Consider the following 242899-nt stretch of genomic DNA (forward strand, 5'->3'; position numbering starts at 1 on the left):
ATTAATGGGTCACCGAAGCAGCGCATCGCAAATTCCTTCGCCGTACACGGCATGCGTGCAGTATGACGCCACTGCCTCGTTTCCCGGACGGTCCTTTTCACACGGCCAACGGGCATCGAAATTGGGAGTTTCCCGTTTTTCGGCCCACAATGTGGCGCCCGGCGGGTTGTTCGAACGCTCAGCCCGGCGGGTGGGAAGCTGGCAAGAAGCTCGCGGCGACGGCTGCTAAAATGGGTATGCGTAATTATTATCATTTCCTCACAAGTTTTCCCTCGTTGATCGCCTATTCGTTCGTTTAACATTGCGCTCCGTGCGTCATCGTGAGGCACTCAGCGAATGGCGAGGGCAGCGGTGCGATTGAATACATTTGCGCTTCTTATGCTCCTGCTATGCAGATGGCTTTTAAATGGTGGTACGCTGAAATTATGCAAAAGTAATTTCCTCGCCAACCAGCAAACAAACACACCGTTGGTTTCCATTCCATTATGGTAATGCCAAAGGCGAACCAATGTAGCGTATAGAAAAAATACTAACCCAAGTAGAAAGTGCAATTATAATGAAGAGCTTAATCAGATGACTTTTTCAAACAGTCTAGAAAAACTGCTATATTATACTACTTCTTTCAGTTTTCCCCGTTGTGATTTGTTAGCCGGTGGCTGCTAGTAAAACAAACTTAAAACAACGAACTAATTATGAATGCCATCATTGGTCAGAAAATGATGCCATTCGAAATAAAAAATCATCGAAACAAGGGAAGAAAACAAAAACATCACAAAATGCATTGAATGATGCAACTGGTTCGACTGGAATTCATGCACACCGGAAAACATACGACACCATGCTGCACCATCGTGTTGCCGAAACATAAAGCCACGCTTACATGTCTAACACATCGCGCACAATGTGGTTCGTTGCATGCTTTTCACATTTTAGTTTCATTCGACACAACACCGCAGTCATCGTTCACAAATGCACTTAACACTATCCTCTTCCCCGAAAATTAGAAGTTAGTCATTAAAAAACCGCCAAACCACCGACACCTTCCCATTCGCGATCGTCATCTAGCGAACGATCTACAGCTACCTCTCCCAGCGATGCCATATGGTGAACCGGAGAAAACGGTACGGCGAGGAAAGCTGACAGCCAAACAACCTACCAAATGGTGGCACGAATACTGACCCATCAGATGGTCGGCTGAATGTACGATGGTTTTCTTTTATTATGTGCGACAAAACGATTTAAAAGTGGATAGAAGTGTGGCTAGGTTGTAAATGGGAACCTCGAGACATGAAAATGAAAGTATATGTTTGGCGAATGTGGCAAGCTTCCTACATTTATAATAACTGTTCATTCGCCACTTCCGTACCATCGAATGCACAGTGATTGATGGTTTTTTTTTAAATGAATCGAGATAAATTAACGTTCCACAGTGAATGAACACCCAAAAGATTCCCTCAAAATTATCCCATTTTAAACTCCAAAAGTTGAACTCTGTTGTTACTTATTTGCCAGCTATTGAAGAGCTTCAGGGTTCGTGGTTCAATTGGGTTATATTCAAACACCTATCATCCCTATACATTCCCTATTTCATCATTCTCATACCAATGTATCGCAAGTGTTGCACATGCTTTGCCCACCGTTGGGTAGCACGGAATGTCTGGTTCTCATCCAAATTTAGCAGTCGCACAGTTTGGCGTGGGCCGTTCGGCATCAGCTTGACAGCAGTTTGCCGTTGAGAAACAAAACCAGACCACCGGTAAACATGTTCCCTTCTGTTGCCTTACCACCGAAAGTCAATTGTCAGACCGCACCTTGCACGCTCAATCTACCCTCCAGGAAACGGCGCTTCGTCTAACGATCTACAGCAGCTTAGCAGCGGTTCTGCAGACGCACGGAACGCCAAGGCTTGCACGTTGGTGTAATTGTCGGTAGTTGACATATCTCCAGGCGCATATCGGGGCGTACGGTTTAATTTGTTTTTTTTTTCTACCCAATTCTTCTTCTGCATCTTGTTATACAGCCTCCCACCACAGCCTTTGGTTAATCCCATGCCTGAGGGGGTCGCTTTGATCGTAACGAAACCGATTTGCTTGCCCAATTCGTACCAAACCGAGCACGACGGGCGTACGTACGTACGCCCCGGACTGTGGAAACCGTGTGCAGCAAATGGTGCAAGTCTCGCCCTGCTGGGTAGAGTGGACCGCTTTTCATACTTCCTTGCCCTTCCGTCCGTTTAGCTATGCTCTCGATTTCTTTACTCGCCCACTACCTCGCGGCCAGTTGGGTTTTGTCGTTGCTTGCAGGTTAAACGGGCCCAGCGCACGTTGGGGGCCCATTTCGTGCTTGTCCGAACCGGAGGCGCCGGCTCCAGCCGTGCTGTGCTATTTTCCAATCAGGTGGCCGTGTAAATGGAGTTTTGGTCGAAAGTGTCTATCGAGCAAACGAGCGCACCAGCGTCTCCCGATGAGCGTTTTGCTTACACAGATGAACGGTATATTTTTTCGTTTTCAATCCACTTCGCCTAAGCGTCCCACATTGGGTGGATCGATGCTCCTTTTGCTTAAAGGCGGGTAAAAAACAAAAGTGCGACTAACTCACCCACGCGGCTAATGAAAGTTTGAACTACAAAATAGCTCACCTACCCTCCGGCCCGATTAAAGCGACATACTGTGCATGTTTGCATCGAGCTACAATCGAAAACTGGTGCAATCGATCCACAGCGATAGAAACGACCTACTCCTTCCGGTGCACACACCAGGACCTTCCCCCCGGGGCGGCGAATAATATACAGGGCATTTCCACGCGCTCAACAAAAAACACATTGAGCAAAGGACGACACGAAGGACATCGTAGGCTCACATTCAGGCCACATTCAGGGGGAGGTCGTTTGGCCTTATTTATCCGGTTTCACCATAACTCAACACGTTCACGTTCGTTCCCGCAACGGTCTAGATTTTCCACCAGACAAAAGGGGGCGTCCGTTCACAGAGAAGAGAACACAGAGGTCACCGGATTCTTCTCCTTCTCCAGGGACCGGAGTGTTTCGATGACGCCCCCCCCCCAAAAGAAAGGGAAAAAACCGAGCTATAATTCGCATGCAGCACGCGATAAACGTGATGACATGACGCCCACTACCGCCCGCCAAGACGAAGTGCCGCCGGGAAACCCCGGCTTGAAGGTTGATTATTTCATCATTTCGCCGAAATGAGCCTTACTGCTTGCGGCCGATCAGCTGCACCGTCATGGCGAGGGTACTCGGCCCGTTCAACGTTGAAAGCAAGGGAAAAACGCCCCCCCGATCGCCCGACGGGCAGGCTGAAAAACTAAAGCCTTTCCGAATTGAACGAAACAAAAACGCGTACCTTTTAGTTTCTATACAAATCGCACGTTGGCTCGCTTGGGAGGAGTATATTACACATCGTGCAAAAAGAAGGAGGGAAGCACCGCTCGAACTTAACTTTATGCACGTCGAGAACTAGTTACCCCCATATTTTTCGAGGAGGGTAAAGTGCGCATAGCCATAGTTTGTTTTTTGTTATGTTCATATTTCGGTTAACCCGTCCAAGGTCGAGAAGACGACGAGTGTTTCCTAATGTCCGAAAGGTTCAGGTGAGTAACGGTACGCCTTCGCTATCGACCGAACGGTGGTGCTCGCCGGTGGAACACCTAGAGTGCCCTTCGATTGTTATTTATGTTTTTCAACATTCACCCCTTCTAAGGAACACCTTCGGAGAAGCGGTGGCTACTCACGAATGCGTTCGGATACGGCACGGTTCAAAAACCAATGCTGTGTTTTAGTATTATGTTTCACCTCTCAGACAAACTAAATCAGTCATTGGATGAGAATTAAAACTGTAGCGAAAAAAAGAATGGAATTTATTTTTCGGCGTTAAAAGAGCCTCCACCAGATAAGTTGTAAGGGCGTGTGGAGTGAAGTTCGATTTCCTTGTTTAGAGCGGAGCGTGTGCACCACTTCCTGTGGACTTTGTCCACAGTGATTAGAGCACATTCCGTTCTAGATGTAGCAAATCACTGAAAAATGCTATCGAATAATTCGGGCCGTGAAAAAATCCAACCCGAGGAAGGTATTGTCGGTCAGAAGACGCGCTTCCAAATGGTAAATAGTCAAAAACACACGGTCCGCTAGATATAGACAAAGTATTTCGTGTTAGAATTTACGGAGCCGTTTATCTGACAGTTATCGAAAAGTAGGCCAGATTGTTTTGGGTTGCTTTCGGGGAGGACCACAGCGACGTGGAGCAACGAGGCAAGCAATATGCACGCGACTCCTAACCGACTAATCAGGTGAATTCCACGAGCAATCGGAACGTGCGTTCTCGCCACAGAACCACGCGCACTGATAATGCGCTCGGGAGGCGTATCCTGTCCAGAAAACACGTACGCACGGCGTACCTGCAGGGTATCTGGTAGGGCAAAGAATGTCAGCAAGTGTTTTTGTGGAGTGGAACATACCACCAGAGAGTTCTGGTTTTTACCTCAATTCTTAAGCTCTTCCTTGGGTATGTGGATGTAAAACAGCTTGATCAAACTGGATCTAAACTCAGAATTGGACACGCGGCAAACAATGCTCGGTCAGCTGACTTCTCAGCGCACAAGTCTCCAAACGTCCACAGGAAGGCCAAATGTAAATCAAATGCACGCCAACGATCCCCAGGAAGATCACTTCCTTCTCGACACCGCTTGCGCAATCGTGGAGTAAATTTGTGCGAAATATTTATTCCTTTCCGCATCTGCTGCGCCGCACGGGAGCCATGCCAGCCCGGTAACGACACTAAACTAGCCGAGTGTAGGACGCTCGGACAGCTCTCCCGGAGACGGAGAGGCCAACTCCGAGGCCGACGGAACCGTGTTTCCCTCCGGAGGCGACAATGATCGCTCTAAATTGGATAGAATTATAGTCAATTCTAATGCACGGCCCGGGCCGGGAAGCTGCCTGGTGTCGGTATAAAAAGCGGCCCGCAGCCGGCCGGCCGCGGTTACTTGCGTCAAAATGTCCGTCCACGCCGGACGGATGCGCGTCTCGATCGCCGTGGTGTTGCTGGTCGGGCTGTGCCTCGGACCGACTCCCACCGTGGCCCACCAGTGTTTCTGCGGTGTCCGCCGGGCGCAGAACGAAACCATCTATCCGGATCACCCGATCGAGCCGGGCGAGTGGCCCTGGCACACGCTGATCTACCACTGGCCCGGACCGAAGCTGTATCCGCCGGCGCGCATCTGCGAGGGTGCCCTCATCGACGAACGGTTCGTGCTGGCGGCGGCCCACTGCCTGATGGTCGGTGGCGCCGGGCGCAAAGGTGAGCTGCTGCCGGCCGACCAGCTCGTGGTGCACGTGGGAGTCGTGGCGGTGCAGCAGGATCACGACCAGTCCCGCCGGTTCCGGGTGCGCAACGTGACCGTCGAAGACGAGTCGGATCTGGCACTGATCGAGCTGGTGGTGGTACAGGAACCGCCCAGGGTACTTCCGCTCGGCATGCCGCTGCTCGACAGTGAGGAGGGCAGCGGCGAGGAGCAGCCTGGAGGCTGGAAGCCGACGCCCGTCTGCCTGGTCGACGCCCTCGACCTAACTACCCTCTACGGTACCGAGATGTACATCCTCAACCAGAGCCAGCGGACCCGGCTGGGCGGCTACGAACCGGTACGCCTCGTGCTGGACGAGTTCCTCCTCTGCACCGGCTCCACGCTTGCCATGAAGTCACGCTCCATCAACGGCACCACCGTTTCCTTCACGATCAAAGGTAGGCATCGAAGACTATCGCCAACGCGAACCGAAGGGATTTTCTAAACGCGTTTCCGCTTCACCCCCTAGATCTCAACCTACCCAGCCACGACCGGGGTACGGGACTCTACTTCAAGCACCAGGGCACCTGGAGCCTGCTCGGGTTCACCGTGGCCCGCGCCACCCGCCAGTGGACACCCGGCTCCGTCTGCCTGCCGAACGACATCATTTCCTTCGATTGTCTCTACCCGGCGCTCGACTGGGTGATGGAAAACTTCGCCGACACGAACAGCTGAAAAGGTCCGGAGACCACTTTCTTCTGTATTGTGTGCCTGTGTGTGTGTTTGTGTGTATGTGATTTTGTGTGAGTGTATAGTTTCGTTGTAAAACCCTCTGTAAACTTCCCTTCCTCAACCGAAAACACAATAAATTGTGCGATTATGTGACTCGGTATATTTACAAAAGCGACGTTTCACACGGGGAATTCGCGGGGGTAGTGGCGGTGGTAGTGTTTGGTGCCGGTTTTTAGTTCTCCCGGGTGAAACTTCCGACATTCGCGAGACGCGGTGATCGACGGAATTTCCGGTGGGTGTGGACTTTCTTTGCCTTCGTCTTGTGTATTTCTTTCGTGCCTCTTTTGTGCACGAAAATCCGGACCCATTTTTCGCGCATTTTCGCCTTCGTACGCACCGGACCGCATCACAAAAGAACGCACGGGTGGTACGCGGTAGGGAGCACTTTAAGGGATGGTCAGCGGCCGAAAACGGAAATGCAAATTTCTCTTTCAATTATTCGACCGTTCCTTCTTTTTCCGCCCGTTTCGAGGCGTTTTCCCTTCTGTGCGCGTAATGTGCATTTTGCGGCAGGTGCCATTTGCCTACCGACCATTTTTTTGGCCAGTGCCGGCTGGGTGGTTGCGAAAATGAATCGATCCACCGACGAGCCGTCCCCGAATGGATTGAACCAGTTTCATTCACTTTAATGGACCTTGATTTGCATTACGGCATGGGCGCAGAAATATGAATGTTTTTCGGTCCAAGGGAAAAGTTCTCACACATTTTTTCGAAAGAATTGTTAAATTGTTTTGCAGCAACAAAATGATGAAATGATTAGACAACTGACAAAAGTAAACAAAACAATAAAAATTTTCTCATATAAAATATAAAATGTTGCACATTACATCAAACAAAAAGTACAAGAATGTTTAATCTAGAAACGAAAAAAAAAACATAAAAAAAACACAATCTGTTCAAAGTAACTGAACCGGAAAGGACAAATAAAACGCCCCCAACTCTCGATTAGTTCATGTTTTTGTTGACGTATTTACTCGAACCGTGACGTCTTCTTTCGTGGCTTCAACGCTGATGGAAACAGATAAACATGTGTATCCGGAAGTGGCCAAACTTCTGACGCTACCTGAGAATTTTGTGGTTTTTACGGCAAGAATGGAATGCGGCAGATAAGGTAAGAATGGACAGGGTTTATATTTTCGCCCGCAAAGAAGGCAAACTTGGCGAACGTGCGTAAGTCACAGAAAAAACACGTTTGTTTGATTTGTTATCGGCAAACGCAAAATTACAACCTTTTTGCACCGCTGTTGTTTTTCTTCAACTCCCGCGCATCTGTCAAAAAACTCCAACGACCTACTCCTTATGCCTGTCGTTATCGAGTTTACGGCATGAGTTATCAGGCTCGTTATCGAGCATTGACAAAGTGAATGTTCTTACCGTACCCATAAGCACGCTTCCGGATAGCAGTACGCTTTACCTTTTGCTCCTCCATTACGGCTAGTTATTTCCGTTTTCTGTCTATTTAAAAACGGTTTAAAAATGCAACTCAACAGACAAACATTCCTTGCCTAAAAAAAAACGCAAATTGAGCATCCCCTTTGTCTTATCTACAATTTTAAACTTCTTTACTTCATCCTACTGGATCGCATTCGAGTACCTGCTCGTGTTTTCTGGGAGGCCCCGTCCAACCATTCCATTCGGTGTGACTCATATTTGTACTAAACTCATATCGCATATCTCCTATCTGCTTCCTCGTGCGTACTTTTTCAGCCTCTGTTTCCCATAAAGAAAAGATACGCTATGTTAACATGCGAAAATAAAAGTAAATAAACAAAACCGCTAGCCTGTTGCTGCAGAATGCGGTTTAATGAACGATAGCCGCGTGGAAAAGCCCAGTCGTTCAAATATAGACGAGTGAAGGTGCTACACATCGATGCGCACAGTGCGTCAGAATGCCACAACAAGGGAGTTTCTTCTATTGTGCTCATCACAAAGAATCCTTCTTCAACCAATCTCCAATGAACTCCGGAAACCATCTTTAAAATAAAAACGTTACGTTAATGCCGTTAAAACCGAATTATTAAAACAATATAGTAAAGATAATCATCTTTTCGCATGATGTTCACAATTCGGGAGGGAGCGAAAGATAGCAATTTGATGCAAATTTTAACACAGAAAACTCACAGGTAAAACATGGAAAAAACATGGTTGGATACCCTGACGACGGCCATTAGTCGGCATGAGAAAGGATCAAAAAGGTGCTCTGAAACGGTTGAAATAAACTTCAAGGTTAGATCAACCCTTCCTGGAAGAACGATCATGATCCTTTTTTACACGAAGCCGTCTGGGTCACACGAGGTGTCAATTTGGCTTAGTTTCGTAGTTTCCTTAAAATTATATTTATTATAAATTCCGTCTGAAACTGGTTAAATTTGTAGTTGGATGAATCATCACATTTTCAAGGCTATAACAAAAGTTTCTTTTCTACTGATTTTCCTGCATTTCTATACAAGAAATATTCATTTGCTAACGGATCGTCTGATCAACTAATCGATTGCATTTGCAAACTTCCACGTGACAATTTGCCATAGTAATGCTTATTTATGGCATCACGTAGTGAGCGAAATATTTCCCAGACGCTTCCAAAAAAGGATCGACATTGAAAATCCCCTTCAGGATGATTGTCTGTGGCCCAAGGACAAGGTACAATTGGTGAACGTGATTTACCACGAGATCTACCGCGTTCAGCAATTGAGATTGCAGAACAAGAAAACAATGAATAAAAGTTTCTCTACTAGTGCCAAAATGTGGCAAAATTGCTTCAATATAACGGTACTCTTCGTATGCAACTCGCTCTTCCACCATTTTCGGCGCGCAAACATTCGGGCAGCAGCGAGAAAAGCAAACCAAACTTGTTTGTGCAAAACTTACCTTTAGTTTTAAATTCCTGCTGCTAGGAGTAATTCCTCTCGTTACCGTACAGTACCCAGGGTTCGTCGCTTGCAGCACGGGCGCCCGATGAAGTCTATTGAACAAGTCCGACGAATTGAAGGTTTCTTCTCCAACCGGAAAGTTTGTCAGACAAAATAGAACACTAGAATCCCCTTTGTAGTCTTTTGAATGTTTCTATGCACTTCTTCCTATCATAAACACAAAAATGAATACAAACTGTTAAACAACTAATAAAATATGGATTGTAAATTTCACACAAAAATATTCCTCCTCACTCTCGATTGTATGTCGTCACTGTTTGGCTCGTCCGAGTGATCAAAACAACACGCTGTGTTGTTCGTTTCGAAACATTCACCACTACCAGTACAAACGGTCGCGCATGCCGCAACCAAAAACTCAGTGGATCTGTTGTGCGCGAGCTTCCACGGTTCTGTCACCCTGAAGCGAGGCTTCGACACTGCGGCTATGCAATGCGCTGCTATGTGAATGAGAACGCGATAAACATATAGCCGGATGGGCAATAAAACCTGTAGATCGCACTCAGACACCGATCGCAGGATAATCGAGGCCCCGCGGATGCGCAAGACACACATTTACACATGCACGTTCTCGAACCCACACCACACCGCGAATGATCGAACGCGATCGACAAAGATATCCGCGGATTTACGAGGTGCAAACGGGCACGCTATGATACAACCACCGCGGTTATTGTGTTTGGTAGATCAGCTATACTGTGCGCTACCTTACGGCTTGCGGAATGATTCATGCGTCCACCGACGTGCCGTTGGCCGTAGTACGTGTGCCCTTTGCAGCCCCGTCACTCTCACTGCCGCACACAGGGCGAGCTGTAAGCGGTTTTGTCATTCGTCAACATAAACAACGACGCAAGATCGCTTTCGACATCGCACAATCGCTGCCTGCGCGTGAAGATCACTGTCTCGAAACGTCACCGAAATGTCATCGCGAGATCAAGGCACGGACAGCATCAACACAAACGGTGCTCTTGGGACGTCGATGTCGCGGAACACACGTTGTGAACGCACACTAGCACGGAGGTACGCAACAACACTTTGGCCTGGTCCACGGGATGGGGAATGCCAGTGTCTTTCGAGAGCAACTCGCGGTATTTCCCGTTCGCACATGAGTGTTTCCAGCAGCAGTGGAAGATATTCTCCATCCGCGAAGCAAAACACACTTCCTTCTTTCACTTGAACCGACTGAGCAACCTTCCTACCATCAGCCAATTCCAAATCAGGCGACGAACAATGTTCACAGGATGTGAAGGTAGGAAGGTAGTTGTAGCAAAAGTTTTAAAAATTGTTCAACAAACTTTCTCATTCATTCCTCCACCAACTCTTCACGATACATCCGGAAAGCCTTACAAACGTCAACCACAGACCACAACACTGAAATATCCTTCGCCACACACCGAACGCTAATGAACTGCGGATTATTCGTTTGGGTTCTCCAGTCCCACGCAGGCTTTGCTAGGCAACGGAAAAGCCCGCAACCACGAAAACAATACCTGACCATGCATGTGAATGTTTTTTAACTCCCAGGGGTACAAACTGAAGCACAGGAGGGAAGGAAAATTCAGGACACCAACAGAGACCACGTACCCGGTGAGAAGAGGGCAACAATTTTCACTACTGACTATCTATAACTACACTATCGCGCGGCTACACACGTCCGTCTCCGGCGGCAGCTCGAATGGATTTGGCTGCCCGCTGACCAGCGAACGACGAACGGAGTCACCCTGCTGCTGAAGGTTTACCACCCTTCCACCGAGGGTTGTGTGCATTTTTTCCCTCTTCCATTGGCGAACGCGCGAGAGCGAACCTGGCGCCCGTGGTGCGAGCGAGAACGAATGCGAAGCGAACCTGCAGGGTGAAGGGGAGAGAGAGATAATGGGGCGGTTTAAAGATGGAGAAACTTTCTCGCGTTGAACCGCGAAATATCTCGCGGACCGATGCTCACCGATTGTACAACGGTGAGCTTTCAAGAGTTATTTTTCTTTTTCTTTTGAACGCGAAAAGCTTTGCTCTCGCCTGATGTGCGGGAGTATTATGCTCGCGGTCTCTTCCAGGGAATGGAATGCGTTCACTGGAAGCGAACAGCATGCTGCTCCTGGGAGTTACATATTTTTAAAACGTGATCGAATTGATCGATCGATAGAACAAACTGCACAATGGGGATCGAATAAACTAGGATATTGTGTAAGATAATACGAACGAATACGAATTCGTTCTTAAAATGTATTTCTTTCGCAAATTGACAGGCCTAACAATTCAATACAATTTGATAAAATTATCCAATACATGATTAATGATTATTTATAGAAACATATTTTTAAGAACACCAATTTTATTCGGTTTGATTTGATGTAGAGTAGCGGCTCTATCTCATGGCGAATCCATCCAAAGCAATGTTGCAATCACCAAGCCATGAAATATTGCAATGGCGACACCTTTGCTGCAATGGCGACAAGCAATGGCGGTAGCTTTTAGGAACAGTAAGTTTGTGAGGTGTTTACGGATGATCGCTGTATGGATTCGGATGGACTCCTTATAAGAAAAGTTGGATTAAAGTAGTGCAAGTAGCACGAAGTAATTTTGTTCTTATTTCTTAATACATTAAATTGGATTAGTCATTCATAAAATGATTTATAACTGGCCGCCGCATGGGGTAAGATGATTCATAGAAAAACATTTTCATGAACGCCGATTATGTTTCGGATTTATTGTATTGATAAATGTGAGCTTCGAATGAATTTTAAAATAAATTATTTCAATTAAAAATTTTAAAAGATTGGTTAGTAATTTAGTCCTCCCGTGAACTACCAAAAATAGCTTGGTCTTTCTAGAACATGTTTCACCGTTAAACACTTTCGATCGCTGCGAAGCAACCGGTTAGTGTTTTTTTTTCAGAAGATGCTAAATTTTCCCGCCCGAAACGTTCGTTTCACTTTTTCCCGCTCGGTTGCCACCGTAATGTGATGCAGCTTTGCGCATGACACCGTGTTGACCCGATTCAAGCAACCCATTCCCTCGGCGGAATTCAACTAATACGTGCAGCTCGTTAAACTGATGCCTGTACACATCAAACAGCTCATAAAGTCAAGAAGTGGAGGAAGTTAAGAGGCTGAGGTTCGAAGCCCACAGAAAAAAAAAATGAACGAACCGAAAGAAAGAAGCAATTCGAAAAACCCCGTGCAAGGCGCGGATCCACAAATTAAGCTAATGCATCAGGGTCGCGACCGAGCAGGAAGATGGGAAACGCAATGTGCGGAGCAAATATGTTTCATTCATGACGTAAGTAAAAGTAGGCATTTTCACGAAAAGTGCACCCTTACCGTCCGGGCGGTAGGAGTAGGGGGAAAACTCTCGGCCCGCCCCAATAAACGTGACCGGAACCGTACGCATATATGAAACCGGTCGGGCGAAATAGTAAAGTTGTAAACATTAATTGTCCCCCGCACGAGCCGGTTACAGGTCCATCTTGTCACCCAGGGGGTGGCTGTGGTCCGATTCGTTCACCTTGTTTTACCCTGACGCTTTTGTAAAGGAAGAAAAGATGAACCATAAAATTGATCTGCGCGGATAGATTCGTCCGATGAGCCTACGAGTTACTCGTTTTGGAAGCCACAGGTGGCGAATGATAATAATAAAAAACCATAACGGCGAAATTTTAAAAACTTTCATTTTATCACATTCTCCAACCAAACACCGACGAACCGGCATTTGGAGTCCAGCTCGAGCGAGTTAGCGATGAAGCGTTTTTAATCGGCTCTGATCGAATTTAAATTGATCACTTTCTTGTTTATTGATGTGTGATTTCACTCGAACGATGGTGGAGCATTTCTTCCGGAATTAATCTTACATCAAAACTGCAAGCGAACAGCCTTTGAGATATCCAGAAGTAAATGAAGTAAAGCTTAAGTGTACATTAGCTCTAAATATTGTTTAAAGAAAACTACTTACGAGTGTGGTAATTGCTATTAATTAATAAGTTATTTTTTCCTATCCTTCAACAAGGTTTTTTTTTGAGCTTGCACGTCTCATTCCATCGTAAAAAAGCGAATTTAAAAGCACCTTTTCGATTTCATCCGTTTCTCATCGATTATATCTGTTTTTAAAGGCCCCGTTAATTGGCTGTATATTGAATCAGTAAATGTTCTCGCCCATCGCTCGCAAATCGATTCGTTTATTTTTCGAAAGTTATTTGCCATACCGCCTTGGTTGGCCGCCGGACAAAGGGGTGTTTAAATTTACACATGGCTTAGAAAGGAAGGGAAAACTGAAACCTGCGCATGTAACAAGCTGCAGCAGCAGTAACATGAAGATTTGTTTTTCAGCCGATCTTTCAAAGTGTGTACCAATCGGTGCCCGCTCTTTCGGAAGGACATCGGACCGGCAACTCGCAGTGCCGCACGTCGGTGCTTTCCACGAGGCAAGAGAAAAACTGGAAAGCTGAACCCGAGCAACGCGCGTGTGGTTTTCATTTTATGTTTTCCAGACGTCCGGCTTGATGATCGATTCCTTAACGCTCTATTTATTTCCGGCCGGTGCTTTCGAGGAGTATTTTATCTACCACCTTTCCGGAGGATTTTCATTTAGCTAACTCTCTCCCTCTATTTCTTTCAAACGATTGGACTATTAAGAGATCTGAATATCAAAGCATCGTGCATGGGTGCAAGTTTTTAAAATTGCTTAAATGCTTAAAGACCATTGCGCAGAAAAGGATTTAGAAAGCCTTCGAAAAAGGCCTAACATATGAATACATTTGTAAATTCTAGATGATTTTGTGCCAATGGAAAAATACAGCTTGGGAATGTAAACATTCGTGACAAGTGAAAACCACATTTTTCACACGCATCAAGTGTAGGCTTTTAAAAAATATCAACACAAAATAATGAAGTAGAAAAAAAGCTGTGGTAATCCATGTGTAGCGACTGCTTTATGATTTAAAGCTAAAATAAATGAGCCGAAGAAATAAGGGAAAAGTCTTAGAGCATCATGTGGTAGATGCGGAAAGAAATTCGGTACATACGGACAGAGGGCAGAGCGACCCGGGAAATAAATGGCATAAAACATGCGGCACACATGGATCATTTAGAAGTGAAAATGTGTGTTCCTGCAGATAGCTTGTGGATGAAGAAATGGAAATTCTTTTGAGATAGAAAGGCGGAGGCTGCACTGGAAAGGTTTGCAAAAAGTTTTAAATAATCAGTAGAAACTAATATTGAAAGTCAACTCACCAGTGCGGTTAATTACCTATGATAAGATATGCCGAATATGTATGAAAACCTTGACAGAAAGAATGATGATTTCCTGACATATTTCATTAACCTTGTAATTTAAACTGATGGTTTATAAAATTAGTTCCGCTATTGGAAGGCAATAGGCATACAAAACGATGAACTAATCATGAAAAGTATCTTCTTAAAATATATTAATTCAAAATTCGTCCAAACTGCCCAACTCCATGGTCTCCATGAGCAAACATGAATATCATCCATTATCGTAGTGCAGCTGAAAGAAGCTACATTTTGTTGATAAAATAATATAGCAGCAAGAAGAAGTATCATCAATTAGTTGGACATAAAGTGCTTTGCGCGTTATATAAATAAATTAGAACAAATCTGTTGCCAAACGGCGCATATGAAAAACATCGATTCACAAGCACTAATGCTTGGCTGCTGATGCAAGAGCATAATTTGTCCAATCGATTGGAGTATTTTTCCCAAGACGAACACAAACTCCAAACCTATGTATAACTGGCTCGGAATGTGTAACATTCTTTGCTTTTTTCTTTGTTCATCTAATGAAACATTATTGGTGCCTTCAGCGTCCAAATTTTCTCGCCTACGCATCGTCTGCATAAACCACTCATGCCCCTTTTCACGCTATGGATCCACATTTCTTTTTACCATCTATTTTTACTATCCACGCCATTACCGCGGTGCGGTAATTGGAATAACCTTCTGTACCAATAATGTGATGTGAAAATGGAACCAACCAGTTGTTCACATTGCATGCGTATGATGAAATGTATGTAAACCTCTAGTTGGAAAAATAAAAGCACGTGTTTATTGTCCACAAGATTAAATTGTTTGAAGTAGCAATAGTATATCTATAAATTGTTCAACATATATCGCTCTGATGCATAATTACTTTATCCATATGAGAATAAGATTTTTCGAACGCACAACAGTAGAAGTGTAATTTTTGGGTAGAAGCTAGAAGAAATGAGGACATCCTTCCAACCGACGGGAAACGAACTATGAGAAGCTTTATTCAACCCAAGCACATCGATGAATCGGTGGTAGGAAATTTTCATCCCAAAACATGCGGCGCGCGGATTTTCATGCGAGCATTTTATGATTGATTCTTCAGGATAATTATGGAGAGAAATTTGCTAAGTGACCCCGCACTGGTACACCCTCAGCTACGAACATCAAGGTGCCGGTTTTGTTCCCCTTCGCTCGTTGCTCATGTTTTCGTTCCTACCTTTCCCGTTTTCATTCCCATCTCTACACCAACAATCGTGCAGAGCGCTACTTTGCATATGAGTTTTTGCGAAGGAGGTCTGACGAGTGAAAAAACACGCAAGCCGACCCGGAATGTGTACGCGGTTTGCACATGCAGATCCGTCATGTACCATGTGTAATTTGGCCGAGGTGAGTTTGTTTCTTTGGCTTTTCGCTCCTTACCGCGTGGCCAACAATTTGCCCCTTAAGCCGCTGATTTGGGGGGGCCCAACCTTCGCCGAAGCCACGAAGCCACGAGAAGTGCTCCGTTAGATGGGTGATTAACAGCAGCCCGCCAATGTTTTATTAAATTTGTTTGAACCGATGGAAGGTGAAAACTGGCAGCGAAAAGAATGCTAGGAGTGTTTTGCGAGGAAAGGAAGCATGCAGCACATCAATCATACCGAAGCTTTACTTATCCAATGTAGGTCGCCTGCTCTACCGGTCATTAGATTTGCTTCCCGCTTGCCTACTGAAATAGGAAAACACTCTTTTTAAACTTTACGTTAGTAATTTGAGGGTCTTATTCAGCGTGAAAAACAGTGCTACGATTCAGAACAATAAAAACTAATGCATAATTATTAGCCCAGTTTAACGAGATATAAGAAGATTACTATTTTTAAAAGAAGCACACATGTATATATGTTTGCCCTAGCAATGATGGGCCGAAATGATACGGAAGAAGTCATAACAAACATCATGCAATTAGCGAGCAAGTTTATCACATTCGTTAATTTCTCTAAAACTCTTCCGTTCACAGTTCAACTCAACCATATCAGTGAAAAAGCCGAGGGAGAGAAAGACGAGATTGACTAGCTGGAGCATAATTTCGCTTTCCATTCCATGCGCTCGGTGCATCCTCCTTTACGTTGCAATGACTGCCCTCAAGGAATTGCATCCTTGACAAGGGCTGAATACATCTCTACTTTCCTCCGGGTCGTAGTAACGCCAATTAAAAAATTAGTAGCCAGTATCAACCGCACACGTGATAGCTAACGGAATGCTGTACGGAGTGGAACAGAAAAAAATATGCTGATAGAAGGAAAAGTTGAGGGCTGGGCTGACACAGTGCATCGGAAAATAGTGTGCGTAGTGTTTCGAGAAAGTTCGAACGAAAAAAAGCCCCAACCGAATGCATTACTGCAACAGTGGGCAGCTGACGTGAATTCAATGTTGATACCAAAATTAAGATATGCGCATCTTTTATTTAAGAAAAGAAATGCATTTCTTTTCCAGTCTAAGAAGAGATCAGACAAGAAAGTGACATTAATGAGGGTAATGCAACATTTTATGTCAGTTTCTAGATTGTTTACTGACACAACATGTTTTAAATACATATTTTCCTATGTGCAAGAAATAAAATCAAATAGAAATTACAGTACCATTTTCCATAATCTTTCTCTAAAAAAATCTAAAATAATTTTTTGTCATTCATCCTCTACAAAGCACAGTCAAATGTATCACGAACTAATTATGAATTGATTTCCCAACCACTGTTTGATCAAAATTATGCTCGCTCGAGCAGTCAACGCGGCTACATCCACCTTGGCTGGTGCCCTTGGACGATCGGAGGCTGGGTGTTCATTTTCCATCTTGCATTGCGTTTTCCGTTCGGTGGAGTCCCAACGGGCCCAATGGGGAAAGTTTGCTACATCCTTGCGGACTCGAACCTCCAACGATCTTGTATGGCGCTTGAGTAGTCATCTTCGCTGAACTTTGGCCCGACCACGTGCTCAAAGTTGAGCGACAGCGGAGGCAAGGGAAGGCGGGTGGCAGTGGAGCTAGCGGATGGAGAAAATTATGAAAAGGAAAACAAAAACAACATCTCCACTTCCGATCGAGGCCATGGGAACTACGACATCGCCGAAGGCGTTCGTGTTCGCGTTCCGATATGCGATGTTCCATTTTCGCCTCCAATACAGTACACGGGCCGGGCCTTCCCCGGAATTGGGTTACAAGATTCGGCTGGTGGTGTTTTATTTTTTTGATTTTGGGGAACTGTTTTGACAAGCTGAGAGGATACTGGACTTCACTCTAGCCCCATCCATCATGGCCGTGATCGGTGCGATCAGTGAGCTTTTCTCGTTCTCCCAGAGTGACGTGAATAGTGACAAACAACATCTGGGAGGTATTCATGGAAACAGGATAAGATTTTCAAAAAATTAGCCAATATCCGAATTAAATCGAAATTCAACTAAACTTTGAAGAAAAAAAGCCTATTCAAATGAAACCTTTAACCCACAATCAACCAAACTAGATATTGTTAAGGCAGGATAACGTAAAGGAAATAAGATCAATTCAAAAAGATTATTTAAAAAATCATTGTACTGTGTTAAATATTTCCATCTTATCGACAGCATCGTTGGGCTTTAGAGCAATAATAGAGCACCAGATAACTTTGATCGATGAGAAGACTTGGCGCCCATTCCATGGTGAGAAGCTGTGAGATGATTTCGCAGCCCGCGGTGCGCGAGAAAGATGATTAACGATTGTTAAAAAAATACCGCAGCAGCGCCGTCGCGCACCGTAATCATAGGCAAAAGCGGCGCACCGGAGCAATTATAACTGTACAGCATACATTTTCGGTACAAATCTTCACACTCCGAACGGCCCTCGCACACACATTCGGTCGGGCCCGAACATGGGCATGTTGATGCAAGTGGGACGAGACGAGGGTTGGAAGGAAGTTTGGCGGGAGGGGAGGCGAGGGGTATGTTTCGATAAAATAACAAAACAAGACAGAGAGATTGTGCGAGTGAAACTAGCCACCCGATGCGGAAAGCGTAGCACCGGATGGAAGGGAAAATTCAACCACCATTCCGTCCACCATTTGCCGGTGGCAAGATGAAGGATAAAACAACACAGTCAGGCACAAAGAGAGGAAGAGAGGAACTATTAGGGTGTTAATCGAACAATAGAAGGTAAAAATCAATATTTGCGCGCGCTCTACACGAGCCACTGTGAAGTCTCCCCGTGGGCCGGCGAATAACGCAAGGGATCAACTGACAGCGAACGATAACGGCAGGAAGATCGGTTTTGGAAGTCCCGTGTCCATTGTTGATCCGTTCGGTTTGTTCCGACCACCAAAACGCCGGCCAACGCACTTTCCAATCGGCACAACAACGGTCAACGGAGAAAGAAAATGGTGCGCAAAAAAAAACAGGGTAGAATTGAGATCGTTCGAACGGAACGCCATTTTTATCCGCGATTGATCGTGCACAGTGTGAGAGAAGGTGCGAAAGTGTGTAAATTCGCCTATGTCTACATTCTGCGAGCAATTGGCTGAACGAATTGAAATCAATACACGCAGCGATCGTGGTCGTTCATTTTCCAACGATTCGGCCATTTTTAAATGTGAACAAATCTATTTGACAATCTGATCGTATGCCCAAATGTATACCAAGATTTTGCTTGTAGTCGATTATACGTAAAAAAAATTGACATCCAGTTTGTGTTATTTCTGTATGTATTTGTCTGAAAAAAAACATTATGATTAAAGTAAGGCTCAACCAATTTTAAAATATAGGTCACATGTAGTCATTCGGAATAGTTATCCCGATATAGAGTCTACCATCTGGTGCAATATAAAATTTCTTCCCAAAGCACCGATAATGCTTCCTAAGTGAGACTTAATGACCAGTTTTCCATCCCTATTAAACTAACCGTTCATTCGAAATTCGCACATTCGCAAACCAACCGACGCGCTTTCCCAAAGGCATGCGAATTCGTGCTTTCCGTAGCTAATTATTATAAATTTACCATATTTTCGCTGGTTTGACCCCAACCCAGCTAAGTTTAATGCCTACCTTAGAGACTATTTGCGTGACCGTTATCAGGCATGGTTTGGGGCAAATTGACTCGTTAAACAGCTATCGTAGTGCGTTGATTTAATGTGCGTAAAAGGAGGGGCCCTTAAGGGGTGGAAATTAAATGTTGCATTATGTTCGATTAGCTTGGCTTAATGTTTACATTTATATTTAATCGCTACCCCCAGCCCTGATTTTTAATTGGCCAATTTATTACTAGGACTTTATTAGTTTGAGGAAAACTGTATCTTGTACATTCAACATATCCAAAGTTTCACTAACATAATTATTATTCAATAAAAAAAAGAGAAATTACTGCCTTTTTCCCAGGCATGCTAATAGTGCTTTTTATGTTTTGCTTTGATAAAACTACATTAAATCTGTGATGGGTTTTCAACCAAACTTCAACCAATTTTACGCAATCTCAAAATTGCAACGTTTCTGAACTGTGTGTGCACTTTTTGTGAGTTCCTACCCAGACATAAAAAAGGCAAATTGCCCAAAATGGAAGGCGCAACGTTCAAAAAGATTGTACCAACTCACGAAGAAATCAAAGAGCAGGAAAACAGTGCATCAATCCGTTTCAAATAATGTGCGCTTCTCGGCACCGAAACGTATCGTAACATATTGATGTTATCCGGTAATTTCCACCCACTTCACCGTGTATTTGCTAGAGTACCAGGCTCGCGAAACACAAGATGAGCACATGCCAATTTTACAGACCACCCTGCATCCCCAGCTCAGTGGAGACATGCACCGAGATGATCAATCTGTGGATCGTAAGATTGTAACCTTTTCATTGTTTTTTTGCGTTTTGTGCATCGATTTCTACCACCTACCGGCAATCGCGTAACATGCTTGCGTATTTTGCGCCCGCGCCATTCGGTGCTGATCGGATGCACACGAATGCACAATTTCTATCGCTTTCTCACTTTCTCTGGGAGCAGATGGGTGGTAGATGTAGGATTAGAAATTAGAATCTACCCATCTTATGTTTGGCTCAGTGTACCTGGTTGATACTAATAGCTTTATCATCAACAATCCCATATTGTCTAGTGGTTAGGATATCCGGCTCTCACCCGGAAGGCCCGGGTTCGATTCCCGGTATGGGAAACAATTTTTTTTTCTAGTGAAGGCTCGATGTACTGATTAATTAAATTACAATAAAATGGAAATAAAACCCTTGGATGTTATTTTGTATCTAGAAACCATTCTCCATCACAGTTATTAACGTTTCGCTCCATGTGTGAGCACTAAAATCATTCATATCGCTGTCTAGTAATTATCACAAACAAACAAGCTTCCTATTGCGCCCCATGCAATGGTCTATCAAACATCTTTACGGCCACTTGGTTGCCCAATCAAAAAGACAACGGCCATCCCTTTGCCACCATCCGTCGCAGCAAGGGCCAGGCTCTCCCGGGCTCTGCCGAAGAACAAAAGCCCAATCAACGCGCACAATTCAATGTCAAAAAGACGATTCAAAAATGGCGGAAATTTGTCTGCGAGTAGGTAAACCTTTATCGCCCACCACGGCGAGATGGTCACGGTACGGTGGCGCAAAATTATACGTCCCTTTACCTCCGATGCGATTAATTTAATACGATGATTTCCGTACCTTCCGACCGTTTCTTGCCGTTGTCGAGTGATAAAGTACGTAACGCAGTAAACAATAGAAGGTAACAAGTTAAACATCGCCGACGTGGATTCCCCTAGCTGTAGGTTGGCTTTTCTGTCGAAGTACGCTTTATCAAGTAAAGTCAGTATCAGCCTTTGGCGGATCAGTGGGAGGATTAGCATGTGCGCAACCGCGCACCAAGGCAGTTTGAGACACCCCTTTTTTGCTGATAACCGCTGATAAATGTCAGTGGCTTTGAGGCAGCTGATCGTTGTTCTACCCAGAATCGTTTGTGATTGTCTTAAATTAAATGAGGGAAGTGAAAAACCAAATAATCTTTTCATCGACCGATTGTGTAAAATTTACATTCACTTAATATTTAGTATGGGTTGGTAAAGCAAGCCATGTTTATTGAGGCCACCATGTTTGCCACCGCCAGTTTTACAAAGAACGTAAAAATATACACATTACGTTAAGACAAATTATGTCCCAACCTTACATCTGGATCTAATTAAAAAAAAACCCACATATTTTGAAAACACCACCATACATTGAAATTTTACACAATTAAGTTCTCATAAAAACGATTTTTTAGAGTAAGGTAGAAGAAGCTTTGCATGTCTCCCCTTTTACCGGTTCACACCAGCCCCCACATAATGCGAAAAATTGTAGCCGCAGACGCATATTGTTTTTGCTCTTCTTTATTTTCTTATATTTTCCCCCGAAAACCCGACGACGCACTTCGCTATGATCTACTTTTGTGCCTCAGTTACTTTTTTGGGGAAAAAAAATCCGCGTGGAAAACAAAGCACGTGTGAAATAACCGCTCGTCGATCGCCTCGATGTGCACCACCGATGTGGGAGAAATCAATCAATATCAGACGTGATGGCCGCGATCAGCGATCAACGCAATGCGGAAAACTTTGCGCACGCGTGAATAAACCTGCCACACATTCTAATTACTTCGACAAGCGTGACGCAATGGAAAATGAATCGAAAATAAAGTACGATTGGTGTCAAATCCATCTGAGATGTGATGATGACCCGCACATAACCGGTGTGTCGCAATTTTTCGCGATTGTAGGATATTTAGGCTTTCATAACCATTAGTAATAATTTTCTGAGCATGGAAAACGTTAAATTACAATTATTCCTTTCACATATTTCTGTGCTGTCTCTAATTCATACTAAATAACATTTGTTTTTCTTCGTCGATAGGCTCTCCCTTATGTGCCAAGCTACTTAAGAATATCCCACTGCCAGGCAATCAGCTGAATGTCGGGCTTGTACCGCTGATGAGGCTCTGTGGAACAATCGAAGGAAAGAAGGGCTGTTATTATCTATTTCCTTTCAAGACTCTAGTGGCTCCCATTTGTCACCAACTTACTTATCAAGGCGTAACGCTGTGCAGACTGTGCCTGAAGCATATCCGCAGGAGTTTGCATTACAGCTGGCTCACCGGTTGTCGGTGGACCACCGGGTACAATCATTTCCGGTATCCAGATGGCATCCAGCGAGTACCGAATCAGCTGGAAAAGCGCCGCATAGTCGCGTTGGATGGTTTGCGCTTCGACATCAAACCCAAGCTCTAGTGCCACCTGGCAGATGCTGCGAACGTGGCGTTGCTTTTCAACATCGCAGAGTCGAAGCACGAGCCCATGCAGAGCGTCGATCAGGGCGAGATCCTCGAACTGGTTACCCTCCTTCAGGTTTAGCAGTTTACGCTCGTGCTTACGACGGTTCTTGCTAGAACGGTGTGATTTTCTGCCAACAAAAAGGAACGGGTTCGGGGAACAAAATTGTTTAAGTAGACGTCTCATTTTTCAGATCGGAAGACTGTGCAGAGTTATGTCACGAATGTAAATATTTAATCGAACTGACTTTATTTTCTGTAGAATACTACTGTGTCGAAATTCTATCACTATTGTATGTTGCTAAACAGTGTAAAAGTTAGAAAAGTGTTAAATGATTTAAAGAGTGTAAAGAAATTAAGAAAAATTTAAAATGGGCATTTAATTGCAGTAGGGCATATATATTAGTGACACAGTAAATATTATTCCAACATAACTATAATATACTAATCAAATCAAACTCTGTACATACCCAGATCGCCCACTGCTAGATGTGTGACGCGAAGAAGCAACAGTAGAACTGTCCGAAAACAGATCGCAATCACCACAATCGCCCTCACCGTCCGCATCACCCTGGTCCGCCGAACCAGCGGCTCGTGCCTTTTCTCGTGCCTCCCGAACCGCCGCCAGTCGTTCCTTTTGGTGCAAGAATTGTTCCTTGTCGCTGGAGAGTGCGGAAATGAGCTGATTTAGATACTGGCGAAAGTTTTCTTTGATCGTTTCATGCAGCTCTCGGTCCAACTCGTTTCCACCAGCCACCGCCACCAAAAGAGCTCGTTCATACTGGAAGCCCTTCAGAAGACTGTCCACCGCTAGCCGAACATCGTTCAAATGTTCGTGGGCAATCGTGGCCGCCGCATCATAATCTCCTGCTTCTACGAGTGCTGGCACCAGCGAACGAAGAACCGGTCGGACCCCGTCTGGGTCCATCGATCGGGCGCTCAGACGAAGGACACGGCGCCAGTCCAGGGCGTGGCGGGCGGAACTTATGGCCTGTTGAATGTCTCCAGTACGCTCGTACATCAAACTCGCCTCGGCATGCTTGCCCGTCTTGCGAAGGTGATCGGCATACTGTTCCCGAATTTTTTGCAGATGTTGCTCGTTACCACTCGCTCGATAACATTCGATCCCGACCGTGTACAGGTCATGGGTGACGATCAGCTCCAATGCTTCCCGCAAACGATCCTCGTTAACGTCGCAACGAGAAATGTGGTCCAGTGCACGATTGTACCGCTTCAGATGGCAATCGATGCGGAACTTCCTGTAGTGCTCATCATACCGCTTCAGTTCATTCAGGAAGGGCAGATACTCCTTCGGGTCCTTCTGCGATTTGGTGGCGACGAACAGCACCAGCCCAAAGTCGTACATCCCCAGAGCCACATCGTACAACACGTTTACTTCGACCAGGTAGAGCAGATATCGAAGCGCTTGTTCCGCCAGCTCGGGTGTGGGTTGATCGCGTTTAAGAGTCCATATGAGCGAAAGGGCCTTCTCCAGATGGCCCTGTTTCACGTGACAAGTGATCTTCGGTTGTGTAAGTATCGTGGGGTTGCTGTCCATCACATCCAACAGCCGGTCGCATATGAACTGAATCTTCCCTTCCACTGTATACCCGACGCTACCGGAGGTGGTCAAGGTCTTGGGTGCCAGTTGCCGCTCGGGATAGTTGCTTTCATACATCGTGCGACACACATCCTCGTTGGCTAGATCCGTGACGAAAAGATTCAACCAGCTCACGTTCGTTATCTGTGGAATGAAGTGTGAGCCCAGATGGGCTAGAAACCGCTCCGGGTCATGGTCAACGAGAAGGTTCAGGTTTATGCGCTCCTTGCGCATAATGTCGAAAGCTTCGTGGTACTCGAAAGCATCGAGATGTTTCGCGATGAGACAAAGCGACAAGACGCGTGGATTGATCGCCTCCAGGTTGCCTCGGGGAAGTTGAAACACGGTGCGTGAAGCTTTTGGGACCACCGTGACGAGCTTCGAGCCCCGCTCAAGCCGTCGTTCACCAACAATCGAGGTACCCGGCGCGTCTCCCAATGTGACAAACTTTAACTCTGCAATCGTGGTGAAGAGGAGGTACGCTTCGGAAAGAAACGCAGACGTTACCTCTGAAGCCAGAAGAGTTCCGTTGTGGTACAGATTGCGGCGACTTTGGGAGAACGCGTACACGGTCGGAGTAGGGCGTTGGCGGTCAACGAAAATCTGTTCACAAAACTCCGGCAACGTACTGTGGAGTTTGGTGGGAAACGAATAGTTAATCCGAAGGGTCGGCACGCCAACTGTAAATCCTCCAACCACCAACAATCTTCCGGAACTCAGCTCAAGGAGTACCTTGTCCGATTCTAGCGCCTCAAGGCAACCAATCGACTCATTATCGATATAAATTCCGGTAGAGAAGTAGTCAATTTCAATGCAGAACTGTGCACCTTCCAGATATCCCAGTAACATCTCAACAAACTTATTGTTGCGGCAGAGCACAAAATGGGTTGCATTAACCCACAAGCCGTGTGTAAGAATGTCATAAAACTCACTGTATTTCTCCGGGTCTGGCTCAAGACGGTGCAAGTGTTTTACACCGGATAGAATCTTACGCTTCGGACCATTCTCCACGCTCTGTTCCGTGAGCGTTACATCGTAGAATCTTATAACATTATACGAGTCAACAACATAAAACGCATTTACACTGGCTTCTGGTTGCATTTCGGTATCAAATTTGCACTTGCCTGGAAAACGTATGAATCCGACGGCGTTGATGCATTTTGGAAATTCGTCTTCCGGACCTTCCTTTTCATCCGGAAGAGTCAATGTGTAGTTACACATCGGCGGTGGGACAATGGAACGTCGGAATGAGCTCAAGCATAGTTTTTTTCCGTCGATGACGGCAACCATCGCCTCGTCGTCCTCGCCGTGTCCCACTGAACGATCGACGCGAAAATCAAAACGAATCCGCTCGTACTGAAGGGCGCTTGTTAAGAAGTGCAACGTTTTTCCCGCCGAATGGCGTTGATCCCACTGAACACCATACACGACACATTTGCTTGGAAGGTGCTGCTTGAGATACCAGTGATAATTGCCCATTACATACAGGAAAATATTACCATCCTCTTGTCCTGGTGTGTACCATACCACGGCCAACACTTCTGAGTCGGGGCTCCAATGCAGCGACGTTATCTCGTGCTCTTTCGTCGTGAGGTTAGTCTCGATTTCTCGATGACGAAGGCCATTCTTTTCGAACAGCGCAATCACGAACTTTTCGCCGACAACCTGTGGCATCGCAATCCATTGACCCGATGGTCGCCAGGCAACGGCACTATACAGGTTTTCGCATCGCTCAGATGTGTACTGTAAGGTACCTTCTTTATTGAAAACTTTAAAGGCACGTTGTCCGCCTGGTGCTTCGTAGCTAACGGCAAAAAACTCCCCATCCGCTCGCCAGCTTATACAGGTGTAGGGATCTTCTTCGCAGATTTCATCTTCATCACCTGTATTCTCCTCGTCCTCAGGATCATTATCGTCCTGGGTCTTCTTCGGCTTCTTTGCGGTTGGTTTGCCTTCCGATCCACGAAACTGAGTTTCCTTCTTACCCCACCCGACGCTCATGAAAGCACGGTCACCGAATGTGTCTTCTTTCAGTTGTACCTCATTAATCGGTTCATACTCGCTGCCAATCATAGTGACAACGTTCAGCATCTTATCAACAAACACGACTACCTCCTGGTCCGGGCTCCATTGCATCACCTCAATTCCATGCTGACAGAGAGTAACCTCCTCCACAGCACCGGTGTCTAGCTTGTACGACCAAACGTTCCCATCGGATGAAGCGAAGCACAATTCGTTCGACAGTACCAGGTGCTCGATTGCGATGATTTTTTTATAACCCGCGTCTCTCCGTAGCAGAATTTCAATATCTCCGAAATGAGTTTCATCCTCAGATTCTTCGTCGTCAGAGTTTAAGAAGTATTCCTCCCATGAAAACGATTTATCTTCTACATTAGGGCCCGCTGGTCGCGGGACGTAGTTTGACTGTTTTAGATGATGACCACGGCATAATCCATCATAGGTGGCGAAATAAACCCGATCTTTCGATTGATCGATGGCGACTGCACTGCACGAAACGTCATCCCTTTTCCGTTCATCTTCATTTCTATCTCCCAATTTAAATCTCAAATGAGAAACACGATACAAGTTCCTCATTTCGTCCAGCAGCTAAAATTCTGTTAAACCGTGGTTAGAACTGTTTCCAATTTACAAGCACGAGAAACTGCGCGGCAAATTCCCCAACTTTCCAAGACACGTTTTTGCTTTGTTTTCAATACTGCCGGAACTGTCAACACGATGCAACCCTTCAGAAACGTACGGAATTACCTGCACTCGATGTAAACAAAGCAGTTACAGTGCTATGCACGTATAACCATCACATGATTTTTTCATTAATTATTCGAAAAATTCAATAGTAATAAGTAATAAAGATTAACAAATTTATAAAACAAATAAATTCAACGTTTATTCCTTTCATTCATTCGTAAGGATTTTAGATATAAAGGTGAACATTTTCATTAACGTTCGTATGATAAATGCTTACATTTGTCGAGTAATCAGTAATCGTTAGAAATCCTATTTTAGTCCAAGGACGGGCACAAGTGCTACTTAAGTATATCCCACAACCATGCAATCAGTTGAATGTCTGGCTTGTATCTCTGATGAGGTTCTAGAAAGAGATGTAAGACATTAGTTTAATTTTAATAGCTAGCTTTGTTCACAAGCCATATGCCCTAGTTTTCCATATTACCTAATAAAGCATACCGCTGGGCGGCATGTGGTTGCAGCAAAGTAGAAGAGATTTTTCCTGTCGCTGCCTCGCAAGTTCGTAATCTCCCGCGGACCAGCATTTCCGGTATCCAGATGGCATCCATTGAATTCTGAATCAGCTGGATAAAGCCCTCATAATCCCGTTGAATGGTACGCGCCTCGGTGTGGAAGTCGAGCTCAAATGCCACCTGGCATATACTACGAATATGTTGCTGCCTTTCAACACGGCAAACGCGAAGTATTAGCTGGTGGAGGGCAACGATCAGGGCAAGATCCTCGAACGGGCTGCCCTCCTTTAGGGAAACAAGTTTCCGCTTTTCTATACGGCGCTTCTTGGCTGAGCGCTGTGGTTGTCTGTAAAATAATAAGACCATTTAAAAAAGAGCCATACTAAGGATTTTTTTTTAGAATTATACCGCAGATAATAGTTTCCTATTTTATACACATTTCTGTTATTGCAATATTTGCGCATGCAGTACTTACCCTGATCTGCGGCACGGACAGGCATCGGTGGAACTGTCCGAAAGTAGATCGCATTCACCATAATCACCCTCGTCTTCTACTGCCGGCCAGCTGTGTGCCCTTTCTCGTAGCTCTCGCACCACCGCCAGCCGTTCCTTTTGGTGCAAAAATTGTTCCTTATCCGAGGAGAGTGCAGTTATGAGCTGATTTAGATACTGGCGGAGAAAAGCGTTAATCGTTTCATGGAGCTTTCGGGCCTGCTGATTTCCCCCGGCCTCCGCCACCAAAAGGGCCCGTTCATACTGGAAACCCTTCAGGAGACTGTCCACCGCTAGCCGGATATCTTTCAAGTGTTGGTGGGCAATCGTGGCCGCCGCATCATAATCTCCTGCTTTTACGAGTGCTGGCACCAGCGAACGAAGAACCGGCCGAACAGCGTCTGGATTCGTCGATCGCGCGCTCAGACGTAGCACACGACGTCAGTCCAGGGCGTGGCAGGCTGAACTGATGGCCTGTTGTATGTCTCCAGTACGCTCGTACATCAAACTCGCCTCGGCATGCTTGCCCGTCGTCCGTAGGTGCCCTGCATACTGTTCGCAAATTTTTCGTAGATTTTCCTCGTTACCGCTCGTTCGAAAGTGTTCAATCCCGACCGTATAAAGTCCATGATTAAAGATCAATTCCATCACTTCCCGCGAACGTTCCTTCGTCGTCTTGATGTGTGAAATATGTGCCACCGCACGATTGTATCGCTTCAGATGGCAATCGATGCGGAACTTCCGATAGTGCTCATTCTGCCGCTTCAGCGCATTCAAGAAGGATAGATACTCCTTCGAGTTCTTCTTGGAGATGTCTGCGACGAATCGTACTAGATCTAAGTCGTACATCCCTAGTGCTACATCGTATAGCACATTAGGTTCAATCAGGCTGAGCAAATATCGAAGCGCTTGTTCCGCCAGCTCGGGTGTGGGTTGATCGCGTTTAAGAGCCCATATGAGCGAAAGGGCCTTCTCCAGCTGGCCCTGTTTCACGTGACAGGTGATCTTCGGCTGAGTAAGTATCGTGGGGTTGCTGTCCATCACATCCAACAGCCGGTCGCATATGAACTGTATCTTTCCTTCCACTGCATACCCACCACTACTGACGCTCGCCAAATTTACAGGAGCCAGTTGCCACCCGGGATAGTTGCTTTCATACAACGTGCGACACACATCCTCGTTGGCTAGATCCGTGATGAATAGGTTTAACCAGCTCACGTTCGTTATTTGTGGGAGAAAGTGTGATCGTAAGTGCGCCAGAAACCGCTCCGGGTCATCGTCAACGAGAAGATTCAGATTTATGCGCTCCTTGCGCATAATTTTGAACGCTTCTTGATACTCGAGTGCCTCCAAGCGCTTCGCGATGAAAGAAAGCGACAAGTTGTGCGGATTGATCGCCTCCAGATCGCCCCGAAGACGCTGAAAAACGATTCGCGAAGGTTTTGGGATCACCGTGAAGAGTCTCGACCCTACCTCGAGTGGACGTTCACCAATAATCGTGAAACCAGGCCGGTCTTGCAGTGGGACAAATTTCAATTCCGTCCTGGTGGTGAAAAGAAGGTACGTTTTGGCATGGAAAACTGATGTTACGTCGGACGCAACAAGGCTTCCATTATGGTACAGATTTCGGTGACTTTCGGAGAACGCGTATACGTGCGTGGTCGCTTGTTGTTTGCTGACGAAAAGCTGCTCGCAAAACTCCGGTATCGTACCGTAGAGTTTGGTTGAGAACTTATTATAGGGCGTACACCGTTTCCCGACGATAAAATTCCCTACTTCCATTATCCTTCCGGAGGTCAGTTCGATGAGTACCTTATCCGGACCCAGTGCTTCAACACTACCGATCGTTTCATTGTCGACGAATGGTTCTTTCGAATTCTTCTCAATCGATACATAATCCTGATAATCTTCAGGTCCTTCTTTTGAACATAAGGCAACTAAATAATTGTTGCAGGATAACACAAAATTATCCGGATTTATCCATAAACAGTTAAGTAGCGAGTCGCTGGTTTGGCAGAAAGGGTCGCGGAGTGGCGATAGCCGGAGTAATGTATTAACTGCCGATGATACGGTGCGCATTGGGCCACTATCTTTACACTGTTTCGTAACCTTTAAATCGTAAAAAGTAATCACGTTGTACGAATCGACGACAAAGAACGCATTGGCGCTTACATCCTCTTTAAGGCTAACCGACTTGCCTGGGTAACGAATGAATCCGACGGCGTTGACACATGTTGGTACTTCTCCTTGAGGTCCTTGCGGTAGAGTCAATGTGTAGTTACACATCGGCGGTGGTATAATGGAACGACGGTATGAGCTCAAGCGTAGTTTAGTACCGTCGATGACGGCAATCATCGCCTCATCATCCTCACGGTGCCCCAAGGAACGATCGACGCGAAAATCAAACCGTATGCGCTCATAACATAAAGTATTAGTAAGTAAGTGCAACGTTTTGCCTGCCGATTTTTTTTTATCCCATTGAGGGTAAAAAAAGCCTCCCGAACTCCAGAGAAGGCACTGTTTCAGGCACCATTGAGAATTGTCCATTACATACAGAAAAATATTAACATCGCGTATTTCATTGCGCATGTACACCGTATACCAAACCACCGCCAATACTTCCGAGTCGGGACTCCAGTGGAGGGACAATATCTCGTGTAAAGACGTAAGGGGAGTTTTAATTTCCTGGCGTCGGAAGCCACCCTTGTCGAACATGGCAATCACGAATTTTTCTTCGATTAACTGTGACATCGCAATCCATTGGCCGGCTGGTTGCCAGGCGAGAGCACTTGACGGGCCCTCTAAACACTCCGACGAATGCTGAAGTTCTCCTTTCCTGTTATAAATTTTGAAGACACTCTGGCTTACAGAGACCGCATAGGTAACAGCAAAAAACTGTCCGTCTGTTTGCCAACTGATACAAGGGGGGAGACGGCGTTTAGAGTGTTTTTTTACGCTTAGATCATCCTTCTCTTTGGATGTTTTGATCTTCTTCCGACTGCCTTTCGATGCTTGTTTCTTGTGGACTTTCGTTTTCTTCTCATCGTTAAACATGTCTTTGCCCATCATAGTAATCTCCTTCAGCATATCGATAAACACGACTACATCCTGATCCGGATTCCATTGCATCGCTTCAATTCCACTGTTACAGTGAGTAACCTCCTCCACATCACCGGTGTCTAGCTTGTACGACCAAACGTTCCCATCGGATGAAGCGAAGCACAATTCGTTCGTCAGTACCAGGTGCTCGATTGCGATGATGTTTTTATAACCAGCGTCGCTCCGTAGAAGAGTATCGATGTCGCCGCGATAAACTGCGTCTCTTTCAGTATAGAAATAATCACTTTCGTCGGTTGCAGAACTGTACTCAGGTGTACTCAGAATCGGAGGACCCCAGATCCTGGTATTCTTCAGGCATTTCGGGAGATTCCTGCCCCCACTGTTGGCCTTTAAGATTATACCCGCGATACAATCCTTCTGTTGTAGCGAAATAGAGTTGATCTTTCGTTTGGTCGATGGTAGCTGCAGTGATGAAAAAAATCCCCACGAGCCAATAACTTTTCATCTTTGAGAAACATTCCATTGTTCAGTTGATTTTTCAAATGGGAAACACGGTACAAATTCCTCATGATTTCGTTCTGTATGCCTTGAGTGTTTGTATTCAGAAATTAGCAGTAATTTACCGGTCCTACTGCGCAAATATCGCGCCAAACTCACCAGCTCAAATACAAAACTATCAGAACTGTCATTGCATAGCAACCCTTCAGGCTCGTATGTATGGCCTGGCTTCCTGATTTAAGAGAAACTACATTTATTATACAAATAGATTATACAAATAAGCAAATATTTGATAAATTTATCAGATCTTTTAGATTTTAAGCGACTCAGTAAATGTTAATTTCAAAACAGTTAAATTGCATTCAAATTGTCAATGTCTCCTTTCAGAAACGTCTGCGTTTCTATTGTTTTTTTTCTACGCGATGATTGTCAAAATCGTCACCACTAGAGTCTAGAGAAAAAATAGAACTGATAATGGAACAGTGGAAAAAAAGTAGTCAATAATTGCATTCGCGTAGAAAATTTACCAGCTGGAATTCTTGTCATCCCACTTCTTGTTCAGATAACGTGCATCCGTGGCCGTTTTATGAGCTGTAAAATTTCGATCCCCGAATCCGTTTAATCAGCCAAGTGAAGCCACAGTAAAGATGAATGTAATCCGTGCAATACAATTGTATATCGATAAAATGATCAGTGATGCCGGCCCGGGCATGAAGATGCTCATGATGGATCGTGAAACGGTAAGTAAAATGGTACTAGATGCATTCATAGCTGGCCTTCGCTCGAGTAAGAAATGTTCTGTTTTTCTTTGCCCCACCACAGATCAGTATTGTATCGATGGCCTTTGCGCAGTCGGAAATGCTGCAAAAGGAGGTGTTCCTATTCGAACGAATCGACTCTGCTCGATCGAATGAACGACTCAAGTACCTAAAGTGTATCGTGTTCATCCGCCCGACGAGGGATAATGTGTTGAGGTTGCAACGGGAACTGCGGAGCCCCAAATATGGCTCTTACTATATCAGTAAGAATTTAGATTATCGGTTGTGTCTTCCAAAATATGTCATCATGCTTTCTTGCAGATTTCAGTAACATTATCCCCCGAACGGACATTAAAGCCCTGGCCGAAAGCGACGAAAGTGAATCGGTGCGTGAGGTAAAGGAAATCTACGCCGACTATCTGCCGGTAAATCCGAACCTCTTCTCGCTGCACATTCCCACCTGCCTGCAGGCCCTCAACTGGAACCCGGAGGCACTGGAACGGTCGACGCAGGGTTTAGTGAGCATACTGCTATCGTTTAAATTTCGTCCCGCCATACGTTACCGGGCTGGCTCGAACGTGGCACAAACGCTCGCAAAGAAGGTACACGAAACAATCAACAAAGAGACCGCGCTTTTTAGCTTCCGACCGCCAGAGGACGGTGCTGCCCCACCGCTACTGCTCATACTGGACCGCCGAGATGATCCAATCACACCACTGCTCAACCAGTGGACCTACCAGGCGATGGTACACGAATTGCTTACGATCAACAAACAGCGGGTTGACCTGTCGGGTGTATCCGGGGTCCCGAAGGACCTGAAGGAAGTGGTGCTCTCGACGGAGCAGGACGAATTCTATGCCAATAACTTGTACGCAAACTTTGGTGAGATCGCCACCACGATCAAGGTTTTGATGGACGAATTTCAGAAGAAAGCGCACGATCAGCGCAAGATCGAAAGCATTGCAGATATGAAAAATTTTGTCGAAACATACCCCCAGTTTCGCAAAATGTCCGGCACAGTTACGAAACATCTGGTACTGATCAGTGAGCTATCGGTGCAGGTTGGCCGTCAGCAGCTTTTTGAAGTGTCCGAGCTGGAACAGGAAATTGCCTGCCGTGCGGACCATTCGACGCAGTTGCAGCGGGTGAAGAAGCTGGTCGCAGAAGGGAAGCTGGGTGCAGCAAATGCGCTCCGGTTGGTGCTGCTCTACGCCATGCGGTACGAGCGGCATGCAAACTGCGACACATCAGGTTTACTAAAGCTCCTGCTAGATCGTGGTGGACGGTCGCACATCGTACCGCGAATGCTCGAGTACATAAGTACCGTTGCACGACAGGAACTTTTCAACACGGTCAAGATAACGGATGCGGTAAAGTTGACCCGCAATCTAATTAAAGAGCTAAAAGGCGTGGAGAATGTTTATGCACAGCACGAGTGCGTGCTCAAGGGAACGCTCGAGGAAGTCATCAAAGGAAGACCGCTCGATGCGCAGTATCCGATCATGGGGAATGAGGTACCGTTCCGTCGGCCGCCGGCCGAGGTGATCGTTTTTATTGTCGGTGGAGCCACGTACGAAGAGGCATTGGCCGTGCATCGATACAACCAGGAGGGCTGCCGCATCGTCCTCGGTGGAACGACGATCCACAACTCGGGGTCGTTCATTGAGGAAGTGCTGGCCGCCACTGCTGGCGTACCGTTTAAGCATTCGCGCTCGTTGCAACAGTTCCATCAGGCTCCACCTGGCACAGCCTAGGAGGAATATCGTAAACCCCTCGTTCACGGCGCAGCGAAGATGAGTTTCAAAGATTCATATTTTAAAACACGCTGACTTCATTCCTTTTCCATCCCACTAACTAACCTTCGCAGCCCGAACGGATATGCTGGAGCTTTAGGAGCATATGTGAGCGTGTGCTTATTTATTCAGAAGACAGGGACGAACTACTAGATAAAGCATACTATTATATACTATTTAACAATTATAAGCCAATACAATAAAACAAAACTGTTTAAACGTATCGAACGTAAAGCTTTATCACGTCATTAGTTTCGTCACCACGTGTACTGCTATTTTGGTAAAGTTACCTCTGACATAGTTACTATTGTCCACCAGGAAGCATATTAAATTGAACACTATACATTCCTCAGATTTTTAAATAATTTTCTTCTGCAACAGTTCTAGTTTCAAATCTGCCTCCTAGCAAGTGTGTCGAAGCAGCCAACGTGGATATAGCATAGGCAGTAAATAAGAACTAATGTTGCTAATTTTCATCATCGTAATCGCCTGGTTCATCATCATCATACTGCATAAAATTACCATGATTACGATCATGTGGCAACTGCAAAAATAGGACATATGTGGTTTACCTTTATGAAATTCATACAAATGGTCTCTGGTACTTACCGTTAAAATACCATTCAACAAGGCAAAACCCACCATTGCCACGCTGGCCACTAGCCCGGACAAAATGTAACGTTTTCGGCGTTCTTTTGGGCCATCGTCCGGATCCTGCTGCTGTCCGGTATGGAACGTCTGACCACCATTGCTTTTTTGCGACTGATCATTCGTCGATTGAGAGGAGGAAGATGTAGAACTGGAGTCATTTGGACTACCTGAGGAGTTTTTTTGCTGCCCTCCGGTGGATCCAGTGGAGGTGTATGTGTTAAAAGCCTCCTTTGTAAAGTACGTTGCCGAGGTTCGTTCGACGAATTGGACTAGCTTTGGGCACTGGCGGATGTGGTTTTGAAGGACATTGTTGGGAAGGGTATGTTTAAGCAGCACCGAAAGATAACCGTAGAGCATTGCATCAACTTCCGTAGGTTGATTGCCAAGAAACCACCGATTTTCTTCAAACTTTTCTGCAATCCAATTCAGACACATCTTTGCGTTTTGAGCAAACTGAAAAAATTGATCATCCAGTCATTTTAATTGCATACATTTTTTCAACAGCTCTGCCTACCTCTGAGACATCATGAAATTCGATCGAATCTTCCAGTGAAAACCCGGCCAACGATTGCGTGATATCGTTAGTCCGTACGGTATACTTCCGAGGGCAGTAGAAATTGAACGGAATTGGAATACGCTTGGCATAGACGGTCCGTGTGGTGTCTACGTTCTTTGGATCGCCCCAAAGCATATACATAAAGTACGGATGCAAATTTTCCTGCACGTACTGCATGGACCCATTCAAGAGAGTAGAATGATTTTGATCGCCCGACACATCAATGGTTCCTCCTCCTACCGGTGGGCCTATACCGGCAGCTGACAAATGTTCAACGATTCTTCCATAGCCAGCAACCTTTTTACCATCCGCTATCATGTACGGCAACATGCCATTTGGGGAGCTGAACGGGTTGCCGTTGAAATTTACGGTGACTTTGGCGCCGGAAAACTTCAGGTATGCCTAGATAGAAGAAAACAGTGAATGATCCATAATACTGTGCGACGGATCACTGATGTTTCGTAAGCCAATGCAAATTCTACGCATTTTCCAGCACATTACCAGTAACCGGGAGCACTCGTAGTCAATGGAGGGTAGACCCCATTCACCGCGATATACGAAAATTTCCATAATTCCTTTTTTCACAGGTACACGTGCGGCCGGACGAACTTTTCAGGCAGTAAGTTTGCAACAAAATCGACTCCATGCACCGTGTGTTTACATGTTGTGCAACCTCCCGGTACCGTCAAGGTTTATGTTATCCGTTCCTCAAGGGTTGCTAAAGATCTGCAGGAGCTGTCAAATAGCTATCTACCGCTTGCGGATAGCAGATAGAAAAGCAAGAGGTCTACCACAAACAAACAACAACGCTTTCTTGTATCTTTCGTGCGCTTCCAAATTTGTAAAAAAGATAAAACCCTGTTTTAACTGCATATAATCTTGTGCTTTGTTGTTTTTCGTCGACGACGTCCTAGCTTGTGATCGACCATGAATGTATCCATCGAACGGAAGCGTAATGATTGTGTGGCACTACCCAAGGGATGGCAAAGGGAAGAGGTGCTCCGCAAGACGGGCCTATCGGCCGGAAAGGTCGATGTGTACTATTACAGGTAAGGGTGATCCAGCTACCCGAGATCTGGATGATTATAAGTTTTTCATAATTCAGTTGCAATATTGGCAAAACAGATGGAACATAAATTGGTTTCTAAGAAAACCGCAATAAGACAGACAGTGATAAATGAATGGAATTGGTGCGCCCTAGGCTTGGTAGGGGAGCCTGTAGCTCGCATCGCTTCTCAGCCTCTTTGCACATCGCCAATGGCTCTGGTTTCATTCAAACTGATGGCAAAATTACCAATTGGCAAGCAAAATTACTTTTGCAATGAGTTGGAAATACGTTGATCATTGCTAGCGCAAATCTGATACGTTTTGCATTCTGTACATTTTTCTACAAAAATTAAGTCCTACCGGGAAGAAAATCGAAAGCAAACCACAGCTCGCCCGTGCCCTCGGTGATACTATCGATCTGTCCACGTTCGACTATCACGCGGGCCGCATAATAGCGCCACCATCCGTGGCCGCAGCACAACTTCTGCACGCCCATCATAGCCCTAGCTTTCAGTTGCAGCAAAGCTGTGCGCTTCGCCGGAAGCTGCCACCAGGAGCGGTCGTGGGTGTTCCGCTTGGTGGAAGCAATGCTCTCACTGCAACCCCTATTAGCTCCGGATGTAGCGTAAAACCTTCGCATCAGTACGATTACAGGTAGCTTTCATTGACCAAAGAGCGCGTCCGGAATTGCTGAGTTTTCATTTCTTTGGGCTCTGCTTATTAACGGTATTTTCCGAACATCGATATGTTTTATGTTTTATTTTGGTTTTCTATATGCTTTTTAAAGGGTTTGTTAAGAATAAGTGTTATTTTATGTGAAACCAAGTTTGTTGATTATTATCTGTTTCGGCATGTTTCTCTCAGTTATGTGTAAAACTTTATATTGGGAATCATATTAACAGGTTTTATTATCTATTCCTCCCTATCTGCTACATAGTCGCGGAATGCGAGCAGACACCTCACTCATCCCACCGATCAGGCAAACGGCATCGATCTTCAAACAGCCAGTGACGGTTGTACGATCACAGGAGCCCGAAAACAGCAAAGTAAAGCGAGAGCTCCAGCATGGAAGTCAGGTTAAACCAAAGCAATTGTTCTGGGAAAAACGACTAGAGGTAACAGATGCTTTCGCTAACCGGCTTCGAATGATAGCAAATAACATAACATTCCACTGATTTTGTGAACAGAAATCCGGAGCAAGTAATACTCACAACGAGGAGATCGGCACTATCGAGCTGCCAAAGCGGCTACGACCGATCGGTCCGGGCATTCGAGAAACAACGCTACTGCAATCGTTAGCCACTGCCCTGCATCACAACACACACCCCGTGACCGGCCAGACAGCCTCGAAGACGTCGCTCAACACGAATGTTGGGGTGTTTATCAATCCGGACCAACCTCTGATGACCAATGTAACGATCACAGAAGAGGACATCAAACGACAAGAGGAACGTGTCCAGAACGCTCGATTACAGCTACAGGAAGCGTTGCGTGCGTAGAGTTGCACGTGCAGTGGCCGAAATATGCTTTCCACTATGTCTCATCCGTATCGGAACATTTACGCTGTTTTTAAGTACGACACATTTTACTACTACTAGACGTGATTTCTACCTTTTTATCATTTTGATAAGCGTTCGAAGCTATTAATAAATCGGTATTCCAACACATGTTTTATGAGAACATTTATTCGGGAATGGGAAATTTGGGACCGGAAATAACCGTTTTTATGAACAAATGATTTGAATTTAATATTTTACTAAAGAACATTTTTCCTTCAATTCTCTACGTCGTTAGAGTGATTTTGCCTGCAAAATTTATTTGACTATGACTAAGCAACATCATTCTATTCATTACGTGTGACGAAAATCCTCAAATCATTTACACACGGATCAGAATATAATCCGTGAAGTCGATAATGTGGTAAAGGGTAAACGATTTTATCGATCCAAACATTTATTGAAACAAATGTTATTTGTAGAAAGGACTTGTTTAATTTAATTTTAATTTAATAAAAACATATTTTTATTATAATAAAATTAATCTTTTTCTTTCAGCTCAACTCTGAACCTTGGGTCTTCTCTGCAGGGGTTCCCTGTGTATCAAGGCCGTTCCCACAGGGCGTTCTGTCTAGTTCCTTCCTTCTTTCCCACATGCATGGCATGCTGCTGCGCGCTTTCTTTGAGACGTCAACGAATGTCAAAACGGGCGGACCACACAGGCACACTCGTTCCGAGGCTTCATCTTCATCGCGGAAGCGTCTCGTCTCGTTGTTGCCGCAGAACTTACTTACTATTGCCTTTTTCTGCTGTTAGTTACGTGAAGGTTAGGCGACGAGGTGAACTGCTTAGTGTTTTCCTCCGCGTGGAACTACCATATGCGCGCAAAGAAAACGGTACCCGCACTACGTACCGTTGACCACCTGCACTGCGAAAGCCTGTGAACCAGTGCGTCTGTGTGTCGTACTCATATCCGCTTTCGCGAGGCAAAATATGTATCGTTCTTAGTGAATAAGTGTATCCGCCAATCAAGACAGTCGAACGAAAACACGTTCCATCGACGGGACGCGACGTTTCACTCGCGTGGTATCGATTAAAAGTTACCCTCAGCTCAGCAAGGCGGAAGTGTCACATCAACATGTTCGATCAGGATCGATCGACGCGTGAAGGTGGATCGTCGAGGGGGTTGGCTGCTGCCCGACCGTCCACCGGGGAATCATCCGACTCACCTTCATTCAGTGGTGGTAGCAAGTCTAGGTTGGGCCTGTTCGCTGTTGGAGGAGGGGGACTAAGTCGAACGTTGAGCACACCGCCGATAGCGGAATCGACGCATATCGGCAACTGCAGTCTAGGTTGGAACGGTGCCAGCCCTGGTGGACAGTCCAAACGGAGGCCCACCTCACCGTTGCAAAACAATCGCAGTCTTTTTAAGAGTAGTGGAAACCTTTCCAGCATTGGGCTTGGGCGTTCAAGTTTACAGTGAGTACTTGCCGTCGCATCATAGAAGCCTTTGCTGATTTCCGTTTTGAAATCAACTGTTTGCTTATCTTTTCACAGAGTTTATGCCGATGCGCAAAGTCCGGGCTTGGTGAATCGATTGGTAAGATACTACGACGCCGATCAGTCAACCGTGATGAACCGTTCCCAGTCACTGTCGAGCGTGTACAACAAACCGGGCCAGTTCCCGTTGGTACATTTGCGCAAGCAGGAACTGCGCTACGGGGCAAACAACGCCGCTCGGCGACGGGGGAATCTGAGCACGATTCGGATCGCGGCACCAGAAAGATCGTTCTTGCAGCAAAGCAAACGTAGCAGCATTCTTCGCACTGGTTCCATGTTTCTTTCCGGTGTAAACAACGAAGCGTCAAACGATTCGTTGTTTGGTGGTCGCGGTGGAACGGTACCGGGTGCCTCAAAAACCACTACCAGCACCACCACCACAACCACCGCTGGAAACGAATCGGATGCGGAGAATCGAGTGATTACGCCTTGCGCCGAACTGGAAGCGACACCGACCCGGAGCGTACTAGACGCGTTGAAGGAAATATCACGCAAGCGTATCAACAACGAGGAGCTGGATGCGGATCGGATAAAAAAGCAGTGCAAGGAACTTTCCGAACTGGATGCGGCTGGCAGTGGGCCACCGTCGTCGACGGCAGCCGTTGCGATAGGCACGCTTGGAATGGCAACCAAGAGAAGCCGCGAACAGGCAGGCAGTCCATCGTCACCATCGGAAGGTGGTGCCGTGTCGGCAATGGACAGAGCGGGCAATGGAACGAGCATCGGTGGTGGTGACCGGCAAACACTCAAGAAGCGATTTTGTACCAAGAACAACGATATCCTCAGTTCGCTCAGCTCGAGCACGCTGATCGTAAACACCCCGAAACGTGTCGCATTGCCGCGCGTGGAACGGCGCTTCAACATGAACCAGACACCGTCGGTGATCACACCCGGAACCTCGATGAAGTACCCAATGCCAACGTCATCCTCCACCATGCTGGTGGGACCAACGACACCGGAAAAGTTCTCCAACATGCTGCTTGATTCACCTTCTTCCACGATTCGGCGTAAAGAGAGTTCAACAAACGCTGGTCCGAAAGCGATGGCACCAGCAACGACATTACCAAGTACCCTGATGACGACAGCAACGGGGATGGCGATGATCGGAGAGCAGCGGGAACAACCCACGCGACCAAAGATAACCCTCTTCAATCGCCCGTATGACGCCACGGTCAAAAACACATCGACCGTTGCTAGCGACGGCGAAGAGGACGAGCACGGCGAGGGCGGTGGAAAGGTGCAGTTTGTCAAGCCGAAGGACAAATCGCCACAGCTGAGCGGCAGCAGTAGCATCAGTAGCGCTTCGTCGCGTGACCCGCTCAAAAAGCCATCCACCTCGAAGCTGTCGGTCATGTTGAAATGTTTAAACGGCGATCTGGACGAAGATTACGAAGGAGAAGAAGATGAAGTGGAGGAGGTGCGAGAGCCGATTGGGCATCTACCAGCAAAGCCAGGAGCATCAACGTCGGCATCACAGCCAGGATTAGGATTTACGTTCAATTCTACCACTAAAGATACGGTCGATGCTCCGGCAAAGGAACAGAACGTGGCTCAACCCAAGCAGACGGAAACGGGTAAGGAAAGGCCAACTGAAACCCTTTCCAACGCTGCGACAGCAGGAACAACACCGGCGGCCACGGCAACGAGTAGCGGCATTTCGGCGCTTATCAACAGTCCAATCAAAGATACTGGTTTGGGAAAAATTTCTTCCGTCAATGAGACCAACTCCGAGAAGCAGGCGGAAGGTGAAAAGCGGAATGACCCGATTCCCGTTGTGTCACCGCCGCAGCCCGGTGAAGCTCCAATACCGATTGTCTTTTCTATCGGTGCCTCATCGCCGGCAAAGACAACAACTGCGGTCAGTTCGACGGGTTTTACATCACCAACTGGCGGTGCATCGACGGGTTCCACTGCTACGTCGGGAATTGTTGCTCCCGCGGCAACGTTCTCCTTCGGTACCACGCCAGTTGCGGCGAAAAAATCCGACGCTCCACAGACGACGACCTCGGCGAACCTGATTTCATTCTCTCCAGCACCAGCGGCGTCTGGAACTACGACGTTTGGATCAACGTTTGGGGCTAAACCATCCTCTCCGGTGATTCAATTTGGCAGTGTGACAACCACCCAATCGACGACGCAGTCGACAGCCTCGTCTGGATCGACGTTTACTTTCGCTGGTAAAGCAGCGGCTTCCCCTACGTTGGCATCAACGACGACCACTGGAGCTGCACCTAAAGTGACCTCCCCGACGTTCACCTTCGGCAGTGGAAGCACGTTCAGTGCGTTCAAGACACCGACAGCGCCGGTTTCCTCGACGACGCCCACCAAAACAACCGGAGTGGCCAGTCCACCAAGCTCCGGCTCACTGTTTGCCATGCCTGCTCCAGTGCCGGCCGCTCCAGGATCTACTTTTACTTTCGGTGCAAAACCAGCTGGCGGGGCCATCGCCACCACGACCGCACCCGGTACTCTACCGTCGGCGTCGTCCTCCTCCTCAGTGTTTGGCTCCGTGCTGGGTGCCGGCGTTCCGGCAACGACCTCATCCACAACTACGGGAGCAACGCTTGGAACAACCTTTACCTTTGGTGGGGCGGCAACAACTGCTGCCACAACTGCGGCGCCGGCACCAACGACAGCTTTTACCTTTGGTGGCGCCGGGGCAACAGCAACAAACCCCCCGGCAAACGCTGCGACGTCTGCGCCAGTCTCTACAACCTCGTCGACATTCCCCGCGTTTGGTGCATCGGCATCGACAGCTCCCGCTGCGGCACCATTCGTGTTCGGTGGTCCAAAGCCTTCCGCAGTCGCTGGCGCCTCCACGACGGCACCAACGACGACAGCGTCATCGACTACGCCTGCGTCGACCAACCTCTTCGCCTCTGCGGCAGCGGCTTCGTCCAACACTACCGCCACCTCGAATCTGTTCGGCGGCTCATCGGCCACTGGAGCACCAGCAACCGGCACGAACCTGTTCGGTGGAAGCGCGTCCGGAAGTACGTCCATTTTCGGTGCGCCAGCAGCAACCAATGCAAACCAAGGACCGACCTCCACGGCACCCGGTGGTGGCACGACATCGTCCTCCAGTCCGTTCACGTTCGGTGCGAAGCCGAACACAATCGCACCACTGAATGGGCCATCGACTAATTCGACCACCGGTGGATCAATCTTTGGTGCTGCCGCTGCAGCTGCACAGCAACCTTCCTCCGCCAACCAGACTACACCGGGTGGACTGTTTACATTCGGCTCGGGAGGTGCCGGCACTGGATCAGCACCGCAGGTGCCTACCTTTGGTGCCCCAGCGGCGTCGGCTACCACTGGGACCACCGGATCAAACTCCTCGGCAGCGCCTTTCACGTTCGGTGCGGCTGCCTCGAAACCGGCCCAAGCGGCTGCAAATGCCCCTGCCGCCACCGCAGGAGGTGGTATTTTTGGTTCCATTGCGGGCAATAACAATAGCACCAACAGCAGCGGCAATAACAACACGGGTACCGTTCCTGCATTCGGTGCGGGAATTAACGGCGGTGCCACAACCGGTACTTTCGGTGGGGGTGCAATCTTCGGTTCGTCTGCCACCAATAGCAATCCGGTGGCTGCTGGCACTGGCAGTGGAACGTCAATTTTCGGTTCCAACACACAAACCGCCAACGGTCCACAGCAGAACGTGCCCGGACAGCAGGCATCATCCGGCACCGGAGGACTATTTACATTCGGTGGTGCCGCCACCAACAGTTCGACCGGAGGAAACACATTCGGCAGTGCAACAAACGCAGCCGGTGCCTCCACCACATTCGGAAGTTTGGCGAATAACGCTGCATCGGCTGGCCTTACCAACGGTATCGGTGGCAACAAACCGTTCACCTTCGGTGCAAGCGCCACGGCTTCGCCGGCTCAACAGCAGCAGCAACAACAACAAGCGCCGGCACCAGCCCCAGTATCCGGTGGGTTCAATTTCAACCTCGGTTCGAACGCCCCGAATGCAGCACCGAAGCCGTTCTCCTTCTCCGCTGGGAACGCGTCCACTGGAAACGCAGTCCAATCACCGCCGATGTTTGGATCACCCGCGTCCAATCAATCTTCGGCAGCCCCGTTTACCTTCGGTGCTTCCGCAGCGAACAACAACCCCACCAACAACAACAACAACAATGCCAGCAATGTAGCCTCCCCGGGACCGTTCACCTTTGGTCAAACGCAACAACAGCACCAACAACAACCGCAGCAGCAGCAACAACAGCAGGGAACGGCTTTCAACTTCTCCGCCGGCAATGTGGCGGCCGTCGCACCGCAACCCCAGCAGCAGCAGCAGCAACCGCCAGCGTTTAACTTCGGTGCCGCGGCGGCACAGTCACCGTTCGGGGCGCTCACCAGTCCCGGTGCCCCACCGGCATTCGGTGGTGCGCCCACGTTCGCCGCACCGGTCGGTGGTATGCCGACATTCAGCATCGGTACAAACTCGACCCCGAACGGACCGCCGACCGGTCAGCGAAGGATAAAGTTCGCAACCCGTCGGGTCAAGTGACCGTAGAAGTGACGACTGGACGGTGGCGGCGAACAACCGATCACCACGTTCCAGCTCGAAATAAGTTAGCTGAAGCCTCTCCCAAATCCCCTCCACCGCCTGCTACGGAGTGTTACGGGGATCTATGAATATCTTGTAAAGAGAACCAAAACTATGTTGATGATTATGATGAAGATTCGTTTCCTTTTCCTTTTCCACCGCCATTGCCAGCGATCCAGTGTTAGCTTTTTGGCCCCCTTCGTTTTCTTTCTACACAGAAAATAAGTTTCTGTGCATGGCTGTACCATTTTAAGTGTTCTGTGTTTGTGTATTTCCTTTTCATAAGGTACTAATCGTTGCCGTTTTCTTGTTGGATAGTTACAAAATGAGTGTATTTGGAACCGACGATGTTTTGTCCGAATGTAAATGCCTTTTTATTCTATATTGTTTTGTGACGCAAAGGATCACATTATTACTGTGTGGGAATTCAGCGTACAGTGAAATAAATTAACAAAAAAAAAACACACACACACGCAGACACACTGAATCACTCAAATAAACTAATCACTAAACTAATATGCATATAAAATAATGAATTGTAAAACCAAGAAAGAGAAAGGATCGAATAAAATAGCATCCGGGCGCAAATGGAATTTATATTCAAACCGTATTCGGTATTTTGAAGTAAGAAATTTTGGATGTTGAAAGAAATTGATGGATAGCTAATAACTCGTTGAGATGTAAAGTAAAATATTACGGTTAACAACGTGTCTGATGGGAATTCATTCGAAGTAAGTTTATAATATCGAGAAATATCTCTGGAAAAAGCCTTTGGAGAGATACAAATAAATATTATTGAGGTGTGCAGCATCTTCTGATAGCGTGGAAATACTTCACTTGTCAGATTTGAGTAATAATTTGCTACAATTTGTCCATGGTTTGTGATAAATAATTAAAAATTGAACAAAAACTGCTGAAAACCATTCATTTTGTTACATTTCTTTCCAAGAAGCAAAAAAAAAAATGTTACAATATTACAATATGGTGTTGAACTGTATTTTTGTACACACGTTTGTTGGAGGACGAATATATAAACTGAAGTAAAATTTTCGTTGATGAGTGCTACAATACTGTAGAATAAATGCCATGTGCGTTTGTTCGTTATTCCTCAATGAAGCTACTACCGTTTACCGGCTTTTATGTGGGGATAGTCAACAGTTTAAGTATTCCTGAGCATCGGGGTCACCACAGCGTAGTGGTTGCTTCTTAGCGCTGCTGTCGCCGCTTGGCACAACCCTTCACGATTCGCTGGAAGTTCCACTGTAGCAGCAAACCGATCAACCGCAGTGGTCCCAACAGGTAGAATTGAACGAAACAGAGCAACGGGCCCTTCCACGGTGCCATACCGACGCACAGGATGCTGAGTATCCAGCTTTCCAGGCCCAGGATGGAGAAAAACGATCCCTTCAGTGCGTCACGCACGATCCGCTTGCCAACATCTTCCGGTTTAGCCAAACCGCCCGAACCGGAAATAATCTTCGTTTCCTCCGGTTTGGTGCGGTTTTCGTTTTCGAACCCGGGCGTGTCCGTGTCGGCGGGTAGGGCCAGCGTTACACTAACCCCACGGTGGCTTGCTTCCATGGCGATCGTTTCGGCGAGCCCTCGGAGGGCGAACTTCGAAGCTGCGTACGCACCGTACCCATAGATACCGACAAGTGCCGCCTGGGACGCTGTAATGACGATGATGCCGTCACCGGCCGCCTTCATCTTCGGCAGCACGTGCCGCGTCGGATAGAAGGTAGCAAAGTAGTTGACATCCATCAACCGGTGAGCGTCTTCGATGGTCGTATCTTCGACTGTACCACAAATGGCCATACCAGCACAGTTGACCAGCATGTATATCGGCCCGACCGAGCTTTCCAGTTCGTCCAGGGTACGCGTGACCGCTTCATGGTTCTGGGAGAGGTCAAGTGAACGGAATTGAAGCTTTTGCGTATCCCGCACGCGATATTTTTCCAGCTCTTCAAGGGCTTTTTCTGTAAAAACAAAAATAGTTAATAGAAAGGTACACGAAGGAATCTTGCGGAATGTATACCGAGCAAGGACACCTTTCTCGCGATTATCGTAACATGGGCACCCAGTCGAACACACTCGATCGCTGCCCACATACCGATTCCACTGGAACCGCCCGTGACGACCACATGTTTGCCCTTGATGTTCCGTTTTTTACGAGTAAGAAAATAAAATATCAATCCATGCACCAGGAAAATACCGCCTATGGTGAGGATTATTTCGGTGGAATGTTCCATTGTTGTGAATCGAAATATAACCACTGCACTGTTCCGTAAGGAACTTCTGCTCAAGTACTTTCGCTACCCTTTTTTCAGGTAATGACGATAATCGTATATGGAACCATAGATTCGTGACCGCCTTTCTATTCGCCGCTTTTTGATTGACTAAAGCGGGTGTGAAAAATTGATAACAGATGTAATGGCTGCGTACTTTGCATCAGTATGAATTGGCAGACGTCTGTAAGCTAACCTAGAGCAGTATATCTTCGTAGAAGCAACCTCGATGCATGATCTTCTCTTTCCAACTCACAGATGGATTTTTTGAAACTTGAATTTATAAAGTGTAAAGTCCGCCAAAGGGCTTGCACTACACCACAGTCAGGAAGGATAGAACAACTAAAGTTAATCCATTTCGGAATGATACACAAGGACCGAAGATACAAAAACGACTGGTCCTGATGAAATGGGTTTGGTTGGGTAGAACAACTCGGATAATGATCGATCTAATCGACTCGTTATGTGACTAATTCGACTCAAATCATTGTGAGTCGATTCAAACAGTTTAGGATCAGGTCAGAATCGAATCAAATCGAGTCCCAAACCAATCAAATCTGATTCGAATCCTAATCGAATCATGGGATCCAAATCTTTAGAATCTGTCAGATGGGATTCGAATCCTTAGAATCCGTCAAATGGGATTCGAATCTTTAGAATCCGTCTAGGGATCGAATCTTCGAATCTTCCGAGTCCCGATTCTGCCAACACTAGACTGCCGCAGTCTTCGACGGGTCGCCCCGCTTCGCTGTTCAGAGAACCGAGCGCAAAGAACGGAAGGTAAAACTGCTGTGTTTGGTGCGACGAAGAATGCGATGAGAAGAAGCGGAAAATTCTTATCGCGGTGGAATGCAGTGCAATTGTGCAAAGAGTTTGCATTCGGCCCATCCTCGCTATTCCATCATCGCAGCGCACAAGGCAAGCGTAGTGCAGCGTTTGTTTAGGGTTTTGTGAAGCGAAAACCTACAGCCGCAGTGTGCCAGAGAGGGGTAAGAAACAGTGACAAAGTGTTTCGTGCGGAACGGTGGCAAATACATGAAGGTTGCGGGCTCGTTTTGTGAATAAAAACGTGGAGCCTCGATTTTTAGTTTGTTCCTACAACAAAAAAGCAGGGAAAAGGGGAAGAAAACAAACGCGTTAGCAAACTGCGTGGAGATACGTGAGCTGTTTTCTGTGCGTGGACGAGTGAGGGAAGTGAGTGAGAAAGCTTTCGGCCGGTTCATACAGTGCGTGCGAATGAAATAGCGTGTACGGTGAGATAAAGCAGAAATACCGTGATCCGCGGCGGGCCCAGCCTGGTGTGTATCCACGGGATCAGTTTTCTGTGGCACACGGAAAAACGGTGACGTTTTGCGTTCTCATTGGCATTGTCGGTGACTGTCCTCCCTTTGACAATCCGTGCACGATTTCTTCGCGCCGCGAGGCGCGACGGGATTGAATCGAAAAGTCTCGATTCCCTGGCGAACGCAAGTGTGCGCCGTATGTGTCTATATGTGTGTGTGTGATGGAAACAGGATCGGTCGCAGGATTCTTCCCGTTTCGTTGAACCGTGGAATTTCTTTCCCAGCAAAGTGTGATGAGATGAGATGGTGACCAGCGGAATCCCGTGGCAAGCTTCTCATACAGGTGCAATGCAAGCACAGGAAGCAAAATAGCGACTTCGCGTATCTTTACTGCAAAAGGATACCCTTTTTCATAGATTGCCGTGTATTTTTTCTCAGAAATAGAAATCGAGGTGAAGGTCGAAAAAGTCCATTCCCGTCCAGTTAAGTGTAAACATCGAGAGTATACGCTGGAATGGTTCTGTTCGATCAACGCCATTTAACATCGAAACCAAACACAGCCCAACATGCAACTCACGAAGAGACAACTGTTTTGTGCAAAAGTGCACACAAATTGCAGTGTGGTGCAGTGCAGTGCATGTACACAACACACCTACAAATACGCATTGTGGTTCACATGACTACCTGGGCGACTAAGCGTTTAAATTTATTACTTCAATGCATTAAATTTGCCTGTTTGTGTGGGTTTGGGTGGTGGACATTGTTTGCTTCGCCAACTGGGTAGCGAAACGCCAGAAAACCATAGGCAGCTGTCTCCAGTTTTACTATGTTTCAAATATGTTTGCCATTAGATTTTTAAAGGGAACAGAAAATAAGAAAAAAGATGCTGCAAAAACTCGTTCTGTTTTCCAAAATAAGATGTTGTTGTTTTTTTTATGATATCGCGGATGATCAATGCGAAAAGTTGTATCCAATGAGATGAAACAGATACACAATCTCTACCCATATTGATGGAGGGGTCGTGGTATTGCGTCAAGTGTCTTTTTCGTTCGCAATGAAAAACAAGTAGCCATAATAATAGTAAATTAGATATTGTGTAAGTCAATTTATGTTGCACCGCCTGGTAAACATCGTGAGTCAGTAAATTATTATTTCTGTGAGAACCATTACTAGTGAGATGAGATAATTGTCTTTTGGGCCTGAAACCGTGTTTGGGAGCTTCTTTTTTGTACAGCAGAAAATGTATCACGATGGCAAAAATGTAATATTGCTGCATCTCCTGTGTGGTACAAATATTGAAACATTCTTCAAGCAGATCATTTACGGAATGTGGGTAGAAATGGTGCAAAAAGTCTGAAGGCGGGATTATTTTTAACCATCTCGCCCAGCTAGATCATCCTGCAAAGTGCTGTCGTGGTCGTTTTCGCGATAGCGGACCGTCTTTCGTAGATTTTTTTTTTGTTGATTAACATTATTACATTCCTTCCGAAACACGCCTCATATCTGCCATCACTTTCGCTCGTATCCCCGTCTGAAGTGGGGTCCTTGTTTTCCTTTCCTTTTCTCGGTCGACATCTTTCGCTCGCGAAAAAAGGAGCGCCCATTTTTTGGTCCTAAGAAAAAGTGCCACTTCCACAAAGCAGCTGCTGCCTACTTCGATGGATTTTTGCTCATTTATCTCCCCACATCTGGAGCACGGCGGCGGGATGATGATGATCATCAGCAGGGCAGGATGGTGTTTGTGCGTTGACACCTGCGTCGAATTTTTGTTTAACGAAACCTTTTTTCCTTTTCCTCAAAGGGAAAAGCAGTCGAGTACAGCCAATAGAGATCAAAACAAATTAATTTTGAATAAAAGAGAGAAACGATGATAAACCATCCTTCGTCAAAGATAGAAAATAAAGGTTCCGTAGAAAATCGATTATTTTGAATCAACCTCACGATGAACATCAAAAATACTTTCATAGTTGTCTTAAAACGAAAAATAGTTTAACTAATTGCATTATTAAGTAATCGCTAATGTTTATGTTTATGTTCAAATGTTTAATATATCAATCATTTTCTTTTCATTCAAAATTTCCATTTTTCCCAGTGGTAAGATATCAAGCTCAATAAACTCATAACAAGCAGATACATGCATACCGCTTTTCCGCATTGTAAGGGTAGAAATGGAAAACACATATTTCCCCCTTTACGCTTTACTTACATTGACGCATCGATGAATCTATTCGTCGGTGAGGTGTTAATGTGAGATGGTAGTCTCGGTCCGTGTAAACAATCACATGGAAAATGCACTCAGCAAGAAAAAAAAAACGGACAATATTATTGTTTATTAAACGATTCACAATTTTAAGAATTTATAAAATTTGATAACAGTTTCCTATGTTTTGAATCCTTTTGCAGAGTGTGTAAGAGTTGACTCATAGCAAATATTTAAAATAAAGTGCAAGTGTAGTATTTGGTTCAGTGCTTGAGAAGAAAAATAAAAAAGGGAAAAATAAATAAATAAATCGGAAATGTGCGGTAGTGCTGCCGTCATTTATGAAATATCGTGTTCGTTCAACAACGTGGCAAGCAAATGTTGAAGTGTGCTATAAATAGTTAATGAATCGTGAGTGTTTACTGCCAAAAACAGAGCCATCAAAGTTGTTACTCTGTTACCCAATAAAAATAAGATAGATACCGAAATCTCGACACCGTGCGAAGGAAAGGCGAAACCAAAATAGAGTTGGTGAAAAGTGGTTTTCGAAAGGGAAACAAGTGTGTATGAAAAGAAAATTTTCAGCTGTTTTATATCTCTTATCTCGGTCGGTGGGAGTCGGTGGAGAGTGAAATGTGCTGAGTCTGGCGACTGGCAAACGGTCGGCGCAGCATACACATTTTCCCACATTACCATTGTGCCCGGTGCAAGAAATCAATGAAAAAGTGAGGTGAGAAAAGAGGCGCGCAATCCAATTGGCTGATCTTTTGAAGGTCAAATAATCAATTCCTCCCACGAGCGGTGGAAAAATTTGTTTGGAAAAAACGAAATAATCGTGCAAAGTTTGATCCACTTTCTACTTAAAACCCCTGACGCTTCGGAATATTAGCTGTGCCAACGGGCGGTTCAGTTTCCTCTACTCTGCATCTCGTTGGATTTGGAGCTACCCTGAGCTGACTGTAAAGGTAAGTGTAACAGACACCCAGGGTCGAGTTATAATTAGATTGTTAAGTACCAATGTTGAGGCTATATACTTTTTATTCTCATCCAATATCCTTCCGAACGGGCGCTGTCCTGTAGCTGGGGGTTTAAAATTACTTTGTGCTATATACACTTTTTAACCATATTTTGTTATCATTTCCCCATGATTGCGGAACTGTAGGCGAAACCTGTAGGAACAAAATATAATCATCTGAGTACACACTTTGCGCCGGTGTAGTGGTGATGCAATGCGAATATTGACCCTTTTTTTGCCACCATCCACCGTATCTTTCCTCCATGTCGCACTTTATGTATTGTGTCGCTTTGGGAAGACTTCCGGCACTAAGCGAAAAAAAAGAACTCCGAAAACAATTACCGGAAATTGGTCCGATCTTTTACTTTTCTTTCGTATTCTTCTAAGGGCGACAGCAAAGAAGAAAAACACACGCGTTGTCTTTTACTCTACAACCCGTTCCTATTGGTGAACTGTTCCGTTTGGGGCGCCACACCGGAAACGGTAGATTATTTCTGTTCACGGAAATGTTAATTCATTGTTCAATGAAGTTCAACTTCAGTGGAGAAAAGTCAGCTGTATATAGATGATAAAGATCAATTTGTTTCTTGAAACCCGGTGCCGCATAGCGTATTTCATTTTATTTTACACATAGTATTGCTATACGGATCCGTAGGCATTGCCAAAAAAGATATGCCATCTTTTTATATCGTGTCATTTATGTCGTAGTACCTGGCTCAATGTTTTTCTTGGTGAAGAGCAAAGTAAAAATACACGGGTGCTTTTGCCATAACAGTTTAAAATATATCGAAACCTTTCAACTTAATGTATCATCATGTTGTAGCACGAAAGTTTCGTTCATTCCCTTAGCGATTCTTTCGTTGTATTATACATATTTTCTTTTAAATTATAGTTTCTTTCTTTATTTTGTGGGTAACCACAAAATTACTAGCGGGTAACCACAGAAGTAAATCATATGAGTCATCTTCTCTTATCAAATCGTTTTGCAAAGGTTATAAAAGATTTATTAAATGTTTTTATAATCGATTTGCTCAACACACTGAGAAAGGAAAGAAATACAAAACTACACACGTTCTAGAATGGGCTGTGAATAGCTTTTCGCCAAAGAATTACCATCCAAAATAATACGTAGATTTGCATAAATGACAGCCCACTCTTGTTGAGGATTTCCAGTGGGAGAGCAGAAACAAATTCGTCTATTTTATTGACCCTGTTAAAACACCGAACGAGTTGTCCAACGTTGTCCAACGGCTTCGCATAAGGCGAATGTTTCATCCAATTTTTCCGGTAATAAAGCAAACAAACGTGCCCGTGCTGCTTATGCCCGGCCAGATGAGGATCACTTCATCCCACGCGCCTTCTCAGCCCGCTATCTCCATCGGCAGAACAAACGAAGCTTTATCGTTCCGACCTGAGCCTGGCCGCTAAGGCGCCCTCGAACATTATTATCTCGGGCGTCATCACCGACGCAACGGGCCATCCCACGGCTTACGGCCATAGATAGCACCCGGTACACAGGCACAGCGCGGGTGCTGGTGGCTCTCGAGTGGCACAATGGAGGAGTGTTTCTAGTGGGATTTTGTTTCCTCCCACACCCCCTCGTATCACTACTCCACTACCTGACAGCACCAGACTTTCGGTAACCTCGACGCAGTGCTCTAGATTTTCAGTGGCCGCTTGCCTCCCCCAGTCCGCCGGTAGGGGGGCCGGATTTGCATAAAATTATTGATACGGTATTTTAACGGATTTGACCATGACCACGACGAAATAGAAAGGGGAACCGTCGGCCGGTGGTCGGGCTCTGCACTCTAGCGTGGCCATGCGCGGGAGTTGACGTTGTGGCCGATAATTTTTTGGGCCGTTAAAATCGGGTCAACATAGCATGGTTCTTCAGGCGAGAAACACATTATCTCATGAGATCGCCATTTGATCATCAGATCCTTCACGTTTTTATCGATTGTTTTTAAAGCAACAGTATGGAAAAGGTAGTGTTCCGTTGGTGAACCAACAGGATAGGATAGTTTTGATGCAAAACTGTTGACGTGGAGTGTCACAGCTCGATCTGGTCTTATGTTCGCTGTTCGTGCTAGGAAGCTATGAGTCTTCTGGTCAAATCATCAATTTATTTCTTTGTGCGTATCAGGCAAATAACACACACGCACACGCAATATATACCGGCGAAGCAAACATGCTGTGTTGTTGCGTGCGACATCAACCGGGAATGGCGCCCGCTTGTTTCCATTGTTATCGAGGCACTCTCTACTTCTTCTCGTGTTACCCTTGGTTCCTGTTCTTTAATGGTTACAATCAGTTGTTCAAGTCCGGGTTTTTCCTTTGTGTTTATTTTTTTTTCCTGCACACAACCCGTTGCAGACATCTCCATAGTAGTAATTAATTAGTTTCTTCTTGCCAAAAAATTAGCAGGCCTGTGTAAACTCGGTGGTCAAGTTAAGTTCTTTCCTAAGTGAAGACATTTTACATGTTTACAAGAAAGAGTTTGTTTGAAGTAATTATTTCACTCCACCTAATGATGCCCTTTCTGCAGCCAACCAACTGCATGATCTGTAAGCCATTTTTAACCGTATCTGTTGGAAGGCTATGCCCATCAGAAAACTGATTATCGGTTTAGTCTGCTGTGGTTTTACTTTGTAGCTTGCTATCCGTGATAAGAGCAACCTTGGCACCAAATAATTGAAAACAGTATAAAATCAAGACAAACTGGCACAGCATTCTTTTGAGTCCTTGCCCCTTTTAAGTATAAGATGTGGATTTATTGAACGTATTACTACAAATACCGGCTATTCGTGTTTTAATACGTAACTATTCCGAACATAAAAAATATAATGTTGATAAATTATAATTTTTTTCGTTTCTTGCTAGTTTTAATACAAGCTGGTTATATTCTGGTTCAATTTTCAGGACACCTAACATTTATAGCATCAAGAATGCAAATTAAATGTAATAAATTATTGTTAAATTAACGTATATATTCCAGGCAAATGGAAGAAGTTTCTGTAGAAATTTCATCTCGTTTTGTAACCAGATACGATCCACGATTCATAAAACCGCAATGAGTTGTACCACGGCGACCCAGACATCCCGGGCTAGAAGCCCGCGGGCTGTTCCTCTGCGGTCGCACCCACCATTCCGCCCCACCATGGGTTTCGCTTGCGTATGTGCGTTTCGAGCTCCCCATGCACATTATTCCTTACTACACCGCCGCAGGCGGAAAATGGGCTCTCTCACACACTACGAAACCCGCGAACTACTCCTACGCACGTTTATCGCGTCAATCGCGTTATCACACACACCCTCTTTCTCCTCACCATCCGGGTGGGCCACTCCATAACAGGCTGGCTTTTCAGTCAGTCGAAAATCGGTCGAAAGGAATGGAAGATGTGCAGGCAGTATCTCCCCTTTTCTCTCCCGGTCTTTGTCAGTCTCTCGGCTTGTGGCTTGCATTCGATTGACTGTGTATCGTATCGCAAGGATTTACAATTACTCTCGGCCATGGAACATGCGCACTACAAATGGTTCCGTTGGGGGACGGGATCCTTTCATTTGGGAATGTTTTCGCATTCCCAACGTTCTCGCCCAATTTCATCTCCTTAACACGAGAAGTGTGGTGTTTTTCTAACAATCATCCGTTTATGCCCTATTACTTCTGTTTACTATTATAATTCTTATCAAAATCGTCAATGGTCATTTTGTGGGGAAATCTTCTCCATCCTGTTCACACGGGTTTGCATCTCGTTGGGACACGGTTCGATAGTCTCTCCCGGTCGGTTCTATGACCCAGGAAATGAACTCCACACACACACCACAAGATAAGGAAGCGACCCGGGACAATTTGCTGCCGTCTCGTTGCATTTATTGCACGCCGGTGCAACGGCAGCCAACCGTGTCCGGCCATTTTTCGGCACGATGACTTTCGTACGCATTCCCGGACCGTCCGAAGGGCGAGTTTTTCCCCGGCGCTGCATCATGGCTCTCTCCCTCTCTCTCGGGTTTCCATCGACGATGGTGCACTCGGAGCCGGCTGCAGCATGCAACTTGCGCATCCTCGACACCTGTCTTGCGTACGGTTGTGCGTACGGGTTTTCCGTATTCACAATACTACGCACCGGCTACGTCTACACTCTCACCATGCGTATCACGGGTCCTATGGCTCGCAAATGAGTTTGGGAGGGCGGAAATGCACTCCCCCAAATGGCATGTTCTGGAAAAGAACGGGAAGTTTTTCGCATGCCACAACCGTACAACCGAATGGGGCAGAAGCGTACACATTTGCGCAAATGCAGTTTTCCGATGACCGTGCATACATGCTGCATATGCGTTTGCCTTGCAGCAGTTCAGCGTAGCATTGAAACTTTCGATGCAGGGGACGCAGTCCGGTCAGGATCGAACGCATCCTACGTGCATCGTCCGCCAATGTGGGTTGAGGGTGGAAATAAAAAAATCGCCCTTCCAACGAATGCGCACTTCATTGAACAATCATTAATTTCAGCTGTATTGACTCAAATTATCGGTTTATTGTGGTCCCGCTTTCGGCAGAACTCGTATCGATTGGGTGTGGGAAAGAACGGTCTCTTCTTTGGGGTAGGAGTTTTTTATTTACCCCCGTGAAGTCCTTTTTTATTGTAATGAACGAATTCTGAGTTCGTTTGATGTTGAACGTTTCGGTGCGTACGCACAATTGCAGATAATTGAAATATTTTATTCAATCGGAATAAACGGTACTGCACACACTTCACCATCCGCTAAGAGCTGTGGAAATGATCGATCATTTGGCTGCCGGGTACTCGGGCTTCACACTCCAGCCTCTCTCGCAGATTAAAGCTCTTTCGGGCATTCCTCCTCCGGACGGCCGCGGAAATCTTCGAACATTCCGTTACCGCTGACGCTTAGTTCTACGACTACCCGAAACCCGGTGCTAGAAGCAACCACACCACTCTTGCACCTCTTTTCCTTATGTTTTCCTCTCCCTTTTCGTGGTGCTGCTCTGCCTATGTATTGTCTATTATCGTCTGCATCGATGAGCCTTTTCCAGAGGCTGATAAAGTAGGTTAATGCAGCAGATTTGGTTCAGGTTGAGCGATGGTTCCGTTGCTCTGGGCCATTGGTTCGTTCATTTCACACCTATATTGAGATGTGGTTTAGATGCAGTGTTAAATAGTGGGTTTAATGCGGATGCAAGTATTCGTTGGTTCGAGTTTCTGGTGTAATTTGAAAAGTAAGGCATAAAATATTGTAGACCAAAAGCATGTATCCATAAACCAAAAGCTTTTTTTCGACCAACACAGTGTGTTGAGTAATTTTTGTTTTATGTAAATTAGCATTTACATTTGTATGTGGACTGATGTTAGAATGGTTCATTATAAAATAATTATTAATAAGAATTTCTTTTTAACCAATTGTTAAAAGTAAGCCATGAGTATAGGATGATTACAGCCACATTATCGTTCAATGCAGTTACAATGTTACAGTGATTTCAATGTTGAAATGTTAGTTTTTTTTATAAAATCCATAAACTAAACTTTCCACTCAACTGAAAAAATTTCCCATCATTCAACCAGATTCACGATCACTGTACCCTTTCTTTTACAACCTAAAGGCACGCTTTTTAGACCCTCGACCACATTGCTTCATCGCCCATGTCGAGCATCGTGTGTGTGTGTGACACAAAGAAAACTGCATCCCTCGGGAGCGTCGCCGTAAAGAAATGGCCGTTCGTTATGTTATAAAAATAAATCGGACGTTGCGAAGAACGGCACAGCAGCTATTTGCCTCCTATAAATAAAAATTTCCCGTTCGCATGCACTGATTTGTATTTAAGAGGTTCTCATCCGAGACCCTCCCGTCCTCCTTGCCCCTTGGAGCACTACTTGGTCTAGGTGGCTGCAAGATGTACGATTGCTCGTTCCTGGGAAAGCAGAAAGCATCATCTCGAGCCGAGCCGAGCGCGCAGCATTCTTGGAAGCAAAGCCCTTTGTTGAGTGGCTCCGGCTGATGAGGCGATGAGGTTGTTTATTTTCGCTTATTTCAAAGAACATATAATAAAACCGGAAGAACCCCTTCTTATACTCATCCTCATGAGATCATTTTCTTGCAATAGAGAGCGTATATACCCTTTGTGGTTTTAAGAAAGCGTACTGATCTGTAAATCATAGCTTTAGCTGCTTAAAATGTATGCAAACTCATGGGAATATTTACAATGTGCGCTCACCATTATCGCATGTGTACTATTTAAATTAATTCATGCCAATTCGTGCGACAATGCACACTAATTGGCTTTTCGTTCGATAAGGCTGGCACGTTTCACACCATCAACTCTGATAAATGCAATTCCCTTGTCGGGTGTTATGTTTTTGTTATCAAATGTTTAAACCAAATTGAATTAAACAAAAAAATGTATGTTGATTCATGCGCGTACCCTCGTGCGGGGATAGTTAATGTTAGTCACGAGCATTTTATATCGTTTCAACCTGTATTTGAATGACATTGGGTGAAAGAAGGCACCCAAAGTGCCCGGTTTCTCGACTTTCTCCGCCCGGGTTGTGCACAATCCGGGGCAATTTTTCGAAAGCGTATCATCAACAGTGAAGATGAATATGTTTTCTCTTTTGGAAACTTTAGCGAAAAATTGTAAAAATTGTTTACCAGCTTAGTCCTATTGTGAACATTTTCCCAAAATTGGGTTTTTTCATACCATTATAATAGTCCATAGGTTTCTTCCCAATCCTTTGTCTATTAATCCTGATACTGGTCGATTCTCTTTGGAACTCTGTAAAGATCTGTTTTTTGGCTTTTTTTTTCAAGGTTTCATTTCCAATAGTTCACCTCTTCGAATCATTGTTTATCCCCAATCCGGTTGGTGACGTCACAAGGCTGCAGGATTGCTGCAGTTCCCGAAAGCCGCGAACCGGTGCCAAATGGCGTCACAACACTGGCGTGTTTGTCCGTGGACAGCCGCATGGTTCAAGCTGGTCGCTGTCCATACAGTGGTGGTGGTGGTGGTCGTGCTATGTTGCTGGCGGCTTGATTGGTTGTAGGGTATTCCAGTCGCGATCGTGTGTCCGCGCAAAGCCAAACGATCGTGGCGCAATGATCATGAAAAGGAACACATCATACACAAACCACCACAACGAAACACACTATACAAACACACGAATCATGATGATGATGATGATGATGATGGTGGTGATGATCGTGATGTCGGCACAGGGGAACGACGACGATCGGTCCCCGCGGGTCGCGATGTTCGGCGCGGAGACGGTGAGGCTGTTCTGGAATGTTAATTCATTGCGTTCCCCGCCCCGGGGCGGCCTCTTCAAACCCACTTCCCACTCTTTCTACCGATGCCGGCCTTTGTTGGTGTTGAGTCGTCTCTGCTGCTGTCGTCTCCTCTCACCTGCGCTTGGATCTTCGCTTGGGGGTCGCTGGTGTTGTGCGGAAACGCCAAAGAATGTGTGTCGCGCGACGCGGTTTCGGCGGGTTCGCGGCGGCATTCCGCGGACTCATCGTTGACAACCGTCGTCGTTCGTCGACGAGGACGGGGGAGAAGAAGAGATTGAAAGTAAGAGCACGGCAAATAAGATAGAAAACAATAATACACCCATACCACCGAGCAGCCCCAGAGGTACGTACGATCGGCAGAGGTTGCCACGAGAAGGCCCCACACACGGAGAGAGAGAAGTCGATTATTTCTACTCAAAATACCTGTTGTGGAGTTGAAAACAGCACATGTGGAGTTTTAAAATAGTTGTTTGATTAAAACCACCTAGCAGATCGTCGAACAACGGGTAATAAATTGGATACAATTGTAGCAGAAATCGTCAACCAATAATCAAATCCGTATCCAAGGAGGTATGTTAACAGATGACTAAGAAAGAAAGAGAGACAACTTATTAATCTAACCCATAAAAGCACTCAGTTTGTAGGAATCCCTAAATGACAATATAAATGGACTAACTATTTTTGAAAAGTAAATAATGATTGGGGGGTGGGGGTGATATTTTTAAAATAAATAATGCGAATACTTGTTTAAAGTATACAAACATTCTTATCTTCTTGTATCAATCTGTCACAATATCTAGTTTGAATAATAATATGTTTGGCATCAAAACATTTCTTCGCATGTGATCATTGTGATTTTAGCATGTGATCATTGATTGTAATAATAAAGAAAGCAGTCATAAACTACCATAATTTTATTTAATGACCTCTGTTAGTATTGCTAATTGGTTTTTAAACGAAAAATTTTGGTTTAGCTTTTGCACTGTTTCAGCAACATTTAAAAGTTTAACTACCTAATAATTTTACACATTGTCGACCGCTTTAATAAATCACGCCATTTTGTTGTTTGTTATTTTTTTCTGGTACCAAATAAGACCTCCACGACCGTACCAGATATGGCGTGTGTTTGTTTATCCTTCATCGGCTGATCGGTAAAACTGTCATCTCCGGAAGAGAGCACTGGCTCTGGGGCTTGCATCAGGCGAGGCGTAGTAGCGTCCCCGAGCACAGCATTTCGGTGAAGGTCACCGCAACAAAGATTGTATCGTGCATTGGAGGTAGTGCATCGATGTTTTTTTCCTCACTCAAAATTGTGAAACGTGAGCCAAACCCCTTCCGCCAGCAAAAAACCGCATCTCAATCCGGTGACTGGTAACAAACGTGCACCTGTGCCATCTGATGCTGGTGTGGAACGTGAGTCAATGTATGCCGAGCTAGTAAACACACCATCACGCGATGATGGATGTTGCTGACACCTTTTATCCGGTTCAATGTTGGATAAATAAAGTAAAGTAATGTCAAACGAGGTTTGATAAATTCGAGTGATCCTCCGTGCCAACCCTCCCTGAATGGGTCCTTAGAAATGACATCTCTTCCCTTAGCATCAGAAGGTAAAGTTTGTAATGCGAGAGCCATCTAACGGTGCCCTAACTTACACCGACTTGATTTTGGTCGGAAGCGGAAGTGATCGGAGGAGGAGCGGAGAGTAAGGGATGGGGTTCGGGGGGAAGAAACCCCCCCCTCAAGGGCGTCCCGGATGCGGTGGAGTGTCGCCTCTCGCCTTCGCCGGACGCCAGACGCGAACGATCTTGGATCGTAGAAAAAATATGTGAGAACAAGAATAATCACTCATTAGTGCATGCTCTCCTTTTTCCCCGATGCCGCGAGGAGGAAATTATGGGCTGTGTGTGGGGTAGTGTTTATGTGTTGATCTAATTTACCCCGAGCATGAGTCGGTGATTTTCTTTCCGGCCCGCGGAGGGAAGATTTGAGGTTGTTTGAGCGTTTATTAGATTAGCTAGTTTGTTGTTCGGCCGGCGCTAGGTCTCGTTTGGTTCTCGCTCTACAACGGAGAGGAAGTGCTGCCCGCTTGGGGTATAATTAAAGAAGGTAATTTTTAAACTTTCATTTGATGAACTAGCTCTGAAACCGTTCATCAAGTACCCATGATGAGCCTTTCAATGGTTACAAATCCTACAAATATGTGTATTTTACTGGAAATTGTTCTCATTTGGAAAATGCGTTTTGTGCTTTACTTTGATCAAGCATATTCCTATTGGAAATTTAAATAAGTCTTGATCGTCTCATCCCCTGAAAAAGCTCTCGGAAACTCACCACAAAAGCTCATTCGGTCGGGGTGAGATAGAAGTCGTGGTCATAAGGTGGCTTAAGCGCCATATAGCGTGTTTCTTACGTCGCGAGAATCTCGCTCAGCAAAGAGCAGACGGGTCTTTCTAGTGGTTTTTCAAATCGTGCAGGGTTGATTCGAACGTTTTCTCCCTACGAGCTTTGTAGGCTTCGTAAGCTTTCGTGGCTTAACATACGTCGAGCCTTTTTCCAATCTCAAACTCACTTGGCGCTCTCGTCGAAGGTTCCCAACGCCAACCCCACGAGAATGGCCCACGGTTTTGGGCGTGAGGTATATTTCAAGCCATTCGCGCAACCCTATCTCATTTTTTCTCTCTCAAACGCGCCGTTTCAATAACTCACCCTAGTGCACCCCGCTTCTGGCGATGTTTTTGCCCTTCTTCATCACCCCCCACGATCAGGCCAACAACCACACAAGGGGTGCGCGATGTTTTTATTACCGGGTGGCGCGAGAGTAACAAGTGATTTTTCAAAACACACGCGCATGGTTCGAGAGAGAGAGGGTGTGCGCTTCGCGAGCGATCGTCGAGGAGGTTGCCGCTGTTTGCGGTCAGTTTTCGAGTGGCTCTCCGCGCGTCAAGATGATTCCGCTGACGAGGGTTCCATCGTAGAGGTTCCTTCCCGTTGATCGTCGTAACTAGTCGTAAATGTCGCGTTTTACATCCCTTTTTTGTTTAAAGTGTCACGGGATTAAAGTGTCCGATGTGATATCGGGGGGGGGGGGGACTCCCTAGGAGGGGCAGATAGTGCCCTGTAACTACACCTGTGCGAAAGTAGTGCATCTGAGTGTTGGACAGTGGCAGGACCGTAGTGTAGAATTAAAGAAGAAACGAAATTATCAGATGGTTTCAAAACATTCAATACGCCAATCCGGTTTCGATCGGTGATGGCATATTAGTTTTCGAAACCGGAAATCTAGAAACCAATTATACACGTTTTTTGCTATGATAACACGTCCGTCCGACCGATCAGCAGAGCGATGCTTGGGAACGAAAGTGAAACACACGATGCTCTAAAGTAATCTAAAAACGGTGCCGACCTTGCGTCGATGGTGGACGAAAGTGATGCGAAGGTTGGATTAAATTAAGATTACCTTCAACCTGCCTCCCTCGGGCGATCTACCCTCGAAATAACCTCGATGTGTGTGTGTGTATTCGATCGGGGCAGCGAAGGGGATGACATTCAAATCACACAGCGGAAGACGAGTAGCTTGCAAAGGTGGACGGCAGAGAGACAGCGGCAAGCAAATCAATTTCAAAACAAACCCCCTTTAGAACCTATCCTTCACGGGGTCTTCGTAAAACGGAACAGAATAGCTGTGGGCGTCCGGTAGAAAGAATTACGCGCCATTTTATATTTTCCTGTCGACAACACATTCCCTTCCCCGTCGATTGCTTGCGTCGCAGGAGGGATAATCAATTTGACTTACCCGGATTTGATCTTCGGCGTCGATCTCTCCGTTGCGTACGGTTCAACACCACCGGTATATTAATAAAAAGCCGAGCGTAGTGTCTGTGCGCCACCCCCAAAAAGAAACCGGCATCGCTCCATTGAACAAGAGGGGTCTTGTGCACATTTTGGAGCAAACAAGCCAACAAACCAAACCAAACTAAAACCCTCCCGGCCACCCTCCTCCGGGCTGGCAATTCCTGTTGGCAATTCGAATCCGGAATCCGGAATCCGCCGCGATCCGCGATGTATTTTTTACGTTTTTGCCAGCGGCAGCCTCCGGCCTACGCAAAGTTCTACGAAGGTTAGTGGGCGATCCTTTTTGCGCGCTTGTGTGCGATGCGATTGTGCTGGCGCTTTGTGGACGGTGTTGCTGCTGACGATGATGTTGATGATGTTGATGATGATGATAATAACAATGTTAGGAGTTGTGCGAATACGCATGCCGCTTAAAGCTGTTTAACCAACGCTTTTCGTTGTTGCCAATCGTTAAACGTTTGCGAACGATTACTTTGGAGTGGAGCGAGAGATGGAGGGTTAACACACAAAAAAGCACAAGACTTTGGAGTCGTTTCCAAAGGTCACCACGAAGTGTTTTGGTTTTTTGCAATGCCGCAAAAATCCGTACGAAAGTGTGTCTAAGTGGTTTAACATTTTGATTTCGATGTGTGTTTGCATGGCATGGAAGTTGTCATTTCTGTTGTTGTTGTGACGCGTTGTGTTGTGAGTTATGTAAAACAAAACAAGTCATTCGGTTCTGCATGATACTAAGCTCATCTGAATAAATACATTTTAAAACTTAAAATCATTTCGCCATAAATAACATAACGTGTTTCCGGCAGGATGGTGTTGATGAACTCTGTTTACATGTTATTTTAGAACCTGTTCTTTCTTCTTTCAATTTCTTATTGATTTTTACTTCATTGTAAATAAGGATCTGTTTATTCCCATACTGCACCAATGGCATAAACATATCTTGTCCGGTCGAAAAGTAATCAATCCATATAGACTTCCATCTACCCTTTCGCTGCTGCTCCTGGTGGCCCTGAGGAGCTTTAAAAATCTGACCTTAAAATTGGTGGCCCTCACTCCGCCGTGGTCGGCTTTGCTCAACAATCGCACGTTGTGTACATTCCATCTTGCACCACCCCCCACCCTGTGTTCGATGGATTCGGTTTGGCAATAGCGTCGTTTTTCTTCCGCTACGGCTCCAATGATTACGTACAGAGTTTTCCTCCTCCCGGTTCAAACGTTCGCCGTTTCCGAGCATCTCCAGATGTTGCTCTGTAATTAGCGAATCACCACCAATTACTGGTTGACCTTCGCCAATAACATACAACCGTACACACACACACACACTATGTGCACACATGCGTTTCTTGCTTCCATTGGCTGAAACATCCGGAAAGCAAATGCGTCAAAGAGGTCGCAAAAATTAGCGAAAAAAAACAGGTTTACATATACAAATCGTGCCCGTGGTTTACCGTGTCTCGGTACGGTTAATAAAATATTTCCTCAGGCCTTACCCCCTCGTTTTTGCACGACGGGATATTGGACAAGACGTCTCCGAACATCTTCGGGTAGAAGCGAGGGAGAAACAGATAAATAAACTGAATCTTCAATGGCACCGAGTAAAGCGAAGTAAAAAGAATAGACAGAGGGAGTTTGAAGACTATGACTTCAAACAGAAAGATTGATCGTAAACATTCAAATATGCAAACACCAGGGAATGTTGGATGTAAAAAGAGTTGCACCACAGCATTTCTTCAATCCACGAATAATTTGTGCACATTGGTTTTTTGCTGAAAAATGCAACAACCGCACCCAAGATGAGAAAATGTGCAGGAATTCTATAGCATCTTGCTTGTCCAGATGGAGTATTATTTTGATTTTCGTCCGTTGTTTACTTCTCCAACCTCTAACCCCCCACCCGTGTCGCTCAGTGTGGTGGTCGTATATAATTATGACCGTGATTTGGCTTCCCCGGCTGATCGGTTTCTTTAGTATTTTTTTCCCCCATCCCTCAAAGGATAGGTTTTTACTGCTTTCCGTTTCCGTTCCGTCTGGGCCGCAAATTTTCGCGAGTTCTTCCTCGCCTTATGTGCCTGCTGCGAGGACGGCCTGTGGTGTGCTCCAGTTTTGCTATTCGCAGGCGAAGGTCGGAGAACACACTCGGTCTGGGTGAGATTAATTAGCTAGTTAGCGCGAAGGAAGAAGTAACTGGAGAAAAGAGATGATGAAGGGATCATCTGGGATGAGGGTTGCATGAAAACTTTCGCGTTCTAGCCACGTCGGTCCGTAATTTCTTTATGTTGGAATCTCTTCGCCGGCATGATGCTATTAATACTGTTTGCACCTAAAGATCGTCGCAAGTAGGCGGGTTGTTGGATTTATTTTGTTGAATTTGCGTAAATATAAACATGTTTATTTGCGCAATTTTGGCACGAGAGTCGATTTGAAGAACCAAACAAGCTACACGGTTCTGTGGTAAAATTATTATAGTTCGTTTGAAGCAAGATAAACAAACAACAGCACGCTTGCTTCAATCTTTTTCCACGTTTGTTGGATTTGAGTTGATTTCGTTTTGAAATGTATTAAAATGTGTTAGAGTTGAGATGAGTTCGAATTATACTAAGCGGTCATTTTAAATCAGTTTGGTTGACAGTCTTCAATCTCTCAGTAAAATCTCAGACTCATCTCAGTAAGATAGTTAAACACAATCTGACAGTGCAGAATGCAATGTAAACAATCAAACCGTCATCGAGCTGACAGTTAGACGACAGCAAACATGAAGGCAGCATGAGCACGGCATCAGTACAAACAAAACAAACAAGATGGACTCGTTCTTTCCATTGTTCCGGGCAAACATCACGCGAAACCTATCCTCCTCCAGCAGATCACTATCATTCGGTCGTTTGATGGAACTTAATTCCGCAAATGAACGTGCCGGCCCGGCTCGTTGGTCCCCGGCCCCGGTTTCGTCTCGCACGTTCCGCGCCGTGCCAAAGGTGGCGCAAAATTGGGTCATTCGGGCGAAAACCTTCGAACCGATGCGGGAAACCACTACCATCCGAGCAGGCGAGGCCGCTTTCGTTCCATATTTCCGCCACCATCATCGATGGGCTAGATGGGAATAGGAGTGGCTTTGGAAAATGGCCGGAGCGCTACTAAATTTGCTGCACCACGGCCTCTAATAGTGTGTGTGTGTGTCTCTGTCGTGCCGCCATCGTCACTGGGGCGTAACGATGATGCGAAACAGGGCCGTTCGTTCGTTCCATCTTCGATGAGGTTCACATATCATCATCATCGTAGGCCAAATCCTCTACCCTCTGGTGGAAGAAGATGGCACTTGCCTCGCCATGGTGTTATAGATTTGAACCGGTGGCGACAGATTTCTTACTAACGTGCCTCGAGGGGGGGCATTTTATTTTTTCGAGGGATCGGAGAATCTTCCTAGGTCTGGCATCAGTTTGCAGCTGGCAGAAGCGAAACAAATTCATCAAGTTGCTGGCACTCTGGTGTTGCCATACTGGAACCAATCCGGCCGGTGACACAACGGGGCCTTACGTGTACCGATGCAACCATCCAGCCTTTTGCTATATAGCCCTGTGTTTCAGGTGTATGCAGGGTTCGTTCCTGTTGTTCCGTTCCGTTCCGTTCCATGGAGAATAAAACGGGCAATTTAAAAAAGGTGTAGGAACAAAAACCCACTAAAAACATGCTCTCTTTTTTTTCTCCAAGAAGGGCGGGCTATGTCGGAGATGTGCACCTGGTTGCCAATATCGGCCGACGGAAGAGGCAGCGTGTGTCCGGTTCGGAAAACGGAGACTGGCGCACGACCGTAAGATTGAGGTTACGCTATGCCGGATGCGCGTAGCTAACGATAACTGCGCGAAACTAATTAACCTTTTGCTACGCAAAGGTTTGTCGTTCCGTTCTGGAACCCCGTGCACCGTGGTACACCGGGTGCAGCTGAGCAGCGGGTTTCTACGCTGTGTCTGTGGCGAAAATCATCAAGAAGATGATGGTGGAAGACACGCGGCGAAGTGTGTTCTTACGTACCGCTTGGGATATCGCGTTCGTAAGGCAGGTGTACATTTTTCGGTACATTATTGAGTCACCAAAATCGTATGTTGTGCCTGGCATCTGCCTGAAACTTGCCTGTGTAATTGGGCACCATGTTTCAAACCAAAATGGAACTCTTCTTTTGGAACGACACGTGAAACAAGTATCATAATTCCGAGTTGGGAAATCGAGTTTGCAGCTGTTGCTTTTATTATTGCCATAATTTCGATTTGATCCACATTCTGTGCATATACCTGTCCTTCTGTCCTCAATCCTAGCGAACACGGGATAACCTTTACGAAATGGCGAACGGTGCCCACGGGGAGACGTGTCGCCTTGTTTTTTGGAGCTGCAGCCCATTTTGGCGCAACAGGTTTTGCGGCTCGGAATCCTAAAAAAATCGTAGGAACTATAGCAACGACTCCCAATTGCCAGGGCGACCTTAGGTTCTCAAATCCACGGGATTTTGGATAGTATATACCGGCAAGTTGGTAGCACCGAGCGTCTTGGCACAAGGCCAGGATCAACAGTGGAATGCGGTTCGTTGTATCACCATATCCATTTATTCTACAAGATCTACCTGTAGTTTATTGTAAAAGAACGACTTTGGAAGAATTGAAATTTGGTTTTAGCGTATTCTGTAGGGTTGACCAATGCGGCATTTTAACATGCTTTCCCATGACTCCATGGGACTACGTGCCCTGGAATCTCCGTTCGTTTATATTACCAGTCCCGTTTTCATTGATTCTAACATTTTATGATCTATTTGGTTTATTTTTAGCGTCTTTGAATAGTAGACTGCTGTTGGTTTTCTCCGGCTATGTATTTATTTGTAGCTGGCAAGCGCTGAATGCGTCACGGCGGCCCCTCGATATACATCCGGGCGCCAAAAGCGGTCCAAGTATTGGTGCGGCTCTTGACGCGAGACACGCCGCAATTGCCTAACGATGCACGATCGATCTGAACGCGGACACACGCTCGCGGAATTGTAATGTGTCTTAGCGGCTTAGTGATGCGCAAAATTATCGTTTGCCGCCCCTGGAGGAATATTAGCTCATCCGTTGGTACAATCGCGTGAGATCGATGACGAGGAGCTTAGGAAACACTCTTACCTTTTCCGCCTCACAGGCGCATGTTGGAAGCATTTCTTAAGTGATTTGGAACACATTTTGCCATCAACCGACTGAAAGACAGAGGTAGAGCGAGAGGAAACAAGTCCTCCAACACGTGCCGGCGCATCGATTTGTTATTGTTTCGCGACGAGAAGCCGTCGTGGACAGGCCTGGAGTGGTCAGAAATTGCGTCGTCTCCACGGAGCGGCCTGCGGGTAAGAACTCGTCACGCCATTAATTTTCCGCTCGAAAGCACCCGCGTAAGATGAGTCCATTTTCATGCATCATGATGTGGTTGTGTTGGAGGCAGAGGAGAAGGAGTATTTAAAATCTCCCAGCGACTTACGTCTTCTCAGTTTCAACATCACATCGTCAGCCGTCAAACCCTTCCACTGCCTACAAACCCCTTTGCCTTGCCCGGCAAAAGGGATGATCGGGAGTAGTAGGTGATGCGGTCGTGGGTGATGCGTGGAGATGTTCTCCAAATAACCAAGAAAAAAAAAACGATCTTCAGCGCATGATTCAGAATACAGTTGCGAGGGCCCAACTCGTCATCGTCAGCGAGTATTCAGATGACCTCCGATGATGGAGAGTCTTAATAGAAGCTAAGATGAGGAAGTGTCTAGTGAGCGAGACTTCTAGAACTGCTGAAAGAAGCTGTGATGTGAAGGCTGTAAAAATGATATGAGGATTTTACTGCCTGCTCCCCTCCTGGACAGGAGGAGTTCATAAACTCCCAGACAGAACTGCGATATTAGGATGAGAACGATAACGTCAGCTCAAGATAATATCTCATCATGTTGAACCGGCCTGTTGGGTTGGATGAATTTTAAAACAAATTTATTCTTTCCCAGAGCCGCTACAACTCATTTGGAAGTTGTTGCGCGAATCTGAGGGTAATTTAATTCCTTAGAGGGGCACAGGCCCCAGACACTCCACCCGTTGAAATCGAAGAGAGGAACTGCACGTGAGTGAACATCTCAGTTCCCACACGTAGCCGTAATTGTCGTAGCCGGCTGAGTCATACAGGCTCAGAACCCGCGTGCCGTGCCCGAAGGTCGGAGGAAAATGGCGACGCCAAGATGGCGATGATGACATTGGCCCACTGCCGCCATATGCCTAACCCCACCCCCGGGGGGGTAGCGGTCTAACCAGTTTAGCGATGCGACCGGGATGGGACTTGCCATTTTCGTACGCTTTTGGTTTCCGTCGGAATGGTTTTTTTTTTCATGTGTGTGCGTTCTCATCGATGGGAATGTTAGTCGACCGGCGGAGTTTTGCCATACCAACCGCTCGGAAGGTTCTGGTTGTAAGGTTTGCTTGGCTAGCGGATGGCGGAGATGACTGTAAAGTGTGTCTATTATGATCCTCAAACCAACGGATGTTGAGGTTTTTCTTAACATTACATTACCTAGTGTCGATGCATATTATTTCATATCTTTGCGAATGGAATTACCGCACGAGGCACTTAGTTTCTCGCTTCTGGAGGAAACTGAATTGTAGGTACCCACAGATGTACCACTGGCAGCATTTTCCAAAAAGAGAACCCAGTTAGCATACCGGAAGTAGTCCGATCGGGGACGCATGATCGTTGATAGTTTTGATAGTTTTTGTGAAGCTAATTCGATATAGATGTTTTTCCTAGGTAGGGGTTTTCCGAAAGAATCCAAAATCACCCGGCCTTTTCCGCTTCCTGCGCCGAGACGCCGTAATAAAGCATCGACCTTAGCAATTATTTTTCTTCCTCTGCCGTCTGTGCCGTTTACTCTCTGCCGGACATGTGTGAAACAAAAACGTGTATTTTCCCCGTCGTTCAACTGACTGCGAGCTAATGGAGGTTGCTGTTGATGCTCTCATCATGTTGTCGGAGTTGTTTTATTTTTCCCCGTCGTTTTCCGTTCAGTTCCTCAATACTTTTCTGCTGTTATTACTTCTGTTAATAATGTTATTATTATTGTTGTTGTCGAAGACTAGTGCATGACATTGATCCCGCAGAGCACCTCGTCCGCTCGCCGCTGTCGGTTCTCGGTTGCGGTCGGCACGGCTCTTTGCGCCAAAGTGTACCCAGCAAATACGCGAGCGCACGCGGTGTAAAACAACGGTGTAAAGGTGTAATTAACACAGTCAGCGCTGGATTGTAGCAGCCGCAGCAGCAGCAGCAGCAGCACCAGTGGATTTGACAAGCTAACAAGAAAACTCGTGGCTCTCGATCACTAGTGTTCCGTGCTCAGTGTCTGTGTGGTGCTGCCACCCGCCCGGTGGTACCTTTTCGATGATGCCAAACGGGGGAAAACGAGGAAAATACGAGCGAGAAAACTCGACATAAAGCACGCGCGGCGTGCTTCCGTATGTGTGTGTGTGCGGGTACAGATTGCTGCGATGAAGTAAGTGTTGTGTGGAGAGGATAGGTGGAAAGTGTTGTCAGTGTGTAGTGTGTTGTGCATGCAAATAACCGCTTGGATGGAGTTTAAAATTAATAAAAACAAGCTAATAACAACGTCCCGTCTCCGTCACGCGTCGCGGGAAGAATCATTCACGGAGACAAATGGTTGTCTTTTGCCGCATGAGTAATACACCTTGTTTGCGCTTACCTCGTTGACGCCTTGGGACAAGTGGTGACACACCGACAAAGTCGATTCAGGTGGAGAAAAAAAAATTAAGCGAATACCCAAAGTGTCACAGTTTAATGATTCCCTTGTGTGACGCACGAGTGACTAGCAGATGAGAGTACTAAAGGAAGAGTCGTAGGGCGCACGTGTGTGGCGTGTCTAGTAGGATGTCATTAATCCTTCATAAATCCATCTGCTTACATTCCGTCGGTCGGGGCTAGGCAGAAGGTGCCACAAGAGAATACTACGGTCCCGGTTTGTAGTGCGAAAGTTATCCAGTGGAAAAGCAACACGAAACAAACTAACTTAGTAGGCGTCGACTGGCGAACATGGTAACTACGATCAAAATAACCGGAGACGGTGTTTTCATCCAATCGAACTCGTTCAATGGTGGCATTGGAGGTCCCGGTGGAGGTGGAAGACTTCAGCATCACCAGCAACAACAGTTGACGGAAGCTGCCCTGGGCAGCCCAGCGCTCGGTGAGCCCGCTCTGCCAGGGTCCCCGGCGAGAAATGGCAACGGATCCCTGGACGCGGTGGATAGTGCAGGTGTTAGCGCGGCGTCCCTACTGAGTGATACCAACAACAATCACAAAGGCTACCGAAATTTCAACCATCGCCGGTATCAGTCGGACGAAGGGCCCGGTTTGCTTGGAGTGGGACTGAAGAACGGTCTGCCTGCGGAGGGTGCACCCGAGTGCACGGAAGTTCCCGTCGGAGCTGAAGCCGACGACGCGATTGGATCCGATTCGGGCAGGAATCGGGACAAGTTTACCATATCGTTTCTGAACACGCACCGCTCGGGAGGTTCCCCGCACGGTGGTAAAAGTTTGCTCAACCACAAGTTCATCGTGTACAACAGCAAGAAACCAAAGACGTCGTCGGTGCTGCACCAGCAGTTCTATCAGCAGCAGGCGGATACAGGCAGCAGTCGGGGTGGTTCGCCACCATCGTCCTCGCCGTACCAGAGCCACTACCAGCAGTATCTGTACAATCGATTGCGTCCCTCGCTGTCGACTTCCGTGCTCAGCTCACCGTCGCTGTTGGGCGGAACGGTTGGAGCAGGACTTACGCCTAATCTAAGTCGCTCCGAACAACAGCACCTGCTCCAGCAGCAGGAGCAGCAGGTGCAACGTGACAGGGATCAACAACACCTCTATCAGAACGGCCTTTTCCATCAGCAACACCGGGCCCTGCTTGGTACACCACCAGCCGCCGTACCCGGGTGGGCCAAGTCGACCTCCTGTCTGGTGACGAGCAGTGGAGGCAGTATCACAGCGGGAGCAGGTTCCTCTACCTACAATCGATCCATCACCGGGTCGCCCTTGTTGCTTCTGACGCAGCACCCGAGAAGCTCGCCACCACAACCAGCCCCGATAGGCACCACCAGCGCACCCGGAGCCGGTCCCACCTCGTCATCCACTTCGTCGCTTTCCTCACCATCCACCTCCTCCGCCGGGGGGTCCTCCACGCCAGCTTCCGGTGCAAGTTCATCGTCCAACTCGCCACCTCCACCGGAAGACCGAGCGTCACCGACGTCACCGATTCCACCAACAAACGGTGGTGGCGCTGTTCCCACGGGTTCTTCAGCGCCGTCGTCCCCTACCCGGCAGGTGTCGCCATTGACGCCGCCAGCGCCATCTACGCCAACGCAGTCGTCACCATCGCCGACGTCGCCAGCACCGGCAAATATTGGTCAGTAGGTCTCGAAGAGTAGTAGGTTCCTTTCCTCCAGCTCTTCATCACTTGTTTGTTTGTTGCGAACGATTTATTTTTACCTCCTTGAAGCACACACTTTTATGATCGTATTCTCACTGCTTCAGGTGCAGTTTTTTGTGAGGTTAAGTGGATGCCGCGGGTTATGGCGTCTGGTACTCCATCGCAAATGTGTGACGACTTGCTTCGCTTGCACCGTAACTTCAGCTCATTGGAAATTCCTTCCTATTTCCATTAGGTTGCAACGGGCTTCAACCCTAACCTCAACATTGCTTTTATTGCATATGCCACACAAAGCGCCGCTGGTGTGGTTTGCTCCACCCAACAACTCCGACTGCTGCAATTGACGACTTTTCGGAGGGCGGTTTATTGTTGTTTTACCCTTGCATGAAGTGTGCGTGTTTTGTGTGCAGCCTTTTCGTAGCTGTTGGCTCGTGTGTACATTAATCTTCTGTAGTAGCTTAAGTCGTTTGAAACGATCCAGACGGAGGGTTTATTGAAGGTACTGCGCTTGTACCGCTCCCGTCCCTATTCCCACCAACAAGGAATTGAGGCTGGCAAGTGTCGCGAAACAATGGAGTACAACAAAAAAAGAACATCCCCTCTCGCCACTCATCGCCATTTTTTTACCGGAAAATTCCCACAATTCCACATCCCGCCCCGGGGCATAACGCCCTGTTTTCCTCTGGGAGCCAGCCACCAAGGGGTAGCGCTTCCTGCATTATGCAGCGCGCTCTTTCATCAAACTGTGTCGGTCGTGTCAGGGTGTCATCATCGGGCGAGAACTTCTCGACCTCGTTGCCGTTGGGCCTTTCTACCACTTTCTTTATTTTTCCTATTTCATTTTTAATCAAGCTCCTCAGGTGTGTGTTTTTCTTTTTTCTGATTATTGTGAAGGTGTGTTGTGCCGTTCACTCCGGTGGAGATGGGTGGTGCCAAAGCGCAGTGCAGCAACAGAAATGTCACTTTTATGTGCATAATTTATTGCAAACCACTAGCGTCCACGCAATAGCTAGTGGACGTTTCGGCTGCCGGTCGGTTTGGTTTTATGCGAGACGCAGCTTTTATAGGCTCATCACTATTCCAGAAGGAACTTCTTAGCTCTGTTGCGTCTCGTCGGTAGTTTTTTTCTTCCCCCGGACAAGGTTTATTCGGCCACAAGATTGAGGTCGTCGAGGAGCTCGTATTAGTTTTCGTGTCGGTTGCTGGTGAGCTCATACTACCTATTCAAATGTCAGGTTACGGCTTTAGGCTAGAAATGGCACTGTATACCACCTGACGGTTAGGCTAGGTTAGGTGGACACAAAGACCTCAAATACATTCGGGACTCAATATCTGCCACCAGCAATGACTCTGACAATATCTTTTCGACCACGGAATGATAGTATTTGTGTATCTGCGTGGTTCCCTGAATTCGGCTGGAATTTGAGGCTTCGAGATGGAATTCTATTGTGCCGTGTATCAATTCATCCAAACTGACATAGACATCATCAATGTGGAACGACATTCAATGCAAGAAATTCAATCTCCGACGAGAGCAACAATCGTTCACGAAATGAATCTCTGGAGTCAATAGCAAAAAATGTGAACAATACGCTGCGAGAAACCGGAAAATAGACATTTTCCATTCAGCTGCGTACGCACATTTTTTACTTCTTCTTCTCTCTCCCTGACGTCAATCCTTGCCCGGTAGTTTTCACCGGAATGACCAAATCCGCGTCGAATTCAGTTTCGGATTGAATCGTTCCCTTTCCGTTTTCCCTCTTTTCCATTTGGCTCCATCGCTCTGACCTACTAAAGCCGACGGGGGGCGAGGGTCGGAGAGTCCCAACGCGGGGTGGAAAGCATTCAGAATGTACGCAGCACACTACCAGTAAAACCCCCCCGAAGGTAGTTGAAAGAAAAATCATCCCCCGGAATGCCGACTTCAAACGAAATGCGATCTCTTGCGAGAGGTGGTGGTGAAGGAATTGAGCACATGACAATTGCGCAAATTAAGACTGAAAGGAAGCCATGCCGCGCGCTCACGCTGTGGGGGGGATGGGGTTGGGAAGTGTGAGGTCGAACCTTTGCACTGGTTGGAAATTTGTCGGCAATTGACCGCTCCCCGACCGGGCCTCACACCGCGCACACATAAAATATGCAACGCCTTCCAACGCCGCTAGTGAATTGATTTTCCATTTGAAAAATTAAACAACCGAGCCCCGAGTAATGTGAAGGAAGTGAAAATCGCTCGCCGGCTTCGATTCAAATATGGAAATTCCCCTCCCCCCCCCTCTCCCCCCTCCCTGCCAACCCCTTGGACATGGACAGGTTGGTGTTACCGCATCGAACCGATATGAGAAAAGCATTGCAGAAGGTAATGATAGTGGAGTACAATTTTCACACAGGACTCGCGTGGTACGCATGCGAGCTCCGTTTCCTTGTTTCCGTCAGGCCGACGAAGTGGCCGACGTTACACCTCAAAATTATATTTACTTTCACCAACCATAGAGCTTATCTGACCGGAAGCACATGGATTTGGTTGTGGCAAAATGGGGATACGCCGCTCCTTCCCAACCTCCTAATCCTCGTGTTTGTTGTAAATACGCACAAAATAAACAAAGTTGTTTGAACGTTCCCCAAAAGGTTCCGTCGCCCAAGGAACGGAAACAACAATGGGGTGTGGCATTCTTGGTTGGTTGTGTATGCAATTTTAATTTCAAATTCACACTCTCGGCCCGCTTCTTCTTCTCCGCTGCAGTCGAAGGGTGCTAATCTTAGCCATCAGCCGTAACCACCCCCATCGTTCTTGGCCTCAAGACACTCTCAGCAAACTTTCGGCTTATTCTTCACGCTTAGTTATGCATTTAAATCTTTTTGTTCTTCTCCATCCCGGCCAGATGAGATGCGAGAGGATTTGCAATGCAAAATACGCTGGAGTTTGTGCCACCCCGAGTTTGGGCGGGGGTTGATTTGTTTGTTAGGAAAGTGTTTGAGTGTTGTTTTATCTTTTCCTAGGGAAGCTACATTGTGATGCCAGTGGTAGGTTTCCTTGTGCTTGCCCAATGATTTTGATGCGCTCGGTCGAGTGTTTTGCATGTCGGTGCGCCACCCGCTCGGGGTTCACAGTTTGCGTCTCTTCACTCGCTGGGAGAATCACTCAACCGAGTGGGGTGGGGAGGGAAAAAACAAAGACAGTTAACCCTTGTGCCTTGTGCCGCGGATGACTCAAGAAACACCGGCCAGCCACGGAATAAAACATGCCGCCCAAGCAATGATGGGAGTGGGGGCCACCCAGTGCCGCCCGCCTTCCTTCGTACGCACGGCAGATGTTTTATGTTGAACGATGTTGGTAGGAACATCTTCCTCGGCCAGGGGTCCCCACGAAGTTGACCGGTCCGTCAGCGTTATGTTTCGTTAGCGCTGATTTATGGCTATTTTTACACAAATCTTCTACATCAGACACAGCCGGACCCCAGACCTTGTAACTCATTCGGTGGCGGATTGAATTTTACACAACCGCTGAAGACATCCGGACGAAAGGTTTGGCTAGCTTCTTCTGGTTGGGTAAGCTGCTTGTTCGAATAGAGGGGGCAGCCAAGGGTGAGTGGGGAGTGGAAGCCTCTAACATCAAAACAGCGTTGCTAAACGCCGGTAGCAAAGATTGTTCCGACGGTGCTAGATTCTCGATCCTATGGGCAATTAGCATTTCTTTGATTGCGTTTTTATTTGTCTTTATTTCACTTAAAACATTCAATCAAATAAAGTGGCTGTTCTTTCGTAGTTCTTTGACTCATTTAATTTTCCTTTTACCCTTTTCTAAACCCCCATCGAACGCTATGGGATTAAGTAAGAAGTTTCTCAACGCATCATGGGTGTTAGTGCAGTTAAATTTATCACTCGCCAAAGTTATCCCCTAAATCACCGTCAAATAAACGGTCCGTGTACGACGGTGACTCACCGCGGGAGGACTCCTGCACCTACAATCGATAATAGAACATGCAACAGCCGAACAGAAGGAAGAAATTTATTGCATTCGGTTGAGATTTCGAGGTAGTTAAAATTCCTCGTTCATGTTTTCTCACACTTCTTGGCATTTTGTTCGTCCCTTTCGGTTCGGTTCGGTGCGAGGAAATCGATGCCAGCCGTCGTGTCCTTCATTAAGAATATGGCCGCTTTTCATTCCCTCTCCTTCTTGCTGGTGGTGACTAACTCATTCATAAATCATGGCCGCGTTGCCATTACGACCTTCCTGACTCTGGGGGCTTTAATAAAACGTCCGATTTTGGAACTGGATTTTCGAGTGGAAACCGGTGCGAATGTGCGTGAAATTCTTGCACGCATCGAAGTTAACGCCTCGATTGAGTTTTTTTTTATTACTGTTGTATCAGGTTGGATTCGTTTGTCGACACAAACACACAAACTTACGTTTTGTGTGCGTTTGATTTGGGCTAAATTGTTTGGCATTTTTTCATTTAACCTTTGGAATGCGCAAGGCGTGGCGCCAAAGGAGGGTGAATTGCTTATTTTAAAGAGGCTTTTTGAATTTTTTTTCTGTTCAAAGGCAAGTTGTTTTAGTTTTGCAATTCCATGTGCTGCCGATACATTTCCATCATTTTTGGCGCGTTAGTTAGTCATGTGTGTGTTTTTTTTTCAGTAGTACATTCAAAAACCATTCTTTACTTCCTTCAAGTTTAATCGATCCAGCACCGGAGAGGAGGGTGTGCGTGTTCGCAAAACGCGTGCACACCCGCGCGTTCGTTCGTGCGTGGTGTTGTTATTTTTTCGTGCCAAACAGAAAGTATGTTCCGTTGGGGCCATACCTCCGGTCCGCCACCAGTGCGTGCACCCCACATACTGGGCATGTTGTTTGGGCCAAAAACCGTCTGGAGTTTGTCCGCGGCGTTTTACTTTTGTTTTTCCGTCCGTCAGAAGGTCGTGAAACAGCACCGAGCGCGAGGGTCAAACGCATCGAGAGCAAGGGGAGGGGCTTGGAATTCGGGCGGGTTTTATGATTCACCATTAAACTCGTGTTGGAGCTAATGTTAAATGGTTTCCAGTCACAAGCTTGAAACATATAGCGTATCGCTGCATTTCTATTAAATCATTCACGACAAATTATAATTTGTCCACTGCTTTGTCTCAAGTGTTAGGAAAAAGGAAATGGGATGCACAGGGACAATGATCATAACCCGTATGGATCGTCTCTCACTTCACATCTTCGCGCTTATTTCTCAGTCAAAAACATACGACCTCTTGGAAGTGCGTTATTTTACTGTGTTAACAATATGAGCTCATGATTGCGCTGTCTTCCGCAATCTGTCGGAAAAAGGTCGGTTGGAGCACCCATTTGCCGGTGCGTGTAGCAATCAATTCTGACACATTGAAACCGTCGCTGCGATGATCTGTTCGCGCTCGGGTTTTTCCAATTCCGGCAGTAAAAAATTGCATCCATTTGGTCTACCACCGAAAGCTGGCAGATCGGGTTCGTTCACTTTAATAGCAGTCGTTTATGACGATTTCGATGGTTTCCTTCGTTTTCGGTCTGCATATGTTCAAGCACAGCCGAAATTTTGTTGATGTAGAAATTGTGGACGATTTCCTATGAGCTCCATAGCACGGGATGCAACGTGATGAAACAACAACAGAACCGCCGCCATGGGCTGGGTTTTCATTAGGCAAAGAAGAAAAGAAAAATTTCAAACAAACTGGAATGTGTTCGGCTGCTGTTTGTTGCTGTCATTCGACGATGGGCTTCTGGCTTTTCTCACAGTTCCTGTACAGGTTCAACGAGCGAAAAGTCTCTCGAGTCTTTGGAAAACGGATATTCTATGTCATTATGAAACATTATCGATTGTGTTCTTTGCAGTTTTTTTCTCCCATTTACATTGGTTTTATTATTGTATTACTCTAACGAAAAACCCTCCTATACCAAAGAGATTTTTTAAAAAATGAAACAGGTTATGTTACGTTAGTTTGCTCAATGTACAACAAAACCCATCCATGACACGGAGACAGCTTCATATCAAATAGATGTGATTTTTCACGTCACTTTCTAACCCGATGATGGTACCCTTGCTGGGGTGGGTTTGGATAGGTTGGATGCATTTTTATAGCACCTCCACATTGCAACAACATCAGGAGTTTCCCCGTCCAACTGTGATTGTTTGAAATGCAGTCACATTTCTCCGCTCATCAAGAGACCCCTACGGTTAACTACAGCAGAAGGTGGAAAATGCAAGGCGCTGTTGAACATTCTGTGGTCGCCTCGGAAATAGTTTCCTTTTTCGCTCTCTTTTTAAAAGAGAAAAAAAAAACATATTTTAACGAAATCAAAACACGTTCGTGTCGCTTCCGTCAGCGTTCGGTGGTAAATCGAGCAAACGTCAGGCCTAGTGGGGCCCAACCCCCCCCCCCCCCCCCCCCCCATCCCTGATCCGGCTCGGTCGAACGAATGCAGTTTGTTTTGAGAGTGCAGCTGACGGAAAGCAAAACAAATGTCCACACAAATGTCAAATGGGGTCACCGGGGCCGGGCGGATGATCATCCGTCCACGTCACGTTTCTGCCCGCTAAACCACGGAATGATGTGTCCGGGTACTTTCAACATTTCCCTCCCAGTGGACGGACGTTTCCGACCGCTGGAGTGCTGCATGGCCAGTGGTTCCATCAGTGGATGGCTCATCCTTTTTTTTACATATAACGTTACATGGCACCGGACGACGAGATGCACAAAGAGATCAACAGAAAGCTTGCTTGCAGTTGGGCTCACTTTAGGCGCTTTTAAACAAGCATCAGAACCGGTTAAAATGTTTCGGGAATTGTAAATTAAACCGTTCGTTTTGTGGTCCACCTTTTCATCCAACTGTTTTGCGATACCGTTGACAGTTTTGGGGCGAAAGAGATCCAACGGGTGGGCACGTCCGTGCTCTGGGTATGGGGGCTGGATTTTTCGTACAAGTTAAGGCGACGGCACGGGCAGCACGAACGCAGCATGACTTATGCAATTTTTAAACGGCGCCCTCGGGCGACAAGCGCCGCATACAATTTTGATTGCAAAAATTACTATCCGAAACATGGAATAATATGCTGCGATAAGAGAGGAACAGGATAGGCACGTTTGGGGATACAATGCAGATTATTACTTTTTGTGTAATTCGTGATTTAATTTTCCATTTGGCATGTTTTACTTTTTTACTGCAGCCTAGTTTGCATAAATATTTAAAGCATTATTTTATTTTAATTTTACATCATTTAACATTTATTCTCCCTATTCTATCACTTTGAGGGTATTTTGAAGCGATGAATTATGTGCTTTCCATTAATTTGTTTATTTATTACATTCGTTAAACATCTACTAATGCATACAAATTGAAAACATTCTCTTACATTCAGAAACAACCACAAAGTATGCAGATTCCATACGCATTTCTTTTATAATTTTTGTTTTGTTACTTTCATTTAACACGCTTCACGCCCTTTAATTGTTACGAACGAAACGTACGTGGAGTTGTGGAGAAGGTTTACATTTTTATCACACCCTACCTTCCAACGTTTCGTTTCGTTTATTAATCCCGTCTTCAGCGCCCTTGTTGGTCAAAACCGAGCTGATACGACATCGGCCGGTCGCTTCCGATGGGCAAGCCCCACAGTTTTGCGTGAAAGTGAGAAAGTCGTCCGGTTGTCGCTTTCCGAAAGGGGGGAGTGCTCTTTTCTCTTGCAAATCGTGTTACTTCATGTGCGAGGCATCCTAAAGGCACTGACACTTTGTTTTCGCCCCGAGGAAGGGCTGATTTGACGAAATTGTTGTTTTTTTTTTGGTTTTTTGTCAGCCCACTGTCATCTCATGAATAAATCGCTCCGTGGAGCCATAGTGAAGCATTCCGACGGAATTCATCGAACGTATCGAACCGGCGGTAGCTTTCGTAAGGCTGGCTGACGAAGGGAAATCTTAATTAATCAACCGGATAGTCCAGTAGCCGGGGCGGGACGCAAGCTTCGAGATTGTCGAGCGGTAATAAAAATTAAAATCAACGAACTTGCGCACCCGAGATTCGATCGTGTTTGATTGATCAAACCGCAACCTGGGCGGAGGGTTTCGGAAAGGGTTTTGGTTGGGGGTGAGGGAGTGACGGTTTGATAGTGGGTGGAAGAAGCAACATAATGCTACACCTTTTTAAGCAATTTTCACCAATAATGATGATGGCTCCATTCGCTGCTGTTTGACTAACCGTGTGTGTGTCTCTTTCTTTTCTCTTTCTTTTTTTAGGTAAGTTTTCTCGCGCCTCCCGGAACGATGTGATGGACGATCGCCGCACGATGGGGTGTGTTTGGGGGGATGTTGCAGCAGGTCCAAAATTAAATGACCAGTGAAATTACCACCACCGACACGAGAGAGACACGGGGTGGTACGGTGGAGACGAGCACGTGCACCCGGCGAGAAAGATGCTCCCCGACTTGATTGTGGTGAATTTTTCCGATCGAACCATGATTGATGGCGAGAGGACAATGAAAAAAGACTGCAGCAGGCATCGAGTTTGTTTTTTCTCAATTATTTCCTTTTTTTCCATTGCAAGCAACTTGGATGATGCTCTTTTCTTCCGCCGCATGCATGTCCCATCGCTGGATCATCGCGCGTTCGAAAGTTTGGAGATGGTCGATAAAGTTGAAAGTGAAAAATACGGGAGGGGAAAACAAAATACACCGCAAAGCGAAGAACAAACCGGTAACATTATGCTCTGGGATGTGTCTTTCTTTCCCCGCCACTCACTCTTTCCACGTCTTCGATTTTTAACCTCAAAATTGTCTCGTTCGTTTTGCATACACCATCACCATTCCATTTGAATCTCAACCCCCCTCTCCTCCTCCACCGCGCTTTCCTTCGCCCGGTGAGCATATAATTATGAAGATGTGGAAGCAGTTAAATACGCATGTTTTATAAGCGGTGAAAGTGAAGACGAACGGAGCACCGCTTGCGGGGTCCGTGGTTGTGGGGTCGATCGAACGAAATTATCCTTCCGACACCGCAACCGGGCATGGGCCCCCAAACCCGGCGGAAACTCTTTCCCTTTTCCCAAGGGGGGGTGTTGCACTTTCTCGCGTCGCCGTTTCGCGAATCGTGTTCGGTTTGAGCGTATCCATGATAAAATGAGTAATATTGTTTTTTATTTTTATGTGTGTGTAGGATAATTTAATATTTAAATTGCTTTATGCTATTGTACACATAATCATAGCTGGCGCCTTTCAGTCGTCTTATCAGATATCTGCAGACTTTGCTGAACGGCTTAATAGTTTCCTTTCTTTGGCAAACGCCACACTGAGGCTTTAATACATATTTGATTTTCGAATTAGTTTATGTCTATTTACAACCATACCGGGAAATATGCAAAACACCAATAGTAAAATAAATTATGAAGCAAATGCGAATCGATAATAAAGTGCAATAAATATGTCAAATTTGAGATTTGACATTCTCTTCTCACCCTCAGCTGACCTTATACTTGAAGATCATTTTTTTTTGTTGCTCAAGGGCACATCCAACCTCAGTGAACCCTTCTTTGTCAATAAGAAATTCTTCGTCACGCAATGGAATAAAATAAAAATTGGCTCCATGAAGGCAGCAGCAACCGCTCATCGTTGGCTCGATTACTCATCGACCGTATTCAGCCCGCCTTTGGATGGAAGCCTCTCCGTATAACCTCGGTCGATATGATGACGACTTTAGAGGCCAACGTCTTCTTTTCACCTTCGGTGGTATGTTTCTCCGTGGTGGATAAAATAAAAATGTAAAAGATGTGTAAACCCTGTGGCCCGTGAACTGCTGTTGTTGCTACGTGTGCAACATGCTCATTGTGCATATGCCCTTGCCTCGTACCCCCCCAGTATGAGGATGGAGGGCAGGGCCGGCGAGCGGCGATTTTGGTTGTCGGTCGCTTCTGCAAGTACTCCAGGGAACTCTGACCATCGCAGTACGTCGCGTTGCAGCGTTACGGCACCAACATCCGCCCGATTGCGTCGCCGTATTGGAATAATGTCCACAATGACACACACACCCCGAGGGCCCCGAGGTGACCATGTTTTTCCTTATATCCTCCGCTTGGGGCTACCGAGTGCGTGCGTGTGATGACACTGTGGAAGAAACGGTCGTGCACGTCCCGGACGTGTTGGAACCATTTGGAGGTGCCCCAATGCGCATGTCGATCTGAACGATGACTCCGGTGAGCGACAGCCGCAACTGTTGTGTCGCCGGACGAACTTCGGACGAAGGTTCAATGTCACTACTGGGTTGCCGTCTTCCCTCCACTTATCCACCGGCTCCAATGTTACAGCCCCCCGTCTAGGGTAAAATATGTTGTTTCGTCCCGGCTCGTGAGCTGCATTTCGTGAGGACCCATGTACGTCGTCTTCGTGTAGGAGATGACTCATGGAGCCCATCCGGAAGTTGTCATTTGGCTTCGAGGCTCACGACACCGTCAAAGAAAACCAGCAGGGTGACCTGAAGTGCATGTTTCATATGTTTGTATGCTTCCACATCGTGCTTGTCCTTCTTCTCACCGAAGGTTGTTTTTAATCCAGAGGAAACATCTTTCAGTTGATTGTTTTTGGCCATTTGCAAGTAAATTAAGTGGTTTGAATTTCAAGTTTTTTTTTATTATTTACATGCAGCTTCGCATGATATTTCTTGCTATGTTTTGTGTGTCTCTAACAAAACTAAAACAAAATTATGCTCTGTTTTATTTAAAAGAATGCTCAAGATTATTTTTTTTCTCTCCTATCATAAATTTGTTTTCAACTGTTACCTACTATAGCTAAAATCATCCATCGAAACGTTTAAAAGAGAAAGCTGATTTAGTAATTTTCCATTAGCAAAATTGTCCCTCATGGTATTCCAAACTTACCCTACACGAGCCTGTTGCTTCGGGGGCGATGAAGCTTCATTAGAATATGAAAGGAGTGTTTTTTTTCGAAAAATTTTATGCGCTTCAAAAAATGTTCTACCAGTTTTCTCTTTTCCAATACCTTTCCCATGTTTTTTTTACTCACCTTCCGTCCCACATTAACGGTACAGCCCCAGCCTCGAGGACGACAGCGTTTCGCGTTCTACTTTTCAGGCTCGCCAGCTTGAAAAAGCGAAATCACCGCCCAGAGGAAAGAACGAAAGTGGCATTGGAAATTAATTTTCTCGCCACCGTTTAGTGCAAACGGCATCAAAATTAAACGCCGCTGAAAACGTTTGGCGGCCACACCACCACCCGCCGATCGATGCAGAACGGAGAGGCAGCCTAATTTTCCATTTCGTCACAATTAGCGGCAAGTTGTCACCGGGCTTTTCGGGGGTTCCACCCTTCCTTGTTAAAGAAAAAAAAAACACAAAAATAAGGTCGTCACGTAATGAACTGCATTTGCACAATGAGGGAGAAAAGAGGATATTGCGGCAGAATGGTTCGGTTTGTTTTTTCGTTTTCTCTCTCTTCAACGCTGACATCAACGTTATTGTGGAGGAAAAACATTTCACATCGTTTGGAATGGGTCATTTCGTTCGGATTAAACCAGCTCTAGCCATTTTAATTATGTATGTGTCGTAAAGCCTCCTCGGAGGACCTGGCTTTCATGTTGGATGCATTTTAGATTGCGCGTAGCTTTGTTTAATTATTTTCAAATCAGTTTTACGATCCCCATTTTATACATTTCATTGCATTCATTCGTTTATCAGTTGTAAACGGTTATGCATAACTTATGATCCATTTTAACTTCAATTAAAATGCTAGTTTAAAGTTTTTGAGAAGTATTATTTTTTACATACATTTTTCAAATTAATATTTCAATGTACGTTTGATTAAAACTGTACGCTGTTTGTTATACCCTTGGCTGGAGTTTTAATGAGTTTTCGTATCTCGTGCAATACTAGTCACATGATGTTTGTCTTCTCGTTTTATGTTTGATGGGCATGCTTTTATCATAATGTCTCAGTGTCTCTTATGCTTGTGTTTCTATGGCAAACATTATTGATAGATATTGGTGTAGATCCTGCTTCCAGTGCACTAACGATGTCTTAATCTGCTCCCTTCGGTTCTAATGGGATTCGTGCATCGGTTCGTGTTCGGTAAAGTTTTCCTCATTACACCCCATTGCTGCAATCATTATCCTCGTGGCTGTTGTGTCCCCAGGTAGACCGGAGCGTTCAACATTCCTGGCATGTTTCAACTGGCCCGCCCGCAACCATGTCTTGACTTTCGAGCCATCGCGTGGGGGCACGGCAAGGAGGAGCTCAGGGGGAGGGAATGAATATTTTGATGTCACGCCGCCATCGGTAATCACGGTTTCTCGTCTTTGGGGAAAAATCCCTTGCCCCCGCGTTGGCACTCCATTTCGGATAGGTATCTTCTTCGGTTTGCCTGGTTTCATCAAAATCTTAATGCCACTGCTCGAGAACTACCGAAGAGAAAGGTTGTTTGTGAAGCCTCCACACTCCACAAAATACTCTGCTTGTCTGTTGACGACGATGATGACGATGTTCACGGTGAACGCGGGGGTGAATTTCAAATTGTGGCTTCCATCGTTTCAGTTGTGCTGGGTGGTTTTAACTTCCCCTGTGTAGGTCACAGATGCCAGAAGCGCCCGGCGAAACGTGATTATTGTACCGTTGTACATGACAGCGTTGCAGATCGCCGTCATCTCGACGTCGTCGTCGTCGTCGTCGTCGTCGAAATGACACAAATGTCGACCAGGACGAGTGTTATGGCTACGGTAACGATTGCGATAACGAGCCGGCAGACGACCCGAATCGGATCGTCGACTTCGTTGTGACACGAAGGATGCGGTTGCCGCAAATCGCTCGTCACAAGCCTCGGGCTCGAGAAGCCACTTGAAAAATCTTTCGCATCCACTCGTGAGCACTACAGGCAAGTTGAAAGGTTGTGGGCATAAATTAGTGGGAAAAGCACCACCCGATAAATAGTAAGCAGACGTGACGCAACTTGAGGTCTCCTTCTCGGATCTGCCACAGAAATTCTGCAACAATCTCACACACTTAAAGAGATCGTAACGATAATTACAGCCCTTTTTACCAACGCCGATCCCGACCTTGTGGGATTTTGTGTGGAAAATAGCTGCAATGGTAGCTGAGAAAATCTCGTTTCGGGGCGCTTGGAGAAAGTTTATTTTGTGTCGTAAAAATTAATCGTCTAATTGCCGGCACGGTACCTACGAAGCACACCACGGACATGGGCTTAGGTCGAGCGGAAGAAATTTGTACCCTGGCTCTTGGCTGATGGCTCGAGGCGGAAAAATCTAAACAAATTCTCACGGGGTAATGCCTCCAACCCTCGACCCTTATCTTGCCAAAGTCAAGCTGTTTGAAATGGGATTAATTGTCGGAATCGGCATTAGCTTAGCATTTTCTTTGCCGACCACATCGGAGATGCTTCTTTGAGATCCCGCCGTAAGCCACCCGTGGCGATGCGTCTTGCTCTCACTTTACCCTTCGAGCCGGCCCCCTCTAATTGGATCCGGTACGGTGCACAACACTATTCGACATTGCGATGACACGCTTTTAATTAATCGTGCTGCCTGTGTTTGCCGAAGGTCAACGCTGTGTCCAGTGAGGATCATATGTTTCGTAGTCTTCAGGAGCGAGTTGTCCGCATGAAATCTGCCCAGCACGATGAAAATATGCATCCCCAACTCATTAGCGGGCAACGGAGGGGGTAACGAAGGAAACGGTTAACGAAATTTTCACATGAGTGACAGATGGCTACATGGCTTTCCAACAAAACTCATTCTACGCTTTTTCGTGAAATGATGTGGAGGTTTTTAATTAATTCCTACAACGTCTCCCACTTCTCAAAAGACCCCTTAACATTGCATGAATTTGTTTTAGACATACATTGCTCAAATGGCCAGATGGCCATCGGAACTATTCCACTTGTCATGTCCATCAGCTACTTGTTTATCAGCCAATTTGAAGAGAAACACCAGAATGCAAAAGACGAATGCAATCGATGCACGTCAAACAAAAGCGAATAGTAGATGTTACCCTGAATGGCGTTCCCTTTTAAGGGTCACCATTATAAGAGGAGAAGAGGGCTACCGTTGCTGCTATCCGTTACTGTCTTGGAAATTTGAGAAGCTCCAGTGGTAACAGTTCATCATCAAGTTCATGGAAATGGATACTTCTCATACAATTCTCGTGTGAGATCGTGGTCCGTCTGGAAAATGAGCATCAAGAGAGGTACCAGCCGAACATAACAGACAACTTGTAATGAGCCACATAATGTCAGTGCGAAGTAATTCGATAGCCAGGGACCTGGGACTCACCTCTGAACCCAGAATCCTTTGGAAAGCGGGCTTCAGTTGGCGTCCGCACAGGGGAAAAAAAGGCTTCCCTCCCATTGTGTGGTGTTGATCTAGATGGGAAACTGATCGTTCGGATTATGGTGAGGTTTTAAATTCGGTCAATATGTGTGTTCCATAGTCACTGTTCATCTGCGCCACGGTGTATGGGAGTCAACAAACATTATCCGTTGCATGGTGCACTGTTTCATGCACCGTTTTGTGGCAGCACTGTATACTTGCCTTGTCGAAAGTTGGGTTACTTTTCGCTAGGGATGATATGCCTTATTATGTTCACCTTCTTTTATGTTCGACAAAACGGCGGGCTTTTCCTCTTTACCTCGTACCCTCTCAATGTGTGCTGAGCGTGATTTGCATAATAATCACGCCTAAGAATGGGTTGAGCATAAAATCACAATGAAATCCAGGAAGAAAAGGTTACGAAGAGGTAACATTGGGTTCCGCTAGGGTAAGTAGGGGCGTACATAGAAAGAGGTTTCGATTTCACTGCGGATTTCTTCAACCATGTCGAAAGGAATTTGAGGTGTTTTGTCTTAGCATTTTGAACGCTTTCTTGGGTTAATTTTTAACTCGCATATCTTGACTTGAAAGAATTAAGGTGTTTCTGTTATTCTTTTATATTGCCGTTATTGTTTGAGATTTTATTCGTAGTAATTTTCAACTTTTTATTCTTTCAATGATCTGGTGTCTTAATGGAGTTGGGGAAATTTTATACTTTAATTTAGAGCAGTTGGTGGGAAATTGAGAAGCCACTGCTTTTTCTCTTTTCTCTCTTGATCTTCCTCCCCTTTTATGGTACGGTTTTTATAATGTTTTATAGCGATAATGGTTTACGGAAAACAAACTTTCTTTCCAGTGGGTCACAAAATAGTAATACATTAAAACACTACTGACCAATTGAATGCCACGAAACAAAACAAAGCACTGCCGATGAAACATTCATTTTGCGACGAAACAATTCGATGGGACAGTTGAAAAACAAAAGAACAGCAACAAAAACTGACACAATTAGATCACAATTAGATCACTCTCGGCGGGCCAACTTTTTCCTGCCTTACCGGAAACCCGAACGAACCGGCGCGAAACGGCGTTTCCACCCTTTGTGTGTTCCGCCCGCGAGCCGATTGTTACATTGCTGTTCTCATTTTCCCCCCCCCCGAAACTCACCGCAAAAAAAGCGCGCATGATCGTGAGGAGGTTCCACGATGGTGGTGTCCATCGTGATTTACTTGCCGGCCTGCTCCCTTTCTTTGCAACCAGTGCTGCAGCCGTTCTGCGGTGTAGATGGTGTGGCTCTTCCTTTAGCGAAACCGAACAAAAAACCACCATCCCCTTTGTGGAAAAGTGAAAAGTGAAACTTTGATCGCCTATCACTTCACTGCAAACCGGAAGCCGGGAATGAGATGAAAAAGAAGTGTGGTCGAACACACAACAAAGAAGAGAAATAACAAAAATTTCACTGGGTGATTTAAAATCTTCCTTCAAAATTTGCATTCGTCATTCGATTCCATTGATTGTTCCGGAAGATAATCTAGTTTAAGAAGCTTCTTGCCTCTACTTTAAAACTAAAATGAACAACTGTAAACTACATTCAATTTTCCCACCGCAATTTTACGTTCTTTATCTATACCATCGTTGACGGACATCATCGAGAACGATCTTCCAATCAATTAGCATTCTGTCGATCAATTAAATAGATAACTCGATCGAATGTTTCAATTGCATCATCGTTTGTACACCGAAATCATGTTCCATTGCACATTCACCATTCAATGTTGAATTTATCGATTTCATTTACAAGCGAATCGTGTGACGTCGAACCGGAAACGAACGGGTGTCGCTGGCCCGATGCCGAGCGGCGATCGGTATCTAAATGAGCGATTCTTGAAGTGGTCAATTGAATTTATGTAACAGATCAATCTACCCAATAGGACGAATTGATACGCTCGTGTTGTCGATGCTATCGACCCGCTCGATTTCATTCAATAGAGATGCATTATGGATTCGATGGACGGAGCGTCGTTCTATCGGAACATGATATGCAATTGATGAGGAATAATGACATGGTTCGGGCTCGGTGTCTCGAAACGGGTTTTAACTAAGTAATGGGCCAGAGAATAGAACGGGTCGGGAAAGCAGCAGTTTCCGTCCAATGGAAAGCGTTTGTGTGGTGTTTATGATATTTCACAGTCCACTGTGAAATACCTGCCTAATGCAACATCGGATATAGGATTTATCGATGTACGGGTTAACTTTCCCATGTTAACCCATCAACTGTTTAATGTGATTGACTGCTGGTTGTGAAAAAAGAAACACTCCAAGCTGCGAAACAGAAAGCTGTAACAACGCGGGCTATTACACACTAACCTTTCATTACCGACTCATTTGTCTCTGCCTCATAAACATGTCCCCTATAGTCGATACGAATCACAGTTGAATGTGAAGTTCATGGCTTAACGGAAGGAGGTGCATCAGCATACTCGTTTTCCGACGCAAAATCCGGTCCGGCAACTGGTCGATAAGTCATATGCACAGCTCTCACATCATCGATGAGGCGTTCGTTACTCTTCGTTCCAGGAGAGTCAAAGTTCAGCGCACTCATCTCGACCAATAAGCCGTCGTTCGGGGTGATCAGCAACATATCCGCTGCCCTCGGTTCGTGCGTGTCCGGCACAGGAGAAGATGAGTACACCCGATGGGTCAATCCAACTGCGCAACTCCGTAGGCCGGTTGGAGTTCCCGCCGGAGTTCGACCTTTTGCCTCCCATCCCATGACCGGAGGCGTTCGAAACACGTCAAAAAGTGAAAGTCATGCATGTCCACCGGTTCATGAGTGAGGGTGAGCGTCTTCTGGTGTCTGCGGGTTGTTATTAAGGTGTCTGCTTGGCGGTATCCGATTCACCCGAACAACCGCGCCACGTATGGCTGCCTCAAGTGATTAGATGTCGGTTTTGTCGGGGCCGGGAGTTCCATTGTGAAAAGGGTGGTAATCGTTGGAGCCGCATCTCAGTCCCTGCTTTGTTTTGTCCAGGGGTCAATTGGATATCGTTTTCCCGACATCCTTATGCAGTTTCATGCTGCCTCTTCTCGGTGACCACTTTCGATCATTAGTGCTAATAGTACTTCTTTATCTTCTTTTGCGTTTCTCCCACAGGTAAGCCTGATCTGCCTGTTTTCCGGTAGCGTTTTCCGCTCCTGACAGTCCATTTGTCATCGCCTTAGTAGTTTCGAAGTCGTAGGCTTCACCCTCCGTAGGAAAGGTACTATAGCAGACCGGTTTAAGAAGATGGTCTAGGAACGTTGAATCATTAGGAACCTCATTGTCTCGGCTCTTGCAAAGGTGCAGCGAAGAGGGAAAATAAATACTGTTCATTTGTGGTATTATCCCTTTGAGTTTCTACATTGTACGGGGGATTCCTTGAACGACACAGATTCGCCCGTTAACCGGTTCCCCTGAAGCCGGGATGGACCAAGGAAAAGAAGAAGTTCACCTACATTTGACTTCCCTGGCTGGCTCCGAGTGGCAAAAGTGATGTAGCGCGATGTCTTTCCCTTCGGCGACCGGGAAACAGTCCCCTCCGGGACCGGAAGCGCAGAAAAGATGATAGTTTTCCTCTCCCAATCAACCTTGTGACGCGTTGCCTTTGCCGCAAGGGAACTCAGAAGGGAAGTGAAAATTGCAAACAACACTTATGCAGTTGCATTTATATCCGCGAGTTTATCTCCGCCCGTACCCTACGTTTCTCCTCTCTTCCTCCTCCTCCAACTACACTTTCTTTTCGATGAAACCGACTGGGTGTACCGGTTGGAGCACTTTCAGTTTTTAATCTCATATAGATGCGCGCACACTTTCAATCTACCACTGGGTCCGGCCCGGGGTACGGCTTATCTCCCGAACGCTGCCGGTGTGGTGGAACTACACTTTCGGTTTCTTCCTCCATTTGGCAAATTGGCGGGGATACCATTTTCCGTTAATTTCTGAGCGGTACTTTCTATGCCATTGAGAGTGCAAGTGAGTGTACGCAGCTGTGGTCAAATGATGAAATTCTCTAATGGTATCTGGAAAGTTTGTTTGTTGTTGATTCCTTATTGTTGGAATAGTTTACTCTCAAACTATCACCGTAATCGTAATCATAAAATATATATCTCCGAAAGCGAAAGTTTCGTTTTAGCTATATGATGTTTGAAGATTGCCCGGATAGTCTTCAAACGTGAGACAATCAAATCCGTGATTTCCCAGGGAAACTAATAGGCTTTGACCTTTACCCGGCACCGAAGAAATGCCTACAAATCCCAGACAAGTGGATTCCTGGCTCGTGTCGCAATTTGGAAAAATAAAAGTAAAACTATTGCAACTGCCTGCCTATCCACCTGGAGCGATGTCCAACCGGTACCACGACCGGTGTGATTAATAGCGAATTGAATTCCGCGTTTCTGCCCGGAAGCCGGTTTTGCCTCACCCCGGTCCCCCCTCGCTTGACACGATCGATCACTCGGGGACAACAGGTCCAGCGGACGCGGAGCCTTCTTCCATTTTTTGCAGCGAGCGTACGAGTAGGTGGCCAACAAGTGAAACTGTTTTGATGAGACGACCGACCGAACCGCGGTGCAGCCGTGAAAATACAGGTGCTGGCCGGATGCCTGGGCTAAGCCGCTAGCCGAAGCGCCCAAACAGGTTCCGGACCAACGTGACCAGCTGTGGAGTAGGAAAAACTTGGTTCCAATGGATTCGGTAGTGTTGGCTGGGCCTGGCTTTAGCCGACCGTCTGCCCTTCCGTTGGCATCCCGCCGAGCTTCCACCTAGGCGTGTTCGGTGCGGAGCAACTTTTTCTTGATTTTCCCGATTTGACGGGCACGTTTCAATGTGTTTGTAGGTTGCTCCAGTTTAGCAAACCTCCGCTGCGCTCGGAATGCTTAGAAGGCTAAGCCCGGCTGGAGCGTTGCCAGCCAGTGCAGAAGTCGGTGGCACCTAGGCCTCGGAGATGCTAGATGCATCTCCCCGTGGCCAGTATTCATTGGACTGCGTTTCACGGTTGATCTCTCCACACGGGCTTCTAGTAGCTTGTGCTCGGGTGTGTGTGTTGTGACCATTTTAACGTGAGCTGTGATACATCCGATTGTGGACACTAAGGGATAAAGCACTGGCTGTAGCCCGAAGATGATGGATTTTGAGTGCATCACCACGGTGTGGAGGCCGTGTGTAGAGTTTCTGGATTTAGGTAGGACCCGAGCGAACGACATGATCGTGCCATCTTTAAAATCAACTCTTCAATCAATGCTAACCGGTGTAACATTCAGCTGATGTTTTTCAAGATTCGCAAGCAACAAAAATAATTACATTAAATCCGTCTTGAAACTTGTAACGCTTCCTATCTTAAGATGGATCAAACGATGTTTTGAACAAAAGCGAAAGTTGCTGTAACGTTAAAAAAAATCGATTTCTGGACCGTTTGACAAAGGGCCACGGCAACCACTGTGCGTTCTATGTTAGAAAGGGAAAATAAATTAACCTAAAAGCTCGTGTAGCGAGTAGAGCGCTTCTTCTGAAGCGGATTTTCTCCTTCCAAGATGGGACTTCTTCTTTCCCGTGGCCCATAGCGCTAGCGTTATAATTTGTTTCGTTACCTTTAAGTGGACTCTTTTTTCCCTCTTTTTTTGTTGTTGTTGTTGTGGGTCTTTAATTTGTCTTCGACGTTGCGTTAAGGTCGGCTTTACGGAAAAGGTCAGTTGGTGGAGGCTATTTTTCTTTGTTAGAGGGAACTTCGCGAAGCTCGGTTGGTTCGACAGTCGCTGCAAATGCGTGTTAGCGAAAGTGCAGGATGGTGGTGATGGTGGTTCTGGTGGCGGTTGTTACGGTGTTGGTGTGGACCCTTTTGCCACATGAAAAGGTCGAAAATCGAAAGGAATGGAATCTGTTTTTTAATGTTGGGAAATACACCTTCAGCTCAATATACGATGACGGCCGCGATTATAGATGAAGATGCGCCGCCGCTTGGGGCTAGATTTATGTTACTAATGTTTCGGCTTCCCATCCAATCCGTGAATTTTGTTGGAGTACGGTGAACGGTTGTGCGTGCGCTTTAAGGGAGTTATCTAACGTTACCTCACGCATTTGCGGCAGCACTGTTTTTCGTTTAAAGATTATCTTAACTTTGTGGGTTTTGTTTTCTTTTTAAAATGTATAAGACATTCGAATTGCAACGACGATTAAAAGGAAATAAATAAACACTCAAGTCCTTTTGCCACAGTATCAATTTTTCTTATTATAAATGGGTTCGCCCGCCTGTTTGATTCTTAGTCAACCTTTTCAAATTTAGATAAAAATTCGCCGAGTAGTGTCTCTCTTCCACTACACACCTGTAATCAAAACTGATTTCCAAGTTTGCCCCCATAACGTTTGCTCTTCGTGGCATGTTTCCTGATTGATTGCCTTTCGGGGCGATTCCATTTCAATAACACGGCAAAAAAAAAGGAATGAATGAAAAACAATCACGATCGATATCATAACTACTGTCTTCCATCGATCGTCAATTGGATGGCCCAGCGTGATTGTAAGCCAATATTGAGCAATTTCGCTAATTATACGTTGGACGGGCAAACGGAAAAATATGCCAACAGTACCTTCCGCAGAGACGACAGACACACATGTGCGGTTTACCCTTGGCTTCTTGCAGGCGATTCGGCAATGGTGGTACATGCTTCGCGTCTGTCTGTACTTCCCTACATGTACATACGGCCTACCGTTTGCTTTCACTCGTCCGTGGTCCGGGGGTGGCTGACTGAGGATCAAAGTGTAATGTGTCCCTGCGGACGAAAATGCTCCACACGCGTTGTACGCACCCCTGCAATGGCCTGTGTATGGCTCGTTTGTAAACATAAACGCTTTGGTAGACGGCCAGAAAACTCCTAGAAACGCTAATGATAAGGCGCCGTAATGATAATTGGCGCTTCGGAAAACACACATAAACCCCCAAGTGCCGCCCACCCACGTGTTCCGTGGGGAAGGATTGCACGCGAGGAGCGTGGCAAGTGTGCAGTACAGCAAGGCGAATTGTTTTGTTATGGCAGTACCAATTTTCGGAGAATCGAAACGAACGGCCATACTCCGGAGTGTTTCTCGTGCAGTTGGATTTTTCATCCGGGAAAAATTGATAAATTGTGGCATACATGCCTGGTGGAGGAGGTTATAAGCGTGAGTTGAGGTACTTCTTTGGACCACTTTCACTCGCCACGCCAAGTTCCAGTTCAACATGGTCTACTTATTTTCGCCTGCTGTTCGGAGGTCTGAGTGGGTGGGCGGGGTGGGCAAGTTTGGATTTCACTTTCGGTTGCGTAAAACCATAGCAAATCGGCCGCAATATGTTTAACAACTTGCCGGCATCTTCGACATTCCTAGACCAACTGGTCAAATCTATGAACTCATGTGCGTCGATTTAAACGAAAGAAATCCGCAAAATGACTGAACTCGGTGGTAGCATCAGCAATGTATTTTTATTTATCGCCTCCCAGAGATGGTATCGTATCGTATGAAAAGTGCAAAGCTCTTAAATCTCAAGGTATCACATACAAATCAAGCACATTCTCCTGACATATAACATCCAACTCGTCCGTGGATTTGCACGGATATGAGAGATGGGCTGGAAGGAACGTGTTTTTGAGGTCATCATAAACAGTTGACTCGCAGTTTGCTTTTACCATATGAAGTCATCATATCTATCTGAGTCATACCTTGGCCCGCGTTTATTTTTGTTTATTTACCCAATGGTGATCAATATTGACATTTTGTCCACGAACGATGGTGGGATTGATGGTTGGCCATCTTTGTTTGCATATTTCGCTTGTGTTTTACTATATGTTTTGTTGGTGAAGTTATGAAGTCAAAAGGTTAATATCGCCACAGATTCGGTCCTCGCCAAGTGACACTTGAAAAACTGTGATCGTTGTATTTATCGTACAAAATGTTACTATTCTTGGAAGGATCTTAGGGATACTTCTAAACACTTGCCCGGAGGACTGCATTAGTCACCTACCCGGACGCGCAAATGTCGACTCGTGCGTACCCCATTGCGTCGTGGAGACCTTTTGCGCTGTGGAAAAGGTACTCCAGATAGCATACAACAAGCGCGCACCGATCGCTGGCATTCTCTTGACACGCCACTTTCCACTTGGTTGATGGATCGGGTTCAAAATCTGCACCATATAGTTGCAACAAACAAACCGGTTACTCTTAGCTCCAAAAACCTGTCCGGTGTGTTCGGTGAACTCTGAAACTGCTCGCATGATGAAATGTAACCACCAACACAGGTTGTTGTCGGGTAGTTGTCGATACGCGCGCTTTTGTTGATGTGGCGCAGGCAGTGGCAGCAGAAGGCTCGAGTGAGAGCAAGAGGGTTCGGAAGTGGTGTAACATAGCTCTGGCGCGTCGTCTCGCGTAGGGCATAACCTTTCGCGCGAAACAGTATTGGGCAGTACCTATTCGCTTATTGTTCGCTTCCACCTGTAGGGCACACCATCGCTCCGAACTGATCTGGCTGAACCTTGACAGGTTGACAAAGTGAGCGAGCAAGTGTACTCCAAATTCCGTCGCTGATCCGTGGTGCAGGTCGTGTGGTACGCCGTGTTGCGTTAGCTCGCTGCTAGACGATCGGCTCGCTTCGCTTCGATTCAGTCACCCCTTGTCGTGTTGCTGCCACCATAGTGAAGGTTACAAGGCTTTGAGAAAGGTTTATGAACCGTGGTGTCGTTGGGCAAGTGTTTCAGAGTCTGGCTACGACGCAAACATCGATGCTCGGTCGATCATTTGTAGGACTTGATTGGTGTTCGAGGCCTAGTGGAGGCCTGCAGTACCTGATCGTTTTACTCTCACAAACACGAAAACATCAACTATAAATGTTTCAGTACGCTTGAGCATTCAATAAGCATACTATAGATCACGATGGAACCACAAATCAAACGCGCTCGGTATGTCATCCTCTGCAGCTTCATCAAGCCCCAGCGAGCATCCTAACCCTACTCGAACGAGTGTCGCCGGGGACTTGAAGATAATTGGTTCGCCTATGTTGAAGACAAAGGTTGGCGGGCGACAACGATTTGGCAAACGACGGGGCTCAAGCTTAAAAAATAATTCAAGCAGCAGCAACACCTTCGAACCGGTAACGTATCTTGTATCAACCGTACCACACCTTCCGCTCTCGCTTTACGTCTCGGGGGCGATTAACTTAAAACAGAGAGCTGGGTGTCGGTTGCATAAGAAGTGCGAGTTAATTGCGCGTCGAATTGTGGTACGCAATTTTGTATCCATGGCACTTATGGATCCCTTTGGAAACAACCCGGTTTGCCATTGGCGGAGTTTTTGAGTCCCTTGTTCGTGTCTTTAGCTGCGAAACCAAAGATGCTTTTTGAGGAATTACATGTTATCAATCAATCTTTGTTTAAAGACTCTCTTTGATCTTGGTTGTTCGAAGACTTTTTATATCGATGGAAAAATGGCGGTAATGCAGGAACTTTAGTGTACATTAATTGATTACCACAAACGAAAAGTCTTCCCCAAACCGGAAACATTTTATTATCCATCGTAATAAATTATCATAAACCGAGCTAAACGGTACATTCGGTATTGATAGCACCAAGTGCTTTTCCTTATTGCCTGCCCTCGCGGTCTTCGAAACAACGACATAAGGAAGATGTCATAATTCGCGGTTTTCCTACTCAGAATTAATATGCTTTTAAACAGTGGACACTGTTCGCCGATAGTTACGTTAAAGCTATATCCACCACCAGCACCGCGTTGTTTCCGGTATGGTGGGCTCTAAATGTAGTCACGAGCGAACACGGTTGGATTATTGCACCGGAGGGAAACGAGATTGTTTCGATTATACTGCCATTAAATGGAAGATTGTTCGCCCCAAAACGGACTTAGCTTCGAAGCAGAAAACTGTCCGATCTCTCAGGGTTCTTCACACGGTCCAAACTGTTGACGACAATGGTACAGATGGTTGGCGGGTAGATCGCGCTGGAGCATTCCGTTGCGATTCTGATCTTTGGTCAAGTGGGCAGCATCATCGAAACTGATCTATTTCGACGCTCTTTTCTTAGCATGGGATGCGGAAGTTTAACTGGCTGGGGTGAGCTTGAAAAGATTGGCCCATTTCCGATGGTTTTGTGTGGGCACAGATTGAAGGTTAATTGCTTTATTCAAACCAACACGATTGATGTCTGTTTTCAAAGGCACGAGCATCATTACAACCTTTGGCGGATATTCTAGACTTCCGAAAGCCGTTCTCTAGCCATTCGTCTGGTGCAAAGGTTTCAGTTCACAGTCAACACACCATTCGCGATGTCTTGAGCCAATTCTGCACTGATTACAGAATGGCAGAGGTCAGGTAACAGGTTTTTGGAATCGACCAGATCGCTTCAGCTCAGTTTCACACGTAAACGGCGCCTTGCCCTTAATATTGCCCTACCAGTTTGGATTAGATTTAGTATACTTTGGTACGATCGGAGCGCTGCTTTAAAACCTGACAGGTGTGGCGGAACTGGAAACCACCGCCATGTCGACAGCAGCCTACCATACCCAAAGCGCGCGGAGGTATGTGGTTCTGGCCGCTTCACACACAACCGAACATTTCGTATGGGTATTTACCAACGCCATTCTTGGCGTTCCGAACCCGCGCAGAATGGTTTTCGCACCGCAAGCTTAAGTTTGTACGCAACGTTTGGTGTTTTGCGGCAATATCAAACACGCCTTATGAGGCGCCATGTGCGTACGTGTATGTGCCTACCTACTCACGATGAATGAGCCTTCCAGTCTCTCATGATGATCTGGCGCTTGATCGCGAATGCGTGGAACGCGTTGCAATTAAAAATCAATTATGTTTCAAGGGCCGCTACGCCCGGGTCGGGGTTTTCGGCATCTGAAGTTTGATCACCACGCGGATAAGGGTTATTCTTTCTGGCCAAAAACAGAAGCTTGAGGGTTCTCCATTAGACCGAGAGAGTGACCAGGAGTCGCTAAAATGTTCGTGCAGCGAAGGCAAACATGTATAGTTTGTGGAGAGATTAAACGAAGTTACCTCCTTTTACCCGTTCCTAAGATGTTCGAACTAACCTACTTCGGTACCGGGCTTTTCGGGGGGGAGGGAAATACCTGGCAAAATGAACCCTAATGACCAAATTCCACGATCTGCACGCAACCACCTGCAAGGTAAAAAACAGTTCAAAAAATGCCTCAACTGCCACCTCCAATCCCCCGTTCCGGAGGGCGGAGGAGAGTTCAATTACTTACGCGGCATACCAAGGTTGGTGGATACGGACGTGTTTCAATCAGCGGCCTGGAGACCCCTGGTCCTACGGCTGGAAAAGCGAGCGGTGCAAGCGTGAGAATTTGATTTTTTCATCACAACCGAGCGGGACCGGTAACGCACGTTGGAATGTTTCTTCGACGGTTCGTTTCTTGCCTCAACCGAATCGAACCAGTGCGAAGGTTCTCGGGCGCTCCAAACGACCGGAATTGGGAGAAAAAATATTATTTTTCTTCTCGATCCTCAGGTCAGGAAAAAAACGAGGACAGATCAGGATAGCAATATCCCTTTGGGGGGGCAACTCTGTTCGGTACTTTGGCTGAGTTTCTTCTCCAAAAGTGGATGAGGATGCTACGGATATCTCTCACCTCCGGCTCGTCTCGGCGTTAGCATTGGTTGAGGGCTTGCATCCGTGACCTCCAAGAAAGCCTGGGTGAAAGGGATCGCGAAACCGAACCGATTCAAAAACAGCGCAAGAAATTTGCCATTTTACACGCTCCGTGCGACTATAATTGAATCACGTACAAACAGCAAGATCTCTCAATTGCTTAACGAAACGAGCCCCTTTTGCATGCAGTTGCAGGGCTTTTATTGATACTCCATCCTGGGAGAACCGCGCAGGTCAGACGATAATGACCACCGGTGATTCCAGTACACGCCAGTCTGGGTAAAAGAGAAACATCTTTTATTTCCTCTGAAACACACTACAATGTTGCCGGTTGTTTTCGTGCGCTCTGGCCAAACTTTACCGCAGGGGCGGCCGTTGCGGGTGGATCCGACCACGGGAGGCGGGTTTAATTATATGCACACCACTGTACTGCGTGATGCGTTCTCTTCCCAGAGCGCTGGCAGTGGGCAGTTTAGGGAATTGCAGAGTTTACTAGCCGGCCTAATCGCAGAATCGTGTCGTGGAGGTGGCTAATAGCCGTAGCAGTTCATTGTAACAACCACCGGTCGGTCGGAAGATGCAGCTATTGCTCACCGAATGCAACAGCAGAGACATATCTGTACGAATGGAGCGGGCAACAGCAGTTAGAGATTGTTTTTCCTTCACTTTGCAACCCAACTGAACGTCTTTTCTGCAACTGTCTGTCTCTTCAAGGTATTCAAACTTTGTAACGTTTCTTTTTCCATGCAAAATATGCCATTCCCATGAAATCGCTGTTATACTGTTTATCTCGGGAAATGTTATTTCTTCACCGAACATTTGAGCTCGAAATTATTTCGTGTCTAGAATGGATGTAATAAATGTTTCTGATGAAATTTCAATTGTATTTATTTTTCTTCATATTTCACAAATTTCCAAACTTAATATCAGACATCCTAAAATATCTATCAATAAACGACTTGGCTTGTAGCAAAATCCGTATTTTCGACAGTAATTGCCCCTCTTACACAACAACAGGCCACTTTGGCTATCCATACATGTGGAGATGTTCATCGTTCGCCACTCTAGCGTGAAACAGGATGATTAGTATGTCAAACCTGTCATTATGGGGCAGCACTTGGAGGAAATTAGTACCAAATTAGTGCAAATGCGTAAACGATACGCTGTCCAGTAGCGTTTTGGAAGGAGAAAACATAATTGAAGGTTTCACTTCACTTTGGCATTTGTTTTCCATCTGACGAATGTTATTTACTCATGGGAATAAGCTTTTGCGATTCTTCTTCTATCACCCATTCGAACGGGTACGATTGAAGTTAGTTGAATAGTTTCTAGGATTGAAATGATGTCAGCTGAGAAGCGCTCAACAGTTGGTAATATGTTTTTCCTACAACGGGACATAAAGGGCATTACGGTGGATCCCAACGACATCAATTCCGCCCACCGAGTGTACCGTTTGTCAGATGCTTTTGTCTGCTTATGCCTCACAATTGATATTCATGACGGCGTACGCACACCCAGCGAAGTACTCTGGCGTGGTCTTCTTCACTTTATGCGGCTGCCTCATGGTTGGAGAGCAAACTTTCCAAACAGCACTGAAGTTTAGCGCTGCCTACAGTGGTCTGAACGACCTGTCCTCCTTTGGAGGCTCTTGCCAAGAAATGGTAAATATGGTTGTGCAGGTGTACCGCTCTATATTCCACATTCTGAGAAGTCGTATTCGCGGTGGGAATGGTGGGACATTTTACAAAGAATACTTTTACCAACGATTCTGGAACTGTTGCGATTGGTATATATCTGGGCTGCAAACAACTGAAACCGACCCTTGAAGCAATCAGTCTTGTTTTCATTGTTCATAATCTTAACACGTTAACTGTGACCCCCTTTCGATCTTGGTACCAAATCTTCCAATCAAGCACACATTAGCATTATTTCTTCGCCGCGATACGACCGCCGCGTTTGATTGACGAAAACGAGCAATTGATTAGGAAAATGGATAAATAAATATTTATTCGCAAAACGAAAAACTTAATGGTCTCGAAATCTTTCCTCTCTTCGCCTCTGTACGCCGTTTAACAATGGCTCGGAACGTTTACTCACGAAGCTCCAATTCCCAGGTCGGAAAGGTCTGAATGGGACTCTGAAATGAAATGCTGGTAGGAATTTACCCGGGTTGGGTAGTGGCGAAAACAGGTGGTTGCACATTGTACAGGGCTTAGGGTCGCGTGAACCTCCCCCCGGCGAACTCAAGAAAGCGGCGAAAGAGGCGACGGACACTTAGTGAGGTCATTGGGTAGTACAACAATCTCGCGATCAACGGAAAGTGCGCATTGCGTGACCTAACCTCTTCATCATCGAAGCTTTGGCCGGTGGATTTGCTGTTGTTGAGATTTGCGGTTCCTTTTCCCTTCTGCAATTGAAGGCGGGATTTCTTTTCTTGTCTGGTTTCGGTCCCTTTTTCTTTCCTACCATCGATTGTTTTCTCTGCCCCGCCGTTGCGCTTTAAATCCGATGGGTGCGATTTAGTTTCACTGTTTAACCTACATCTTTGCCTATTTTTCACCTTTTCCCCGTTCCTTCCTTTGCCGCTCGAAAAATTGCCCATTTTCACAGGCCTACCCTACCTGCTCGCGCACAGTTTTGTTTAATGGCCGTCACTTCCACCGTTCCGCCCCAATCCCCGTAATGCACCTGATAATGTACCATGAAAGTGGCGTATCACGTTGCCGCATTAAGAAGGGAGAGAAAAAAAAAATTAAACACCAAAAGTGTTGCCAAAATAATGTTGTAATCTTCGGTTATTTAACACGCGTACCACGCGTCAGCATGACCCACTCCAACGGCGGCCAACTCCCACACTCCAACGAATTTTGGCAGACCGTGTTTACTTTTTACCTTTCCGTACTTTACGTTTTACGTTGTACTTAATAAAAATGTGTGTGGCGCTTTAGCTTACGACCACTCGCGGAAGGCTTGATCGTAAAGTCTTCCGTTGCCTCAGCGAGTTTTCGCCAATTTCGAATTGGAGTTGTGGCCCAACGCCGGAGGAAGGCGTGAAAAGACCGGAGCACCGTAATTCGGCGGGCAGTTTTAAGGTGTTGAGTGATGAATCACTTTATCCACCACCACCACCACCACCTTCTATCGAATCCGGCTAAACCGTGGGAGTTGGGTGTTGTTTTTCTTTTGGAGTTACATTGAAGGTATCCGTTCCCAACGGAGTAGCATACAACAAAATCCGACGATCATCCGCTGGTATCTTGGGAGGACACTGGCGGAAGACATGGTGCTGCACTAAATAGCGCGGTGATGATGATGATGATGATGATGGTACGGTCTCTGCACCACCGTACGATTCGGCACATTTCCATTTATATTATCATCACATTAGTGCGATGGTGTGGTTGGAAAAACGTTCCATTCCAGATTTTCGCCCAGTTTTCGCTCGTGCAATGGAAAATCTGTTTTTTTTTGTATTCCGCGACCGGCATGAAAAATGACGCCCGTCTTCGTTAATGTCATCGTGGGCTCGCTACCTGAACCCGTCTGTTACGTTCGTGATGGAAGGCCATTTATTACCACACAACCGAAAGACCGCCGATACGCTTCCTCGAAGACACACACGGGTAAAGCGAATTAATTCCGTGATGTTATATTTATGTTGGGTCAAAGATACAAACAACGGACGCGACCTTTCTTCGGGCCCGACCTCCGATGATCGATGAGGACAGCGACGCCGGACTCTACCGCCCGCAAGGTACTTTTGCGTAACACGTTACTAATTGCGCCATCGCGTTTTGATTCGCTACAAACAAACTTATGATGGTTTTAATCAATTTTTTTTTTGATGATGTTTATCTTCCGATACATGTGGTTTTTGTTTAACTTTGCTCGCTGTGTTGGGTGTATTCACTTTTCCCGAGTGGCACAGTGGAAAGATAAGAGTTAAGGTGCATCATAACAAATACAAGACTCAAATTAATTAAAAATGACACTCGTTTGAAACGAGGGTTTCCAACATAAATTGTATTTCAAAACAAGTTCCACTTATATCTTGTCTTTTATCTTATGTGTAGACACTTGAAACTTTTTATTAAATGTAATTTCGAGTGCCATTCTAAGCAAATTTGACTTAGATATTAGTTAGGACAGCGAACAACCGTTATTGAATTGTGCCTTCTGTAGATTTAAAGCAAAATTTCATTGTACACTCATGCTCCAGATGTCGTTGGTTTGTGAAGGTTTCGATTCAGGATGTGAGGCACATGATACTTTCGCTCCATTTGATCCTGGCTACACTCCAGTAAAAATTCAAATTTGAACAATCAACCTTTGCTCCAAGAACGAGGGTCTTAGGTCCTGTACAACAGACAGCTGATTGCAGTTCATACAGGCAATCCCCAGTACCCCTTGTACCGTCTTTCATCAAACATTGTCCACCATAGGTTTTTTTTCGCGCGAAACGCTCGTCAATGACATCCAATGTTGCATCTATTCGGCGCGTCGGGTTAGTGCTTGCAAATAATAATATACGCCTCGACGGTTCAATGAAAGGGTGTGTGTGTGTCCAACTGCTGCCAACAGTTACCGCCGTGCGTCATATGGGAACACACTGGCCGGGCCAACTTTGTCCATTCGGACGAGACGACGGGCCCTACGCCCCCTGCAATCATCTCCTCCCTTCGACATTACATTGGAGTCGCGCCTGGCGGAAATTGAAACCGATCATCAGTGGGCCCTTTTTGTGTTCCTCCGACAATGTGTCATCTGTGCCTACCGACGGGTTTTGTGTTGGTCATCGATGTGGAGTGCATCGACGACGACGGCGACGACCCCGCGAACGATGCCGAATGAAAATGGAACCCTTCTGTTGCACGTCATGTTGGTAGACATACCCATTCTAACGTTTAATGCTCCACTGTTTCCTCAGATGAAATGCATAAAGGACCGACGAATAGAAAGTAGCTTGAACGTGCGGCATCTTGTGTCGATAGCACGACGTTCTACATGGGCAATGTTAGCATAATCCCTGCCAAATGAACTGACGCTGTTGAAGCGAACGTTTTGTTACAAAACACTTCGACTATTTTGTTGCTCTAAAGTATAGAATCATTGCAATAGAAGTAAACTTAATAGTACAACATAATTTAGTTAGAAGCTGTAGTGCATCTGTAATGGTATGAACATATTTTAAAAACTTGATTTAATGAAGCTATAGCAGGATGTGGAAGTTGTTACATTTCGTTTTAAACTTTTTAATGACTTTAATTTGTTTCTAGGACTAAACTAAAGAAGGTTTTCTTTTCATATTTCAACATGTTTTTTTAAATTATTAACAAGGTAATAAAACGGGATCCAAAATTACATCAACCAGAAATCATTGAATGGATCATGATCCATGAATAGAAAACAAGAGAGACATGAGAACCGGTACGCAAATGCAAATAAAACAATCGCACGGTGGTGTCATACCACCACCGCTGGTTGTGGAGTCGCACGAGAGCCAAGTGCCAAGTGTCAACAAACAGAATTGGCAGGTACACCCTCCAAGAAGCCGCGAACCACTTGACGCGTGCGCGTTGTCTGGGAGGGGAGATATTAGCAATGTTTACCCTTTTCCGGCTTGGGAGGGGTTGTGTAGGGGTTTGTCTACCGCGCTCCAAGGTGTTCCGCTCTCGCCCAAACCACCCCAGACGGTGGGGCAGGGTCGTCCTCGGGTCGCCTTCCCGTGGGCCTGCCACGTCAATGGTATCGATGGATCCATCCATCGCCATCGACGGTGTGATGATGGTGCCTTATTACCCGCGCGACTCGTCCGAGGTGACATGGATAGGATGTAAACGATTCGTCATCGGCCAACGATAAGCCCCTTGTTTGGTCAAGTGGCGGGTAAGGGAAGGAAGGGGGACTTGAACACGTTGTGACACCGCATGACACAATACGCGCGATGATGATTTTAGCATACACCCACCCATGTGAAGGCTTTAACGGAGGAAAGAGAAAGAAAACTTATGAAGGAACCGAGAGACAGAGGAGAGTAGTACTCATTTGCGTATTTTTCGTTCTTGTTTGTTTCCCCCCGCGCAACAGATGTCGATGTGAGGGGTGTTCCACGGTTTGACAGAAGCACCAAACCGTCCGCCAACGGCAGCGATCAGCAGCGGCCTCAGTATCACCATCGGCTTCAGCAGCAGCGATCGTTCGATCTACAACTCTCCAGCACACCGGAGTACGATCAGCCGCCACACCAGCAGCAGCAGCAACAGCATCAAAGTCCGCCGAAACAGCCACTGTCAGAGGACGAGGAGACGCTTCTAGCACGCCGCAACTCGACCGGAAGCAGCGTGGCGCTGAACGGAATGAACAGCCACACGGCGGCGATCAATCTGCAGCATCCGGGCACAGGGCAGACGGCAGTGGTCGGCCACCATCGGGGCTTCTCGTCGACGGTCGTAGCGGCCGCTAACTCGGCCGCCGCCTCCGCCACCGACTGTCCATGGTTTATGCCGCACCAGATGCCGCCGACGGCCCCGGCACGCCAGCACAAGCGACCCGCCCCCCAACCCGGCGGTGGTGTCCTCGGAGGTGCTGGCGGTGGCGGCGGGCCCGGCAATCACATGCAACCGCCGCAGTTTATAAGCCCACCACCAGCTCCCCAGCAGCAGCAGCAGCAGCAGCAAACGCATCAACATAGTCAGCAGTCAGCAGTCGTGCCGCCACCGCAATTACCTCCACACACTGTGAACCCGAGTCTCAATTCCATCCACCATCCGGTGCAACAGCTTGTCGCCCCGCAGTCAGTAGCACAACACCAGCAGCAGCAGCAGCAACATCAACCACCGATACCGCCACACCCGGCGGCGAGCGCACTGATCGGACACCAACCGCCGCCCGTGCACCACATACCAAAATCGCCCAATCAGCATCAACCGCCGCAGCATGTCGTACCACCGCAAGCTTTATCGTCCTCCGCGGTGTCGGCGGCTGCCCAGCAACAACAGCACAATCCAGCCGGACTCGCGGCCAGCAACCACTCGACGGGACCATCCTCCACCAGCACCAGCGGCTCCTCTTCGGTAGCGTCCGCGGCGGCTAACCTTATGTCGGCCTCGATGAACAGTGCCCAGCTGCAGGGACACATCCTGCAGCCGGGCGGAGGCCTTACCGGTTCGACACAATCCATCCAGCAGCAGCAGCAGCAGCAACAGTCGGCGATTCCTCAGCAGCAGCAGGTTCATCATATGTCCAACTCACTCCATGGTCCGATCGGACTGCCGACCGTCACCCAATCGGTTGGTCACGACAGCAATGGAGGAGCAGGAGGAGGTCCTAGCTCCGGCAACCCCAGTTGGAACTGCGTCCCAGTTGGGCTATCCTCACCGACCACCTCGGCTGCAGCGGCCGCACACCGGAGGGCAGAGTTGAACGCAAAACTAAATGCCATGCCGTAAGTATAATGTTTGCGATTCGGTTAGATTTGTATAATTTAGAAAATATCATAGATTAGTAAATAATAAAATAGTAAATGAGGTCCTTCCGACATAACAGCACTTTTTGCACCGCGGATTGGCAAAATCTCGCATTTTCTTTTCTCAGTAAGTAATATGATTAAAAGTTTTAAAATGTTAATAGCTTTCATAAAAAGTCCAGTTATATTTTCATAAAAAGTCCAGTAGTGGTTATTGTTGAAAAAACTATTGACGATAGAGAAAAAATCATTTTGCATTGAATGTGCGCGAGAGATATTTACTATTTCAATTTTTAAAGATAACTAACTAAATCTACGCGTTTGCCGTTCCCTTACAGTTGGTTCCATGGACGAATAAAACGGGAAGAGGCAGAATCGTTGCTGAAACCACGAGACGATGGTCTGTTTCTGGTGCGGGAGTCCACCAACTTCCCCGGGGACTACACGCTGTGCGTTTGCTTTAACGAAAAGGTCGAGCACTACCGCATCAAGTACGTGGACAACAAGCTTACTATCGACGACGACGAGTACTTTGACAATCTAGGCCAGCTGGTGGAGGTAAGTCCTATGGCGGGGGAGATTTTCTCGCATAGAGAAGGTATTTAAATCAATCGAGCTTTCTTTTCTTTTTCATATAAATAACAGCACTATACCCTCGACTCGGATGGACTTTGCACGAAGCTGATGAACGCCCTGCCGAAGGAGGAGTTTTGTGTGAAAGATTTCCAGGACAATGGATGGGAGATCAAGATGGAGGACCTGCAGCTGAAGGAAAACATCGGCAAGGGCGAGTTCGGTGACGTAATGCTCGGTATACTGAAGGGCGAAAAGGTGGCCGTGAAAGTGCTAAAGGATGCCGGACGAGCGTCGAATAAGTTCCTTGCCGAAGCGGGAGTAATGACGTAAGTTATCGGAATCGGGGTGAATTTTCTTATGGTAGTGAGATCCTATATGATCTACTGTTTTCTTTATGTGCCCATTCTCCAGCACACTGGAGCATGAAAATCTCGTCAAGTTTATTGGGTTGGTGTTTCACGATAAGTACATCTACTTGGTGACGGAGTACATGAGCAAAGGGTCGCTCGTCGATTATCTACGGTCCCGTGGTCGACAACACATTACGCGAAAAGATCAGATCAATTTTGCTTAGTAAGTAGCCACCACAAAAAGAAAATGTTTCAAATGTTTTCACGACGCAACATTTCTCTCCTCAGTGATACATGCTGTGGGATGGAGTATTTAGAAACCAAAAAAGTCATCCACCGAGATTTGGCCGCCCGGAATGTGCTCATCTCGGAGGACTGCGTTGCCAAAGTGTCTGACTTTGGGCTCGCGCGGGACGAACGCTACACCGGTGACACCAGCAAGCTTCCGATCAAGTGGACAGCCCCGGAAGCACTCAAGGAAGGCGTAAGTACATAATGGGCTGGCTTGTGGTGGTCGTTGTGGAGGATTGGTTTAACACCGTTTTTATTTTTATAGAAATTCTCCAACAAAACTGACATGTGGAGCTTCGGGATATTGCTATGGGAAATCTATTCATTCGGACGCGTACCATATCCGAGAATTGTAAGAACTTTCGATCCGATAAAATCCTCTCGGCAGTGTACGAGTATTGAAAGTGTTCAATTGATAACGTTTTGTTACTATTTTTCTCCAGCCCCTGGCCGATGTAGTGAAGCACGTCGGGAGCGGCTACAAAATGGAGGCACCCGAGGGCTGTCCGCCAGAAATCTACGAAATGATGCGCCAAGCGTGGGATCTCGTCCCCGAGAAGCGACCCACATTTGCTGAGCTGAAGCGTCGGTTGTACAACTGCAAACGTGAAACTGCCAACACCTACGTCACGTAGAGCGGAAAGCGGAAATGTTTCTCCATTGACGCACAGCAGAGCTAGGACAAGTTTCCAGTAGCGCTTCACCGTTATAAAAGAATCCTTTTCGATGTGTTGAGAAAATAAGCTTCTCATAGGGAACCGTTGCACAAGGTTTACGGCGCCAGATAGTATGGATATTTGAAGCATTAAGGTTAAGTTCAAAATTTCTTCTATTTAGGAGAGTTTTGCGCACGCACAGTAACTTTGAAAGTACAACACCAGTTTTTGATGATTTGACTTGAATATCTTGGAACAAAATAGTTAAATTGTTTTCTTTTTAGCAACTCGATAAAGCGTTTTTTGAGCATACTTTTCGCTCAGGCCCGACCTCTCGGTGAATGCTTTGCGTTGAAAGGATCCACCATAAAACTCCTTGCGTTGCTCCTCGGTCTTACAAACTAACCAACCAATATGTCACATTTATCGGGTGCCACTGTTGGTCAAATGCTGGACGGCGAAGGATTGGCCCATCAAAGGATTTCATAGATCACGGGAAAGGAACACGCGTAGCATTCTCGGTAGGGGCACGCGCCCTACGGAGAGCAGCAACAATAATTATCGATATGATATTCATATTTGTAATTTATTATCATCAAACAATTGTATATGACTTAAACAGAAATCCTAGTAATCGTATACCCATTCGGTCGATAAGTCGGCACAAACCAGTCACATTTTCATGCCCGAGTGAAAACGAAAGGTCACCACAACGCACAATGAAACGAAAGAAGTTGTGCGGAATGCGTAAGTAAACTGGTGAGGAAGAAGCTAATTCGCGTAGAGTAAAATTAAGCTGAAAGGCATTGGGAAACAGGTTACATTTAACTTGCGCGAACCCATCAATCCTCGGCGTGAAATTGAAGGTATTTCGTGTTTCAGAAGCCAATCGGCGATGGTGAATAGAAGCAGGCAAATAGAAACGCTTCACGATTATCATTTCCGTAAGTAACACTGATAGTATTTAACCCAGAAAAAGATAAAAAAGGAAACAAAATGCAAGCCCATAAAAAGAAGGAGAAAACGGGGTGTAAAAAAAACAACAATCGTTGGTTAAATTATGTATCGTTTTGTTTTTATTGTGTTAAAAAATTTATTCCATTGAATGACTGAATGTGACGAAGATAGAGAAAAACCATCGCGCGCAGTTAGAAGAAGTCATCGGCTTTTTAAGCAAGAAAATTAGATTTGTTTTGTTTACTTGTGCTCTGCAATGTGCATATGAATTTTAAACAATAAGTCATAGATGATTACGCAACGCACATCGTTTGCGTAAAGGATTGTTTTATTATTATTTTTTATTAGTAACCATAGTTAGCGTTTCGTTCGTATCACTTGTTTATCTAATGTTTTAATCCGCCCAATGTTAGCTATTTGGACACGTTGAAACTACCATTACTAAACCGGCTTGCTGCTAAATTTAAGCTAGCATAGCACAGCAAAGTTCAATCCAAGCAATCTTCGCTTTCGGCCCTACAAAATCATACAATCCCATTTTTGGGGCATACTGGCGCGGAAAACTAGAAACGATACTTTTGCGCAGCATTTTATTTATGAAAACGGGATTAGCAGTTAGGTGAACGGATCAATTTCCTATTCTTCTATTATAAATTCCTCTCCTCCAAGTGCGTGTTTGTGGTGTGTGTGTGTGTGTATGTAGAGTCATCATGTTTTTTTTAAATTGTAAATAGTTCGATAAGATTCGAAGCAAAATATCGATATAATTGAGTTGGAGTACTAGATTGAGCGTACCGGGTGGTACACGTGTGAGGAAAGGTACCACTGAGATGTGAATATGCGTGGACAAGTGATCTGAAGTGAAAATATTAAACGTTAATGCTGGTAGTCGTCTGCGGAAGCAGGAAAATGTAGATCGAAGATGAGAAGAAAACACAAGACGAATATCATCCTACAGCCTTGTTACCATTCCAAGTAAAAGAAAACAGAAACCAGGTGGTCTAGTGCTAAAAAGAAAGAAAAAGCTCAAAGCGAATAAAATCATTCAAGATAGCGCTACAGCGTGGCATAAAATTTCCTCTCAAACTAACGAAAACAAAAATAAATATGAATATTTATATCATGGTATAACATTTGAATGCAAAATTGTAGAATCCTCAAACCGAAACTCAAACTTAAATCGATTCTGTCGATGGCATTGCTATTGTTTGCGGTAAATCACTTTTCCTGGAAGTTTAAGAGGCAAACGATAAAATATCATTACACAGTGTAGCGCCTACCATTATAAATTGGCATGATTTCAGAATAGATTTTATCCATGCGATTAATAGAGCGATATTTGAACTAATCGTTGCAGTAGACAGCCATCCATGTGCGAGAGTGGAAATGAATACCAACCAATCAAATGCGATGTGTGAGAAGGAAAACTAAAATAGTACATGAAACGAATATCAAATAAAATCATTAAAAGAAAAATAGTGTCATAATGTAAACCCCATTACAAATTCATACAACCGATAGTTCAAAGCTCAACTTACACAAGCAGTTACATGTATAGCCTAATAATAGTGTTTGGAACAAGAGTAAACGTTCACAATGGTATGAAATCAGCATGCATTCAAGAAGCATACCTTTTAGGCCGCGAAATTTTCTCCAATTACATCTTTATTCCGCAGCGTGCACAATGCGTGTGCCAACGATCACCAAAATACAGATGCAACAAATCAACACTAAGCAGAACAGTAACTTGCACAACAACTAAACAGAAAACAGCGAATGATGAATGAATGATCGTCAGCCTTTAGCATGATCCGCTGCCACTGGCCGTAGGTCCCACTTCGTTTTCCCCCTTCGTTTAGCTTCATTTGTAGTCAGAAGAAAAAGAAAATAAGCATAAAACCATAATTACCTTACAAACAAGCGTGGAATAGGATTCTGAACCGAGAAGAATGGCTTTGCGAAGTAGAAGCAAAAAGGCATACGACTGCGTGATATTATTGGGTGTTTTTTAGTGGAATGTATCGGAATGTTCACGATAGTATAATCGAAAACCGGAAGACGAATGAAAGCGACACAATCAACGGTTGAATGAAGGACGTTTGTCCATCGGAAGCACAATTATTAAAAAAGAAAAATAATCAACCAAAAGTACGAAATATTGGGCGAATAAAAGAAACGAAATATTGGGCAACAGAAGGAAGCAAGAAGATTATTACTAGCACTATTACTAGTAGGGCGAGCCAACTAAAGTTATTCTATTCAGAACGGGGTAAAAACATGCGGGAAAACAGAGCGATTACAAGAACAGGTAAAAATAAAACCACGATACACTGGAATTTATTCAAGTAAATATAATAAAACAGCAAAAATCCTTATTAATATAATGAGTTCCATTTTAAGCGTGATGACCACTTGCACTTTTAAATTTTTATTTTAAAAATCTGTAACATTTTACCATAAAAACATTTTTTTAAAACACCGGGATGGTCCTATCAATTACATGTAGCTTTTTCACTGGGATGCAGCAGATATTTGACAGCTTAAAAATAATTTGACAGTTCAGTAGAAAGGCGTGCTCGAATTCACAAAACCCAATCGTGTTGTGGTGTGTAAATAACAGGCAAAGAAGGAAAAGTTTCTTCACTTTAACGCTTAAAAGAACATTCTAAAGCAAAACAAAATCAAAATGATTCGCAACATTCGTTTCCTTCGTTCTGCAATCGGTAAAAGCTTCTCGACCGCCAATCAGACTGCAAAGTGGAATGCCGGTGTCGTTACTCAATCGGCGAACGGTATTGCAACATGTGCCGTCAGACCGTTATCAGTGATGCCGGGTACCGGCATTAACCAGAACGGCGTTTTCTCCATCGCTAGCCGGCAGATTCACACCAAAGGTAATTATGGCTACTACATTTCCACTAAGTATTCTCCAGAGAAAAGCCGGTAGACAATCGGCATAGTATCTTATGTAATCGTTATGCTGGGGTAACTTCAAACTAATACCAACGCATCGTTGCTTTGCAGGGGAGCGGGAGCTTGTGGAATTCCTGGCGGAAGAAATCGTTGCCGAGAAAAAGGCAAGCCCGACCACCAACATTCCGACCTCGTTGAATGGGTTTAAGATCACCTGCAATAAGGCTGATGTGGAGCTGACGAAATCTTCGGAGCGTGAAAAGTAAGCTCCATCGAAAACATAACTTTATCCACCTCATTTACGTTGTCATCTTCAAGGGTTGTCATTTCGTTCAACGTGAATCATACGGTCGACATGGATGGGGATGAGGCCGATGCCACCGAAAACAAGCCGGAGTTTTCCGCCATGAAAAGCCGTCCACAGTTTGAGGTCGATATTACGCGTGGAGGAACCACACTCTCGTTCACGTGCTCCTATTTGCCAGGAGAGGCACAGGAAGGAGAATACAGTAAGTTTTCTACTGACTTTTTACTTTGTTCAAATGACTTTGAATTAATAATGTATCTTTTCATTTTCCTCGTTAAGATGATGTGTTTGGCATCGACGAAGTGACCATCTACCAGGGTGAATGGAACGACAAAGTGTACGCCGTTGCCGGAGACGTGCTGGATGGGGTAAGAATCGCTTCTTTTCATGGACGTTAAACTGTTTCAGGCTCATATTCATTAATGTAATTTCCCCCATTCGCCTTTCAGTATCTCTATGATCTCCTCATGAACTTCCTGGAAGAGAAGGGCGTTAGCAATGAGTTTGCCGAAAAGATGTCCGACTTTGCCAGCACGTACGAACACGCCAAGTACGTGGAGCTGCTCGAGGCCATCTCAAAGTTCACCGTTGAGCAGAAGTAGTGTTCCACTAAGCATCAATCTTATTTGTCGCATCGATGAGCCCATATTCAACGCCGTGTTACAGGGGCGTTATCCCTTTTTGCATTTTTGTTATCGCCAGCCCGATCATCCCGTAAAAACCTTGTAGAGCATGGAAACATCATATTACTCAGTGTCATAGTTTAATAGAATATCGTCACAAAATAAAACGATACAATCAATTTAAAACGTTTTTCGTGCGTCAACCTAAACGCAATTGTTGACTATATCACGTTTATTTTACAACAAACACAATCCACCCTACACAAAACTTTTGGACCGTCGATTGTAGGACTGGACAGAAAGGGCAACAAACCGGCAGTGGCTTCACTCCTTCTAAACTAACACAATCCTAGGAATGAAGAAAGAAAATAGTCTATACTTAACCCCGCCAATACTTTGTCCTATCCTCCTCACTAGCATCACAATCTTTAGTAGATTACGGTTAAAAATTAACTAATAGTTGAACTTCACTTGTTCCTTAAATTAGACTAGCAGCAGCAGCACAGCGAACATCATAATTCGTCCGGGCATGGACAAGAACGTTCTCAGCTATCCTTCGGTGGTTTCTTTTCCTCCCGCTTTGTACCAATGTAGTCGTTTTCAATCTCCTTGAACTCGATGTGGTGCTGTTTCATTGCATCCTGAAATAATCAAATGAAAATTGTTCAACACAACCGCCATTTATCACCTATCTCTACTGATTAGAAACACACCTTCACGCATTGCTGATAAACTTTGAACAGCGGAGCACACGCCGAATCGTCCATGTCGCCTTTAAGAAATCGATCCGAGAACCAGTTGTTAAAGCAGGCATCGTAATCCTTTTTCAGTTGCGTACAGTTCTCCCCGATACTGTTCATTGCTGACCAAAGTCCGTTAGTCGCGTTAGCGTTATCCACCGTTAGGGATCAGAATGTGTGGATTAGAATATCCTTCGTATAAGACGACCAATTTATTTATCACACTTTTACGACAAACACGATCTCGACCAAAACATTCGCTCACATGTGCGTGCAGTTTCTTCCGTTTCGTGTTACCACGCTACCTATCTCTGTTCGGCATGACAAGGGTGGAGCGATGTTTAGTACGTCGGGTTGACCGATTAAACTAAGCTTATGGTGGAGCAGTTTTGAATCAGAACGGTGCGCGGAAGGTACGGTCGTGGTGGCGCAATATTAGTGCAAGTGCATTGCTTAGCTTACTTTATATGTCCTTTTTCGAGGGATGATACACTTCTCGTTTCGTTTTCCGGGCAATCGTTTTTTTTCAGTTATTGAATCATTCCTAGGAAAAGGATTCCTAGGCTTGCTTTTTGCAACATCGAAGCGTGCCGTGTGAGTTGTTGTGTTTTTCAGAAGCCATTTTGGTGATCAATGCGAATTATGGCTAGGTGCAGTGTGGGGATCGGTCAATGAATGAATAGTATCGAAGTGGAAGCAAAGAAAGGTGACAAATGCAGAATTAATCTGGTGTTGTATTGTGGCAACTATACCAATGATCAAACGAGCATCGCGAATTCTGAAACAACTCGGTAAGTTTAGATACTTCTCTTCAATTAATGTTTAGTAAATTAATTGGCACCTGTGCCCTACGTAAACAACTCTATACAACATTTTATTGATTAACAAAACATATTGCAATTGATCGAGTACAATGGATCAAATTTCGGCGGCATCAATCAATCCACGCAAAATTCCGATCGTTTGTCCTTTCCGCACCCATATCGCCGCCAATAATGGACAGCTGGTGTGCCTCTCCTCTGCCACCCACCTTCACCGTCACGGATCTTCCACCGTCGTAGCCAACGTTGTCCGTGCCATTGTTCGTATGGCTTTTGCTGCCAAACCCTTTCGTGCGGCGTCGCGATCCGCTAGCCTCCTTAGACTCCTTCGCGGGCTGTTGATCTCGGTCGGAAAGTTTGTCCATAGCCGCCCGCCACTGGTGCAGCTTCTGGGAGGCCGCCTCGATCTCGTCCACACATCGCTCGTGGCCCGGATTGCGGCCGATCGGTGGCGCATCGATCACGTCGTCCAGATCGAGCTGTATCGGAGCCAGTGCCGAGAGGGCGCGCGAGATACCGATCTGTGTGTGCCGGATGCGATGCTCCATCAGGTCCGCACCGAGCAGCTCTTCGTTCGGGTCCATCCGGATCGGGACAATTTTGTTGATGAGCCACAGCAGCAGAAACGTTATCGAAACGCCCCAGCAGCAAAGGCAAAGGGCGGACAGGGATTGTACGCCCAGCATGTACCAACCGCCGCCCTTGAACAATCCCGAGCGGCCACTGGTCGTCTCCATGCGGAGTGGATTATCTGCGAACAGTCCCACCGCCAAGACACCTGTACGATGAAAATGATTTACTGCAACATTTTTCTGAGTGGACAGCTTCCTACTCACCCCAAATGCCTGCTATGCCGTGCACGGAACTCGCACCCACCGGATCGTCCACACCCATCCGGTCGAACAGTGGCATCCCGAAGCAGCACAGGGCCGATCCGATCGCTCCGATGAGGATCGCTTCCCATGCGTGGTACAGATAACATCCGGCCGTAACAGATACCAATGAGGCCAGGATTCCGTTAATCAAATCAACTACATCCATTCGACCGTCGTTGTTGTACATTGAGTAGCTTTTAAAAAAAAAAGGGTACAAAAAACTTTTTTTTTACGGATAAAGGCGGATCGCATGCTTCATGATATAAATATAAGGAATACGTTTAAGTCGAATACACTGGAAAGTGTTATGTATACGCTCACAGTGGCATCTCCCTTACCTTTAAAATCACACTCTGAATTGGTCTACACATTGAACGAGATTATTAAAGAACAGAGGGTTTTACTTACATGATGCTGAAACTTCCACCACCGAACGACCCCATCATGGTCATCACTGCGGCACGCGCTGCGTACTCCCACTTGGCTCCACTTACCCCGTAAGTGCTGCCCGAGTTGAACGCAAGCCAGCCCCACCACAACACGAACAGTCCCATGCAGGCATTAACGGGATTGCCCAACGGAAGCGGATCCGTTCCCTTTGCGTACCGGCCCAACCGGGGCCCGAGGATGGCGGCGGACGCGAAAGCTGACGCACCACCGATCAGGTGCACCGGTCCGCTTCCGGCTATGTCCACCACGCCCAAATTCTTGAGGAAACCGTGCTCTCCCCAGACCCAACCGGCCGGAATGCAGTACACGATCGTGTTGAAGAAGGAGAAGATGCAGTACGCTTTAAAATTGCACCTGCGGGGTGAAAAGAAGGTTGATTGAGTTTTCTTACTGCTGCAAGCATTCGCAAGGTGGAAAAGGCTACAAGCGCTTTAGGTTTCCTTGGAAACCGAAGAAGAAAGAAATTTAATGTGCCATTAAAGATTCTAACTGATCTGAGCATGCACTGTTTAGCAAAGCTTTAAAAGCACATTCACTTTCTCCGGAACCCCATGGTTAAGCACATTTAAAGACCATCGGCTGCGTGCCGCTCAGAGTGATCCTAATCGGTTGTTTTGAAGGCCCAGCCACGACCGGACCCTCAACAAAGGTGCTCACATTGGCGGGTCATTTAAAATTGATTGCCGGTAGTATTTTAGCATTCCGGTTTCACTCCTCCGTGCTCATTGCTTATTTAACCACACGAAGTCCTGGACCTGGGCCTGGTGGTCATTTTGTGCTTTTAGATAGGAGGTTACCGAGTTCAGACACCACGCCGGTTAACCTTTGACCATGATTTCATCGTACCACTGGTCCACATTTAAACGGTATGTTATCCGGTTGGTAAGGCTAATTTGCTCCGAAGGTCGCGTGTTTTCCATGTCGGCTGGTACTTTGTATCGGAGAGTGGTGCTTGTTGTATTTATTGGTAGGACCATGATTTGAACTAACCGACCTGACCCTCTTTTTGGATTGGGAACAAAATTAGATTGTTTCCTTTACTCGAATGATTCTTTTTAAAGATGTAATGATCGCACGGATCGATACCGGATTTGGCCCATTGGCTCACCTTTCCGCCATGGCACCGCTCACGATCGTGGTGGCCGTCGTCGAGAAGGACAGCTGGAACAGGAACGCGGCAAAGATCGGCCCGAACAGTGGATCACTGACGTCCGGATCGATCAGAAAGTCACCGAGCGCCACGAACGGGTTGTTCAGCTCGCCCCGGCCAAACGACATGGCGTACCCGAACAGCCAGTAGGTGAAGCCACCGAGCACGATGTCGATGATGTTCTTCATCATGATGTTCACCTCATTCTTGACCGAGACGCAGCCGGACTCGAGCATCCCGAAGCCGGTCTGCATGGTGAAGATGATGAACGACGAGGTCAGCACCCAGTTGGTGTCCTCCACGTTGAGATCGTACACACCCGGTATGACGTAGCTATTGTTGCGGGCGAGTGACTGGAACGCACCCGGATTGGGGGTGGTCGAGCGGACCGGGGAAGTGGTCACCGTATCCATTGTTGGTCAGGATGAAATGTTTATACCGGCCTTAATGTGTACCTCTTCGGAAGGGGATTTAAGCAGTTTGCTAATTTTTCTTCCTTTCAAGAATCACCTCCATACATCCATCAGGAAAACTAAACACTTCTCGTAAAAAAAGGATCTTTTTTGACGAGCTACTAGAAGACGCTACAACTCGTATGAGGGTCTCGTACCAATAGAATCTCCCGACATCCGGGATGTAAAGCGAATCAGTGTCCGTCCACGACTGATTGACCAGGTGGCGCGTGCATACTTCGGTAGCTCTCCAGGGCGTGTGTCGCAAAATGTCGAAAACAATTTCCCCCTCGTTCTATAGCCCACCTGTGTTCCCTTTCTGCATCTGGGCTCCATCCGTTTGCCTTCGAAGTAAAGACATTTCCCGGGTCTGTCTCACTGTAGGACACGGTGTAGGTTTTGTGTGTGGAATTCATTAAAAAATTAGATGTCATTAAAGCATTAGCCACACCGGCTAATTTCCGCCCGCCACAACTCCCATCGGACATGCAAAGCTTTTCACCAAGTCCCGGAAACCGGATTGCGTGCGTGTGTTCGACAAGCAACAGTGATTGTATTTCCATTGCCGAAGATCTAAAACCCCGGACCAAGCTGCGCGTGGTGGGGTGGGGTAACCTTTTTTTCTACTTCACCACCCGACACGAGAGACGACGCGTGTTTCCATTTGTTGTCGTTTTCCACACAATTAGTACCCCAGGTTCGGAGGTGTGTGCTTTATCTCCAGTTGATCCGGTCCGACCGAAAACAGTGACGTGACCATGGTCATGGACTTTTCTAACAATTTGCCAGCTACCCGGTCAACCGGATCAGATGTGGTCTGCCAACAAGCAGGACATCATTATCCGCTTCCGTCTTTATAGTGTTTCTTTTGTGGTCACAGTTTGTGCGGCATAGTTTGGCCAATTGTTTGGTTTGGAGTTTTCTTCTCCCAACAGCTCGCACCCGAATCATTTCCGTTGTAAGGGCTTAATTTTCCCGCTGGTGTGGCTTAAAAGTCCTCGTGTCTCACCGGTGAACCAAAACGAAGTGGGAATAATTGCTTCTGATACCAACACGCAGAAGTTAACTATTTTGTTAGAATTGATCGTAATGGGTAAAGATTATCTGCTTCGAATTTTGTTGTATTTCATTCATGTTATGTGTTAGGAAGTTTTAAATCCGTCTGCAGTGGGTGCAAACAATTAGAGTTCCAGCGAACACAAAATTAATTAATTTGACTCATTATGTGGCGTTTCTAGAAAGTTTTACAATTTTCATTTTATTGTAATGAAAAAATTCCAACCAATTTAAGACAAATGATTCAACTCACAGTAGCACAAGATTTCTGCGCCATTGGTATATGGCGTTGCTTCCTTTCATTAGAAAATTAAGACGTGCTTAAACACTGAAATCATGCATTTTTAATATTAAAAAAACATTTAATAATTTCGGAATACGAAAAAATGCACTATGCCAAGTATTCTCTCAACATCTTATATATTACAATTAGGAAGGCTTGCGTCGCCATTGTAAACGGCACTATCGTCGATCTCCGTGATCCTATTTGCTGCCTTAATCGACCCTGTCATACACCGCCGGCTATTCATGTGCCTCCGGAGATCCGTGCTGGTGGTGAACCGCGCTGGACATTTGCCACACTGATAAGGCTTCTCCCCGTTGTGGAACCGAATGTGCCGCTTCACGTTCGATACGTGCGTGAAACCTTTGCCGCACTGTGGACAGATGTACGGCCGATCGCCCCGATGCTGTCGCTCGTGTACCACCATCGAGCTGTGCTGGTGGAATCGTTTCGGGCATACGCTACACTTAAACCGCTTGGGCGTGACGTGCGTGTAGAAGTGTCGGTTCAGTGCCGAGCGATGCTGAAACAGCCGGTTGCAGTCGGCATAAGAACATTGGAACGGTTTCGGATCGTTCAGGTGGGTCTCCTCGTGTGCTGCCTTGGCGTCCGGTTCGCCAAACTCCCGATAGCAGTAGCGGCACATTAGTGCGTTGATTTTCCCCGACAGCACTCGCCGGTACTTGACGGCGTTCGTAATGTCGCGGCGTATTTTCTTGTGTTCCTTCTGCTGGTGCTGCTTCTGGGCGGCCCGGGAAAAGAAGATCAGTTCACACTGACCACATGGATGTTGTGTTGCTGTGTCGGGATGGTTAAATGCATTCTCCTCTCCCCTGCCCTCATTGGCATCGTCCTCTCGCTCGCCATCTTCGTCGTCGGTGCTGCTATCGTACGGTTCGCCCCTCAGTCCAATGTCGTCCAGTGACAATTCCACTTCCATTTTCACCTCGTCTGGTGGGGCCGCGTCGTGGCCACTTTGGTTTTGCTCCACACCAGCCACCGCCGTTACCGGCAACGGAGTGCAATCTTCTTGCGGTCTTCTTGGAACGGCTTCGTCCCCCTGGCGGTCCTCTTCCTGGGGCACTGGTTCGGCTTTGATGAAGACATCCATCCTCATTCCCGTCGTCGGCTTCTCGCTGCTAGCTTGTGGCTGCACTTCAAGGCACACTTCATTTGGCATTCTAAGGTCCTCCGAATGGACGGGTGGTGGTTCGGCTGGAATGGAATCATCGCTTGTCGGTAGTTCATGCTGAACGTGAACAACTGAGGGTCGCTTTTTCATGAGCCCTAGTCGGTTAATGTTATTGTGTATGCACTTTTCCTTAAAACGATGTGCCACACGCAGCTCATCGTAGCACGGTATGCAGAGCTGATCTTTTGATTTAACCTGCAAACAAGAAGAACGGGCCCTGTAGTTTATGCGTTTCTTGTTGATTTTATATATCTTACTATAATGCCGGTCACGTATGTCCAGATTCGATCGACGCCCCGCGGATGCTGATAGATTGCAATCATTCCGGGCTCCTGGATGTGGCACGCAACACAACGATGTCGGCTCATTTTTCCTCCGTCGATCTCACATTTGCTCTTTTACAAACGATTTAGTCAGCCGAGACGCAATGACACTCATTTCATCGTAATTTGTTTAATGCAATGAGAAAGCAATGTTCTAGCAAAGATTAGGATTGTTTGTACGCAACAAATTAAAAAATACTTCACTGGTTTGCAAAAAATGTAAACAAAATATGTTTGACGGAAGTTTTCATTCTAACCCCGATGAAAAAAATGTGTTAGTATGCTAGCAAAAATTAAAACAAAAATGGCCGTTTAACGTAATTTTGTTTTATTGCAACTCCGGTTATGATAAATCTTATAATACAAATTATCGCTATCAATTCTTACTATTTACAAAATGAACAACACAAAACTGCATAGGTTCTTTTTTATTCCTGATAAGCTCGTTAGATGTTGTTTTGATCCCACACACGATTCATGTCTTCATCGTCCGTTATAGGATCACATTCCATAGGCTCATCCGTGTTGGTTGCTTTACTTTTGGTGCCACATTCTACGTAGTAATGGACGTGTTTTACAACCGGTCCTTTGCGGGCCAGTCGATCCCGATTTTGATAGTACGGTAGATCGTCGGTGTCGGTTTGCTTATCGTAATGGAAACAATATACCCCTCGGTTTTTGAGCGTCGCATTTTGAATCGAAGTTGGGACCGTTGGAGGAACCGCGGATGCGCTTAGCTCTTGAAGTAATCGGGCAACAAATGTTTTCAAATCGAATGGTGCAGGCAGTGGAGAGTTGGCCTTTTGTGACGGACCGTTTCCCAGTTGAGTAGAATCAATGCGAGATAAAAACCAATTTCTTCTATCTACAATATTCCGCTGATCCTGTAGAGTTACGACAAATGTTTCGTTGCCAATTACGATGGGATCTGCAATTTCGAAACAAAATATAGTAAATCATGTTCAAGATAACCACCACTGCGTTACTTACGATGGACTGGATCTGCAAACATTTCGTGTTGTTGTTGCTCGGAATGAATTTGTATCGTTTGGTGTGGCATGGTATGTTGCTATTTTTACCGTTTTTCAGTTCAATAAAATCCTATTACCAATAATTTGACTGCGTTTGTCCGAAATATTTGTACTTAAAATTTTGAGGTACCTTCGCTTTCGAACATCAAACAATTATGCTTAATTTTCAATGCTACTGTGATAACTACTATAACCAGAAAAACACACGTCTAGATTACTTGGTAGCAAGTCAGTACCGGCCTTAAAATTGTTTCTCATCCCTCGGTGAGACTTTCAGTGCACCTTAATTTTATGCCTTCGCAACCCGCAGCGGTCTATGAAGCGTGCATCGCATGAATCGCAATCGTATGGTCTCTCGCCGGTGTGTATTCGCTGATGGATCGTCAGCTTCCCAGTGGAATAGAATCCTTTCCCGCAGTCATGGCACAGGAATGGCCGTTCGTTCGTATGCGAGCGCATGTGTACCGCGCGGGAGTAGTGCGTTCGGTACGATTTATCACACATCGTACAAGGATACGGTCGTTCACCGGTGTGGAAGCGTATATGATTCTTAAGATTGCCACCCTCTGCGAATCCTTTACCACACTTGGGGCACACAAATGGCTTTTCACCGTTGTGTGTCCGTTCGTGGGCGTTTCGGTTGCCACGGGTGTGAAAGCGCATCAAGCAATACCGACATCCAAATCGTTTCACGGTTGCGTGTATGCGTACGTGTGACCGTAGACCGACACGGTCCTTGAAGGAGCTACTGCAACCATTATGGAAACATTTGAACGGTTTCTGCTCCGTCCGGTGCGTTTCAGTGTGATCGATCTTTTCCGGTAGCGATTCAAACTCCTTAAAGCAAAATTCGCACATCATACTATGTACTCGCGGTAAGCGCGTAGATGGCTTTGTGGGTTCGGTTTCCTCTTCCTGCTCTTCATTTTGCGAGTTGTGTGTTTGCTCATGCTCTTCGTCCTGTAGCATGGAAGTTGAACTGTCTCCGTTTTCCTCCTCCTCGGAGGCTACATGCACTAGCACGAAATCCGCATCCTTCTCTGCCGGCTCCAAGTGCTCCTCCTCAGTGGGTTCTACATTTATGTCGATGATAAATTCTACATGCTCTCCCTTTAAGTCATGTTCCTTTGGTCTATCTTTTGTTTGGTCTTGTTGGGGGTCATCAACAACGGCCTGCTCAACCTCTTCTTCAGGCTTTTGGCCGTTAGGTGCTTTGCTCACTTCCAGCATGGGTAGAGATACGTCGCATGTTGTGGACACGTCGGCGCTGCAACTTGCATTATGCTCCGTAGGGTGTTCATCGTTTATTGTCTTGGCTTGTCTGGATATGCGAGTCACATTGTTTTGAATGCATCTTTGCTTAAATTTATGAGCTGATTTTAGATCATCGTAACATGGAACACATAGGTGATCGTTCGGTTCTACCTAGAATGTAATAGTTGAATATTAGAGCACAAACTACGTACAGTTAATGTTTCCTGAAGCAAACAGATTCATACCACGATTGCAGTAATTGATTGGAACATCTCGTCCAATCCATTTGGATGCTGATAAATGGCTATCATGCCATTGCTTTTCACATGGCACGACAAACAGGTAGGTAACATTTTGTTTTGTTCTTTTGTTCACTCCTTTGATCACTGACCGTGACAACCTGAAGTTGACGATTTCAACTTTTAACCATCTGCGAGAAAACATATAGCCGAAGCGTTAGCATCATCTCAAAACATTTCACATACAAACCGATCTACAAAGTCCGTAAACAAACGCTTGTCACAAATCCCCAGTGAAAATGCTATACGTTCCACTTGCCTTCAAGCACGACATGCGTGAGCTGTCTGTCATCCGTTGTAAAATAAAAGCAATGTGCGAATATTGCCGGGCACGTGTAGTTGGCGATCGTGTTAAAGTTAATAGTGGTGTATAGGTTGTCGTTTTATAGTTAGTTTGAAATTTAATCTTCCCCAGTCGAGAAGAAACTACCCGACGCGACAATGAATCGAGTAAAGAAGAAACCCGTAGGGAATGGAGTGGTACTGAAGCGGAAGAAGCCAGCGCCCGTTCAATCGGATAACGAGTCGTACGACTCTATGGTGGACAACGGAACAGATGAAGATGAAAATGATGACCACGGTGATGAGGAAGCTTTCCGCGATGACAACGAAAGTCCAGACAGTGGCCTCGAACCAGGTGCTTTCATTCGCGCTCCCAATCCATCGTATGAAAACAAATCGTCCCGAATGTCGAAGGTGGCCAAACGGAAAGCGATGGCGCGAACCGACGAAGAGGCCCACCTGAAGCGGCTGAAGGCGATTAAGGAGCAATACAAACCGCCAACCGTCGAGGAAATAAATCGTCTCAAGGAAACGGAAAACTACTACCACTCGAACCTGTTCCGGATGCAGACGGAAGAGATGTTGAAAGAGGTGCGAGTTCCGGCCAAGGTAGAACGTTTCGTGCTCGATTGGGTGGAGCATTTCAAAGGACTTCTCCAAACGATGGAGAACAACGACACGCCTCGCGAATTGTTCTCAACATATTATGACGGTATCGATTTTCCGCTGGAACTTGGCACCAAGGAATACCTGATGGAAGTGTTTCCAAAGGATATTTTTACTTTCGTTCCACAGCGCACCGTGCGTATTATCGGTGGTGGCGCTGGAGGACCGTTGCGTACCTCGTTCGGAAAACCCCTCATAGTGGATTTGTTAGTGACCATACCGGACAAGGGCTTCCACAAGGAAGACTTTCTGAACCTAAGGTACCACATGAAAAGGGCCCATTTCCTTTGTAACATTGCCGAGTATTTGGTGAAACCGGCACAAAACAAACTTATCTCGAAGGTGCACTTTGAACCACTTAAAGGCGACGCCATGAAGCCGGTCCTCGTTATGGTTCCTTCGGATGAAAAATTCGGCCGGAAGGTTCAGTTCCATCTGCATGCCGTTCCCGAGGGCGGAAAGTTCAACAAGAAAAGGTTCCTCCCCGAGCGAAACAATGTACGTCCCGCAATGATCGGCTCCGGCCATCTGACCACGGCGGAAGAGTACGAACGCTTTCCGACTCCGCATTATAACAGCTCGATCCTGTACGATCTACGGTTGGCGAAGAATGCCGAACTGCTCGAGGGCATAATCCAATCAGATAGCATCCGGGAGGCGATTATTTTGCTGAAAATTTGGGCCCGTCAACGTGGTTTTGATCAGGGTCGGTATGGTTTCGACGGGGGCCTGATAACGTTCTACATCGCCCATTTACTCCAGAACAAGCGGATTTATAAGAACATGAGCAATTATCAGATCATTCGTCTATTCTGGCACCAGCTGGCAGGTAGCAGCTGGGACAAGGAGGGCATTTCGTTCGACCCCGCAAACCGTGACGTGCTGCCACAGTTTTTCCACCACTACGAGGTTGTGTTTCTCGATCCACTTGGTGTGCTGAACGTCACCGCGAACCTGCCGGTCGATTTGTATTGCCGTGTACGCCATGAGAGTGCGCTCGCGATCCGGCTCCTTGATGATCGCAAAAACAATTCGTTTGTTCCGCTATTTTTAGCGAGCTATCCCGCGTTCAGCCAATACGATCACATCGTCGTGTTGAAAAAACTGGGACTCATCGCCGCAACGATTGATTACTTCGCGACTGAAACCGATCGGCTCGATTACATAGGCGATCGGCGCACAATGTTTGCACGGATGGTGGAACGATTGCTGCGGAAGGGTCTAGGAAAGCGTATCACGTACCTCGTACCGTTAGCCGGCGAAAAGGACACCTGCACGCTGGGAATTTCATTAAACGCATCGGAAGCTTTCAACCTGGTCGACAAGGGCCCGGAAGCGATCGACAAAGAGGCAAGCGAAGAGTTCCGAAAGTTTTGGAACGGTAAATCGCAGCTGAGACGTTTCAAGGATGGATCAATCACGGAATCGTGTACGTGGGGCGCCGCTAATGACCCGATCGGCCAGAAACGACTGATTGTGCGCACGATCGTGCTGTTCCTGCTGAACTCTCACTTTGATATCCCGGAAAAGCAGGTATGCTATCTGGCAGCCCAGTTTGAAACGGTGCTCCAACCGTGGCCTCCGGCCACGGAGGAAGAGGGCGTACACGAAACGGTCGAGGAGCGGTCGTTGGCAGTGATTGCTGCGTTCGATAAGCTCGGGAGAAGAATGCGCGATCTCAGGAAGATCCCGCTGACGATAAACGCGATCCTTGGTACGGACAGCGTATTTCGGTACACCGATCCGGATCCACCGCGTCCCACGTCACAAGCAGCCCTAGTGAACGGCCAGTTGGTGTTCCTCTGCGGGAAGCCGGTGCACGCCACGATTCAACTTGAAGCGAGTGGCAAGTGGCCAGAAGAGCTGGTCGCAATTCGTCGGTTGAAGACGGCTTTCTACCTTCAGATAGCAAAGAGCCTTTCCTCATCCAGGACAGCTAACGAACTACCAGCCGCGCAAGCATTCGAAGACTACCTGGACGTACTTCATGGTGAGTTGAAGGAAATGGATAAACTTTAGAATTTATTTCGTATTTATTAGCGGACATCCCGTTTCGTTGCTTGCAGAAAAGTACGTTTTTCGCTTCGTGATCATACACCAGCGCGAGATCACCATCATGCGCGAGTATCTTTCCGAGAACCTGGTAACCCGCCTTCAACGCGACACGGTTGATAGCATCGCCCTTGAGATGCAGGCATCGATTCTACCCAAACTGACCGCTATCCTGCACGGTTTGCACCTTTCGAACTCTTCGTTCGGTTCCGTGGCGGCGATCGCCAAACGGTGGTTGTACTCACAGCTGATCGATCGTTATTTGTGGCCGGACGAGTGCACGGAGCTTCTGCTAGCCTCGCTCTATCTCAATCAACCCTTGCAACCTCCGATACAACCACAAGCGGGCTTCCTGCGCTGGCTCAAGTACGTCGCGTCGACCGACTGGAGCAAGGAGATGGTCGTGGTTAATCTTCTGGGCGAGCTCGACGGTGAGACGTTGGATGTGTTGGAGAAGCAGTTTGTCGAGCGGCGCGCTACGTTCCCGCCGCTCACGATCGTTACACCGTGCGATGCCGGAAAGTACGGCCTTTTTGGGCGGCGGGCACCATCGATGGAAATACTGAACCGAGTGACACTGTTAGCGAAGTCTGCAATTGAAATGATTGAGTCGAATCTTAGCACCATTCGTAAGGCTGCCAAGGTAGTGTACAAGTTTCGTTTGACGCTGTTATTTAGTGAGTCAACAATTGTAATCTTTTCCTTCTATTTTAGACATTCTTTGAACCATCCTATGAAGGCTACAACGTCATCATTCATCTGGAAACTGAGATTATCGTACCGAGCGGAGTACGCGACCCGAAGAGTATCGCTGATGTTAAAAACATGAGCTCATGTACCCCATCGGAAAACAAAGAACCGCCCGTCGGGTTCGATCCAGTTGCGTTGTATTTAAAGGAGTTGCGTGATGCCTATGGGAAGTTTGCACTCTTTTTCTACGATCCATGCGGTGGCGATCGGATTGCCGTTCTGTGGCGTCCAGATGCACTAGATACACAGCCATTTAAGGTACAAGCATAGGAAATCCACTACCGATTGCGAAAACAGTTTATTATCCGATCTTTATTTTTAATGTCCCACTTTATTTTCCTTTCAGACCTCAAACGTTAACGGTCGCATGCTAAATGCCGACGGTACGCTGGACTTGAATGTGGACGTCTTGTTACAGGATTTCAAACTTCTCGGGCTAGGTTTGGTGACGCACGTCGAGAAATGTTGAAGAATGGTAGACTAAATATACGAGTCACATTTTTACGCCAGCACCAGCAGAAATAAGTGCCTGTTATTTCATAACATATGATGACATTTACTACTTTGCAGTCTAAACAGTTTATAAATAAAAAGAAAGCGTCATTGGCCCTACGAATAGAAATCGTTGTATTTAACATTGAAAGTAATATGATATAAAGAAAAATACCTGTCATCTACGACTAGGAAGCAAAATGTATATTTAGTTCTTGCCAGAAGCAGTTCTTCCTATTTGTGTATCGCAACTAGTTTCGCAAGAATTATAGTTTCTTTGTTACATGTAAGTGGAAATCAGGTGTAAAATGTTTATAATCAATTTAGAAAAACTTGTGTTCGAATGCCAACCGAGACCGGACACTCTCGTGTACGAGAGGACTGACTATCCACGTACACAAAGGAATGAACAAGATGGCCGTTAAGCCAAAAAGAAAAAGATGGAAAAACTTACCGATGTAATCATTCATAACTTTGCAAGGAAAGTCACATAAAAACCGTATCTTGAAAATGGTCAACCACACACCAACTCCACCTCCTCGAAGTGAGTTTATGTGCACCAGGAAGACTACCTTTATGACCACCAACGGAATTAAACATATGGATGGGTTGGCATGTATGCAATTTATCTCAAATAAGTATTTACACGTGTCAACAAATAAATTTTATTAAGTTTTTACGAAAAATTGTAAATATAGCACTATTTTCTTCCTTTTAACCTCACTTTTCCTCATCTTTCCTCTCCATTTCCTGCAAGAACATCATCGGTTCCCTCTTGCCCGCGTTTGCATTAAGGAACTAGGATTTTGTGGCATTTTTGTTGTTTTTGGTTTAATAAGTATACATCTTCGCTCCACCAGTTTCTACGGTGCAGCGTTTAGTTAGCTTGGAACGTTGCAGATACAAAGTACGGAAGCGTGTCCATCGGTGCAGTGTAGTTGTAGATCCATCGGCTACCCTCGTGCACCCGTCCCGTGTTGCCATCGCGCCACGTACCCTTCGGCAGATAGACGTCCCGGGTGACGGCAAACTCTGTCAGTACCGGTGCGACCACGATGTCCTCACCGAGCAGGTATTCTGCGAACGAGATAGTTTGGGTTATTCGTAGAACACGTGCAAGGGAAAGAGTATTTAGTTGAACGGAAGCTCACCGTCGTTGATGGTTTGGGCAATTTTGTCTGCCGGATCTAACCACCAGAGAGGTGGGTTCACCGGGATGCCGTGTGATACGGCCAACCTCATTCGCTGGATGATGTAGTCAGCGTACGTTTCATGCAGTACGGTGAACTTTTTCGATATGGTGACAGTCTGTTGAAGAAGAGGATATTAACCGATCGTAAGAAGCACATGGTCTCCCCAATATCGTCTAACCTCCTCATCGATATCCCACGGTGTCTTGGAGTACTGGATGCTCGGCATGAAGACGCTCGCCTGCAGCCAACGGATGAACAGTTCCTTCGTCAGGATGTCGTCGTTGTACACGTTTCCACCGATCATGTCCGGCAGCACGAAGGGGTAGCCGTTCAGGTTCATCTGTAACAGCGTCGGGACGAGCGACCGCAGCCCATTGTTCCAGCCCCAGCGCGTGTCGAAGTCGAGCATGCGCACAAACACCGGCAGATCCTGTGTGCCCCAGCCGGTCCGTATCTCGATCATGCCCCCGAATGCGGCGCACATGCGCACAAAGTTCACCGTCTGGCTGGACGGTAGCAGCGCCTTCGAACCATCGATCTCCGGGTCGTCCGGGGCCCAGCTCGTTTCACCGGCGTCAAACTTGAAGTTGTCGATGCCGAGATCCTGGAGTTCGCGTAGCCGCCGCCGGTACCATTCGACCGCGTCCGGATTGTTGAAGTTGATGTAGGACGCCTCGTTCTCGCCACTGTTCCACCATTTGGTGTTGTACCCGATGGTTTCGTTGTGCGACTTTACTAAGTAGCTGTAAATGATGGGAAATTCAGAAACTACATTCAAGACTTTCTGTCAAGCAAAGATACATAATAATATATGCATTAATATGCAAAGATACATCAAATATCCGTCAAGAAGTAAGTCAACGGAAACGGAGGAGAAGGAAGTTTACTATGAATTAGTTAACTCTACTATTAGAGAGTTAACTCTCTCGGGGCCTTTGTTCCAGTGAATCGCTTGATATATCTTCATGGTGTCTCATACGGGAGTTCTGATTTAATCGATCCTGACATTCATTTCTATTTTTAGAGAGAGTTCTCCCGAACTTCAAATGACTTGACCAAGAGCCAATTTTCGAAAAATTCACTAGGATAAGGAGTTTAGAGATAGTTAAACTTCAAACACCAGAGCTATCCTCCTTGAATCCAACACCGGAGAGATTACGGTTTCATTTTAATGTTAAGGGAGAGTTCTTCCGAGAAGTTCCGAGTTCCTGAACGTAGATTAGAACCCATTAGACAGAGGGACTAAACGAAGGTTAAACTTCATTGGATGGACAACCTTCGGATAGGCCAATGAACGTTGAATGAAATTGTCCTCGAACACTTACCCTTTGCTCAATGCCTCCGTATACCACGGATCGCAGTTCTTGTTGATGAACGGATGCACCCAGAGCGTCACCCGGAAGCCCATCTCGCGCAGCGTCTCGGTCATCTCGGTCACGTTCGGGAAGGTGATCGTGTTGAACGTGAGCGACCCGTAGCACACCTCCCACAGGTCGTCGACGTCCAGCTGCGCGTTCTTGAACCCGTACGCGTTGATTTCGCGTGCAAAGTCCAGCACCGTCTGCTGGCTGATCGGGCGCCGGTAGCGCACCCAGGTCGACCAGATCGGATGGCGCACCATGCGCTCGTCGGGAATGTCGACCGGCTGGTTGAGCACGCGCTCGATCGCACGCTGGTGCGCCTCGCGCGCATCACCCGCCACCCCGATGCGATAGTTGAAGACGAACTCGTCGTCGTACGTGTAGTACGGGAGCTCCTTCTTCGCCGTCAGCCGCAGCACCTGCTCGTCCTGGTCGATGAACAGTGGGACCTCCTTGTCGACGTACACGAACACACCGGCCGTGCTGACCCAGTAGCGCTCGATGATGGCCGCACTGTGCAGCTCCTTGGTGATGTACGCGTAGTCGTCGAAGCGTAGCTGCTCCACCGGGTAGTACTGTTCCATCTGCTCCGGGCCGCCGTACCAGTGGAGGGGTGCCTGGTCCGGACCGTGCGTGCCTTGTAGATGCAGCAGATCGGAACCGAGCTGGCTCTTGCGTAAGGTGCGCGAGACGCTGAGGTAGGCGAACCCGGCGCTATCCTCCAGCTCGCGGATTTCCACGTTATGTCCGTTGCCGAACAGGCGCATTCCTTTGGGGAATGTCTCGATTTCCGAGTCGTCCGTGAAGTCATGATCAAAGGTGATCTTTTGCAGCTCATCGTCACCTGGTGCGTGAGAGAATAATAGCGGAAGTAATAAACATTAGCGGCGGATCCAAATGGTTTAAAATATTATTTTGAATCGATAATATAGTATCGTTTCTTCAATTACTTCCGCTTCAAAACATAAATTTTACATAGTTGTGTGTTGAAATCTTTTGATGGCACTCATTCAAATAATTGTTTCTAGCATTTGTGTTGTGCCTTATGAATTCTTAGGCGAGATTCATTCATATGAATCTTTTGCCTAAGATCCAATCAGATATGTTTCGAATCTTAAAAAATTGATGAATCTTTGGAAACTTTAATGAATCCCTCACAACTCTTCATGATTCTTTCATTGGCGTGGATCAAGCGACAATAAAAGGTGTTCCTTTTCCCATGGCTTTACTTTTCTGTTCTTGTAACATTCATGGATCTTTGGGGTTCATCAATAAATCATTAACAAATTTCTGAAACTCGAAAATGAAGTAAAGAGTCATTCAGATTCTTGAATCGGAATCGGAATTACCCAACTCTTATTCTAACGTTTCAATTGGTGTTTTCGGTTTTATTCGCTGGGAACATCCATCATTTCTTTTTTTTTTTGAAAGAACTGATTATAATTTACAATCCCTTGAAATGCCCTCCGAACCGATCTGACCTCGATCGCCAGAATACTTGTCATGAAAATCCAGCCGGTCCGTCCCACCCGCCCACCCTACACTGCCACGCGTCCTCCCCATCTGGATGGCATAAATCATGTTCCCATAATCGTAAACCGACCGATCAGAACCTTTCGGGACAGGTAGCTCCCTCGCCACCGGTGGTTGGTGGGGTTTTTTTTTGGCGAAAGCACTCGGACGCACATTCTACCCCCAAGTGGTGGCACCGTCGGAACCGTTGGTCGGGAAATAACGCCTGGTGAAATAATTAATTTCCCCTGCTCCGAAATTAATTTCGAGCATTTGCTTTCATCCTTCCACGGGCGGAGGCGAAGGGAATCGGAAGGGAGATGTAAAGGGTTTGCGTTGGCGGTTGGCGGCCAATTTCGGCTGCACACACGGGAGGAGTGAAAGAAGGGATAGCACGGTAGATTTATGGGCCGCTCTTAAGCTACCGAAACCAGGAAGCGACGAGGGGAAACCCCATTAATTATGGCCATTTTTCGCCGATTCGATGCGCGGCCAGTGCGATCCGAGTGCGCCGAAATGCCCATGCGTTGGGGGGAAAAAAGGTGTCCTATATGCCACACTTTCTGCCTTCCATTCAAATGTCCACTCCATACGGGGCGTGCTACGCCGGGAGCCTTCGGTTAGGGCGGTCGAACGCCAGAACACCCGCGTGCGCTTATGAAATACTTTGGGATGAAAAATGTACCGCGAAGCGCACCCGTTAATGACGCGTATGATCAGGATGGCGTTTGGCGTTCGGCGTTTTCGGCCCCCCGACGACGAACCGATGTCACGTGTTGGACGTGCGCCCATACGCACAGTTTTCTTACCGCCGTATCTCTGGAATTGGTTCGCTTTCAAAATGGACCGAAGTTCAATTGGTTGCCAGGAAGGGTGGAGGGTTGGGGGGTGAGTTTAGTGAACCTTTTCTGCGTTCGAGAAGCTTGCGATAATTGACGTGTTTATGGAGTGATTTCGGGTGAAATATCGGCAAGCGAAATGGCACCTTTTGGGACCCCCCGAGATAAAGACCTTTCCACCGGGAGATAGCTGTCCGTCAGCTGTTGATGAGACGCTTCGATTGTTTGCTTGACAATTTATGATGTAACGTTTATGAGCCATTCTTATCACGGCATTACTGTTGCCGTTAAACAATCGCAAGACGATTAAGCTTCCCTTACCATAAACACTCTTTTTTTTTGTATGATTCGTACAGCTCCTCTAGGAGCTTCTTATTCGTAGATTCTAAAGCAAATACAGTAGGCAACCGTCTGCAAAATGTGTATAAGCACAACGTAAATGTTCAAATTAATATTTGCCCAAGAAGTTTATTATTATCCTGAAAAAGCTTGTTATGAGCCGAAGACCTGAAATTGCAAGAGCATTAGTGGAAGTTGTAACCCACAATGTCTTTTACGAGATACAACTGTTCAACAGTTGACAAATGATTATATATTTACACAGTAGTACTATCTGTTATAAAATTTTACTCATTGGAGGATAGTAAACCTATAATATTTGATAGGTATAGTTTTTAATGCCTAGTGCTTTAACCGTTTTTCAACACTGTGTTATTGCTGAAAATGCGGAAATGCTATTTATTATCTCAATATTCACCTGAAGGTAAACCAGATTAAGGTTAGAGTTAAGGTTTAATCAACAGCTCCGTGAAAATGATTCTATTTTGCAGACCTTGAAATGATAATTATAAAAAAATGATTAAGGTGCTATGAATGCGAATATTTGGTTGTTTATCTAATTAAAATTAACGGATTAGTGCTATTTGATCTGCAGAAAATCGCTACAAACTCATGCCGCAACCCAATGTTTTCCGACATTCCAAACGCAAGCTATGATAAAAGGTAGATGAATATGGACCGGGGTGGAAATGTTTCATGCCGACATTCCATCGTGCCATTCGGACGACCGGGCGTTACGGTTTGACCGGGGTCGAAAAACAACCTCCATGGTCCCAGACACGCCATGCCAGGCCACGTGAAGTGGACGACGATTTACGAGCCCCATTAGCAGTGAATGCAGGAGCATGCAAAAGCAAAATTTGGATGGCATGCGAACTGGATCGCGAGGGAAAACATAAGAAAAAAAAAAGCTGCAGGAAAATCGGTCGGCTGCCTTAATCGGACGCGGCGTGTGGCAATTCGAAACCCGCCCCTCCCGTCCCCTCGGCCCGTTCTGGGAAAATACAAACAGACAACTGATCGGCTACTTGCACCTTGCTGCTGCTACTGCTGCTGCCCGGAAGATACCGATCATCGGTTGATGGTCGTCGCACGAACGTTCGGCACAAGGCGGCACGCGGTGGACACGATCCACCAGGGTAGAAGATTGCATTTGGCCGATGGACAGGGACATCGGGGGGTAAGATGTTCGCATCACTTTCTCATTGGCAGCGGTTTTGGGATCGGCTCTAAAATAAGGTTTTTAAAAATAGACCCGCCAAGTAGGGGGATACCCGCCGTTCCCCCGGCTGGCAACACTGCCGAACCGGAGAAATCCGTTCAGCACATTTTTTTTTCGGCTACGCTTTCGCGATTCCATTCTGACCGCTTCCTCGCGCACTGGCGGGTGGTCCAGGGTGGTGAAAGTGGGTGCTAGTGGGGTCCATCAATCAGCGAAGAATGTAAACACGGCCGTCAAAAAGCCAAAAGCCCAGAAGCCGGCTCTGGGGTGGGAAGGAGGGAAGGTTTCTTGCTTCCTTCCTGCATGTGTGTATGACTCTTCTTTTCCGTTCTCCGGCGTGCGAGCTCGAGCATGATGCTGATCGTTACCGTTTACTTTAATGCTCTGTTTTCATGTCGCCTGTCACGGATCGTTTGTTGTTTGTGGCGCGTTCCATACAATATTGACCGCTCGGACGATGGAGACGACGCCGACAACGGATGATGGCAACCCGCCGCGGTCCGTCGGGGGCCCGTGTCAGTCGCAACCCCACCCATTTGGGCGATCTTTCGACACCTTGCGGGAGGAAAGTGATAACTAATTTTTGCCCATTCCTTGGTTCCTTCCGTTTTCTGTCGTGTGGTGCCGCGTTTTGGCGTAGTTGTTTCGCTTTGGTCTGATATTTAAGATGTCCGGCTCGCATCATATCTCTTAATTTACTTGCCTTCGTGAGATCTCGTACGAACGATCGAAAGGAATTTGTTCTACATTTTAAGATGGAATCTTTTTGACTCCTCTTAACAGGTGTGCTCCAAAATTTAGCTATTTCATCAATTAACTTTCATTAAGACTTAGTTAATGTTTAGTTACTAGAGAGCAGCATAGAAGTTATGCAGATTAGAGCAATTCTCAAATAGATTTACCTTTGCAAAGGTTGTTCGATTATTGTGAAATTAGGTTATTTTTTAAATTCCACTCTAATCGTTGTGAAAATCTTCTATGGTATTCAACATGGAAAGCTAGAAAAGTTATATAGTTTTTGTTTATTAGTTCTGATATTATTATTTTTACTATTTATCATTATTTTGGGTTCTTCTTTTCATTGGATATGTTAAGTTATTTTGTATCTTTTGTATAAAGAATGTAGTCATTCCAAAGGATATGTGCAAATCTTTCGAGAAATTGCACAAACGATAAACAATACAACTTTTATAATAACATTGGAAAGTAAAACTGTTTTCTTCTATGATACAAGCTACATTAAATAGCATTAACATGTTCGGTGATATGTCATCATAGATTTTTCTGTGCTTCGTAACATTTGCCTGTGTTTTATTTTTCTACCGATCGTGATAAAGAAGCTCACTAAAAACCTGAACGAAACGAAAAGCAGTATAAGGAACTGTAAAAGTAATTTTAGGAACCGCTATAGAAGTTTAAGGAAGCACTAACGTTATTCAACCTAACTGGGCGTGTATGCAATTTTTACTTAGTTGTATTGTGCGCATCTTCAATCGATGCCATTAGTTTCCTGCCTTGAATGTCGCCATGTTCAGGCCGACTATTCCCATCGCTGACAAGGAAACACGAGCACGAAAGTGTTCATCCGAATCAGTTGCTCGAACCAGCGGGGTCAACACCAGGGGGCACCAGTGATCGCGATCGGAATGGATTCTTCATGATGGATGGGACGCCAAAGTGGTATTGCTTTCGCCCGGGGCCCCGATCGGCTCCGAACCGATCAAATTACCGGCTGGGCGATGGCCAATCATTTCAACCGTAAATGTTTGATTTATGCCAAGCAGCGCCGGCCAGAATCGGCGGTGGTGGACTCTAGCGCGAGGGCAAAACGGTTTTAAAAGGATGTCAGTTTAGAGGTGAGCTGAAAGCGGCACACAAGAAAATCCATTTACCGCGTAGTGGAAACGCTTTGTACCCGCCGACGGGAGGGAAAGAAGAGGTGGTACAATGATGGAAACTCGTCTCGTGGCGTCTATCTAACTGTTGCAATCTGTTGCAGTTGCAGCGGCGCTGTCGAATCGGAGGAGTACCGGCCGCAGTTCAAAGGTGGGTCGACACACATATTTCCACCGAGGGCTGAGATTTTCCAATCCCCGTGCACCGCAACGTGCCAAAAAGGGGCTGCATTCCCAATCTAATGCATCTGTAAATGCATCGGCAGTCTTTTGAGCGCTTGACGCTTGCCATGCCGGCGGCGTAACCTCAGGGTCGCCATGGGGCAAGTTGTTTGGGTGGTCCGACGGTTCGGGTTGCATGCAATTATCTTCTTCGATGAAATAGTTGCTTCGTTCTTTTTCACCAATTTGGCAGCGTTCAAGGCCCGGGCAGGAAGAGCTTTTGTGTATTTCACAGTCTCTCTAAATAATACATGTTCCGGAGGAACCACTGTTGCACAGTTATTAACTTAAGTACAGTATATTTTTTAAATCCTTCAAAGTATTTAAATAGCGTTTACACTCGTGAAACATATTTCAATATATTAGAGTCAGAGAGTGTTGTAATTCAATATATCAGAGTACACCAATTTCAATTGTATCCCCAAAATTATTTGAAAAGCACCTCCACTCTCTCTATGCCAACACTATCGAACTCGATCGCTGCGGTTCTTCCAAATCTCTATAAACGATATGCCCAATAAATTCGATGTGCCGACGTTTGTTTTCCTTTTCCCTGGCATGGCGTATTTCAACACACGCCTAAACATTCAAACGAATCGAGTACCGCCTAGTTGTGGTTCGCAAGCTATCAGAAGAAGAAGCCGTCGACTGAGTGGATGTTTATTTTCATATCAACCATAACAATCGCGTCCGGCCGTGCGATTGATCTGTATGGAGCATGGCACGTGCACACTGTGCACGGGTAGGAGCAGCGGGACTTTTTGGGAAAACACTGTACCATCATCCGCCAAAATCCGTCGGTACCACTTAACGTTCGGTCATGAGTTTAACAACTCTTGGAAAAGGAAAATAAACAACAGAAGGTTGCAGACGAGTTGTTGCGGTGGGATTTTGAAGGTTTACAGTGTTCTTTCTCCTTCTGCAAATAAGGCATCATTAGGGAGAAATGTGTCTTTCCATTTTCCGAACATGATCTCAACGAATCGTTTCGTTATATATCTCAAATTCCAAATTAAAAGAATTATTTTTCCCAAATTTGCTTCGTGTTCTCTATCTTGTCGCCATCCACTCTGGTCAAGATCAATCACAAGACCGTCTTACTATACAAGTGAGAACCACTTCAATTTATCTAATTGTCCGTACTTTTTTTTGCGCCCAATTCTTTCAGTTCTAGTAGGCTAGCTCATTCAATTTTCATTGCCAACTTGCTTGCGAATTATTTCATTTCTTTTTCGAATTTGACGTTTCGTTGCATCACATTAATGTAATCACTCATTATTCATTTCGGTTAATTCGTTCAATTATTATTAACCTTTCTAACTCGGCTCAATCCCTACACCAGGACGGAGCATTTCCTTTCGCTTACCTCGATGGATGCTCAGCACATATCGGTGATCCGGTTGCTCCTCTAGCCGCACCGCGATCGGGCTGGCGGAAAACTGGTAGGTTTCGCTGAGTTCCTCGTCATCCCGCAGTACCAGCACCAGGGTCACGGTCAGAGCGGCCGCCACCACCAGCACGCCGAGCGTGGAAAACAGACAGCATTTTTTCGTCACCCGAATCGCCATCGTAAGATGATTGCCGATGAAAGCAACGAACGCCGATAGGTAGTTCGGGACCACCCCACCTCTAGGCGGATGGGACTAGAAACTTGTAGGGGATGTATGTTCACTTGGATGAGCGGATGTGTGTGGTGGAAAGAATTTCAACGGCGGTGTTCCTCCTCGTTTCCGGAACCAATAATGTTGATGTTTCGTACCGATACACACTAGCGGGTTCCCCTCGAAATAAAACTCCAACCGAAATGGTACGGACGCACACAATTTCCGAAAGGAAAACTCGCGGTGATGGTGGAACCAGAAGGAAAACTCCCTTTGCCACTAGCTACACCCTCTCGGACTCGTGAATGGAAGCGTGCTGATGGGTCTCCGGTAAGTGTGTCACGACGCTACTAGCTTATTTTCAACCGTGGTGACACCTTTCGAAACGGAACGGAAATAATTATGCACAACACACCGACCGAGGGAAAAAGAAATGCGTGAGAGTTTCCGACCGACACTACACAGGGACTGTGAGCACAGGTTCACAAGTGTAGACGTAAACGAACACTATAGAATCGAACAGATGATCCGTACCAGTTGATGGTATGGAACCGTTCTATCCTCCTAACGATCGCGAGGAACTCTTCAGATATTCCAGTACTTCACTATCACAGCCTAGAGACACAACTTCAACTGGAACCTTACTCCAGACTCCCGAATGGAGCACAGTACTGACTGTCACGGCAGCACCCGGACTGGCTGGAACAACTCGCACCCGATCCGGTCAGGTGTCGTCGTCACCTTCAATTGAATGGTGATGAGACGTTCAACAGATTCCCAACCGCCAGACATCAGCGATGCCAGGTGATAGATTGGTGTAGCACATAGCGTCGGAGAGTATTCGTGGCCATCATCATTATCAACATCCTCGTGCCATTATCTCGCGTACGGCTCTGGTACCTCCGCTATCGTCAGATGTTGGTTTAACGGTGGTGAGAACTCCCACAATGTGCAGCATTCATTAGGAGGTTTCGATCGTCTCTACCAGCACTAGTGTCAGACGACCGATGTGATTAAATATTGATAACCTATCACCGCGTAATTGACAATATTATCTTGGGACAATAAAGTCTAGGGGGCCCTCAAGGAATCTTCTGGAGCGATGAAAAGATTTATTCGTTGGCACTCTCGATACTTTCGACACCTAATCGTTTGAGACGCTTTCCACGCTTGATCACTTAGATACACCAACGATAACCACTGAAGCTATGCCGCAGTTAATGTCTACAAGATATAATTCAATTAAAACTTTTTATATTTGCAACACATTGAACTTTATTAGTTCAGCGGAAACACATTACACTCGGACTCCGTCGATCACACTGGGAAATGCGAAAGGAATCCCGATATTCTACGACACGGACGCCCGGGATGATCTTCTTCGACACGACCCACAACCACGACTGAGCGTCGTCACCATCGCCGGAGGGAAGATTTTCCCACCGAAACCAAATCGGAGATCGGTTCGGGTTCGCGCCGGAAAATTTTCCCGCCCCGCGAGAGATGTTGCTGCGCGTCTGTGTTCTCGGTTCGCGTACGTGTTCGTACGGACATAAAAAAAAAGAATACAACGATTTCGACGCGCCGACCCATCATCCTACACTGCTGTGCCGAGGATTGGCGGAAAATGTTCGTTGAATACGCGGGCGGAACGCTGTCAAGCTGTGGGTACGTTAACGTCCCCCGACGGACAGCACGGTAATATCAGGTGATGGGGAAAATCTAGTGGATCTCGGTAAAATTGGCGACCATAAAGATCAACCAAACACAAACACACAAAGAGAACGTTACCACCTTTCGGCAATGATCTTTTTATTATCGCTTCTTCGCCCTTCATTAGCGGTTGCATCAATCTTTGTACTGGGATTTTCCTCCCGCGGCTGCTTCGATGAGGTTTGGGTTTTGTTGGGAAATTTTTACATTTCCCGCGAAACAACGAGGCCCTCACCGCGTGCGTGCGGCAGGCGAAAGTTGAACGGGTAAGGAAATCTCATTTTCCTCGACCTTGTCACATTGGCCGGATGATGATGATGATGTTACCGCTGGTGCGCTGCTGAGCAGAATTGATTAATCGTGCGTTGTTTTCGCCGCGCGGTCGCTCAAACATTCTTGTTTTCATTCTCGACGTTTTGTGCCCGGTGCTTCTCCCACACACTGCGCCTTGTATTCTCCGCGACCCCGTGGAATCCCTGTGGTGGTGAAAAATGTTTGGTTGATCTTCGTCGATCCGATGGAAAGGGGTGGATGACACTCTGGGAGGCCAAAGAAAGCGGCCTCCTTTCTTTATGACATTTCTTTCGGGCGTGTCAAATTGTCATGGGCGGACGAGAAATCAAGTAACCACAGCAAGAAATAAAAGCGCACAAAACGGATGGTCACTGTTCAAAAAGAACGAATGAAAAATAAAATGATTAAATATGTGATCATTCTTTTTAACGGCAATTGGGCCTGAAATCTCTATCGGGAGATTAAGAAAGCATTTGCACTTCATCCCTGGCTAGGTTGGGCTTTTAACAAACGTGTGATGCACCAGCTAAATAAAATGTGTCTATCGCCGGAAGATGCAGCTGACGCATGTTGTTTGTGCATTAGCTGAGGTACGAAATCACTCATTGGTTGCTTAGGTCATACTCTAAAAATACGAGGTAGTTATTGCACTTAAGAAAATGATATGAAAATTGATCTATTCGAAGAAAACAGTAAACCATTTCGAAAAGCAACGTAACACAATGCGAAATACAGAAAAGAAAATGGCTCCGTTCTTTGTGCCACAAGTTCGCTTCAACTGGCCCCATAGTTGAGAATAACGGAATTAAAAGGAGTATTATTATGAGGAAACATCGATCAAGGCCAGCAACCCAAAAACGAACGGCTCAGAGCTCTGTTAAAAACATATTTTCTGAATAGCACGATCTAGTGATCGTCGATGGATCATCATGATGGATGTTGTAACATATTTCACGCTCGATGGCAATCACTGGTAAACACTTCAGTACTTTACAGTCCTTTTAAAGTAATTATTTTGCGATGTATGTAAAATCTATCTACCATACTAAGTTCCCAAAGAAGGTCATATTGTGACTGGCAATCAGCGAGAAGGAAAGGTTAAGGCTGTTACTCTTTTTTCTCGAGGCTTACGGCGTGAGGAACGATGTCAAAAGGAATAGGACATGGTGTCTTGGACATGGGTAGGACACATATTACATTATGCCTGAGGATCACAAAAGAAGATGCACCACTTGAATATCAACATTAGACCCAACACTGCTAAGACAAAACCGTATATGCAGGATCTATTCCAATAGTTTGAATGGACTATAAATACTTTCTATTTTTATTTTGTAAAGTTGACCGCGGAAGAAGACTTTGTTTAAAAATCCTTCTAACTGTGGCAAGGCTGTTTTTCCGAAATATGTTTTAAGTAGTAAGCTAGTATAATATTTTAACAAAATACACTTCACCATATTTTCTTCCAAAGTTTTCTTTTTTTACGTCGCCGATGAAAGTTAATCTATTTGTTTTTGGATTCGTTAGTTCTTAGCCACACAAAACTAAACTTAGATAAAATATCGCTCCATGAAAACGAAGGTCAGTAACCACGTCAACTCTACTTCAACACACGGTCACTTAACTGATATCGTTACGATCGCAACAGCTTCACAGTGTGTCCTAAATGAAGCTTGCATTTCCCTAATGTTTTTAATGTCTCCAACGTGAGGCAAATAAAAACAAATATTCAAAAATTTCCCATTACCCGACGCAAGCTAACAAGCACGGCGGATACAGCTTCATTGCGAGCAAACGGGGGGTGTCCGGGTTATTTCCCTCGTCGTCGTCGTCGTCGTCGTCGTCGTTGATTGAAGTGAAATAAATTTATAAAATTCTCACTAACCCACGCGAAACCCCCGGGTACTTACGGTAACGTCTTAATGCGGCAGCGGTAGGCACGGTGAAGCAGTCGCAAATTATCGATGAAAAACACGATGCCCACACTCCAGCGTTGGTGTAGCAAAGGGAAACGAAAAAGAAAAATCCTTGGTTGGTTCCTTAGACCACCTATATTAAACTGGGGAGGGGTTGTGGGAGTGAAATACTTGGGTATATGGTGTGGTACAAATTAACGAAAAAATGCATGCCACATCAACAACCACCGGTGACTGTAATGATGAACAGCGTGGGGTTTTTTTTTGTCTCTTGTAGACCATTTTCATACATTTTTTTCCTCCCCGGCGCGCACCAGTGCATTGCTCGTTTGCGCGAGCGCTCATTAGTGGAAAATCGATGTGCTGTAGCGATCATGTCATGTTTTCTTCTGATGCTCTAAAATTGCTTCAACCGAAACTGTCGCGGTCCTCCTCCTGGGAAGCATCTTGGCCGAACCGGACCGAGAAACGCCCGATACTGTGATTGCCAGCGGACGGACTTGAACGCACGACAAGAACCTCTCGACGACATTCCTGAAAAGCGATGGCATCCCCGATCTGCCACGCGTTGTCGAAAGGGCATTTTTCTACGAATGGCCACACATACAGACGTCAGATTGATTGCACCTTCTCAAAATTGCATTGCGTATGATCATTTTCCGTCCGCCGATGACCGCCGTCTGTCATTGGTGGCAAACTGATACTGATTTCAACAAATGTCGAAATGATTGTAAAATGTTTCTGGTCCTCACGTCTGGCCACTGGAAGTGCTCGAACAAGCATTCCCGGGCGATGGCCTGGTACAAACCCGGAAAATGTTTCGAACCAGATCGAAAGAAGTTCCCTTTGGACACCTGTTTTCCGCATCACGATCCTCTAGGGTGTTGTGTCCTGTCACCAGGGGAAAAAAAAAGTTAGACACGGCATTCCACCGTGTATTCACTACCGCCACCTCCTGACGGCCACACCCCACCCTACCCTTCGGCCCCGATCCCTCTGACCCCGTTTTGTTAATTAAGTTCACATGTCGGTTCGCTTGTTCTCGCTCGGACACGGTTTGCGCGCGGGGGCGCAACCTTAGGTATCGCGTACGTGTCCCGAAACACCTCCGGGAACGCCCGTACAAACACCCTCGACCCTCGTGCATCAGCGCACCTGATCGTGTTTCCAACCCGCCGCCGCCGCCGCCGTCCAGCCTATAATTAGCCATACGTGTGTGTTCCCGGGAAGATGGACACCGGAGCTCTGCTGTGTGCAAGAAAGTAATCTACGGTGAGAAGAAATGAAAAACCAGGATCTAAGGTCCCCTCCTTTCGTCGCCCCCGCCGGGGGCGGTGTGTTTGGAAGCTGTAGGATCGGGAACCACCGGACCAAACCTACACGAAATGCTGCCCCGGAGTCCATCAATCATTCGCTGCACGGGCCACCGGGGTGTGATCTGCCTTCAGCTGGGTTGCAAACTTACATCGAAAGAAATATGAGATTCGCTTACCGCCTTCCTGTTACAATTTTTTTTTTTTTGGTAACTTTTGCCAATATTTCCTCCGCGGAAACTAACGGCAGTCAAAGTGAAAAAAAACCACTGCTGACCCAAACATCCGGCCTGCAAAACCCGTTGGAACATTCTTCGCCAACAATGTTGTGATGCGAAGATCCTTCCCGTAATGATGCTGCTTTTCTGGCCACGGCGCGCTGCTTCGGGTTTTGGTGTGTCAGTTTTTAATTTTCCGCCCATTTCCACCCGGGGGTGAAATTTTTAGGGAAACTTGAAATGTGTGACTTAATGACACATATACCCCAAACCCAACGGTCGTTCCCTGGGGGGGGGCACCGCGCTCAGTCAGTCAGTCCGTCAGTCAGGCGTATTACAAATGGGCCACTTACCGTGTTTTGCGCAACGCGTCGTGTTCCCGCGGGAAACATATTTTGTCTTGTTCGGCAATTTTACCGCCCAACGACAGGAGGACGCGCGCCCCGGAATGTTCCCGTGGCTGGTGGTGGTGGCGGCGGGATTTTTTATATATCTTCTCTGTGAGGTACTCATGTTTCACGGCGGAAAGTGAGTTATTGGCGCTCGTTATTTCCTATTTCTGTTGGAACAATTCATGGCTCATTTTCCTTTTCCTGTTAATTTACAGTTTGCGCCAGTCTCACTGACACTATTATTGTAAGAAACGCTTCTTCAACGTGGTCCTATTGGCTGTCTGACATCGTAAGGGAAGGTGTGACAAAATGCCCCGGTGGGGTCAAATACACCGACACTTTTTTAACTGAATTAACCCATTTTACACAAAATCAAGTTATGAAGTGAATTTAATGGCTTTACAATAAGATTTAACAGAGATAACAGGATAAAGTAAATTATGCCCGAAATCATGTAAGTCATTTCCCTACGATCGATTTAGTTTTAACAAGTGTCAAAATGCAATGAATACAATATTTTAATCAAGGCATCAAGAGTACCTCAATACCATTACTTAACGAATACTGAACATAATTGGATGAACATGTTGACTGTGGAGATGAAAATTAAAACAACCCCTTACACTGGGGCAATATGCACCGGGTTATGCGGGGTAGAATGCGCTTCTGTCAATGTTAGACAAAGCACAATCATTATGGCACTACCTCAACTAAATAAACTTATGGTCGCGCGTGTTTTGCATTTGCATTCCTAAATGATTAGTTTTAGATAATTCATGTTGAAATATATGAAGTAAAATTTATTGCAATAAAACACATTACTATTTCAAGTATAGCAAAGAACTGCTTCAATTAAATAATTATTAACGCCCATGTCTTCTGTGAGAGGGTATGAAAAACCTTCGTTTTGATTACAATTTAAGAGATTCGATGTTGTTTTTATTATCGTTTTGGTTATAGGAGAGAGGGTAGAGAATAGATCAGTGAAAATTTTGTATAGTTTTCATAAATGTTCCACGAGAAATTCATGTTTGGCGCTTAAGGGTGTCATTTTGCCTCACATTACCTTATCATTTCTTTCCTTCCAATACAGCATTTTATAATTTGTTTTTTAGTCGTTCTATAATTTGCACCACACTCCAAGTATTGCGCAATAGCGAAAAAAAGTTTGTTGCAGTTTTTATTGTACGGCTTTATTATCTACGACTTCATATCACACTTGATTTGTATATTTTTTATCAAAAAGAAAAGGTTATTGTGGTACCAATCTATTTGAGAAGTTATCTGTGATATAATAGATTGCCCAACAGATTGTCTGGGAAAAGCGCTATCAGTCATCTGCGCCCGAATATTTTGCAAACAAATAAACCAACAATTATGCTACCCCGGGCGAGGTTGGGAAAATGGGAAACCTGTAACACCGCAATCATCTCTATCCGAGGGTTGGGGGGCTGGGGCGCAAATTCCTGCTTCCATCGTTTGAATGCAACCGTCAACAACTCAAGCTACGCTATAGTTAAATTGACTTGCGCTACGTCCAAACTCTTCGGCGCGGTGTTAAACACCAGGCGGAATTCAGAACAACAACAGTCGAACAAACGCCGTCAATAGTGACTTACATCAGTTTGCTTGCGAACTCCATACCGAAGGTAACACACTCTTCGACAGCTTTCGAAGGTTGTGCATAAAAAAAATACTTCTGAAGCCCAACAGGGCACCACAACCACCCCGCGCGAGACCTTTCGGGTCGGGGTTGCCAGCGCTCGAACGCGCTTGTGTTTATGGCAACAAATCGTGATCGTCGCGTGCCTCTGGCATTCACCCGTTCCGTGGCCAACCTCACGAACTCTCCGAACTAAACCGACGGTGAAGGCGCGTCTGCCGTTCGCTCTCAGGAGTCCCCTTCCTCCGACCGCTCCGAACAATCGACCCCTTGCGGTTACGGTGGAAATGGCAGCAAACAAACCGAACTCCACTCCGCTCCAGTTCTCGGATTTGGCGAACTCTCGGCGACTTGGTTATAGGGATTGAATCTCGTGAATACGATTTGATGGTGGGGGCACTGCTTCGAGTGCGGCATTAGAGATTTGGTGGGCTCGAGTTCCAGATCACGTCTAGAGGCATGATCGCCACGGTACGGTAAGACACGGTTCCAAGTTACTAATAGACCGTAAGTCCTCCGTATACATTCTGATTCCGTTTGCGGGTGACTCTAGCGGGCATCAAGCCATAATTGAGAATATCTTATCTATGTGTGTGCTTCTGCGTTTGTGTTTTTGATCGTCCATGACCCTTACCTGGTGATGCCACTGATGAGCTCTAGCCCGCTACGTTCCGGAAGTGCGGAGTTTCTCGTGCTATAAACGGCAACTCCACAAACCATGTGTTGGAGGTGATGGCGTGGAATTCGATAGACGATTATCAGTGCGCAAGCTGACAGCGTGGTTGTGTGAAGTACTCGCCCGTCGAAAGTGGATCGTATCCCTGTGTATTCCTGGTGTACCAGACTACCTGAGCAGTCGCGATGGTTCCTGGTTTCCCGGTGTTTCTTGTGTAGGTTTTAGTGCTTATCAGAAGTTAGCGCTTTTTAAAGTCCTTGCTTTGACACCTATCCATTTCGTTGTAGTGCCTACGTACTCGCAGCCTCGCTGACACGCTGCAGCATAATGGCCGCCCTGGTGCGCCAGTACAGTTGCGACAACTACTTTCAATCCTGGTGCCAGCTGCACAACGTCACGATCCAGATGGATGGGGACGTGCAGGCGAGTGTGTTCCCGCGGGTGCGCCAGCTTGGCTTCATCTACGGCACGATCGGTAACTTCTCGCACACGCTCAACAATCAGCTGTTCAAGGCTGGCGTGCTGCGAATGTTTGCCCGCGGTACCCGCATCCGGCACCTCACGATGCCCAGCACCGTGGACCAGCTGTACCTGCGCGACAATGATCTCCGCACGGTAGAGATTGATCCGAGGGCACGTTACATCCTGCGCTATCTGCGCCTCCAGATGAACAAACTACGTACGATCGCACATTTCGATCATCTGACGCAGTTGCTCGAGCTGAACCTGTGCGATAATCTGATCGAGGACGTCCCACTGGATACCTTCGCTACGATGCCCAACCTTCGGCAGCTGATACTGTGCGGGAACCACATCAAGACGCTCGGTTCATCGGCGCAAGCGATCGTATGGCTACCGGCCCTCACGCATCTCGATCTCGGGGGGAACTTTATTGCGCGCCTTCCACTCGAACGCTGGCGCCTTCCGCAGCTGATCAACCTTAGCGTGCGGGACAACCTGCTTACGACGCTCGACAGCGGAACGCTGGTGCACCGGTTTCCTCGGTTGCGTATCTTCGACGCATCGGCGAACGCACTCGACTGCCGCTCATACCAGAGCGCGCTGCAGACGTTCGTCAATCGGTCCGTGGTGCATCTGATCGACCGGCGGATGTGCACTGTGGACGACTCGATCGTGCTATCGATGGACGACGACGTACAGCAACGTGACCGGGGTCGAATGCACTATCCTGCAGTCCACCCCGACAACGAGGTCGAGCAGTTCGTACCGACGGCCAGGGAGCGGCAAGAGATACGCCACCTCAAGGAGCGCATCTTCCTCCAGCAGCGCACCATTCAGCAGCAGCGGATGGACATTGAACAGCTGCGCGCCAACCTGACGACGCTGATGGAGCAGTTTGATCTGGTGGCTGGTCCGGCCCGTGCACTGGATCCGTTTTAAGCCGGACCGGATCCATTACTCGCGAATAAATAGTCGAGTCCGCTTGAGAACGAGTTTAAGGACGAGTGATTTACTTACCCTCACGATCGCATGATCACACATCATCAAGTGTTTCTTTTCTCGTGTGCAACCTTCTTTGCCTCCATCGGTGTGCCGGATGTCGTTGCAGGTTTTCCTTTATTTTGCGCCCTTCCGTCAACCACTGTGCCCTTGCTACGTGGCCTTACACTTGTGACAGTTCCACTGTTTCCAAAAGAAAATTCTGAACTTCCAAGACATTGTCGCGATCGACCTTTGAATGGCGTGCGAAAACCGACGCCTCACGAAGCACCACCCTTCTCCCGACCACCCGACATTCCTACCCCGGGACGGCACACGAGGGTATGTAACCCCACGAATGGATTGTGCAAGCAACAATCATTCAGTACCGTCCATTTTCCGCGAGGTTAATCCAAGCGGAGGTGTAGAAGCTCGGACTTGCACGCCGGGTGAGAAAATGCGGTGACCATCGTCGGGTAAAGAAAAATGATCGCTATTTTATGGCCAATTGTGCTTCGTTCCGATTTGGCGCGCCGCCGATCCAAACTGCTGTGCGCGGGTCTGAGGGTTGGGTAAATGGTCGCGTCGAGAGGGGTTTATTGTTGCTCTACACCCCCCCGTCGGAATGTGTAACGGGCATGGTGACGGATGGGAGGAACGGTAGGTCTACCCTTCTTCCTCCGTTCCTTTTTGCATTTACGGTAATTAATGCTGTTTGCACGGGAACGTGAACCTTACCCGACTCGATCGGGCCATCTGAATTTGTCATAAGAAATTATAACTCCAAGAGCATAACTTCACCGGCATGCAATCTTCACGGTGGCCACCATTTCGGTAGAGATTTCATCACTGTTATAGCATAACGTTAGACTTATTACTAAAACAGCATGGAAGCATCATTATGTTGGTCTGGTCAACATCGTCGAAAGTAATTTTGTATTTATTTTTCGACAAACCTCAATTTTGGATGTAAATTAGAAACGTGCATTACGATTTAGTTAACCTGCATTATGCATTTGGCACAATCCTATGGAAATTAAACAAAACACATATTTTATATTTTTATCACCCGTACATTTATTCTTATTGCTTTTCCCAATACAATGCGTCGCCAAAGGATGGTTGATGGTGTTTTCGATTTTCCAACTGTGTACCAGTTACTAAAATACTATTAGTTTCTCGTTTTCGCAAATTTCAATGTGGTATAATTTGCCCTTTGTTTGTACTATATGAATGTTTAACTTTGATTTGAGCTTTGTTTCTACAGGAATGGACAATTTTACTGGGATAATTCCAAACGTCTTTAACTTGTAAACTGTTCAGTTCTTGTTGTTTTTTAAATAAAATACCGACGATTAACTGCTAAGCGTAATTTGCTGTAATACTTTTCATTCTATCATGTGTTACAAAACGAATTCATTGAGATGATGGATGGAATTTGGGTGTATGTAATGTGGGTGTATTTTTTTTTAAATTGAAGCATAGGAAATGGTTTTGATTATATGATATTAAGAAAAAAAGTTTGATTTTTAAGCCTGCCTTCATGTTCAGTCGATTGATGTTATGGTGATCGTGTTTGGTATATCAACTCTTATATTGTTTAGCACTTTGAGATTTTTTTTTCCAATGAAAAGGGTCAACTTAAGCTCGACGAGCGTACCCGTAACAAGTAAATCTGGCTAGGGAACCATTAAACCAATTATGGCATGATTAAAATCTATAAACTACTGATACGGTTTAAGTTTAAGGATACTTTAAGAAAAACTCTGGATTATTTAAAAAAATGCTGTGCTTTATACTTGAAGATACTTTAGTTGAAGAAGTTGGCTTAAAAATCATTCATTAAAAATTGATTACGAACTAATGCCCTTCGTAGGCTATGATAGCCTTCCATCGTTTGATAGCGTAATCCCAAACCCATATAACAAGTCTTTTAACTTCGATTAACAGTTTTTCTCGTGGGTTTGGCAGTAGACTATCTCGTCCCTACCACCGATCTTTGGGCAAATGTTTACTACATTAATCTTTCTTTCAACGATGCCCCGTGTATGGGTGTGTGTTCTACGAGAGAGGTGGAAAATCTTCACCCTTGGTTCGCATTTTCCTCTACATAGCTCCGGGTAGTGTGTGGTGCATTTGAGCATCTTGACGAAAATTCTAACTCAACCTGGGGGTAGCTCGTGGGTTGTTCGTGTTCGGTGCTTAAAACGAGTGAATGATTAATGATGCATCTCGAATCGCTTTCCGCCCCCTCCCAAAAGGTGGTAGGTGGCTTTGCTCGTGCTGGCGAATGTCATGCCGATGGCAGTGGCATCGCAGTGAAAGACTGCGCGTAAGATGACGATCGTCGCGGGATGCCCTTTGCGACACTTTATTCTAAGACCTACCGACCGGAACAACTTTATGACCCTGTCCGTCTATGTTCGTCGCGACGAATCCTTTGTTACACTCAAAAGGGCATCTGAATTATTTGATCTGTACTTTGGCCGATTTGCCAGGTCTTAAAGTGTAAATTTACGTAGCGGCTTGTGTCGCAACGCTTCCATTTAAAGGCTATAAATGCATAGGTTGATGATGTATGTCATGATGAAGCATGAAAGCTTCTTGCTTCTTACTATAAAACACGCTTCAGAGACAAGAGAGTGTAATGAAGAGTGCGTTAGGAAGAAAAAAAATGTGTGCAATAGTAGAATTCGGGTTTAAAAACTGTTTTTTCGGTTCAGTCATTAATATTGATTTTTTTTTTTAAGTACTTTTCGCAAATGAGCTTCCGTCGGACTCGGAAAGTTATTTTATTCTATAAAAAGATTGTTATACTGTGTTAAGTGTTTTTCACCATGTGTTGTGGTTATCGAAAATTATAAAAAAAAGCTTATTTTATAAATCTCTTGTCTCGAAGGCGTACGTTTACGAGCTTATATATAAAAGCGCTTGTCCTGCGCTCAAAATTATCTTATACCATTAGAAATAAAATGAGAGAAATGTTATATCTAATTACCCTTGGGGAGAATGCTGGCTGCTGAACACGGGGGTGTGTTTGTAAAAATGCTGCCAAAATAAAGGAATGCCAGAAACGGAAACTACTGATCACACTCTTTGCTCAGTCGTTACTTACTAACGATAACGACGCCAATGGTCGACATGGATGTGCTATCTCACTATCGTTTATAATGGAATTTCATAATACGTGAAAGACGAATGATTTTGAATTTTTGTTGCTCCAGATTCTCACGGGTGGTCGTATTTGGTAAAAACAAAGGAAAGTCCGTCTGCATCGCTGTGAAGGAGACCCACTACCTCCATGTCCGATGAGGCTTGATGGCAGATGTACGTTCCCGAATACTTATATGTTACGCTAGCTGATGTATAACTTTCCCGGATGCTCACTTAGGATGTATGAACTGGTTAGGTTGGTTACATAGGGGGTGGTTTGGTGTTTGGCACGACTGGAGAACGTTTCGATGATCGTGACGAGATGTAATATTCGCCAATGACACTGGTAACATTGTTACCCAGTTTCCTTCCCATTGTTGGAAGAAACTCCGACTGGAAACTGTAACTGGTTGACGGTTAACTGCTCAAATAACGTACGTGGTTTAAATAATCCTCGATCCTCGGACGATGGAAGCGTGTGGGACTCTAGCTCTTCACCCCGCCATTACTCCGGAATGGTGTTGCCAGGGGCGGACAGTTTAATTTCTTTCTTCTTGGGGTTCTTTTGGTCATTGTTCTCTTTAGCCTCGTCGGTGATGATGGTCGGCTTCGGGGCACGGTTCTTCCAATAATGCGTTTTGCCCTTTACAATAGTTAGATCAAAGTCCAGACGGCGAAGATCATTAGCCAGCATTTCCTTTACGGCATCGGGATTGTCATGATCGATCTCGGGGTGCTCGAACCGTTCGAAAGTTGCTGCATAATCTTTTCCGATCACTCTGAATCCTTTCTCAGTTTGCTCGAGCTTCGGTACACTCAGGAAGCTCAGCGCTGCCAGCTCCTTGATCTTGGGGATGTCTGGAAATGGAATCAAATGATATATTTTATGAATTAATGTTGGCCTCAAAAGATTGTAGGATAAACAACTGTTTGTGCTATTGATAGAAATAGTTTGAATTGTTGGCATGTCTTGCTAAATTAACTTTTTTTTCCTTTAAATTACTATGTTTCAGTAAACCTGAAGCCGACATAGCTGTCTCATTTGTCGTACAATCCAAAGGCATCAGGGAAATTTATATACCGTGCTTTATTATTGAAAAATAAACCGTATTAGACACGTTTGTTGGGCGATTTTAACTAGGCATGAAGACGTAAGTCACGTTGTTACACTGAAATGGACAAGTTCTCCAATTGAAATAGGTTATAATGAAAATTGGTTATATTCCGGAAGCAAGAAAACTGTGTCGACTGAGTGATTAGCAAAAGGATGTATTAACTTTCACAATCCAGCAAGCATGGTGTCACTATTTATTTCCATACAATTTCCAAACCATTTAAGCGCTAACGTTCCATGTATTTTGATCATTAGATCAGATAATTTATAATTGACATAACAATACCCAACGTGACCGTTCGTTATCAAATTCCAACCCACGTCTGTGAGCTCGTGTATACGAGCATCAAACTAAAATTTTCTAAACTGCTGCTATAGATTTCATGAAAATGATGATTCCCCTATAACTTTACATATTTTTACTAGAGCATTGAGTCCCGGCGACGGTGTTAAAGTTCCAAACACACATAATTTCGTTGTACTTTCGCGGCAGAAGACGGAATTAGATTTTCCCACGTCCCTAGGCCGTTAGCGTTACCTTCTCACGAACCAATAAAAAGCAGACCTCTCAAAGATATTGTATTTTATTCTCCTTCTCCGCCCAATTACCAACCGTTGATTGATGCAAGGAGTGGATTTGGCCGAACTTTCGGATTAAGTCGACTGCGCGAGATCCTCTGTCTTGTACGAGAGATTTGCACGCGGTAATGAAAAATACGATTAACGTCAATTATGCTTGTTCGGTGTCACTCATCCCGGACGGTTGATTGGTCACGCGGTGGCCATTTATTTTAACACACATCCCAAGCCAAATGGAGGAGAATCGTATTCTAATGGCGCAAATTATTAAGAAACAAAAAAAGGCTATAATAAACGGACAACATTTGTCTTTAGCAAAGGATGCCCTAATGCCAAGGGCGCTTGAAGATGAGAACAAAAAAAACTGCCGTCTGTGTTCTATGATCTAAGAACTGTGCCATTTGTGTGTCACGCTGTGGAAGAGTGCGAATCGAGGGCTAATAAAACGCGACACTTGCTGTGAAGAGGACTCTTCACATCGGGGAGGTCCGTTCGGAAGTGATTTCTTATTTTAGCCGATTAATTGCTATAGAAAGTATTTTCTGTTCCACTGTTTACTTCATCCAGCATTACTCATAGTGTGTTTTAAATTAAAATGCATAGAAAAGAATAGAACGGTTTAAAAAACTCTATATCTAAGTCTAGATTTATCATTGTACATTTTATGGGGACCTCTACTAAAACGAAGTGCCATAATTGAATATTTCCCAGGCAGTAATCTCAGACGGCTTCAATAGGAAAGCCTCAACAATCGGTTCTCGGAGTACATGTCGCGCAAGTACAGCTACATTAAAACGCTACCCCCAACGATCATCCTTTCTTTCCGGTGGCCGGATCCTACCACTCCAACATCGACTTCCATGTACCCTTGCGTCGGACGGAGAAAAAGGCCGCATAAGCGAAGATGGTCTTGTTCTGCGGCGTACTGATCCGGATGTCCTGCCGGTAGTCACCGGGCGGTGTGGATTGCGGGAAGAACTTATCCTCGAGCCACACGCTAACGTTGTAGGTAGTGTTCTGTGGAACAGAATAAAAGGAAGACGGCGGATGGGCGGGGGTGGGGACGCTTCAGGGACGGCGTCGGCACACATACGACCATTACGTACCCCGTGCGGACACTGGTGCATAAGCTGCGGTATCGTCGCGTGCATGACGGCGAACACGTGCCGGGTGAGCGCATCGGTCGACGGTTGGCGCAGATGCTCGCACGCCTCTAGGATCACCTCGAACGGTACGGATTGATAGTCGGTGAACCGGTAGTACGTACGGATGCGTAGGAAAATCTTATTCAACACGCCCGGCACGTGGAGGGTGATGTTCATGACGGTGGGCCGGTTCCGACGCAAGATCGTTTTGCACTGGAGCAATTCGGACACCTCGTACGGTGTGTCGACGCAGACGAACTTTGTGACGCGCACGGTGAACGGTTTCGGTTCGTCGGAGAATGCGGCAAGGTCGGAAAAATGTAAGGGAACTGGCTTTTTGTCACCGATGGTGCCCCGTGGTAGACACACAGTAAGGAAAGCCAGAATGGAAAGTACAAAATTCCATCCGATTTTAGGTACTGCCATGGCTACTAAGATTACTGTAAAGAGCCGTCACCCAAAGCCACCGACAATTGAAATAGTACTAACAGGGGTGTATGTTGCGTACCTCTTTATGTAAAGTTTAACTTCATATCGATTGCTCATTGTATGAACAATTAAAATTAACGTTAAAAAAGAAATACATTTGGTTCCGGTTGACATGTTTGGCTCATTTCCATTTTGGAGATTACCATCTCAACCGGCATGACGATTAATTAAGAACGTACTATTAAAAAGAGTTCATCGGTATCCAGTGAGTTGGCCAGGCATTATGGACTTACTGCTGTAAAATAGCAACCAACAATCGCGTACACATTTAGAGCTACTGGAACACGCAGCTCGTACAAACAACACGGTTCCCCATGTCCTTCTGTCACATAGTGTACCAGCATTTGCCTTTCGACGGTGTTTTGCTTCCCGTGGCACACGCGGGAATGTCGGAACGTTGCCAAACGCCCCGATGCCGCGCCGCAACACAGGCATATGAATATAAGGGGAAATCAAAAACTGGCATGCCGCCGCAGAAAATCATTTCGGCGACAGCAACGACGGACAGGTCCGGTAGCCAACGGAGCAACAGGTCCAATTAAGCGACGAATAGCCATCCGCCATCCACTTGCCCCAAAGCATGGCCGGCTCGATGTTCCGCGATGTCGTGGGAAATTATTCTCATTCCTATCAGACGAGCTCGGTCGGTCGCTAAACATGGGTCTTGGCCACTTCCAATGCAACCATGCGCCACCAGCATCGGCCAAGGATGATACCGGAAAAGGGGTCCGATACAATTGTGTAGAATATTTAAGCATTTCATCTTCCTCACTCGTGTTTGTGTGTAAAAATCTATTTATCTGTTGTTCTATTTATTCTATTCAACATGACTTTCTCAATTCCTCTTAAATTCATCCACCTATATACATAGCCCTTCGTGTGCCCCGCGCGTTCTACTAGCAGACCTGCTAGCGGTTAGGCAAACAAACGCCCTCCGTATGATGTAAGGTGTGTCGTTTGATTTATGCACTCTTGCCTCGGATTTGCAGGGTGATTAAAGAGCTTAGTTAAAATCTCACGATAATTATCAGCCGCCACAGGAGGAAGACTGATTGTCGCGTTGAACCTCGGTGTGCAAAGAATGGTTCTCTTCAGCCGCATAGGCGGTCAAATGAAAACGGTTTGAAAAACGTTGCATTAAGATTGATGCAATTTATGGATTACTATTTTCACTTAAATCATGTTCTTTTTATATTTTCTTGAATACATAATACTAAAGACTGTTTGAAAAATGGAAACATTTGAAACATTCAGTTCGGTCGTACGGTCGACGAAGTGACACAGCGCCATCTATCCGTCAGATGGTGAACATCTGAACTACAGTAAACTCAAAATAACACGGACAATGTTCTAGGTTAACCGGAGCTAGATGCTGCAGAAATAAATGGTTTAATCCTATCAAATAATAGATAGATATTCCTCAGTCGATTCATATATATATAGAGTGGTAGTAGTTAAGGAGTTTACTATAACCACGTGGTAGGCAGTCAACATGAGGGTGGGAACAAAATTGCTAATATTTTCGATTTAGAAAATTACCAGTATTATCAAATACAACCACAACAAGCACAACGGCAATCACAACAAACCTGATTGAATTTTCAGCAACTTTACTGTGTTCTGATGTTCACGAAAGTAAAATGATAGGCACCTTTGGGTGGATCATACTGATCCGAACCAGCTGAGACTGATCAAAACTGGATACAATGCAGCTGATTAATGCGATTGTTCAAACACAACTGGTTACCACAGGCAGTGGCGATGAAACGCACTTTTACGCAAAGTCACGAGCCTCGTTTTCTTTTGAAGATTTTTTTTTTATCTTTCCCATCGAGAGCATCGTGATTCACACGTGTGCCGATGTTCGCGGCTTTCACATCATTTATCGATGCTTCTGTTCGTACTTAGATGAATTGATAAGGAGTAAAGCCAGGGCGGAGCGACGGCAGAGATTGTTAAGCTCGTATTGAATTCTGTATTTAAAAAAAAAAAAGCGAAATTGTTTATCATCTACTGTGAAAGTAGTAGTTTTATTTGGTTGGTCATAAGCTTCTGGCTATGCACATGATTGTAAAATTGCCCCTGAGATAATACAGAACGGTAACCAATTCCTCGGGCTGCCGTCCTATATCTACTTGTCCTACCATTCAAGCATCGATCGCCAAATCCCCATCCGGCGCACAGAAAAGTATGCTTGATAAGCAAATAACGTCCGATTTTGCTCAGACCGGAACCAGACATCCTGACGGAAATCTCCGGCTGGCATCGATTGGGGAAAGAATTTGTCCTCCAGCCAGTAGACGGCGTTGTAGGTAGTGTTCTAAAGCAGACAAAATATAACAAATCAGCTTCCGTTTGCATCTGCTTCTCAGCCGTAAACGCGTCTCGCCTGTTCTTACCCCATGTGGACACTGGTACAAAAGGTGCGGTACAGCTACCATCATGATCGACATTAGATGGTGCGAAAAGATGTCCCTGGTCGGTTTTCGGAAATAAGAGCAGATTTCCAGGTGCACCGTAATTGGAAAGGGCTCGTACGAGTTGTAGCGGTAGTACGTTCGCACTTGAAAGAATATCTTATTCAAAACACGTGGAACGTGGACGGATATGTTGAAAAACGTAGGTTGTTTGCGTCGAAGGATGGTTCTACACTGGAGCAGTTCACTCTCCTCGTACGGTGTTTCTACACAGATGAACTTTGTTACCCGTATGGTGAACGGTTTTGGCTCGTCGGTGAATACTACCGGATCAGATATTTTTACCGGAATTCGCTTTTCCTTTACGCAAATTACGTCCGAAATCTGTATGATAAGTATGATCGATATGCTGAGTATCGACCAAACACAGTCACAATGCTGGACCATTTCCGGAAAGTTATTTTGCTTTTTCACAACTAGAACTGGTGAAGAGATCACTCGCCCGTGGGAAAACGCACTGTCGTTGTTTTATTGTAGGTTGTTCAGTTTTGGTTTCTTTTATGCCAAATCGCCCATAGTCGAAACCAAATGAGCTTATCTTTCATCAAAACATACGCATATTATAGACCAATTAAAAATAAACCTAGCAACCCATGATGTGTTGATATAATTCATCATGTCGTTAGTACGCTGTTCTCAATGGTTCTAGAAATTATGTTTAAAAAAAATATGCGTACATAACCGAGGGTTTTATGAAAATGACCGATACTTTACCATAAGTCGTTATTTTATTTTAGAAACCATTTAGTAGCCAGGTTGGGCAACTAATGGTAATGCTTATAAGGCATGACACTTTTGAGCGTTGGTTTTTCTTTCCTTCATCAAGTCCGCTCTCATCGTAAAAACCGGTGAAATCCACCACCAGAAAATTGTGCGAATTCCTGCACTACAATACAATTCACTAGTCCCTGTGAATGTAAACTATCGGGAGAATGCCAGTTTCAGTCCTCGTTTCATCAATGTTAGTTAGGTTCGTTTGGTTAGAACGTACCTACCGTGATTTAATCGTACGCATTATTGCTTCGCAATTGAAACAAAAATATAAAAACAACTCCAACCGACACACTTCGGTGATTAATTAGTTGCTTTGGTTGATGTTACGGTTGTGTCGTTAGTTTGAAATAAATCTACCTCTGTATGCTGCTGGAAACAAGACAAGGCAAGTTTGACACAAACAATCAGGAATGAATCCTTAGGTTAGGATGAGTCAAAATCGACGTATCAAAACATTTTGTTAATATAAAGAAATGAAAAACTTTGTGGCAATCACTACTGGATGTATAAAAAAATAATCATTACCATTTCGATAATACTTCGCTTCGAGAGATCTTTGATATGCGATGCGTTCGTCTCAAATCCTGCTGATGATGCAAAATTGATAGACTCCATACGAGCTTACAACGGTTTACTAATTATTTTTATGATACAGTGCTTTCATGTCATTATGGGATCCAACTGTGGGCAATTTTGGATTTTTTTTATAAGCAAAGCCCTTGTTTTAGTTTTAGTTGGGAGATGAGTTTATCACACGCACTGAAACGTTTAAACCCATTTTCTCTAAACGAGACAAATTGAGGTAATCTGTTACCAACAGGGCCGTTCTGAATGAGAGTCGTGGCATTATTTTAAATAAATCCCTCGTACGTCACCGTACTATCGGTCATTATGAGTTACTAGCGTGGGTATTTTAGGATATATTTCGCCCAATTATTTAGTCACCCAGTTTTTCTATTTCATTGCCAACAATCATGTCTAATAGTTGATGCGAGTAATCGTTGGTTTGTGGTTATTTCTATCCATAGCGAACATGGATAAGAGAAATTTGCACTTGCAAGGTTTTGTTCACGGTGGGGCAGGGAAACTTGATTACTTGAATGTATGTGCGTGAAAATCTGATACATCGTACGACTGAACGATACTGGTACAGATTTGTGATTTCTATTTGACCTTTAACAATCAGCAAACATCTATTCCCTGTTTGCAATATGACCTAACAGTATCTTTGTAGAACGTATGCTAAAAGTAGAATAAGAGCATATTGTAAGGGAGCAATAGATTTTTTTTAGATTTCTTCTGACACGTAGATTTTTACTCAGGATGTCTCCAACTCAAGAGAACATGGATGAAGCGTGCTGTTTGTTATATACTCGTACAGACTTCCTCATCTCCGATGACCTCGAGCACAACCACGTAGAAGTTGTATACTAAATGCTGACAACAAGATGTCGTTCTTTGGCTCTTATCCTCTTACCCCCTATGTGTTCTGTTTTCGAGTATCATCGAGAAGATCTCACTTCCGACATAAAATGGCGATCATTTTCGAAGAATCGTGATGGTATGTAATAAGAATGTGATAGTTTGTATTTAACGCTTGCTGAGACATCCTGCTGGAAATCTCCGATGACATGAATCGACGGAAATCTCCAGTGACATCGGATCACGCATATATTCCGTCGACGATGTCGTAGCATGAGGTGAAGAGTATTATACAAAAAAAAACTTTCTTCGAGTTTCCTGCTTTTACCCCTGTTTGTGATGTGCAATCGAGTGAGTATGCGAACACCCAGCATACGAAGCAGTGACCTTGGTCTGCGTTTATCTTCCAAAGTACAAATAAAGTATCTGGCGCAGATGTTACTTTGCGCCTACTAAGACTACTGGTAGAAAATTTGAGAACGTGACATCTCTGGACTGGCCGCATATCAATCCCGGTAACCCGCGGTGGGTCCACAAAGAATTATAAATGTATGCGAAAGACTCAGAACATTTTGAAAGGAAACATATCCAACTAAAACAAATACCATCTCATTACATAGAACTTTACATATGAATGACTCAATCTCTACATGAGATGAACCCTCTTCTATTTCCCATGTTTTGCTATCTACGAAGCCTCTAGAAAACAAAGTAATCTACATGTTTGGTCTAGTTTCACCAGTAGTGCATCGATTGGCACCGATAACGATAGACAACCTTCATTCAATCAATACTCTTCGTGTTTCGTGGAATTGGTCACTATCCGGTTCGCATCTCAAATAGCGTAATGTTGTGGCGAACCCGACCGATATTGTGGCAATCGCGAAGGTGTGATACGGCACACAACGACGCTGCAAACGGTAAACGTGATAAACTGCGACCGGATCGCGCAGTGAAACACAAGTTTGAAAAAATGTTTGTAATCTTATCAAATCGAACCGAGAGAGTTGGAGAAGGTCGAACGGTTTGCACTCAACGCTCGTTTTCATTGTGTTCAAAGTGGCGTTCGGTTGCCTTTTTTTCGAAAGATAGTAATAGTAAGAGTATCAACCGGTGTATTTTGTGGCTTTCACCAAAACTTACCACGCACGAAAAAATACCAGAGGTTCAGCTCACCGTCGGGCGTGTACCGTGAGGCACCTCGACGCTGCAGCTCGATGTTCGCCCTATGCTGCTCGACGCGCATAACGCCGAAAAAGCATATGAAGATCACCACGGAGGTGATAAACAATAGCACTAGCCCCTTGAAGGCGATTGTCGCCAAATTATCGGCCATTTGTGAGGCACGCTATATGAACACTAGATCTTTTCGTGTGTCTTTCTCTCAATTCACAGTTGGTCAACCGTTCGCTACCACTACGAGAAATCAACTGGTGGTTCCGCTACTACTATATGACGACGCGCGAGCCACGACCGTGTTCTCGCGAACCACTCGCGCCTGTTTACTCTTGGCCGTCTTTGCCAGCGCATACAATACAACTACCCAGATCCGGTGTGAAACGCACACACTACACCGTTGGCGGATGCCAAAACGGCACCGGATGAAAACAAATGCACACACAACGATGGAAAACGTGCGAGCGCGCGAGACGCGATCCGCGATTCTGAGATGTGTGACGTATCGGTGCCGCCAACCGTGGTCGCGTCTACCTGTTCTTTTCTTGCGTGTGTGGGTCGGCGTGCGAGGATGACGTATCGCGAAGTTCGACCCCCGCTTCAAGCTCTCCAAAAACCCTAGTATCCCACTGTGTGTATGCGTGATAGTGCGTTAGAAACATGGACATGAAAGCGCGTTCCAAGTAGCGATCGCGGCTATCTCGCAGGGAGGAACGATCGTTGTTGACCGAGATTTGTGCTGCGATCTGCGCGGCCTTCAAACTCCAAACCGCTGCGCCGGCTCACTGCTATACAATTCGGCCAGTCGTTTTATCAGTAGTAGTTGTTTACACTTCGAGTGATGTTTTTTTTGCGTTTTTTCGGTTCAACTCTACGTTTGCCTCCACTAAAGCGTGTTGGTAAGTTCCAGATTGTTTGCCATAAAAGATTTCTCCTGTCCAGGAGTGTTGTTTCAGCAAAAAAGAGTTCGATGTCCACAGAGGACCGATGTTTACGCAGGCTGGTTATGAAACTGTTCTCGAAAATAAAAATTACGAGCCAAAAAAATGTATCCCTCAACACATAGCATGCTAAGCATCATTGCACAAGGTTTGCATCCTCAGCACATGTTGATCGACAAAGGAATCCATTCTAATATCCAAGTTTTCAAGTGTTGGGCAAATTGGTTCCCATGATATGCTTAGGATCTGATCTACGATTCAGCAGATTGAGCATTCAACAGGCAAGCGCTTCAATAAGCATTTCGTAAAATAATGTTTCAAAAACCAAAAACCTTCAGTTGAGATGCATCACATCTACGGTATTATGATCATTGGAGAACTAAATGGTAATGTATATACTATTGCTAAATGTGGCTATATATATTCACACAAGGTGTATGGATATATGCATAATAAATATGCTTTAAAAAAATTAAAAATTTAGTTTTCTTCAGACATCTTCTCCTCAACCGAAGCTAAGCTCGTAATATCCGTTGCAAACTGAAAAAAGATGCTACAACCATCTTCATAAATTTTCGTCACTCTTTCGTGGTCTGTAGTCGTAAAATCGAACGGAAATGCGATTATTGCTTTCAGATCACATATCCCATGTCCTATTTAAAAATACAATAAAGAACCACCAACCGTTTGTTAAAACTTCTGTAATGCTATGCTGCCTCTTCGTGGTAAGAAACATGACATCACTTTCTTCTCACCAGCATATGGCAATGATCCTCCGAGAAGGATGGCGGACGGTCCGGTTGGATGGCTAGGAAAAGCAGTAGGCCATAAAGAAGGTAGTAAGACGAGTAGAAGCCAGCCTCCTGGTACGGCTTTTGGCACGATGCTTCAAAAATATCCGCTCGACGAAAAGATCATATGCAATACATGATGCCACAGAGGCGGCATTTTTTCTCTTTTACGGATCCGTTCCTGGGTGATGTCGAACCCGTAAATGATGTCACTGCTGGGCACCGAACGTTCGTTGAGCCGTTGGATATAATGAAAAACCAATTCAGTTTAACATTCCAACCGATCGCGCCTTCCAACGCTAACGCGTAATTTGAAGCATAACGAACCGACCCGGTATGATTTACGACCGCAGACACTCTCCAGCATCTTTAGCATCTTCACAACACAAGCTCCTTTTCTTTTCCCGACTTGCTTATGTACCCTTTTCCGGTCTCGCACTCGACGAAGGTTGGTTCGCCCATCGCTGGTGGAACGATTCGCTTCGAAACCCGACATTCGTACGAATTGTTTAACGATCGATCGTAAAACCGTGCGCCTCCACTGGTGGCTCAAGGATGTGTCGTTCGCTGAATAGAAGGTTTTTCAGAACTGCGACATCCGAGAACTGCCAACGACGTGTACATGTGTTCAACATTTATTTTTATGCTATAAATTATATAAGTTTTCATAACTTAATGAACGACGTTTTACTTAAGTGGTCTTAAGTCAAAGTAAGTTAAGTCTTTCCTACTGTAAATTGCCTTCAGGTTTTGAATTATGCACAAAGTTAAGATTGTTAAGAAGTTCGTTAAAATAATAATAATAGCCTCTTAGTTACCTGAGATAATTTTACTTGAAAACTCGAAATATTAAATTTATTCATATGATTATTTTACTTCGATTAAAATCGAAATTTGGCTCTGAGTGTCTAAAAAAATTGGCTAAAATTAGTTAAACAAATAGCTAAATAAATCCTCTTAATGAATAAAAAAACACTAACAATGCAAGATTCACGTTATTCGCGAATAATCCTTCGAAGAATAGTACGTGTTCCAATGTTTGTGTGTATGCAGATTAACGAAATCTGCTTGATCAGTTTCAAAATATTAAAAATTTTGAAAATAAATTGCGATAATATGAAAATAAATCGAGTACTAAAAAATCTTTGGGAAAGGGGTGATCATTTCTCAAATTTTTACCATTGCAATTGTCTGGTCATTTCACCAATTCAGTTTAATGGTATATTTCACTCTGACTTTGCTCAGAAAAATGGTGTAAGGATTCATCAAGACTTTGATTTTCTTTTTTTTTCTGGATGGTTCTTAAAAAGTTTATTCATAGACGATCGAAACTAGTTAAATAGTGGATATTTCATGTTACAAAATATTTTCTAAATTACTCATGTACACTGGAGAGTTTCTCCGCATCGCCGCTTTGGTTGATTGATTTGAGGTTGATGGTTGATTGCAACAAGAGGACATGTTTAGCTGGTCAACCCTTTTTCGTTTCCAGTGTAATGTTTGATAGATTGGCTTTGTCGAAATGTTTTATAGAAGATTTCGTAATACTTACCAAGGTCCAGAGGTTTCGGTAGACGCTTCAATATATACGACAAGGGCCCCAAGCTTGTTTCCAAGCAGTCGGACGTGTGGTTTGGTTTGGGGAAACATGATTGCATGGTCAACCATGCTAGCAATACAATTCCTATTGCGCCCAGAACGGTTGCAATCACGTTAATAAGGATCACTCGCATTCTTTCCCGTGCGTACTTTGCATCTTGACATGTTGTGCAATGTTTTCTGCCACAAAATTCCGAACCCGTCATGATGTCCGTCAAACTCAACTCTTCTGAGACGTCTAGCCTAAGACACAGGGCACAACCACCTCACTTTCTATTAGCACTGCAGGGAATAGTTTTCTCTTTATTTTGATTTGTTCACTTAATTGTCACAAGCTGCTTGGATACTCGTTTCCACAGCACAAACTGTACACGAAGATTTGACGTTCCAGGGAAGATCCTGCTCAGCCAACGGCACAAGAACAAATAGGACCGATCTGGAGCCGACCGGTAACTTGTAAAAGGTCTTTACAGCGACAGTCGACCAGGGATCGTACCGGTTATTATGTGCTTTTTCTGCTTCTTGTTTTCTTGACAAACACACAAGACTTCGAACCAACCGTGGAAAAACATGTGTTATGTGTCATATTTCCGTCCCTTATGTATTTTAGCAGCGTTCGGTGGGGCCACCCTGCCGATACATAAGGCGTCCGTTTTCAACAGAGCATCGTCCGATCGCAGCAAGATCATACGAGACGAGTACGTGTGTGTGTGTTGGTAAACATGCGAATATGATAGATATGAACGTTTTACGATGCAGTCTAAGGCGATGCAGTCAAGACGTGGTGAGAAACTTCCCAGTTTCAGCCACACAAGGCTATTTAGAATTTGTATTATTTTTGTACGGCAAGCTTGCAGACGAAAACCGGTTTTTTACCAAATACGGAGCGTTTTCTTCGATCGCATATCACAAACATCCGTCATTCGCAGAAGAAATACTGTTAAAAGAAGTTTTTTAGTTATGACAATAAAATTCACAAACAAGTAACAGATCATTGAGCTGGTTCTAGTTCTAAGACGAATTAAATATAGACGTTTTCAATATTCTTCAATTGGTCTAAGGCTGACGGGCCGGAAACACACGCATGTTAATTTTTAATATTAATAATTAAATCATGTTTAACAAGGCGCAATTCAAATAAAGCATTCTTCGAGACTTTCTTAAATGATCGCGACGGTTGGAAAATGAAGTTGTGTTTGAAAATGGAAAATTCTCACATTCGAAGATCAGTTTCAAAGCTAGCAAAGAAAAGAGAAAACTCTTCCAAAAGAGCCACCGAATATCGTATTTTTCTTTGAGGACCATTCTGTGCTCGTTCCCATGAGTATAGTATATAAGCGTCTTGTGCACCCGTTTTTCTTTCCAGTTTAAGCGGACTCGTTTTGCGCATACGTACATAAGAAGCATAAAACGACAGCGTACACCAATACTGTGCGATCGATCCGCTCTTTAGTACGATCACGTGATGTTCCTTCGTGGGGGTTCTTCGTAAACTCTTCGAAGTAACCATCTACATGAGACCCTCGCAGACTCATAAAACAGCAACCTTTCGTTTTCCGGTGAACGAGAATGAAAATTTCAAGCTCTACGAGATAAGAAAACTCGTTTTTATTTTGTTATAGATTTTTGTTTTTTTTTAAATACAGCGAGCTCCACGTACTGTACGTTTCCTTTATCTTATCGTTTTGCTATTGCTGTTCGATATGAAAATGCAATTATACTCTATGAAGAAAGGCAGTTTTATTCCAAATTGCGTTAGAAAGGTTTCTCTGTTTTCAACTCTTTTAATGATGCAGTTTGTGGTACCATTAATAATCTTATAATTACAATTGTACGGAAGATCTTACCACAACATAAGTAAAAAAGGAAAACAATTTTCTTAAATGTTGAGGGAATGTTCCATGTCATTCCGTGCCAATGTCCATTCATTAGCGGAACTATTCTTAAAACCGGCCTGAATGGAAAAGTGCAACGAAAGTTTGAAAATTATAGTTGTTTGTTCGCATGTTTGAGCACCTTTGAGTCGATCACTTATGGTTAAATGTTTGTATGCTCAACTTAATTACGTAGCGTAATGTAAAACTTACGAAAAAGAGACAATAATGTTGAATGTTAGACAGCTTTCAGTGGGTTTGCTCATTATTATTTTAAAACAGTAAAATCTAAAAAATCCTTTTGCACAGTGGATTTGCAGATTTGTTTGGGAAGAAATAACATATTTTTAATAAACTTAATTGGTTAATTGGACCCTCCCCTGTACGAGAGGACTGACTATCCACGTACTACAACAGGGAAACAAGTCTCGTAAGCCCTTAACGGGCAGGCATGACCAAGAGATCGTTACGCAAAGAAGAAGAAGAAGAAGAATTGGTTAAATAAGAAGAGATGACGATTTATTAGTATCAACTCGTATTCATCAAAATGTTTAAAAATAATTTTTCAAACTATAGAGTGTGAACGTTTCGCGCAACCTTTGCCAGCACGGGTAGATACGGAAAGTGGCGAATGGACCTGAAATGGCCTCACAAATTCAAACCGGCATCACGCCATTGCTAGCTCCTGACAAAGTACGGCACCATCGACAAAGGGACGGCGTAGTTCCGTAGCCACTTCGGACCGGTATGTGTCGCTCCAGTGTTCCCGTCCACCCACGAGCCGCTCGGAAGGTAAATATCTCGTGCCCGAGCATTCTCCACGGTCACCGGTGCAGCAATGATGTCATCACCGAGGAGGTATTCTGGAGGAGGGGGAAAAGAAAAACACCATGATAAGCAGAAGCACTGCACAGATCCCATGGGGGGCAGTTCTTACGATCGTTTATCTGTTGGGCCGTTGTGTCGGTTGGATCGATCCACCAGAGTGGCGGATTGACCGGTAACCCTTCGGAGACGGCCAGCGCAAACCGATCCATGATGGAGGACGTCATCGTACGGTGCAGCTGGGTCATGGCCAGGGCGATGGTGATCGTCTCGGCGTCAAAGTCCCACGGTACGTACGAGTATTGGATGCTGGGCATGAAGACGTTCGCCTGCAGCCAGCGGATGAACATCTCCTTGGTTGGCGGCTGGTTGTCGTACCCGTTGCCACCGACCATGTCCGGCAGGACCAGCGGGTAGCCGACCATGTTGAGCTGCAGCAATGTGGTGATGAGCGTCGGTAACCCGTTGTTCCAGCCCCAGTTCGAGTCCTTGTCGATCATGCGCACAAACACCGGCAGCTCCTGGGTGGCTTGGGTCGACCGGATCTCGACTAGCTCACCGAACTGCGCCACCGTCCGCAGGTAGTCGCCGACGATCTGTATCGGGCGCCGTTTAAGTGGCCCATTGAACACCGGATCCGGCGGGGACCAGCTGGTTTCGCCGGCGTCAAACTTGAAGCTGTCGATGCCGGACTCGTCGAGGATGGCCTGCAGCCGGCTGGTGAACCACTCGCGCACCTCCGCCTTGGTGAAGTCGATGTACGCTGCCTGGCCGGTCGCACTGTTCCACCACTCGGTGTCGGTGCTGCCGGTCCAGTCGGCCACCAGGTAACCGCGACGCCGGGCGTCCGAGTACCACGGTTCGCAGCCCTTGTTGATGAACGGATGGATCCACAGGGTAACACGGTCGAACCCGCGTGCCTTGATGGCCGCAATCGTGTTACGGATGTTAGGGAACTTGGTCCGGTTGAACGTGAGCGACCCGTAGCACTGCTCCCAGAAGTCGTCCAGCTCGTACTGGCCGCCGAACCCGTTGGCGATGATTTCGCTCGCGAACTCCTGCACCACCGTATCGTCGACGTCGCGCTTGTAGCGGGCCCAGGTCGACCAGATCGGGTCGGCCACCATCGATTCGGCCGGGTGGCCCGACGGTTTGCCGAGGATGTTCCGTACCGCACCCATATGCACCTCGCGCGCATCCGCCGCCACGCCGATCGTGTACCGGAAGTCGTAGTCCGGTCCGTGCGTATCGTACGGCAGGATGGCGCGTGTCTCCAGGCACAGGTAGCCGGGCTGGCCGTAGTTCTGATCGGCAAACAGGGGAGCCGTCTCGTCGACGTACAGGAAGGATCCGAGCGCGTTCAGCCAGTACCGATCGCCGACCGCACTGTTGTCCGCCTCCTTCGAGAGCATGCTGTAGCGGTTGAAGCGCAGCTTTTGCACCGGCCAGTACTGGCGCTTCTGCTGTGGACCACCGTACCAGTGCGTGTTGAGCAGATTGACGCAGTCGACAAGCTCCACCGCACGTGGCACGTTGTTGCGTATCACGGAGAACTGGGAGTACGTGGCTTGATCGAAGTCCTTCGTCAGCTCTAGCACCGTGCCGTCGTTGGTGGTCAGCGTGAACCCGGTTTCCGTTTCGGTGTACTGAGCCGTCGTGTCCAGGTTCCCGCTCAGTTGCACCTGCTGCACTAAGCGGTCGGCCAGCGTGACTCGCAGTTCCCGGGACTGCAAATCCACGCTGACCACCGTGGATGCTTCGCTAAACGTTAAACTGTACACCGTTTCCTGCCCGCTAGCCGTTTGGGCGAGCAGCGCGAGAAAGGCCGCGGACACGACGATCAGAACCGTGCCGGCCATTATGCTATGGGCCGGTTTACACTAAGTAGTTGGCCACTTTGAAACTAAGCACTTACGTACACACACTGGTGCAGTCGATGGTGTCACCTGCGTTACGGACACGCGATCGGAACGGTGTCGCCCCTTAAATACCCTTGCCGTTATCGGTAATCGGAGTACAGGGAACCTGGGAACGGCCGAAGCGCACACATAACAAGTGCTTTGGTCAATATTTTACGAACCGATCGCACCGAGTTGGTGCAGCCCTCGAGCCTTTTCATGGCTGCGAAAAGTATTCTTTTTTATCGCACTATTTGTGAGAGCCCCTGGGTAAACCATTATATACCGATAAGGTACAGTTTACCACCATGATTCAGTTGGCTTCCGGATGGAGCGATTCTTGATTCGAAAGGAACTTATAACGAATTTAAAAATTACAACACGAGACGTTGCCTGTCCATTTTTTTCACACACATATTGAATTCGCAACGCACGAGAAAACTGAAGAAACGCATCAGTTGATGCAAATAACCGATTTTAAGGGCGATTCGAAGACTACTGATGCAAATATCTTAGTATATGCCAATCACTAGACCATTGTGTATGTACAAACAATAAATAAATATATCTTTATTATATCATGTCTTTATAGAATTTAAACAATGCACCTCAACGCCCTACAACAGTAGTTAGGATGAAAAATAATCAGTCTTATGCTGATGCGGAAATTGATATTTCGCGCTACAGGTAACTGTCCGGCGGTTTGTACAAGCTGCAGGAACTGCTATCACCGGCACCTCGATGCCTCGCGCTGATCATCGACAACTGCGAGCCGCCACCACCCGGCCGGTTCGTTGCTGTCTTCCGCGGTTCTTTCTTGTTTGCCTGATAGTATGGGGTCCGGTTTACTGCGAGATCCTGCTCGAGCTGGTGGACCTTCCGCATCATCTTTGCCCACTGATCCTTGTAATGTAGCTTCGAGGCGGAAATGTCGTCGATTTTTTTAAGCAACTCCAATCGCTCCTCTTCCCGGCTCAACCGTTCCGCATCCAGTTCGCGCTGCAGTTGCAGATTGACATCGAGCAGATGCTGGTGGTCAACGCCTAGTGCGGTCAACTGCTCTTGCAGCTCATGGCACTGCTTGCGGGTCGCTTCAATCTGTGCTTCCGCTTCACGCTCAAGCCGAACGGCCTTCGATCGGATAGCCTCCAGCTGGTCCCGGAACTGTCGCCTCAGTCGTTCTGCCTGCGTATCTAGGTGCTCGCGATCTTCGAGCGAACAGTGTGCTTCTTCGAGTGCTGCCACCATCGCGTCCGCTTGCGCCAATCGATCGGCCAAACGTTTTTCCTCTTCCGCCCGCTGCACCTTCCAATCGTGAGTTAGAGTTTGAAGATGATTACGTTCTTTCTCCCGCAACTCTTCGAGAAACCGTTCACGTTCTTCGTTCATCCATGCCTTCTGTTCTTCAAGAAGCTGATAGGAAACGTTTTCATCAAACGGATGCATTTTGGACTGGCCGGAATCGACGGTCTTGTGGCAGCAAACTATGGTACCGCTTTCGGCCAGCTGACTGTTGTAGTTAAGCCCGACCTCTTCCAAGGTGCATCCAACCGTCGCGATGGCTACATTTTCGCCCGTTGAGCCGTCTACCATTACCACCACACCGGACGACTGCTGTTCACGGTTGCCAACAAGCAGGCTCGAATTGTCAAGTCGCGCCAGCAGGTGTATTCCGTGCGGTCCGTTAACGGTTAGCTTAGAGGGCTCGCTGCTAATCACCTCCATCACTCGCTCGGGAAGCGAGGAAAAAAATAATTTAAGTGTAATTTTACCAAAATCTATTCGATCCAAGAGAACCGCATCGGGTATTAGCTCGAGAGTAATCTTCGTAAACGGCGTGTCTGCCTTCGGGTGTTGTAGAGTTAGTTGCCAGAGGCCGGCAGATGGACTGGTGGTAAATTGAATCAATCCAACTTGCACACTAAACGCAAACGTTCGTCGAATGTCACGTAGGTCCTGATTGGCGTTAAGAAGAATCGTTGCAATATCTACTTTTTCCAACGTCTCTGCAGGAGTTTCCAATTGAGGGGTGATAGGTTTTTCAGAATTTTGGGACAATAACTTTTCTTCGGTTACTAACGTAGGGTCTGAGTTAGTAGCTTGCGTTTTTGTAGGCACTGTTTGGTGCTGTTCATCCTTAGTTGGCTCTGACGCTGTAGATGACATTTCTGGCGATACTACTAGATTACATTCTCGTTCGTGCGTCTCGTCGTGTTCTTTTACTTCCACTTTTTGATTTTCTGCTTCCATTTCCTGGTTATTGTCGTTTCCCAAAAATCGCAAAGAAAACTTGCACTTCAACGAAGGAACAATAAGTCGCTCACTCGAAGCCCGATCATTCTGGTCGCTACCGTCGACTGGAAAAATAGGAAAACTTTTCACCATCTGCAAGGTGCTCTCGTTGTTGGCGTGCTTTCGTTTGAACTCGCTGAGATCCGTTTCCTGCAGGAAACCAACCAAATCGATAGTCGATTTTCCAATCACATCACCCAGCTCGAGACGATTTCTTTTCGGCAATAGGTCGACTGCTATCTTAAAGGCGTTCTGCAAATAATCGCTCAATGTCGCTAAAGAGCTCCGAATGTTAATAGAAATTGTTTCCTTAACGGAAAAAACTGCCGAGCTGGGCTGTTCACGTTCGATATGTACATTATAGACTTCACCAAAAAGATAGTACCGCAAACCGAACATATCGACTCCGGGGTTCAGCTGGTCTAGGTGGCTCCCACATTTAAAGATGATCGAGAGTAGAAACAGATCCGTATTCGTTTCGTTTCGTCCGATCTGCAGTACGCCACGATCTTCAAGCAGCTTTACGTTTTCCGGTAACTGGCCGGTGCTTGGGTTGGCATAAATCGTTGTGCTCGGTTGCGTAGCGGGATTATCGTTGCAACTGATGTCCTCGTCTTGTGCTGGCAAACATTCTTCTGTTGGGGTCTTTAAGAATTTAGGATCGGTAATCATGGCCAGCATTTTGAGCTCCGGCTGTTGACGTCTCCAGCGTGCATTTTCGATAGCAATAAGCCGGTAACCGTGGGGTTGCATTGCCTTGATACGGGAAAGCTGTACTCGCGGGACGTTCCGCAATGGTATGATGACTGAACCGATTCGGCACCACTTGTTCTGCGGTAGTAACTCAAAGCATTCCACCTTGATCGGTAAATTTTCCATTTTCATACACTTCACGGAGTAGCTATCCGATTCCCATACGAAAAGCGCATCGAATTTGGCATTAAGCGTGCTGGGGGTTACTGGGCGAAGGGTTTCCGTTTCAAACGCTTGCGTTCCTATCGACGCCGACAGCTTAATTTTGCGATACGGCTTTTCCTGGCGAAAGTTTACACCTGCAAAATGCATTTTCATTGACTGATCGGATTGTGCCGGACTGTACTACTTACCATCCACGACTCGCAGCACAATTATACATTTCTCTTCGTTTTTCTGACAACGCTCCATGATTCTGGTACGTCTGATCCCATGCAAATTTTCGAAGATTTTAAGCAACTGCAACACCAAAGCTCGCTTTGATCACAGCAAATACCGAAACCGTTGTTTTTAAGGACGGTTGACCAGATGTAAACAAAGCATCCTCTTGAATTTGACAGTAGCTATCGTTATCGTGGGATATCGCACCGGGTTGACGAATTTAATATTCTCTTAAACAATAGAGTGAAAAACAAGATGAACAATGTAGCGTAGTAAATTATAGAATCTTAAATATTTTTACCTTACTACCTAAGCATAATGGACGATGCGTTTGAATCAACATATCCGTTTGGTAGAGAAACGTCAAGAAGCTACAACTGCTCGAACTCGTGGGTATGCACGTTCCTCAAATAAATAAAAGTTCAATTTGAGCAACTGACAGCACTGAGGGTAATTGAAGTGCAGATGTATTGCATTGTATTTCCATTGCTTTTTTCCTGGAGAGCATTTTGTCAGCGGTGACCACAGATTAATTTCAATTTGTACATGTTCCTGGGGTGGAGTAAAGGTTTTTTTGGATGAGCAAAGGTATGTTTATAGTGCTTTATTGGCCGTGAAAACCAAATCCATTCTAGACGCAATCCGCACGAAATTTACAGTGCAGACTGCCGAAGTAGTCCAGCAACATTCGTGCAGTTTGCGGGTGGTCATATAGTGTTGGTAGGCAAACTGCACTGCGTATCCGGGATTGTGTATATAGGAGCTAGATAACATAACGGGATTTGGTACATCGATTGAACGCTAATATTGTTGCAAGTGCTTCAAAATTGTGCCAACTTTATCTTATCGCTGAAGCAATTGGTGGATCCAAGACCTCGATCAGGTGAGTGTACCAGAGTTTACGAAAATCCATCGTTCCTTGCGGGAGCAGATATGTTGGGGTTTTTTTTGTGAGACTACGCGATTCGTGACAGACATACACATCAATGTGTATCGATAGTGGTGTGAGAATAGAAATGTCAAATAAAAACATGATAAAATCGAGCAGTGCACAGTGGTAAAGCATGAGGTTAACAATGTTCAATGACTTTGTTTATTTGTTTATCTAAATCAGTTCACAAACAAACACTGCCTCTGATACCAGTCGTTTCTTCAATGTTTGCAAAGAAACCAAAAGAAGGCTAGCGAGATCGAAGCGAAGATAAGAAGGGTACTCGAGAGATAAGAAGGGTATAACTGCAAATTTTTCGCCAGGTGGTTGATCATACCGCTAACCTCGTGAACCTTTTTTTGAATGGTCTAAATTGAATCGTACTAGTAGTTGTACTGCGGAAACCATATTGCACTATTGAATTCAAGAATAGGGCAATCTAAGCTAACATTCAATGTATTAAGATACATTGGATCATTGAATTTTTTAGTATTTCTAAGGACCATTCCTAGCGTATTTTTTGCTTTAGCTATCATATTATTAAGGCGGTTATGAAAAGTAAGCTTACTGTCGAGAATCACGACTAAATCTTGAGTCGAATTGCATCTACATAATATTTGGCTTTTTAACTGGTAACTATCGATAAAAGGCGTTTTTGTCCTATTAAACGACACAATTCAACATTCTTTACACATAAATTAAGTTGAAGAATTGCATATTTAAATGAACCAAGTTTTGATCACCATTTGCTAGATACACACAAATAAACGTCTAATTTTTATCGTTGTGCTTATGTTTATGTGATCACATTATTTAATGTGATTTTCGGTCAAATGCTCGTATGGAATATTGCGGCCGGTATATCGTGCTCGCATATATCACAGTGCAAGCAAGTCGCCATTGTGCTCGAATTTTATTGTCTAGGAGCATATCGAGCAGCGGCTGCTTGCACGAGACTGGAAGGCCAGATAGATTGAGACAACCCGTGGGACCGTGTGGTTGTCGGTCGTGTGTTCCGTGTGTCGAGTTGAGTGTGAGGAAGAAAAAGTTGTACATTTCCTTCTGCTTCTGTAATGCGTGCGCGAGTACTTGCAGTATTCGGAAATTGAGGAGTTTTAAGCAAGTCAAAGGTGCAGTGTTGCAGTTCAAAATACGTCAACGATTGCTACCACGGTACAATTCTTCCGAAAGGAGAGGGTTCCAGCTTTGTTCCCTTGGGTAATTTTGTGGAATATATGATCGAGTGTGTATGCGTGAGTTTGTGTTTGTGTGTTTGTGTGTATGTGCTCAAATCACTTCATTTTCCTTAGTGCATGAGAAGAATTTTTTTAGTTTAGAAGAAAAAGATATTAATTGTTTCGCCATTTTCGAACCGTTTCGTCTGTGCGCAAGTTTGCATGGGCTGTACCATTTCCTCATGGCGCCCCGCAAGTGGAGCTGTGGATTTTTGATCTGCAGTCAGTTAGTTTCCACCATGAAATTGAACAGGATTTGGCAAGTTACGGTACATGGCCGGGATTGGTAGCAAAACACACACGTAGGGTAGACATATTTTCGCTGTTGCGTGAAGTAAAAGAAGAGTGCAAAAATGAAAAGTACGTATAGCAGGTTATATATGCTGCACAGGTAAGGGTGTGTTAGGCAGCTCAAAGAAATCGGCCTCCTCCTCTGTTGTGTGCCGTGGTGGCGAGCATCTACGCAAAGAAGCTAGTCGGGGCAGCTTGCCGATGATGGAAAAGGAAATGCGCGCGAGCGTGACAGCCAGCGGTGGTGATGTGTGAGGCGCGTGTGTCCGAGAGAGACGATCGTAACGTACGGGTCGCGGTGTTTCAATACAATCGCAAACTGACAGATCCGTCAAACCGGTCGAAATCGAGCCAGGGCAGCGGCTAACTGCTCGAAATGGAGTGTGTGCGTGGTAGAGGGCGCTTGCCGTAGCATTGAAAAAGAAAAAGATGACTGCTACATGACTTTTACGTTGGTGTGTCGTTCCTGCTGGAGATGTGGTGTAGTGCTTGTGAAGATTTTCATCACCTCCCCGGGAAATAGGAAAGTGCGTTTGTCGGTTGTATTTCTTACGTTCGACATAGTCCCATATACAATGCACACATGAGTTTAGCATCAATTAGTTTCGGGTCCCAATGCCAAGTAGAAAAGCACTAAACAACAGTGGTTCAGCATCGATCGATTTCCAGCAAGCAAGCAAGCAAGCTAACGAAAAACAACGGTCGCTGTAAAAAACATCGAATTCGCGATCCGCCGAACGAAAAGGAGCCGCCTTCGGAAATCCCCACCAAGCCCACAGTGGTAAGTTTCTTCAATTACAGTGTACCCATGTACGGAAACAAATATTCTCCCATAAATTTTAGATTGATGAGGAAGAACCCCCTCGTCCGTGGGTTTAGTTGAAATTGCTCATCCGCCCGATGCGGTACCATTTATGGGTGGGCAAAGTGAAACATTTTATCGAGCATAAAACCAACTGCTGCGACTTTTTACGTGAAACAGCGCGGAAGCCCACCGAAGATCACTTCGATGATGGCGTCTTGGATCGCTGTGAAAAGGTGTATGTAACCGCTATGACTCATCAACGAAGTCACCGACGTTTAGTCGTGTCCCTTGATGTGTTCAAAGAGTGAGCGTGAGAGCGATATAGGGAAGAAAACAAAAAACTTAAGATTGAATCTTCTACCAAATCTTGCGGCCGAAGATGTCTGATCATAGTAGCGCTTTTTTGGTGCATTTGGAACCTCATTCGTTTGATTTTCAATTCACATTACATAGGGCAAGTAAAATGATCACTACAAGAATTTCTTGTTGACGAGTGGTGATTTTTAAAAGGATGTTTTTTCCTTATTCATCAAAACAAAGTTACCTTTCCAGTAACACACTCTTTGACGCAAGAAAAATTCCGTGTCCAATATTCGGCCTCAAGACCTTTCTAAGAAATGGAAATTGATGTCTTCTTTATACCATCAGTTTCCAGCCTCCACATTGTTGGGCGTTTCGCTCGTGTTTATCCCATTATTTTACACTCTTCCCACTGAGTCTGGCATGTACCCCATGGTGTCTGGACTGCTGGCCACTGGCATTGCGCGACGGACAGACAGCACAACACAGCCACCGGCACCACAACCACCAACACACCGGCGTTAGCGAAATGGATGCGCGATAAAAACGTCGATTTCTCGCCGGGTGGATCGCGGATGGATGATGTTTTTTTTGAATGGGAAAATTTTCGTTTTGCAATGCTCCGGCGGTTTGCGGTTTGTATGGATATTGGCGCTGATGAAGGGCGTAGATCGCGCGAGATGGTTGATGCAAGCAGGCACCCTGTGCGCAACAACAGCACAGTCCCGGACGGACGGGTTTTGCCTCAACACAACACAACACCTGTTGTTGGGGTGTTTTCTTCACTCGGTATTTGATCTCTGCTGTGCCGCACACTCCTGGGGGGTTGCTGAACATTCTACAGCGCCGAACTCGAAATTCAAAAATACATGAAAAACGCAAGGAAAACAGCGAAGAAATGTGGAGCAAAAAGAAACGAAATGGGATCAACACACCAGGGGCAGGTGCCAAAAGATCGAGTGTGTTTTCCACCTTAATCGCACACCAGTTGCTGGTCCAAACCTCTTCCCTCCTCTCCACCAAGCATCAGCGTGTTTAAACAAGCGCCCTGGAGCGGGTACGAAGGTGACACTTTAGGGTGGGAAGGGTGTAAGGAACCATAACCGAGGGCAAATACGGTTCCCTGAAGGTTCCGTTATCAGTCCAGGCGTTACAGACGACCATACAGAGCCAGGTGATGGAGTACACAGTGTGTGCTAACTTTTCGTCGGGTTTTGGCCGTGAATCTATGAAAAAAAAAGTTATTGCAGCTACGTTTCAAAAATGCGCTAAAATTGATTGCATTTGTCCGTTTGATGCTTCTTTGAAACAGTCGTAAAGGATGAGAAAAGTGTGACCGGGACTGTGCCGCTTTTGCATGGACCATTTGTTGTGGACGGTGACTTTTGCCGCTTCGTCACCTTTTCGGCCCATTGGAAACCCCCTAGAGGATATGTAAAACCGTGAACACATAGGCGGGAATGAAGGGAAATTATGATGATAAACGGTACCGATTAAGACCAGCTGTGAGAATTGGTACGCTGATGGGGGATGTGGGGAACTCTTGCACATGGCGCAGGTCACCATGAAAAGATCGGTCCGCTGTCCTACTGGCTACAAAAAGCAGTCGTTTGCATTCGCAAATGAATCTGGTTATGCCGGACGATTTTCTCCGAGATCTAACATCGGAATGATACGAGCTTCACCATTACCTTCAGCAAAGGTAAAATGACTGATTTTTTTTTGTAATTATATAAAATATCTTACATAAATCATGTTTTATACCTCAAATTTAACCAGTTCAACTCGGCTTATGATTGGATAAAAAAAATGAGCCCACTTCAAACGAAGGAGAATATCGACCTGCAGAAGAAGACGGCCCAGTGTAAACTTGTTTACGAGCTGTTTGATTAACGATAAACCGATGGTCACCTTTGCGTACCTTGTTATCGGTGTTCAATAAGGGTGAAAAAAATGATTAACCTGTCCCGCAAGGGTGGTGGTGGCTCACTTGACGCAGTTCCGTTATCTCTTCTCATCCCCCCCTCCTGCGTATGTTGCCTTTCGTTTCGCAATCAGAAACGAAATTCACCCGAGGAGTTCGTGGTGTGATACAGTAACGTCCCCCAAACGGTTTCGGCGTTGATGAATTGGTATGGCGCGGTAGACGGAGTGGAAGAGGAAGGACGGAACGTCGTGACGGGAAGCTGCTTAAGCTGATTGCGCAATCCGATACGCATGCGCGTCACCGGCAAGTTCAAGTCAAGTTGCCTTGGAAGAAGAGTCCACGGTCGAGATCGGGACGTTTTGATGTTGGTTGGTTGATTGCATTGGTTAGTTTTAGCCAATTTGGGAACACATTCACATTGTGAATGGTCCCTGGGTGCTCGAACATTTTGATTATTTGTTAACGCTCCGTCCCAGTCCGATATACCACTTCCTTCCCTGCCCGCGACGTGTTCCGCTCATCTATCATTCCACTCCCCTTTGTACATACCATCTAGTTCTAATCGAGCTCTAATGAATGTCTTGGTTTATTGATTGGTTTGTTTGTATACACCACCATTAAAGTGATGGGTGACTACCTTTCGGAACTTTTTGTGGGGACCTTCCGAGAGAATTTGATTAGATATAATTGATTTGTTTGAAATGGAAAATACATTATAAGCACGTGGTCTTACGCGGCAAGCTCTGCGTTACCGAGGAGTTCCTAATGGCAGATACTGATGATGAACTCGTGTCTTTCCTTAGTATTACAAGCCGGCTCGAAGATCGAGCAGTGAGACCCACGCATGGGCACACCCTCTCTCGCACAGATTTTAAGAGCCAGTTGAAACTGGCCGGGGTTGAACCCGGCACGCATGCTCTAAGGCTGCCTGAGAACAAATGGCATATTTAGTCAGATTACTGGTATGCTAGTTGTTTTATACCTGTTTTCGTTCCTGGATTAAACAAATGGTTTAGTTGCAGATTGCCTTATGGTGCACGGGTTATACAAAACGTGTTAATTCACTGAGCCACACTGGATTCAAGCAACTCTGCACTGGCTGGCGGGTTCCGGGGCACTGAAGTGTAGGTCTCAGGCTTCGAAAGCGATAGTATTGCTATGCGGTGTTGCTATGCATGTAAAAAAAATTAATGTTTTTAGGCATACTTTTAGCAAACTGTGATAAAAGCGTTGCTCACCCCGGACTAGTTTGAGAGTTTCCGGATACGATAGGTGTATAAACCATGGTTTAATAAAATAAAACTGTTCTTAAGAAAAAGAGGTTTGTTTACATATAAGTTTGTACTGCCTTGAACATTTTCTCTATTAGTAGACAAATGACCCCGACTAAACCATCGACAGATGCGCACCTCCAGTTAACTAGTATCTAATTCTTTCGTGTTAACGTATAAACAAATTGTAATATTATTTAAAAATATAAAATTTTCTAAACCATGTTTTTACTAGCTTGACGCCCCGGCGTTGATCGGCGAAGAAGGTTTTGAGAAAATAATTATATAATTATATTATTTTAATTTAATATAGTAACTATTAAATTTGTTGATAGTTCATAAGTTTCCTCGTGTTGTGTAAACCTTTTTTGATGAATGTACCTAGACATCTGCCAACTATCACTTTCATTACAGGCGTCAGCGGTGCATACATACGTGGGCGGATCTTTATTTTCATTAGTACCGTGCATGAGCTTTAAATAAGATTAGTGTTAATGAAAACCCTGAAATTCCTGCGATTAACTATAGTTCTTCGTAAAAACTACCGAAAGCTGTAGAAGATGTTTGGTTTGGTACATATTTTGTGCACTTTTGCAATGTTTTTATTTTTATGTGAACAATTGTATAACGCGTACGTGCTTGTTTTGTTTGTGTTAGTAAAACTGAGTTTCAATTGTAAAATTTAGTAGATTTTTTAATAAAAATAGTGGTCAAACAAACCTTCAATCATCTGCAGCGCTTAAACTACATGTGTGAAAAGTTTCAGTTTTGACAGTTCAATATTTTTTTAAGTTTTTAGTGTACACAAAAATCCATATATAAAAGAGCTAAAATATGTAGTAGATTGGTTAACTGGTTCATAAACATAAGGTTCATAAACGTTCACATGCTCATGAATCACTTTTGGTTGCCCGGCCAAAGACTAAAATTATTTTTTTCGATTTGGTCAATCTGGATTTTTCGTCCAATGACTCAGAACAAAAAGGGTTGATAAAATTTCACACATTTATTCGTTAGTCACAACTATCAATAATCGTAAAGTGTAACACACGTGGGCACTTGTGCAATTCTTTTTATAACACTGTGGTGTAATGTACTGTATTTTATATAGATTACGTCACATTTGGTTTGACATAGGTGCAAGCAATTTGACATTGACACAAGTAGTACATCTTTGTGATGGAGATCGTTGTTCAATTGGGATGAAGTTGGATGCGAAAAAATCGGAAGAGAATGCTACATTATGGCCGTATGTTTTTAAAATTTGAGAAACTTTACTGTCATGTTTACAAAAGGATTTTATTCGTTAGTGTTTTTTCCATATAGTGGTTTCAACCAAGAGTTATTTCAAGTCGTAGACTATTTTCTGTCATTGACGTATTACATTCATCTGAAACAACTACAGTTGTTTTGTTAGATAGTTGTTTTGCGCAATCGTTCGAATTAAGAACACTTCTATTTTATGTTACCTTCTGCTACCAATCGCAATGGCAAAGGTAAAGTTTGCACTACGCTCCGTATTTACCGGCTTGTTGGATGGGATAACTACCCAGCTGCGGAAACTCGTGCTGATGTTTGGCCATAAGCAGGTTGTTCATAGTGGCGATCTCCTGCGATAAGTGATAGATGCTTTGCTGCATCTTCAGATCTTGGTTGGTTGCATCGTCGTCTTTCGAGCACAGTATGCCAAGTGCGGCCGTTACGACCGTGTGGTCCATTCTGCCGGGCAGCTCGGATAAGTTTGGCCCCTGGTCAGAATCGGAAAGATGATGTAGCATCCCGGTGTCTTCGGTGGTCGCCTCTGCCGCAACAATCGGCTCGGGAATAGGGGCTGGTTGAACAAGAACAACCTCTCCAGCAGCATCAGTAGCAGCAGGAGCCCCACCATCAGTAGAGGTTCCATCAGTAGCGGGAGCTTTATCTGCAGTAGAGGCCACTTGTGGAGCAGGAGCCGTTCCATTGGTGGGAGCTTCTTGAGCAGCAGCCACATCAGCAGTTATACCATTAACCACGGTCACTGCCTTCAATTCTGGCTCGTCAACGTTCGGCGTGTTATCCGGAATCACCGTACATGGCACCAGGATTCTGTTGCCTTTGTTCGGACTGATGCAGATGTATTCGAAATTGTTCATCATTTCTCCCGGTTGGCCATCGAAGCAACGGTTCCATCTTGAAACAAAGGTTAACTTTAAGAATAGAAACAGAAGATGACGAGTGTGCCCGTACTTACACCTTTCGCATGCGATTGAAAGCCTTTAGCGTACTTTCGCAACTGTTGATGACAAATACCTTCTGCCTGATGGCGATAAGCTCCGACTGCATTTGGATGTTCTATGGGAAGATAAAAAAGAGTGGCATAAAAGCAAAGGCACCAACAATATTCGTCGCTCCCCTTCCTGCACTTACCGCAGCATCGTTGACGGCTAAACCGTTCATCAGGTTGTACAGCACAATCGGGACGAAAAAGAGGAACAACCCGAATAGTACGTAGTATCCCCACGACTGATGAAGTTTCAACTCGGCAGCCTCGAACTCCCCTGCGGATGAGGATGAGCATGGTCGAATCAGCAAATAGTAAAGGCTTTACTTAACAGACTATCGTGGAATGGTCACTTACCTGTCATCATGACCGTAGTCTTCAGTAGAGCCATCGAAAGCATTCCGAACTCGTTGAACGGGTTAGATTCTTCGGTGTCAGTCGCGTTGTTATTGCCATTCATTGCGCCACCATTTCCATTGGGCCCTCGGAAAAGGGTATAGAAACTGATCGCAAATCCCACCAGAATCATCGAGTAGAGGGCAAGGCACTGAATGAAGTTTTTCGCCACCGTCTTCAGCATCACCATGTGGGTGCAGAAGGATAGCCGAGGAATCGTGGCCAGCAGCACCGTGAACTCCACCGCGGACAGCATGATGGCGCACACTTCGGCAATGTTGCGTATTTGAGCATCACCAGAGGTGAAGTGGAGTGTCAGTGCGGCCGCTGAGGATAGGATCAGCATCAGTTCGATGTGGTTCTCCACTGATCTGATGTAGGAGCGTGTGTTGAGCACAAACTGGGTGATCTCTCGGACGGTTATGTACGCTAGCCCCAAAAAGGTGGGTGCTAGGAAGTACCACATGTCAAGATTGTGGCTATCAGTGCCGTAGTAAAACACCATGAATGCCGTGAAAGAGAAGAAGAACATGGAGCATATGATGAGGTTCAGGTAGAAGAACACACTGATTCGGAGCCACTTGATCAGCAGGATACTGGCAAGCACTGGGTGACCGAGGAGCTCCCTGCCGGCGGACGACTGAGCCAATCGCACAATTGGTAACATTTCGTCGGTATGCGTCGGCGACTGGAAGTTACGAAAGTTCACATTTATCATATAGTCTTGGTCGTCCGGGTTGGTTCCGTTATCGGTCACGCATCGGTTGAGGTGCTGGTACAGCAAGTACGGATTCAGCTCGCAGATCAGCGCCCGACCGAACAGATCTTTGCCACCAAGGTAGGCGCCATTCTTGAGTAGCAACTCCTGTACGTGCTCCAGCCGAAACTTGACCGCGTAATGCAGCGCGGTAAAAGCCTTGTCGTCAATTTTGTTGACATCGATCCGCGAGACCTCCAGCAACTTTTCCATGCACTTGAAGAAGCCGCACTGTCGCTTGTCTGAATTTCCGTTGATTTGCTTGGTCAGCATCGAAAGCAGTAGATTTTCGTTGATCACCTCAACCATATCGGACGTGATCTTTTTGAGCAGACATTCGAGGATATAATCCTTACCATACTTGCAGCAAACGACGAGACCGTGCGCCAGCAGTGCTTTGCTCTCACTGGTGTTGGTTTCTTTTTCTAACAGTTTTTGCGCCATTTGCTCCTTATCGTGGGAGATGGCCGACGACAGCATCGTTCTGGTTTCCTCCGCCGTAAACTGATCCTTAGTTGCCTCGCGCTCATAGTCTTCGATACATTCTTGATCACTGTCGGTTTCCAGCTTATGCGTCCACTTTAGTAAACGTCTGCCGTCGCCCTCCGGTAGCTTTATGTCTGGAAATGCCCGTTGAATCTTTCGTCTCAACTCGGGGTGCAGTAATACTTTGCCAGTGTTCAGGAAGTGTTGCAGAACTTGCTTTCGCCACAGCTCCTTTCCCCTGAGTAGCAACTCGATTGCTGTAACTTGATTTCGATCGTGGGTGTTTATGTTCGCCCCATTATTCAACAGCACTTCTATGCACTTGGTTGTCCTAGACTTGTTCGAAATGCTTAGTCGCTCGAACAGCAGAAATAGCGCCGTTCTATCCTTGTACCTCTGCTCCACTAACGTGTCAAGTTGCGGACAGCCATCCAACAGGGCTGTCAGGTTGTCCTTGTCCATGGACAACGCGGCCAGGTGGATAGGATATTCGTGGGTCACGGAATTTTTCTGTCACCGGTTATCCAAAGCGTAAATCAAATGTAATCTCTTCAGTACTAATCCGTTGCACTTACCTTGTGTCTTGGGTCTGGGTCGCTTAAATTCTCATTGAAGCATGCCCTGATAAACTCATGTCTTCCCTTGGTATTACAAGCCGTCTCGAAGATCGTGTAGTTAGTCCCACCCACGCGCAGGTCCACTCTGGCACCATTTTTGAGGGCTAGTTGAAATTTCTTCAAATCGGCAAGCAGCAACGCATTCTCTAAGGCAGCCTGGAGAACAAATGTAATTTTAAACTAAGTCCAACACCACTGGTGGTATAGTTGATGTTTTATACCTGTTTTCGATCCTGGAATAGACTCATGGTTCACTGGAGAGGTAGTTCACAAATCAACACAGAGGTCGCACTGGACTGCGAAACACTGCGCACTGGGCGGTTGGTCAAAAGGAACTGAAGCGCAGCTAAAAGACGAATGTCGCCCTTAAGACGCAAAATCTCTTAAATAAATAAATTGAAAAAAAAATCTGCTTCTGCTCCTTCTTTTATACGCTAGACCTCTCCGGATGTTGATAGTCATATCAACCAACGGCACCAACGGCAAGAGTAATGTTTCCGGGCAAGCCTGTGAAACTGTGTTTGAAGCAATGATACAGGGTTTTACAGATGATATCACAACAGTAGCAGTATTCATTCTAACTGCAGCACATCATATTCCAACAGTACCAGTTGATTTTATATAACGCAATCATGTTTATTATAACTCTCCGCGACAGCAGAGCGGTAGCGCCGGTTAGAAAATCGGGCCATGAGCGCCGAGGCTCAGCACCTCGACGGCAAGGGTTCGAATCCCAACCGAGACCGGACCCTCCCCTGTACGAGAGGACTGACTATCCACGTACAACAGGGAAACAAGTCTCGTAAGCCCTTAACGGGCAGGCATGACCAAGAGGTCGTTACGCCAAGAAGAAGAAGAAGTTTATTATAACTCTGTCACATGAAATCAGAATCGTAGCAGTTGATATTATAAAGTTGGTAGGGGGCAGGTTGAGCGATGTACATAACTAGCAAGTATAAAAGTATATCGTACGAATGAGACTCCAAGGTAGTTCCAACATACCAGGTGGGCGCATCTCATAGTATTCGTTTTGATTTTATTATATTTATTTTTTATCACTTTTATTTACTAATCATTTTTGATTTCCACCGAAAGCTGACGCTTCATCTTCAACTGCAAGCTGTCAATCTTTCGTATCCGCGTAATGCGTAATGCGTCAATCATTCGTATCCTCTAAGAACAAACCCCGTAAATCTTTAAGAATCCACTAGTGGTTAGAAAGTTAGAAACCACTGTCATTCTTCACTTGTACGCGAAACTCTAAGATGCGTGCAAAACCTTGTTCGCACAAATGCTTCGTCAGCTTATCGGCACGTCGGAACTGTTTTTACGAGTTTTTGGTGATACGATTCATATATGCATATTTGACGGGTTACTGCAAATGGATTTGGTTGGAATGATTCATTGGGGAAGCTTTTTATCTTAAACATTAGGATGTTTTTTTTTAAATCTATTTTTTGGTGAATTTATTGAACGATAATATGTTTACTAGGAACTTACTTATTTCATCTTTGAACTGCGTACTCAACTGTACTCTCGCTAGAATGTGTTCGCAACTTATCATTGGTTCCTATAGTTTTATTATAGCACTGCAGTTTTAGTTATCCAGGGTTAGTCATTATTATTTTCTCTCATATTCCATTTTATTTGATAGCTTCTGGTGTTTGGTTTTATATTTGCTTTTATTAGAATAGTTTCTGTTTCCTTATGATTCATTTGCACTTGCTCGCATTGTACAGCAGCTTCATTATTCCTGTTTTACTTTTTTTTTTGTTATATTAAATTATTCTTCTTCTTGGCGTAACGACCGTATTGGTCATGCCTGCCTCTTTAAAACTAGAACTTTAATAAAACAACGTGCGATGCTATGACCTGGACTTGAAGATAACCGTGAATTCGGTCCGCGACGGTGACTATGCCGCCAACGGAGAGAGATTCCAACGAATTATCCCCAAGTCTTTCGGACAGGGTTAGGAAGCTAGCTTTTGGTACGACCGGTCCGCGCCGTGACTACGCCGACAACGGAGAAATCGCATTTTGTATTTATTCCAAATTTCTTCGTGTTTTATATCTAAATCGCTCCTATCAGAGAGCATGGGCGAGATAGAAGATCTCGCTCCAGAATCCAGATTTGTTAGCAGTTGCGTTGGATTAACGCAAATCCCTGTTTGAACTTGTTCATTCATGTTCAATCATATTTGCAGTTTTGTTGAACATGACATCGAGCAGTGCGATTTGTGATTACATTGTTGTTTGGCTTAGATGCTTGTGTTTTGACCTGCCTCCGATATTTGGTCATGCGCTTGGACCCTTATGTCGATCGCGTAAACAATTGAAGATTGTTTACAAACCGCGATCGGAGCGCAACGTTTATCAACGCGCTCTTACTACGTTCGATCGTTCGTTCTTTCTACAATGTTGTATTGTTAGAATTCGGTTATCTGGATTTCGTTTCGTGTACGTATTTGTATGTCGTCTCGTCTTTGCGACTTTAAACAATCACGCCTTCCCTGTCTTTTTGCTCCCACGCTTTGATCAAGCCATATTTTGATTTAATTATTAGTGTTTGTCGCATGATCCGTTTAACGCTGTCGTGGCACGTATGCTGATGCATCTTGTTCCCGATGAATCGTATGCGGGAAGTCATGTGTATTTTGGTGTACGATTGTACTTGGTACCAAAAGTAACAATCGTTTCTTTTACCGTAATTTACATTTGTCCTAAACTTCACTCGTGGTTCCTTCCTTTACTTTCATTTTCCTTGTCTGTGTGGTCTGTGATAAATTTTATATTTTGAAATGCCAATTCGAGAACCAATTTTCTAATTCGAACGAGACCTATGGTCCGTCCGTAACCAGTCATGCATTAACATTTGGTAGAATTGTTCAACCTCAACACTGACGTCCGCACAATTCACGACCGGCGCGTTTGCATTAGTCCCTTCGTATCTGGCCTCCCTGTTTGATCAATCTTTTTCAATCTTTATTAGAATTTACGTACGAACAGCAACGCGCCCTGTGGAATTTGTTCACTTCCCATTTGATATTTGTTTACATCCAGTAGTCTGTGGTGCGTGTCTGGTGACAGCGTTGACCGCACACCAAAATGATGTGATCGGATGCAAACTCAAACGGAGCCATTACATCTATGGATGTACCCGGCCGTCAGAGTGTTAAGAAATAAATGTGATTGAAAAGTACCTGACCAGGCAAAATGACTGGTCCGATAGTTCTAGTGTTAAGGGCTTAAGAGACTTTTACCCTATGTGTACGTGGATAGTCAGTTCTCTCGTACAGGGGAAGGTCCGGTATCGGTTGGGTTTTGAACATACGCCTTCGAGATGGTGAGCCCCGGCGGCGCTCATGGACCGATTTTCTAACCCCTACCATATGGTATATACTTCTAGGTGCCCAGCTTTTAATACCTTCTCGCAGTATTTTGATCTCTATGGGTCGTCAGCTGTCTTGAAGGAGGAGTGGTTCTGTTATAATTAAGCATACCATTAAGTATTGCTGAGGTCCCTGCGTTTGCCATTCAATTAAATGAAATAAAATAAAGCTATCGATCAGGGTATCCCCGAGGGTAATCTTCTTGATTGTGGCAGTATGTTTTTAATATTCTAGAAACTCTGCTATCATGTTTTCAAACGGATTTTATTCAATTGTGTTTGTTCCATATCAACCATTCTGTTATTGATATATTACAATCTAAACTGCAGTTGTTTTGTTGGATAGTTGTTTTCCCTAATTATTCCAAGTAAGAACACTTCTATTTTATTTTAACTTTCGCAAGCAATAGCAATGGCAAAGGCAAAGTTTTTGCTACGCTCCGTATTTACCGGCTTGTTGGATGGGATAACTACCCAGCTGCGGAAACTCGTGCTGATGTTTGGCCATAAGTATGTTGTTCATTGTGGTGATCTCCTGCGACAAGTGATAGATGCTTTGCTGTATCTTCAGATCTTGGTTGGTTTCATCGTTGCCGTTCGAGCACAATATGCCAAGTGCGGCCGTTACGACCGTATCGTCCATTCTGCCGGGTAGCTCGGATAAGGTTGGCTCCTGGTCAGAATCGGATAGATGATGTAACATGTCGGTGCCTTCGGTGGTCGCCTCTGCCGCAACAATCGGCTCGGAAACAGGGATTGCTTGGGCAACAGCAGTAGAAGCAGCAGCTCCTCCATCGTTAGAGGTTCCATTAGTAGCGGGAGCCTTTTTTACAGTAGATGCCACTTGTGGAGCAGGAGCCGTTCCATTGGTGGGAGCTCCTTGAGCAGCAGCCACATCAGCAGTTATACCATTGACCACGGACACTTCCTTCAATTCTAACTCGGTAACATTCGGCGTGTTATCCGGAACCACCTTACATGGCACCAGGATTCTGTTGCCTGTGTTCCGACTGATGCAGATGTATTCGAAATTGTTCATCATTTCTCCCGGTTGGCCATCGAAGCAACGGTTCCATCTTGAAACAAAGGTTAACTTTAAGAATAGAAACAGAAGATGACGAGTGTGCCCGTACTTACACCTTTCGCATGCGATTGAAAGCCTTTAGCGTACTTTCGCAACTGTTGATGACAAATACCTTCTGCCTGATGGCGATAAGCTCCGACTGCATTTGGATGTTCTATGGGAAGATAAAAAGGAGTGGCATAAAAGCAAAGGCACAAACAATCTTCTTCGCTCCTCTCCCTGCACATACCGTAGCGTCGCTGACAGCCAAACCGTTCATCAGGTTGTACAGCACAATCGGGACGAAAAAGAGGAACAACCCGAACAGTACGTAGTATCCCCACGACTGATGAAGTTTCAACTCGGCAGCCTCGAACTCCCCTGCGGATGAGGAAGAGCATTGTCGAATCAGCAAATATTAAAAGGCTTTACTTAACAGGCTATCGTGGAATGGTCACTTACCTGTCATCATGACCGTAGTCTTCAGTAGAGCCATCGAAAGCATTCCGAACTCGTTGAACGGGTTAGATTCATCGGTGTCAGTCGCGTTGTTGTTGCCATTCATTGCGCCACCATTTCCATTGGGCCCTCGGAAAAGGGTATAGAAACTGATCGCAAATCCCACCAGAATCATCGAGTAGAGGGCAAGGCACTGAATGAAATTTTTCGACACGGTCTTCAGCATCACCATGTGGGTGCAGAAGGATAGCCGAGGAATCGTGGCCAGCAGCACCGTGAACTCCACCGCGGAAAGCATGATGGCGCACACTTCGGCAATGTTGCGTATTTGAGCGTCACCAGAGGTGAAGTGGAGTGTCAGTGCGGTCACTGCGGATACGATCAGTAGAAGTTCGATGTAGTTCTCCACTGATCTGATGTAGGAGCGTGTGTTGAGCAAGATCTGGGTCATCTCTCGGACGGTTATGTACGCTAGCCCCAAGAATGCGGGTGCTAGGAAGTACCACATGTCAAGATTGTGGCTATCAGTGCCGTAGTAAAACACCATGAATGCCGTGAAGGAGAAGAAGAACATGGAGCATATGATGAGGTTCAGGTAGAAGAACACACTGATTCGGAGCCACTTGATCAGCAGGATACTGGCAAGCACTGGGTGACCGAGGAGTTCCCTACCGGCGGACGATTGAGCCAATCGCACAATTGGTAACATTTCGTCGGTATGCTTCGGCGACTGGAAGTTACGAAAGTTCACATTTATCATATAGTCTTGGTCGTCCGGGTTGCCTCCGTTATCGGTCACGCATCCGTTGAGGTGCTGGTACAGCAAGTACGGATTCAGCTCGCAGATCAGCGCCCGACCGAACAGATCTTTGCCCCCAAGGTAGGCGCCATTCGTGAGCAGCAACTCCTGGACGTGCTCTAGCCGATACTTGACCGCGTAATGCAGCGCGGTGAACTCCTGGCAGTCCGTTTCGTTGACATTGATTCGCGAGTCTTGTAGCAACGTTTCCATGCATTTGAAGAAGCCGCACTGTCGCTTGTCCGTTGAACGGTCCGTTGAATTTCCGTTGATTTGCTTGGTCAGCATCGAAAGCAGTGGATTTTCGTTGATCACCTCAACCACATCGGGCGTGATCTTTTTGAGCAGACATTCGAGGATATGATCCTTACCGGACTTGCAGCAAACGAGGAGACCGTGCGCCAGCAGCGCTTTTCTCTCATCGTCGTTTGTTTCTTTTTCCAACAGTTTTTGCGCCATTTGCTCCTTACCGTGGGTGATGGCCGACGACAGCATCGTTCTGGTTTCCTCCGCCGTAAACTGATGCTTGTTTGCCTCGCGCTCATAGTTTTCGATACATTCTTGATCGCTCTTGGTGTCCAGCAAAATCATCAACACTTGCATTTGTCTCCCATCGCCCTCCGGTAGCTTTATGTCTGGAAATGCCTTTTGAATCTTTTGTTTCAAATCACGGTTCAGTAATACATTGCCAGTCTTCAGGAAGTGCTGCAGAACTTTCTTTCGCCACACCTCCTTTCCCCTGAGTAGCGACTCGATTGCTGTAACATGATATCGATTATGAGTGTTTATGTTCGCCCCATTATCAAGCAGCACTTGTATGCACTGGGTTGTCTTAAACCAGTTGGAATTGCTTAGTCGCTCGAACAGTAGAAATAGCGCCGTTCTATCCTTGTACCTCTGCTCCACTACGTTCGCAAGTTGCGGACAGCCATCCATCAGCGCCGTCAGGTTGTCCTTGTCCATAGACAACGCGGCCAGGTGGATAGGATATTCGTCGGTCTTGTCATTTTTCTGCGACCGGTTATCCAAAGCGTAAGTAAAATGTAATCTCGTCGGTACCAATTTGACGCACTTACCTTGAGTCTTGGGTCGGGTAAATTCTCATTGAAGCATGCGCTGATAAACTCATGTCTTCCCTTGGTATTACAAGCCGTCTCGAAGATCGTGTAGTTAGTCCCACGCACGCGTAGGTCCACTCTGGCACCATTTTTGAGGGCTTGTTGAAACTTCTTCAAATCGGAAAGCAGCAACGCATTCTCTAAGGCAGCCTGAAGAACAAATGTAATTTTGAACTATTCCAAACTAGTGGTTGATGTTTGTTTTGTACCTGTTTTCGATCCTTGAATAAGCTCATGGTACACTGGGAAGATAGTTCACTGATCAACACAGAGACTGCGCACTGGACTACGAAACACACTACACTGGGCGGTTGGTCCCAAGGAACTGAAGCGCAGACATCTGCTTCAGCTCCTATTCTTATAGGCCAGACCCCTCCGACTACTGATAGTAATATCAACCAGCGTCGCTGTGTATGAGGAAGAGTAATGTTTCCGGGCAGGCTTGTCAAACTGTGTTGAAAGCAATGATTCGCGGTTTTGAAATTTAAAAAGTGTGGAACGAATTCGGATTTAGTATTTCCTAGTGCGTTATATTTTACGTAATCTTACATGACAAATGTATTAAATTAAATGAAGACCTCTTGAGTTGGACAAACCTGCTTAAAGGCTGAAGCCGATGGCCTACGTGACCATGGAAAAAATGTGACCAACAAGTCCTTTTCCAAGGGGCGTTGGGTTTTTTTTGACTTTGTTGTTTTGTATGTAAAATTCAGATAGAAGAACAAAAAATAAACATCACGATCCGACGCTTCTGTGGCGTCAATTGAACCAGGCCGTTGACGCCCTGACCCCTGCATGGGATTGGTTTGCGATGCCGATTGGGAAGTGCTGTTAGGAAGGGCCGGGAAAAGACAACCTTGAATTCTTTTTAAACTAATCGAACGGTTTGTTCTTGGGGTACTATCGGGTGCCGAACCTTGTTTGAGCTTATCATCATTAGTCAAATTAAGACTAATTCTTGGAAATCGGAGAGAGTTACTTTTGCCCGCCAGGTCCAGGTCATGAAACATACTTCTTTCAATAAAGGGCAAGAACATTTATTTTTTTAACCGTGCGGACCAAATAGAGTTGATAGCGGCCAGAGGATGCCGCACATGTCGGGCACAACATTCGCTGACTAAATTTTTCGATAATGCTATCACTACAATGTAACGTATGTGGCCACTTGTGCAACTTGTTTGACCGTTATGAGCATATATTCTGCGAATCCATTTAGATTACGGTTCACTAGGCGCACCCAAAACGAAAAAAATGAACTGATTTGACTATTTCTGTTGAAGAGGGTTGTTATGTTTGAAATGCATTGACGGCTTTACAACTATTTATCAATTTATTCAATGTTTCCATACAAATATCAATATATTCCATGCTTCCGCACACTTACAGCCGCTACCGGCCAGCTCTGTCGTACGCTACGCGAACTTTGTCTTGTAAGCCCGATCGTTGGCTTCTGTGCCAATACGTTCAGCTTTCGCAGTATGTTTTTAAAATTCGTGAAACTCTGCTATCATGTTTCCAAACGGATTTTATTCGTTTGTGTTTTTTCCATATCAACCAAGAGTTATTTCAAGTCGGAGACTATTTTCTGTCATTGATATATTACAGTCTGAACTGCAGTTATTTTGTTAGATAGTTGTTTTCCCTAATTATTCCAAGTAAGAACACTTCTATTTTATTTTAACTTTCGCAAGCAATAGCAATGGCAAAGGTAAAGTTTACGCTACGCTCCGTATTTACCGGCTTGTTGGATGGGATAACTACCCAGCTGCGGATGCCCGTGCTGATGTTTGGCCTTAAGCAAGTTGTTCATTGTGGCGATCTCCTGCGACTAGTGATAGCTGTTTTGCTGTATCTTCAGATCTCGATTCGGTTGGTTGCATCGTCGCGTTTCGAGCACAGAATGCCACGTGCGGCCATAACGACCGTATCGTGCATTCTGCCGGGCAGCTCGGATAAGGTCGGCTCCTGGTCAGAATCGGATGAATGATGTAACATGTAGGTGTCTTCGGTGGTCGCCTCTGTCGCAACAATCTCCTCGGCAATAGGGGCTGGTTGAACAACAACAACCTCTCCAGCAGCAGGAGCCCCACCATCAGTAGAGGTTCCATCAGTAGCGGGAGCTTTATCTGCAGTAGAGGCCACTTGTGGAGCAGGAGCCGTTCTATTGGTGGGAGCTCTTTGAGCAGCAGCCACATCAGCAGTTATACCATTAACCACGGTCACTGCCTTTAGTTCTAGCTCGTCAACGTTCGGCGTGTTATCCGGAATCACCTTACATGGCACCAGGATTCTGTTGCCTTTGTTCGGACTGATGCAGATGTATTCGAAATTGTTCATCATTTCTACCGGTTGGCCATCGAAGCAACAGTTCCATCTTGAAACAAAGATCAACTTTAAGAATAGAAACAGAAGACGACGAGTTTGCCCGTACTTACACTTTTCGCATGCGATTGAAAGCTTTCAGTGTACTTTCGCAACTGTTGATGACAAATACCTTCTGCCTGATGGCGATAAGCTCCGACTGCATTTGGATGTTCTATGGGAAGAAAAAAAGGAGTGGCATAAAAGCAAAGGCACAAACAATCTTCCTCGCTCCCCTCCCTGTACTTACCGTAGCGTCGCTGACAGCCAAACCGTTCATCAGGTTGTACAGCACAATCGGGACGAAAAAGAGGAACAACCCGAACAGTACGTAGTATCCCCACGACTGATGAAGTTTCAATTCGGCAGCCTCAAACTCACCTGCGGATGCATTATTAAACCAGCAAATAGTAAAGGCTTTACTTAACAGACTATCGTGGAATGGTCACTTACCTGTCATCATGACCGTAGTTTTCAACAGAGCCATCGAAAGCATTCCGAAGTCGTTGAACGGGTTAGATTCTTCGGTGTCAGTCGCGTTGTTATTGCCATTAATTGCGCCACCATTTCCATTGGGCCCTCGGAAAAGGGTATAGAAACTGATCGCAAATCCCACCAGAATCATCGAGTAGAGGGCAAGGCACTGAATGAAGTTTTTCGCCACCGTCTTCAGCATCACCATGTGGGTGCAGAAGGAAAGCCGAGGAATCGTAGCTAGCAGCACTGTAAACTCCACCGTAGACAGCATGATGGCGCACACCTCGGCAATGTTGCGTATTTGAGCGTCACCAGAGGTGAAGTGGAGTGTCAGTGCGGTCACTGCGGATACGATCAGCATTAGTTCGATGTAGTTCTCCGCTGATCTGATGTAGGAGCGTGCGTTGAGCACAAACTGGGTGAGCTCGCGGACGGTTATGTACGCTAGCCCCAGAAATGCGGGTGCTAGGAAGTACCACATGGAAAGATTGTGGCTATCAGTGCCGTAGTAAAACACCATGAATGCCGTGAAGGAGAAGAAGAACATGGAGCATATGATGAGGTTCAGGTAGAAGAACACACTGATTCGCAGCCACTTGATCAGCAGGATACTCGCAAGCACTGGGTGACCGAGGAGCTCCCTACCGGCGAACGATTGAGCCAATCGCACAATTGGTAACATTTCGTCGGTATGCGTCGGCGACTGGAAGTTACGAAAGTTCACATTTATCATATAGTCTTGGTCGTCCGGGTTGGTTCCGCTATCGGTCACGCATCGGTTAAGGTGTTGGCGCAACAAGTACGGATTCAGCTCGCAGATCAGTGCCCGACCGAACAGATCTACGCCACCAAGGTAGGCGCCATTCGTGAGTAGCAACTCCTGGACGTGTTCCAGCTGAAACTTGGCCGCGTAATGCAGCGCGGTGAACTCTTGGTAGTCCGTTTTGTTGATATCGATCCGCGAGTCCTCCAGGATCTTTTCCATGCACTTGAAGAAGCTGCACTGCCGCTTGTCTGAGTTTTCGTTGATTTGCTTGGTCAGCATCGAAAGCAGTGGATGTTCGTTCATCACCTCGACCATATCGGGCGTGATCTTTTTGAGCAGACATTCGAGGGTATGATCCTTACCATACTTGCAGCAAACGACGAGACCGTGCGCCAGCAGCACTTTTCTTTCCTCGTCGCTTGTTTGTTTTTCCAACAGTTTCTGCACCATTTGCTCCTTACCTTCTTTGATTGCCAACGACAGCATCGTTCTGGTTTCCTCCGCCGTAAACTGATCCTTTTTTGCCTCGCGCTCATAGTTTTCGATACATTCTTGATCGCTCTTGGTTTCCAGCATCAGCATCCAGATTGGCAATTTTCTCTCATCGCCCTCCGGTAGCTTTATGTCTGGAAATACCCGTTGAATCTTTCGTCTCAACTCGGGGTTCAATAACAATTTGCCAGTGTCCAGGAAGCGCTGCAGAACTTTCTTTCGCCACAGCTCCTTTCCCCTGAGCAGCGTCTCGATTGCTGTAACTTGATTTCGATCGTGGGTGTTTATGTTCGCCCCATTATTCAACAGCACTTGTATGCACTTGGTTGTCCTAGACCAGTTGGAATTGCTTAGTCGCTCGAACAGCAGAAATAGCGCCGTTCTATCTCTGTACCTCTGCTCCACTACGGTGTCAAGTTGCGGGCAGCCATCCAACAGGGCTGTCAGGTTGTCCTTGTCCATGGACAACGCGGCCAGGTGGATAGGATATTCGTCGGTCTTCTCATTTTTCTGTCACCGAATATCCAAAGCGTAAGTAAAATGTAATCTCTTCAGCACTAATCCGTCGCACTTACCTTGAGTCTTGGGTCTGGGTCGGATAAATTCTCATTGAAGCACGCCCTGATAAACTCGTATCTTCTCCTGGTATTACAAGCCGTCTCGAAGATCGTGTAGTAAGTCCCACGCACGGGCACGTCAACTCTGGCTCCATTCTTGAGGGCTTGTTGAAATTTCTTCAAATCGGAAAGCAGCAACGCATTCTCTAATGCAGCCTGGAGAACAAATGTAATTTTAAACTAAGTCCAACACCACTGGTGGTATAGTTGATGTTTTATACCTGTTTTCGATCCTGAAATAAGTTCATGGTTAACTGGGGAGTTAGTTCACCGATCGACAGAGGCTGCACTGGACTGCGAAACACACTGCACTGGGCGGTTGGGCTCGAAGAACTGAAGTGTGGATATCTGTTTCAGCTCCTACTCTTAAAGCAATGATAAGCAGGCAACGCATTCGCGATTTTGGGATTTAAAAGTGTGGATGGAATTCGGCTGAAGCCGATGGCGTACGTGACCAAGAAAAAATGTGATCGATGAGAGCTTCCCCAAGGGGCGTAAGGTTTGAGTTCCCTGTTTTTAAAGTCATCCTAGCTCGCAAGACTGAGTTACCCCGAGCACTTTGTATGGCGCTATCTCGCTTCTGTCCACTAGAAAGCAGCCTACGAAACTTCGGTTTTTACCCCTCTTCGCCGTGCTCCATTTCCCTCTCCTATCAATTCTTCCGAGTCACCCATTTTTACTTCGCCAGACCCGATAGAGGATCCTCCTCTCCACCTCCTTCCATTACCGCGTCTATCATCGCAGTCGGGCCAGCGAAGTGGAAGAGTTGTCGTCGTTTTAAAGTTTCCGATTCCCCACCTCGTCCCAACACCGCCGCTTCAGGTTCCACACACCCGGTCCTCGAATGTTCGCTCCGGCAGTTCGCTTTCTAGATTCAAAACTTTGCCAACGGCAGCGATCGATTTTTCAAATCAATTGATTGATTTCCAACTGATAATACTTCCGTTTACAACGTTTTCAATGCACGGTGTTAGCCAAATATGATTCTCAAAATATTTGTTGAATTTATCGTGATGCGGAAAATGTTTGCTCGCAGATCAGACAATAAGAAATCTAACATGAAATACATTTGCTTCGCTGAGTAAGAAACATAACTTGAACTTGTCGCTACAAGGTCCATGTTATTCACTGGAAAGTCAACCACCTTAGTTGAATGAGCGCGAAATTACTTTTTTTTACAATTCATATCGCGTCACAAAATCACAAAAAAATGCTCACCAGTTTGCCAAATACCTGATCGATTTATTATTCATAATTTCATAAAGTAATCAATCCGAAATAGTTCGATTCACATGGTCAACGAACATCTGATCAAAAAGCACGACGTATCGGTGGGTAAAACAAAACCGATGCAGAGCTTTGATAAAACGCTGTTGCGAACGAAACGCTGCAGCGACTGCGAAGAAAGATAAGCGAAAAGGCGAAAGCAAAACCGCACGCCCGCTCTCCAGTGTTTATGTTGCACTTTTAACGACGGGTGGAATCCACTATCAAATAGCCTAACCGGTAGCGCGCTTTACTCTAGAACTTTTCACACCCTCCCTGGTTCAATCACTCGATTCGTATCCAAAAATAGAAATGCCAGTCAAAGCATTCATTCAGAACCCTACAACTGACCATCCGTTCTGGAAGTAGAAACGTGTGACACGCTTTCCAGACTGCACCGTCGCGTAACGCGACGTCGCATGACAGGCGCTGAACTCCATGCAAAAAAAACCTAGCGCGATTCGCGGAATGTAGAGCATTTTGACGTCTACACTGCAAAAAATCGAAAAATAGCTTTTGACAGTATGCTGATACTCAAATTTGGCGGGAATCGTCCTTAGAAGATAAACAAACAACAATGCTCGAGGACCAAACAAACCGATTCTTCAATTCCTTTCGTTTTGTTCGCATGGAAAATGTTTAAGAAGCCGTCGGCCGTAGTAGGTCGCCGATTTTTCGACGAAATGTATCGAAGTTTCACCTCACGTACCTTCTCTTTACTCGCATAGTTGTTTACATTCTATGCTGTTTATCACCATGCTGTCAAAAGCCTCGGTCGCCATTTTCTAAAAAAATACCTACTAAAAAGTCACCTATTCAGTATTTAATCATCTTGGGGGTAACGGAAAAGGATTGGGCTTTTGACATAACTCTTCTCAAATATGGCTTCCTTCCAAAACGACATAAAGTCACCTTCTATATTTATACACCTTGACAAATTCTCTCAATTCTGCGGGCTGGGATATGTCAGAACGATATCCATCCGCAAGGTGTATAAATATAGAAGGTGACTTTATGTCGCTTTGGAAGGGGTGCCATATTTGAGAAGAGTTATGTCAAAAGCCTAATCCTTTTCCGATACCCCCCCTCAAAACCCATATGAATACCCCAGAAGTGTTATGTCAAGTCATGAAATGTCATTTCACACTGGACGACTTCACCTTCTAATTTATACACCTTGATCCATCCGCACCGAAACGTCATTACGTTAACCGATGCAAAGTGATTACTATCCAGGTGGGTTCATCCCGAATAAAACATCTTGATTTTATTACAAAAAAAAGGAAATTTTTGATAATCGTCTTTAGTTTTGTTTTCGTGTTCAATTTGTCGGTTATGGTAATTTTCAAAAATTTTTGCTATTGTTGTAGTTGGCTCCGGAACTGTTAGTTCGGAACCAGCTCCGAAGCTGTTAGTTCGGTATCGGCTCCGGAGTCGTTAGTTCGGAAACGGACGGAGCCGATTTTCTCATCACTAGTGTAAACCAAACAAAAATGAAGAGCTTTTTTTCTTGGTGCTGAGAAGTTTTTAACAGAAACCGTTAGAAATGTCTTGCAGGTATGTCAAACGTTTCCTGCATAGGGCGTCAATTGAACCCGGCCGTTGCTACTGCGTGAGATTGGTTCGGGATGCCAATTGGTGCCGCTGGTCGGAATGATGGGCTTGGTAAAGATAACGTTGAATTCTTTTTAAACCACTTGAATGGTTTGTTCTTGTGGCACTATCGGGTGCCGAACCTTATTTGAGCTTATTATCATTAATCAAATTAAGAACTCCGGAAATCTGAGCAAATCGAAGAGAGTTACTTTTGCCTGCCAGGTTCAGTTGCGCAACTCGTTTGACTATTATTACGGTTCACTAGGCGCACACAAAGCGAAAAAAAATTGAACTGATTTGACTATTTTTGTTCAAGAGGGTTGTTAGGTTTATAATATGTTGACGTCTTCACAATTATTTATCAATGTATTCAATGCTTCTACACTAGCATTAATTTATTGAGTGCTTCCACACACAAATAACTTATTCAAGATATATTTTTCAACTCTGTTGCGTGATTGGTCATTCGTAAGTGAGTGATTTCTTTATGAGCCAACTTTAAATCAGAGAAAAGGATATTAAAGAATGAGTAAAAATGTGATCGCTACTGTTCGTTGTGTCACGACGAAAATCTATGTTCTTTTTTATCACGAGGATAATGTCACCAATGTTCAGGTATCACGTAGAAAAGTATTTCACTTTAAGTAATCACACAGAATTTTGGTCACATTTAATCACGAAGCTCGTTTTCACGAAGCGGGAAGGTAGTCGCGTGGAGAACACCAAAAAGGCAAGAAAGATTCACGTAAAATTTGATTGCGTCTTATCGCGTTATCCAACGATAGGAGAAGAGACCCATCGATCCAATGATCGATGGTTTTATTGGCGAAAGATCCCCTCTTCATTTCCCACGAGTGGGAGAGCCGCCCATAGCAGACTCTCCCATGTGACGTACCAGCACGAGGTCATAAGTTGACGTGCCAGCACGCGGTTTGGTATATCTCATGATTGACCGTCGTCTGCCAATCCATGGGTCGTGAAGGATATTTGTGTAATTGATTAGTGGCGTGGAGGACATATTTCTTACGTTAACAATTATTTTCCACAACCACCCATTTGATTGATAATATGTATTTTTTATGTTGCGATTGTTTGTTCTATTGTCATTTTTACATGTTGAACATTAAAAGTAATCGAGCAACACAATTCGTTCTTTTCTCCAAATGCACTGATTTTATTGATTTTAATTGGTTTCACTTGTTTAACAATTCTTCATTTGAACAGTAAAAAAGGGTTACTTGGATCCGATTGGATGACGAATGTCGTCCATGCGATTTTTACTTCCACAGAAAAGTAGCTGTTTGACAGCCAGAAAACTGGTTCCCTTATCGACCGATAACTCTCTATCCATCGATAAGGAAAAAGCGTACGCGATGATAAATTCCAGTAGATAGATAACTTTATCGACCTATAAAAATGTATTGAACGATTAGCGAAACCTACTAAGCGAGGCAAAGTTATTAATATATTAAAAAGTTTTTTTTTTTTTTTTTTTGCATAAGGGTTCGTTTTTTTATTCCTCGTAAAATAATATAGCTTAACTAATATCACAGTTTTACAGGAAAATCAACTACTCCCTTCTCTAGCCCTTACGTTGCCCCCACACAGCATGCACCTACACGGTAGAGCTGTGTGGGGGCGGGCATCTGGCCGTTTAGCCCTACTAACGCACTCCCCGATCGGGGCCTCTCTTTCCATTTATTACATGGCCTGGCTGGCCTCAGTGCACTCTTCCTGCGCGATTTGCCCGCTGGAGCTCGTTTCGTCGCTCACGTCGAGCGCGCCGGAGGTTCTCTTCAGCCTCCCATAAGGCTGCTGCTGCTGCTGGCTGGTTTTCGATAGCCGCGTCGTGCAAATTGAGCGCAGCTACATTTCTTGCCATGGTTGCCGTGTACACTGCTGGAGGCATCCGGTGTCGTCTTCCTCGTAGCCGCCTGATCTTGCCCAGCAGCTGCCGTGCCCGTCTCCTAAAAGCTGTCCTGGCGGGCTCCTCCATCGCCAAAATTCTTCCTCGGAGTGTCGGATCCCGACCGAAGCGACCCGTCCTTCGGCGCTCCTGAGCCGCCGCGATAGCTTCCGCACGCACAGTGGCTCGCTGTCTGGCCTCCGCGGTCCCTCGCTCCGCCTCGGCTGCCCGCTCCCTGGTCCACTGTTGCTGCAGCCTGGAGCAGATGATCCTCGCCGCCTCGGCTGCCCGCTCCCAAGCCTCCGGGCTGTGCAGCAGGTACTCATTAAAGTTGTCCGGAGTCGCTGGCTGCATGCCATGGCCAGTCAGGAGCCGCTCGCGTACCTCGCCGAAACAAGGGCACTGGAAGTACACGTGCTCAGCCGACTGGTCCACGCCTGGGCAGTCCGGGCAGCCCGGGGATCGAATGAACTTCTTTGTGGCAAAGAACTGGCGGAAGAATCCGTGCCCCGTCAGCACCTGCGACAGATAGAAGTCCACCCGTCCATGTTTCCGGGCCACCCAGCGCTCATATATTAAAAAGTTGGTGCTGACCAAGCTGCAAGCTGATGCTTGAGTGCTCCCATTTCCTCGGAGAGCTTCTGTAGGATATGTTCCATCTGATGCTCGGAGCACAGGATACGCCCGGAAGCTTCCACACGGTGATAAACGATCGGTGAGCATTGCGCTCACAATCACGTAAATCTTCTATCCCCCACCTGTGGTGTGGTGTATCCTCGCGCTACCGCTGCGCCATGGCCACTCCCCTTCACGTGGATGCTCGTGGAAAAGGGTGTCCTCTCCCCTTCTATTGCTTGCATGTTTCGGGCTTTACTTTCCTGCTTTTTAACATAAACGTAGCATAGAGTCATTCAGATTCATGAATCTGAATCGGAATTACACAACTCTACTGATATCCGATTCGGCTCGGGCAGTGGTTACTGCGCTGTCCGATGGCTATATTTTTGTTCAATTTCAATATTGTTGGAGATCAACAGTGCTGCTCGGTTGTTCTTGTCCATGGACAGCGTTGCTATATGGATCGGATATTCTCCGGTTTTCGAGTTCTTCTGCAATTACATTGGGAAAGTTCGTTACATGACCTCCCAACCTCATCAAATTTAGAATACGACACTCCTTCTTGGCGAGCCTGCCCGTTAAGGACTTACGAGACTTCTGCTCTATGTGCACGTGGAGAGTCAGTCCTCTCGTACAGAGGGGGATCCGGTCTCGGTTGGGATTCGAACCCACGCCGTCGATGTGGTGTGCCCCGGCGCTCATGGGCCGATTTTCTAACCTTCTCATAGCCATTATTTTCTTTCTTATACTTCTCTTCTTCTTTTTTTATTCGAATCGTTTCTTATTTTATGATACATTTGTATATGCTTTCATCGTATAGTAACAGTTTTATTATTCCTGTTTTTTCTCTTTTTTTCTGTACTTCCTCTTTGCCTCTTGTTTGGTATGATCTTATCTCGACAGAATTTTTATTATTTATTTTTGCTATTCTTTTCGTATGCCTTTCTCGGGGCTTCCTTCTACCGAACGTTTTGTCTGTTTACATCCTGTTGGAACAATTTTTCCAACCAATTGAGTACGAATTTTCCAATCCGTCTTTACTTTCCTCTTCCCAAAAATAACCCACACAACTGAAGGTAATCCATTTGCAGTCAATTATGTTTACGTTCTTGCAGCGTCTGCCTTTTTTTGTTGCCTTCAACCTGCTACTGGTGCCTCACTCACCACACCTGCAAGCCTCTATGATACGGATGAATGAAACGTGTAATGAAGGGAGTCAACGGGAAACATAAATAACTCACAGCATCTAAATCAAAAGGAAGGAAACACTAGAAGCTGGTTTCCAGGGAAAGCCCATTCCTGGTTGGCTTATCGCCCATGCTGCCGAGGTTGTTGGAAACTGGATGCGATTTATTTGTAGCTCGAGGGAGATGGGAAAAGGGACATGCGCGTTGTATGTATGCACATCCTAACAATTGATTTCACAGATCGTGTTTACCGTTGTCGGTAAAGTTTCATGGAAATTGAATGGAATTTTTACCACTGATCGTTGATTTGACGTTTGGGATTTGACTGTAATGAACGTAATTGTTGAGGTTGAAAGCAATTGTAAAATGTTTTAAAGTTGTAATCTATTCAAAAAGTTGTATTTTTGTTGATTCTTTGTAAATTACTTACAGTTTGTTGATAATGTTTTACTAATGAACATTTTTCTTTGTTTCATTTTTGCAGATATCATTGAACCTGGAGGGCAGCAGAGAAGGTGTCGATCGGGTGAAAACGAGTGAAGAGTTCGATGTCGTTCGAAAAACAATAAAAAGGGGGTAAAAGGTGTGCACCGTTCAAATCATCTTTCAACCCACGTCCCGGGGGGGATCTGTCGTCTCAGGTTTTTGACGTCCAGTTCCCTAACGCGATGGACGCACAGCACCATTTCGGCCATCCGGTTCTCCAGCCCGGAAGTCTCAACTAACGTCGTGTGTGCAGCTGCAGTGAAAGATGCGTTGATGTGGAGCAGACACCAGCAGTATGCGTCCGTCCGTGTAGGAATGTATGCGTGTTCTCGGACAAATGAAAACACCAACGGAAGAGAGGAAAAAGGCTGGCGCTCCCGACACACAATGGCGCACAATAGTGTTCGTCTTCTTGGGGAGGAGTGCGCATAGCATAGGGAATGTCCAATGTCTTTAAGACGTACTCTTCTCACGGACATCCGAACAGACCACTACCCCGTGGCGTGTTAGGCTTCAACCCTGGCACCATATCGGAGCCCATAAAGAACTTAAAGAAAAACACTGGTTGTTATATGAGTAGGAGTGTGAACAAGAATTATGGTGCGTCGAACGCGAACAGCAGTTTTTAGCAGTGTGGCCGTTCGGTCCAAACGAAGAGACACGTGTGAGAAATAAGAGAACAAACGAACATCGTTGGAGAGTGTTTGAGAGTGAACAATTGTGCCTTTTTTTGTTGGTGAAAAATCGATTTTTCCTTCCAGTGGGTGGGAAACGGGTGTCTGTGCTGTAAGGCTTTCGTACTGCTTTTGACGGACGGGAGATGACGTTTGTTTTTTGGTGCAGTGCTTCCGTTGTTCATCACCGCCCCGTCGTCGCAGTAGGCAAGGCCTAAACAACTTTACCGAAATGGCAGCACCGTTAATCGAGCTGTCGGAAAAATCGAGCCTTACATAGGTGTGCCGTTCATTGGAAACCGAAAAAACAATCTCCAAAACGTGTTTGCCTGTGTCTTGTGGGCGTGTGGTGGTGATAAAAATTCTGCACTCTTCTCTCCGGTTCCCCTGTGGAAATTTGTGAATCAACAACACCCACCCAACGTTATGCAAGCAACCATTTATCGTAACGAAAAGTTTTGCCATACCATTGGAGATATCTTCCGACAAAACCTTCACAATCCAAACAACACTATGGAGACACTTGCCTTGTTCCGTGTTTTGTTTGATGTTCGATAATGTAACTCAATTTCAACAGCTGTTAAACCACGCTATCCATAATTGTTGACCTATCGAAAGTGCAACAACAACTGCAATACATTGACATGCCATAGAAAGAATGCCTTCCGCTAAGGCAACCATGTCACCCGTTTTAATTGCAGCAGAAATCTGTGGTCGCCTTCAGTTTGGTATTCTTCTCCTACGACGAGAACCTGTTGATGACTGATGCATGAGATTATAAGTTTTGCGCAATGGGAAAACCAACCAGAACGACCGGTTTCGGTGGTGATTCGTTCGTGGGATGTATGCAGTGTATGCTTCTTTAGTTTAAAATGTTCAACAACTGTTCCTGGAAGCTGAAGATGTATCAACGTCAGTCGTTTGATTTTTGTCCCTCTTATGGTTTCCCAGTTTAACTAAATCTTTTTTGGTACGGGACAGCAACATCCTTTACTTATGCTTCGGTTGAACCTTCCCTTGTTTGGAGAAAATTAGAGAGCGCTGCTTGCGACCAAGAGCAACATGCGAAGGGCCAGAGAACTACGAGCACCAAAACATTCCTCAACTGCGTGGGCGACCACGGGCTGGAAAATCCCGCATTTAATGAAAGCATTAGATAGAGACAGGCAGCGTTGAAACGGAGAGAAAGGGAGTAAAAAGTGAGCATGACATCTGAAGCATGTTGAGGTGGTTGTGTTGGTTGGATGTAGGGTGAGCAAATTTTTCCTCAAGTGGCGCCACGTTACATCGGCAAATGAGCAAATATTTTCCTTCGCATCTGTGTGGGTTTCCCACTGGTTCTCGAGGGGTGGGGAAAAGCGGTAAGGGTAAGGCGTTAACTGACACACGCGCGTGTGCCATTCGTCACGTCACATCCCGTGGAGCGCACAAGAAAAAGTAACTATTTTTGATCGGCGTCCCACGCGCTCTGCGACAAGGATATCCTTTTTTCCGGATATTTTTGGTGTGGGTGTTTTGTGAGTGTGTGTGATAGGGAGTGAATGTGTATATGAGTATGTGCACACAGGAACACAGATGCGCGCGCGCAAAAATAATATCGCGCGATAAATTATGCTCTCTCTCTTAAAAGCGTGATTGTTGGTGGTCGGGGCAAGTTAGGTAAGGGGGTTTGCCTTAATCAGGACACAGAAATAGCGCATCCCCTCCTGTGTGTGTGTCTGTATGTGGAACTGTGGGTGTGTAACCTCCATGTAACCTCCACTCTTGCTGTAAATCCTTACACACTTGATTAAGGGAAATCTAGGTTAATTTAGGTAGTTCGAAGAGGTAGAACATTTAGTGCAAGGAACCAAACGCCAATCGAATGCTTTGCAAACGTGTCCGGTTCGGAGAGAAATTATGTTTAAAAGCTAGAAATTGTTGGTAATTAATGCTCATATCCCTTTTGTTTACTTTCCACAGCAGCATACCACGCACAGGACATAAATAGTATCAGCAGCGCTTGAACCGAGTGATTTAATCCTAGTGGGTGTGTGTAGAAGAAGCAGCAAAGCTAGAACCGAAATCGGCAGCAGTACATCTTCTAATCTTCGACGAAACGGCATAAACGTGCTAGCGATGGAGTGCGGTAGAATGGCGATCAGTTAGTGCTCTCGTGCTTTCTAGTGTTGCGTGCTGCGACAGTGTGTGTGTTTGTGTGCGTGCGTGTGTGTTGATTGAAGAAGTCAGAAGAAAAATAAATAAATAATAAGTAAATAAAAAGCAGCGGTGGGGGGTGAGTGACCGCATCAGCATCCCATCCGCAATCCTCCGGGCGCCTCGGGCCATCAGAAGGATGCAGCTGGTGCAGTTTGTGATGGTGGTGTGCTGGTGATGATGGTGATGCATGTGCATACATAATGCTCTGTGGGCAGCTGTGCGTTGAATTGGTCTTGTCGTGTATCCACCACACCCGGTGTGGTCGGTGTTGGTGTTTGGCGTGCGTCTAGACCAGCTCCAATCGAAGGATATCCAACACAAGCGGGGCGGAAGAACGGCAAAGCGGGCGGTGGTGTGTGGTGCACGTAGCGAAGGTCAAACCCGCTGTTCTTTTGTTTGTTCGTTTGTTTGTTTGGTTGTGTGCCCGTGAAAAAGAAATACGCATTTGAGGGCATCTTTTCGTGCCGGTGCAAGTCGCGATTTGTCGAGCATTGTAGTTTGTAAAACGGTTAATCCAAGAAGTCTAGTTTTCTACGGCAGTTGCGAACAACAACCGGTACCCGTCGTGTTGTGCCGAAAATGTGATGTGCTTGGAACGCTGCTGCACGTCATTGTAGTTGGCTGTGGAAGAACCGTTCGTGGGAGGTGGTTAGCTGCGTGAAACTTTCACCGTCGGGTCAAACACATCGTCCAAGCCGTTTGTCATAGCTGATTTGAAGTGGCTTGATAGTGTTAGAGTGCATCTTTTTCGGTTGCGTTTTTGTTTTCGCTTGCATTGCTGACGGGGTGAAGGTGAATTCCGTGCCGTAAAATTCCCGTCTGCTGTGGTTTCGCGAAAATTGATCTGGGCAAAAAAAAGCGAAACTAAACCAAACACACCACATACACGTCTTCGGTGCAACTGGTCTTCAACACGGAACACTTTCCACCCTAGGAACGTAACACAGCACGAAGAAACGGACCGGCGTGAAGTAAACCTTGAAAACGTACTCTTCCATCTCACACCAAACCGAGTGCACCCCCACAAAAGTGGGTGGTTAGTCGTAGAGTAGTAGCCAAGACATCCCCGGGACATCTTTGTAGCGAAAACCGTATTCCCGGTCCGACGACAACTTGGCGACAGAACCGAAAATGCAGCGCCGCGGCGAGGGCAAGGACCAGCAGCAGCAGCAGCAGCAGCCGCCGCAACAACAGCAGCAACAGCAGGCGCGGCCTGCCGGTGAGGCCGGTGGTGGCGGGCGTGACCGTGACGCTGCTCGACAGGCCAGGTGAGGAGTTTGTGGGAAAGTAGGGGGTAAATAAATATAACAGGGTCAATCATCAGTCGGTAATCGATTCCCATGTCTTTTGAGAAGGTTTCAATCGTAGTTCGTGATTAGGAAAATGTGCATTGATATCTTTTCTTTTATGTTTGTTTTTTGTAAAGGTGCAATCATTTGGTATCGTTGCAAAAGCCGGGGCAGCATATTGAGTGCTACAAAACATGTTTTTGTCCTTATGATACTTCACTTGTATTTATGCCGTTACTGCATCACCATGGATAAAACCATCTTTTTTTTCGAATTTGTATTTGAACGGACCGGAGTTCGACAAGTTCGCTTTTGATTCACTTTCCTCCAGCCTTGCTCAACAGAGTTGCTCGTAAGCATTCATTGGTACCATAAACGATAGGAGTAACCCGGAATCAACCGAAGGCGTCTGGATTCTAGCAGAACCATCCAGATTTAATTGGAACCATCTGGTTTCAACCGAAGCCATTCGGATTCATCCGGATTCAACCGGATTAAACCGAATTCAACCGGATTTAACCGGATCCATCCGGATTCAATCGGATTCATTCGGTTTCAAGCGGATCCATTCGGATTCAAACGGATCCGTCCGGATTCAACAGATCAAAACGGATTCACTGGAGCATCCGGAGTCGAATCTAGTATACTGATTCGGATACGGTTTTAGGAAGATGGAGTCGGAGTGGATAAGGGAATTGATTCCGAAGCAGTGAGCACGCTTTAAAGGTGAAGTCCAGATTAGTACATTTCGCATTGCGTAGAATGCGATAATCGTGTATACAAACAGTAGGTTAACTAAACATCGAATCTAAACAACTGTATATTCAGTTCAGTTGAATAATCTTTTTCGCGTGGTAATTATTCATATTCCTGGATTCCTTGTACATCTGGCAGAAGATAACGGAAAATCGGTTCACTAGCTTGTCAAAACAAAAGTTCACTAGCTTGACAAAATGTCCTGTGACGCTCCGTATTCTAAATTTAAAAATTGTGGCACGGTGATTGCCCGGAAGGTGCTAAATCGCATCGTAAGCCGTCGCCAGCATCTACTTGGCCAACTGTAAACGGGGGTTTGCGCCCGTTCGATGGTGACCAGCAACCGTCACGATATCGAACAAACAGATAAACGTTATCAACAAGCCTTCACGTGGAGCGAAGGGTTGCTGTTCAGGTTAAGTTGTTCGACTGCGCGACGTCCTTCATGAAACCATTGTATACCGTTCCAGGCACCAAAGGTGGCACCAAAAGGTTAAAACTACGTAAAGATGAGCACTAACATGTTTCTTGGGTAAGACTTTTACTGTAGGTGAGAGAAGCACCTTCTACTGGATATAACTCCAGGCTCCTTTTTCTATTCAACCTTCGCCTGGGCGCAGATGTTCGAAGCTTATCTAGCTCAGTCAACCAGTTACTTTACAAGCACTGCAGGTTTGCAGGAAGCCATGAAAAAGACTCCTGATAAGATAAGGTTGGTCGTCTGTCGTAGCCGACGGCGGCCAGCAGTGAGCGATATGCGGTGACTAAAACTCCTGGTAGGATTGGACACAGTGTGATGTGTTCATCATAGCTCTTATATGTTTGTTGTTGGATAATTCTAACTTAATTTCTTGTAATCGTATTATAACCATTAAAATCGAAAATCTTCGTTACCAATCAACGTAAAGAAGATTTTTCTAGTGTCGTACTCAGCTTGTTACTTTCCGTGTCGTGATGTTTGCATGCTTCCTCGGTACATGCAATATCTTTTCTCTACATTCCACTTTCCTCATGTGACCGTATTTGCTGAACCATCGTTAGCTCCAGTGCTAATCGATCGGGACGAATATCTTGCAGTATAAGTATCCTAAGTAGCTGCTAAAGCCGGTGGATTTAAGCAAACAATGATTGCCATAAGCGCTCCGATCGGCCAACCGTTGGGAAGAAAAACGATCGGTTGACACATAAATTAGCACGTGCCAGACACCGGTTGATAAATGTCTTGTTTCGCCGTACCGTTGCGCTGCTGTCGAGCCAGCTTCAGCTGCTTGTGTTTGGACCTAGCGTTTGGCAAACGGCGGAGACACGTTAATTGGATGGATTGAAGGTTGGTTTAGGGTGTTTAGGTATAATCCAATAAACTTGCGAGTGTTCTACCAACATCTCCAAGGGGATATAGTTGTTGTTGTCCGTGAGCAAGTTCGACTGGCAGAAAGCATACTCGTAGGTAAAGCAGAAACAGTTTAGTTTAGTAGAGGTTTAGTTTAAGTATTTTTCAATGCGTAAACCTAGAGTTGTTTGATTTCTAACCATTTATAATAACTGCTTTCTTACCGTTGTTTCATGTCATCCGATTTTTGGAGAATAATATGCTTGGAGCAAATTGCCAACACAGCTAAACACGACACCCATCGCAGGCCATCCCCTCAGCGTCGGATGTGCTTTGCCTTGCACCAACAGCGTATCATTTTGCGGCTGGTGATGAGGCGATAATTTACGCCGCCTCCGATAGGTTTGAAAACTGTGCTAATGGGACAGATAAGCGTTTCCGGCCGGTACTGACCGGCGACGGTGGTGTGTTGATGTGTTCCGGTCGTGTAGATGCAGGGAGAAAAAAAGTTTAATTGTTCAAAACAGTTTGTGAACTGTACGGGTATCGTAATGGAGCGTATGGTGGCAGCATTTGTGGTAAATAATCTGATCGTCATAATTTTATGTGCAACCCGGGGGGAAAAAGTTCAACCGCATAATTGCAATCAATTAGGTCGGCATGGAATTTATCGGTTGGTTTATTTTGCTTGAAGTGTATTGCAAATTAAGATTGAGCACTTCATTCATTATGTGTTGGAGTGTCAAAATCACAAACATGTGCTATAGTTTCTGAGAGGTACTTGACTATCAGAATTGCTTAAATTAAATTAGAACTGTTTAAACTTTATGCCTTTTTGTTGGCTTCGTGTGTCAAGGAAATCGGTCTGTTTGTCCATAGACATGCGCCTAACATTCGTGGCATTTCCGCTGCTTGATTATCTATCATGATCTCGCGATTAACATGAAATGGTTGGACTCAATCGCACCGTCATTGTTGCCTCCATTCGCTACGAACCGCCGGAGAAAATTTCAGCTATCGATCGAGGAGAACGAATTCCGGGACTCGTGTGTGTTTGTATGTGTGTGTAGGATTTCCTATTTTGTTTCATTTTCCTTCCGAACCATTTTATTCGTTCCCTTTTTTCGGACGTGCGTCATGGCGACGCTTCTTCCATGAGATGCCAAGGCAAACAGCCATGGCGCGGCAGAAAAAGCTTCGTTCCGTTCGGCTTCCTAATTTCATCCGGTTGTGGGGTTTCGATGTGTTGCTTGCGTTTCGTTTGCCAGTAAAGGAATGGAGTCTCCTTTTGTAGACACCCGAACCTCAACCAGATCCGGCAGGGACGTTTCTGTTTGCATATCACGTTTTCGAACGTTTTAAGCCAGCGATGTCAAACTCGTTTGGCTTTGCGGGCTTCAGTTCCTTCAGTACTGATTAGATTTATGAAAATTTCCTTTGCACACAAATAAGTTGATTCCCAAAAATCGAGTCGAATCGAATTTGAGATTTAGGCATCATTTTTACTCATTTGAAACGGTGAGCAGTAAGAACTCCGTCGTAAGGGCATCGAAAACATGAACACTATTTATTCACTTGTCTTGAAAAATTTATATAAAACCTTTGCTTTTATCAACTGCTATGGCAGGATATGGATCAATGGTGAATATAACATTCTTAAAGAAATTCGTTACATTGACGCTCGTTTAGTCCTTTTGCCCAAATGAAATTCACAGATTGGTAAACGCCCTTCACAAAGATTTTGTTTTGCTATTCAAACGAAAGGATCAAATCTTTCCACTCATTGTTTCAAAGGAGTCGCGGGCCGCATGTTTGACATTTCTGCTTTAAGCCGTTGTTTTCGTTTCTGCTCCGAGTAGGTGTTTGCTTCTTGTGGAGCTTTATAAATCAAATTTTCAAGTTTGTTGTCTGTATGTGTGCAATTGTTTCTTCTTTTGAACCTAACATTAGCCGTTCTTTTCCTCCGCGAGCCTTGTGTGAAATGTAGTTTTTCTTCAGTTTCTTTTTTCTTGCCAATTATTCCGCAAACTCACAACTCGTGTGCGGCATCAACGCCATCGCTTCGGCATCGTGATGCTGCGCGAGCGGATGATATTCGTTCGTCGGAGCATGAGTCATCTATTTTCGAATCTGTTCCTTCAAAAGCCCGCACGCATGTACTTACCCACGACCGACCCGGAGGCAGAACAAGAGCGGGCGAAGATTGCATCGAAATTTCTTTGATCAATAGTTACAGTTTACGTTTTCCTTTTCAACCGTTCAATACTCTCCTTCGCTCAGCACCACGTGGAAGTATGGGCGATCCCTAATTGCACGACGTTGTTTGAATCAAATCCTGTAACAACGGGCGTATTATTACCACCGACCAATAAACTCACTCTTTACGCCACGTAGAGCAAAGCGGGCAAATTATCTCGATGGAATGAGTCATTACGTGCTGCGGTTAAGTTCAACAAACCGACTCAACTCATAGTTCTCCGTTTTGGCGGCTTTCGCGCAAATTCCTCTCCCATTTCGGGTGGGCTTTCCATCGTTTCCCGGGGGTTTGGTTTGCTCTACTCTGGTCATTCTTTTCCTTTCTTTGTTTCGGAGCAAAGTTCCATTTTGCCCTATGGTATGTCAGTTTCTTGCACTGATGTTCAAATGTGAGTAAAGCGGGGGAAAAGTTTGGTGCCCGCAAACTAAACGACTCGGAAACTTCATCCATTAAGCAAAGGGAAAGAGCTAGTCTTACTATTTTTATTCTACTATAGTCCCACTGTGTTCACACTTACACACGAACAGGGTAATGCAAGAGCCGGTTCCGGAATCTTCCGACATCTTGACGATTCCTAGCTTTATGGCGTGCATGTGTCCGTCGATAGTTTCCAAGGGGGTTTCTTCCTTCAAATTCCCCGCGTGTGTGTGCGCGTTTACCGAGTGTTTGATACTTGTGTGGTAGGCTTTTTCTCAACTCTCCAGGTGAACAACTTTCGAACCATGAGCTTGATGTCAGAAGAAATTGTAAAATCTCCAACGTCATCTGGCTTTTCCTAGCATATCTACTTCCCATTACAACAATGTGTGTAAATATTGGCGAACTCGTACCGCCGGAGAGTAGGCCAAGACCCCTCCGCTAATCCCGTTGTCTGGAAGTGGGCTCCAGGATTTCCTCGGCCGGTCCACGAAAAAAAAAAACATTCAGGTTCGTTTGGCCGCCTCATGGAAGGAGGCGCAAATCGCCTGTTCCGCGTTTGGCCGATGCCTCGTCGAAATCCGGTTCTCTTCCGACGGTGCTTTTGCGCCTTTCGTGAGACTAGACAAGAAAAATACGGCACTATTTTCGCGCCGCTGTGCATGCGACGAGTGAAAAGGGAGGAATGCTGTTTTTCGATGAAAAAATAAAGTAATGTGCGAGATCGCCGGTGCAATTTCACCCCGTGGCACCGGGGGGGAGCAAGGGAGATTGCCGCCTGTGGGAGGCAAAGCTTCTTTTTCTGATTCTTCCCATCAGCTCGACATCAAACGATGGCGCGTTGCGTGCGTGTGTGCGCACGCCTCGCCGCAGAGCCCGGGCTGATCCTAAACTGGGTCGTAATTGTTCCCCTTTCGCCGTCGGCCGTGACATTGGAATGTTTTAGCTGTCATTTTAAACGGCATGAAATTGCTTGCGCCGCTCTCTTTGGCGGTTTGTTGGTTACTTACCGGGGGGGTGTACTACCACCCCTTACCGCCAGCGCCCACGAAGCCACCGAACTTCGCATCGACTTCCCCATAGCTCAACGAGTATCTGTGATAATACTAAACAGCATATCTCTTCGCAATCATCACGACATACCGCTTGGGGAAGCATAGGGATTCCTTTGTGTCTTTTTAAGTGTGTACTTAAGCGCAAATGCTAATTGCGAACTGCCATTCCAAGCCACACAACAGTGTTGCCTACCATCCATTAAGCGATATCCAGTTTTCTCCCCGACCGTGTGCTGTTGACTGCTTTGCCGACTATCTTTTTATTTCATCAAAGATGCGTTCGAATATGATTCTTTTTCGCATTTATTGTGAACTATAAAATTTAGCCCCAATTTATTGAAACAATCATTTCACATTGATTGGATACACAATTCGATTACTTAACAATCCTAGTGTTCCACTAGTTCGCACCTGCGAAAACCCGTTGAAGTCACATTCCCGCAAGAACCGGTTAAGAATGGTGCGGATTGATGTGTACAATTTTTTATGTTTTCGCAAGACCACCGAGAAAACCGTTGCCCGTTACCTAACGGGTTGTGGACGCGTTTGAAAAACGTTAGCAATTCGCTAATCGTTTTATTTCGGCAAAGATGTGACTCAAAGCTTTCGATGTGTTTTTGCATTATGTACCGTAATTGAGTAAAAGTTTGTTTTTTGTATCCGTCAAGGACAAGGAGTCGTCTTTATCTGACCCACACATTTTTTTTCGATGTTTGTTCCATAGAGATGTCAGAGAATTTAGGAGGGTATTTTAGTTGCATGCAAGCCGTTTTAATTTAGCAAATTTTGAAACTAAACTTAAGAAAAAATTTGTTCTCGAGATAAGAATAAGTAACAACAAGAAATTGAAAATCCAAAAACTAATTGAAACATTTAATTTATTCTAATGCAGTTATTTTGAGGTTCTTGAGGTAAAATAAAATTTTTACCCGAGCGCACGTTTATTCACACGGGCTGCATGGGTACTAAAATTGCTAACGTATTTAAATTGCTTACATAAACTTTCCGAATATTGATTTTTTTCTTGTAGTTTGTGTATCTGGTTTGCTATCTACTGGTAATGTATATCGTGTACAAGCCCGTCACGACAGTTGAAGTCAACTGACGGAACGGCACGATAAAAACCTCCTCCGCGGCTCATGCTTTTGCGTCCTTTGATTTTGTTTGTCAGTTGAAGTGCAAAGAAAACCCCTCGTTTAAAATCACTTTCGCATTGTTGGACGGATCTTCTTATCGTGCAAAGAAGCAATGTGTTCGTCACACTGCAGTACGCGACCGGTCTCGTTATCGCTTCCTTCGATCAAGTGCGTGCGGCCATATAATCTCCCAGTGCCACAGTATCTTATCAGCCCCATGGCAAGAAGAACCATTTCCTCATTGAGGCGAAGAAAACGAAAAAGCTGAGACGACGGGCCTGTATGCGCGCGTGTGCCTAAGCTCCTCACCGCAAACAAAGTAACTCCATTCAGAGTCTCCTTGTCCGTGTGGTGGGTGTTACCGCGGGGGCCACCAGGGATCGATAGAAGGGCGTGCAAAGCTAAAGGCTTGGAGATCTTAGCTCGTCGTATGTATGGCTCCCCCCTTCAAACATTTATCGCGAGTAATTTCTTGTGCGTCGTCACTCGTGGGTACACACGAGTGGTTCTGCATTCGCTGTACTGGGAATTCTAGTGGACGTGATGGTTTCATCAGCTGATCTTCAGCACCGGGAAGCTCGGCTGTGTTGTTAGCTTTTCGATAAGAGAACCCAACCAACCTTCAAAAGAGTCGGGTCTCAACATGCTAACGCAAATCAGGGCGCGAAAACATCAGCAAAAATTAATAGAAATGATTGTAGAGTTTGCTTGCTTGTTTTTGCAGGTGTTGTGATTCTCTTTGGTTCCTTTTATTGATACATTGCCATTTAATATTTGCGAATAAAATTCATGTATTAAAAGAATATCAGATGCATAAACTGACCATCCTTCCGTCTGTTGGTTTAGTCCTCTGTTTGCATCTGTTCATTCATAATTTTCTTGGTACCAATCTCTTGGCACGCCTTGACCGAGTTCGCGACAAATGAGTTGACTATTCTATTTTCGGACGGTCCACACTCATCTTTGGCTAAAAATGTTCCACATCCTCACCCGTAGACCAAAATGTGTTGGCTTGCTGTATGAAATGGAACATTTGTGTGAGGACAGTTCGGTTGTACAGTTTCCAAATTGGTATTTCAACTTAAATCGTTAGTACTGTTCGCTTTCGAGAAAGGAAATCAAGTGTTCAAATTTTACCGTGCGCTACTTTCTTTCTGTGGCGAAGTGTCCTTCCTTGGAGTAGTAAAAAATAACTTCAATGTCTCTTTTTCTTCCATACGCTTTATGAAGCTACCATTATGGCCTCAAAAAAAGGGAAAAAATAATAAAAAAGGAATCAAAAATCACACTGCCCCAAAATCGCACCCAAACACCCACAGAAATCCACCGTCTCACTACTCCACCCTCTCCCCTAGGGGGGCCTCATGTTTCTTACTCTGATTACGTTCGTGATGTAACGTTATAGTCCATTAAAATTATCGCTTCATTACCGTGGACGCGTCTGACTTGGCGCCACCGTCTCTGCCTCTGTCCTCCGTTATCTATTGTTTGTTTTGTGGCCGGTTTGTCTCGATGGTCATTGGACAGGTGACGAGGGGGAGGGAGAGGGCTAAACTGACTCGTGACGTGACGGTACGATGTACTGTATGCATGACATGATTTATTTCTGTTTTTTCCAGTTCACTGGTGTAATGATACTTTCAACATTTAAAAATCATTTCCATTCTTTTCTTCCTCTTTGGGATCTTTTTCGGTTGCTATTATTTTGCCTCGCTCCAAGTGGTTAGCAACTATGTGGAAATGCTACTAATGACCGGTCCTATTTGGGCGCGCTCGAATATGCAATGAAAAACCTCCAACGAAGTCAAAGCTTCATTGAACCTTTTGCATGGTTTCATTCTTAGTATTCTCCTGGAAAGCATATCCAGTTAAAAAACTAAAAAAAAGAATAAGTCTTAAATCTGGGATTTCGGGCTGGTGCTGTCATGTTTAGCAGTTGAATTAATGTATTTTCCTTCTTTCTTTTGTTCTTTCTATTTTAGGTAAATGATGCAATTACACGTTTAAACAGTGTCGTAGTCTGATGTTACTCCTCAATGGATTTGAGTTATAAGGTTTGCTAGTTGATAAGTTAATTTTTCTAGAAATTGCTGTTCGTTTATTAACGAATGCTTCAAACTTTCCAATTCTTTATTACCGCAACGCATTGAAAGCACAATTTTATGTCACTATGAATTCGCTTTGGTACAATTATGTAACAAGGGAGAAAATGAACGTACCCACTTAAATGGGATAAAAAATGCATCCCTCTGAATAATTGCTCTTATGGCCATCCGTCGTCTCTGGTGCCAGAATCGGTCGAGGACATCTATCGATTGGCGGATGTTATTGATTGATTGTCTTTTTTAAAGCTGATTCCGGATACATTGGAAACACGGCTGTATTCACCGGTAAGAAGACCTGCCTTTCGACCTGGTTCTGCGCGTTGATGCTTCCGTTTCCTATCAATCTATTGCAACAATTTTATTGGTGATAGAAAAGACATAAAAATGGTGCCTGCCACCTAGGCTTGGCAAAGGAACGTCAGTACAACCTTGGGATCGAGCTTTTCTCCAGTAGCATCTGCTTGTGTAAGAGGATGGATATATGTATTTTTTGCCGTCAATTGTTATCCCACCGGATCGCATTGTTGATGATCGCCCTGGACTAGGAAATTGCATTTTCCGCTGGTGTCGTAGGCGGATGGGTCCAAGACAGTCCTCTCCTTTCCTCTCTATTTGATTTTTTGTTTTGCTGCGCTGCACAACTCAAGCAGCTTTTCCGTTTAATGCACTCGATGCTGCTCTCCCACACGGAGGGAAAAGGAAAATAATTTCTCGTTATTTGTCGTTGCTCCCACGAGAGCGCTAAAATTCAACGATCGATTTTCCTCCACTTCCAATTCCACCAATCGGTTTTTCCTCTCGTTTTCCTCCGGCTCTCTTGGGCTCACCACACACATTCGGACGATCGATCGATTCAATCTCCATTGTGTAGTGCTGTACAGCTGTGTGTGAGTAGTGCTATGGAAATGTAATCAGATTTATGTTCCACTTTTTTCGCCCTTGTGCCATCGTCGTGCCCTTCCCATATCCTTGCCTCTATTCTGATGGAAAGTGGAGGAGTATACAAAATGGAAAGGAAAAACCAGCACATTGGAACTTAATGGAGAATCGAAACTGAAACACACTTCGATTAGGTTGGCAAAAGGATAGGAGGACGGTGGTGCAGTCGGAAAAAGGTCAATCGCGTTCGTAATTGAAATTCGCACCACCTGAGCAGCGCAAAGCCCACACTCTCGATCCTTGACGGAAGCGACCGGTGCATCGAATCGATTGGAGGTCATCCGATTTTTCCATGGGATTTTTCCTATGCCGAGTTTGTGTGTCCAATGAATCCAGCTGGTTTATTCAATTATCATTGTGACATACCGGAGGGGGGGGGGGGGGGGGGGGGGGGGACAGTTTTGTGGATCTTGTCGCAGGACTATATTTTACGTTTGATGGAACTGAGAGGGCTACCATAGAAAGGACATACTCTCGCACCATTGGCATGCAAATGGGAACGCTAAAAATAATAATACTTTGCTATTCCCCTTCTGAAAGCCGGGTTTTAAATGACAGCTGTCGGCTGGGTGCGGGTGGTTGTGGTTTAGAAGTGGAAAAAGCCGCTATGAAAATAAAGGGCGCATCGTTGTTGTTGTGTTGCAAATTGTTCGCGATATGACGTAGGTTAATTTTGCCACATCTGCTCCGTTCTCACCCTTTCGCTGGTTCGGTTTGAGAAGGTCACGGTGTGGAAGCTAAACGCCTCTGCCCATTTCGTGTGTTGCGCTCTAAGGTCGGGTGGTTTTGCTTGCTACAGAACATCATCAATTTGCTCGAGGTTCACTCGTATCGGAACCTTCGTCGAGATAGTATTGTTCTACGGTGGGAAACACTGATTTCATTTCGCTGTCAAGGGCTTTTACGATAAGCTCTCCGTTCCATTGCCGGTCGGCAGAGGTTAGTTCGTCCGCGGGGTTTAAGCTATCGTGCGAAACCCTTTACCTTATTATTTAGCAATTTTCTTCCAAATGATAACGCCAAAGAAAGTGATGATAGCTTGTTTGACCGACAGGCTGGTCAAATGCGATGCAAAACTCCAACGAAGATGTAGGTGTTAACAATTTGTTCATTTTGGGTTCTTCTCTATTGCGAAGTTAAAATCGCGTGACTTACGCACATTAATCATCCGCCTCCGTCCTGCCTTTGACAACCCGTCACACACTCTGGCAATGCCCCCGTGCCATCCACACACCGAACCAACCGACGGAGCCACGGAAGTGAAAGAGTTACGAATGGTGTGTTTAGAATTAATGTTATCAAACGCCGAAGGTGTGTACCATCGAAAGGGGGATACTTTGCGATAAGTCAAACGTTTCTGGCTTTATTACGCACTTGCTGGTGAAAAAAAATGGTCATGTTGCATGCCCTTTTCAATCCAAACTTAACCAGCCTGTGGCGTTTTGAACGAGAAAAGTATGAATATGATTTATTATTTTTTAATCATACGTTCAACGGAAAGAACCTACTTATTCCTATTACGCGAACTTGAGGCCGATTTTATGCCGTTAAAGGGTCTTGCAGTGATAAATTAATTACAAATGACGTGCGATGTCGTTATAGGTACATCATTTCATTACCAACTTGTTTGCAAATGAGCTTTCTAAAGAGCTAAAATTCATATTCATTTATCGTTTGTCGAACGAACATCTAAATTTAGTTCTTTTTGCAGTTCAATTACTTTGTTGTGTGTATTTTTAATAACCAAATTTAAAATAACACAAATGTTTTTGTACATTTTCATGTGTACCCCACCCAGTCCAACCGTATCAGTACAGCTTCTTTCCAGCTTGTCCGTAGCGTAAATCGTAATTTGATTTGCGTTGGTCAGAATCACTTACGGACTCTCTCGCCAACCTTATGCAATGTTGTTTTTGTTTGATAAGGTACACGGTTGTTGTTATTATTTTTCACAAGTTCCACTCGCGAATTGAATAGCAAAATGGGACAAACAATCCTAGTGGGACGCAAAGACACTGGAATGGCATGGCGACGGCAGATTAAAATAATTCCATCGCACGTGTTAGGGAAAGAACGGTGGAACATTGAGCCGGGAGAGGAGAGGGGCGGTGCGGCCATGTGCCGCCGATCGAAATGCAATCGCGTCCCGTAGACCTCGCCATCCATCATCGCATGGAAATTAGATTAGAGCCCGAGTGCGCGCGCTACTGCCGTCGATGGCGGTAGTACCAAACTTCACCAGGTCGAACCACTACCACCACCACCACCAGAACTACGTCGTGCTGCGTTTGCCGGGTGTGATTACGGTGATGTTTGGGCTCGCTGGAATGGATGTCAGTTTTGGGACACCACCGCGGGTCCCCGCGGAACGTGGGGATCGGCTCGGACGTGCGCTCACGGTGGTGGTGATTTCTTTCCCCCGACCCGGACGGCAAGAAAAGCAAAAGCTAGTGGACCATCGCGCTGCTTGGAGCAACAGCAGCAGGGGGGCAACGGGTGGAGGTGCGCCAGGGTCGGGAATGTGTGGTATTGATTTCGCTCCCGTCGTTTGCTTCTCTGCGGTCGGCGACTGGGAAAGGAGTGGCCCTCTCGGTCCGCGCACCGGTTTGACGTTTAGCGGCAATTTATTCGATTCGTGTCCACGCGCGCCTGACTACCTCTGGACTGTTTTGGGATGGCCGTGCGATGGACATCACACACACACACACAAACATACATTCTCGAACCGGACCTTCTCGGATGTCGGTTTCGTGTGCGCCCTTTTTCTCTTTCTCACTCTCACTCACGCGCTTTCATATTTTTACCGCCGGCGCCGTCGGTCGGCCGGTGGAACCGCGAGTCGACTCCACCATACACACCGTGTTGTTGCTGCTGGCAGTCGCGTCTGACGTTTCGTTCTCAGTCGATCGTTGACATTCGCGCAGAGTGATAGTGTGTGGCCGCCCCACAGTCGCTGTCTCACACCAGTTTTTAGCGGTCGCGAGGGTGCCCGGTATTCGGTTCCATTTTCATCCGTAGTGTCGGTAGTTTTATAGCGAGGAATTATTTTTAATCGGTAGCATTTTTGTGCGTACGTTCATGGTTTGGCCGGCAATACGATACGGAAACCGTGCGTCGTGTGCGCTGCGTGTGAATGATTGTGCGAGCGTGTGTGAGCGTACGATCATCTTGCGCTGGCTCGCGATCATCTGATCTGCACAGAACCGCGTGTGTCTGTTTGCGTGCGCTCGTGGGCCGTATGCGTCATGATTTGTAAAAAGTGAGCCGATCCACACACCACTGATAACACAACGAGTCCCCACAACACGTTGTAGCAGATAATAAAACTGAAATCTCAGCCCATTCGCGCCGCGGATTTGAGACTTGGTTCTTTTTGTTGAACTAATAAAATCACCCACCGGATCGTTTCGGTTCACTAGACGAGTCGAAAGTCGACTTGCCGACCGGAATCATCCGGAAATCGGATGAAAATAGGAGTATATTATTTTTGAACATGACGGACATTTCGTTTTTAGTTGCAGCGATGGCTATTGGTCGGGATAAGATGTGAATTGTTGAAAATTTATTTTCAACCACCAAACCGGAGTGTCATCCGATGTGGGAGTTTGATTTGGAGAAGTGCACCCGAGGTGGCCTTTACGTAACAAAAAAAAAAAAGGGAAATGGTGGGGGCGCATGGTGAAAGCCCGACCAAGCAATAATGTTGAGTGGCTGGCAATAATTAAATTGACAATCCCGGTTTTCAACTTGTACGACAACTCCCTCACCGCGATGCAATGACGCATGAACTCTTTTCCCTGCGCTCCTTTTTCCCACTCAGCAATGGTGACAATGGTGGTTTTTTTTTGTCAAATTGATAAGATTCGAATCAGCAGAAGTGCTCGAAGCGATGGAGTGATTTTGTGTTTGTTCCGCAACGTAAAAAAAGGAAGGATATGGATGGGAATCTATTGAAAAACAAGATGATCACTATCGCCTGGAGACATCGCCTCACGTTGACGTCTTGTCATCGAGTGTGACCGAGTGAGCGACGGAGAGCTGTTGGCGAAAATATTTGTATTTCTTTTACCCACCCAACCCACTTGTGTCTGGTGCCAGTTGTTTTGACCTACCGAGAAACAAGACACTTAGCTTGAGGCCGATTAACGTCGCCATCAAGAAGCTGATCGTGTGCATCGCGGATAGAAAAGAAGATTCACGTTCGTTGTGTACGTGTGTGTGTTCTCGTGTAGTGTCCGAGCGATAAGTGTAGTGAAGGGCCGGTTTGCTGACACCACATTGTGCGGCCGAGAGTGATGAAGGCGGAAGAAACATAAAGTAAAATTAATGTTTAACATACAGCAAGTAGTAGCAACGCCGAGAGAGGGATCGGTGACGAAAAGCGTCATTCTTTCGAATGGAGCCAGTTAGTTCGGCGGGTTGCGGTTTGAAGGGGGGAAGGATGGTTATCAGCGATTTATGTGTGTTCTTTCTTGGGTTTCCAATGCAAGAGCTGAGAAACATCGGTGGGGGGATACTGGAAGGAGAGAAAGATCCGCGCACAGCAGCTTCAAAAACATCTGCTTTCTGCGGTCACCGAGTTCGTCGTCGCATTTGTTTTTAACCTCATCGCAGCGTTTTTGTTTGATTTAGACTTTTTATTTCATTCCCTTACATAGTGTTCATAATTCGCAGTGTGCAGTGTTTGCCAACACCCACAATGAATTGAATTTTCCATTAAAAGTTTGCTTTATATTTCATTAATGATGGAAGTTTTCGATAAGATGTCGTGTGTTGCCTCAAATGAACTTAGCTTAGCACTTGAGCTTTATCAGCGTTAATACGACAACCAAGCGAGGACATCTTCGAGCACTGGTTGTTCGTGTTGAGTACCCACTCCGTATGTGCTTTGTACGGAGAAGGAAGAATGCAACACTCGTACGACGGCGTTGTAGAGCTCTCCTTGGCGTCGATATCCCGCATCAAACCCTATCGGCAGAAGCATCAACCTCGGCAGCTCGGCTGTTGGCGTCCAGTTGGTTGTCTTTTCTGACTGAAATAACGGGGCATCTTGGTCTGGCGGCAAACCGCCAAACGCGACAGCACCAATGTTATGCGTTCCGCTGAACTTTCGACCGAAAAAGATCACCCACTGCAGGTAGGCGTAGGGAAAGAGGAAAACCGACACCCCTTTTGGATGGACGCACAATTACACATAACACATTTGGTGGCACATGCACAATCCGCTGCTTGCCCTCAAGCACGGTATTTGATTTGCAAAGCATTGAAAATTTCCTGTACGCCTTACAACATGTTTTACATGGTATAATTTAAGCTGGCCAATATTTGCAGTTTAAAAAAATATATATTCCTATAATTTCCGTTGGAAAACGCAACTTCGCTGCACAATTGTGTGTGTATGATGCACCCTTTTCGTGGTAAACTATCTCTTTCATTTTCTTTCAGCCGCTTAAAAAATTTCACCTTCCGGTCGCGACCGCGAAGGACGTTTGGAAAACATTGAGACTGTAAAACTAAAACTACCATCGATTTTCCCTTTCTTCTTAGTTAATGCTTTTATGCGGTTTGGTGATTGCTTTGTTTGTGGTCTCCCAGTGGGACGCGTGTGGGTGGTGGTTTACTTTCGATCGGTGATTCGTTTTCCGCGCGTAATATTTTCCCCAATCGCAAGGAAAAGTGCGTCTCGTTTCCAGCTTTCACGCCTTAACAAGTTTTACCATCGTAACCTTATCACCGTTCGTGGAAGGCGAAAGTACAACCAAACGTGTACAACCGTTTTTGCCAACACCAATTTGCTGTGGGGTTTAATTTTTTGTGGTTGCATTTTTTTATTGCTTTTGCAACTGAGTGTTGGCATTGACGAATGCATTCGAACTTGAACGGATTTTATTGTTATTTCATAGCATTGTGTTACCACGGAACATAGGGCTGGTTTGAAGATTTATAACAAAAACAGCAAAATATGTTTTCTTATCTAAATCGACATATACTAGCTCAAACTAAAAATACACACTTTAACTCACATGCGATATGACTTCTGACCGCTGATGCCTTTTTAAAATTCATCATTACACACAATAATGTGCAACATAAATCTTGCACACTCAAATGATTCTTCAACGTGTTGCACCGACTGTCAATTGAAACATAAACCCCCAGCGTTTGGCGCAAGAGTGTACCATCAAAGGTGCCGTTTTGTTTTATAATTTAATAAACACTCGACTCACGTTGCTCGCCGGACGATGCTTTTAAAAATAATAAAAACCGTGAGCACACTTCAATCGTTCGGGCAGAAAATGTGGAAAGAAGCCAAAGTAATAAACCGACCACCTTTTAATACGCTTTCCTCCTCCATGGCTCCTGGCAACAACGGGATGGAGCAGTTTGTCGCAGTCGTCGTTGTAAAATGCAGCTGGCACAGAAGCACCGAGCATCGAACTGATCAGTATAGGGTTTAGAGGCACTAACTTCTGCTTGCCCCCCCCTGCCTTGTATTGCTTTCCTCGTCAGCCGACTTCCTTCGTTGGTTCTTCTAGCGTCGTGCCCTGTGGACTGTGTTGCTGTGTTGGCCTTTTCAAACGTGCCGTTTATGGCCGATACTGGAATGGCGTTTCGGTTACCGCCATGTGACTCAGCTGCGAATGGCAGCCATCACACAGTTCCGTGGGGAAGGGCGCTAGCATTTGGGGCGGATGATTTGAACCCTCCATATGCTTCGGAAGAATGCTTATAAACAACATAACACCCGGAGAAATGAACGCCAAGCGGACGGATCAGAGTCAGTACGTGTGCCATATGTCTGTTGAAAGTGATCGTTACGCGAGGCGTCGTTCGTAAGGGTAAAATAGCAAATGTTTGGCAAACGGAACCGGGAAGCGTATCGGTTTCGATACACAATTTAAAGCATCAAATTAAACAAAGAATTTTTTTGAACATCAAAAACTATGGGAAAATAATTAACGTTTTCCATTGGTATCTTTCGCCGTGAAAACAATGAGCAGATGGAAGGAATTTTCCAACATTCAAAGGCATCAAAAGGTTGGCTCACGCTTAGGTGGAGACGTGCCAACGATCCTTTCATAACCTTCAAATCATGGTTGATCTAGGATCGCCCCCCTCCCCCACCATTGTGCTCGACGTACTGTGAAAAGTGTCAACGCCATCGACAGGAAACACGTGACTGCATTTCCAAAGCGTTTTCACCAGCGGGCACGTGTGTGAAAGTGGAACTGGTGGTGGGAGTGTTGGGGAAGGCTTCGGATCTGTTCCATGGCAGGAGAGGACACAAGACACTTCGATCACTGCACGTATATTCCATATGCTTCATTGTGTATGTGTATGTGGGAATGAATGTGTTCCAACAGTAACCTTATTCCTCTTCCTTTTCCCAATGCTGCCACTAATCCCCCCCCCACCCTCTCTTCTTACACCACGGGTTGGTCACGGGTGTTTTTGACATGGGTTCGTTTTCCATCACGCACTACTCCCCACCTACTACCCTTCCCTCCCACTCCGTACGAAGGTGAAATTGTTCGTCTCCTTGTTCTCTGCTAATGGTATAGTAGTTCATTTTACTCACGTGGTCTCACGTGGTGTTCCGGTGGGTACGTGTGTGGGAAGGTGCAAATCAGAACAAATTTTGCTCAAAAACAGAGAAAACCACTCGTGTGGGACGAGAATCCTCCTCCCCGGATCCGCAATACAGCCAGAGTTGAGCGGCTTCGAAATGACACATTTTCATCAGCGTCGTCAGCGAGGAAATCGTACAAACACGTGTCAGGGATTGGTTGCGGGATTCCGGCACTCCCAACAGGTTCTTCACTGGCAGTGCTTATTGTGCTGCGATCGTTTGGTGTAGATGGTCCAGTTCAGTGTCAGGTGCTGGAGAACATCGTCCTAGAAGGAACGGGCGGTCTCCGGGCGCTTGACAAAGTGGATGCAATTAACATCGGATTTGTGACAGTTGACCATTGTTGCGTTGTGTGCCGTTGTGCTATATGCTATTTAATAGGGAAAAGCGGAAGCGATGAGAGGATTAAAAGTAAAGAGTTTTAATTGTGCGTTTGCTATGCATCGTGTGCTCCATTAGTTGAATGAAACACCACCAACGGGCGAAGAAAATAGCTCCCACGAGTGACTGGTGAACTTGTGTGGCCAATGACGGCGCGCTTGAAACGGTTTTCTTCTATGTGTTTTACTATAGTGAAATTCAACAATGTCTGTAGTGCATGCATTTTCTTAGTTTTGAACATTTTCTTCAAATGCACGAGAGCACGTGTTTAGTTTATTAATCGTTTTGCTACTTATTGTTATTCATGCTGAGAGAAGAAAAATACCATATTTAAGACTGTGTCGCTGTGTCTAGAGAAGAAATGACCAAAAGAAGATACACAAGACAATTGGCTCCATGCTGATACTCCATCTTAGAAACATATTGCCAAACCTTTCGCACTCCAACTACAATGTATTTTTTGGCTGAAGCAACACGAAACAATTAAACCAAACCCAAATAGGCGCAACCGGCACCTACAACACTGCAACCTACATTTTGAATATATGGCGATAGAGAGTAGTGTGTGCGTGCCTTTGGGTTCCTCCTATTGTTGCGTTGTTAGCCCCCCCCCGACCCCCATGCGAAACAGTGGCGAACGGAGGCGTCTGCTGCTGCAAAATATTGCAAATGTTGCTCGCCCTACCCCTCCTCTAACGCCCTTTCCAACCCGGCCATTCGGTATCAGTCCTTGAAAGTTCGCGAAAAATTGAATCAACGAAATCTCACTGCTTGCACTTTTCATCATCAACCGTTTTTGTTCCCATTCCGTTCCATTGTAGTGTAGCCGCAGAGAAAACTTACTCAATACTCGTTTTTCAAGTGTGATTCGTGACGAACGTCCTACTATCAGCTGAGGCTGAGATAAAAGCCGACGGTATCGGCAAGTGTTAACCCCCATTGGCTAAGAAGTTGGCAACATTGAAAACCGAGGGGGTTTGAAAAATGACTCACCAACGGGTGGAGGTCCGATTCGCGAGCCACCCGAAGCCACAGCGGCGCTGCATTGTTTATGTTGTTCGCGAAAAGTTTGAACCACTGGCCTGTGGAAGATAGTTTTTTGCAAGCAGCTCGACGTTTCGTGTGTTGGTCAGCAGCAGTTTGGCCACCACGTTAGTGTGTTGTTACGTATCGCATTTGATAAACTTCTCTGGCGTCATTGTTCGTCTGCATTCGTGGCACTTACGTGGGACTGCACACGGACTCTTCGACAGCAGTGAACCGGCACCGACGGTAGTGATTTAGCACCGGCACCACACTCTCACAAGCATCCATTTACCAGCGGCACCTCATCATGCGGCTTTACATTTGGTAATTTATACTACGTACGTTTTACTTAGGGTCAGACGTTTTGGCAGCTTTTATCGTGATCTTCAATTTGCTACCAATGGTATCTTTTGGGTATCCATTTTTTTTCGAACTCCATACATTATTCTCCTAAAGCTATGTTTAAAGTGAAAAGAACTTTATGTCATAATTCCATGTCAGCCAATTCTAATCAATTTGTAACAAAACATCCCTAATCGTCCATTTTGCGTTTGGCCCTCGGTAAAGCCAAACATACACAAGTTAATTCTTTTGGGTAGGTAAAAAGATCCCCCCGTATTTCCCCACAGAGCCGGAGGATTGAACGTGACCTTCAGGTCGAACCGCAATCGCTATGTGTTCTTGACAGAACTGACTTTTCCTCAATGGCATATTCGATTGATTTCACATCTTTCGACCTGAAACACACACCTCGCGCAAGTCTCGTTCCACTGGAGAAAGCTGACCCTGTCGTCCTTGGTCGCTTGTGGTGACCTGGATTCGGTGGTGACGCTGTAGGAACTTTTCCTATTTAGACAGGACGCAACGAGGCCAGGAAAAGGTCGTAAAGTTTTCCCAACCGTACGGAAAACTGTCCCTTAACGCGGTTTCGTAAGCTACGAGTTTCGCTGTTCCGCTGGTTTCGCCGCTCCTCCTCCTGTTCCGGGATCTGTGGTCTCGGGTAGGTCGTGATGGGTTTCTAATTTTACACGCATGCAAGTGAGCATAGGATGGTGTCTCGTGAGAATTGGTGTTGCAAAACCGGGTCAACATATTTTGACCCAAAAATTGATCCTCCCCGGTGAGGAAAACTATTAAAGAGGTTATTTGTTATATTCAATATTTCAATGCCTATCGGAAAATTGGTCTCGTCCCAAAGGACACCCTGTCCGACCGGTAGGCTAGCTCTAGAGTTGAGTGTGGCAAATCTCATCGGAGCGTTGTAACACAACCAGTGTTACTCGGGGAACTTTGGAGAATCAATTTTGGGAAAAACCTTCGACTCACACGTTCGTCATAAACTGTTTTTTGAGTTCTCCTTCGAGGACGTTGTGGCCGGAACAAGAAGACACGCGCACAGGGGGTGAGTGAGGTCGACCCCAATCGATTGAGCTCAATTTGCTGGCATGGGTCCTTTTTCTTTTGGTTTCCGTTTCACGCCATTCGTCTGGCTAATGGCGTTGTTGGGCCCCTGCTCTGCGCGCTTCTACTCCCCCCCCGTTGTGGTGGCTTTTTGATTAAATCTTTTGGGAAAATGTTTATCGCAAAGAAGGAGGACCTGCCCGCTGGATTCCATCAAAATATAGGCGTGAGCACGGCAGGGTGTCCCTTCGCTGGTTCAGGAGGAAACAAATATGGGACCGCCAGGCCTCAATATATGCACGGAAACCAGAGGAAACAGCGCACGCACGCACGCAAGCTCACTGTTTCGCCGAACTGATGCTCACAACGGGTTGTGGATGTAGGGGGGGAGTTGGATACCATTTCGGTCCCGCAGACGATGTCCCGGAGTGCAGGTGACCTTCCTGTTTCATTCTTCTATCCTCTCTTATCGGGCATCGCTATGCGGCGGTATATTATGATCGGTTCGATAGCGACTAGTTATCATCTGCTCTTTTTTTACGGTCTTTATTTGACTCCTACACGCGCCAGTCACGAACGTCATCTCCCAGCGCAAACATCCTTGTACCCTTCTGTTTTCCTCGATCGTCCCGGCGAACCAATCAAACCTCTGGCCGATGTGGTCGTGCACTATACCGCCTTGACCGGCCTCCGTCTCCTGCCGGTTGATTTAAGGACACGCCGCCCGCGTGCCTTTGTAGTTTATCGCGTGACAGTAATTAACTCCAGGGCATCGACCAGCCACAAGGATTGACGAAAGTAGCTTAAAGAAATACTATTAAGCAACGCTCGTAATCGGTACGAATGAAATCAGAACGATGTCGATGTTTGTCGTAGACAAACGGTATTTTCTATAGTACTTTCCTAATGACGTTTTTGCTTCATGAGCAAAAGTGAAAGTGCAGCAACGATTTCGAGAAGTTATTTAATTACCAATGCTTTTACTACGTCTAGCTTTCCATTGCACTCCGCGACATATTCGTTCCTAAGAATATTGAGAACATATTTGCATGCTTTTATAGAGTAATATTGGGAAGATATTTGCATGCTTTTATAGAAAGTTTGAGTCCTATTTGCAAAATTAGCGAATTCAAATGATAGTTGATTAGCTGAGGTAATTCATAACAAACAGTTTCACGATGCTTTTAGAAGTCAAATACACACCTATTTATAACTCGTAGGTTCAAACGTAAATTTATTCTAATGAGCACACTATTGACACTACTTAGAAAGAAAGAGAATATTCAAGCACCGTTCACCCCTTTGGAATGCTTTTGCGCCTTCACATAATATAGTACTGTTTGTAAAAAACGATTAAATTGGCTTTCGAACATTTGATCAAATAAATACCACTTGTCCGGTGTTATACTCCAGTTAAGGTACCAGAAAAGGGTTCAATACACATTTTTTTAGAATAGTTTCTATTTCCAGAACTTATCCAATACTAAGACTACAATGCTAATGTAATGTTTCTTGTTCTGTTTCTTTCATTTCTTCCCTCTCCAGCGGAGTTCCCGGTGCCGGAGCATCGAACACAGCCGGTGGCGGTGGCGGAGGAGGAGGCGGTGGTGGCGGCGGCGGTGCTCGAGGCGGCAGCAGCATGTATTCGGCACGCCACTCGGTCAGCTCCTCCTCCGGAGTCCTGATGGTGGGCCCCAACTTCCGCGTCGGCAAGAAGATCGGCTGTGGCAACTTCGGCGAACTCAGGCTGGGTAAGTTGAGCTGTGAATCGTCTCTTATCCACGGTTTGCTTGACGCACTTTATTCAGTTAGGGAACACCGTCAGTGAGTGCAAATTGAATTTCGTGATTATCTTTATTGTTTCGTCATTTCTGTAATAACTCCACAGGTATTAGGAAAAATAGTACAATAGGAACTCATTCTAATAAACGATCATTTGGCATAACAAAATCCTTGAACTGATCTGCGCCGTAACCGTACCGATCTCCAGGGCCAGCTGGATCCCACAGTCTGCCACATCTGTCTGGAGTCTTTGTATGGAAGCGTACAACTGTGCCGCATCGATGGTTAGGCTCACGGGTAGGAACAGAAGTGCCTGTGGGAAGGAGCCCACAGCCTTCACGTAACAATGGCGGCGCAATGTACTCATTTCCTCGATCGTACCGTTCGGAGGATAAATGTAGGCACCATTGCAGGCTGTCAGGTTGGCGAGGAACTGGATCGCACCGTGGTCGGCCGCAACAATATCTTCACCGATGTTACCAACCAGTCCCGCCAACTCCTGCCACTTGGCATTGACACACTCATTCGCACGCCCCACGACGGTCCGGGCTACACGTGTAGGGTTAAGGTTATTCCCGACACACCGTTGGACCCGTGAGGTTGATGCGGTAAAATTACGAATTAGTTGCTCAAACCCCTGCGCTCCCTGGTCGGCGAAGTTGTACAAACCGGCGTTCACTACCGATCGGCCATACTCGAGCGATTGGTTGAGCCGGGCGAATCCACTCTCCACGAAGAGTTGCCCGAACGTACCATTGTAACCAACGGCCAGATTCTGAACGATGTTGTCCAGAGTGTCGAGCGAGAGGGTTTCGAATTGAGTCACCAGCGTCCGGAACGCGTCGGTGTAGTTTTCCGGAATGGTTGGAACGAAGGCGGTATAGAAGTTGGGTGCTTGCGGAGATGACGATGCAGGAGAAGTCGAACTAACAACGTTCAGTGTCACATTGGATAGTTGATCCGGTAGCTGGAACACTTGATCGCCTATGGCTATGTATGATCCATTCAACGAACTCGGGAGGGAAGCGATGGACTCAATGTCCCATATATCGCGACGACGACGTCGTCGACGTTTAACGTTCACAGTTACGCCGTCTACCCGAGTGCCATAGTCGTCGAGCGCGGTGTCGGTATTAATTCGGTTCCCCAGCGATACAGCCACGTTGGAGTCCTGCTGCACCGGTTGAACGTTAGAAGAGGCCGCTGCAGAATTGTAATTCGTAGATGGTTGTTGCACCGTACGTGGAGGAAACCAGAAGAACGGATGACCCTCATGTTGTGGAACGATTGACTACGATAAGAGGAATATATACGTTCTTCTTTAGGTACTTGTCGACCCAGCGATCTAGAAGTGGACAAGTTTTTCTCACCAAAAATAAGAGTAAACCAAGACCAAGCCTCCCAAACTCGTTCATCTTGACGGGAAGATCCTTGTGAAAACTAACTTGCCTTATGCCTTGCGCTATCGTATTTATACTAAACCTGATGTTGTGTTTCTAGCAACGGAACAGATGTGTAAATGTTGACATTCATACTATTCGGCCGTTTTCTTCATGATCGTTTATTTGCTGATATGATAATTCTCCATCAACAACACTCCACCTGTTTATTGCTGCTAGTGTTTGTGCATATGTTTGGAAACATTTAATTTTCAATTTGTAACAACAATACCGTTCACATTCTGACTATCGGCCGAAGATGCAGCTTCCGTGTCCTCACCTTGACAGTTGGAGATTACTTTGGAGATCTCATTCAAGCTTTCCGTGGCCTGGCTCACCAAATCCGATGCGCACTGCAGAATATCGGCTTTGGCTGTACCGAAAAGGGCGCGTGCGTTCGCCGACAGCTGCTCGGTGGTGTGCGAGATTAGTAGCGTTTTAAGATGAACTTGATGTAGAATCTTGCAATGAATGAAAATGAGAGTTGTTTGAATGATGTTTGTGATTGGCTAAATGTGGATGCAAATACCTGCGAAATACATGCCAACTCATATTCATCACCTGTCCACGAGGAGCCTTCGTTTGAGTGGTCCCAGGTAGAATCATTACCGGTACATTTGATAATGTCCGCCCTCAGCTGTTCCTCGGACCATTCGACCAAATGTTGGCTAACGTTACGGTTTGCCTCTAAATGTGCTTGCCTCACAACGTCCAAACGTTCGTTAATGCAATTGTCTCCACCGTCGAAAACGGCACGGGCCAGAGTATCGACAGAAGGAGTTGCTCCGGCGCACCTTAGCACCGCCACGTCGAGTGTCAGCAGGTTCCGGTTCAGCTCGATACCGAAAGCTATCCGAATTCTGTCGAGCATTGCGGTCACTTCGTCGGCGTAGGTTTCCAGCGCCAGTAGCTGCTCATTCATCACCCCCAGCCTGTCCCAGCGACTCTCGTTGGCCGCGCGAAAGTAATCACTCACGATCGTTTCGATCCATCCGTCCGGGGAGGGGTACCCGGTCGGTTTGAGTTGCGCCCTAGGGGTATCGATGTCTGAATCTTCCCTGTCGCCATCCTGGAGGTACCGGGCGTATTTCTGCTGCTGGAGAAGCAGTCCACTACGGGCATAGTTGACCTCCACGTTGGAGATATTGGTGCCGCCGTCAATTCCGATGGTGTCGCTGTTTTCTCGATTCCCAAGCGCTATCTGGAGCCCGGTGGAGGACTGATTACCGGTCGACGAATTGGTTTCGGTAGCTGATGATGTTACGCTGTTGCCACTGGTCGTCTGCTCGGTAGTGGTCGGCCAAAGGAACCACCAGCCGAACCCGAATGCGGGTCCGGGATACTGGAAAATGTCAATCAAGTTTAATGCCCACGAATCGCGCTCGAGAGCTCTCTACTCTACTAACGTGAAGCAGCAGCAATGATGCGATCAAAATCGGCCACGTAATAGATGCCATCGTTAGATGCCGCCTGGTCGTCTTGGAATGGTTTATCGCCACACACACGACTTCGTTCACTCTGGCTGCAAGTGATGCATTACTCGACATGCCCGATCGCTTAAATAGCGTTAGGATATCACCTGACAGCTGTCCGAGGAAAGTGAAGCATACATTAGCTGGAGTCCTTCGGCAAAAACATGCCGATTATGTTTGTCTGCATCCATATACCGTACACTCCCAACCGTCGAGGGAACATTCGCTTTGTGCTTACACAACTGTGCCCAACGTGTCTCGAGTTCACCACAAGGGGCCGGAGGATGTAGAGGTTCTTATCGCGCGTGTCTCCATTTTTCCACACGGTCGGAAGCGGGTTTTGTCTCATTGCATGCACACACTACCCATTCGTTCGAAACGAAACGGATGCGGTCCGCTTACCGGTGGGCGAAAAGTTTAAGGTCAACCTTTCTACACCTTCCACACCGCATCGAGAACCATTTCGTGGCCCCACACATCATCATGATGGACATTCCTGTGCGCATAGACAACCCCGCCGCCACCACCGGAGTTCGAGCGAGCGCATCCACCGGGGGGAATCGATTCCACAGGGGGTCGCTTATGTATTCCACTGGACCACGAGGCGGGGAAGAGGCAGGCAGCCGTGCGTTGCAAAATGCACCTTCGGACCAACATCACCACCGGACACAGACGGCAGACGGCAAATGGGGCAGAATACATAACGAGGTCTGTGCCTGTGCCTCTGGCTGGCGGGTGATGTATGCAAAATACGTTTACTGCGCGCTGCTGCTCTTGACATGCTTTGCCCGTTTTAAGCCGCCATTGTCGCCGGGGCTTTGCTGGTCAACTCATTGGTGTTGTCTCGCTTACGGTTGTGCAGCCGACGGATGGACAGAATTAATGTGTGTGCATCTGCCGCAAAAGCCATCGGGGTGCATTTTTCTTTCGGAACGGAAGGCATTGTCTTGTGCTTAGAAGGAAATGAAAACTTACACTTTTTATTTATTTATTAGACCGCATGAGCAAAGCTTAAGAGGAATTTCGTTTCCTCGAGGGATGGAGTTGAGTGGAACCGAAAGGCGTGCGATAATTTGTACCTAACCCAAATACCTTGAATATATTTTTTATTGATTCGCTTTACGTGCACGTTCCGCGCATAGCCCCTTCACAAAAATTCTATTACTCATTGAATCATTGGAGCAAATAACTTAAGCTTTGGTTGATAATCAAATCAAGCAACCCCTTTTCAAGCCTTTCGCACCACCTCTGCTTCACCCAAGGCCCGCTGAAATCGAAAAGGCGCGGGTTGATATTGTTTGTGTATTTGCCTACCTAGAAGGGTGTGTTCAAACTCAAAACACCGAAGAGTCCATCGTGCTCTGCGTGGAGGAGGACCACCACAATCGACTATTGCTTTTCTGTTGGCGGTTTCCTGTTGTGTTCAAGCAATCATGTTTTTTATTGCATCATGGATCGATGGGAAGGGGCGGGAAAAATGGGAGCAATGGCGGCCAGTCACGCTTGCGAGCGAGCTGGTGTAGGCAACTTTTTGGGGATTTTTGATAAGGATCACGAACGAACGAACGAACGAACGAACCTTCCGTTCAATATCCCTGGTCAAAATTCTGGGATTCGGGTGTTCTTGTTTCCTTGCTTGCCCTAATCTGCCGGTGCTGACCAAACGCTAACGTGATAAGGGTCCATAACAGCGCTACCGCCGCCCCTGAATGTTGTGGTTGGTTGTAGCTTTGAACAGTAGCTTCTGGCAGCAAACCAAATTACTTTCGAATATTTTTTCAGTCGTAAATTATGTGATTTTGAGAATATAAATTTCCCATTTCCTGTCGAGAGCAAGTATTTGATAATTTATCCAAAATAACTATCAAACATAAACGATAAACATCCTCATCAGGCGCTTTAGATTATTGTATGGTCAACATCAAGAGGTAAACAAACAGAAGTTTTGCTACTGTTTTTCCCTGAAGTTTGTTCCCAATTACTTCAATGAAGCTGAGTCGCTGTGCGTAAGAAGAAAATAAATAAAGTGCACTTAAATAACATGTAAAATGGACATAACCTAGGATGGGGATAGGTATTGGACGCAAGTTTCGATGCAGTAGTCCTAGTACGATCAGCTCCGACGACATTTTCAGTGGTACGAACGTGCTCGTACCAACTTTTCCCCATCGTTCACCTCATCTTTTTCCTCCAACAAACCAAGCTCAAGTAATACTGAAGCGTGTGTTTAGAAACGATTGTAACATCAAGAATACGAATTGCAAAGTTTCTAGCATACCTTTGCTAGAACCCTTTCGCCTTGTGTCTTTATGTTTACTTTCTCCAGATATAGGGCATGCGTTGCGTTTGGCAAGAGAAGGAAGCCGGTAATGTCAGACATCATCTCCAAAACGAGAGGAAGTTTGGTCGCTACTATCGACCATGCCATGTGTGTGTGTGTGTTGGGGGTGGTGGCGCTGTTTTTCTGGTCATGGTAAAGTGCCCGCTGTGGAACCATTAAAAGCCGGATGGTGCTCTCGCCCTCAGTTGGACGAGCTCTACTTCCCGCGTATGTTGTGTTGTAACGGATGGGTGGAAAAGTGGACGTGGTCGTGGTATGTTGTTTCCACTTCCAGGGGAAGGAAATACAACCTCACCGGAGAGAACCTCCTGAGGGCAGCGCAAGGTCAACGGTGTTGAAAGAAGTCGTCTCTGCTTTTAGAGAGGTCAGACCGCGCCGGATAAGGTGAAGAAAACCATCACACTTACACGCACACACATATGGGCACACAAGCGCGGGTGGTCATTCGTGTAATCTTCCTGGAAAATAATAAATTTTACTTCGAAAAAATATATGTGCGCCTAGAGAAAAACCACCTCGTAATCGAATGGCATTTCCCAATGGCTTTAATTTAGTGTGCGCATATTTCTTCGTTCGGTTCCGTTTGCCAGAATGTAATGTAACCGGCATTTTATAGGCCACCGGCTCGCTCTCCCTGTAGCGCCCGGCAGCCCTCGGGCAATGGAGCTGGAGTTTGGTGGAAATTTCTCATTAAAATAAAAGCATTTCGTCCTTCCGGTTAAAACGGATTTACCCCCACCGCGCACCGTCCTCGGCTCAACCTGGTGGAGTCCTGCTGAAACAAACATTTGAGCGTTCAAGGTAAGGAGGTGGGCTGTCGATTTGCATTTATAATCGCATGCAAATGGTTACCATCGTAAGAATTTATGGGCAGTTGTTTTCCGCTCCGTCGGAGGCCCCACCAGTCCAACATGTGTCGTGTGCGTGCGCGGTAAAACGGTGTTGCCACCATTTGTAGGAATACTTTTACAAGGAAACATTCAGACACCGGTGGTGTGCGCCCCTCCGATATCTTCCGTTAATGGTCAAATAGTCCGAAAAAGGATGTCTGGTTAAGCAGCCTCTCACCCGCGTGCTGCGAAGGGGTTTCCGTTACGTTTGCTCTAATTATTTCCTGCCTTCCTACGGTTAACTGCCCGGGAAGTGCTGGGTAAGCCGCATTTGGCGTACTCCAAATGGGAGAGAAAAGAGAGTCGCCGTGTTTTCATCACCCCCGAAGGTGATTCTGAAGGTCGATACAAGTTGCTGGTTTCGGCAATGGTAACCTACTTTGCATTGGCTTTGCAGCAAGCACCATCTTGTGGAAACTGTTGCTCGGTCGTTGCGGGCGATTTATTTTGGCATGGAAAATCGTATGTATTACAGCTTTGCCATGTTCTACACACAGCCATAACCATTAGCAAGTGGTGTAGCCACGATATAGGGTCAACCCCGGTACATGTGCAGAACCTGAAATATTTGGTGCGCGGGTCCGGTCCTTTATCGTAACGTTTTTGGTGAAGTTTCTATTTCGAATAATTTCGCAATCGGCCACTATGTTCGCCATTACCTAGAGGGCAAAGATGCAGAAAGAGAATGGTTGAAAAAGTCTGCCGAGCCAGTTAGAGAGGGAATAGCTAAACCATGAGATATTTTTGTGACGAAATCCCATAGAATCATCCAACATACGCTGCGTTGCTGTAGGAAACCCTTCGGCAGATGTAAGTGGAATTGGAATGAAATCCACGAGGAGCATCGTCGTTAGGTTCAACTAGTCCGATGGTAGTCCTATCATACATCATTGTGCACACCATCCGGATGGGATGAAGCCCGCCAAGCGATGGGTGGTATGCTTTGTGCTACATAACCTAATTTTGCTTTACACTACACCATCAGGGCCAAAGCTCGTCGTTTGGAACGATACGTGGCATTGTTTGTTGGTGGTGGTGGTAATGGTAAAGCGTTGATCATGGAAAGATGCATATGTGTACTGTAGTGCAAAAGAACCGGATGTGAAAGCATCGTTGTCCGGTCAGGTATTCTCAGTGTCCAGTGCACATACGGCCACAAGCTAAGAGGTCGCTGTCGCTAAGCGGAACGACAATATGTAGATGCGTACATAATGTGCAATTCTCTGCGGTAAATAGTAGCTGTATGTGCCATACCTTTTGCATACTTATATGGCTGAATATAGGTTGGTTCGTACACCGAAGAAAGCGATAAAATCCTGATATTTGTTGTTCGTACCAAATAAATTGGTTTGAATCTCTTGTTATAATTGTATTTAGTTGTCACATGTTTCAAGGATATATCGTTACAATTACTGAAATAGGCATGAGTTATATGCGTACAGCGCAGTAATAAAAACGCCATTGAATAATACGGTGACTCATGTTGGTGACTGGTTGGGATGGAAGACGCATAACGATGCCATTTTTACAACCAGCACTGACATATTGAGTCATTCTGCAGAAGTGGAATTGAATTTCAAAACAAAAGCTCGAGTGATGATCGACTTTGGAGCCTTCCTTAGAGGAAACTCAATTCAATCGATGCTAAGTATGCGAAAGTATGCCTAATATTCAATTTTCTGATAAACCAAACACTTCATTGGTATGATTATTTCATCTTCCATGTGCTGATAATGTTATTCGAAATGAAGAATGATGGGTGCATTTGTGTGTCTGTTACGTGATGGATGATTGCAACTAAACGAGATAAAATGATGCTAAAATTGGCAAGCCAATTTTTTTCTCTATTGGGAGAAGCATACCATTTTTTCCTTCCTACTAGCAAACTGCTGATAAATAGCGCAAGTTCTAGAGAGGGCATAAGTTCATGCCACTTTGAAGGGAAATTTGGTGAAGTTAAAATGCAATAGATAAACATGTACATCCTCTCGCAAGCAATTCAAAATGTTTTAATCAAACTTTCTTTTTATCTTCTCTTTTCTGTCCACAGGGAAAAACCTATATAATAATGAACACGTAGCAATAAAGATGGAGCCAATGAAATCAAAAGCACCACAATTACACTTAGAGTATAGGTTTTACAAATTACTAGGGGCACACGGTAAGTACTTGGACAACTTTGTTCGATTTAATTAGTTTTTATTGCAACATTTACAACACAAATTTTCTTTTATCAGACTACACTTAGTTTGTTCCGGTTTCCATCAGTACTTTTAATTTTTTTTCTTCGCACAAAATGCTTTTCTTTTTGTTAAATCTACAAAAGCATCATGCTTTCCCCTGTTTATGTTCGTTTTGTTGCTCTGTCTTAAAAACTTTGCAGTTTTCATTTTGTCCCTTTTGAGATTGACCTTTTGCTTCTACGAAAAAAAAAATATTATCAACTTAATACAGCTTTTATAAAATTCTTTCGTTTTCCTTCCGTAAACTTGAATAGAGTACATTTGGTCAATTTTTGCAAAGTTGCAAGCTATTAGTTGAAAGTTTCAGTTAGTAACAATTATTTCCTTTTTTCCAACAACAAAAAAATTACTTCTTTTTTTTCCCCAACCTTGATTTTTTTTGTAACGTTGTTAATTAAGTTTTTGCTGCTTTTAACTGTCGTTTACTGTGTCCAACTTTGTGTTAAGTTTTTTGTTCTCGTTTTGTTATCTAGTGATTAAGTGAACGGAAGTGTTAAGATGCTTTCCCACTCTCTTCCGGAAGGACAAACCGTAATGTGACCGGAAGGACAAACGCTTGAAATAGAGCATATTAGTTTGAAGAGATTCACATTTTTGCAAACGGTTGCTGTCAAACGGTTTGATCTTCCGCGAGAGAGTATTACAGTTTTTATTTAGATAGTAAAATAATCACAATCGATGAAATTATGACACGGGCTTAGCAGGCAGAAAGAGGATGAGGATACGGAGAAGGACAGCAAACGCTGTTGTGTTTTTGGATGTGTGTCTATTGTTCACCTTTGGTTCATGTTAGTTTTAATTTGTTTCCTGCTCAAGTATTACTTCTCTTACGAGCGAACAAAAATCGTCGTATCATTGTCTGTGGCGTTTCCTTGTATCCTGTCCTTGTACAAGTTCTTTTTATTTTTCAAGCCATCCCTTTTCAAATTCTCCTACTTCAAGTGTTGATAACATATGGAAGCTTGATGCCCTAAGCAAGTGTTCATTCATGATAATTGAATGCATTCGTTGTGAGTTGTTATTCAATGCATAATGTAATGAAGTAACGATTTAATAACTTTAACATTATACAAGAATCTATTAAAACGCCACGTGAGATAACTTTTAGCTTCCCTTCGTATAGAATTAAATTTATAAAAATCCCTTTCGCTAATCTCAACATACGACTCTCGACATACATGGCATACTTCTTTCCTATCGCAGCTACAAAACGCTATTTCCTATCAACAACATTTTGCATCTTTCTCTTCCTCTCCTCCTCTTGGTAATGCTGGTCTGTTTTTCTGTTCGTACATGTGACGTTTGACTTACGTCCCCGGCTCTCCTGCCTCGAGAGTGTTGCTGTGTTTTTCTGTGTGCATATGGAATTTATATTGAAGCTGTACACACCTTTGCTGTACGCTTTTGCGAGGACATAGTTTTGCTTCCACTTTTTCCAGAGAATAGCGATGCTTGGTTACTGATAATTGTAGTTAAACTTTTCAATGTTCTCCTTTCGTCTATAGTTATTATTCTACATTTTCCGAAACTTTCATTCACCTTTCGTGTTTTTTCTTCTCCTTACATCATCTTGCGTGCGTTCTGTGCCTCCCCTCATCCACCACCATCCGTTAACGCACACATGAACACACATACGAATACAGATACACAGTCCCCACCGGAAGGGATACCGCGGGTGTATCACCTCGGTACGTGCGGCGGCCGGTACAACGCAATGGTACTGGAACTGTTGGGACCATCGTTAGAAGATCTTTTTACGTTATGTGGAAGGAAGTTTTCCTTGAAGACTGTACTGATGATTGCTAAGCAGCTAGTAAGTTCGACGCACCTTCGCTATGGAGGACTTTCGGTCTCGATAGCGGATTTCAGTTCGTTTCGAAGCGCTCCTTTTTCATCGTCTCTGCCGTACCGTGTTTATCCATTTTTTATTTTTCTCTCATTCTCTCTCCCTCTTTCTCGCTCTCTTTCTCTCTCTCTCTCGCTGAACATCATGCTCTCATATATGGTTGCGAGACATAATTTGCCGGATGAAATCCCGAATGAAATTTAAAACATTCTCAAAATGTATCCATTACGCATTTACGTCACCGCACTTTCATTTTGGTTACCAAAGTCATACAATATTCTTAAAAACGACTTGCATATTTGGCAAGATTTAACTGCTCTTTATTTCTTTAACTTACGCCGCATCAACAAGATCATTAATGTCTTTGGCAGTGCATCTTTGAAGTATGCGAACTCGAACCGAGTATGCCAGAACTTAGTTTTAATTTCTTGCGTGAAGTTCTCGCTCAATCAAGAAAGTTGTTGAAAAAGTTACACACAGTTGGCAGTTGATTGTAGTTGACCCTGGTCAGTAATCCAATATGATCGAATGTTGTTATCTTTTTGTACATAGTATCATATTATTTTTAACTATGGTTTGGGTATAATTTATGAATTAACAAAACGTTGTGGGTTTACCTACCTGATAAAAAAACGACGTTCAATGTCAGTATGTTTTGCTTCATTTATTTTGCATCCAATGTGGTGACTTTACGCGTGCGTTTGTGTGCCTGTTGCTTTTTGTTTTTGTTTAAAGTTTAAAAGTATGAACACAGGAACTTGATACGTTCTTGGGTTTTGGTAGATGTTTTCGTTTCGATTTTTTATAAACCTCTACTTGCTTCACAAGGAAACTGGACTCCGTTAATGTTTAGATTCTTAAAGTAGCTCCTGTGTGTTACGCTACGCTTCAATTGTGTTACGCGCGTTTCGATGCTTGCCGTTTTGTCGTTAAATATATTCATAGTACTTTCATAATTATTTTCCACTCCACGTATCCTGTACGTGCGAGCTGGCCTAAAAGTGAAACTAATCACGTAATGTACTCTCTAAATCAAGGTGCAGATTTTCTAGCTATATGCTTGAGAAGCCTTTAAATTTATAACATGCGATCGTTGCCTGTGTCTCTACCAAGTCGTGTACTGGTGGGGCACACTCGCTGTTCGCATTTTTGAGCATTTCACATAAAACGGTAGGCGCTACGTGAAGTTCATGATTTGTGGACGGTAATAGAACAGTAAGATCGTTAACTAGCCTGTCAATGAAACAATGAGCAAATTGACTGAACTTAATGAGAAAGCGAAGTAGTAGTAAATAAAACTCTCATCTCATATATCATGGAATGTCATCTTCTACTCTATTCTTCTGTATGCTTGTCCTATTTTAAATAGTCAATTGCAAATTTTGCAACAACATGCTATCTGAGATTCATCCAATAACTGTTTAGGCCAATCATTATTTAAAAAGAAAATGCTATAATCATCAATTCACTAAGGAAAAAAAAACAAGTGACGTTAGAATATTTCTGACAACATCTAATGGTGTTAATCAGTGTGGCATGTACTTTCGCTAACAAGGCTACTGATTAAATCCTTCTCAATCGATAGCTTCATAGCATCGTGGCGGCATCGTGTTGATAGGTGATGGACGAGATATTTTTTTCATGTTCATTTCCTATTTGAGTTTGATACGAACCAAAGATTTTCGTTCCATTTCATTTGCTGTTAAACGTTGGAAACGAGAGATACCTTTCTGTTATGTACACTGAGCGGAATCCGTTCCTTCCCATAACGAAAAAGGCATTAAAAAATGTTCCACTTGCCAGCACTTGCACGTAGGCTGTATTGTGTCTGTAACTATGGAAAATAAAACGAAATAAGTTTTATTTTAAAATCAACCTTCGGACATTTAGAAAACGTTGGTTCCTTCATGCTATCCAATTGCGTTAGCGTTCTGCTTTAGCACTTCATTCAAAGCTACAATGTATTCCTAAAAAATAAAACAAACATACAAGCTCTGAGCAGTTAGTTAATGGTGGCCCTATACATAGTTATTTTATTTCACGACATATTATTTTTCCCGTTGCTAATGTATCCTTTCTATCGCTCCTTCCTAATGGTTTTCTGCGTGTATAGCTATTGTGCTACCAAATGCAATATGAGGAAGAAACCAAGGTTGCTGAATGTACTACGTTTGGGTCTTCTACGTATATCGTTCATCCTTTTTTCTGCCTGCAGCCCGGCGGTATTATATAGAAACTTACTTGACCATATGTTAATCTCACAACTAATGATGACTTTCTTTTTATATACGTAGACTCTAGCAACATTTCTCTAATGTTTTTTATTCTCTCCTTCTGTTCGTTATGTTTTGTTATACTTTTAAATTTTGTTTTATTTTAATCTTTTCCCCCCACTTGTGGAATTCCTCCGTGTGTATTATCCGTTTTCGACATCATCTAAAGCAAATGTCAAATTTTGTATCGTGTACGTACACCCGTTTTGCGTATATGCTGCACGACGACTTGGTTTACCAATTGGTGCTATTATTTGCCACGGAAAATTTCTGCAATCACATTAATGCTCACGTAAACCAACAAATACACCTCTCGTTAATGCTCTCTCTGCATGCATTTACGTTTCTTCCCAACGGTTCGTTTCTTGCGCCACAACAAACTCCTCTCCTCTGCGTTCAACGCGAATCCACCCCCCTAGCGGAAGGAATACCAGAGGTTTACTACTTCGGGCCCTGCGGCAAATACAATGCACTAGTTATGGAATTGCTCGGTCCGTCGCTTGAAGATCTGTTCGATTTGTGCGGCCGGCGGTTTTCGCTGAAGACAGTACTGATGATAGCAATACAATTAGTAAGTAAAAATACACCAGAGCGTTTCAGGGGCACATTAGAAGCCACCCCCCGGTCATTAAAGTTGTAATAGAGCACTGTAAGCAACCCCTTTTTGCATCTCAAGCGTAAGTTTTAAGTGTTCTAGGAATGTCGTTTCTTCTGGCATTCGATGAGATAAGCATTCGAATTTTTTTCATTTTGTTAGCATTTGTTTATTCTTATAATTCGGTTGGGTTTCTCGTTAGTTAATCTTCATTTTTCATTTCAACATTCGCTTTCCTTTATCATCATAAAATCACACTTTACCGGATCGATTAGCTCAAACTTTTTTATATGTAATCGGAAAAGTATGCATGCGCAGAAAAATAAACTAACCCATTTTCAAAACCACCACCACTTCTCTTACTACTACTTATACTATTACTACTTCGCTTCTCATTTTAATTCATGTGACATACATTTAACTGACAAACATTTGTTTGTTTAGTTCTTTGTTGTTGAATTATTGGAAGGTTAGACGGTTTGGCAAATGAGTATGTCCAACATTTCTAGAGTACCAACTACCATCATTAAAGATTATGTGTCTCGTCACACAAGCAGTGATCAAATTTGAGTTCCTGTGAGATTTCTTCGTGGAGAGGCTGCTTGCCACCGTCGAAACTGTGTTGCCAACCAACCACAAAACATCAGCCGCCGGAGGCCTGACGGGCAATTTTCCAATTTGAGTTCTATCTTATGTTGGCCATTGTTTTGTCGGCTCACGTGCGCATCCTGTTTGGCAGCAAGAGATTTTTGTTCGTCGCTTAATGCTCGAAAGAAGTAGCGCTGTATAAAAAACGCACCCTCACACACATGTACATTCACAAGTAAATTCTATCCGTCTCCAACGGTTGGCACGGTGAGGACTATATAAGACTTAGAAAGTATAGGATCAAATCGAAAATTAGAATATATGCTTCTTTCGTGTCACGCACGTTCTCTCTTTCGCCCACCCGGGGGGCGAAAAGAAGGATGGAGTAAAGTGTTCTATTAATCCAATTATTTGCTGGAATAAATTGCCACATGATGTGGCTTCACGTTTGTGTGCCCGTGTCCGTCGGTCTCTGCCTAGGACCGGCTGAGTTGCAGATGTGTTCCAAATAGATTTTCCAACTCGGAGTTCTCGGAGCATGCAGGCCGCGGTTCGTTTCGGTATGCTTTTTGGCATACGGATGGATACTACTTTGTTCTTGTGTGCTTTCATCTCTTGTTCTTCGGCGTGAGCGTGTGCTAGAGTAGGAGAGATTTAATTTAAAGTTTCCTGTTGATGGAGGTCGATTTTCCAAATCCACCATCAAGATCAAGCTATTTTGTTGAGCTAGTTCCCCGAAGCTTCGAGAGAAGAGCTTCATTTCCGCGCTACGTCGAGGGGTTTGCAAATTCACCGTTTTCGATTATGCTTTCCGTAGCTCGTAAAGCAGGTAGGTGTCTTTTTGTATTGTGATGTGAACATATCCGCGACAGGAAACTGAAATTTTCTCTTTGTTTTGCTACGTTCCAACACGTTCCGTATTAGAGGAAGGGTGGTTTTAAATGATGCACATAATGTCTGTTTTTTTTTTTAACAAATTTATTTTAGTATCCATGTCAGCAATGATTATTCATAGAGTTTTAATACATCAATCATATACATAATTGATGTAAATTTATTAATAGTTTAAAAGACGACGTGCAATGTTTCATGTGTGTTTTATGCGCCTTTATGCCGTAGAACGCCACACCTTCGGTCCAGCCTGTAAAGTAGCACGACGCAAACAATGTGGTACATTGTAACACTCACCTGATTTTAGGTAAATATGGCCTCCATAGCATCGGGTTTCCATGTAACGTCAGCGATAATATACGGAACACGCACAGAATGCAAAATGTTTGCCGGACGGCCAATGTACATCGACTTCCGCTCCAACAAAGACAGAGGAAGCCGTCCCTGAGGGACAACAACAACCAGTGCGCAGTGCAATCCATTTCGCATGGCCGGTTGGTGGAGCCCTATGAGACACTGCGAATTTCATTCCGAAGTTTTCCAGCATGAGTCTAGCGGCTGAAAACACGTCACCCACGTACGAGTTCTACCACCGTTTGATGCCCCCAACCCCGGAATGACGGAACTTCGAGCCAAACTTTGAAATGTGGCTGGAACTGTTCCTGCTTTGCATAGCATGATGGATTTAGTTTTGTACCACTGCATGCACATACGCCTTGGCAAAAATAGTACTGACCGGACCTGGAGACCACCACCCTTGCTGTGATGTCTTGAAAGTCATATAGCTGCTGTGACCTCTCGGGGGCAGTGAATGTAGTAACGGTGGTGTAGAACTCGTGACAAACTTGACTTCAACTCCGTTTCAATTATGGTACGGGTCGGGGGATTCGTGGATATGAAAAGTTTTAAACTTTGTAAATGTTGTTATATACTCTGGTGTAGGTACATACAAGAGTGTAGTAATTATTCTTCTCCTAAGGAGATAACCCCGATTTTGAAGCCTTATTGTAGCAAGAAGGGAAAACGATTATTGATTGGAATTGCAGCGTCAAATTAACACAAAATATTCATGGCCAATCTAACGTTCCGCCTGGCCCCTTTATTGCTGCTAGAGCTGAAAAGATGGTAGTGTGTTACTAACCTTCCGTTTGCCTCGCTAAGCTTCTACTTCCTCTATGTGCTATGTTTCGTTGCGTTTTCTGATACCTAGGCACCTACTGAAAGCGCTCCCAATGCTTTACTGTTATCCTTGCTGTGTTTATTTATTTAGGTTAAGTGGAAGACGTCACACCCGGCTGGCATGGCAATCATTTAGCAGATAGACTTGTCGGCGCTATGTGTGTTACTTTGCTTTTCCTTCCTGAGGGGGCAAGGACGCCCAGGGATAAAAAAAATGCCAAGTGACAATTATTTTTGACAAGAGGACGATTCTCCTATTGGCATATCCTCGGTCCTCGGTACCAGCGTTCCTTGTCGCTATCCTCCAATGTTTGCAAAGGTATTTATTTTTCAACACACTTCCATTGTTTGCGAATACTTTCGCGCTGGAGAAAAGTGTGTGCCGAGCGCTGGAAGAACTGTAATATACTAGGACTGCAAAGGTATAGCTTTGTTTGTGCAAGAAAAAACGAATATAGTACACAACACAAACCACCAAGCATGTATTGCATGTAATGGTTAAAAATATCCTTGACTTATTTTTATCACATAGTGACTGAATTCGCGACCCACGGCAAACTCTATCACGTTATGCCGTTAGGTCAAGTCCTGAAAGGTTCACGTTCTGCTGTATATGCCAAAGGAGATAATCCTGCACAAGGGGAAGAAGGGGTATATGGTTTCATTGTCAGTGTCATCGGGTTGATTTTTTTTTACGTTTGCCACAATCAGTATATTGTATAAGGATGAATTGTGTGGCAGTGAGGTTTAATAATTTTGATTCTTTTTTATTTTTTATTAACTTAACTGTGCGGTCGATTTCCCTAAAATAATTTACCCTCTTCAAAGGTATAAAGGTATGATTCTTGAAATAATACAAAAAAAAAGTTCTATGAAGTTCGTAGAGGCAAAAAGGGAAAAAAGAGATAAAAAAAGGATTCGTTTCTTAAGAATACAACATCTGCCCTCTTCTGTATATGCTGATCCCGAACTTCTGATGAATTTTGTAAAACGTTTTTGTAGTCAATCAACCTTTCCCGGCCTTCAAAAGTTGGGTAATTTTTCTTTTGTGCTGAAAAGGGGATGACAAAGGTTTCCTTTTTTTAGTACTTAGAAGATAGACCGATCATAACGTTTGTCTCACCTGAAAAGAAACATGATGTGGGAAAATGTGTTTTTAAACATTTTAGGCCCTTCTACGTAGCTACGCCCGCCGAGTAAAATTTCATAATTTTGGCATCAAAACTCAAAGTCACAATTCCTTCAATTGCAAAGTCAATGGCCGATTTATGAGGTAAACGCATATCTTGATGTAAAGAAAGTTGTCTAACTGTCTGCCATATGCAAGTATCGATAGGATAAACCAACATGAAATGTGGTTGTTGTTGTATTGGGCAGTGAACATGTCAAAATACCAACGCTAAAATTAATTACGCACGTTTTTCAGCAGTGGCACATCATGTTACGTAACGAACTACTTGAAAAGTGCGGCAGTAACCAAGGCCAGTCGATCCACCGGCTCGCGTCCATGGGTTGGATTTTCCTCGAGTAGATCAGGCCAGTTGAGAGATCTATCTGCGGTCAGCGGCGGCTGGGTCGTTATTATATTGTGTGCGTATCTGTGCTAAATTTAGAACAATTCGCTTAGACCCCATGCCCGACCGGGGACCGAGCCGGGAGGGGCATGCGCACGTGGGAAGACAGCTGTGTGAAGAGAGGAAATGCTTCTAAGTGGGCAATGGGCATCATCATCTCGCTACATCGAAGAAGACTATCGTGGTATGCTGTAGTTGATTTGTGCGGCTTCTCGGGATGCCAGCGGTTGAGCTGCGTTGGACAAAAT

General features: G+C 45.5%; 25 protein-coding genes and 1 non-coding gene across 35 annotated transcripts in view; 10 read left to right on the forward strand and 16 right to left on the reverse strand.

Annotated features, from left to right (window-relative positions):
* The first annotated feature begins 5011 nt into the window (after positions 1-5011).
* LOC131272318 (tryptase beta-2-like) lies at positions 5012-6190 on the forward strand. The gene is made up of 2 exons (XM_058274007.1): positions 5012-5756; positions 5828-6190. The coding sequence occupies exons 1-2, from the start codon at positions 5012-5014 to the stop codon at positions 6031-6033; spliced, it is 951 nt and encodes a 316-aa protein (XP_058129990.1). The 3' UTR covers positions 6034-6190.
* A 14168-nt stretch (positions 6191-20358) lies between these two features.
* On the forward strand, positions 20359-20430 carry Trnae-cuc (transfer RNA glutamic acid (anticodon CUC)). The gene has a single exon. It is a non-coding gene; the product is annotated as a tRNA-Glu (tRNA).
* Positions 20431-21620: 1190 nt separating this feature from the next.
* On the reverse strand, positions 21621-26779 carry LOC131260955 (elongator complex protein 1). The gene is made up of 3 exons (XM_058262817.1): positions 23039-26779; positions 22323-22699; positions 21621-22238 (listed from the first exon to the last, which is right to left on the reverse strand). The coding sequence occupies exons 1-3, from the start codon at positions 26761-26763 to the stop codon at positions 22174-22176; spliced, it is 4167 nt and encodes a 1388-aa protein (XP_058118800.1). The 5' UTR covers positions 26764-26779; the 3' UTR covers positions 21621-22173.
* A 322-nt stretch (positions 26780-27101) lies between these two features.
* Positions 27102-31495, reverse strand: LOC131272267 (elongator complex protein 1-like). The gene is made up of 3 exons (XM_058273937.1): positions 27862-31495; positions 27359-27732; positions 27102-27277 (listed from the first exon to the last, which is right to left on the reverse strand). Exon 1 carries the CDS (start codon positions 31005-31007, stop codon positions 28320-28322), a length of 2688 nt encoding a protein of 895 aa, XP_058129920.1. The 5' UTR covers positions 31008-31495; the 3' UTR covers positions 27102-27277; positions 27359-27732; positions 27862-28319.
* A 447-nt stretch (positions 31496-31942) lies between these two features.
* On the forward strand, positions 31943-33958 carry LOC131261541 (vacuolar protein sorting-associated protein 45). Its single transcript, XM_058263604.1, has 3 exons — positions 31943-32176; positions 32259-32457; positions 32516-33958. Exons 1-3 carry the CDS (start codon positions 32084-32086, stop codon positions 33946-33948), a joined length of 1725 nt encoding a protein of 574 aa, XP_058119587.1. The 5' UTR covers positions 31943-32083; the 3' UTR covers positions 33949-33958.
* A 112-nt stretch (positions 33959-34070) lies between these two features.
* Positions 34071-35779, reverse strand: LOC131261542 (metaxin-1 homolog). Its single transcript, XM_058263605.1, has 4 exons — positions 35696-35779; positions 35153-35596; positions 34597-35091; positions 34071-34531 (listed from the first exon to the last, which is right to left on the reverse strand). Exons 1-4 carry the CDS (start codon positions 35762-35764, stop codon positions 34454-34456), a joined length of 1086 nt encoding a protein of 361 aa, XP_058119588.1. The 5' UTR covers positions 35765-35779; the 3' UTR covers positions 34071-34453.
* Positions 35780-35953: 174 nt separating this feature from the next.
* Positions 35954-37908, forward strand: LOC131272684 (methyl-CpG-binding domain protein 2). The gene is made up of 3 exons (XM_058274510.1): positions 35954-36243; positions 37179-37356; positions 37429-37908. The coding sequence occupies exons 1-3, from the start codon at positions 36122-36124 to the stop codon at positions 37738-37740; spliced, it is 612 nt and encodes a 203-aa protein (XP_058130493.1). The 5' UTR covers positions 35954-36121; the 3' UTR covers positions 37741-37908.
* A 560-nt stretch (positions 37909-38468) lies between these two features.
* LOC131258421 (mucin-19) lies at positions 38469-44462 on the forward strand. Its single transcript, XM_058259734.1, has 2 exons — positions 38469-39216; positions 39295-44462. Exons 1-2 carry the CDS (start codon positions 38876-38878, stop codon positions 43811-43813), a joined length of 4860 nt encoding a protein of 1619 aa, XP_058115717.1. The 5' UTR covers positions 38469-38875; the 3' UTR covers positions 43814-44462.
* Positions 44463-44832: 370 nt separating this feature from the next.
* LOC131272365 (3-ketodihydrosphingosine reductase) lies at positions 44833-46174 on the reverse strand. Its single transcript, XM_058274077.1, has 2 exons — positions 45888-46174; positions 44833-45828 (listed from the first exon to the last, which is right to left on the reverse strand). The coding sequence occupies exons 1-2, from the start codon at positions 46099-46101 to the stop codon at positions 45059-45061; spliced, it is 984 nt and encodes a 327-aa protein (XP_058130060.1). The 5' UTR covers positions 46102-46174; the 3' UTR covers positions 44833-45058.
* A 657-nt stretch (positions 46175-46831) lies between these two features.
* LOC131260935 (trithorax group protein osa) lies at positions 46832-106859 on the forward strand. Of its 4 annotated transcripts, XM_058262796.1 has the most exons (8): positions 69863-71228; positions 103358-104714; positions 105074-105293; positions 105381-105637; positions 105723-105884; positions 105950-106145; positions 106218-106304; positions 106396-106859. In XM_058262796.1, the coding sequence occupies exons 1-8, from the start codon at positions 69863-69865 to the stop codon at positions 106585-106587; spliced, it is 3837 nt and encodes a 1278-aa protein (XP_058118779.1). In that variant the 3' UTR covers positions 106588-106859. The 4 variants fall into 4 exon arrangements, 1 of the variants encoding a protein (XP_058118779.1); XR_009178173.1 differs by lacking the exons at positions 69863-71228; positions 105074-105293; positions 105381-105637; ... (2 more) ...; positions 106218-106304; positions 106396-106859 and adding exons at positions 46924-47126; positions 49824-50350; positions 50510-50585 and having other exon boundaries at positions 103358-103489; XR_009178172.1 differs by lacking the exons at positions 69863-71228; positions 105074-105293; positions 105381-105637; ... (2 more) ...; positions 106218-106304; positions 106396-106859 and adding exons at positions 46832-46917; positions 49824-50585 and having other exon boundaries at positions 103358-103489.
* Positions 106860-110135: 3276 nt separating this feature from the next.
* LOC131271366 (complement component 1 Q subcomponent-binding protein, mitochondrial) lies at positions 110136-111583 on the forward strand. Its single transcript, XM_058272772.1, has 5 exons — positions 110136-110459; positions 110590-110740; positions 110797-110987; positions 111065-111153; positions 111235-111583. The coding sequence occupies exons 1-5, from the start codon at positions 110252-110254 to the stop codon at positions 111385-111387; spliced, it is 792 nt and encodes a 263-aa protein (XP_058128755.1). The 5' UTR covers positions 110136-110251; the 3' UTR covers positions 111388-111583.
* A 10-nt stretch (positions 111584-111593) lies between these two features.
* Positions 111594-112386, reverse strand: LOC131271367 (TP53-regulated inhibitor of apoptosis 1-like). Its single transcript, XM_058272773.1, has 2 exons — positions 112122-112386; positions 111594-112049 (listed from the first exon to the last, which is right to left on the reverse strand). The coding sequence occupies exons 1-2, from the start codon at positions 112266-112268 to the stop codon at positions 111954-111956; spliced, it is 243 nt and encodes an 80-aa protein (XP_058128756.1). The 5' UTR covers positions 112269-112386; the 3' UTR covers positions 111594-111953.
* Positions 112387-113082: 696 nt separating this feature from the next.
* LOC131272500 (putative ammonium transporter 2) lies at positions 113083-115857 on the reverse strand. Its single transcript, XM_058274255.1, has 4 exons — positions 115403-115857; positions 114253-114648; positions 113806-114038; positions 113083-113747 (listed from the first exon to the last, which is right to left on the reverse strand). The coding sequence occupies exons 1-4, from the start codon at positions 115855-115857 to the stop codon at positions 113083-113085; spliced, it is 1749 nt and encodes a 582-aa protein (XP_058130238.1).
* Positions 115858-117365: 1508 nt separating this feature from the next.
* Positions 117366-118815, reverse strand: LOC131258716 (zinc finger protein 135-like). The gene is made up of 2 exons (XM_058260093.1): positions 118685-118815; positions 117366-118622 (listed from the first exon to the last, which is right to left on the reverse strand). The coding sequence occupies exons 1-2, from the start codon at positions 118793-118795 to the stop codon at positions 117369-117371; spliced, it is 1365 nt and encodes a 454-aa protein (XP_058116076.1). The 5' UTR covers positions 118796-118815; the 3' UTR covers positions 117366-117368.
* A 258-nt stretch (positions 118816-119073) lies between these two features.
* On the reverse strand, positions 119074-119876 carry LOC131258719 (uncharacterized). Its single transcript, XM_058260095.1, has 2 exons — positions 119741-119876; positions 119074-119678 (listed from the first exon to the last, which is right to left on the reverse strand). The coding sequence occupies exons 1-2, from the start codon at positions 119808-119810 to the stop codon at positions 119197-119199; spliced, it is 552 nt and encodes a 183-aa protein (XP_058116078.1). The 5' UTR covers positions 119811-119876; the 3' UTR covers positions 119074-119196.
* Positions 119877-120025: 149 nt separating this feature from the next.
* LOC131258717 (zinc finger protein 32-like) lies at positions 120026-121399 on the reverse strand. Its single transcript, XM_058260094.1, has 2 exons — positions 121281-121399; positions 120026-121206 (listed from the first exon to the last, which is right to left on the reverse strand). Exons 1-2 carry the CDS (start codon positions 121386-121388, stop codon positions 120055-120057), a joined length of 1260 nt encoding a protein of 419 aa, XP_058116077.1. The 5' UTR covers positions 121389-121399; the 3' UTR covers positions 120026-120054.
* A 298-nt stretch (positions 121400-121697) lies between these two features.
* LOC131258712 (nucleolar protein 6) lies at positions 121698-126219 on the forward strand. The gene is made up of 4 exons (XM_058260082.1): positions 121698-124272; positions 124349-124977; positions 125049-125342; positions 125431-126219. Exons 1-4 carry the CDS (start codon positions 121776-121778, stop codon positions 125551-125553), a joined length of 3543 nt encoding a protein of 1180 aa, XP_058116065.1. The 5' UTR covers positions 121698-121775; the 3' UTR covers positions 125554-126219.
* Positions 126220-126393: 174 nt separating this feature from the next.
* Positions 126394-135727, reverse strand: LOC131258714 (myogenesis-regulating glycosidase-like). The gene is made up of 5 exons (XM_058260084.1): positions 135526-135727; positions 128095-128974; positions 126948-127512; positions 126728-126884; positions 126394-126653 (listed from the first exon to the last, which is right to left on the reverse strand). Exons 1-5 carry the CDS (start codon positions 135725-135727, stop codon positions 126454-126456), a joined length of 2004 nt encoding a protein of 667 aa, XP_058116067.1. The 3' UTR covers positions 126394-126453.
* An 8403-nt stretch (positions 135728-144130) lies between these two features.
* Positions 144131-145346, forward strand: LOC131272510 (uncharacterized). The gene is made up of 2 exons (XM_058274268.1): positions 144131-144159; positions 144233-145346. The coding sequence occupies exons 1-2, from the start codon at positions 144131-144133 to the stop codon at positions 145344-145346; spliced, it is 1143 nt and encodes a 380-aa protein (XP_058130251.1).
* Positions 145347-154005: 8659 nt separating this feature from the next.
* On the reverse strand, positions 154006-157874 carry LOC131272519 (uncharacterized). Its single transcript, XM_058274279.1, has 3 exons — positions 157682-157874; positions 154265-154764; positions 154006-154185 (listed from the first exon to the last, which is right to left on the reverse strand). Exons 1-3 carry the CDS (start codon positions 157872-157874, stop codon positions 154006-154008), a joined length of 873 nt encoding a protein of 290 aa, XP_058130262.1.
* A 5548-nt stretch (positions 157875-163422) lies between these two features.
* Positions 163423-165603, reverse strand: LOC131272530 (myogenesis-regulating glycosidase-like). Its single transcript, XM_058274291.1, has 2 exons — positions 163857-165603; positions 163423-163782 (listed from the first exon to the last, which is right to left on the reverse strand). Exons 1-2 carry the CDS (start codon positions 165601-165603, stop codon positions 163598-163600), a joined length of 1932 nt encoding a protein of 643 aa, XP_058130274.1. The 3' UTR covers positions 163423-163597.
* Positions 165604-166198: 595 nt separating this feature from the next.
* Positions 166199-169159, reverse strand: LOC131258713 (centrosomal protein of 120 kDa-like). The gene is made up of 2 exons (XM_058260083.1): positions 169041-169159; positions 166199-168986 (listed from the first exon to the last, which is right to left on the reverse strand). Exons 1-2 carry the CDS (start codon positions 169096-169098, stop codon positions 166324-166326), a joined length of 2721 nt encoding a protein of 906 aa, XP_058116066.1. The 5' UTR covers positions 169099-169159; the 3' UTR covers positions 166199-166323.
* An 8177-nt stretch (positions 169160-177336) lies between these two features.
* Positions 177337-180592, reverse strand: LOC131272540 (transient receptor potential cation channel protein painless-like). The gene is made up of 6 exons (XM_058274301.1): positions 180566-180592; positions 180303-180500; positions 178446-180237; positions 178235-178365; positions 178059-178159; positions 177337-177997 (listed from the first exon to the last, which is right to left on the reverse strand). Exons 1-6 carry the CDS (start codon positions 180590-180592, stop codon positions 177337-177339), a joined length of 2910 nt encoding a protein of 969 aa, XP_058130284.1.
* A 3573-nt stretch (positions 180593-184165) lies between these two features.
* On the reverse strand, positions 184166-187407 carry LOC131272549 (transient receptor potential cation channel protein painless-like). Its single transcript, XM_058274313.1, has 6 exons — positions 187381-187407; positions 187130-187321; positions 185258-187064; positions 185046-185176; positions 184870-184970; positions 184166-184808 (listed from the first exon to the last, which is right to left on the reverse strand). The coding sequence occupies exons 1-6, from the start codon at positions 187405-187407 to the stop codon at positions 184166-184168; spliced, it is 2901 nt and encodes a 966-aa protein (XP_058130296.1).
* Positions 187408-189025: 1618 nt separating this feature from the next.
* Positions 189026-192132, reverse strand: LOC131272557 (transient receptor potential cation channel protein painless-like). Its single transcript, XM_058274324.1, has 6 exons — positions 192106-192132; positions 191843-192040; positions 189986-191777; positions 189783-189913; positions 189607-189707; positions 189026-189545 (listed from the first exon to the last, which is right to left on the reverse strand). The coding sequence occupies exons 1-6, from the start codon at positions 192130-192132 to the stop codon at positions 189026-189028; spliced, it is 2769 nt and encodes a 922-aa protein (XP_058130307.1).
* Positions 192133-202606: 10474 nt separating this feature from the next.
* The window catches only part of LOC131258715 (casein kinase I), a 54988-nt gene continuing 14695 nt past the window's right edge, over positions 202607-242899 (forward strand). Inside the window, exons 1-4 of one of the 7 annotated variants that reach the window (XM_058260092.1) lie at positions 202607-203084; positions 225084-225289; positions 233513-233623; positions 238244-238395. In XM_058260092.1, coding sequence (XP_058116075.1) covers positions 202948-203084; positions 225084-225289; positions 233513-233623; positions 238244-238395 — 606 coding nt within the window. In that variant the 5' untranslated portion in view covers positions 202607-202947. Of the gene's footprint in view, positions 203085-225083; positions 225290-233512; positions 233624-235348; positions 235519-238243; positions 238396-242899 lie in introns of all 7 variants that reach the window. The other 6 variants (XM_058260086.1, XM_058260091.1, XM_058260090.1 and 3 more) reach the window with 6 other exon arrangements.

Source organism: Anopheles coustani, chromosome 3 (genome assembly GCF_943734705.1).
Source record: "Anopheles coustani chromosome 3, idAnoCousDA_361_x.2, whole genome shotgun sequence".
In the NCBI taxonomy this organism is placed as follows: Eukaryota; Metazoa; Arthropoda; class Insecta; order Diptera; family Culicidae; genus Anopheles; species Anopheles coustani.

Coding starts and splice junctions, on each gene's coding strand:
- LOC131272519 (XM_058274279.1), bottom strand. CDS start 157,874: ATGGCCGATAATTTGGCGACAATCGCCTTCAAGGGGCTAGTGCTATTG. Junction 154,765..157,681: donor CTGGTATTTTTTCGTGCGTG/GTAAGTTTTGGT, acceptor TCTCTTCACCAG/TTCTAGTTGTGAAAAAGCAA. Junction 154,186..154,264: donor TGTACCAGTGTCCACATGGG/GTAAGAACAGGC, acceptor TGTCTGCTTTAG/AACACTACCTACAACGCCGT.
- LOC131271366 (XM_058272772.1), top strand. CDS start 110,252: ATGATTCGCAACATTCGTTTCCTTCGTTCTGCAATCGGTAAAAGCTTC. Junction 110,460..110,589: donor CCGGCAGATTCACACCAAAG/GTAATTATGGCT, acceptor GTTGCTTTGCAG/GGGAGCGGGAGCTTGTGGAA. Junction 110,988..111,064: donor GGCACAGGAAGGAGAATACA/GTAAGTTTTCTA, acceptor TTCCTCGTTAAG/ATGATGTGTTTGGCATCGAC.
- LOC131272540 (XM_058274301.1), bottom strand. CDS start 180,592: ATGAGTCTATTCCAGGATCGAAAACAG. Junction 180,238..180,302: donor ACCCAGACCCAAGACACAAG/GTAAGTGCAACG, acceptor AACCGGTGACAG/AAAAATTCCGTGACCCACGA. Junction 177,998..178,058: donor TTCAATCGCATGCGAAAGGT/GTAAGTACGGGC, acceptor CTTTGTTTCAAG/ATGGAACCGTTGCTTCGATG.
- LOC131260935 (XM_058262796.1), top strand. CDS start 69,863: ATGGTAACTACGATCAAAATAACCGGAGACGGTGTTTTCATCCAATCG. Junction 105,294..105,380: donor ATCTAGGCCAGCTGGTGGAG/GTAAGTCCTATG, acceptor TATAAATAACAG/CACTATACCCTCGACTCGGA. Junction 106,146..106,217: donor CGGAAGCACTCAAGGAAGGC/GTAAGTACATAA, acceptor TTATTTTTATAG/AAATTCTCCAACAAAACTGA.
- LOC131258713 (XM_058260083.1), bottom strand. CDS start 169,098: ATGGAGCGTTGTCAGAAAAACGAAGAGAAATGTATAATTGTGCTGCGA. Junction 168,987..169,040: donor TGTGCTGCGAGTCGTGGATG/GTAAGTAGTACA, acceptor TGCATTTTGCAG/GTGTAAACTTTCGCCAGGAA.
- LOC131272530 (XM_058274291.1), bottom strand. CDS start 165,603: ATGGCCGGCACGGTTCTGATCGTCGTGTCCGCGGCCTTTCTCGCGCTG. Junction 163,783..163,856: donor GGCCCAACAGATAAACGATC/GTAAGAACTGCC, acceptor CCCCTCCTCCAG/AATACCTCCTCGGTGATGAC.
- LOC131258719 (XM_058260095.1), bottom strand. CDS start 119,810: ATGCCACACCAAACGATACAAATTCATTCCGAGCAACAACAACACGAA. Junction 119,679..119,740: donor GTTTGCAGATCCAGTCCATC/GTAAGTAACGCA, acceptor TCGAAATTGCAG/ATCCCATCGTAATTGGCAAC.
- LOC131261542 (XM_058263605.1), bottom strand. CDS start 35,764: ATGGAAATTTTCGTATATCGCGGTGAATGGGGTCTACCCTCCATTGAC. Junction 35,597..35,695: donor ACGAGTGCTCCCGGTTACTG/GTAATGTGCTGG, acceptor TCTTCTATCTAG/GCATACCTGAAGTTTTCCGG. Junction 35,092..35,152: donor AATTTCATGATGTCTCAGAG/GTAGGCAGAGCT, acceptor CAATTTTTTCAG/TTTGCTCAAAACGCAAAGAT.
- LOC131272318 (XM_058274007.1), top strand. CDS start 5,012: ATGTCCGTCCACGCCGGACGGATGCGCGTCTCGATCGCCGTGGTGTTG. Junction 5,757..5,827: donor CGTTTCCTTCACGATCAAAG/GTAGGCATCGAA, acceptor TTCACCCCCTAG/ATCTCAACCTACCCAGCCAC.
- LOC131272684 (XM_058274510.1), top strand. CDS start 36,122: ATGAATGTATCCATCGAACGGAAGCGTAATGATTGTGTGGCACTACCC. Junction 36,244..37,178: donor GTCGATGTGTACTATTACAG/GTAAGGGTGATC, acceptor TCTGCTACATAG/TCGCGGAATGCGAGCAGACA. Junction 37,357..37,428: donor TCTGGGAAAAACGACTAGAG/GTAACAGATGCT, acceptor TTTTGTGAACAG/AAATCCGGAGCAAGTAATAC.
- LOC131272500 (XM_058274255.1), bottom strand. CDS start 115,857: ATGGATACGGTGACCACTTCCCCGGTCCGCTCGACCACCCCCAATCCG. Junction 114,649..115,402: donor AGCGGTGCCATGGCGGAAAG/GTGAGCCAATGG, acceptor TTCACCCCGCAG/GTGCAATTTTAAAGCGTACT. Junction 113,748..113,805: donor CGGCATAGCAGGCATTTGGG/GTGAGTAGGAAG, acceptor TTCATCGTACAG/GTGTCTTGGCGGTGGGACTG.
- LOC131258714 (XM_058260084.1), bottom strand. CDS start 135,727: ATGGCGATTCGGGTGACGAAAAAATGCTGTCTGTTTTCCACGCTCGGC. Junction 127,513..128,094: donor ACGGAGGCATTGAGCAAAGG/GTAAGTGTTCGA, acceptor CATCATTTACAG/CTACTTAGTAAAGTCGCACA. Junction 126,654..126,727: donor TGCCCAAACCATCAACGACG/GTGAGCTTCCGT, acceptor TCTCGTTCGCAG/AATACCTGCTCGGTGAGGAC.
- LOC131260955 (XM_058262817.1), bottom strand. CDS start 26,763: ATGAGGAACTTGTATCGTGTTTCTCATTTGAGATTTAAATTGGGAGAT. Junction 22,700..23,038: donor TCTAGCAGTGGGCGATCTGG/GTATGTACAGAG, acceptor TTTTGTTGGCAG/AAAATCACACCGTTCTAGCA. Junction 22,239..22,322: donor ACAGCGTTACGCCTTGATAA/GTAAGTTGGTGA, acceptor ATTGTTCCACAG/AGCCTCATCAGCGGTACAAG.
- LOC131258421 (XM_058259734.1), top strand. CDS start 38,876: ATGTTCGATCAGGATCGATCGACGCGTGAAGGTGGATCGTCGAGGGGG. Junction 39,217..39,294: donor CTTGGGCGTTCAAGTTTACA/GTGAGTACTTGC, acceptor ATCTTTTCACAG/AGTTTATGCCGATGCGCAAA.
- LOC131272365 (XM_058274077.1), bottom strand. CDS start 46,101: ATGGAACATTCCACCGAAATAATCCTCACCATAGGCGGTATTTTCCTG. Junction 45,829..45,887: donor GAGAAAGGTGTCCTTGCTCG/GTATACATTCCG, acceptor TTGTTTTTACAG/AAAAAGCCCTTGAAGAGCTG.
- LOC131261541 (XM_058263604.1), top strand. CDS start 32,084: ATGAATGTAATCCGTGCAATACAATTGTATATCGATAAAATGATCAGT. Junction 32,177..32,258: donor TCATGATGGATCGTGAAACG/GTAAGTAAAATG, acceptor GCCCCACCACAG/ATCAGTATTGTATCGATGGC. Junction 32,458..32,515: donor ATATGGCTCTTACTATATCA/GTAAGAATTTAG, acceptor GCTTTCTTGCAG/ATTTCAGTAACATTATCCCC.
- LOC131258717 (XM_058260094.1), bottom strand. CDS start 121,388: ATGTTACCTACCTGTTTGTCGTGCCATGTGAAAAGCAATGGCATGATA. Junction 121,207..121,280: donor AATCAATTACTGCAATCGTG/GTATGAATCTGT, acceptor ATTACATTCTAG/GTAGAACCGAACGATCACCT.
- LOC131272557 (XM_058274324.1), bottom strand. CDS start 192,132: ATGAACTTATTTCAGGATCGAAAACAG. Junction 192,041..192,105: donor TATTTCAGGATCGAAAACAG/GTATAAAACATC, acceptor TTTGTTCTCCAG/GCTGCATTAGAGAATGCGTT. Junction 189,546..189,606: donor TTCAATCGCATGCGAAAAGT/GTAAGTACGGGC, acceptor CTTTGTTTCAAG/ATGGAACTGTTGCTTCGATG.
- LOC131272510 (XM_058274268.1), top strand. CDS start 144,131: ATGGTTCCTGGTTTCCCGGTGTTTCTTGT. Junction 144,160..144,232: donor GGTTTCCCGGTGTTTCTTGT/GTAGGTTTTAGT, acceptor ATTTCGTTGTAG/TGCCTACGTACTCGCAGCCT.
- LOC131271367 (XM_058272773.1), bottom strand. CDS start 112,268: ATGAACAGTATCGGGGAGAACTGTACGCAACTGAAAAAGGATTACGAT. Junction 112,050..112,121: donor TTTATCAGCAATGCGTGAAG/GTGTGTTTCTAA, acceptor TGATTATTTCAG/GATGCAATGAAACAGCACCA.
- LOC131272267 (XM_058273937.1), bottom strand. CDS start 31,007: ATGCAATGGAATCCGGATCAGGATGTAGTCGTGTTTATCGATATGCTG.
- LOC131258712 (XM_058260082.1), top strand. CDS start 121,776: ATGAATCGAGTAAAGAAGAAACCCGTAGGGAATGGAGTGGTACTGAAG. Junction 124,273..124,348: donor CTACCTGGACGTACTTCATG/GTGAGTTGAAGG, acceptor CGTTGCTTGCAG/AAAAGTACGTTTTTCGCTTC. Junction 124,978..125,048: donor CCATTCGTAAGGCTGCCAAG/GTAGTGTACAAG, acceptor CTTCTATTTTAG/ACATTCTTTGAACCATCCTA.
- LOC131272549 (XM_058274313.1), bottom strand. CDS start 187,407: ATGAGCTTATTCAAGGATCGAAAACAG. Junction 187,322..187,380: donor TATTCAAGGATCGAAAACAG/GTACAAAACAAA, acceptor TTTGTTCTTCAG/GCTGCCTTAGAGAATGCGTT. Junction 187,065..187,129: donor TACCCGACCCAAGACTCAAG/GTAAGTGCGTCA, acceptor AACCGGTCGCAG/AAAAATGACAAGACCGACGA.
- LOC131258716 (XM_058260093.1), bottom strand. CDS start 118,795: ATGAGCCGACATCGTTGTGTTGCGTGCCACATCCAGGAGCCCGGAATG. Junction 118,623..118,684: donor CATACGTGACCGGCATTATA/GTAAGATATATA, acceptor TCTTGTTTGCAG/GTTAAATCAAAAGATCAGCT.